The 288,358-nt window shown below is 36.1% G+C and overlaps 2 protein-coding genes across 2 annotated transcripts; one reads left to right on the forward strand and one right to left on the reverse strand.

Annotated features, from left to right (window-relative positions):
• The first annotated feature begins 16,765 nt into the window (after positions 1-16,765).
• Positions 16,766-29,400, forward strand: NTS (neurotensin). Its single transcript, XM_009086692.4, has 4 exons — positions 16,766-17,043; positions 21,133-21,194; positions 27,333-27,557; positions 29,030-29,400. Exons 1-4 carry the CDS (start codon positions 16,983-16,985, stop codon positions 29,174-29,176), a joined length of 495 nt encoding a protein of 164 aa, XP_009084940.1. The 5' UTR covers positions 16,766-16,982; the 3' UTR covers positions 29,177-29,400.
• A 30,080-nt stretch (positions 29,401-59,480) lies between these two features.
• On the reverse strand, positions 59,481-197,122 carry MGAT4C (MGAT4 family member C). The gene is made up of 5 exons (XM_050969904.1): positions 196,810-197,122; positions 69,609-70,102; positions 66,741-66,875; positions 62,448-62,595; positions 59,481-60,637 (listed from the first exon to the last, which is right to left on the reverse strand). The coding sequence occupies exons 1-5, from the start codon at positions 197,120-197,122 to the stop codon at positions 59,481-59,483; spliced, it is 2,247 nt and encodes a 748-aa protein (XP_050825861.1).
• Between the last annotated feature and the right edge of the window lie 91,236 nt (positions 197,123-288,358).

Consider the following 288,358-nt stretch of genomic DNA (forward strand, 5'->3'; position numbering starts at 1 on the left):
TCCTAGCACAGCGTAGCCCTCTCCTTTCTGTAGTAATTTAACAGGTACATGTTAGATGTAAGTAATTCCTTTTTTTTTTCCTTCCCTCACAAGGCAGATTCTTTGTGTGGCTGCCCAAAGGTAGAGCACAATAGGGAATTGTTTTATCAGCCAGGGGCAATGATTAAATAGGAGCCTACCAGAGTAAGAGCTTATCTGAAAAAAAGTATTTTTCTAAATTTCCCCTTTCCTCCCTTGTTCAAGAATTCAGTTTTGCTGAAGAAAACAAAGCAAAGGCCCGTTTCATGGTTTACCTATTACTGGCAGCTCTAGGAATACCCCACATATTTTCAGTTCAGTCCCACGCCTCTGAATTCTCTGAACTGTAACTACAAAGAGAGGGACCGGAGCCTCTTAAAAGCCTTGTTTGTGTATTCATTCAAATAAGACAAAAAATAGGGAAGCTGAAATAAAACAACTTTCAGATTTCTTATCCTGCTGCCAGGGTAGGTTTGAAATAGTCTGATTTCAGTATTATGAACATAAGCACACATTAAGTCCGTAGAAGTCTTTCTTTTTGCTTTGAATCAGGTTATATATGGCACAAAGAAGGAATTTTCCCATATCCAAAGGACTGGGAAAATTTTTCAGTACCTAAGAGATGTTTAAGGCATGTTTGGCATGAAAATCAAATCAAGGTAGAACTTCCTAGAGAATAATTAGTATTCAAGTAATTATTTCTATTGGGAAGTTAAAATGAAATAGCTTTATCTACAAAATAATATTCACTTTTAATTATGAAAATAAATGGGAACTCAAAGATATTTGTAGCTGGTTTTATTACTTAGGAAAAGTAATCTCACAATTTTAATTTATTCAAAAATTAAAATACCATGTAAATTGTTCCTCTTCCTCTAGCAAATGCAAAATCAGTTTCAACCAAATATATGCAATGTGGGTCCCTCTATACAAGTAAATCAGAATGTTTGTTACATTCATGTAGTTATGCAAAGGAGCGTAGAAATGACTCCAGCATAAAAGCAGACATTTTCCCTACAACTGAGGGAAAAAAGAGGCCTTTCAGTCTATGCAGTTTCAAAATTAGGCTAGCCAAAACCAGGAAAAAAGTACAGGAGTGTTTGATAAAGTCTTAAAGAGTAATAAAGGAGAGAATCTTAAGAATGAGGAACATAGCCCTTTCCTAAAAAAAGAGCAAAGCATGTTTAGCACACCATAAAGGAGTGACTGCATGCACTTTCTTCCAATATTCAATTAATCTGTAGAACGCAAAGAGAAGTAACATAGGGGGCAAAAAGACCTACTTAGTTTCTAGAAAAACATACAAAACCACATAAAAATGCATGGATATTGCTCTTATTAAAAAAGAGACTTGAATTTCCATTCCCCAGCACGTAAGCTACTTTCTGGATAGAGTAGAAATAGTAGCAAAACTTTGCAGAGAGACAGGTTAATTTTGTAGGCAGTGTTGACACAACAGTTCAGTTAGCTTGTCCTTAACCTTCCAAAGTGCCTCAAATTATCTGTATCTGTATGTACACGTCCTTAGTTTTCCCTAAACTGCAGCTCTGATCTTCCAGGAATATTGTACTAACATTCCACACCAGGGTCCTGGCACTTCCCAGCATACCACATTGACATAAAAAGCAGCAGCCACTCAAGTTTTGGGTATGATCACCTTCTAATCACACTTTCTGCATGCAAAAAGCTAAAGGGGACTAGCTGGTAACATCACATTTTTCACCTGCAAGCTCACCAAATTATTCTCCATCACAGTGTCTTCCCTCTAGGAGAAGTAATTAATGAATTGCAGGCAGTCTGTTTTGAAGGACTCCTTTTTTGAAAAAAGTACATATGTATGGATCTTGAGATCTTCAGAAAGACATGCCAACAGTTCATTCTTGTATTTAAAGTAGAAGGAAAGGGAATTACAAGCACTAGTGCATTACCTGCCATCTTCCAAAGCAGGTCACTCTGAGTATTTTATTCTTCTCTGCAAAAATACTGCAACACATAAGTACTTTAAACTCCACCTTTAATTCAGATTTAGAATACAACTTTAACCATATCAGTCCATGGGTATAGTTTCAAATTAACTTCTTAAATGCAACAAGGAGTGGGAGTTCTAGTGCTCCCTCTTGCCCTTTCTCACCTCTCTTACCCACCACTCAGCTCCAGTGTTTATCTTAAACAGTCTCCAGGATTTCATCTGATCTCCTTGTAAGCTGATGTAATCTATGCAAATTCAAACCCAGCAAAAAAGTTTTGTTTATTCTGCTTTGGCTGATTGCTGAGATGAGTTGACTTACCTCGGGATCAGAAAAGTTCAGTCAGGCAGTGTGATTTCCAGAGCTGATGCAAGGAAGGAATACTAAGAGAAAAAAGAGAGGACTCAAAGGAGAACTTGGAAATAGGGGGAAGGAGCAAGACCTCCTTTGGCTGAGTGGTAATGTAGCTTGGCATCTTAACCTGTTTTAAGAGTGGGTTCCCAAGAATGGACTTCTTCTCATCAAATGGCTCACTGTCTTTAAAAGTGAGGAGATCTTACTACTTTCTCCACCTACAGACTCCTGACCCTTTCCTTCTACCAAATCTGGTTTTCAACAGACTTTGTGCTCACACCATTAAACTTTTTAAATGGGTGGAAAATGGACTTGACACAGGAAGTGAATAAACAGCTTTCTGTGGGCTAGGTAGTTAAATTGGCTTTTTGAGGTATCAGACAATTGGCAGATTTGGTATGTGAGGAGAGAAACAGGATGATGAGGCCAAGAATGTAGGAAGAGAGATGTGGGAGGAAGATGTCTTGTCTGAGCAGCCCTAAGCAGCTGGATTGGCTCAGCCACATTGTGTAACTTCATTCTGGCTGCAGCAGTGAACAATGGAGACAGCAAAAGGTACCTTAGGAATGGGACAATTGCCCATTCCTTGCTCTGTGCATAGGGTGATTTGGGTACCTTGGCTTCTTCATTTTAAACCTCATAAATATTTTGTCTGCTTGAGTCAGCCAAATATATGAGTGAAAGACACTAGACCAGATAGTCCAGTAGTGTAAGAGGGAAAGGTCAATATTGGGATTATAATCCACTGAAAGTCAGAAAAGTTGGTGATCAGTATTCAGAGAGGTTGAGGATTTGCCCTGCCCAACTTACTTGAGAAGATTTCCATAAGGAACTCAAGAGGACTAGTGACTGATGATAAAATGGCAGATGAGGGTCATGTGATGAGTTATGAGTGAGGATTCAGAAGAAAATCTAAACAAACCTTTAAATTAACTGTCACATCTTGGAACTGTAATTTATTTGGAACAGTTCATGAAAAGCCTTAGGTTAATGTTCTATACTGTTAAAAGCAAAACTAAACCAAAACAAACAAAAGGAGAGAGTTAACAATTAATGAGAAAGGAATGCAGAATGAATTGGAAAAGGTTGTTCTGCCACTGTAAACTTTCACTCTGACTCTACATTTTGAATAACAGAGTTAGCCCATCTGAAGGAGGACATGGAGTGCATGGCAGGAGGAGAGCATATAGACATACAGAATAGTTTCATATGTGAAAGTAGTGAGATAAGACTCTTGGCTCAGAAGGAATGTGAATATCTGATTAACTTAAAAGAGCTCTGTGATAATCTTCATCATGCAGAAAATAAACATGAAACAATTATTTCTCACAGTGTAAATATAAGGACCTGCTGAAGGAAACAATCATAAAGCAGAGTTCAAATAAATTCACATAAAAAGATTGTACTTTCAAGTAAATGACTTGAAGATAGAAATGCTATCTGACTGCAAATAATGACAGAACTGCCATCTGATTACAAAATTTGGAAAGGAAAGAAGTAGGAATAGTTAAAAAGAGAGATTAGGCAAAACCATGGCTCTTATGAGAATTCAGAAAAATTGCTGTATTCAGTGTCTTTATCACCTCAGTCTAGCTGTATCTCAAAACTTTTTCTTTTCTCTTCCTTTCTCTACAGCTCACTAGCTACTGGCATGGCCTAAAGTACAGTAAACCTCACAGGTTACTTTTGACTTGCAGATTGGGTCCACAGGAAGCATCGCCTTGGCTGCTCTGCCTTCTTGTAGAAGACTTCCATGTAAAGGTTTTCCTGTGCTTTAATAAAACAGTGAACAAAACAGTCAGCTTGATCCCCTGTAAGCAGGTTTTTATCCAGTGTTGCAGGTACAGAACTAGTTTTTTATATTCCACAAGCCCTGAGTACTCCTAAGCATAGGCAAGGAGAAAACCCCCAGATATGATGGAGTCAAGTTCTTTGCACAATCACAGTCGGCCCATTCTTTATCCAGCCCCAAATCTCTTTCCCTGTTTTCATTAGGTGCTGGGACAATGTCCTGTGACTGGATTTACCATTTTTCTATTTCCAATACTCTCCTCCCTTATGTATTCCTACTCTTTCTGTAATGGTGCAAATTTTTGTCAGTTAAGTACTTGAGGAGTCTGGAATAAAAGGCTGAAGGAAATTAAATGAGCAGAATATCCTTCTGTCTGTAGTGGGGCTGTTAAATATAATGATCCAAATAAGCTCTAAATCTTTGAATCGCTGATTACCTGATGCCAGGAGTAAAAAAGCCTACCTGATATTTGCCTTGCTTTTGCACTCTTCTCTAAACATGTGCTAATGCCCACCTGTCAGAGAGAGGACATGATTCCAGAAAGGCACTTGAGATAATCTCCTAGAGCAGCTTTTCTCTTAATGATTGGATGTAGCATGAAAATTCGCATGAAAATTATTTCTCCTTTTGTCCTTTCTCCAGCTCTCCAGCAGATCCTTTTTCCCGACTGTCAACTTGATAAAAATGTGTTAAGAGACATCAACTAAATTCTCAGCTTCTACAGATGTGCCTGTTTATCTTGGAAACACCAGTCAGGGTTAAATGATTTACCTACTACCGTATTTTACTTTTTTTTTTTCTTTTAATCCTCCTGTGAAGTACACGATACTATTACTTGCCATAATAGTTTTTGCAGCATATTGTAATAGAATTTTGAGGTTGTATTCTTTGGTGTTAACTGCCTGACTTGTAGCATCTAAGTCAGAGAGAACAGTTTAGATGAACTGCTGTGTCCCAAGCTGCTGGGTCAGCAATGCTTGGTGTAGAAGATTAATCACCAAACCTAAAACTGATCTGAGTACACTTCCAACAGCCCTAGCTCAAACTGCATCCATTGAGAAAGACACATGGAAACATACTGGCTACATCAAAGAAACTTTCTATGCCTGGAAGGTTTTAGAAGTTGAAGAGACACAAAATATTTTTATTTTTTTCAGAATTGTAACAAAAACACTTTCCTGATACAAGTATAGTGTAGGGTTTTAAATATCTTTAATAAAGCTATTACGATAAAAAAAATATTTTTCTTTCCAAAGATGTATGCTAAATTCACATAATGTGCTATAATCTACTGGGAAAAAAAGCCACTTATGCTGCCTACATGCAAAGATAATCAGAGTGAGTTCTTGCAGCAGCACTAGAGGAAATATGATCACAGGATTTGTAGATAAGCAAGCTTTAAGAAGGACTAGGACCCCCTATCAACCAGACAGCCTCCAAGATAAGGAGCCTTCACAACCCATGTATAAAATTTACTTCTCTTCTTGAAAGATATATTTTTAAATTGCTTTTTATCATTGTCATTGGAATTAAAGATAAACTGTTGACACACTCATGGTCAGATATGATTCCTTAAATACACACACGTACAGAGGAAACATTTTTCTTGTGGCTGTGCTGCAAAGCTTTTGCTCAGTTGAGCTGGATCCATTGATTCATTATTTAACTTTGGGTGATTAATCTTTGACAAGAGGAGATAATTTTTAGGTAATTTAGGTAGATTTTACAGTATTTTACAGGAATTTAGAGGAACTGACCTTTTCAACTGAAAATGATTTTCAGAAAGAAGCAAGCTTCTGAGTGTGCTCATGTGTTAAAAGAGAACATCTTTTAGAGACAAACATCTGAAACCAATGTCCCCTGGAGGTGTACACTATTCCAGTCATTACAGAGAGAGTACTCATGTTCTTATTTAATGCCAGTCCCTGGGATCCTGTCAGTACCTGCACCCATTAAGCCTATCACTTTGCAACTTTACACCAAAATCCTTGATGTTGTTTTCCTGTGTAAGCTTCCAGCATGCCTGTTCTCGTCTTCCTGCACAGAGAGACAGAGATCTCCGCATGTCGTCTCTCAAATGGGCCAGACACACATTAAAACATGGGCCCTCTTCCTTTGCTGGATTCCAGACATGCATGGAAAATACTCTAACCCTACCTAAAGGGTAGAATTAATTCATCCTTCCAGCCTTTTTTTCAGAGGAACAAAAACAAATTTTTGTACTCCGCTCATCTTTTCTCATCTAGGTAAGTGTGGAAACATCACTGAAAATTCCACAGTGGCAAAATGCTGCTGTTTCCTAATCTCATACTGGCACTACAACAGTTCATTAATTACTTTTAAAGGTGATAAGGGCATCATGAAGAATAAGGAATCTTCTAATACACGACATATGATAAATTCTAGGCCGAAGCAGCTTCTAAATCTATCTCTCACTCCATTTCTAATAATAAAATCCTAAAACCAGCAGGGTAGGAATCTGCACATGATGTAATACCTGGAGACAATTAAATTCATATTTTTGTGTGCTATAGTTGAAGCTTTTTCATTGAAACCAGTGGGGGTTTTGCCTGATCAAGGTCTTCTTGCACAAATGAACAACTGCAAATGTGTTAGGAAAAACTGGTATCTGGGGCAGTGAATCACAAGTAGTTTGTCTTCCTTAGAAGTAAATTAAAGAAAAAACAACCAAAATTCCTTGAGATGCTTTGTTAATTCCAATCCAAAAGAATTTCTTACTATTTTTCTAACTAGAAAATAGATTTACTGCACAGAACATTAACTTAAGAACAAACCTGGTGTTAACTTCAGAATGAAACAATTGAAATAAAAACAATTTAAGACACAGAAATGAAAAAAAAAAGGCAACCAAAAACCAACCAAAAACTATATTGAGCTTACTTTCCAGATGGGGCAGAATATTTTAGATAGCATTTTCTAGCATCTTTGTCTATTTCAATGATACAATCAAAACTATATGAGTCCTTCAGAAATATGCTCTTTCACAGATTTAACTTTAGTTCCAATAATGAAAGTTTTAGGTGGATTTCAGATGCCTGAATGTTTCTGACACAGATGCCAGAGATGGCATTTCAGATCAACTATAATCAGAAATATTTTCAAAACGCAGAAAGCCATGTGGGCTGCATGTTTGCATCTGACAGACCAACACAAAGCAGGAGAATGAGACAGCTTACTTAGCAGAGGTACACATGCCAAGGCATATGTCTTATCCTGAAGATTTTCCCCTGTGTTGGGCTGGGGTATAGTCCAGTGAAGGATACCTGCTCCCGTGAAACTCTTCTGTGCTTCTTGGTCAATGTTTTTTTTACCACTAAATTGTTAATTATTACTTCAGCACGATTATTCCCTGAGGCCCAGGCACCTAAACTCTAGAGAATAAAAGGAATGTACTCCACTGGCTTCTTCTCTATTCTGCTAGCTGATGGTATCCTCATTCCTGAAGCAGTATAAAGGATACAAAGTTATTTAGTGAAAGGCATAAAGACTTTTGACTTAGTACTGACTCAGTCCCAATCTACAAAGTTGTTTAGATAATTAACTCCCACTGGTTTTAATATGTATGGATACTATTACTATTTAAGCCTAGTCTCCCCTGTGCTAAAAGATGTAGTACTGGATAGAAGCCAGGCAGTCCCTGACTGTGGCTGTGGCTCATTGTGCAGGCTTGTGTGGTGGCTCCAAGGCCTTACTCCAAAAGGACTTAGCTGATTGGGAGCATAAACCTATGATTAGAACTCCTATAAAATCACAAAGATTATGATCTGGCAATAAACTGCTTCTGTTGAATTTTATATGCAAAAGGACATATTCTGCATTGCAAATCTGGATGATACCTAGCCGTAATGTTTTGTGGAATGGAATGGAATGGTTGCCATGCATGACAGAGAAATGCACTATTCTCTTCTTGCCTCAGTTGCTGTTATAAACGCACACCTGGTATCACCCTGGTGCCAGGGCTGTAGGCTGTCTTGTGATGATGCAGGTATTTGCACACTGAAAGAATTTCAAAATACACCTGTCCTATCACTATGAAAAGATAGTGACCAGGATGACACAGCACAAGCTATCAGATTAAATCAAAACTAGATGTTATAAACAAATGTGTAAATAATAGCCAATTCCTCCTCTCTGGTGGGCTGGTGTTGGCTGGGATAGGGACAATTTTCCTCACAGAAAGAAGAACTTTCTTCACAGGTTGGTATGGGGCTGTTTTGGATTTGAGTTGAACACAGAGTTGATAATACAGACATGTTGTTACTGCTGAGCAGGGCTTACACAGAACCAAGGGCTTTTCTGCTTTCTGTACTGCCTTGTTAGGGAGGAAGTTGGGCGTTCAGGGGAGGTTGGGAGGAGACACAGACAGGACAGGTGACCCCAATAAACCAAAGGGTTATTCCAGACCATATATTAAGGTATTTAAAGTGGGGGGAAGGAGGGGGACATTTGGAGTGATGGTCTTTGTCTCCTCAAGTCACTGTTATGTGTGATGGGGCCCTGCTTTGCTGAGAATGGCTGAGCACCTGCCTGCCCATGGGAAGCAGTGAATTAATTTCTTGTTTTGCTTTGCTTGCATGTGTGGCTTTTACTTTCCCTATTAAGCTGTCTTTATCTCAATCCATGAGTTTCCCAGCATTTTCCTTTTTGATTCTCCCCAACAGTAGAGGAGTGAGTGAAGGGCTGGATGAGGCTTGGCTGCTGGCTGGGTTTAAACCATGACACGAGGTTCCTGAGAAACTTTGTTGAGTGGTAAACTCTTTCAGTGCTGTCCCGTACTTTACACACCTCAAGAACTGTGTTTAGTTTTGGGTCCCTCACTGCCAAAAGACATTCAGATGCTGCAGCATGTTGAGAGAAGGGCAACAAAGCTGGTGAAGGGTCTGGAGCACAAGTCTTGTGAGAAGCAGCTGAGGGAGTTGGGGCTATTTAGCCTTGAGAAAATGGGACTCATTTTTGCTGGTTTGCTCTCTACAACCACCCGAAAGGAGGTTGTAGCCAGGTGGGTGTCAGCCTCTTCTCTCAGGTAACAAGTATCAGGATGAGAGGAAATGGCTTCAAGTTGTGCCATGGAAAGTTTAGGCTGGATATTAGCAAAAATTTCTTCATGGAAAGGGTTGTCAAGCATTGAAACACATTGCCCAGGGAAGTGGGCATCCCTGGGGGTATTTAAAATATGTGTGGATCCAGGACATGGCTTAGTGGCTGACATAGCAGTGCTAGGCTGATGGTTGGACTTGATGATGTCTTGACGTGATGACTTGATGACTTTTCCAACCTGAAAGATTCCAGGATTCTAGTAAGAGCTGAATCTCTGAAGTGAGGCATTGTTCTGTGATGGACAGCCTCCTTCTGAAGCTTTGGACTGTAGGGAGTTACTGCTGTCTGATGGACCTGTGCAAGCCTGCCAGAGGCAATACACCATATCTGCTTATTTTTTAACTCCTTCACACCTTCTAAATCCCCTTAGGTATGTACAAATGGTCTCTAACATTATTCTTTCTGCATCAAGACCTCAGCTGGCTATTCACAAAGCAAAGGGGTCTCATCTACGTAAATAAACCTTTTTCTTTCTGTGATATTCACTGAAATAGGGTCAGAGATGTTCACTTTACCTTACTCCTAAAGATAAAGCCCCATGGGGAGAGACCACTGTAGCTGTATGAACACAAAGGTACCATTTACTTCTTAGCCCTGACAGTGAATGTCAGGCTGTCTCATCAGTTACCATGAAAACAGCTGGACCACTTGTTCATCCAAAGGAGACTGGTGACAATGAGAAGAAAAGCTGGAAGAAACTGAAGTTTGTGTCTGTACTAAGTACTTATTCCCTTGAAAATTTTAGTTGTACCTAAATGAACAATACTAAATGAACAATACAAAATGCTACAGGATACCTTCAGGTCAATATAATGCTCTTCAAACCTGCTTGTAATCTTTGACTGCTAAATATTTTCAGTTGAAGCCCAAAGTATTCTATAGGTATCTCAATTAAAATCAAGAGTTGGAAGTCAGGCCTCACTGTTTAAATCAACAATCCATGTTCCCCTTGGTGTGGGTACATGAAATTTACAGATACAGACAAGCTTAAATTTTAGCATTTGAGTCATGCTGCTCATCTTCTTAGCGTTAGGCATGTATGGAGGTGTTTTCAGGATCGGGGCTACATCATCGAGTGATTAGAAAACAGTCCCCTCTGGGTCTCAATTAAACATGGCTCCAGCAGCACAAATCAATGCACCAGGATAGTGATTTGAAGCTGAGATCATGTCTACAGCACAAGGCATGGCTGACATCAGCGTGTTAATCTGGGGTGTGAGCATTCTGTGCTCAATGAATCCCTTCACTTACCTCCAGTTATAAGAGTGCAGCTGTTCTCTTGCCAGTATAACATATTTCTGCTGGGAGGGGGGGCAGGGGAGAGAGGGAGAGGAGTGAGTGCACCAAGGCTTGATGCCATTATGATACGGATGGTGATCATGGATGTGGAACCGCTGTCAGGACATATACCCAGGAGGATGCACTGCTCTGGATGGCTTTGATAAGGGATAAGCACTGCATCTCTTCAGCATTGCCTGTGATAAGCCCTAACAGTACAATCTAGGCTGCTGTAGGCTGCCACAGATGACAAACTTTTCTTTCTAGAGCAGTGTGTATTTATAAGCTGTATTCTAGTTTAGACACGGCTATAGTTAATTCATGTTTATGAAGCTCTGAAATTGAAAGGTGTTATGCAAATGCAAAATATTCTTCAGATGCAAAGCCTCTTTTTATTTTTCAGAAAGGGTACTTTCTTTATTTGTCAGTGATGTTTTTGCTTATGTTGTAAATGATTGGTTGCCTGTGCTTGCTGTTGTAACATGTATTCTTATGACCACTTTGTTTGTCTTTATTGGGATGTCTGCTTTTCAATCTCCAAGGAATTTTTTAAATACTATGCATGCAAATTTCAGTTCACAGATGTGCAAATTACAGAAAGGCTTTCCATCCCTCTTAGGTAAAAAAGCTGGAAGTTGCAGAAGTGGTATATACTGGGTATGTGCATGCTGGCACAGTCCTGAAACCACAGTTCTTTGAATCTGTATTTTATTTCTGACTATCACTCCTAAATCCAGAACAATTAGCTTTAACAATTTCTAAATTATTTACTCATAAATGGTCAAGCAAAAAACCTTATATATTAAGAATAAATTTAGGACTGGTGCTTTGGCCCGGCTTAATGAAATTTTCTGAAGAAGAAAATTAACTAACAAACTGAAAAAGGAAAAAACACTTCTAAGTGATTCTTTGTAGTTTCTTATGTTGCAGTGGAAGAACTGTGGAAGGATGTCCATGACTCTTTGAGGCTACCTGTATTTAAAAAAAAAAGAAAAAAAGAATATAATAAAAAAGAGAATAAAAAGGAAAGGCTACTGGTTGTTTGGAAATCTCTTAAGGACTTCTGGGGAAGAGCTCTTATCTGATCAAGTTGAAGGTGTCAGCATGTTCTCAGTGATTTACGGTACTAATAATATATTGGCTCTTTACTGTGCACAGAGGAAACATTCCTCAGTATTTTTAATTCAAAATCTCTTAATGGCCATGTGATTTCAAATAACTAGTTAAAATAAATTCTCCTCTGGGTATGAGGGAAAAGCACAATTCTTTGAGAAATTTGTGAAGAAGGCAGGAGAGATGATTTCAAAAGCTTCAGAGTGTGGAGTCCAATTCCTATTTATATGGCATAATTGAACCAGTGTAATATAACAGTGCATACTTATGTTTTCAGTTACCATGTTCCACGGAATGCTGAAGAATAATTGCTGACAAAAACTAAATATCATGGGACAAAGAGAGTCAACCTTCTGAAATCAATTTCATTTTGCTCTTTCAGAAATTGTCAGAAGTCATTGTTGTCAGTCCAACAGTAACAGTATTGAGACAATAATTTTGCAATTTTTAATTATTTCATCAATTTAACACAAAATTTCAAAGCATGATCAGTCTGATGAGCAGTGCATACATGAATATTCAACACTCAACAAAGTTATATCAGGATTTTCACCCATGTCTCTTTATATATTATGCCCCAGAACGTAAATTAAAATATTCATAGCTCACTGGAGAGAAATTAAAAATTGATTGACTTAGGTATTTGGGGAAAATGTGTAATCAGAGAAATGAGAAAGATTCAGTCTAGCCTGGGAATGAATTGCTGAGAAGTGAGAGTAAGGAGGAGGTGCCCGAAGCATAACTCCCATGACACACTGTGGTGGCACTTCTAACTGCACTGTTTGCTTTCTCATATAAAAGGATTTTAGTAAGAGGGAAAAAAAATTAAGAGGAAATGGAAATTAGGAGTAGGAGTTAAGATTGTTTGCTTATGGCCTTTTTTTATCCAAATGACTTCTATGAAACAATTATATAGTTACAGATATGTGTGTGTGTGTGTGTGTGTGTGTGTGTGTGTGTGTGCCCTAAAAATTTGTATTTTCAGTTCTTTTAACTGTTGGTGTTCATGCATACATGTTGTGTTTACTTTATAGTCATGTAAATATAGAATCTATTTTTTCATGAGAAGGGTTAAGAGAATCCGAAAGTTCTGGAAATGTCATGGCAGTGGTTTAATGGGAAAAAAATTAAAAATAGAAATGATACTTCTGATTATTCTGTTGAAATGATACTTTTAAACTTTCCGTGATTTGAGGATCGTGATTCCCCAGGGTACTGAGATAGTGTTGCTGTTTGAATCTCCAAAGCACCAAAAAAAAAAAGCTGTGCCATGCATGTATATGTCATATGGAGAAGCTGCACAGAATGCCACTTTCACAGTTTTAGACCCCAGTACTTTAAAAAACAAAGGGTGAGCTCATTGGACATCCAGGAAGTTTCAACATATTTGTGTCTCCTTAAAATATGGAGAAATTTGTTGCATATTAAGAAATTCTTCTGATTCTGCTCATGTGTTTGGTTTTTTTCTATATCAGTAAGCTCTTTGGTACTACTCAGTCAACTTCTCAAGGATTCCTTAAAGTGCACAACCTCACAAATCTAAAGAACTGAGTCCTAGAATGACTAAAGGAGATTAGCTTTGAAGTAGAGAGGATGCTCAATGTTTTACTTACTAAAAATGATCTGATATGTAAAGCACCATCTGCCTTTTACTTTTGAATTTTTTTCTGATATCCTTTGCAGCAGAGGTGGTCTCCAGGACTTTCAACAGCTGAATACACCATCAAGTTTTGAGCATCACTGTGCTGAGCGAACACAGCAAACCCCTTGACTTATTTTTAAGCTCAGGAAAATAGATGCTGAGAATTCACAATGCCTGGGAAATTCTGCTGCAGTATCTGACTACATTAATGATTTAAATGTGCTTTGAATTCCCTTGCCTGTCTGTCCTGTTGCTTTGCTTGAGCTTATCCCTTGACCTGACATGATAGAAATTAATTTGAGTCATCAGTTTTTCATGTTAACCTAAACTGCTGATAGCCAAACTGTTGTAGGGACAAATCAGGTTAATCACCACAACTAAAATCAACTTTAAGATTTTCAGTATCTTTATCCAGTTTTCTGTATGAAACATTTTCTGGATGACCACCCCCAGAATGATTCCTCTTGGAGTTGGCATACTTGTATAACTACTGCTAGGTTTAGCTAAAAAAAAAAAAAATTAAAAAAATTTTAAAATTCTGAGACATAAATATATTTAATGGCAAGATTGGGAATCTTGAATTTTCTTCCATTCATTTTCTGTTTATTTCTATTCCAAAGACATAAGACTGGTAACTGCAATACTGAGAGTTCCTTATTATAATGCCCAGTTACTTCTACTGCAGGAACATTAGCAGAATGATATTCTCCTTCTGTCTGGTGATTACAGCTTTTGTGGTCCATATTATCCATATGCAATGATGGTAGTTTTATGACAGAGTAAATAGAAGTTTGTGTATCTGTTCTTCCATGAATCTGCCATTTACCTGATTGTTTTGTTATCTCTGGTGCCTCACAGTTGTGAATTGCCCTGATTTATGGGCCTGGACAGGCCATCTAAATCACATGCTGAGAGCAAGTAAAGATAAACTGAGCTTCCGAAATTGACTTGCACTAATGAATAGTTATAAATATTTTCTTTAGCTAATATTAGAAATAAAAGGGAGAGAGAGATAGATCTGCAGAGAGGTTGCTTTTTTTCCTTATAACAGTTTCTCTTCTGCATTGGGAGAAATGTGACATGAAGACGACTCAAAGTTGAAGTGATTTAGGAAATTACCTGTTGAAAGGGTTAAAATTTCTATTATACACTTCTTTGTGAAGCAGTACAAGGTACAGATGTAGGAAAGAGGTAGAAAAAGTAAGTAAAGGAGTATCTGAGAAACAGATGACAGCTGAGTTCTACTGAAAAAAAATATAATTATCTGAGCTCAGTTGAGCCTGATCCAGGGAACTTGAAGATAATAAATCAGGAACATAAAACATGGTAAGAAAGCAAAGAAGATTTTCAACACTGAAGTTTCTGCCTTGTCAGTTTCCAAGAAAAAAAATGGAAACAGACCAATGGCAAAAAATATGGTTAGAAACATACCATATATTTGTCCTTTTCATATTACCTCTTGGGGAAAAAAAAGCAAACAAAAAAGGCAGCAATTAGGTGATCACAGATTTTAATGGCAGGAAAAATGGCAATTAGTCTCTTCCTGAGGGGGAAAAAAAAAATCAGTCCTTCAAATTCTAGTTACATAAGAATATGGGTAATTAGACTACTGAAGAACTCTGTGACAGAAAGTGGGCACTAGAAAATATCTATGAAATATGATTCTCATTCATAGAGCTTTCTGAACTATTGAACACCCACAGAGCAAAATTAGCTGCAGATTGGTCTTTCTATATCATGGAAATAATAGAAAATAGGACTAGAGGGAAGTGCTAGTGTCTACCTCATGTAACCTGGGTTCTCAGGCAGGCTGAATGACAGCTGAAACTTTCTTGTAGACTAGCACAGCCCATAATATGTGATAAACGTGTTTTGAGGATTTGGGGTTTTGTTTATTTTTATTTTCTCTCTCAGTAGAACAGAAGGATGTGTTCCCAACTGTATGCAAAAATCTGTGTTCTTAAAACAGCTAATATCACCGCAGTGCACTCTATTGCATTTCTGTGTGTATTTATTTCAGCATAAACCAAAGCAACATTTGAATTCAAATTCTGTTGCAGTGCAAAAGTTGTTTCAGGGAAGAAAGAATTCAGTTAATTAAACTTTTCTCACCGGGTGTTCCTTGTGGCAGGATTTTGAAAATTTTGCGTGTTTCTGTGACACCTATTCAGTCCCAGAGGGTATGGGAGGAAAACAACACCCATCTCTGCTCTTCGCATTTTAGAGGAACATTTCTGCAGTGAAGGGAACATCCACGACAAAAGAATCTGCTCGCAGCGTGTGTTCCTGCTAAGTGTGACACGTGTATCTGTCCTTAAATGTATTCAGAGAGACAGAAATGTTCTGCATTGTATCTGTATCTGTATTCAACATATGGAGCATTTGTCTGTATCTGAGTAGAGAAAAACAAAACAACAACTAAAAAAATATCCTCACAGCAAAAGCAGTAGCGCGATGGAGGTTGACGCCAGTCTTCAGCTTGACGTTTTTATACTCACAGGTTACCCTGCCCTCACCTTCGGGTCATTTTGCTGGGCTTTCCGGCTCGGGAGCTGTAAGAGCTGGGAGGCACAAAGAGCCCGGAGGAGATGCGCTCCCGGGCAGCCACGGAGGGCAGGGCATGCGGTGTAGAGACGGGCACCCCGCACCCCGCCGGGGGCAGAGCGCGCCCGTCCCGCCGCCGCCCTGCCTCCGCCGGGGGTCCGGCATGTCCCGCTCCCTTCCGACCTCGGGCCGCTGGCACCGAGCCTGGTCCGTGCTAGTCGTTGAGGAAGGATACCTTGTGGAAAAATCGACAGGGAAAAGTACATCCCGAGGGATACGTCTCTAGAAACCGCAGCGGGTGGCTGTGGCAAGCGCTCTTCAGAAGTAATAGGGAGTCTCACCTCTCTCGGGTCTCAATTGTTTGCGCATCTATGAAACACTCTATCAAGTGGCTTTTCCCGTTACCTTACTCCATCTCTCACACATTCAGACTTCCCTTTTTGTTTCTTCCCTTCTTTTTCCTTCTACCCGTGCCCGATACAACGCTCCTACCCATGGCCAGGGTTATATCCCTGCCGTGCCCCGTGTCAGGCATTCCCTGCCCATCCCCGGTTTAACATCCCTGCCGTCCCCGGTGCGCGGCTCCTTCCCTGCTGTAGGGACAGGTTCTAGAGATGAAAGAAAAAGGGCGTCAACCGCACGAGGACGGCGGCGCGGTCGCTCCCCGCCCCTGGCCCCGCGCCGCGGGACGGAGCACCTGCGGAAACTTTTTTCAAAAATAATAATGATAATAATAATAATAATAAAATCCCAGGATAGTTCCCTTTCGGGAAAAGCCGTGCCGGGCGCGCCCCGCGGCCGTGGGTGCGGGGGTTCGCTGGGCGCCCGCGGGGCTCCGAGTGCGTCAGGCGGCGAGTGGCGTCAGCGGGCGCGGAGCGGCGGGGAGGGGGCAGCGGGAGGGGGGGAAGAGGGAGGGAGGGAGGGAGCTTCGTCAGGAGGCGATGGCGGTACCGCCGTGACATCACCCCGCGGCTTATATAGTTGGGGAAGGGTCTGGGTCCCCCGTCTGGTGCCTGCAGCCGCCCGTCAGCACGCGTGCGGAGGGCGAGGAGCGGCGGGGCTCTGTCTGTCTCTGTCTCTCTGTCTCTGTCTCTCTCTCTCTCCGTCTCTCCTTAGGATTTATGGACTTTACTTTCTAGAGGGCGGCGCGGCAAGGATGAGAGTCCAGCTGGTGTGCGTGGTGCTGCTGGCCCTGGCCTCCTGCAGCCTCTGCTCAGGTAAGTGCCCGCTCCGCCCGGCCCCGCAGCGCCTCTGACCGCCCGGCGCTGAGCCCCTCCCGCAGCCGGGAGCGGGACCTCCAGCAGGGAAGTGAGGTCGCTTCGGGCTCTGCCGGCTGCCCCCATTAGACGCCCGGGAGCCACCTCTGATAACGGGCTCTAGCCAGCATCATTGCTTTTTTATACCACTCCTCTAACTTTCTCCCTTCTTATAATCCATTCCTCCTCACAGCATCCATAGCACTGCAATTAGTGTAGACTAGTCATTGGAAATACAAATCAGTGCAGACCATCTGCTTGGTTGTGCTGTGCTTCGTTGAATGTCATGTATTTCCAAATTAAGATACAAATTGTAATTTCTGAAACTCATGAATAGCTGCTGTAATCCAAATCAACATGAATATGTATGCCCTTCAGTTGCTTTTTAGAAAGAGAAATACAATTTTATTGTCTGCAGAAAAAGTTGCTAACAACAAATCTGAAATTATGACGAAAAAAACCACTGAAGTGCAGGCAGATCACTCAGTAAGAAGGTTGATGTAAATGCATTTCTTCTGCAAGAGCAACTGCTTTAAAAAGATCAAAAGGAGGACAATATATGAAAATGCATTTCTTGCTTCTTTGAAAAATGACACATCTTAAGCATCTGCCATTTATGTCTAAAGTTGATGACCAAATAAGTATGGTGATAGTTGATCAGGTGTATGCCTGTATATATGCAGCAGAATAGCCTGCAAAATGAAGTCTTAACCAGCTTGAAATTTGATTTTTAACTCCACTAAATTATGGGGTAAATTTTTGGGTAACTTTATTTTTCAACTTTAGTATTCAGAGGGACTCAATTCCTGATGGAAGTTTACAGTTTGAATTCCCCTGCTGAAGAAAAATGTAAACCACATGATAGCTGCATTTTATATATAATTAGTCTGTATATTATAGAGAATGCATGATCTCAGTGACAAAGCTTAACTTTTTTTTTTTCTCCCCATATATTTCTAAGCTTTTTAAACAAGTTCCTCACTAGCATTTTCAATGAAGCAGTTTCAACTCGTTATACAGCCTTAACGAAAGACCACTAAAGTAAAAATAAATTAAGTGGGAATTAAAATAGGTTCATAAAATCGCCCCAGAAGCCAAATTGTGTGGCAAACTAACACAATGTATTATTTCCTTGAAAATTTGAAGTTATTTGTAAGTGAAAAACAACACAGGGAAGCTTGTGTGAAGGGGCTCAAATAATCTGTAACTAATATGGACAGTTCTACTATTAAATAAAAAAAATATTAAATTTTCTTTTGAAAATGTTTGCCTTCAGGTGTATGTACCTGTAGAATGTAATTATTCCCGTAAAATGTGAATATGTGAATAGAAACTATTTTTCTTGTCAGTGGAGTCAAGAATACATCAAACTGTGTGAATTTCTCTCTCATTTTAACAATAATGTGTAAGCAGGCTTTTTCTACATTGCTCTCTGAAAGTCTGTTCTTTTTATGCTTTTGCTCCTAATCCATCTCTTTTAACTCCTGAATTACCTGAACATGCTTCCTTCTCTCCCTCCAAGCCTAGCTTTATTCTTCACTCAAGGAATCTTGACTCCTAAATAATGTCCTCTAAATTGATTTATTTTTTTCCAGTCCAAATGCTTCTTAATACCTTCTTTCCCATCTTTCATGCCTGCAGCTATCTTCCAGCCTTGATGTGTGGAAGCTACCTTCCATCCTTTATAGGAACAAAACCCAGGTGCTAACCCGGCACAAGTCCTTTTATTGTTCTCAGCCGGTGTGATCCAGGACCCCACAAATCACGATGCTGTCATTGTGTGTGTGCTCACCTGCTCACAGGAGATGATGTCATTGATAGAAATTCAGCTGAGATGATCTTGTGCTGCCAGCAGGACTTTGGATAATGGTAAAGCTGGTAAAGCTGATTGCCATTCCTGCTGAAAGGGCTGAAAGGCATCAGGTTGGAGATCATTTTCTAGAGACTTGCTGACTGGTCTACAACTAGTCCTATTTAATATGAAAATTTTAAACATTAAATAAGACTGGTTGTAGATCAGCATGACATCAAGTCACTTAAATGCAGTTGCTTTGATGCTAAAAATAATGAATGAATCTATTGTGTTGGTAGTGCAAAAGTGAACAGGAGCATCCCTACAGAGGAAGGGGATTTGTGTGACACATGGAAGTTTTGATTTCCTAAGTTTCCTAAATAATAGGAATAAGAAGCAGTGAAACAATACAAAATGCAGTGGCTTAGGAAATAATAGAAATTCCTCTTGGGAGCTCCTTTTTAACCAGAGCACAACCACTGGAAATCTGAGAAATAAAAGACATTATGTTGTTATCTAGCCTGGTTTTGGGGGTTTCTCAGCCACAAAAGACAAACAAAACCAAAAGACATGTAAGACAGCTGCCCTCTGTAGCTAATGGTAAGCATTAGTGATTAAGGTGATTAAGTATTGAGGCTACTGAACCAAACTGTGCTATGCTGTTCTCTCTTGAGAACACATCAGGGACAGAAGAGGGTTGCTCTGATGAGTTGGGGAATACAAGGCTTTTGCAAGGAAGGACAATAGGTGAGAGTCCAATAAATCTGGGAATAGCCTTTCAATGAAGCATTTCTGGGATTTCCAGGGCGATGGTTTTTGACCAGAAGGACACAGTGATCTTGCACTTGTTTACTAATCTTGTAAGGACACACGAAAACACTAAGCCGGGAAGAGCAATGGTTCCTCTTAATAAATGTATGATGGATAAATATTACAAATAGAAAGGTAGTATTTGTAGTGTAGGAATTTATTTACAAACCATGGATAAATTTGTAATTAGAAATAAATTTGACTTGAAATCAGAAGCAAGTGAGTGAGCACTGATATTTAGGAGAGTTTCCTAAGGAAGAAACAAAGTGATAGTAGCTGTGAGATTTATTGAAATTGAACATGACTGATTTTTAAGAGCATTGCAATGAGTGGCTTCTGTGCTGATAGAAACCTGTGGCACATCAGCACATGCTTGTGGTCCCTTACAGTCTCATGTTCTGTGACAGGTAGTGACACAGCATGGTGATGATCCCTGAAATGAAGGCATGGGCAGAATCTATCCACAGATTCAGCTGTAGGGTCTTCCATACCAACAGCATTGATAATTTCAAAGAAAGTGAGATATTACCTACATGAATATGGAATGTATTTTGGTTTAGTATGGTTTGAAATATTAGTACACTGTTTGGTTTTGGACTGGTGGTATTCCAGGAAAGGTAAAAGCTATGTGGAACTGTATTTCACCTAAAGGCTTAACTGATTCCTTACATTTTTCCTCTTTGAGCTGTGATTGCTGCTACCAAGGCACCAGATCTTCATTGTGATTCTCATCTTCATCTCATGATGCTGTGTGTAGAAATGTGTCTGTGGTTTTTCTCTTTTCACAGCAATTTTTACCCTATTTACCAAATCACAAGTCTTGCAAGTCTACTGAGCTGTCAAAGGTTGATTAAATCAGTAAAGAAAATCCCTAGACTTCCAGTCAGAATACTTTTTGTATATACATGGTCAGGAGCTTGTATCATAAACTGGTCAAGCCCAGTTCCCTCATATCAGTAAAAAGACCATTAATTGATTCATTTATTCATAATAATTAATCAAGAATATTTATTAATCAAGTAATCATAACTGCCATTTGCATAAACACTTACTACTTAAATAAATAATATTTGGAAAAAAAATTGAATTTTTTTTCCAAAGTAAGCAAAGGTTACAAATATTTATTATGAAAATAATGAAGAATATTGCAGCAGGTTTTTTATACCGAAGGAATTGCAGTTTAACGAGCCTTTCTGCTACGAAGCTGAGATAAATGAACAGTTCCATTCAGTTCAATAAGCTTGAGCATGCTTTAAAAACATGTTGAGTATTTATTTTAATATAGTGTTGCTGTTAACTGAAGACTCCCGACAGTCCCTCTAGGTCACTGGTGTTTGTGTTTGTTGTTTATTTTAAAAACCATTTAAATATCTAAGTTCTGTATACTGAATTGAAATCTCCATGATTTATGATCAAATAATAAACATATGTTTCTGGTTTATTCCCAGATTCAGAAGAGGAAATGAAAGCATTAGAAGCAGATTTATTGACCAATATGTACACATCAAAGGTAATTATTTTTCTTCCTTTACCTGACAGGGAGGGAGCAAATGAATTCTCATTACAAACCCAAAAGTCTTTGCACAAAGTAATAACCTATGGTCTAGACATAAAAGTTCAGTGTTAGGTTTTACTTTGGTGTAAGATTTTCTCCAGTTCAAAGGAAATATAAAGGTGTTGATGTGACACACTAAACATGTTCCTCAGCTGTAACACTGGTACTTTCATTAAACTGTCAAAACTGTGCTGTGTACAGAGATGTAAATTTATGTAAGGAAATGTGTTTCCAATAAGATTATGCCTGATGAAAGCTAAATTAACCTTGAGTCAAATCTGTTAGTGCTATTTTTGTGCAGAATCCTTCCTATATGCATATAAAATTAGGACAATCATAAAGCAAAACCAGTTAATCCATATGCCAATTTTGGTTTAGGATTTTGATCATAGTGCCAGTACTGGAACACAGGGGCATGACTGTGAAAATACTAACTTTGTAAATGGCATTTCCTTCACAGGTTTTCCAGACTGTGAATAATGTTTATGTTATTTAATATGAATATATAAAAATTCAGTGAAAACCTCATATTGACAAGGTGAAGCAGATAGTGCTGCACGTATGTATTGGACAGGCTGATAGACACTTTCTCAACACAATTATCTTCCAGAAATGATCTAAGAAACATATGTGTCTGATATATCTTCAGTGACATATAAAGAACAAATGCTATGGGTTTAAGGGTGAATATTTTAATTTGTTATTCCAAAAAAGTTTAAGTGGGATTTAAATGTAATGGAAAATAAAATGAGAAATGAAAAATTTCTCCCCTAAAAATGAAATTTACATAAGCCAATGACTAGTTGAAGGTTAAAGACAAAACCTGCCAGGATGATCTCTGCATATATTTTTTTTAAGTGTATGTGGCCTTTTCTGCAGGATTATTTGATAGCCTAGAAGTATGAAGCCAGAAAATACATTTTCTTTGACTAGTCTGGCAGTTCTTAGATCTCAATGTTCTTTACTGGCATGATACTTAACCTTAGATTACAAATAAACCTGTTGGCCACTCACTTTTCTAAGGTACAGAAAATTTAATAGCTTCTCCTTTTCTGAGATATATTTAAATGTAAGAAGCTGACAAAAATGGATCTTTTTGCTGTGTGGCAAAGCATAGCATGCCCTGGAATAAGACCCTGCAGCTATTGCTATTTCTGCTGCTGAGTTGAGTGGATCTGTGAACATAACTGCCATCTTTTCCTCCCTCTCACCACAGAACACAAGCTCAGGTAACTCCAAATACACAAATATATTGCACCAATTAATAATGTCACAATCTTTGCCATAGTACTCTTAAGGTTTTTGATGTCATGTAGCTTGCTGTTTAGCTTCCTTGGGGTATTTGCCACAGTCAACTGACACTTGAAGTTGACAGAAGCAGTAGATTCATGTTGGAGACATTAGTTTAGTTCTGCATCAGACTGCCTTAAATCACCATCTAAAGTTCATTAGTTGAATTTATGTTGTCTCTTGACATCAAAGCAAGACGCGGTGGAAACACTAAAAACTGTGTATTGAGTCTTCTACAAGAGCAATATCATTATCCCATTCATTACTGAAATGACTTTTTTCTGTTGTCCACTGCCAGATTTTAACCCTCGTTACAAAAAATTATGGTTCTGGTGTGACAGACAAACTCAAACACAGTCTGTGTAATACCTGTCTTGTGTTGTGCCTGAGATCTGGTTCCATTTGAGGGCAATTACTGCTAAATTGCACAGACTGTATTTGACACTTACTTGGTAATCAGCAAAGGAAATCCTAACAATTTAAACAGCATTAAGATGGGAAAAAAAATACTGTTTATGAAAGCTGAGATCTAAAAGTGCAGGAAAATGAATTATCACTTGTGGGTTTAGTGTTTGATAGAACAAAAATCTACCTAAGTAGGCACTTGTGACCCATGTTATCAAGACTACCACCAGGGCTTAGGCACACCTTTTGCAATATTCAGTAGTCTATCCAGTATTATGGGAAGAATTGCCTTATGCCTTCAACTTCACAGGCTGCTGTCCAGTGCCTGCTGCCCCTTTGCCCTTAGAGTCAACTCCCTGGTGAATCACTCTCCATCCTTAAAGAAGTAGTTCTTTAAGAAGATGCCTATTGCAATCTTCAAAGTCTTCAACACTTAATACAGTTTGTCACCTTTCCTGCTGTTACATCTGAGCCAAGATACAAGGATCAAACAAGTCCTTAAAATGCTCTTCTTCCTATGATAAACTCCAAAAAGCCATTGGAAGATCAGGTAAAACAACAAAACCCGACTTGTCAAAATATGTGCACAGTTATCTCCTGTCTCTCTTTTGTTTTAAATAGAAAACTCTATTAATATAAAAGAGATAACTCCATTTCCTAAATTCTTGCCTGAAACTACTAGTTGCACGAAGAATCTTTTTTGAACTCAAAAAGATTGAAACTATGTTATTTAGAGGGAGAAAAAAAACAAAATGAAGGTATTCCTTGGAGAATATATCAGCCCTAGAATATACTCCACCTTTGGGATCCCACCCAACATTAATTTTCTGAAGTCATGGGCACACTGAGTTTTCATTGTTATAGGATGCCTATGTCTGACTGCATTTTCCCAGAGAGTTTAGCCTCCTTGTCTGAGGAGCTGCCTAGAAGTAGGAGGAAGGAACCTCCAGCTCTCTAGGAGCTAGTGACTTCCTGACTCAGTAATCACATAAAAATTAATTAGGTTTACAGGCATTAATATGGACCATGGAAGAACTTATTTTTAGAGAATTCAGTGCTATATCTGATTAAATATATTATTTCTATGGTTACAATCTCAACAAAATTCAAGTGCTATAATGGAAAAGGACCTTAGAGATCCTCCACTAACTAGGGATTTTTACTTTGTAATGAATTTTCACTTATCTGCTTTTACTAGATAAAGGCAGCAATGTGAAAAGCAGATATCATTTTTCCTAATGAAAAATAGCGTTTGGGATGTATAGATGGATTGTAACAAAAGAATTATCTTAGGCAAACTATCTGGGGTATCATTCAATGAGATGGAAATAAAATATCATATAAATTATAACTTGGAAATCTCTTTTGTCTTGCATAGGACAAGCCTGTTGTCAAAGAAGGAAACACACTTCTTTCAGTTTCTTAGATGATCTTAAATTCTCTTTCAAGATCCATGAAGTGTGAGAAATGATATATCTGATTCTCATTTACAACCATGTTCAACAGTGGAAATACATACATCATATTCACTTCAGTATTCATATACATTTTGAATTCTTGTTCATGCTTCAATGTCCTTTCTTTCTTCAGATTATTCCCAGATATTTTTCAAGTTACTCTTAAAAAAATTAGTTCTACGTTGGCAGATGAGGGTTACTTGTTTAATTGTGTAGGTGTTTTCCAAAACATGTGTTGAGCTACTGTACTTGATATTGCTTAGACCTGTGTGGAAAATACATATAAATGTATAAAATATAAAATATATCCCATACTGTAAATTAACCTGAAAATATAGATTATTATAATCCTAAACTGGTTTTTTACATATACTTTTAAGATAACTGCTTCAGATATTTTCCATAACCCAAAAAAGCAAAGTGGTCTGATTTTAATGTTTGATGTAAGGGTGGAGCAGAAAAATAACATGACTGCTCTGTTTAGTGACTGAACATGATCTGGAAACCTCCATGTTCAGTTAAAGTAACCCAAAATTCAATCTGAGTGAATTGTTAATGGTAGCAGTAAGTCAGGAGCAGGTGTATCCAAATAAAAATACTTTGAGGTTATATATTCGTGGCATTGATAGGAATGAGACTCCCTTAACAAATGAAATATTAGTTATAAGCTTGCAGACAGCACTGCAAATTTGTTTTCTCCTCACCTCATAAATAGAGCTAAGACAATTTTCACCTAAGGAAATCTGCTATTTAATATTTTACTAATACACAGAGGAAAGTTCCTTTATAAATATATGTGCATCAGAATGACATAAAGTAGCAACTTTAGATCAAAAAGATTCTATAAATTATGAAGAAGGCATGAAAAATTACCCTATCCTTTACTCTTCTGTTTCCATCCTCTGGAATAATTTTGGTTCTCAACTCAGAAATCTCATGTAGCACTACCTCTAGATTTTATGCTCCATTGCAATTTAGCTGTTGAAATGCTAGCTCACATTTCTTTTGCATACCCAGGAGAGAACAGTGAACTGGAGAAGCCTCCTCATTTGTTATGGGAAGCTCCATGTTTTTATATTTCAAAAATAACTTAAAACAGACCAAAGAACCTTTTGAAATGGCCTTGGGCATTTGGTCTTTTCCTAGTTCAACTTCTGTTAATAAAATTAGACATTCTGCAAAGAGAATAATTTTATCTTGAAACTGTCACATTTTTTTAAATGATTTGATAGACTATCTAGGGTACTTCAATGAGAAAAGAGATGAGCTCAAAGCAAAGAGTGCAGAACCAATTACAAGCTTCCAAATAAGATTTCAGATTTGATTTCTTAGCCTCAAAAAAAAAAAAATCTTTTTTTTTTTTAATGTTGTCAGGAATCTGAGAATGCACAGCAGTTTTATTAAAAGGCTAAATTATTCTCATTTAATTTAGGACACACATTTATCAGATGTATGTTGGAGTAATGATCATGGACAAAAGAAAACTTTTTGTAACTAATGCTAAAAGTGATGCCAACTTTTCTTGTTTCTTACTAATTACTCTGAATTTTCTTTCTTTTCCCTCAAAAAATAGTCAAGTGTGATGAATATTCATAAATCTTCCATGCAAGGCCCCTTTGTTAGGAAGGTGCTCTAAAGAAACAGTTTATGTGACTACCTGGTGTTCAGCTGAGTAAACACTACATCCACACTCAATCAGTGCTGCCAAGAATGTGAGAAAGGCAAGGTCTGTGTTAGTGTCATACCTGTATTTCACTTCCTACATACAGGAAAAGAAGCAACTACATGTCCGTTCATAGGTAAGGTCTAATTCTAAAGTGCACAGCAAGGAAATCCTTGCCAGGAATAACTAGGAATTTTCTACTTGGCTTTTGATTGGAGGTTGTTATGTCACCAATTCTAGTTGAAGGAAAATAAATTCTCTCCTCAGCACTGAAAGGAATACAGTGGGGAAGAAATAATTAGAAGTGGGAGAATGAAGAAAATGGCAAAATCATGAAAAGCAGCAAATGAGATAGGAATTAAGTTTTAGACTTACTTTTTTGCTATTGATAAGCAAAATGAAAGACTAGTGCTGCAACTGCTTGGGAAAAACAATACCAGTAGAAAAGTAAAACCCACGCTTATCAGCATTTCTTTAAAATGGTTTAAGAGCTCATACATAATGCAAGATACTGGAACAAGCAGAATTTGAGACAAACCATGGTGAAATTTCCTTTTTTCTATCTTCCTGTAACAGGTTCATTATGGGCCACCTAAATACAGTTGGTCTTGGTTTTTCAGTCCAGTTACCAAATCAGGAATACTTTGTTTTCACAGCTATGTTTTACCTTTGCTCCATCTTCCTAAGCCTATAGACCTTCAATTAACATTTCCCAGGCCCTTCACTTTCCAGCATCCAAAACTCCTGGGGCTTACAGATTCTGTAACTTCAGACCCAGACTCATCAGACAGCTTGTCCTGAAGTAGGGACTCCATTCCTTTTCTCAGGGAATTTTGGGATGGCTGGTATTTGTGCTGAACTAGGGAGGAGTGTCTAGTTAACCACAGGCATCCAGCTTGGATTCCTGAGCTGGGAATTTATCCAGTGGGTTTGATTCATTATCCTTATTTACACCTGTGAATTTACATTATATTAATTTCCATCTGTGTTTTTGTTTGCACCTGTGCAGAATGACTATGAAATGCTGCCATTCTGGTTTGGTAGCAGTTTAGCTTTTTCATCATTTATATCTACCTGGGGGGCAAGGCTGCAAGGAAGCAGACTTGGCGTGTGTAATAAATGAGTTGTCCTAAGTTCTGCACTCTAATTATTGTCTAAAAGTTGACCAGATGAAAAGCACTTCAGAAACACAGACTTGTTTCTAACAAAACGTTTGAATGTAGCACAAGGGTACAAAAAACCCAAAATACGGTAAATGGTGGGTGTTTTTATTTTCAGATTAACAGAGCAAAACTTCCTTACTGGAAAATGACCCTGCTAAATGTCTGCAATCTTGTCAACAACATAAACAACCAAATGGGGGAAACAGTAGAGGTAGATGAGGAGGATCTGGTTCCAGGAAGACAGTTCCCTGCCGCTCTGGATGGCTTCAGCTTGGAAGCAATGCTGACAGTATATCAGCTCCAAAAAGTTTGTCACAGCAGAGCCTTTCAGCATTGGGAGGTAACACAAACTATCACAAATGCATGTTTCTTCTGCTATTAAACTCTCAGGATCTGTTTGTAGTGGTGTTGTAAAAATCCATATCCATGTGACCCCCATCACATTGTTTGAACTTTCCTTCCCTTTTTTGTATTCTCTAATACCTCTAATATGCCTCTTTCAGTATGAGTAGTGAATTAGTGGAGTTTCTGATGACCTGAGTGTATGTTTCTTACAAAAACCCATGGATAAATGAGAACTTTTCTTAACTACATACTTTCTTCCCTCTTTGTAGCCATTCCAGGTAACCAAACAAACATATGAAAGTCATCACTATGCCAGAAAACATAATTAATATCTGCTTAACAGACATGAGGTTATTATAGATCTATTGAAGCATAAATAAATGTACCCAGTGTTTCTGTTTGAGGACCCTAAGGCAAACTGGATTCAGAATGCAGGGATACATGCCCATATGTACATACCATTTTACTGGGTACTCTGGTTTTCTTATCATTGCTAGGAAACTGGCAACAAGGAAACTCCTGCTTTTTGTTTCCCTACACCTAAAGAGGGCCCTGGAAGTTGACATTGTGATTGTATGAAGATTGCTGCTCTTAAACAGTGATTGTTTATAGTCCATTTGTGATATTTAGTTTAGTACAATGATTACAGTGACTACACAGAAGCACAGTAGGCACAATCCACTAAAAGCTGCTTTGTGTAGTGAAGACAGATAACTCAGTAAAGCAAATTTCCAGGAAAGCAAATTTCTTCATCTGTCTCAGGTTCATGTACATGTAGGTGAATCCAGATCTTTTTTCGTTGGTTGCTTTTTGATTTTTTGTTTGTTTGTTTGGGGTTTTGTTTGTTTTGTTTTGCTTTGCTTTGCTGAGTCATAAATCTTTATATTCCTGATCCTCATATTAGTTGGGGTGGTCCATGCAAAGGACTGCAACCTCTTTGAGAACCAGAGTTTTCTGAAGACTCTCTTCTCCAGTGCATTTATTGCTAGAAAGGAGCTACCCTAGAACCAAATATGCAATAACCCATATGTCTTAATCACAGCTCTATGCTTTGCAGGAATTGGTAGATTAAAATATTTCTCAACAGATGAAACCAGCAAGCTGTGCATGTAGGTGTTTAACCTAAATGTGTGATAACAGAGTGATAGTCATTAGAAAACTTTCAGTCTATATGAATTTTGGTCTAAGGAGGACAAACCAGCTTTTCTCTCCAGTCAAAACCAATTATCCAATTTGTTGAAGTGGAATTTAAATATCCCTTCTGTAGGCCTAAGCTCATCTTTAGCCTGATTTTAGTTTTGTGTCTTGACTTTTATATATATTTTTTAATTAATGCTGCAGCTAATACAGTAAAGATCTTATTGTTGGCAATAAAATATGTTAATATTTTATTAAAATTTTGAGGACATTATAATCTTCATTACCAAAAAAATTAGATAACAGTGTGTCTCCTCTTGAATCCTACAGTTACTTCAGCAAGATGCTTTTGATCTAGAGAACTCAAGCCAAGAAAAAGAAATCATGAAGAGAAAAAATCCCTATATTCTGAAAAGGCAGCTACATGTGAACAAAGCTAGAAGACCATACATACTCAAGAGAAGTTCATATTACTGATGCAGCAGAAGAAAACAATGTATATTTAGTTCATAGGTAACTGTGCATTATGGTTATCTTATCTAAATCTAAAATCATACTTGTGTGAAAATATACTCTGGAAATTCAAGATGATAACATAGCTGTGTCTTTTTTGCAATTGCTGTTTCTTGATTGTGAATTTTTCCTACTTGAGATTAATTGGACTAATACACTTGCAAATAAAACTAGTTTTTAAGCATGAAGTATTGTACAAAACTGAGATTTCAACATGCTTTCAAACAATCTTGTAGTCTTTTCCAGTTTTATAAAGCTCACCAACATAACACAAAGTAAATTGATATTGTCCATAAATCCTACTGAGAATCTTACAGCTTCTTAATGTGACACCTTAAACATATAAACGATTCCAAATGTCTTGAATAATATAGTAGTAAGAAGTGACACAGTATTTTATGGTTTTGACTAGTTTAATTTATTAGGAATAGGTCTATGGAAGAAAAGGGTTAACTATTTGGTAGCAATTTCAAAATTAATATTTTTAAATAGTTTGCTTGTAAGTGAATATTAAATTTTTGACTTCTAATCTATGAATGCTCAGGAAAAACAAAAAACAACAAAAAGCTGATTCATGTCCCAGTGCTGTCACTGTTAAAAGTAAAAATAGTAATCTGGTTACACAAGAAACTTGGTGAAGTGTTTGAAAGAGTAATTTAAATTAGAACATCTTAAAATTACTATTAAAAGGCATTTCCTTTCCCTCCTTCCACAAATTTGTAGAAAACAGGAAGTTTCAGAGTTGAAAACAGTCTTGGAAGCTAATGGAGAGGGAGGGTCACAGCATGGGAAAAAACATTTTCAAGCCATGAGGAATCAACTGTTGCCTGAAAGTTACACATTTTCCAGTTCTGTGTTTGTGATGTATGCATGAGATTTGGGATCTCAATGATTCTGGGTTCCAGTTTGGAGGAAAAGTATGAGTGGAGGGGGGCCTGAAACAGCCATCAAAAAGGGGTAGTCCAAGGCCTGTGAAGCTTGGATGCTCAGACCAGAAGGCAAAAGTGGCACAGACATAATTTTTGAAAATGTACCTGTTTCCTGTTTGATTATAATGCCTGTTTGTATTTTCTCAAAGCAATTCTCCTCCAACAAATAGCCACACTCCCCCCCCCCCCCAAAAAAAAACCAAAGAAACAAATCCCCAGCTTCCATACACACAATGCCCCAAACAACCAAGAACCCAACAGAAAACCCAAGAACTTGGAGAACTTTCAAATCCTCTCACAAGTTTGTTACACTTTGTTTCATGGGGAGGGATAGTGTTTTTAAAGCAAAATGTATTTTAACTATATTAAAGCTAATTATATTTCCTTTTCTCACTGCAAATATTATTAATCAGTTTATTCATTCAATAACCCTTAAATGCAGGCACTGACAAGAAATAACTGAGCATAAACTAATTATTGCAATAATCATTATGACTCAAATGCAGCAAAGTAATTAAGTGCATTGTCTCAATGTTTTAAATGCTTAATGTGCTTAAGGGCTTTGCTTAAATAAGTAAACTCACACCCCTTGCGTTTTTTGCAAAACACATTGAATTAGACTGGAGACCCAGCATACTCTCAAGTGATTAAGAAAGACCTTCTTTCCAACAAACCTGTAAGAACCCTAGTCCTATTATGGTTATTTGCACTCTAAAATGTCTTTTGCTCTGAAATAACAAAGCAGAGCAGTTGGTTCCAAAATTCGCTGCTTGCAGAACCTGAGGAAAAAAATAAAAAGAAACCTCAGATCACTTTTTCATGGGAAAACCAGAAGAATAAGACAAAATAAACAATTGTCATTATATTTTTATCTTTTGTTAAGTTTATCAGTATAAAAGCTAGAAAAAATATGGTTAGGTAATGTGGTTGTCTTCTGAGAGAGAACGTGATTTTTTCAGCAACAAACATCTTCTGTGTCTCATTTTGGAGGTAATTTAGACAGTCACGGTGATGGCATATGACCTCAAATGATGATACTCACTGTTCCATCTCCATCTAGTGTTCCACACTACCTTGTGACCATGTACTTGTTCTTTGCAGTGCAGAGCTATCAGATTAGTCAGACTGCCTGGAAATGGCATTAAATAGCCCATTTCCTTTCAGCAGACTGTGAATCCACACACAGCCAGCTACTGGGTGTCACTGGTGGAGACAGTTTAAAGTACGGCTGGGAAGTACAGCTTGTCAGTTGTCCCCAGTCTCTGATGAAGGTGTCAGAGGAAAGTCATTCAGTATGATAGTCTGAAGTAGATGAGGAAACAAAAACTGCAATAGCAATATGGTCAGTAAAGCTAAAAAAGCCAGTGGTGGCTTTTCAGTTTATCGGTCATTCATGAAAAGCAAGCATAGCAGTATTAAAATACTAGAAAACACAAAGCATAGAATTAAGCCAGGTGCTTAGAGCTGTTAAAGGAAATATTGAAGTCTGGGGCACTTCCTTGCTTGAAATCTCTTCTCTCTTCTAGCCCCTGCTACCTCCTGATGGCCTCACTGCTGTGGAATTACAGCCTTTCTTTAGCCTTCATTTTTGGATGACGGCAGAAAAATTATAGGCTTAGGTGTATTTGTCTCTGTTTTGCACATTCTTTCAGTGAGATCCTCAGGGTACCTGCCTCACCCATAACTATACATTGCCTGCAAGATCCATGTGCTTTATTTGCAGCAGGAATGAGTGCTGGATGAAGTTCAAGTCAGAGAAAGCTATCACAATATGTGAACTTACTAATTCAGAAACTTAAACAGTCCTTCCCTTCCCTTCCCTTCCCTTCCCTTCCCTTCCCTTCCCTTCCCTTCCCTTCCCTTCCCTTCCCTTCCCTTCCCTTCCCTTCCCTTCCCTTCCCTTCCCTTCCCTTCCCTTCCCTTCCCTTCCCTTCCCTTCCCTTCCCTTCCCTTCCCTTCCCTTCCCTTCCCTTCCCTTCCCTTCCCTTCCCTTCCCTTCACCTTCCCTCCTTCCCTTCCCTTCCCTTCCTTCCCTTCCCTTCCCTTCCCTTCCCTTCCCTTCCCTTCCTCCTTCCCTTCCTTCCCTTCCCTTCCCTTCTCCCTTCCCTCCCTTCCTTCCCTTCCCTTCCCTTCCCTTCCCCCTTCCCTTAAAAATACCATTTTGAAGACCATTAATTTAGACTGCTACCTTTTCTTAAATAACTCCTTTTGATATGGGCAATTTTGTTTTATAAAGCAATTTTGTTTTATAAAGCACTATTGAGATGTCTCTTTCTATGTCTTCAGAGGACCACATTTTTCTTATAAATTACATTACTGACTTTTTAATCAAGTTCATTGATTAATAATTATACCAATTATTCAGAAACTTCATACTTAACTATTTCTTAGACTCCTAAAATATTGGATATAGTCATACAGTTATTGCAGAAACCTGTCAGTACTTTCTAATGAAGAATTAAATGGAAGTGGGATTTACTTTGAATTTATATATGTTTAAGTTATCATCCATAATATTTCATATGCCCTATACAGAAAAATTAAAACACAGAGATATGAATAATTTTATCATCTCTGAAGCACATATTTGTTACGTTGTCTTTAAAAGAAACATTATAATATAATAGTTGCTGTTAGCAAGGTTAAAGGCAGTGCTGATAAAATAAGTCTTCAGTTCTTAAGCCTTGCTTGTGGTATAAGTTTTGATCTTTTCTGTATTTTTTTATTAGAAATTAAAATTTTGTTTCATGTTTTAGGTAAGAGTTTAATGGATGTACTGTAAATGAAGGGTGAAATGTTGATGAAATGTTGGGTTTTCAGATTATGAGAGATTTAATTTTGAAATGTATGATATTGGCTATGTGTCATAGCCAACTCCTAGTGAATACAAAAATTGGTCTTGAACTTTATTCTTTTCCCCCAAGATTAGTTATCAATTTGCACAGTGAGGTATCAAATTGAAGAGGAAAGCTACCACTACAATAATTTCCTATTGGAGGGGAGAAAGAAGAGCAGGTTTTTCTTAAATTCCCTAAGGTTCCAGACTGATCATTGATGTCCTCCACATCCAAAATCCTGGACTGACTGAAAGCAGTGAGTAAACAAGAGTTTCAGAAAATCTGCAAAATAAACTTTGCTGACTTCTGTGTTATAACGAGTCAGCACCTGGATTGCCCTCTCCACGAAGCAAAAAAAAAGTGGAAGAGAGGGGCTGACCTCTGCAAGGAGCCTGGAGAATGAGATTTTAAGTGGTGCCAAATGCAAACATTCAGAATTCAGAATTCAAGAGTGAGGCTGCAAAACCCTGAAGATAGGTAGGTAGATAGATAGATAGACAGACAGACAGACAGACAGATAGATAGATAGATAGATAGATAGATAGATAGATAGATAGATAGATAGATAGATAGATAGATAGATAGATAGATAGATAAAATATCCCTGACACCTAAATGAAGTAATAAATATATGTCAAATGATTTTTGTTTCTTTCCGTTTACCAGACTTCCAGGGAGCATTAGAATAATATATCTAAGCTTTGTAAAAAAGAAGAGCTGAAACATATTTGCTTGTTAATATTAATTTTTACTGAAACTTGACATTCTCATCCAGCCTCTTGAATCCAGTGGGTGCCATATCACAACACACACAAAAGCACAATATTCATGACCAGATTTCAAAAATCATCCAAATCCAGGATACTTGGGTGGCTCTGCCAGACCAGTCAATCAGACAGTGGAATAAGAGAGCCTTGTGGTGCCTCATTAGCAGGCAAGCTTTGTTGGAGTGAATGATTCCTCTGAGGTAGTAATATGGGGAAATGACATGGGAGCCACCCAGTAATTTTTGGAGGGTGCCAGCTATTAAGAAACAAAGCCTTCAGGAGCTCCTGGCTGCCCAATGAACACTTGCTTTTTCCAAGCAGACAAGAGTGCACACCTCATATCTCAGGAATTGCATCTCATTCCATTGTACAGAAGGAAAAGAGGGACTATACAAAGCTGGGTTTGAGTTACCAAGGAGTAGCATTTTTCTGTTTGAGCTCCCAGTGGGTTAAGTGCCAGTCTGTTTTGTCACAGAAGTTACAGTGCACTGTTAGTCTGGAACCATTTTCTATTTTTCTCTTGCAAATCAGTTGTAGGAAGCTTTTGCAGGATATATTTCTCTTCTGGATACATAAAGGGCTACTCAGGTGGTCTGTACATTACTTTTTAAATGACTGGCAGCAACATGAAGACCTTGTCCAGGTGCAGTGTCCCAGCTACTTAATAAAGTGTTAACATTATTAAGAGTGGATTTGTACACCAGTGAACCTAATAGACTGGAAACATCCTAAATGATAGTCTTGACATCATTATTGTAGCTTTTATGGATAAATGATTTAAAAATCCAAGCTGTTTAACAGATTTTTGTAATGCAGTATTCTAGAATTTAGGATTATTTAATCCCCTATAGGCATTTAACTCAAGGTCTAAAAAAATGTAGGAAAGAGAGAAAGAAAGAAAGAAAGAAAGAAAGAAAGAAAGAAAGAAAGAAAGAAAGAAAAAGAAGAAAGAAAGAAAGAAAGAAGAAAGAACAGAAAGAAAGAAAAGAAAGAAAGAAAGAAAGAAAGAAAGAAAGAAGTATGTACTATATTGTGCATTATTTACTTAAAGTTTTTACAAAGCAATATGATCTGGGAATAATTTTATCTGGAATGAATGGCATTGTCCCTATAATTTTCTTTTTCAAATCTATTATTTATATGTATCTAAAAGCAACTGTTCCTCTATTTTAAAAACTTTTTATTGTAATGCAAAAAGACAAAATTTTTGAATAATAAACTCTATGCTTAAAACACAATCATTCTTGTCCTAGAAAAAAAAAAATCCTACTTTTTAACAGATCTTAGAAATAGTTTATTCAATAGCTCTTTCATGAATGAAATCTCTTGATTATTTTTGTGTACTACCCAATCCTTAAAGTAGTTGTATAATCATATACTGTAGAAGTTGTTGTGTTTTGGTATCTTATTTAATGATCTTTTCAATAAAGAGCTGTTTGGAAAAGAAAACTTGCCTTCTGTTCTGTTTAAAAGAAGAGATCAAAAAATTAACACCACATAGAGAAAAGGTATATGTGTATTTACCCACAAATGAAGGGTTTATTCAAATGATTCTGAATTTTGCAGCATATAAAGTATAACTTTGAGGAATATGTAACTGTAGAATACTGCAGTACCATGGTATTATAGTACTCTACATCTGATTGCTCCAGAAATAGTCAACACAAATTTCTGAATTATTGTCTTTAATATGCAAAGGAACTGAAGTGCTGAAACTGCTGCTCTTTTGGAGATGAAATCCTTGGCAAATGCTTCTGTTCTCCTCAAAAATTCATTTATTGATGGCAGATTTTTCAATTTTTTTTCTTTTTTTTTTTTTTGATAGGGAAGTTAAGAGTTACTACTAGAAGGAGAGAGTTGAGAAAGTTAAAATGTGGGGTTTTTTTATAAATATCCCATGCCCCTCAGCTTTACCTCTGTAGTTTTAGGTTCCTGTGTTAGTGTTGAACTGAAAGGTGCTGTAAGGGAACAGACAAATGGGAAGCAAAATGCAGATAGGTTAATGAAAAAAGGTGCAAAGATGTTAACTGGGTATTCCTTCTGTCTGGCTCCAACCAAAGATTGTCAGAGCTGGCTGAAGCATGGGTTTTATGTATAGGTAGGGAGGAAAAAAGGGAGAGAAAATTCAGGGAAAAGAGCAAAGGGAATATAATACTGAGTTGTGTTTTGCTTTTGTAGTGTTGGTTAAGAACTGAAGTGTAGGTGGCTCAGTATAAACTAGATGGAGGATATTCTGAAAAAAGGAGATGAGTTGCCATCAGTGTATAGGAAAGGCAATCATCTGGCTGGCATTCCCAGCACTCCCTTTGAACTGAGAAAAACAGATTTGAGCTGAGATGTTCCAAATTGAAAGTTTTTGAGCAGAAACTGGAACAACTGAAGAAATCTGATCAGGAAATAGAGGGAGTGTATGGCAAGGGTCAAGAAAACAAATCAGAGTCAGTTGGATCATTCAGTAAGCCTGGACTGTCAGTACAAGACAGAAGTACAGATTGCTGTTCATAGCTTGGGATAATCAACACCAATCTGCACAGGTTTGAGAAACCTTGCTTCAATCCATGTCTCAAGCAAGTTAACACTATTCAGAATTAGAAGACATCCCAGTGTGCATACAAGAGGACTACTTTTATAGGGGAGATGAAAAACGAACAGAGGAAAGCTTACAGCCAAAGAGAAGGCCTTATCATAAAGCTGAAGCTCATTTCAGTCTTGAAAGGTAATAAGAAAGCTACATTTTTAGGTAGCTTTTTTCAGATTGTTTTCTCAGATAAAAGTTCAGAGATAAACTCCAGAAATTTATATTCTCAGAAATAAAAAAATCTGAAACTGGTCTTTAAAAAATTAGATTTCCTTCATGTATCTAGAGTAGTTGTGGCAAATCAAACATTCTACTTCAATGCATGGTACACTGACCTGGACCTGAAATCCAAGTTTCTGTAAAATGGATGGATGTAGATTATAAATAAGATCTCTTCTGAACATTCAACAAGGCAGAAGGCATGAGAAGTAATGCTGTGCTAAAAGATTTTTGATGCCTTATTAACAGCTTTCAGTAGTCTGTGAAGAAACATAATGTACTATTTGCAACACTTTCCAAGGCATATCTTGATGTGAAAGGAACTGACTGTGTACTGTGAGAAGTCTTTATTTAGATAGAGAGAGTGTTAAAATATCTGTAGCACGGTGCTTAAAAACCTGATTTCTGTTCACTTAAACACTTCAGTGCTTTTCTGCTAGGAGTGCATCTGCCTCTTTGGCAACAGGTGTGCATAAGAAAGGATTGCTCCAATTCACCATTACAGATAGTCCTTGAGATTGATGTTAAAGCTAAATGTTATTTCAACACTCTAGCTTTGCAAGACCAGTTGAAATAGTTTGGGTAAGCAGGGAAAAAGCCAAATAAATGGACAGTATTTCTGCTGCCTATATATTGGTACACATACACACAGGAATGAATTCCTTACTGTGAGGATGGGAAGACACTGGAACAGATGGCCCAGGGAAGCTGTGTGTGCCCATCCTTGTAAGGGTTCAAGGCCAGGCTGGATGGGGCTCTGTGCATTGACCTCCAGTGTCCCTGTCCATGGCAGAGACAGCTGCAACTAGATGCTCTTTAAGGGCCCTTCCAACACAAACAATTTTATGATATTCATTCATTTGATACACACAAGCACACATTTGTATATAGAGACACTGCTCTCTTGCCTTATCTCTCTTAGGATGCATCTCGTCAAAAGAAGAGCTTTGTAGGGATGTTGCTTGATTTTTATGGCCAGAAAAATGAATGCTTATGCTAGTTTTGAGTAAAAAAAATACTAAAAAAGTTACTATTTCATAATTCATGGTTATGTAGTCAGATCTGGCCAAATCAACGACCCATAGCTCATCTTGTTGGGTCTAGGTGTGAGCTGCACAACTGAATGCCTGAGGGTCACCCTCCAACATTCAGAAAAGTAATTCTGTACAGTTACACTGGTCCTGAACTGAGCACACACAATTTGAAGTGAGAGAAGAGGAAATGGTGATGGAGAACCTTCAGTCTTCTAAGGCAGCAGAAGACATATTATAACCCTCAGATATTGCAAAACTGATAGGAAGGAAGCCTTCTGTAAGCTGGAAATGATGACTGAGTAAAATAGCATAAGAAAAACAAAAAAGTGGGGTAAATGGTCACTGTTTGGTCACTATCACATGAAGAAAACAGGGACAGAGAGAGAGATGCCATGTTTTTTCCCACATAAGATTTGGGCTGGTAATCACAATTTTCCTTCCAATAAGTTTTGTGATTGCTCTTGCTTTTTTGATCAGATTTTATACACTATCGATAGAAAATTCAGGACTTTATTTAATTCTGGAACTGCGGACTGAAGTTTTTGTAATATGCAAAATATAATATCAGACGTGTACTCCTCCTTTAAATCTTTAACATAAAAAAGGGGCCAGTGGTGAGGTGGAGAATAGCCTGGAGAGAAGGAGAAGACAAGAAGGAAAGAAAGCAAGAGAGGCAGACTGTCAGAGTAGTGCCCTTTTTCTTCTTTTACAACAACTTTGAAATCATCACAGTCTTAGACCTTATTGTTGCAAGACACTGCTTGACCTGCTGTAAAGCAGAGAATCAATTTTTCTACAGTTAAAGATAGAACTGCTTGTCTGGTTTGTACTTTGTCAATTAAGACTGCCTTTTAGCACATCATACCTTCTGCATGCTGCTATTTACTCAAACTATTTCAAATGGAGCGTTACAAATCAAGGCAGTGCATAAACTGCAAATTCCCACTTGAAAAATTTTCATAGCTTTTTTATTAAATTCCCAGCTTTAACAAGGTTTTAGGCCCCTTTTCAGATGCAAATAAAGCTATGAGTTAATTAAAACAATTCTATGACCTAAGCTGTGACGAACACTTGATTTTAAAAGAAAAAAACCCATATATTTTCCCTTCATCTTTTTGGGTGGGGTAGATTAGTTTCTACAGTAGACTTGAGGAGAAGAGTGGCAATACAAGAGATGCTGTGGAGAATGCCATGAGTTCAGCCATACCATGGCATAGCAGACATTTGTAATTCAAATAAGAAGACTAAATGAGTAGCTGTTGTTCATAATCAGTGGTCTTATGAGTTTCTGCATTGTTGGAAAGCACATAGATGAGGAGGCAGCAGTCAACACAGCGAAGAATAATTTGGCAGAGCATGGATGACAGACCTGGGAATTTGGGCTGCTTCAGGTTTGGTACCAAGGGGTAGAATAACTGTTTTAATTACATTTAGCTTCTGAGACTTTGACTTTCACATGAACAGATGATAATTAGAAAACAGTCCCGCTCCAGGCTTGAAGCCTGCTTTTCAAATCCACTCAGCTTAGGGTGGAGTGTCAGGACTTGTGTTGAACATCATATTCCCAGGGGCCCCAAGCTCAGCCTCTGGAACTTAAGGATTAGCAAATTGAACCCTTTTGCTCATGAATGAATATCAAGGCACTGCCTGGAGAGACACAGCGAATAAAGCATAGACAACAGCATTATATCTTGCCTTTTAAGTTTTTCCTTTGTTGAAACCAGTAACACAGAGCCTCCATTCAGTTCAGATGCTGAAATAACAGTTTCTCAATAGAAGAAAACATTTCCCTATTCTCAGAAGCAAATAAAAAAGCTTTTAATGAGGAGACCTTTAGTGATTTGTTTTTTGTTTTTTTTTTGCTTATAAGTGCTTATATGTCTGCATATACAGATTCTATCGCAATACCACAATACTTGGAGAAGAAGTGTCAGAGTGTTATTTACCTAGAGTAAATCTTGAAGCATTGCAGGTCACATCACTCTCTGCCACCAATATCCATGGCACTTGCATGGCAAAAGCATTCATACCCTGTAAGGATTTCCAAACCCAGTGTTCCTACAGAGTTACTCAGTTGTAGGAGGCAGCAGGAATGCTGATGTGAACACATATGCCTGTCTGTTAGCTGAAGCACTGGTTTCAGAATCAGTGGGAATCTTCTTGTGTTGAAGCCAAGGACAACCTTTAAGCCAAAGTTAAATCTTCCTTGACCTGATGTCAAAGTGTTTGGAACATTCCAGAGTTGCATCATGTTATCTTACTAAGGTTTAAGTATTTGCTTTGGAGTGCCCAGGACCTTGCATTTAATCCACCAGGAAGGTGGACGGGTTTTGCTGGTGAGACAGAGAACAAAATGCAACTAGCAAATTCTTCTAAGAAAAAATAGATGAAAAGAGGGCAGTGAGGAATCACTGATGAAGTGGAATGGAAAATTATTACAGGACTTGTTTAAAACATGATAACTGTGAGTAACTACCTCTCATACTCCATCTGTTGAAAATAAAGGTGTCTAACAGCTTAAATAGTAAAGAAGAGACTAGAAGAAAAGTCATACACTTTCTATCTTCAGAAATCTGGATGGGGTCAGATATAACTAAAAAAAAATTAGGACTTTGTTTCTGTAAAATCTGTATTGTCTCATAGAGATTCGTTGCGTTCTTTTTAAGCAGCGATGGTTTTCCCTTGCTTTTTCGGTTTTGAAAGGAAAATAATCCTTAGGAGTTTTTCTTTTTTTTTTGCAATATACCACCATCTGGTGGAAGTAAAGAGAAAGACAAAGATTTTGAAGGTAAACCTGTCTTGATAATTGAGAAGCTTTAGTTTCCTAGTACTAATTGTCTTCAATGGGCTCTTGAGGATTTAGAGCACCAAATCACTTTAAACCATGTAATTTTCACATTTCTCTATTCAATTTATTTGCTTCAATTATTTACTTTTAAGCGCCCCGAGGATATTCTTAAAACTAAATACACACTTCAGTATTTCTAAATTTATCTGGTCTGTAATTCAAGACAGATTTTTCCCTATGTTGCCATAAAATGCTTCAAAATATTTCTCTAAATATCAAGCAGGATTTATCATATAAACTATACACTACTGCTGTATATTTTTTTAGGTATTGGTAGAATTTAATTTTGTTCTCTTTCAAAAAAATTGTTGGCAAGATTACTTTCTTTGTGCTATTATTTTCCCCACAAGTTTTTGCTTAAAATCTTAGGGGAAAAGTTCTAATTTTATTGCCTATGCACACTGGGAGTTAAATTTCATTTTAGACTGCAATGAAAATTCACAGGTTACCAGAGATTGCAAAATACTCTGATAGTATCTGTGCTCTCTCCATGGTCACCATGTTCTTTCTGTGATGTCACTAATAAATATTGTTAAATATTGTGGGCACAACAAGGTTGGAAATAAAATACATATCTGTTTAAAATAATATTTCTAGAAAAATATAGGTGTAAAAAAGCACCAAACAACTACGTTGATAGCTGTTTTACATTAGAATTAAATATGCTGCTCTAGAAATATTTGCCAGGATCCTTGGTGTCTCCCCTATTTTTTTTGTCACCTGCTAGACTCACAGCCTAAATACTCAGGCATCCCAAATTTCCTCTGGACAATTATTTGGGGAATGGAGATATGCTACCCTACCACCAGGTGCTGGGGAATTTGCAGCAGAAGGACCTGAGCAGACTTTAAGACAGACATAGTCTTATGCAGTCTTGGCCACCAGCAAGTCAGCAAAAGCTTTCCAGGGAATTGTCTTGCTGAGCTCAGTGACACAATGACAGCCAAGGGTCAGCCTGTCTGCCAGCTTCTGCTGGAGTTTTGGCAAGAACAGCCAGTCCACAGGAGTGTGCCAGGCCAGACAACTGCCATTTTTTTAATGGGAAAATGTTTTCCTATCATGTTTTAACCAGCCCTAATAGCACACTGTGGACACAACAGCGGCATTGGCTTTGTGACAACTGCCTTTCATGTACTTGATAGAAGGATTCTCTCTGATCTCTAGAAAGCCAGAGGGAATGCAGATGGCAGGGGAAGATCTCTGATGGCACAGAGCTGCTGAGCTCTTCCAGAGTGCAAGAGAGAAAGAGATCTCAACAGTGCAATCAGGAAAAAAATGTTGAGTGTGACATCTGCTCACAGTGGTTACCATGCATACATGGTGGGAGAGGATCCCTTTGTCTTGTCTGCTATTTCCAGTGAGGTTGTGTTCAGGATGACACAATGCATAGCTGCACCCAGTGCTTGCAAACACCTGACTGCTGCCCTTTGCATGAATAGGGGCTACCTGTTCAATATCCACCTGTCCAATATCCATGGTTCAATATCCATGACTCTTCTCCTCCCTGAGACATCCTGGATGGAGTCAGATGTAACTTCTAAAAAGCTGGGACTGTGTTTCTGTAAAAACATTATTTTGGGTAGATTATAAGTGGGAATTTTTAAGAATTTATTTTTTGTAATTTCAATTTAATTTTGAAGCACACAACTAGAATAATTTAATTGTACTATATCAAACAGCTATCCCTTTCATAGTGCAATTAAGCATGTGGGACAAGGACTCCAATTTTCTGGGAACAGAAGTTCATGTTTAAGCCTTATTGCTGAAGAAAAAAATGGGAAACCTAGATCCAGAGGAAAGTGAAGTTAAAATGACTCAGAAGACCATACTATTTAAATTCCACAGGTATTTATGAACAAAAAATAAGATCTGTCATACTTATAGTAATTTTGAATGGCTTTTTTATAATTGATATTTCCAGTTTTGTAAGGAGCTGTTCATTCTTTTTCAATCACTCGATGATGAGTTTCACAAATTAATTGTGTCTTGCAACATGAATCCATTCTTGATATTTTTAATTTTTAATTTTTGGTTTTAACCTATGTTAACTTTTAGAGAGTGAAAAACAGCATCACTGTTTAAATGAGGGGTTTGTTTTACAAATATTCTACATTTTAACAAGTCCTTTTTTTTCCTTTCTAAAACTAGCATGGCTGTATTACATTGCTCCATTACACCAGAGAAATGCTTTCTGTCTCTAAGAGATTCTTGGGGCCCACCATACTTCTAAAATTATCACCTGGCTTTTTCAGTTCTCTCCATGTGTCGTGGTTTAACATTGGTGGGCAGCTAAGCCCTCATTCATTCCCCACTGAAGTGGGATGGGGGAATAAAAAAGGAACATTAAAACAAAAAAAATAATCTGGGTGTCTAACCATTAATTAAAAAAAATAATTGAACGATAAATGGAAGAAGAGAGAAAGGAAACAAAACAAGTGATGCAAAAGCAATCACTCACTGCTTCCCTCAGGTAGACCAATGTCCAACCAATTCCTCTTTTCCTTTTTTTTTGGCTGACTGTGATGCTATATGACATGGAATATCTCTTTGGTTAGTTTAGGTTGTCTGCCTTTCCCTCTTTAACTATTTCACACCTCCAACCTCAACCTTGGTGCTGTGCAGACACTGTTCATCAACACCTGTGACATCAGTGTGTCATCAGTATTGATCACAAATATAAACTCTAGCACTGATTGAGCTGTTATGAGGAAAGTTAACTCTCCCCTAGTCAGGCCATTAGTGTTGGATACGACTGACACTCCCCAAAAGTTCTGTTCTATGTACAGCATCAAAAGCATACACAACCTTCACCACGATAAAAATCTATTAAAGAAAACACATGACACCTTCCATTCTGTTCTTCACCTGAAGGGAGTGCAGAATTAGTCTGCAAACTCCTTTGTCACTGCTAAAAATTTAATTTGTCTTATTTTAAAGCAAAGGTTTAGTTTCCCCTTACTTAAGGTCAGGAAGTTAGTAAACATACCTAGCAGTGCACGAGTTTTATTGAAAATAAAACCCTACAAACACCAGCATGATGCCCCAAATTCTGGGTGGCCTGGACTAAGGCATGTAAAAGGGAACTTTCAGAAATTTGGCCTTAGATGTGAGACTGGAAAAGATCAGTGGTTTTTCATCAGTAGTGTGAATGTGCTGAGTGAGAAGAGTGACTGCAGAGTTTCTCCTGACCCAGCCTAGATCACCCTGCCCTTGACATGCTCAGGATTTCATTGCCTATCTCTGGACCCTTGCTGCTCCTAAATGGAGCTCCACCTCTTTCTCCTCTCTTTTCTGCTTCACATGCTGGCAGGAAGTGAAGTCTTCAGAGGCAGAAAATGTGCCTAGTGGGGGTCAGGTGAAAATCATGAGTAAGAAGATTTTATCATCTCCTATATCCTTAAAAGAGAGAGGCAAGAGCATGTATTTGTACATTTCTTTGTAGGAAAGCATGTGATTCTGGACACTGTTACTGCCCCATACTAAAGAAATCCAGCTCTTTCTTTATATATGACTGTTTGCCTGCATTAATAAAACTATACACTAAAGCAAGAACAGTTGGCCTCCTGCATATAAATTTTTTGATCTTTATTGATATATATATATTTATATAGAAACAAAAAGAATATTTGTTCAAATCCACATGGCCAGAACGTTACAAAATGGTGGGAAATTAGGTTGTTTTAATCAACAGGATAGGAATAAGGACCACTGAGCAGAAGACAAGGATATGTTCAGATAATTTCACAAAAAACCCTGATGGCCAGTAGGTGGTACCCTTATTCCAGATAACAAACAAAGCAGGGGGTGGGTGGGAGGGGATAAAACCAAATAGCTGGTAATTTTCTCAGTATTGTGAATATTTTCCTCCCCTATCAGCCACTTCAGACACCAGCACACACTCTGTAGAGATCATTGAGCAAGCCTAATGAGAGTTTGGGCAAGGCACCTGGATGTGAACTGTGAGAGGGTCAGATTCTGTCATCAATGGACTTGTACTGCTGGAATTAAGACACTGTGGTTTTCCACACAGAATACTTTCACCACCTTGTAATCAAGCTCTTATGCATTTAAGAACTTGATATTCACAATTAGTGCATAAACTTCTGACCCACAGGTTGTACCATTGATTAATGTAATTAGCTCAATAATGCTAAAATATATCTCAAACTTTTTGTTCAACTTGTGAGAACATTGGAAGAAGTTTCCCAGGGAATTAGTGAAGTCACCACCTGTGCAGGTATTTCAGATGTGTAGGTGCAGCATTTAGAAATGTGCTTTAGTGGTGTACTTGGCATTGCTGGGTTAATGGTTGGAGTTGATGGTCTTAAGGGTCTTTTTCAACATAAATGATGTGATGTTTCTAACATTAACTAGTTGATGTACTGTTCCTTGAAGATATACACATTGAAATTTAATTACAGCAAAACGCCAGTGCCTGGTAATAAAGCCAATTGCAAGCTGTTACAGTGGAATGGAAATCCTTTCAAACTGATCCTGAAGTTTTTGTTCTGTTAATTGAAATTAGTACAACAACTTGTTGTAAGAATAGCTCTTTTTTTTTTTTTTTTTTTTTTAAAGCATAGACACAACAATCTTCAGTTTGAAATATCACCCTGAATACTCTTTGGGGTGGAGGTGTAGGAGGACATTGAGCTAACAGAAAAATCCAGATAAATGTGTCTCCATCAATAGACATATGTCTAAGCTGGTCATCCTCTTCCCATTACATCTTCTTGTGCCAGGAGTACCCTGAGAGGTACCACCTCTCTTTGGCACTCAACCTAGCATGCATGAACTGCCCTCTGGAGACCCCCTGTCTCTGCCCTGACTATAGATGCACCTACACTGATTACCTTAGACCAGATACCTCTGTCTTTGGTTGCTTCAGCACTGATTTCTATTAGTGATTTTTATTTTGAGAAATATTTGGCCACCAGTTGTCACTTTGGAAGGCTGTTTATTACCTAAATCCCATACCCTATTGATTAATTCTGGATTTCAGAAGTCTCCAATACCAAATAATACCTGTTAATGCCTAAAATGGTACTGAACATTAATACACCTGAAGATAACAATTGGAAACAATTACAACATTTACCATCTCTCATTCCCAGTTATACAACTGCAACCAAGTTGAATTCATTTGAAAATTATGAAATGTTACCTTTTCTTTTCTTTTTTTCACTACCTTCTCTTAATTTTCTTAACTTTTAATTTAAGCCAGAAGCATTGCAAATATTAGATATTGTGAGTCCAAAAACCTCTGAAATTTTTACACTAATATGAAACAGATATATAAGAAATCTTAATTTAAAAAGGGGACAGTAGGCTCATAACACCCAAAGAGATCAGCTTCAATAGAAAATATCTTCTGGCCCAAACTCAGCTTTAGGCCTTTAGAGATGCACAGAACTCAGAACTCAGCCTTCACACTGAAAATCTGCAATTAATACTAGTAGAGATTGGGCATCTGCAAATCTAACTTCATTATTTTCTATTCTAGCACTAAACCAAACACCAAAACAGAAAATAACCCCAGGAAATATAATTTTGTCTGAATTGTTGGCTTTTTTTAAGTGACAGCTCTGGGAAAATTATTCATGTGAGCACCAATTTTATTGGTCCTCATTCTTCATCTCTGTTTTCTGTATTTTCACCTGCCCTCCTGTATCTTTCTCCAATATCCATCCAATATTGGTCTATGCTATGAGACTCTGACATCTCTGTCTCCTCTCACCACCCAATGGGCCTGGCTGCACTAGAACCCTTTTTATCCACCCTTATAATTTCTTTTTTAAATGCTTTACTAAAGGTCATAAGTTATGTGTCCAACCCTGTATAAAATGGAAAGAAATTGATGCAGTTTTATCTTTTCCAGCCTTAGAATTCCTCTCTCACACTATAACAAAATTTTTCTAATATCATTATTTCAAAAGCTGAAAGCTCCTTTTCATCTTGCAAACAAAAAGTTATTTTACAAAACCATGCAACTCCAAATGTCCTTTTCAATCTTAAAAAAAAAAAATAAAAATCAAGTGATTACATTTGAAAATTATACAAGACAATTCAATTAGACTTCTGTTTTCTATCCCTTGGTTTAAAACTATGCCAGAAAAGGCACTCCTCGTTTTTTATTCCCACAACATTCCTTCCACAGTGCCCTGAATTTGCATGCTCTTGCTGTGAAACTTGTTTACTGGCAATGAAGTCTGCCTCCACTGTTGTCTTCTGATTGAACCCTTTGGTGTCTTGGGTGAAGCAGGAGCCTTCACACAGCAGTGGGAACTGTGAGATGTGCTGAAGGTAGGCACCTAAACTCTGGGATAACTCTGAGGTCCTGCAGCAGTAACAGTGCCCTGCAACCTCATGCACTTTACTTGCAATTATCAATGACATGCCATGCACTTTAATTACATCTATGCTGTCATCATGGATCAAAAATATGCATAAGATTATGAATTTTGGAAAAGAATTGGCAGACATATCAGCTCTAATTTGAAGACTTTTTTTAATGCAACCAGATCATTTCTAGGTTTTCTGGTTTTAGCTTTCTTATAATTTCTGTATTATTCATTAGGCTCCTGGTTAATATTCAGCTGTCTTTACCAGTCTGCTAGCAACAGCATTCACCTCTTTGGCTACAAAGATTTAAAACACATATCTGTTATTCAAATAAGTCTTATTTATGGATTTTAAGCAGAAGTTAAATCAGTATGACTTTACAGTGTTGAAAATCTTTATATATTACAATACTTAGCAAAAATGTAAAATGAATTATTAATTAAATTTCAGAGAGTTTATTCACAGGAATATATTTTTAAGGTAGATAATCTAACAGGCAATGATTGGATTTACAGGGCTTTTCTTATGGCCATGAGATTATATTTTACACAAAATTAAGCCAAAGAACTAAAATCAGAACAACATATTTGCAGCAAACAATCAGAACACATTGAGGTCTGGGCCCAGCTTGTGGCTCTGAAAAAATTTTACTTTATGGCCTTGGTAACTCAGTATTTTTCTGCTTTATTTCATCTTCTTGGATTAATTAATTTTTATTTCTCTCCCTTCATTTATCCTTTCAACACCTTCAGATCTGAGACAATAAGAAGATTATTGTATGTGCTAATGCAGACACTAAAGAAAAGGGTTTAGAAATATCTCTGAGCCTGCAAACAGCTGCTCAGTCATTAACTACACAGGGTCTTCTTTCCATCTGACTGAATTGTGTCAGCTCCAGTCCCTCAACTATACCAGTAAAAATGCAAATATAGCCCAATAGTGACTGAACTAACATCACAGTTTTTATTTCCTTCTTGATTATAATCCATATTGTATTTCTCTATTTGATTCACTGAATGATTCACTGGGTGCTTGTACCAGCAAAGTTCATGGAGTGGGTGGAAAGGCAGGACAGAAGAGGAGCAGCAACACTAAACCCCTATTTTCAGTGCTGGGAAAATAATGGTGAATAAATTTTAATTAAATTCTGCATTACTCTAAACACAATTTCTTTCAAAACTTCAATACCAACGGTGCTTGGTTTTCATGGCAATTGTCTCAAAGTGCCTTCACTAAGACTAGTTGAATGATCAGAAATAATTTCTAAATTAGGATGTGATCAAACCTGTTGAAATGAAGATGTGCATTCCCTTTGATTTCAGTGGTCTTTGGATTTTTTGGAATCTTTTTAGTTACAGAATATTTTGGGATGGGAGCACTGGAAACATCCGAGTCATCCTTTGCTTTGTTACCAGCTGCCTGCTTCTTACATCTGATTCCTTTTCAGTTACTATGGAATTTCTGTCTTCAGCCCCAAGAAACAGTTTAAGCTAAAACAATTTCCCTGCTTTTTCTGATTATAAGGTATCCAGGATGCCACCCTGCACGCTCACTGCCAGAGCATGGTGGGGCATTCCAAAAGAGAAGTGCAGCAGAGCTCAGAAATTCAGCCCCACTTCTTGTTATATCCTTCTTTTGTAGTAGTAAAAGAGAAAAAAAAAATTACCAGATGAATTGTTTCTTACAAATAGTACCTATCCTCTCTAAAAATAAAATAATAAAAAAACACCTCAAAAAGAAGCTGTTCGGATGTCCTCATCTGAATTCCAGTACAGCTGAAAAATAAAAAGCCAAACACAAAATATCACCTTGGGTTCATAACAGAAAATGATTGCTTAGACACAAGAGAAAACAAAAAAAAGCAGCTGGATTAGCATTTAGGAATACATATTAGCTCTGTTCTGAGGTGCTATATAGGAAAAAATATCTGTTTTCCAACAAAAGAGATTGAAAATAAACAATTTTTCTTAAGGCTATAAAATTTTTTTTTCTGTTTCTTTGTGTCTCTCAAATTTTTGTCTGAAAATTGCAGTGAACTGAAGAAAACAGTAAGAGCAGAAATAACTTCTAATTTTTAAATGTTATGTCATTAAAGACTGAAACCTGAAAACTGAGTCTGCTAATGCCAGTGCAGTGAAGACACTTGAGCTACTGTGACTGCAGTGTTTTAGAACAGTGGCACAAGCAGGAGTAGCTCCTGTAAGAGTTCTAGTACACCCATTTATGAAGTTATTAACTTTATCCTTTGGAATATGGACTGTTTTGGAAGAAAGGTACTTTTCTATAGCTCATACTGAGGTAGAGAAAGAGGAGAGAGGCCCTCTGTTCTGAGTTCCTGAGATTCAAAAGTTCAAATTCTTGGGAAATCTGCTGTAACACTCCCTTTTGTGAGAGAGAAGGAACCTTAAGCTGCTGCTCTCTTACTCCAAGTTTGATTAAAGATCCTTTTACCCTTAAAAGACTTGTGAGGCTGTTTTAATAATCTTGGTCTATTTAATTACTGTATTAAATTGAGTAAGAGAAAATAAGGAAAAAACCCAACCAAACTTTTGCTTTTTTGCTTTCTCATTAGTATTGAAAGTGCTTATTCACAGCAGTATAATTCAGATAAGCATCTGGCCCACAAACTATGCTGGCACAGACAAGGGTTTGTTTTCTTTTTTCAGAACTAGGAATTTTTCCAAGATGTCCTGACTACTGGGAGCAGAACGTCTGACCAAAGTATGCTCACCAGATGGTAGATGTTTCCATGTGGGTAAATATTAAAAAAGTTCTAAATCTATGCAAACTGTGAAGCAAGGGTGGGAAAAGTTTGCTGTTGTTTTTCAGTTTTAGCTGCCTCTGCAACTCATAAACACAAGAGAAGAAAAAACCCCCAAACCACAAAACAAAGCTAATTTGAGTGGAAAAAAAAGATAAACATCTTGTAATTTTTACTGTATATGAGCTATCTTTTATGACTAATTTCAGAAACTTTAGGGTTGACATCTTTTAATTCTTATTATTTCTATTAATTTTAATTCATCTTTTAATTCTTTTAATTTTTTTCTTTTATTTCCTTAACATTTTCATTACTTTGCTATTAAAAATAAAAAACAACAAACCAAAAGAAACCTTGCTGCTCTAAAATGCCTTAGCTCCACTAAAAATGTCATGCAAAATAGTTTTTATAGGGGACAAATAAACCCCAAAAAGTCTGTTTTTAAGGGGCAGCTGAAGGTGTCACACAATCAGCTCCTTGCACCCTTTCTTGCTGCGGGGCAGGAGCAGAGGGCAGCGTGGGGCAGTGCCTCTGGCATGCCAGGTCCTCATCCTCTGGGAATAGTCAAAGTACCAACAGCAAAAACACTGCACTGAGCACTTTTCTTCTTCTGGCTGCACTGGTGGGTGTGTAATTGGAAGCAAAGTGAGGAGAGGGGAACATCACAGAAGCTGGCTGGTGGTAAGGTTTAAACCGCTCCAGCTGTCGGCTGGCTGGATGCGAGGCGCGGGCCTGTGGTGCAATAATGCATGCCCAAGCAGTCCTCTAGGTGATGTAGCATGCCAGGTTTGGCTCCAGCACCCAGTCTCAGCAGGAGCACAGACCTCTCTAACTTAAACAGCTGCAAAAATGTTTGCTGGGTTAGTAATTTGTCCCAGATTTAAAACCACATAGACAGCTAGCGGGTGCATTGATGCTGCACGCTGTAGCTCAAGGAGAAAGCAAGCTGGCTTACATGTAAAAAGATTTATAGCTCAAGTGGAATAGCAAAGAAGTGCAAAATTATTAGAAAATTTCCAGCTAAGTGCAGTGAGCTTCAGATCCCTTATCCACAGAGACACGTGAAACAGAAGAAATGTCACAGTCAAAAGGCAGGGCAGCAGAAGCAAATGTTCTTCAGCTTTCCTTGTAGTGAACTTTAAACAGCTCAGACAGCTTCTAACTCTCTCTCATGCTCCCCTCTCTACCAGAAACCTATTGCTTACAATGCCTTTCCATTTATTTGTGTTTTCACTGCATAAGCATGTGCCTTCACTGAGCAAGTGAGTGGTGAAATCGGGATGTGAAGAAGGTGATGACAGAAATAGGTGATGCAGAAATGCAACCATTTTCACTCTTCAAGAAAGCTATGACTATGAAGATAAATAAATAAAAGCAAGTATTATCCAAAAATTATCAAAGCAATGAGAAACTTTAACCAGAATTTTACAGTATTTTTTTAATGTCAGCAAGATAGATGTTCAATCTTTAATAAATATAAAGAGATAAATGTTGATTAACTGAATGCATACAGTCCTAGTGGGGATCTGACCATGAAACAGAACTGAAGAAATGCAATGCCTTGCTGCTGGCAGAACAAATGAAAGTGTGGGAAAGGGAATTTTTCCAATCATATGGTCTTAGATGGGAAACTTTTTACCACAGAGTCCTGAAACAAAGATATTCTTTGTTTCTTTAGAACAGATAAATGCTTAAATATACTTTTATGGCTTAGATAACTTTTATCAAATATGATATTAGGAAAACAGTTGATTTCAGTTTCATGCCATGTTAAACATGACTCCTATTCCCTTGTACTATAATGTTTATGCAAAAGCTATTGAAAAAAGCCAAATATATTTCTTCAGTTTAAAACAGAATAAAATGAGCTTTCAGATAAACCAAAACAAGAAAGATATAATGAATAGTTTGTGGTCAAGGCAAATATATTAATTATAATCAATAGTCAAGAAAAGTAGCATCTGTTTACAAAACAACTTGGCAAGAGTTACAACCCAAGAGATTATATTCTGTGGAATTGGGTTAAGATCAGAAGAAAGAATGATTAACGATATAAAAGTTAATATCCAAATTATTTCTGACACACTGGTTTCTCTCCTAAGCCAGAAAGTTTAAAATCTTTGGTACAGAAGACAGTAGATGTGGGGGATTGCAATGTTTTTATTAATGAACTTTATTAATGCACATGCCACACTTGCTTACCTAAAAAGCCTTACCTGACTTCTTTCTTTCTTTGTTTTTATGTGAGGAGCAGTTATCACAAATATGTTTGAGTAAATACATTTAATACTTTGAATCAACATATTGCACATAAAACCTTGAGTGTTTAAAAAAATGAGCATGGACCTTTGAAAAAATTTGTTGGCCATGTTGTGTCATTTATTCCCCAAATTTTAAGAATTTCTGCATAAACTAAAACTACAACTACCCCTTTCCAAAAGAAAACTATGAGTGTATAAATGGGAGTGAGTTGAGGTATTGGGAAGGAGGACCTCCTGTTGATTTTAATATACAATTTTGAGTGAGAGAACAGAGGAAACATAGGGAAGAAATTGAGTCTTTGAAAGGTAGCAGACAACCACTAGAGAGAAGACCTGTTTAGGATTTTTTTTTCTTTTTTCCTGCCTTGAAAGTTGCTATTCAGCTCTTTGGAAGAGAGAAACCTGGCTCATTTTGCAAATGCAAAGTCAGGCTGCTGCCAGGAACCATTTGCAGGAGTGATTAACAAAACCTGTTTGCTTGATGGGATTTCCATGGAGGTAAAATGGTGTGCATATAATTTTGACACAATCAGATAATGCACTCTTAGAGTTATATGGAACAAAAAGAAAAAGAATTAGTGTGTCTCTTTTAAAAGGATGTCTCATTAGAGCATGCTTATTGTCTTCTCAGCAGATGTGGCATTTAAATGTAGTGAGCAATGGCCAAAAGCAGGAAGTAATTCTGAGAAATAAATGGCAGTAACCATCCCAGTTTCCTGAATGGAGGTGGAAGTGGTTTGGCAATATTCACACAAGATGAGGTTCATTTATGCAGTATTGAAATTGAGGAGAGGAGAAGAGAATGGCTGTGTGTGCTGGTGAAAAAGTAACATGGAAATAATAGATTCTAAAGTTGCAAATGAACTGAAAAAGCCCAGGTGGCATGAGCACACAGCAAGAGATGTTCAGTGGCAGCAAAGGCTGGTGTAAGGGTTTAACTCACACCTCTAGATCTCTGCTCTTCGTGGTGCATGATATACTAAAGAAAAAAAAAGCCAGAATACTTTAAATTTTTGCTCCAGACTTCAGTCTGGTGAAAGTGAAACCAACATTAATGGGTAAATAGCAATAAAGGAAGACAGCTATTTAACTGTCTGAACAGAGGAAATGAACATCTACTTTTGATGTTCAGCTTTACTTGTTAAATGTGAAATTCTTACCTAAGCCCAGCCAAGGGTTGACAAAGGGTTTAATTAGCAATAGAATCCTACTTAAAGTACTTTCAAGTTCTACATGGAATTTTAAGAACCTTTTTACAACGATCAGAGTAAAGTGGAATTTTATTTGAGAACAGTAGTAGGTAGCATGACAGTTGAAAAACATCTTTAAATGTGGCTGAAAAGTAGTCTAATATCTGCCCAGTTGCCAACTCAATTTCATGGCAATTTAACGGCAGATTACTATTATGGATATGGTACTGAAATTAATCTTTCTATGTATTTAATTCCACTATTAAACTAACATGCAATAACTAATTCTTTAGATTGAGGTGGAAATACATACTCCTTTTTTTAAAGCTCAAAAAATTATTCTCATTGCAAGATAGTATTTATGAGGAAGACACTGAACATGCCTTCTGGGAAGAATGGTGTTGCTGATAGGAAATTATCTGTAAAAGTTACCATAAATCATGTAGTTTTATCTAGATTTATATGTATTATATGCATTCATACAAAATTAGATCTGTATCTCTAATTATCTAGGAGATGAATGGACAAACTTCTTGCATGGCCTCCCATCATCATGAAGAACTTGAGTAGAAGGAATCAGATCTCAGACAAGTGTTGTACAGTGGGATCACTCTGGACATGGTCCCATTTCTCTTTCACAGCAAAAACAACAATGTAGCCTGGCTTTACATGACTGACTGTTCTGCCAAAGGGCATGCATACCTAGGTGACACAGTATGTATTTGCTGTGGCAAAGCTGGTAAAAGAGGAAAGATGTTGGAAAATGCCATCTGGAGATACCAAAATACACCTATATGGAGAATATCTTTATTTCAGTCTTCCAGGGTGGCTAACACTAAAATGAAGACAATAAGACAAATATTTCTGTATGTGTGTATATATTATATATAATTATTTTGAAAAATCACCCTTTCAGTTTTCTATGATATATAAGTCAACACAGTTTTGATTAAAGGGAGTATAAATTTAATAATTGTTGTCTCCAAGGACTAAGGATTGAAAAATAAAGATTAAGATCCTTATTTGCTTTGTCTGGAAAGCTGATGGAGTGGTGGAGATGCTCCAATTAATTTGTCTTTGTATATAGCCTATGACATAAAAATCATATGTTTTCATTACAATACATCTGTATTTTCCACTTGTTTTTACAAAACATTATACTTTACCATTTGAGGGTATGACACTGATAGAGCTCATGACACATGATCTGCATTGCAACTCATAATTTAATACTTATTTAAATGTAGTATAACAGAACTGCAAATTTAACTAGAGAGCAGTAGGAACTATCATTTCCATCAGATTCTCTTCTCGCTATGAAAATTGATGTCATCTACAGTTTTTAAGACATTCACAGATATTAGGTTTGTTACTTTAACAAGTTTCCAGAATGAAATCTTCTCTAAGGTGTCGTATTTTGCTCTTTATTTAACTTGTAATAACTCAATAATGAACAAGTTTCCAATGTCCTTTTATAAAAGCGAAAACAGTAGTGTCTTACATAGGAGAATACTGACCAGATAGTAAAACAGAGCACCATGTCAGAGTGATCTAAAAAATATCACATTTGTATAGAATCTTAGTGAATAACCCATATCATAGTAATTATCTTAAATATTCTAAAACTGGTCGTCCTGAAAATTGTCATGTCCTGGGTTTGTTTACTCTCCAGTAAGGGCTCATTTTTTCTTTAATTTGAAGGGAATAATATGTTACTTCCCCAGAATTCCTTGTTATACAGTCAGCAAACCCAAAAGGTGTTAGTAAAAACAATACGTGTAGGTAAGTTCAGAACAGACGGATCAGTGTCCAGACCACAGTGCAATATTTTCAGTATTTGTGGAATGTCTCAGTCTCACTTCAGTGCCTGGTAATGTTATGATGATTATTCTGGTGAAAAACACCTGAAAGACGACTCAGTTATTTGACACAGCCAGTACAGCTTCATGAGAAAGAAGTCCAGCTTAACAAACCTGATTTTCTTTTTTGACAAGGTAACCCACCTAGTTGATCAAGAGAAGGTGATTGATGTGGTCTTTTTGGATTTCATTAAAGTTTTTGACAGTGTCTCTCACAGGATCCTTCTGGAAAAAATATCCAGCACACAGCTGGATAAACACATCATGTGATGGGACAGCAACTGGCTCACAGGTCAGGCCCAAAGAGTTACAGTGAAAGGGGTGACATCAGACTGGGGTCCTGTCACTAGTGGGGTTCCACAGGGCTCCATTCTCAGCTTTGTGTTCTTCAACATCCTCAGAAATGACTCGAAATGCAGGACTGGAAGGGATACTACATGAGTTTGCAGATGACACAGAACTGGGATGATGTCAACTGCCAGAAAGGCCCTGCAGAGGGACCACAAAAAGTTAGCGAGGTGGGCAATGACCAACCATGTGAAGTTCAACAAGGGCAAGTGCAGGATCCTGCACCTGGGATGGGGCAGCCCTGGATGTATGGACAGACTGGGGAATGCGATGCTGGAAAGCTGAGCTGTGGAAAGGGACCTGGGAGTTATGGTTGATGACAATTTGAACACAAGTCAGCAGTGCCCTGACAGCCAGGAGGGCCAACCATGTCCTGGGGGCATCAGGCACAGCATCACCAGCCAGGCAAGGGAGGGGATTATCTTGCTCTGCACTGGGGAGAGCTTACCTTGAGTGCTGGGGTGCCACAAAAGGATATTAAGCTCTTAAGAGCATTCAAAGGAGGGCAGCAAAGCTGCTGAAAGTCCAGGAAGAGAAGCCATATGAGGAGTGGCTGAGGTCACCCGGGCTGTTCAGCCTGGAGGAGACTGAAGGGGGGAGACCTCACTGCTGTCTGGAGCTTCCTTTTTGTGGGGAATATGAGAGGCAGGACTGATCTCTTCTCTGTGGTGATCGGTGGCAGAACAGGAGGGAATGGCCTGAAGGTGTGTCTGGGAAGGTTTAGGTCGGACATCAAGAAATCTTCTTCCCCCAGGGTGTGGTTGGACACTGGAGCAGGCTCCCCAGGGCAGTGGTCACAGCACCAAGCCTGACAGCATTCAAGAATCATTTGGACAATGCTTTCAGGCACATCAGGGTGTGATTCTTGGGGTGTTCTGTACAGGGCTAGGGGCTGGACAAGGTGATCCTCTTGGGTCGCTTCCAACACAGCTTATTCTGTGATTCTGTGATTCATTTTGGTATGAAAATATTGATGTTCAGTCCAAAAATGAAGCCAGGAAACATACACTAACAGAAGCAACTGTATACACCAAAGAGCAGAAGAAAATCACTTTTCCTAGCACAGGAATAAAACCATGTATTCAAATATATCTTTTTGAAGTCTGCCTGAAAACCAGTTATCATCGATTTTATGGCTTCTTTTTTCTTTTTTTTTTTTCCTTCCAAAATCTGGTAACCTTTTTTTGTGTGAATGTGATGGATAAAATATGTGTTCAGTGAAGGAGAAGCTGGATGCCCTACAGTGAGTGCTCAAAACATTAGCTTTCATAACTGAATTCTAGAATCTCCTAGAATAAATGTATTGCTAATTATTTCTTCAAAGCCAGGTCAAATTCAACAGTAAGAATGGTGAATGCCTCTCATTCTTAGCACTTACCAATACTGACAGCCAAGGAAAGCTTTCTCTGAGGGCATTTGTGGGTTTCATCTCCTAAGACTGGTAACAATCAGAGGAGACATCTTGCTGCTAAGCCATTGTGCCAGAGATGAGATCCATTACTAGTGTTATTTTGAAAAGGAAAGCAGTTTTGTTCAACTTGTAATTAAAAAATACCATTTAGATTGCTTAGGCTTATGTTGAGAACATTTAATTTGTACTAGCCATTCACATTGTCTGTGGTTTTGATTACAAGAGTACTTGAAATCTTGGGATTGAGTGTATTTTCAATTCTAATTTAGGAAATTTCTTCAGACATGTTGCATTTCTGAATAAAAGTAAAGGTTCCTGCTTAACCTAGCAATGTGTGTTTTGCCCTAATAGTTAGGGATCAAGGAAAATTAATGAATTAAAAGTTAATGATCAAGTGGCTACAGAGGAGAGCTGCAAAAATGACTGGAGGGCTGGAGCACTTCTGCTGTGAGTAAAGGCTGAGAGCTGGGGTTGTTCAGCTGCAAAACAGAAGGCTCCATGGAGACCTTATAGCACCTAAAGAGAGCCTACAGGAGAGCTGGAAAAGGACTTTTTACCAGAGCATGAAGTGGCAGGACAAGGGGGAATGTCTTGAAGCTGAAGGTAGGTTTAGAATAGATACTGGCAAGAAATTCTTTCCTCTGGTGACAACAAGGCACTGGAACAGGTTGCCCAGAAGAGTTGTGAATGCCCCATCCCTGGAAGTGCTCAATACTGGTGTGGATGTGGCTCTGTGCAACCTGATCCAGGGGAAGAAATTGCTGTCCATAGCAGGGGGGTTGAAACTAGATGATCTTTATGGTCCTTTTAAACCCAAACCATTCTATGAAAGAAAAAAATATAAGACTGAGAGCTTAGTTAAAAAAAAAAAAAAAAGGGGATTGACTAATAACTAATTACCAGCTAATTATTTTTGAACTGTGGAATACCAATATTAAAAAGCAATTCCTACATAAGTATTTATAATAATTTAAGAGTAGCATGTATTTGCTTTTTTTTTAAGAGAGCTTTAATTTTCCTTTTCAAGTTGAACACGTATGACACTTTTAATTTATTTTATTGAAGATATGTATGTAAAAAAACCAGAGATTTAGGTACATATTAAGGAAAAAAGAAGCAAAGACTTTCTTTGAGAAAAAGATGTTTTTTTCTGAATTAGGTAGAAGCATACATCAGAAGATTTATTTGACAATATACCTTACCTCTGTATTTGCCAAAAGCTGGACTCGAATTTATCCAGATTTATGAACCAGGAAAATCAATTGCACTGATGTTTTGTGTAGATTTTTAAAAATATTTATCCTTCTGAAATAGCCATGTTAGGTTTGCATGTACTTATCCAGTAGCTAGCTCAGTCTTTGTCAGTGCAAGCATTCTTGAAATTTAATTCTTGCCTTCCAGGTTTAACTAAACCCCCTAAATGAATTCAGATGATAAGCATAGTATTCATGAGATTGACAATAAAATGTTCATCTCTGTCACACTTGCAACCCATGTATTTCTTAGTGTGTCTGCTGAGACAATCTAGAGAATTTCTTAGAGGAAAAACCCCATAGATTCTATTAATCTATGCATACAGTGTAAATCATATGCTATACAGCTTCCCTGTGTGATGCACTAGAAGCCCAGAGCTAACACTGAAGTCATATGAACTGGAGGAACTTTTCTGCTTATTGTCTAAAGCCAGGCAAAATATGTTTGTAGGAAATAAGCAGAGGCAGTGGGAAGATATCTACAATACTAATACAATCAGAATTAGAAAACTTAAAAAACCCCCAAACACCCAAACCCCTCCTAAATAAGAAACATATTGATTTCTCATTGTATTAGGATTCTTAATTTTGTATCTCTTCTATTGACTGCAGATCATCCAGGACAGGCTGGAGATTACATTCACCCCCAACTGATTAACCCTGCACATTTTTCATTTGTCTCATGCATGAGCTGGACAGGTAGATATGGAAGGTATGGCAATCCTTGGAAACCATGCTGTAGTATTCAGCTATCTGCAAATTTCTCAGAGGGAGTTCTCCACATCATGAAGGAACGAAAACATGTTGAAGCTGAGATCTGTTGAGATGCCTCTCTAAGAGAGCAGTGCTGCTCTTGAGGTACCTGGGTTTGATACTGACATTGGCAGTCAAGCAGAAGGCTTGCTTGGTGTGAGGCAATTTGAGCAAGTAAGGAGAATAAATTGGTCCCTTAGGTAATATAGAATCCAAGTAGTGCTCATTTCAGTGAAAGGAGCCAGGAAAAAGAACAAAGTATATTTGTGGAGACAGAAAACCAGATGCAATTATCTATTTCTTACATAATTGTCATGTCAGATTTATAATTTTATACATTCCCTTTTGACAAGAAGTTGCAATGACTAGCCACATTATTTTCTTACAGTGCTCAGAAGTAAACTGCCAGTTTCAGGACAGATCTCCTTGTCACAACCGCCTGGAAAAGAAACACATTACCAACTACAGTACAAACGCATACTACCATAAGATTTTAAATTTTTATGTGCATAAGGTGCAATCCAATTTCTTTTCACAACATAATGGTTATAGATTTAAACCTTTTGGCAGTTTTAAGAAGGATTTTTTTTTTGTTCTGTATAGTCCAAAAGATCTCTCTTACAGAGAAATAATAATTAAAAAAAGGGTTTAAAGATCTCAAGAGAGGTTTGAGAACCTTTTGTTTTCTATAAAATTCAAAATTTTCAACAAATAAATGTTTGTATATTGCCTGACCAAACTGGTAAAAAATAAATTGCTTTACTTGTTTTGTGATTTCCCCAGATATTCTGTGTCTCTAGTGAAGAGCTGAAGTGTCTGTTTTCTGGGGAGTGGCACCAGTTGTGACCCAGCTGATTGTGTGCACTCTGTACCTTGCTCTATTGATTTGGTGTTTGAGAAGTCCAGACGCTAATGCTCCTAATGATCAGCCATTCTTTTTGACTTTTAGTAACGAGTATTCTCATGCAGTTAATATCAAACAGAACTTTGTGCTCTACATCTGTTATTTCAAAATTCCCATTTTTGAACTCCCCTAGTCTCAAGTAAGTCGTACATTGTCTTCCTTTTTTACTGCCCACAATCTTTTCACCTACTTCCAGGGCCCCGTGATGTAAAATGTCATTTTGACGATCTTCAGTTCCAGTGACAACTTTAATTTTACTGATTTTAATGGGCTTTTCAAATACAATCCCATAGAAGTCCCCAGTAGAAGGAGCTTTGCCCCAGAAGTACTCATCAATGCTGCTGTAAGCCTTGCTTGCCTCATAGTTTTCAAATACATTCATATTGGTGTGCAAGTTTGCGGGTGGGTTGTCAGGGATATCAAAGGATTCCTCTTCAAAATCATCATCCTTTAACTTGTTTTCAGCTCCTTTATAAGATGAGTAGTATCCCATGTGCTGGAAGAGAGATGGCTTAAAACGTATCACTTCCTTTTGAGCTAACAGCCCACGAAAGTGGATGAGCAACCAATCGCAAGGCATTTCTTGGTAAAACATCAATAGAAAATGGGCCAGGCGCGGTAGGTCGTGGGAATGGTAAAGCTTTCCAATGTACCCCAGCTTGGAGAATTCTAACGTCACCCAGTAGGATCCTTCTCGTGAGGTAATTACTTTCTTAACAGCAGTCAGGAAATTCTTGGAGCAGCGAACGTCATCTTCCAGCATCACATAATAGTCGGAAAGATTAGCGCAAAAGTTTAGAAGGAAAGCATAATCTACGTTTTGTTTCGATCGGAACTTCACACGGTCCTCGGGGTCATTGTAATTTCTCTTAAGGCCATCCAGGACAGGATAGTAATCCTCAGGGACGTGAATAACTATTAATCTGCCCGCAATTATGTGATGTGCAAATTTCTGTGAAATATCCTGGACCATCCCTTCGCACCAGGCCGAGTCAAAATCTGCCAGCTGTACTACCACTGCAATTTCTTTGAGTTCCTCATAGCTTGACTGCTCAAATATGGACTTGATGGTCTCGAGCAGGTAGTTTCCCTTTTTCCGTTTTACAGAGGATAGTCCAATTGTAAGATACCCTGCACAAGAGACAATTCAAACAAAAACTGAGTATCTGATATTGGAAGCAATTTTATCACAAAGATATTCTCCAGAGCTGTGTTTATGTTAAATAAACCTCCTGAATGGTGAAGACTGAGAAATTTGGTATGTGAGTTTATTGAGCTGAATGCAACAAAGGACCTTTATTGCCTTTTCATTAAGAGATATGATGTTGCAAGCAAATGGACATATGGAGACTATTGTGTTAAACATTCACTTGCTCACTGCCAGGAGCAGCACGCTGGGGACAAATGCCAAAGCAGTGTGTACTTTTATGTCTTGTAGACAAAACCACATATTCAATGATAAGGCTGTAAATCTGCCAAAAGAAAGGGGATTATGAGGGGATTATTCACACCATATTTTGAAAGCAAGGAACTTCCAAATGCAGCACTTCTATCATTTTAAGCCCTCTAAAAGTCTAGCTACATCTATGCATAACTTTACAGTTTTATGAATTTTGCATGGATGGTGATTTATCAGTGTGTTCATTTTTAGGTGAATTTGTCTAGTTTTTTTTTGCTAGTAGTTTTTCTTCTAACCTTCTTTCAGGACACATCAAGCATTTTACAGGGAACACCCAGCAATTTAGACATCATTTTGAAGCAGAAGAGAACTTCTCTCCTTGCTTATACAAATAATTTTTAATAATGTTACATTCTTTCTAGACAGAGATATATTGTATAAAACAAGCAATTTCATTTCTGCTGTTTTGTAGTCACCACCATTGCATTTTCACCAGCATTCTAAATCAGGATTTTTTTTTTTCAGATATTATTAATATATCTTTATTTTTGGTAACTTCCGATTTAAAAATGTTAAGACTTTGTAATTGACAGGGTGTACTTAAGTTGAACCCACCCCAACTTTCTTAAAATATAGCCATTTGTCAAAGACTGCTCTGAGAGCGATTCAGGGTTTCCCTTGAGGCTGCAGTCTGCTCAAAATGAAGTGGTACACTGAGGCACAAGACCCTGAAGTCATTTACACTGCATACAGAGCCCCAAATTTTGCAAATCTAATTTGAACAGACTTTATAGCTTTCTGCAACTCACGTGTTGTTTTATTTTACTTCCTGGGCTTGGACCTCAGAGCTTTGTTCATGTATGTGAAATGGTTGATTTGGACCCCAAAGGACACCTGCCCAAAGTCTAGGTATGGCAGTATTTCATTTTAGAGGAAAGTCTTGAACCGTGTGTGAAGTAACAATAGCTAAATAGTCCATCTGCATATGGCTGTGAGAAGAATCCTCCTTTGCTGTCTGATAAGAGCACAATTCAGCTCCCTTTAAGCACATCTAATGGAGCAAGGAGGTCCTTTTGCAGCTGCTGAGCCCTCAGTAGATCTGAGGGGTGCCTCTATGTGATGCCAAGCATATTCAAGATTGGATTTACCAGTTATACAGAGATTGACAGTATGGTCTCAGAGGGTGACTGCAGAACACCACCAGCATGTGCCTTGCTTCTGCTTTCTAAACCATCTTCCTCTTGCCTGGCAGGAGATCCATGGAATTATGCTCCCACAGACCATCCAGGGGCTGCCTGCAGGACATCTATAAGTCAGGCACTTGGTCAGAAGGTAAAAAGGCTGTGGGGCAATCACTGCCAGGTCTGGACTAGAGGCCACTGAGGAATGGCCACTAACTCTCTTGACACTGTCACTGCTTAACTCAGCCCCTCTTGCACAGAAATACCACAGGGTATTTATAGGTAAATACCACAGGACTGTGTGGATTTCATGCTTTTTAAAATTACCTCATTTTGCAATATTCAAACTGCAGTTACTTACTTTTCCTTGGCAAAGGTGTGCCAGCTAGGTAGCGATAGGAAATGTTTATAGATCCTGAGAAATTAGACAAATCTTTAAAACTGTGAACATAACGCTCTGGGTTGAGCTGGTGCGTGGCTGTTTCTCTGATTAATTGCTTGTCCCCTTCCTAATAACAGAAAAACAAAAATTACAAAAAAGAGAGAGAGAGAGAGAAACACATTTGTGAATGCCAGTTAGAGAGGAAACATGGACAGGCAGGTTTCCAGGAATAACATTTTTCATGAAAGCATGTAGATGTCACCTCATTTAAAACAAAAACAAACAAGCAAACAAAAACCCCCCAAACCGACAAGCATTACTGAATATCATACATTTTTGGCTACAGAAAATCTACTATAAACCTTCAGATTACAGGAAAAGGAAAAGAAAAAAACCCACTTTGCATAAAACTCTGGAAAGGTAGCAAATATTAAATTATTGGCCAAAAAAATCTGTGGTATTTAAAAGAGGGATAAGAAAATATCACTCAGCAACAGATAATTTTCACAGATGTAGAAACACAGAAGATTTAAAAAAAAATGTTTCTAGTGATTAAAAAACCTACCAAAACTGCTGCAAAGGAAAGACAAACCTAGATCCTGGCACATGGCTCATTTTGACATTTTTCTGAGAAGCTTTGACTCAGGTTTGGGATAAGAAGAAATGCATGTGATCATGCAGACAGTACAATTGAATTTGGAGAACACTTTTTGATGGTATAGCCAAAAGGTACGTTTATCACCACACCTCCCCTTCCTTCCTCCTTCTTCAGTCCTTCCAAGAGGATTCCCTAGTCATAGTAAAGGCAGAGCAGGAGAAGAGTGGCTTCATCAGTGGTGCCCTACCCATAATGTCACTTGGGCCTCAGGGAAAATCTGCACCTCAGTCCTTAAGAAAAGGGAAAACATCTAACAGCTCATGAAGACTAAATTTAAAAGTAGGAATGCTTATTTAATTTACTTGGTTAGATTTTAGTCTGATGGCAGACACATGTATGAATGAGTTTGTTTCTTCTGATGCATGCAATGTATTAATGCACCAAAACTTTGGGATCTGTCATTAAACGGGAGCATTGTGCAGCAACAGTACTGCTGCTAACTACAGAACAGTAAACAGTGCTCATATTTAATGGCATAAATATTTAAAAAGGTGTCAAAGTTATATTTTATAGCACAAATAAATCTTTCTGTAAACTGATCTTACATTCATTTATAGTTCATTGTTTTTCTTGCATAGAAGTAGTAAAAAATCCACTTCTGAGCTTAGTTAAGATCTTTGGCAGACATCCAGGGGCATCTACCTGCACTGTTATATTCTCTTGATCTTTAGTGTCTCTTGAGTAATTTTTCTCAAGTGCTTATGTGCCACTTTGCATTTGCTCATAAATTATGAGAGGAAATTTGATGATCAGGTTCAAGATTAAAATGTAACTTAATGATCTTCTAGAAAGAAAATACACCAAAACTTCAGGAGATTTTCCATGAAAAATGTCAGGTGGAAAAGAAAAAAGGCTGGTCCGAAAACTTTCTTTTTTCAAACCCCTTTCTTTAACATCTGAGAAGTGAACAAAACATTGTGTCATGGGTTCCAGAATGGAGCACCAAATTTCCTTGTTTCATAAGGTCTTGGAATGGAAACTTATTCTGCTGAGGTTTTGCTACATAAAATATTTAGAAATAGAAAATGTCAGGAAAAATGTTTTGATTTTAACAAGTAAAATATCTATTCTGACCACAAAAATTTTCTTTTCCCTCCCTCTCTTTAAAAAATGGCTTTTGTGGCTAACATTTCTTTTTAATAGCTGCTCTTTTATTCTTTTGTTGAATGATGGGCAAAACTGAAATCTGGATTTTTTCAAAAGATTAAAATCTGTTTCTTCTATCTCTGACTATGTAGAGGTCAGTGAAGCTGAGGAACTTGATTAACTCACCCTGGTATTCCTCTGTAGCTTTTTCCCAGAATGTTTTTGGCTTTCATCTGTTAACTAACCTCTAACTTGCATTCCAGTGTTTGCTGGGGGTTTCATGTGGGTGCCACAGGATGAAGTGCCACAGTTCTCCACCCTTTATGAAGATACCCTGCTCTGCTAAGGATACTGTGTCAATTACAATAGTGTAATTCTTTGCAAGGTGCACAAAATAGTGATTAGTATTCATAGAAGAGCACAGAACACCTGCTTCACTTACAATCCACTTATAAATCTGAATAGGCAGAAGACCCCCTTGTGCATATTGTGATATCTGGTATATTTTAGCTTAGTATGTCTTCAAAATGCTTGATCAAATGCAGTTCATGCTTTTAGATGAAGCACCTTAGACTGCCTTTCTAATGCACATGTATCAGCACTGCATGGCTGCATGCCCTCCACCCAATACACTTCAGTTATTTTGCCCTTATTTTCCATTTCTGCAGCAAATGCCTGGCAGAAAACAGTGAAGGGATTCTCTGGATATGAGAGACGCTTAAAGCAAAACCAGAAAGTTTCTGTTCTCCCTTCTTAAGGTTTACCAAAATGAACATCATTTTAATGCTCTAACTTTTTGAAAAAGACCACTTGAGTTCCATCTGGTGCCAGAGGCACCAGCACCACAGCCCCTTGCACAGCCTGCTGCCTGAGACTGGGAGGAGGAACTCTGGGCCAGCTCTCTTCCCTCTACCAGTTACCTCCATCCAGCAGGAGAATGGCTGCAATTCAGAGAGCCTTTAGGGATCTGAGGACTTTCAGATTTTCATTCCCTGAGGGAAACTGGTTAGTCTGCTGCGCTCAAATGCTTTTCCCAAGCTTTTCTCTTCACCGCAAACAGTGAAATTGCTCATCTTTTACCTCAGCAGAGAAAACACACCAGACAGGGTGTGTTTGGAGCTGTCAGACAGGGTCAGGAAGTTTGAGAATAAAACTAAATAAATAAGTTGAAAAGTCAACATCCTAACACACTTGAAAAGCACTTGATGGACCATAAAGGTATCAAGAGACCTGGAAGAACTCTCAGGAGACTTGGCAAGAGACTTGGCTGAGAGCTGCATGAATGCAAACCTGCCAGAACTGTGATGAGAGAAGCAATGAAAGAGAGTGAATTTTTAAAAGGCAGGGGGGGTGGGGGTGGGAGTAGAAAGAGAAATTAAGAATAAGACATGGAGCCGTCTGGGGAGCTGGCAAATAGGATGGGAAAAGATTTCAAAAACAAGCCAAGAGGAACACCATTAGCAGTGATAATAAAAGCACTTTCAAAAACATCTGGGGGACTTTGAAGCAATTAGTGAACAGAGAAGAAACATTAGGGAAAATGTCACTAGGAAAAAAAAAGTGATAAGCCAGGTCAAATTTAATCATAACCAAGAAATGCTAAATAAATAAAAAAGTGAAAACCTTTGTGGTACACAAAGAAATATGCCTGTAATGGAAATATGCCTGAAATATGCCACATGCTGAAGAATGGGCTATCTTTTCAATGGCCTAAAAAAGTACTAGCATATTATTAGTATTGTAAATATTTACAGTACTGTTATAATTTTATCATTATAATATTTTAAATTAAAATAATTAAGACTGTATATATGGTTCTGATAAATAGCATAAGGATTTTACTGCTTGTATATTACACTTTTTGACATACTAATATGTTTCTTTTCAGATGTAAATGAGATCAGAATTCACCTCTAAAAATATTGGAAAATCCATACTGTCCCCATTCAATTCAAAATAAAGACAGCACTATCAGGTCATATCACAATATAACAAATTCTGTTTAGTCACTTTACTATTTCCATTATGGTTTTTTACTGGGCCGGTACAATCTCCAAAGAACTGGAAATTCAATCCATTAATTGAGTGTCCAGGGCTCACTTGGCATTCAGCACTGAAACACGCCTACATTACACATAAACTGTATTCCTAACATAAATATTTCCACATTTTTTTTCAAAATCATAAACTTACATTAGCCTTCATTTGTCTAATTTTAAATGCTGTAGTAGTGAACCCATCAGACTAAAATCTGAGTTAAAAAAGTAGGAAACACACAAAATAAGCTCACTAAAATGAAATTATTTATGCAAGGAGCTTAAAGTAGATAAAATGGGTATAAACTTTCTTTTATAATTTTATTTCTATAATGGCATTTAATGCAGTATTCAGAGGTGAGATTTTCAGTGTAAAAAACAAGCTCCCAGCTCACACAAATAGTTCAGATGTAATTTATCCTCAACAATTTATCAGTTTACTAGGGGTGTTTTCCTGTTTTGTTGTTCTAGGATCACTTCTTTGCAACTTACCAAAACATAACTGTCCTCAATGTACAAGTTCATGAACAGCAAGCAAACAACAAGGATTCCTAAGAACGACACTGCTGCTCGTTTCCGCAAGCATCTCATTTTATCAAAATATTTCCAGTTGTGTCTCGTGAAGAACTGCACACGGTGCTGTCACCTATGAATAAAACCACAGCATTACAAGCATGGTCCACCTGGTCAGCATGACTACAGCTAAACTTACCTTCAGATGTATCAGATCCCTTGAAACATATATAGGCTGCACTTTCAGGAAGAATTAATTTCATTTAATCACTGTCATATTCAGGTTTAATACACAATCTTGACCATAACCTAAGCTGCCTTTTTTTTTTATTTTTTGGTGTCAGTAAAGAAAAAACACGTACCCACTGTCGTGCCCATTTTAAAGTGGGCTCATGATGGATGTCACTGTGGCAGGAGTGCAGCAACAGTTTAGCTTGCTGTGCTGAACTGTCAGATCCCAACTTGGTGGCTAGACATGATGCTGTGCCTTGCTCCCCCGTGTACTCGTGTCTCCTCCCAGTGACAGGCCAGGTAACCAGGCAAAGAAGAAATTATTGCATGACTCAGTGCTGGTACCAGTAGAAGAATCCTGCCTGCCAGAGCTACCAAATAAGGTGTCACCGACATGTTGTATGAAAAATCCTTTCCTTAGGATTTTTTCCCTCCTGAGAAGCTGAGAGGCCTCAGGAACAAACTGTAAACAGTTCTTATCTGCTGCTGTGGAATGCAGCAGGGGGAATCTGTGATTGGCCTCCTCATGCTGTTTCCAATTAGGAGCCAATCACAGATCACCTGGCCGGCCGGTCTCGGTCAGAGACAAGACTTTGTTTTGATTCCTTTGCTATTCTTAGCTTAGCCTTCTAGTGAAATCCGTTCCTCTCTTCTTTTAGTATAGTTTTAATATAATATCTATCTTAAAATAATAAATCAAGCTTCTGATACATGGAGTCAACTTTCTCGTCTCTTCCCTCATCCTGTGACCCCTGTGGAAAATACCACAATAAGGTACCTTCCCTGAATGAAAAAGTACTAGCAAGACTGTATGATATCTCTTAGAGTTTTTCCATCAAAGTACAAAGGCCCAAGGTTAAGTGGTGGTATTATTTCCATCCTCAGAAGAAAGGTGGGTCTCCACCTTAGACCAGACACATCTAAGCAGAATACTGGGAAATCCTTACCAACCTGATTAGATAAATCAAATAAAGGTGGTACAGAGATCATGAAGCCTCTCAATATTTCTGGTCAAGATCAAGAAAGAGGGCTCTCTATTCATATTCTAATGTTGCATATTCATTTTAGTTCTTTTACTCTGGAAAAAAAGATGAACACTGTTCTTGTCCACCAAATTGTAGCACTAGCCTGTGTAGGACTGTATGTGTTCAAACAAGATTTGGCCCTAAATTAAAGATCTCACTGCCCAAACTCTTATTAACATTATTATTAACAAAACAGCAGACTATAAACTTATTATTTATGTATTATATTCTTACTCATATTTTGATTATTTTCCAAAGCAATTCATGACTTTTCAATTGAATTTAATGTATAGAAGTTGTATACAAACAAAGACTTTAAAGCCAGCCTAGGTGAAATAGTAAAAATTGTGATGCATGCAATGGTTAAACCCTACACTTAAAATACCTTCACTTTTGAAAATGTTGAACATCTACACTGATACAAAATAGGACATATCAGGAGTTCCATAAATGATTTGTCATGTCATATAGAAAATTTTCTGTCCTATTAACAAAAAATCCACCAAGCACAAAATCCAATGTATTTTTGTTTTGCCAAACTGAATGAACACATTTAACAGTATAAAATATGAGTCCATTATACTCCAGAGAACCAGGAGGTAAATATATAAAATATTTCTAATGTAGTTAGTAATCACAAAGAATCCATAGATTTGAAAGTAACTGCAGTAAATGGAGGCTGGTTGTACACAGAATGCTTTATATTCACTATGTTGAGAATAAAACCAACTTACAGGCTGTGTGAAGAAAAAAAAGGAATCAGTAACAATATACATTTATGTCTGTCTTTATTTAGGGTGGGCTGAATTACAAAAACCTGATTACTCTGAAGCTGAAAACCCTAGTGTAGATATTTTTTTAAGTTACATCAAAGATTTCATTTTTCTTAATATCTAAGGACATTGAAAATAAACCTCAGGAAGGAGGCTGAATGAATCTCTAAACACTTAAGCTTCCCTGTACCCCTGCAACTCCCTGTGCCTGCACAGTGGTTGCTGGTTTTCTGTGGATCCAGCAGGCTGCTGTGGAAATGAAATGTTGCCCTGCTTTAGAAAAGACTGTGTTACACATATGATTTGGGTTTTGTTTTTATTTCATTCCTTTTTTTTTTGTCCCCTTCTCCTCTGCCCCCTCCCTTCTCACAGTACAATCACTAATTTTCAAACCACTACACTCTTTTAAAAATCAGTCAGAGGATCACTGGACGGTTTAAATACTGACACTTCTATTAGGGGCATTAACTATCCTGACTATTGAAAATGCATTTAGTCTGGGTTAGAGTGCTCTCAGTCGTTATCAGCATGTTACATTTCCCTTGAGTTAAAAAAAGACCAAAAAACAAACAAACAAACAAAAAAAACCCAACAAAGCAACACAACTTGGAAATGAATAAATAAATGTGTTTTTTCAGTCACAGAATGAATGTATGTGTCATATTTGCTGGCTAGACTGTGGTGTTACATCTTTGCCCCGAGCCACCTATCTGAACTCCCCAAGCATGAGGAAGGGGCTTAGAACTGCATTTCCTGGTCATACTCCTGGCATGAGATCATTCCTATGCTGGGTTAGGAATAAATACAGAGGGAATTACGTGGGTGAGGCCAGAGGAACTGTCAGGACTAAAACCGAGGCACAGAGGGAGGAGGGCACAGTACAGCCACCACTCAGAGATGACCCCCCCTGCTAATGCTGCTAGCACACGGAGCCATTTCACCGCTGTTTCACACGTGGGAACATCTGGAAGAGCAACATCTGGCACAGGTGGCAGCGCTGGTGACAGCAGGTGGCAGCGCTGGTGGCACAGGGGGCAGAGCTGGTGACAGCAGGCGGCAGCGCTGTTGACAGCAGGTGGCAGCGCTGGTGGCACAGGTGGCAGCGCTGTTGACAGCAGGTGGCAGCGCTGGTGGCACAGGTGGCAGCGCTGGTGACAGCAGGTGGCAGCGCTGGTGGCACAGGTGGCAGCGCTGGTGACAGCAGGTGGCAGCGCAGGCTCGCCCGGCCAGCCAAGCCCGCAGCTCGCCGCTGTGCCCCGGCCGGAGCCGGGCTGGAGGTGCTGCCTGCCATCCTTACACCGTAAGCCTTTGCCTAAAGAGCATCCAGGGTCACCCTTATGTGCATGCAGGATCCCTCACATCTTCCTACAGCTGCTTCCACTTTGCATCTCTGAATCCAGGGATTGCATTGTGGAACACAGCACCAGTGAAATTTGCACAGAAAAAAAAAAAAAAAAAAAAAAAAAGTAAATCTCACCTTTTTTATTTTTTTTTATTCCAAGTCATGTCATTCACTCCTGCAGTGAGACCTCTGATTTTCTTTAAACCATTTGAGCAGAATATTCACCATTATTAAAAATTTTTGATATTGTAAAAAAGGTTTCAATTCATAATTCAATTCTGAAGGCACAGCTTTGCTTGAGGATTATATGCCTTCATTATTCATGCATACTAAAGTAGTTATCAGAATGGTATAAATGCAATTTGTTTCATAAAGCTGGCATGAAATAGTTAAACAATAATTAATAAATATGCATAAATTATAAATCTTCTCCTTTCTAGATGAGATGTGTTGCTTTCCTCAGTCTCTAGAGAGGGAACTTGTAAGACCACAGATCTCTCTGTACATGCATGTGCTGCTATCAGACACACATGTGCAGTTTTACATGCTAATGTGAAATTATAATTCCTTTGACTTTTTAAAACAATACACAGTGAAGAGGTGGTGAGCCAAAAAATGCAATGACATACTTTTAGAGTGGGTAGTTGCTGTTCTCTATAGGATCTACAAAGGTGTGAAATCTGTGTAAAAGGCCAAGAATTGATTTTCATATGACACTGAAAGGTTTTTTCTTGCAGAATTTGCAACACTCAGAAGAATTTTAACTTTTTTAAAAAAAATAGTAAATCTCAAATGACCATCCAGAAAGAGACTGTTTTCAATAAGGCAAGTCCTTGAAACCAAAAATTGAAATTAAAATATTTAAATTCATGTTTATTAAAATTTTAAAACAAATTTCAATTTGGATTTCAATATGGCTATTCCCAAGAGGAAAAAAATTACATAAAGCAAGATTTTTTTTCCCCTTGTTTTCCTTTTCTCAGAGAAAAAAACTTTTTGCTATTTGTAGAATAATTTCTCTAATTCATGTATACTCACTCTGGTAAACAATTTTATATTTGATCCATTCTAATTCTCCATCACTTTCTCATAATACTAGGGATTTGTGCTTTGTCCTGCTTTTAGATATATCACTTATTTTCCTTACATATTTCCTCCATAAACAGATACAATAAAAGACCCTGTGGTGTTACTTTACCCTTAAGGATACCTACACAAGTTAAGGACTCAGCCTTACCCCTAACCAGTACAGTTAATTTGTTTGTATATTCAGCTGTACAGGGATGGAGCAAAAAGGACATCTTTGTATTATATTCTGGCCTTCTTGAATGCTGTGGCCCAGCAGCTCAAAAGAAGTTGCTTATTTAGAGAGGCACAGGAGGCAACTGAATTATTTTATTACTTTAATATTTTCAAATGAGACATGTAGATTTACCTGTCACTGTAGAGTCTGTATTCCAAGAGGTGGAGCTGCCTCATTTATTATATGAGATAACACAAAAATATCATGATTGGATTATTAAACCCTTGTGAACTTTATTGCAATCCCTGATTTGACAGAGACACTCAAAAACAGGCTCTTTATTCCTCAGTTTTGTAATATAGCATTCTACCACTTACTGAAATGCCTTACTTGCAGTTCTTAATGCTTGCCCAATGTGTTTTTCATTTTTTTCTTTTTGGAAGGCTGCACACAATACCTCAAGAATTACATTCAGTTATCTTTATAAAGTCACAAAGGAAACACTTCTAAAAAAAACCAAAAGGAAAAGCCCCCAAACAAATCAGATTTTTTACATGGTTATTATTACATTTTGCAAGTACCATGATTTTCTTATGCAGGAATAACAAAAACAAACCTTGAATTGTGATGTAGAATGGAGCTACAGAAGGTAGTATACTAGAGAATTCTAATGGATAGCTATTCCATGGGGCTCAGATAGACTCCCAGGCAGATTCACTGCCTTACTGAAAGCCTGAATGTACACATAAAATGTTTAAGGCTGACAGGCAGGATGTTCACTGCCACTGGCAGCAGGGGAATAAAAACTAGTTTGAGGGAAAGGAAAGTTTAACTCAGAATGAGGCTAACAAATCCAGAGGAGCTCAGGTTTTAAACTAATCATAAGTAGATTGTGTGGCTACACATGCTTAAAGAAATGGTTTAAAGATGATTATATAGTCTGAAAGCTGGGTTCTAGATACAGGAGGTTAAAAAGTGGAGATATATTAGTAGGCAGATTACTCAAAAGTGACATTCTAAATAAGTAGGTTTTAGAAAAGAATTTGAAAGGCATAATTATCCTTGATCCACAGAAAGTGAGACATTATTTCAAATACAAATATATACAGATCCCAACAGTTTTGGAAAAGGGATCAGAGTTTGGGAGGAAATGGATGATTCAGCTGAGGCAAGTCACTGAACAATGCAGAAAAGCAAAGAGCTTAAATTCAAAGCAGGTGTTGGATGAAGTGTCTTTCCTGTCTGACAGCTTCAGAGTGATATAAAATGGAGTCAAAAACTCTGGCTGTAACATTCTGAGCCAAATGTAATGCATTTCTTCTGGCATGGAAAAGTCAAGTCTAATCAAGGGGAAGAGGTGACTAAGAAGGATGAAGTTGCATGGACTTAGATGGTAAAGCACTATCTAATCCATCATTGGATGGATGGCTGTATACCACTGGATTTATTGTATCAAGTAAGTTGTAGTGTAAAATATGAGTTTTAGAAAAACTATATAGACAGTGAGCTAATGGCATGTGGGAAAAGCCTGGCAGATAAGAAAAACATAACAAAGAAACCTGAAATAACCCTGAATTTCTGCTCCACAGAGACAGAGCAGAAAGTAAAATAAAACAGCGTTGCCATGAAGAGAGAAGAAACAGGTAACTGTGACATCCAGGGAGAGTGAGATAGAAGCTTTTAGAGATAGAGGAGTGGGGTATAATTCTGCATCAGGAATACAGGGAGAAACCTTGAGCATTGAAAATAGCACTGGGCATCATTCAGAGAGGAGAATTTTTAGAAAGGTGGAGATAGACATTAAGTTACATATATAACAGATTTTATCCATTGACTCATCAATTAATGAAAGGAATACATGGACACAAATATTGATGATTAAACAGAAGATAAAACTATAATGAACAGCTCACACAGTACAGTTATACAGTATGAGAGTACTGGGATTATGAGAAGCTACAGGCTATCAGATAAACTAAATTCCTTGAGTCTATTAGGGACCTATTAGCAAAAAAAAAACAAACTAGAGGGATAGTATCTTCACACCCTCCTCCTGGTGTGAAGATAATTCAGCTCTAGGTCCTTCACCCTAAGCACAGACTATATGAGCTAATGTCTCAGTAACACTTCCTCCATGTGTTATACCTCAACTTAGACCTCAGTGTCCCACAGCCTTCAAAGTTTAGAGCTAAGAGCTTGTCAAGGGCCATGGACAACCTTGTTTTAATAGAATTGCACTGAGACAGAGACAAACATCTTTTGGGGATTAAAAAAGGACAGAAATGTTTGACCAAAGCCGACTAATCTTGATGAAAAGAGTTTCACCTGATGAAAAGAGATTCTGATGAAATCAGTTCATGGATTTCTCATCAGCACACTCTGTAGCCTCACATAACAGAGAGGTGAGTGGCTTTTTCAGAAAGCTGCAAAATCACAGAAAGGGTGAGGCTGAAAGTGACCTTTAGAAGTGATCTGTTCACTCTCCATGTCTCTGTAGTGCTGCCTGGAACCAGGTGCAGACTGCTTTGGAATATAGGCAAGGAGTGAGATCCACCCATTCTCTGGGCAGCATGTGCCAGTGCCCTGACACCCTCTCACAGTAAATGATGTTCAGAGGGAACCTCCTGTGTTTCAGTTTGTGCCCATTGACTCTGTCCTGCCACTGGGCACTGCTGGCTCTGTTTTCTATTGTCTATTCAGGTATTCACATACAGTGTGAGATTCCCTCTGAGCATCATCTTCTCCAGACTAAACTGTCCCAGCTGTCTCAGTCTTTTCCTATAGCAAAGATGCTCCAGTCCCTTAAACATCCTTGGGGCCCTTCCTTGGACTCTGTTTGGCATGTCCATGTCTCTCCTTTAGTGAGGAGCCTGGAACTGGGTACAACACTCCAGGAGTGGCCTCACCAGAGCCAAGACCAGCACAACCCTTGACCTGCTGGCAGTGCTTTGTCTGAGGATCCCAGGATACCTTTTAGCTTTGTGTGAGTCAGCACAGGCAGGATGCAGGATCAAACATAAAACTATCAACAAAATGCACAGAGTACATTTATTTTTGTTATTCTACCAGCTGGGGATCCTCAAAACAGGACCCAGGCATACAAAAAGCTGCAGGCACTGTAGAGCTTGGTCTGTGCTAGAGAGTCACTGATCCTGCTGGTTTTGCCTGGTATCAGGGGTTTGCACAGGCACAGTTTACCACTGTGCTTGAGCTTTCTTGCAGCAGAGAATAAATCTCCAGAATCTTTGATAGGGTGTCTCTAAGCCTATCACAGGCCTATATTATCTAAACACAGATGTTCTGCTTGTCAAACACACAAGGCTAAACAGCAGTTAATATGATATATGTGTTTTTTGACACCCCAGCTGTAAGTCACTTGAGTGTGTGTTTGCAATACTCCTTGCCAATTTTCTGTTATTTCCCCACAGTCTTTGCTGCAAGGGCACATTACTGGCTCTTCTCCAAATTCATGTCAGCTGTGGCTGCCAGGTCCTCCTCTGCTAAGCTGCTTTCCATCTGGGTGGTGCCCAGCATATATTGGTGTAAGGGGTTGTTCTTGGTGCAGGATTTTGAACTTCTCCTTGTTGACACCTGAGGTTTCTGTCAGCCCAATTCTCCAGCCTGTCAAGGTCCCTTTCAACTGTAGCACAACTCTGTGGCATATCAGCCACTCCTCCCAGATTTGTGTCATCTACAATTATTTAGTTATTTGTAAACCTGATGTGGAGCAAAACCCCTCAACTAAAAAACCCAAAGATTAGTCACACATACATGCATTTGCATGTATGTGTGACTAATTTCAGCCTATCATTTAATGTAACCCTAACCCTAAAGGAGGCTCTAGACATGAGTTGTGACAATAATTCTCCATCCTTTTCTTGATTCACAGTGTTTGTGGCTTGTAAGAAGGCAGCACCAGAGATGCACAGCCCTGAGAGATTTTATCTGATTAGGAATGAGAGTCATTTTTTGTGATAAGTATTCACTTCTGAGGAGATTCCCTTGGTGTTGGATATAATGGACTTATGTCAAATAGTGAAAGATGTTTTTACCTGGCATCCTTACATATTGCTTCACAGAGCTTACATCATGATACAAATTTGGGGGACACTGTTAAGATCAAAAAGTATTTTTTTTTAATATGGTAACTTCCAAATATTTTTATAACATTTTTTTTAAATTAATTGCATGGTTGGGTCCTTTAACATCTACTTAGACTAGGTTTAACTTTTTCAGAAGAGGAAAAAAGTCCTTTTAGAAAGTTGGCTAACTTTTAAGGGGCAACTGTCCAACTCATGAGATTCCACCATATAATTGGATGTTTGCACAAAGCCATGTGTCTGTGAAGGTCATGGTGTCCCTGGGAAGTAATGTAAAATAGATTAGAAAATTAAATGCCAGAATTTTTTTTTCACTGGCCATACTACTAATTTGTTTCTAAGACAAAAGTTTCATTAAGACTTTTTAATGAACACCCAGGCACCAACTTTCTGGTCAATAAAATAACTTGTTTTGTAGAGAAAGCTTAAAAAACTATGAACAGGTGTGTGACCAAAAATTCTTCAGTAAATTTTGATGAATAACTCTGTATCAGATGAAACAAATTCTTTACATAATGCTGCATTTGTCTTTTCTTTTAATGTATTGTGTCTTCATCTATTGTCACATCCAAAACATAGGTGTTTAAAAATATTTTTTCAACAGAAGCAATCCTTTGTGTGGACAAAATATGTCCAAAATTTTTCATCTTCTGCTTTGATTCTGCAGTCAGAGTAATCAGCAGAAACCCAACTTAGATCTCTGAAACTGTTCATGAGTCAAAACCCAGTAGTCTTGATTGCATTAAGAAGACTCTTTCAACAAGAAAGAACCAAAATAATTTTTGCTGTTGAGTGGACTGTGTTATTTATGTAATAGTCTGGCCTTGATCAATTACATTAATGGAGGTTGACTGTGTAAGGAAGGAAGATGGTTTCAGAGGTACCTAAATCTGAGATGCTATCTTGTAGTCTAAGTTAATTTGACCATGGAAGCTAAGCAGGATCTGCAGTGGGAGGGTTAAATAGCTCTGTTCCCAGTATCAGAGCTGCTTTTGCCTTCTGAGTTAATATTAGTTTAGAGTCCTTGTGAATAAATCCTTCAAAGAAGAGGGGCAGACCAGGTGCACTAGCAGCTTCCAATTGCAGTGACGATAAATTCAACTTTAATCATCAGATTTCCCACAGACTTCATAAAAGTGGCTCTAGGCAGAGTGAAAAGAGACCTTGGATGAATAGCTTCATGCCAAGCTAACAGGCATTTCAGATCCATGAAGCTGAGTAGCCTGGGATCTCTGCAAGCACACCGACTTATCTAAAGCTGCTTTCAGTGAGCATGGCCATGCTACCCTTTATCTCTGTGACCTGTCAAGTAAAACTAGTTCTGTTTGAGAAGGGAACATCTTTCCCAGTCCTGTGCCTGTGGAAATTTCTGCTATTCAGTGAGCAGCTGAAGGCTGATTCCATTGAACTGATGCACCATAATTCAAAGGAATAGTGGAGAAGGAGAGGACGTTCCTACCTCTGTCTTGCAGCAGATTAATTTCCCATTTTTCTAAAAGATGTTTTGTTCATTTTACTGCTAGCTTCAATTTGTGTTTTAGAAGCATTATGTTTGGTGGTATCTGTTAGGGTGTTCCAGGGATAATTTTGTAACCTAATTAAACCCCCTTGCCTTTCTTGAAAACAAAACAAAGAAAAACTGAAGAAAAAAAAATCAACAAAATAACTGGATGATATAGTCAACCTGTCAGGTGTGCCAAATAGGTTTTTTATCCTTACCACATGTCAAACCTGATGATTAATAAAGGCTTAAATAATTTTTTCTGCTATTCTATATTTCAGGTATTATAAATAGACTCAAGACATGGCAATGAAATACTGTTAGTTACTGAGGTTTCTATTACAAAAAATATTTTTGAATTCCTAATTTTTCCAAATAATTTTTAATTAATCAAAGTCTAGTGGCAGAGGCTGAATAAATATTTAAAAAATATATTTGATAATTTTTTCTTGAGTGTTTTAATGTAAACTTCCAATCCACTTTTCCTCTGAAGAAGCTGTTAAATAATTTCCCACATTAGTGACTGAAAACTCTTTCATGTGTCTTAAATCATGTCAATGTATAAAAATAAGGTTAATGAATAAACCAGTTATTTCAGTTAAATTCAACACATGGACAGGAAGGGATTTCTCACTATATGGTCAAAAATAACATCAATAAATCTAAATGTGCACTTTCAACATCTGTTTTATCTCATTTTTACTATGCCAGCAGCAAGAGTGTCGTTTGGAAAGAAAATAGAATTTTAGTTTGGGGAAAAGAAAGCACTATAAAAGAGTTTCTCACTAAAAGAAAATGCTTTTCTTTGCAAGTAAAGTTCAAACAAGACCAACTGATTATTTGTGTACAAGGAGCAAAGTGTAGCATTTTTACTGAATAGAAAAACAACCAGAATATCCACAGTATCTTAAATAAAGTGAAAATAAAAAGAACAGAAATAAAATCTCCATTGCAAGTTAAAAAATAATTTTCTGTTTATTCTATATTTTACATCACTTCTTAGATTTGCCCCTTGTAAGTACAGTAGCTCTCTTATTTTTGAATAGCTCCTGAAATGCACAAGTTAGTTTAAGGGTGAGTCTTAAGTAATGACAAGTTCCACTTTGCTCAAATTGATTCCTTTAGAACACCAACCTTGCAATATCCTTCTGAATCACCTTTTGTCGAGGCTTCTTCTCAGGGAAAACAGAGAGCTCAGGGAAAACAAAAGTCTAACTCAGCATTGGGAAGAAACACTGTTGTAAACACTCATAAAATCTCAGTACCCTGTTTTGCTAATGAATTACAATGTAAATAGATTTAGTGAGCTTCAAGGAAAAGAGACATGGCATCTTTTCAAATAAGGCTACAACAGAAGAACATATGATGCCCTTATTGACAGATGCACAGTGATCCTGAGGTGATACTTTCAGGCCACTGCTCCACTACTGATGGTTGGGTGATATTTCTATTGGATGTATGCCCCATTGTTTGAGAGCTCTTTGGAGTTGTGCTTCATTGGTTTTTTTAAGATTATATTTGCTTGGCCAAACACAGACACCTAAGCAAGGCACACTATGTCTCCATTTGTAGCCAATGAAGAAAAGTATTTCTAAACCAGGATTCATCTCACTAAAAGACCATTTTCTAAAATACATCAGATGAGTTGTGCCCCCAAAATGCCCATTTCTATTCACTGCTTACAAAAACAGCCTGAGATGTTATAGTCAGTTATAAATACACAAAGGAAGGAATTCCTTTCACCTTACCTTAGTAATTTCTTTTTCTTCCTTTTTAAGCACATAATCAATAAGCCAGTGTCTCAATCTCCAAAACATGAAACTACAGCACAGACTAAGACTTATCCTCAGAAATGTCTTAACTCTACAATAACACAAGGCCACATTCTCCACCATCCCCACCTATGTCACTATAGCTGGCACATCTTGTCTGCAGTAGACTGCTACAAGTTTTCCTCCATTAAAAATCTCAGGTGTGTTTGTCTATCCCAAGGCAGTTCCCTTCGTGTATTTCATAAACCTCTGACCCCAGGTATCAGACTCTGGAGCTTCCCCCCATGGCTTTACCCAGAACATGGTTTTGCTGCTTCTAGAGTTTCCATTGACTAGATTAATCACAGTACAGCCCACACTACACAGACTATTAGCTGTATGATATTAGCTGTATGCTATGAGGTATTAGGTACCTAATAGCTTTACTGCAGGATATATGAAAGTTGAAAGAGATACCCATTGAAGGGATTAACAGCCACCGTGGACTCACGCCCTAAATTGTGTTATTTTATAAGTTTTCTGAATGGCAGGACAGTGAGTGAGAGAGCTGTTACATTTCAATGCATTATGGGGTATTCAACCCACGTGCTGGGTCTGGCTGAGATGGAGCTCATCTTCCCACAGCAGCCTCGCAGAGCTGTTCTTTGCACTGGTAGCCAGAAGGGTGCTGATAACACTCCAGTGTTCTTTGGCTACTGCTGAGCAGCACTGGCACAGCACCAAGGCTGTCTCTCAACATTCAGGAGGATGGGGCTGGGCAAAATCCTGGGAAAGGACACGACTAGGCCAGCTGACCCCAACTGATCAAAGGGATATTCTGTACCATGTGATGTCAGCTCAGATATGAAAGGTGAGGGAAGGAGGAGGAAGGGGAACATTCATTATTTACAATGTTTGCCTTCTGGAACAAGTGGTATGTTCCTGCATGCTGAAGCCCTGCTTTCTGGCTGCAAGCTGTGTGAGAATATGCTTTTTAATAGAAGCTCTAGAGACCATGGATGCATCTCCATCAACTGCACGCACAATGTCCTTGGGAAAGAAATTATTCGCAGTATTGCTGATGATCAATATTTTTCAACTGTAAATATTTAGCAACTAAGTTTTATGACAAGCTCTTCTGTGTGTGGATTAGGGAAGTGGGACTAAACATATCTGCAAATGCAGCCAAGCAAGCACAGAGTGACTTGCTGATTTCTATATTGGAAATATGTGACTCAGGCATATAACTATAGTAAACTAGAGGAAAATTACTGAATTGACTGCAAGTGGAAAATCAGGCAGATATTTTGCTTCTTTTGTTTTAAGTTTACAGTTGTTAATTTTATATGAATCCTTAATGCAGATAGTAAGCACAGGAAGAGAAATGAAGGGGAAAAGCCAAAAATTCTGGCTTAGTTGTCAATCTTTGTTTGAAATATATATGGTAGTAAGAGAGGCTCATGTACTAGAACATTTTTAGAATTCTTTGCTGGCAAAATTTCTGCATGTTTGTGCTTGGGATATTTTTAATGCTTCACCATGAGTTTTGTAAACTTCCAAAGTTTTGGAAACTCTAAGAAGATCTGTGAAGTTACATGGAAAATGATGCAAGTGCTTTCCACTGTTCCTGGTGACCTCCAGAGCATGAAGCCAAAAGCCAGAATGCAGCTTTGTTTTTAGGGGCCATCATCTCTCAGCACGACACAGTATCTAATAGCTGCTCAGGATGTATGCAGTATATTTTTTAAACTTGGGCTTAGGAGAAGAAGTAAAAGAATTTCAATATGATTAAAATTTTTATACCACCATTTTATACAATGCTGTAATGACCATTGAGATTAGACTATAAAACTGTGATTTTCTGTGTCACTTACTAATACAACTGAACTGTAGACATTAGCCTAGGCTTTTAATGTTCTTTTGACCTCTGACTGTACAAATCCTATAACATCAACATGATATAACCTTGTAACATCATTAGGTGAGATAACATCTTTCTGTGATTCCACTGAGATATGACTATACATTACTTTACATGATACTTGAAAAGTTGATTTATTGCCGAAAATAAAGGTATTCCAGCAAGTTTGTGTGCAGTAAAGAGCCTAGTTTTTTTTTTTTCAGTCTATCTACAGAAATAAAAACTATTAAATTCCACATTATAGATAACCCACATTTTTCTGTTTATTTTGCATGAATATTTCATGTTCTGTAGCTCGGTAAGTACACAGTGATTTTCTATTGCTTCTGTTAAACTACATGACAATGCAGTTTGTGTTTTTATACTGTCTTAGAGTGTGTAATGACTTATACAGAAGAGCAAAAATATAAAATATTTCAATAAATAAATAAAATTAGTGCCATGGGAAGGCACACCTTTCACTAGATCAGGCTACTCAGAGTACCATCCAACCTGGCCTTGAACATTTCCAGGGATGGGAACATTTCCAGCTTCTTTGGCAACCTGTTCCAGTGCCTCACCCACCTCACAGTAAATAATTTCTTCCTAATATCTAATCTAAACCTTCCCTGTTTCAGTTGGAATCCATTTCCCCTAGGCCTGCCACTACATGCTTCTCTTTAGAAGATTGTTTTGAGGCTCCTCTAAGTTTATGTGAGTTAAAAAATGGAAACACACATACATGAGGGAATAATTAATATTGATAAAACATCAACTAGCAGATCACTTAGCTGGACTATTTGGCAATTGCCCTCTTCCATGTAGTCAAGTTGAAATACATTATTCTACTTCCTTAAGTTGATACAACAGAGAAAAAAACCACTCTTTGCTGGAGAAAACTATATTTTTCAAGGAGTTTACACTTTTAAAATTACCTTATTAAACAGACAATTCTTTCAGAGATTTTTACCTTACCTCTTTATGCTTTCAAATCTGTATATTTTGGCTTGTAAGCTTCTTATTTGTACAGCACTTTCTTTAGAAATGACTCCATATTTTATAGAATACAATGACAAAAACTACAACCTAAGAAATGCATAAGAATTTGAAACATTGTGGAAAACAAAGAGAAAACCTGCAGGTGATATGTGAGCTCAGTTTTCAGTTTGATGAAGTTCTATTGTATACATAAGCAGCAATTATGTCTCACTTTACAAAAAGATTTCTGCATTCCTAAAATGAATAACCGTTGATTTTGAATGAAAAGCAGAACATCTTTATTCGTGCATATGATTTCAGCCAAGAAAAATGGCTCATGTGAGTTATTTTTCTATTATACTAGAACTGATGTTTTAATTCAGAATTATTAGAATTAAAATAAGCTTTATCCTTCTCTGTTATCTTACAGTGTAGCTTGAAATTTTGATAGCTGTGAATCAGGCGCTTGATCTTAGTATTTCAAAGGCAAGATCTAGACCACAAAGTAAATGCTAAGAAATAAAGGGAGGAAAAAAACATGAAATAGATTTAAGATGGAGGGAAGCAGAAAATGTGCTTTGATTAACTGAAAGGTTAATTACTGAAAGACTTCCTCCACATAGCATACCGTTAATTAGAAAGTCTGAGCGATGTGTGATTTAATTTAACACTGTGCAAAAGGCCAACATGACATAGTAAGCTTCTTGATTCTTCTTGTGCTTGTGAAACATATAACTTGGTGTTTCATTCTACTCTAGACTAAAAGAAAGCTGCTTTTCCTTTTTCCTTTATTTTAATTGGTGAAAGACAAGGTTAAACAAATGAGACTTTGGTAGGGCTGACACCAATTATTTACCATGGATCAGCGTTCTTACCCACCACTGTCACCTTAGCTCTGATCTGTTAAACACATTGGACACAGAACAGAACTGTTTTGTACGACAGGGTTTCTGGTCACCTCAAGAGGATTATTAGGGTGTCTTCCAGAAAGCAGCAAGTCTTGGAAATTACATTCCTTTTCTAACAGTTTGAGAAAAGTCTTTGCATAAGAATGGAAAGTAAAATGCTAAAAGTGTTCCAGAACAAAGGAACTTCCAGTAGAGTGCCAGACTGTCCTGCTTATGTCTCACCAGAAGCTCCTCACTCCTTATGACTTTTGGAAATACTCTAAGCAACCCATCAGCAGCACACATGTGAAGGTACTGACAATGAGAAAAACGTATGTGGAGCCCAGAAATGTCATCAAATTTGGCATCTCCGGGGTGTACCTCAGGGACTGAAGGACTGCTGAATTCCTGATTTACAAGGAGCTATAGAAATGGACAGAACTGACACAATATTGGATAGGAAATTTGAGGGAGTCTAGGGCAGAGATAATGATATTTGAGTCCCTGCTGTTGGTGGATGTACACATTTAAAAAGGAACTTTGATGGGAAAAATTTTTATAGGATAATCAAAAAGACAGACTGGGATTCACCAATGTTTACCAGGCCTAGACGAGGCATAAACCCAAGAATTTGTTATTGTGTCACTGTCTCCCACACTTCGTGCTGTGAAGGCAGTGCCTTGAAGCTGGTTGATAGTACTGTGAGCAGAAACAGCAACACTTTCAACCAATAGAAAAGAATTCATCCTCTGGTTTTAGTCACCTAAGCATTAGTCATATAATCCATGTGATTAGGTACTCATTAAAAAGTAATCAAATATATGCTAAAATAGCTGTTTCAGAAAGGTGTTCTGAATAGGTAAGCTCTTTCCATTTACTCCATTTTTTGAGAGTAAATTTAGGCAAGATGACTCCTGTCTTAACATATTGCTGGAGATTTTGAGAAGTCTAGAAATGTAGAGCCATTTTCTCCAAATTTTATTTGAAGCAGAGTGGTAGAATCCCATCACAGTAGTAAGCAAAAGAGAAATAATAAATGCATAACAAGCAGCATGAGTCAAGTAGGAGGAAAAATGCAAATTCTTCCTAGTGCTATACAATTAATTTTCCAAGGATGTAAAAATCCACATTGTAACAGACTAATAATTAGAGACAGCTTATTGTCATTCAAGGACTTTTAGCATGACCTGTTCTTGTGTAATGAATTTTATTGTTCATTCTAGAGTCAGGATAACCATTTCCATTTATGCTGCTTTATGGATAATTCATTCAACTCTACCCAGCACAGGCTAATATTAATTTGAAAAAAATGGTTGCCTCTTCAACCTTAGAGTTATTTCTATTTAACTAACCCATGTTAATAGTAGTTGACCAAAGAAGAAAGAAACCAAGAAATACAAGGGAAATAAAAGAAAATATCTCTCAACCAAAGAAAAGGCCCACTCAATCCTCCATGTATGGGACAGAAGTTCTGATATCCTTTTTTTAATGTAACCAAGCCCCAAACACATAGCTTAAAAAAAGTATTGGAAAGGAAGAGGGAGTGATTGCTTTCCATTCCTCTTCAATCCCCAAATAACAGGGCCTAGTCAAATACTAGAGGTATCTCCACAGCTTCTCCTGTAACACACATTGTACCCACCATGGCAACTACCTGGTTAAGCACTTTTTCCCTGCAGTGGCACAAGTTTACAAAGGAATCTATAATTTTCTTTCTCTATCCTTCTATCCTTTCTTCCAGCCCCACGTGATCTTCAGGATAGTGTCATAATTGGAGAAGTTAAAAAAAAAAAGGCATACTGGAAATCAGGTCTGCTTTTGAAAACAAAACTACTAAAACATGTATAAAATTGTTAAATAAACTTGAAGCATTAAATAAAAAAAAAAAAAGGCCCTTTTTCTGGTCTGAAAAAACCACATATCTTTTAATCAGAACAGACATCATACTTTTTACAGTGCATCATTTCTGTTGGAGCTAAAACAAGAGAAATAGTTTAGACTGTGAAAGATTTGCCAGCAAGACAATCCTACAGTCACAGACTTCTAATTCTTTAAGCTTTCATGATTAATATTTTATGGCCCTCACTGATCTGCCCAATCTTGAGGAAAAATGTGGCACAGCTAAGGAATTTATCTGTATCAAACAGGAGATAAAATGCAAAGTACAATAGAGATGTCATAGTAAAGTATTGAGTTTGCTCACTGTTAGCTGAAACACTGCATGGAGTGCTTAATTTGAGCAGCAGAAACAACATTAGCATACACAAGTATGATGGCATACCCATTAAGAGAAAAATATGATGAATGTTATTTTTAAGGTTTGGTTTTTTTTAACTACACCTAAGCAATTCATTTTATACAGTCATTCTATAAAGTTACAATAATTTGCTGTAGATTTCTGTAAGAAGTATTTCAAATTTAGCTATCAACATTTTTGATTTATCAGCATTAGAAAAAAAATAAAATGAAAGTTATTCTTTTTCTGCCTTCACTGATGAACCTCAAGAAGACATCAAGGACCACTGACTGTGGTAAAGACATTTGAGGAGACCATACAGTTAAAATAATTTTGTCAGTGAGTCAGTTTGCCTCAGTGAAACATGAAAATATAAGAACAGAAGGACTGTACTGTACTCTGTAATAACTTTTTCAGTTATGCTGAGGTGTAGCAGGAATAACACATTTGCCTATGGCAAAGAGGAAACAATGAATTCACATAGAAAAAGATACTGGTTATAATTAAATTAATACATGCCAGTTACAAAAGGCTGGCCATGAATCATCATTTGATGACAATGTAGTGATGTGAGGTTTAAAGACTGGCTGAAAAATCCCTAGGTTAAGTTTCTTGTTTGTCCTGCCTAGACTGTGCTGTGTGACTCAGGTCACAAGGACACAGCTGTGTAATTTGCAAACAGTCCAGAGCAAACATTGGTGCAACTCCTTGTCAGACTAAAATAAGCTATGAAAATGAGGCTCTGGTTTGTGATACACTTCTTTGTACTGTGTCAACTACATAGGAGAAGTGACCAGCTTGCTCATCACCCCTTTTAATCACAGGATGTTGGTGTGATATGGAGCAGTTCCTGAAAATCGACAAGTCCCAAGACACCAATGCTCCAGGAAGGTTATCCCTATGTACAGCCCTTGTGATGGTGGCTGTTTTATGGAGTCACAGCATTTCCACTTCCAAGACAGAAGTGCTGGTTGAGGGGGTGGCCAATGGAGTTCATACAGGTCAATTCCCACATGGAATCAGGCTATAACCAACACTAGAAAAGGTCAGCTCTGGTTTTGTCTAGCCAAAGCTTGAAAATCTCCAAGGACATTCCACAACCTTCTTGGATACCCTGTTGCAGTGTTGCCCTTCACTTCCAGTAGATTTTTCTTGCCCAGGTGTCTAATCTGAAGTTCTCAAGATGTAATCTCTGGCATTGGTAGAGAGCTAAAGCTACAGTTCCACTACATAGTATTAAATATGAAAATTAAATATGAAAAAGTCATAAAAACACTTACAACATTTCATTTGTGCCACCAGATGCAGGAACTGAAAACTTCAGTGCAAAGTCATCTCACAACAGCTCATAAGAAAGACATGAGAACTCTCCTAGTAGAATGCCTTACCATTTGGAGAGCCAAGTGAGAAACTGAAAGACAAGAAATGAAAACACATTTTTCAAATCTCATCAACTTTATTAGGGACAACTATAGTAATTACTACCAATGTAGATCAATGGGAAAGCTATTCTATTATCTATAAACCAATTAAAATGCAGATGATATTCAGTCAACTGTATTTTAGAATCTGATTGTTAATAGTGAGTGTTACCAATGTTCAAGTAAACCCACATCCCCAAAGCACACCCTCAGCAGTGGTTCAAAATTCATATCTGGGAAGAAATAAGAAGTGCAAAGGGGAAGATAGAAGGAAGGCAAAGCACAGCTTGAAGTGTGTTTTCTCTTAATATGCCTTATCTGAATGAATATAGGCAGCTGAAAATCTGCCTGTGAATCTCCAATGAACCAGTAATGTTTTCATCAAAAGTAAATCAGATTGCCCTAATTCCAAAAGTGTTATTGAACAGCTCTAAGAAGGGGAGAGTGCTACAGTAAGTGCATATTAGGAATATGGGAACATATTTCTGGTTATTCCAGCAGCTGTTCTACAAACTGCAGAAAAAAATGCTTTAAAAAGGATATCTGGGGAAGGGAAGGGAAGGGAAGGGAAGGGAAGGGAAGGGAAGGGAAGGGAAGGGAAGGGAGGGAAGGGAAGGGAAGGGAAGGGAAGGGAAGGGAAGGGAAGGGAAGGGAAGGGAAGGGAAGGGAAGGGAAGGGAAGGGAAGGGAAGGGAAGGGAAGGGAAGGGAAGGGAAGGGAAGGGAAGGGAAGGGAAGGGAAGGGAAGGGAAGGGAAGGGAAGGGAAGGGAAGGGAAGGGAAGGGAAGGGAAGGGAAGGGAAGGGAAGGGAAGGGAAGGGAAGGGAAGGGAAGGGAAGGGAAGGGACGGGAAGGGAAGGGAAGGGACGGGAAGGGAAGGGAAGGGAAGGGAAGGGAAGGGAAGGGAAGGGAAGGGAAGGGAAGGGAAGGGAAGGGAAGGGAAGGGAAGGGAAGGGAAGGGAAGGACGTTGGTTCAGGAGCCAGCAGATCTAGGTACAGATGAATAAAGAACACTGTACCTTTGGCAAACTGTTAATGCATTAACCTTGGACAATGTTGCAATACACGTTTCCCTACTCATTAAGACCACTATAATTCTGCTGCTCAAATGAAATGAAACAAGAAATTTTTATCCTGTGCTGAAATGAGGAATTACAGTCTCACTTAAAATTATAGTTTTATAACTTCCCTGAGATTAGAATGAAAACAGCATAGGGATGCAGTACCAAGATAAATGATTTAGCTTGTCCTTTGCCATTAAATCTCTAGAGATGTTACGGTTAAATACAAAATTTGAGTAGACAGATAGATTGCTTCTGTGATTCCTACACCTACTAAAAGACACCATGGTCTTCAGAACAAAATGAAATCTGAGTAGATAGGATAAAACTCCCTTTACAAATAGCCAAGAAAATTGCTGAAATGATAAATTCTTTTATTACTGTAGACATAAATAATGGTCAATGGTGTATTTGCATAGACTGTGGGGAATTTAACACAGCTATAAAAAGAGAGCTGTTAGAATATAGATGATGATGATGATAATGATAATAATAATAAAAATAATAATAATGCTACAACAAAGAGAGCATGTAAAACTGCCAAAAGAAAAAAATCAGAGCATAATTTGGAAAACCAGAGCCCATGTCTAAATGTTATGCATCCTCAGGCTTCCAGTAACGAAAATCATCTCAGCACTAAGCATTGTAGGGAGTAAAGATTCCTACAGTGTCAGCTAGTAATAGCCTCGTGTCTGGCCATTTATCATAAGACTGTGCATGTGCACACTGGTGAAAAAGGGGAAAAAGATCAAAAAAATCCAAATCTAGATAAGGCTCATCCTAATAATTGAAAAATAATTAATACATATTTTGGTCTTAATGTTTGACATTTATACATTGCATTGCTTCCACTATATGACAATAATATTCTTCTCAGATAATAACAATTTTAGCTCCTGCTCATGTCTTAGAAAGAAGTGATAGAAGTGATTTCTTACTGAAGAGTTTCTGCTTGTGATAGAGGAGTAAGAACAACACAAACCAAACTGATCAAACAGAGAATAGAAAAAAAATTATGCTGCCTCCTCCTTTTTTTTTTTTTTTTTTTGTTGTTGTAGTTGTTTTGTTGGCCTTTTTTTAATTTTTAATTGAGAAGGCTGAAAGAAAGATCCCTGGTTTATGCAAATTGCCACAGGTCTACTGAAGTTGAAATCACCTTTTTCTGCCCTCTCAGAAATTTTTCTTCAGTTTAAGTTTCTCTCCCCCAGTTATTTTTCATATCAATAGACAAAGAAAAGGAAGCTAAACCATGAATGCTGTTTCTAATGGAGTTTCTTAATTTCTCTCCAGTTAGAGATCAAAGGCTGTTGCTGATTCTTTTTTTGATGTGTATAAGTTACTGAAGATAGTTATTCAGAATCATGCCTGGAAATTATTCTTAAATAATTTTTCAAATGGCTTCAATTTTCATATGTTGCATATCCATAGTATATTGTCCCCATACTTCTTTGTGCTAAGGGCAGGATCTTATGACTGACATATTATGTCACTGTAGAACAGTACTGGAAGGGAAGCCACAACAATGTTCTTTCTAACCTATTAAATAATCATAAAGGAGATTTTTCTCTTTCTAGTAGTCCTTGTGGGTGATAGGCAAGCCCATGCCTATGCCACATTCTTGCAGTCCTTATTCCTTAATCCCTTGAAACCCAGCAAAAGGCTGGCTTTTGCATGGCACACATCTCCCTTTGTCATGTGCCAGAAATGGCTGCTGGGAGCTGCTCTTAGCCATTCATTGAACCTGCACCATGTATGTAAAAGACTTACAACTATAATTTAAAAAAATATTAAAAGCTACACTTGGAGTTTTTAAAAACTTTACTTTTATCTTCCAGTTTCACTTAAATATAAAATTTAATACCTGTCTGCATTACCTCTTTTTTCCTGTTTTATTTTTGATATTATAAAGTTTTACACAGCCACTCTATGGTTTTATACTGCCAAAGAAGTGCACCTCTCTTCCTAAACAGTCAGTGTCTGCCAGAAGCCATCTAATTTTTTCAATCATCTATGCTACTCATTTAATAAGATTAGTTTCTAGTAATTGTTATTGCATACTGCAACCAAATAGTAAAGAAGATTTACATATATGAGTTCAAATCAAACCATTCTGTTTTTCTTTCTCCATCTCAGCAGAAATACAAACAAGATTATCATCTATCTATCTATCTATCTATCTATCTATCTATCTATCTATCTATCTATCTATCTATCTATCTATCTAATCTTTCAGTAGCTAGGTTTGTAGAACAAACTGCTCGTTCTTATTTACTGGGGCAGGAGAAATGGTTGTTTCCTGAAGACTGGCAATGTTATTCCAGTGCTAGTCTTGTGTAAATGTCAGAAGTACCTTCCTGGGCAGTGGAGTGTCTGTGAAAATCGGAAACCACTACAAACCAAATCTGAACCCCTAACATTTCCAAAGAAAAAATCTTTCATAAATTTAATTTTTTTTTCAAAGTCAGTACACAGAGCCAAGTGAAGAGCTGTAGCATTCTGCAGTGTCATGCATCTACACATGTTTAAACAGCTCACATCTTGACATATTCTGATGGCAAAAGGTCTATGTGACCAGAAAAACTAGGTAAAAACAAGTTGGTCTTACATGAGCTTTTAATTCTCACTCACCTCATGAATGTATTGCTTTCCCCTAATTTTAAAATGTTTTAAAATAGAATTGTCTAAAAAGTACAAATATACCAATGCTACACAATTGCAATTAGCCCTTATTAAACAACCAATGAGATATAACAATTTTTTTATGCATGCTGTAAAAAGGGAAAAGATAAACATAGTCTATGGTAATGGAAGCCTACTATTGGATGGATAAATATGGCATCTAACTAGTTCAAGTTTTTTTTGTTTGTTTCCTAAACATCTGTACATACAGAAAAAATGGCAGAGGGAAGGAAGAGGGAAAGAACATTTAAAGTTCATAGAATGATAGAGAATGTACTCAGGTTTTACCTAATTCCCACTTACACTGGGATCCACTTATACTGGGACAACTAATAATGCTCCACTAAGGCTGGGAGTAGAACAGAAACAAATCTAAGAATTTATAAGTCTTGAATTCATGTAAGCAAAGTACACAAATAAGCCTTTGGGTGCTAGTTTACCACCATAAAAAAAAAAAGGAAATTTATGTCAAGCATGGAAGAAGTATATGCTCTGCATATAATTATGAGTTTTAAAAATGCTTAATGGCAGAGTGGAATAGCTCCATATTCTTCCCCTAAATAGTGCATACTATAGTATTACAGTATCTAGTCAGATATGATAGTAATTAATTTTAAAAAAATTCAAAATGAAAGAACATATTACAAGACAATTCAGATACTTCTCAGTACTTTTGATATTTTATTTGAAGAGAAATTAATTTAGTGTTACTGAATATCTGAAGTGGTTTTTCACAGTTTCACACTTTACAGTGTAACTCCAAAGTTATTGTAATGTTTTCCATTTGGTTCTTAAAGAAAAGCTCTCAGTCACATCAATTAAAGTGGTAACACTTTACATTGACAAAATGTCACTGAAAATTCTTTTACTGAATGATAGCACTTTAAGTTCAGCTCCATTTGTTTATAAATTATTTTTATATTTTATTTTTATAGTCCTTATAAAAATAAAATTGAAAGTAATTTTGTCAGAATAAAGACAGGCAGATTAAATTCAGAAGTACTATTGACAGAATAGGAGAATTAGAATTTTAGAGCTATTGATATAGCTAAATTGTAGCATTATAAAAATAATTTAATTTGACTATTTACTTAGTGATATATTTGTGGTATAATTATTATATACAGTTTAAATAGACAAAAAGCTTTTCAGTACTAGTGCATAAAGACTTTTGAACTGAACTTCTAGAAATTGAAAGTGCTCTTTCAATTTATTGACTTTAGTAGATTGAAAGAAACCTATTACCATGTGAGGACATGCTAAGAATAAAGTACAACTCATATAAAAGATTAATGACTCGCTTTTTAATATTTTATCAACCTCTAGAAAATGTGTTGAAAGCTTACAGGTTGTAATTTTGGTTGAAAGAGAGCCAAAGAAAAGTTTATAATAGTTTTAAAGCAATCTTGGTTTTCAGAAACTCATAAAAGAAAGTGTTTTTTATAATCTTTTGCCATTTTTGACTAAAATCCTTTCCCATATAAACACTAGGTGCTCAAGAAAATGACCAATTCATCATTTTTACATTATCACTTCAGAAGAAAAGTGAAGCAGCTTGGTAAGAAATATTTTCTTTGTGTTCTCTCATGCTATTTCTGTTAAACTCTTGAAGTTGTAATATATTCAAAACTAAGTATATTTTTGTTGCCTGAACCAGCTGGATATTTAATGCATCCCTTGGCAAAAGAGTATATTGTGCAAAATGTAAATTTTTACAGGCTACTGATGAGCCACTTTTGAATGGTTGCTTAGGCTTCAGATAAAAGTTCTTGTCATTTTTCTATTTGCAGGCAGTTCATTTCACTTTTAAAGACTTCTCCCCACTGTGCAGTCCCCAGATAGTTGCCCAAAGATTTAGCTCAAAGGTAGCTATGATTGGACCTCTTATACAGGACAGCATCTTTGAGACATTTGCACCAAAACCTTTCCTTAAGTTTTTTTTTTTTCAAAGTCAATACTTAGAGCCAAGTGAACAGCTGTAGTGTTCTGCAGTGCCTTTCACCTACACATGTTTAAGCAACTGACACCTGACATGCATCCTTCCACCAGGCTCCCTTCCTCACCACCTTCACTATTACAGCTCCAGGAAAACTTTGGAAAGCTGGTCTTTGCTCATTTTCTAGAGCCCCATGGAATGTCAGACACTTAGAACAGCACTGACATTCTCTCAGTGAATTTTCCCTCTCAGGCACTTCGTATGAGAGAGAAGATGGAGGGGCATCCCTGTCCCCAGCAAGGAGACCTGCTGAAGGATACTGCTCTGCAAAATCCCACTTCATGGAGAGGACTGGCACTTTGGGAGGTTTGCAGCAGGCACATCCCACCCTGCCAGCTTGCTCTGTGAGATGGGCTCCCAGCCCATGTTAATGGTGAGTTGGTCACTCCTGTCCTCACACTGCAAAGCTGCTCTCCGAGCACAGCAAAGGTGGGAGGGCTTGGAGGGCAGAGCAGTTTATACTGTGCAGAATAGGAAACAAGGAGAAATGCAGGGAGAATAAAGAGCTGGCAAACACCACACACACTGAATGGCCTCTGGGAGTTGCATAATATCTGTCCACAGAGGGCAGTCAGATTTTTCAGTCTCTACAGGCACAGGTTGGGGTTCTTCTTTCACCTCCAGTTTGGGCTTCTCACTACAACAAAGGAATTGAGTGGAAGAGCACGTCCATCAAAGAACATTGATACTGGCAAAGGGTCTGTTGCACAGGTGCTGATGGAGCTGGGGTTGTTTAGCCTGGAGTAAATAGGCTCAGGAGAGACATTATCTCTCTCTACAACTTCCTGAAAGGAGGGTGCAGCCAGGTGGGTGCCAGTCTCTTCTTCCCAGTAACAAGAAACAGAAAAAGAGGAAAGAGTATCAGGTTGCTCCAGGGGAGATTTTGATTGAATATTAAGAAACATTTCTTCACTGAAAGTGTTATCCTTTTCTCTGGGAAAGATACTTGGCAGCCCTGTATCTCTTACCTTTCTCTTTTCCAAAAGATATGTTAATGAAAGAAACTCTCCCTACAGACTCTAATTAGCATGCATACATAAACACTAGCAGGCCAGGAGCACAAATTCCACATTTCCTTCATGGAAATTTCAGTAGGTCACTTCTGGTCTTTTCTTGCCTTCAGAACCCTGCACATCCAATGCCTCACACTGCCCTGCACCAGCACACAGCAAGAAGAAAGCTCACTGGGGAGTCTACCTTCAAGCATTAGCAAAATTAAAGTGTTCACCATCTTCATTAACTTTCTTTCTCTCAGTCCAGGAAAACAGACTTAAATGTCTCTGTCCAATCTAAACTTCTTAGGGTGGAGGACCCTGGCACTCCAGGCATCATCCTGAGTCACCTTTGTGACTCCTTTGTGAACCCAGCAGCTCCGAGAGGAACCAGAGCTCACTCAGTAGTGGATCACAGTCTGCTGATACATAGTCTTTTTAGTGGGCCTGGCAACTGAACCAAGAAAGAGAGTCCAGTAGTTTGTATTTCTCTCTCATGTCCAAAAAGACACAACAAATAGGTGTCTGCTATCTACAGATGCTACAGATGTAATGGATGATGAATCTCAGGATGTTAGGTAGCATGGCCCTTCCTTGACTCTGGGTGGTGTTCTCTTCAGTGCTCAGTGGATAGATGGCAGCATCTGGAGTTACAGCCCTGGAACCTCAGAGCTGGAATCTCTGTCCAATGGAGACACTCTCTTGAGTGGGGGCACTGCACCCTGTAGCTCCATGCTGGAACCTGGGGACAGGAGACTCCTCTGGAAAATGAGAGAGTTTTTTAACTTGATCTTTATACCTTTAGGCACATCATGCACTGCAATGAATAGAAAAAATCTGTTCTTAATGTGCTCCAGACACATAAATGAGAATGACAGGATGGCACTTGGGACAGACAGGTTCCCTCTGTCCCTCAGGAACAGTGCCTGAGCATCAGGCAGGACAAGGGCTGTTGGAATGTAAAGGGACAGGCAATCACCAGCCAGGTCCTGCTGGGCACAGCCATGAACCTGGAGGTTAGAGAGCCAGATGCAGCAAAACAGGCATAGGGCAGGTAAGACTTCTGCCCAGGGCAGAGAAGAAAACAGTTTCTGAGTTTTTCTACATAATGGGCACCAAATCCTCACCTTCTCATAAAGAAGCCTCTCTTATTGTCCCTTGCAGGACAGCAGTTGTTATTCCTCAGACTCCTGTCACTGCCCCAGTGGACATGATTGCAGAGACCAACACCAAGGCTCTCAGTCCAGTGCCACTGCTGTCTCAATGTCAAGAAAAGCATGTCCACAATTAGAGATGAAAAGGACTTCAAGCCTGCAGGCTCATTAGAAATACTGTCACCAGGACAAACAGCAGAGCTAACTGCTGCTCCAGAAATGCCTTCAGATTAGTCCTTCTGACATCACTGATACATAAGTGCATCATGAATGTCATTGAAGTCAGACAGACTCCTGAATAAAGGCTATTTACATGCACAAGAGCTGGCAAGCCTTGCTCTGTGTTTCATATTCTGATTCATCCTGCAGTACACAGGGTATTTGTGCTAAATTCTCTTTTCAATGTAAATATGTGCTTCCTACAGGAGTTTGAAAAAATAATTATTGTGGTATCCAGGATGAAGTACATCAATATAAAACTTTTAGTAGGTGTTTCAAATTTTTGAATGCACCTTTAACAATGGAATCAAGAGTTTAGTTAGTGATCCAATAGCTAACAGAGACTTTTTGAAATGGCAAAAATGTTGATACTCCAGATAAAATTGTTTTTCCTACCTTCATTAACTTTATTGTCTTTCTTTTAGACAAAATAGGGCTGAAGTGATTTCTCAAGTATGGGAACAGGTCTGATCCCAATGGTCAATAATTTGCACAATTTGTATAGAGAACAGGCAAGTAAGCCACACCTCAAACCCACTGCCATATTGCCTTTCTTGTCCAGATGTGGGGAACCAGTAGAGTGTGGTATGCTTTTATTTCTGGCCTCCAAATACGTAGGGAATCCCCTCTAGGTCTCAGAGGCACAGAGAGATGCTATCCCTGTGTGTCAACATGCAGCTGGATCCTGTGGCTAGGAAAGGATACTACAATGCAGACCTGTGCTATGAAGACTTTTGACTAAAATATTCTTTTGGACTACTTTCAAACTAAATTTCAGACAAGACTGGAAAATCCATTAATCCTGATATACATGATTTGCACATAGTTTATATTGTACTGATTAATATTAGGTCAGATATTATAGTGCTAATTTATACCAATTTCTGAAGCAGATGACACAATAATACATTATCATTGCAGATATTTCACTTAATGAGGATCATGTAGAGTCTTGCAGTTCCCAAATGACTCTCAGTGAACAGCATAATGACCTAACAGCTTTCCACTAATTTCTAAGTATGAATATTTATATATTTAGAATGTCAAAATGCTAAAAGCTTACTGATTGCAGATGGATCTCACTACTATTGTGAGATAGCTTTACAATTGCATTATTAAATTCAGAAAAATTATGAAAGCAATGCTATGATTGATGGAAATTGTAAGTTAAAAGTTATTTCATTGTTAGGTAAAGATCACTGAAATATATATATTTTTTTTTATAAGTCCGTTTATGTGCATCAAAGAGCTTCATGTAAGGAGTCTAGAGTGGACTATTACCTATTTTACCTAAGAGCTAAATAATTGATGGGAAAAGATGTTAATGCAATTAAAAATTTGGTAGTATGAGCAGTAAAAAATTGAAGGCTTCTTGATGAGTTTCTCTAAGGAATAGAAGATGTTATTTCTGTATACAAACTGAAAATCTCTCATGTGCTTACATTAAATAAAATATATATGAGTCTTAACCCTGAGTATTTTTATCAGACAAACATTTTTTTAATAACAAGACGGCAAACTATCAGAGCTGATACCTGTCTTGGGAAAACTGGGTTCAACAGTTATTGCCTGCAGATAATCCATGTCAGCTGGGTCAAGACTCTTTAGTCTGCTTCCCAATTCCAGGGTAACCAAGGTTTTAAAGGAATCCTCTGGGTTGTTGACCTAATGCTTTACAACCATACAGCAGGCATGATATCCAAAAAAATCCACAAACAGCTTCACATTCTCTGTGTGTCAGAAAGCACTTCTCCCACCTAAGAAAACTTAGATTTATAGGGCAGAATGGGAATATAAACTTCACAGAATGGGTATATAAACTTCTTTAGGAGGAAGTGGGGAGAGATCAAAGGCACTGGTCAGCATGCTACAACTCTGGAGGGATTTATTAAGATAAAATTCTCAGATACTACCAGCTGCACCTCAAATTACAGATGCAACTAACTTAAACAAATAAAGCTGCCAGATATAACTGTAAGGAAAAAAAAATCCTTCTTCACCTATTGCCACCTTTAAAACTTGAGCTTTTTGTCTCTGTTAAATCCTTTTGTTGGAAAGTTATGCTGATCAGGGGTCAGAGCTCTGCAAGCAATCAGAAGCTCTAAGCCTCACAGGGGATATATTTGTGGAATTTGAAGGGTCATGGCAGTCAGAAGGCATGCAGGCTCTTATTGTAACTTTTAGGCCTTCAACACCATTTCTGAGCATAACATTGCCCTCAAAAGTAGTTAGGTGACAACATTTTGTGAAATGAAACCCTTAAGACCCCTTCCAAGCATATGAAGCAGCACAAAATATTGAATTTTCAAGTTTATAGAAATTTCTATTGCTAGAGAAAAAGAAAGAATCACCATTCCTTAGAGTTGCTGGGGGAATTAATAGGTCATGGTCAAACTAAAATCCAATAGGATGACTAGGTGGATTTTGTAAAGCAAACCCAAAAGTTTTTCTTTTTAACTTTCACTTTGTTTAAAGAGAGTTTTAGTTTTGAGTTTATTTTTAAATTTATTCTGGTGCAGTTAAATATGTACATGTGCAATAAATCATGTATATACATATGCATCATATATGTGTTATGTATATGCATCTACACTTATTAAAAATAGGAGATGGAAAACAACTTAAACAGCCCTTGATTTTCACTGCTTTCAAAGTTAATATTCAATTATAAATTCTGTATTTGATGTTTCACAAATTTTTAGTGAAAGGGTTTCAGAATGCAGTCTATTATAACTACCATATCAGAAAAATTGAGTAAATTATCCATAATTCAAGGCCATAGTACATAATTGTCCAAATTTCTTATGAAAAATGCTGAAGTAGACTGTGATTTTTCCAGATATTTTTGAGCCTAGCATTGCTGTCAGACTCCTCTGTGCACTTTATCTTTCTTATGGAATACAAATGCAACTCAACAAAAAGAATCCAAATAAAAAGTTTTGTAAAATCTCAGAGAAAAATTATCAATACAGCAGAAGAATCTCTCATAATTCAAAACTGCTACCATCTGTAATTAAGATACTGGGGCATTGCCCTTAATAATCTAGCTGTAAAAATATCAATATGGCTCACACAAACATTTACTGTATTTTATGAGAGGAGAATACAAAACTGAATTCTGCTAAGATGTTTACAGTGTTTTAATCTGTTTGTGCTGGCATTGTTTCCCTGGGATATGCTAGCTAGCTTATTGAATCCAGGCATTGAATTGCAAACAAAGTTTTCTTATTGTAAAAGATTTTTCTTTTTTCCCCCTAGGTAGTGTCACTGTTGTGTTTACCTTACACATAGGCTGTGTTGTCTATCTAATTTCTACATGACAAGCAGTTTTGGAGTCATGTATTGATGAAGTATTTCCTGATGAATCTGTCCTTTTCCCCTTCATTCCCACCACTAAATTCTGATAGCATCTTTCCTGTATAAAAGTTGTTTTGAAAGAAAGAAATCCAGAATTCCTGCCTCTGTCAGTGTCTTTTGGGCTGGGAGGAATTCAGCTCCATGGAGCTGTCTTGTGGAAGAAGGGTTTGTTTCTGCCTCCTCTTCACACAGAGGCCTTGTGACAACAAACTTTTCTGCTCAGTGAACCCACACCATGTCTCCATGGCCTGGCAAAGGTCTAGCTCCACATGGGAACATTCAGTGATTTTGGCAGGAATTCTTGAAGGAATATGGGTGAGAAAGGGGAAAAAAACATATTTAGTGTTATATAAATGTCACTAAATCTGAGCAGACTCTCACAAGAGACAATAAAATCACTGCTTCTAGAAGGAAAGTCACTTGTTAAATCATAACATTTTTCCAGTTCTACAGAGGAACGCTTGTGATAATAATCTGTAACAGAAAACACTTGACATGCTACATATAAATGTGTGGTTTTTTTAACTATGATACCATTCAGTTATGAAGACAAGCTTCAGGTAGCTTTGAATCACAAGATTATTACACTCTTTTTAGCAGTGGACCATAAATATATATGCCTGTATGTATATATAAGAGTTGTTCACATTTAGAAACATATTATACTTTTGTCCACAGAAACCTGTTAAATATACATGTTTTAGCACTTTCTTCCATCTTTTCCAGTATTATTCATTCCATATAGCAACAGCTGTAAAGGAATCAGCTAGAGTTATTCCTAGAAAATTTTAAAAAGTGACAAAAATGCATTTCACTAAAACACTTGTTGTAAATGAAAAGAATACTTGAAATTAAAGGTGGAATGCGACCTTGATGTGTGCAACAATTCAGGGATGATCAATGACTTCAACTCAACATTTCCTACTCAGGTAAAGAAATGAAAATCACACACACTGTAATAGTTACCTATACTTGAAGTTAAGAAGTAATGGAGAAATGATGATAAGAAAAAAGGCTCTGAAATTTTAAGCCATCAGAATTCAAATGCCAGAAGCAAGTTAAACACTACTAAAGGAAATAGCTGACATATAAAAGAAACAGGAATGCTACAGCACTCTAGAGATAAAAGAGGAAAAACAAATAAAAGCAGTTTGGTTCTGATTTGATTCTCAGCCTCTAAAAGATAGCTAATAGACCCATAGGCAAGTTAAATAGTCCAATTTCTTGATGTTAGGAGCAAAATTGCATTAAAAGGCCAATACTAGTGCTGAAAGCCAAGCAGTCAAATATTAGGAAATACCTCAACTGTCTCTTCACTCTCTTCACCACTGTGTGCTCACCCTCAGCCTGGCCCTGGGACAGAACTCATACAATAGCAATAAAGGCAGAAGTTATTTTGTTTCCATTTATCCTGAAGAAACAGCGGGTCTCTCGTTAATTCCATAATTGTTGAACAAGATGCCAGCATGTTCTGCTGCAGATAGGAAGGCTAAGTATTTCCCATGAGGAAAAATGAATGTGATCTCCTAAAGTATACTGCACATTAGTTTCAGTCATGAAAAAGGAGCGTGCTATAGGATTAGTGAAGGGGTGTGATTGTTCCATCTGCTCAGTCCTTGCTTCTGTTTTGATAGTGCCACATTTGAGTACTTACCAAGTCTTACCAAGAGTTAGAGTATGAGCAGCATTTTATTCAATTTTGTAAAAAAAAACATTTACTAGTTAGAAATGCTGTTTAACCATATAACTTGAAGTAGAACTAGCAACAAAAAACCCCAAAAGTCTCTCTAGGACTTTAGCATATACCCCTGACTTCCTGAATTATTAGTATGGTTTAGTTTTAACTCTACACTAATTCAAAATAAACTACATGAAGATAATCAACACCCTTCATTTAATTCTTGATGCTGAGAACACAAAATTGCTGATAGATGCAAATTACTGGGTTACCTTCATTTTTTTTCTTAGCTTTGATACAACGTAACATTAAATGAACACTGAAATGCAAAAAAAAAAAAAATTCAGGCAATTTTTCAAGGGATGTAGTAAGTGGCTTAGAGATATCTCAGTCTTGAAAATTGTGTTCAACTTATTTTTATCATTCTAAAGGTACTTGGAACATACTATAAATTCAACTGAAATAATAACCAAATTTTCATGTCTATGGTCCCATATAATTGACCACTAAAATCCCTGGAAGAGACATGGAGATGGGTGTTTCAATGCTACTTCAAAAAATATTGAGCATCCTGAGTGAGGGAAGAAAAATATTAGGTTTTACATTTATAGTCACATCTCAGCATCTGCAAACCTACCAGTGCTAGCATTACTGTCACTAGCTGTATTAATAATATTAGTAATGCCATGGCTTCTCATGAGAGCAGGACACAGAAAGTATTCATCACCACTGTGTGGTTTAGTATAAACTTCATGCTGTGCTTTCCCCAAATGCTACTGCAAAATGAAATTCTTCTGAAAGTTGCACTATCATTTTGTCTTGGATAGCCAGTCAGGAAAACAAGCACCAGTGAATATAAGTATGACTATTAATCAATGGTTGTCTCTGATTACTTATGTGGCACAGCTTTAGAACACAACCTCCAACTACACTGCCAGAGGATGCTACAGTCAGGCTCAAGCATGCCAAGTCTCATGACCATACTTTTTTCTATTCACCTTTTTGATTTGGCCTAAATATAGAGTGAACTCACAGTTTTGCTGCTGGTAAGAAAGGTCTTGGAAAATTTTCCCTAATTTAATTTGTAACCAGTTAACATTAGCTTTAATTACTGGCTCACACATTGAGAAACAGAGACATGAACTGTATTTTCTCCCCTTCTTCTTGCCCCACATTGGGCTCAGCCCCTTCAACCTCCTCTGACCCTGCCATTTGTGCCCAGTTCAAGACTTCAAATCCAGAAGTCTCTGCCATGTACTGGGCTGCAGCTGCCTTTACACAGGCCTGTTCCAGGCAGTGCCCCTGAAGGAAGACTGGAGCTGGCATTTAGGTCCTGAAAGTTTTTCCTCACTCTGAAGTGATCTGGAGCTCAGGATACAAGGCAGTATGGACCAACTGAGAACTGATATAGAGAAGATATTTTTGTACTGTCATTTGGTCTCAGCAAGGAAAGTTGAAATCCCATGGGCTGAAAAAACCAGCCTAAATTTTCTTCACTATTTTTTCCCCTGGATTTCCCAGAAATACTATCTTGTGAGCAAACTATATTCATTTTAGACAACCCACCATGTTCCAGAAATCACTCAGGGAAAGACAATAATTATAAACCATTATAAAAGGTGAAAGTTTTGTCTGGAAAACATTTTATGTTTGATTCTGACTCCACTAATGACAGTTTTCCAAAATGCAAAATAGTAAATGATATTTAGCAGTCCAAAACTGGGGATGCATATTAAGTGCTTATTCTTGAGCAGTATAGAGTCATTTTCAGATTGCAGGAGATAAAATATTGTCCAATATTTATGTATTTGTTTGTTTTGTGCTAAGCTGCTTGACAGAAAAAATAACTTGGTTGTTGAGGTTTTTTTTTAGCTGGTGAGAAAGAGATGCTAATGTAATCTTCTCACAGGTGCAACTGTAGTGCAAACCAAGACAGTTGAATTAAAATGTAAGTAAAACCACTGCTATTTGTATTTTTTAAGTTAATGCTAAATACTTCTTTCCTTTTTCCATTTAGTACCTAATGTTATACAGGGATTTTTATCCCTGTACTTACTGAAGTTATGTAAACCAATAAGTCAAATTTTATTCTCTATTCACCACAAGAAATAAATCTATTAGCATTTTCCATCATGATTGTTGGAGAATTGGAAAATCTTTATCTGAAATAACCCTGAAAGTCCCTCCACTCATTGGTGAATAAATTCTATGAGACATTTGATCACAGAAACACCCATGCAAGTATGGAGCAAATGCAAGTGGACTAATAAATTTAATGACAAGAAGATGACTTTGACTGTAGCAAAACATTCAAGTGCTACCAAACCCCAGATCATAAACTACCTTAATAATCTGAATGCAACTTCAGATTTGAATCCCATCTTGTTGATTCAACTCTACTTCTAGAGATACAAGATGATACAAATAAAAATCTTGAGAGCCTAGCTGGAGCCAATACTTAAATGTTCTTTTTGAAAAATGCAGTAGAATAAACAGCTCAGTATATTCTTAAAATACGTTGATAATAATTTTTAAGGGAATAAAGATGCAACATGAAGGACAAAAACAAATGGAAAGAAGAATGAAACTTGCACAAGAATTTAATGCATCCAGTAAGCAGAGTTGGGTTATAAATTACAAAAAGGTAAGGTTTCTAGCAACTTTCTCATATGAATCTGTTTAAGACTGAGATGGACCAGTTTGGGTCAGCAGTTGTAAGCTTTCTCAAGTGCAATATACTGAATTCACTGACATGGGAAATTCTTTGTAATTTAACATTTCACTTCAGTGAGTGAAGCCAATTATAAAGAGATAATATCAGCTAAATTGGTTTTCTTCTGATTTAAAAATGGACGAATATAAGAACTTGAAGTCTAAAAGTTATTTTTATGAAGGGACTTAGTAAGAAAAAGGGTTGAAAGGAAAATAATTCACTTTGAAAAGCTGACCTCAGTAAGTCAAATATTTAATTTCTCTTTGGAAAAAATTATGCAGCAAAAAGGGAATACAGTAAACTGACACTCCCAAAAAAGTTTTATGACTACAAAAGCTAATGAATTCAGCCAGAGACAAGAGTAAACCATAAGATGAGGTATATTTGACTGTTTCAGTAGTAATTTGATGGCACTGAAATCAAAAAGGTCATTCACAAAATAGAAGTAATCATGTATTACTGAAGAGAAGTGTGAAGATATAGGGCAAGTAGTCATGTAAGGATAAAGTCAGAAAGGTTAAGGAGAGAAAAGAGCTACAATTCTCTGAGAACATTAAAACCATAGAGGTTAGAGATGATAATAGAGTACATGCTAAGAAGAAGAGAAAAATAAAGTCTAGTTCTATTGCCTATCAGGGAGGAAGAGTATTCAAGCAGACTACTCAGAAGAGCAAAAAAATTACAGGACCATTTTTCCCATTATTTTCTACAGAAAATGTTATGACCAGATACTCAACAAATGCACAAATTAAAAGGAAAAAGAAAGAGAGAAACATAGTTGAATGAAGAGAAAAAAATAAATAAAAAATAGGACAGATTAATTCCAATACCAATCAATTATTTAAAGATAAGGGTCCTATTTTACCAATAAATCCTGGAGAAAAATAAGACTCAAATTATCTTTGAACTTTTATTCTAAGGCTTTATGGAGACTAGAAAGATCCTTGAAAGAAAGAAAACACTGAGATAAGGTCAAGACGTAGTAGCTCTCAATAAAGGGATGAAAAGCAGCACCTTGACAATTATGGCTAAAACAATCTAGTTCTGAATTTTGAGAATATACTGGGAAAAGTGTTTAGACATTATTTAAATATGTATTTATGGGATAATAAAACTCTAAATATGGAATATGTATTTCTTTATAAATGTAGATTTTGGGACAACCTAAAGCCCAACTTTGTGAGGATAGTTATCTTTATAGGTAAAAAAGGGATAGCAAGTGTGGCAATTCATAATCTTGATATATTGTCATAATATATTTACATAATCTTGATATATTGTCTTTCTAAAGATTTTTGTAAGCAAACAGTTAAGAAATAATAGATTGAGAACAATGCCCTTAAAAATATTTTCTAGAAGAGCACCTGTCACTCTTTTGAGCTTAATTATAAATATGGCATTACTGGAGTCTTGTCTGGCTACCTGGATTCCCTAGTAGAATTTTTTTGTGTCCTTTAATTTCTGATAATTGAGGAAATCTAGTAGACTTTTTGTGTCAGCAAGTTAAGCACATATTCTCTTTGCAAAAAAAAAGATCTTTTTTCCCATCTGAAAAATCCATTCAGAAGGAATCCATATCTTAATTTTCCTATGATTTGTAGAGAAAAAAAGAGCAATAATTTTGTTGTATAAAAAAATTCCTGACACTTTTAATGCTATATTATGTAGGACTCAACACACACATGGTTTAAAGATCAAATAATCATTTGGGCTTGGTTAATTCTTACTACTAACATTCAGAATGGTCTGTATTCTTATTTATATAATTTCTAATTGCTCCAGAATGAGAATTTCTTTTGAGTGGTGGTGGAAGTTGAGTTGATAAATATACTAATCTGAAGAGGCCAAAGTTTTTATCTTTCCTAGTTGTTCAGTCTTCAGCCTCTTCAGATTTGCCACTAAAATTGCCAGTTATGCTCTGTATATCTGTCCATGGGGGAGGCAAGAACTGAATATTGGGCTGCATGGGGCTGTTCATAAACTGCTGATATTCTAATGCTGCTGAACATTGACAGGCAGCCTTGGACAAATGACATCAACATTGTCATGGTCCTGAGCAATGCAATGCCAAATGATTCCATAAAGTTGTGTGTGTCACAATATCAAATAATGGTTTCTATTCCTGAATACTGACATACCTAACCCTACTGTTATGTGCTGTGATTTAATCTCATAAGAAATCAATAGTTTTGTTATGTATAGAAACACAGTCACTATGGAGCGACTTCCTGCTACCCCAGAAAATTATGTGAGGTGGTATGGAATAGCCTCCAGGACCTAGCCATGCCCCCTCTGGGCTACTGAAAATAGCTTAAAGACAAGTTCTGGCCAGAACCAGGACAGACAGTAACAGAAACGAGGCAATAAAATCACTTCAGACAGAATCCATATCCAAACACTTGACTCCTTTGTCACAGCTGACATTCCTGACTGTGTGTCCAGAGATGAGGCTCCTTGCTATTTGCTAGCTTTTAGCAGTTTGTGAGTTTGTTTCCTTTGATCTTTTATTTATTATTTCTTCTAGCCTATATATGTTGCATTGTTTATTACACAGCTTCCCAGATTGATCAGGAAAGATGAAAAATTATCAGATACACCTTAAACTATAATCTGACAATTTGAAATTCCAGAAAGATTTGAGGAAATATTTCTGGACCAAAAAAAAATACTTTCAATACTTGCTGGAGCTCTGTTGCATTACTTGCTACAGGTCTGTTGCATTTCTTGATTTGTCAATATGTTCTAAGTTTTCCTAAAGAAATACCTCTATTCTGTCAAGGTTTTGAATCTCACATACTGCTCTCTAGTTTAGTTTCCAGCATGCTTGGAGTTGGTTTGCTCCAGACCTACATGCAAATGGAATTGCACTTCCATGGAGCTTGTAGGTCAAATCAGGCCTGCCTAGTGAGTTTAGACACTTACATGATCAGGTCATCAATAAACTAAAGGAGATCAGTGCTTTGTATTTAGGCAACAGTTATCTGCCTGTGTTCTGTTTTAGCAGTTTAAATCCTTTCCTCAGTTTTGAATAATAATCCTTATCTGTGCAATCCTTATCTGTCTAACTGGGTTATTTTTCTCTGAATTAATGGAAAAACTAAATTGTTCTGCTGCAAATGTACCCTCTTGCATATTGTGAGACCACTGGGAGGATTTTTTAATCTTTTGCTATAGAAGAATTATCACAGAAAATTCTGAATTATTCTATGCATGGGAGAAAGTTTTGTGAGTTCATCTAATTAATTGTAACATGGATAAGAAAATGAGAATGTGTTACAGAAAGCCTAAATGTTTTCAACCTCTCTTTTGTAAGATTAGCAATCACTTCTCAATGTGAGAAAAACAATTCAGGGGGAGACAAACCCTGAAGAGCTCTTGAATACCTAAAAAGACAGGAAATCAATAAGGCCTGCAATTATTGGCAGATAGATTTAATGAAGTGTAAAACTTTGGTGTTACAACAAATTAAAACTCCATTAATGTCCATTGATAATGAAGAAAAGAAAATTATTAAGAAAAAACAATACAATCTTTTATTTTCTCATACACTTAATTCAGATTTATTTTAATGTAAGAAATAGCTGAAAGAGACTTAAAACAGCAATTTAATGTGAATTTAGGACTTATTATGAAGCCAACCTAAACACTTTTTAATACTTCCCAAATGAATACAGAATTTTAAACTAGCAACAGGCTTCACTGAAAAATCTTGTAATTTAATATGAAATGTATAACAAGCAGGTTAATGGGGTTCATTTCACGGAAATGTATTCTAAATTAAATGTATTCTAAACATATCTTATTTTTTCTTGACAAAATAAAAGCTCTGAAGTTATTGCCATTGAGCTTGATTCTGAGATGTAGAAGAATCTGACTGATAGCAATGGGATGTGGGAAGCTGGTAGTTTACACATGGATCACAGAGAATTCTCAAGAGCATTTGCTGTCCATGGAGAATGGATCAGACAGCTTTGACAAATATTTGCAGTAGAATGAATGTCCCTTCTGTCTTACTCTATGATTACTGCTGGGTAAATCTTCCATTTATTAAAGATCTTTTCTGTTTTCATATAAACCCAGCTTCACAGAGAGACAATATTGTTTCTTGTGATACTGTTAACACATATGTTTCCCTTGTATTGCACTAAAATTTTGCTAATTAGTTTAGTTGGATGGATGTTAACATATTCTAAAGTGAAAGCCACTAATTTTGAATAGAATATTAGTCACAAATTTATTTATCCATGCATCTCCTCTATACATACAATCTGTCTGCATGCACAGTGATACCTATATATTGTAGAATTTAATTAGACAAAGCACACCTGGTACATTGAATTAGTTACAGACCTTAGATTATCTAAATACTACCTAAGCAGCAGAATGGCACAATCAAAAGACATCTACATTTAGCTATCAATTGAAGTAAATTGCAATACTAGGGAAACATTAGAATTTGTATCTAGGCAGAAAACAAAAGCTCTTAGAATAAAGAATATGAAAAACCTCAGTACTTAAGTAATAGCTTCTAGAGGGTCTGCATAGCCTTCACATAGGAATGTCACCTCTAAATAGTTAATCTATGTCCTCAATTTTGATTCAGGACACTTTTCTCAATTATCATTCCCCCATGTGCTGAGAAATGCCCTCCTGGTGATGGCTGCTGTCCATGTCTTTCTCAGTCACTGCTTGCTAACCCCTTGGCAAAAGAACCTTATTTGCCCATTGGCAGCTTGATTTTCTGTCAGGCTTTAAAGCAAAGCAAAAGAAAGCATCACTTGGGCAGCTATTTTCCTTTACACATGGGAAAAAGGCAGAGAGAGGGGCAAAAATGACAATTAGCTGAATCTGATCTAAAGCCAGGCTGGAACATGTGTTTGATGGTCTTCCAAGCAGATTGAAAAAATGGCAACTAAACACTGTAAATATAAAGATCAGTGTTCTTAGAATATCTTGTTAGTTATATTCCATATTTTTTGATATTTTAAATACCTAAAATAATTTAAATGCAAAACCAGAAATTACACCCAATATTCAAATGTTTGAGGATATAGAGAGAAACCATTCTTCTTCCACCACCTCTTAATCAATATCTTCTGTGGGGTTTATAACTATTTGATTCTGACAGAATCCTGAGGGAAATGAGAGATGGGAGAGAAGCCATGCCACAGGAATGAATCACTGCTGATCAGAGCAAAAATCTATTCCTGTGGCAAACCTACCTATTCTTTTTTTCAGAAATGTATGGATGGAAAATTGCCTACCCAAAATCATGTAAAGTCTAAAGTTATACATTGTGCAATTCCTATCAGATTTAAAATAAGAATAGTCTTTTTTATTGTTTAGTTGGAAAATTCACTATAAACATCAGTCTGCTGCTTTCCTGAAGCTTTTTCCTCCAGAGATAGCATTGGATGTCTCTATATTCTATATTATGGTAGACAACATAATATAATTTATATTGATTTCAGAGTGCAGAAATAGCAAAAGAATTTTTTTTTATGTAGTTGTTATTGTTGTTCTTATATTTCATCATTCTCAATATACAATCTATGGCAAAATACAGCTCAAGAAAAATGCTAAATCTGAAATGGCAGACTCAGACAGAACTGCCCATTATCTAGAAACTATAAAAAACTAGACTTTAGCTATTTGAAAAACTTAATAAATTAAACAGTTTATTCCCAGGATTTTGCTGGAGAAAGGGGACACTTGTCATATGTTAGATAGCCTGTCATTATTTATTTAATTCAGAAATTACAGGTAATTTTATGGAATGTAATTCGATAAAAAGTTAAGGATTCAGAACAATCAATAATATTGTTATTTAGAAAGACATATAAAATTAGAATAAAGCTGTGTCTGATCAACAGCAAAGGGATTGGATGAATATAAACAAATTATCTGGCATAAAACATAAGTAGGTAGCTGTCAACAAGTGTCTGACTGTGAACATATCCTGACCAGTCTTTTCTCTCTGACAGACAGGGAAAGTTCTGACAAGTCCATAAATAGTTATTTTTCTGCAGGAAGAAATAAAACAATTTCAAATCTTAGATATTTTTTTTTACTTATCATATTATTTATCCTAATATTCCTGGCTTTAATTTTTTTTTTCCTAGAAGGATGAAAACTAATATTCCTATCAGTTTTCAAAAAAAAAAAAAAAAAGGCTTTTCCTTCTATTTCTCTCATCCTCATGGGTATTATTATTACAAAATATACCAGGGAATATGTTCTAGTTATTTATCTGCCATTAATAAAATACGATTCTATTAAAGAACACAAAAGTATAGAGTAAGTCAGTGTGGAAACCAAGAGAAGTTTGGAAGAACAAATACTAAAGTTCATAGTTCTTCTTTGCCAGAAGCTTTTTATGTTTTCTTTCTCCTTTATTTTGTCTTCATTGTGTTTGAGACATTTACTTCCATGTGGGGTCATGAAGAAACACATTCATTTCCTTGCACATACAGATGCATTTTTAATTGATTTAAAAACAGCCACCAGCGCTTATTAGCCTTCAATTACTTTGGTTGCCTCTTATGTAAATCTTTTATTGCTGTTTTCCTTTTTAATACACTAATTATAAAAAGGGGACTTCTTTTTTGTTCCTAGGCTGCCTGTAAGCTCCACCACTTCATCTTTCTCAGTCCCCCAATTTTTATGGCTGTTCAAGTTTTGCTACATGTTGCTCTGGGTGCATGGCACTGGCACTGGAAGCTGTGGGAGCCTCTGTGAGGAGAGAGCTGAGGTGGTAGCTCTTCAGGGAAATGTATTTAAGATTTTATGTAGAAATAACAGCAAAGCATGGTAGGGTCTTGTTTGGAGACTGCCTCTAATTTTATAGCTATTTTCACGCTGACATTCCCAAGTCCATAGGTGTATATAATGAGTTATGTATGTATTATTTGTTTTGCAACAAATATTTGTTAATATTTTTGAACCAAATTGTTCTGTGATCCTAATGGCAAGAAAGAGGTGAAGTCCACTTCAGTTGCATGCTTTGCTAGCATAAAGCAACATAAATAGGTCAGACAGTGCAAATTTTAATTTCATATATTCCCAGACATTGAGGTCAAGGGAAGTTTTATCTGAAAAAGGCAAATGAGATTATGTTCTTAAAAGAATTCTTTTTTCATATATGGGTTTTCAAATGATGAAGCTTAATGGATGATCCATAATAAATTTTCATTGTAAAGCATACAATTCTAAATAGGATTTTCTCTTCTTTCAGAGTTTAGTCTGTGGTTTACTACCTGTCAAATTTTGACTGCTTCTGAAATGCCATACTGTTAACTTGCCTTTCCCCAGATACAAAATATGCTAATCTTGACCTATTCCTAGTTAACTTTAATAGTTTCTTCCCATTACTCAGTTTTACCTTTTCTTCATAATTCCTGTACAATTGCACAGTACCCTATTGCAACACTAAAAATGACGTAAGCAAAGGCATTTCCACATCTGCACTATGAAAAATTTCTCACTGTTTCTTTTTCTTGATGATAACACACTCTCCTCTTCCCTTCTCCTTCTTCATACAAAAGTAAAATCAGAGGAAAAAAAAAAGAGGCTGCTCCACTGTCAGATTATCATTACCATCAGTAATATAACTAGAAGTTAATTACACAACCAGTGGCAACATTTCCTGACATTCCTGGAAGTGGATGACAGCTACCTCTCCACAGTCTTTTGGATAGAACTCATGATCAACCAGACTTCCCATTTTTTTATTAGGAAACCCCCAGGGCACAGAAAGAAACACAAAAAAATGTAATCTGAATCCTTTCAGATATCAGGTAAAAAAATAGACTAAGTAAGTCAATGTGCTCACTTCAGACACACTTTTTATTAATATTATTATCCTAAGATTATAGAAGTGAATTTTTAACAGGGTTCTTTCTGCCATCGTGAATATTGTACTTCAGTAAATGTTACCTTTATTTTTACAGACTACCATAAAACAATTGAACAGAAAATTGCAACAATCACAGAAGAATCTGATTGATACTTATTAGGAAACACACCTGTAAGGCACATTCTTTCTTTTATAACCTCTCCTAGATTGTTAATGCTGTACTACCACCAGAAAAAAGTCTGTCCTCTGAGACAAACAGGCAGAGTTGTAGCAGGTTATGACTATTAATGCTTTTTTACCATTTCATTGTATGATTTCAGCAGACCCAGGATGACTTTAGGAACAAATAAGCAAATTTATTTCTGCACATACAGACCTAGCATCAAGAAAGCCCAGATGGGACTAAAAACCAAATCAAGCATATAAATTAAGTCAGAGATTTGACTCATTACGACTGACTTGGAAACCATAAGCAAGTTGGTAAAAGGAGTGGTCTTCATTTAATACAAATTTTCACATGAAAGCAGCTGATAGTGCATTTATTCCAACCATTTGGTAACATGAAAAAATTATTTTCTCTAAATGCAAATAAAATAAGATATAGATATTATGATAAACTTCAAGACAGCAAGAATGAAAACATGACATTCTTACATTGTATCAAAGCAATATTTTACTAAAGAATGCACAAAATATGTCTCAGGCAACAGATTGCTGTGAGAGTAGGAAAAGGGCTCTCCTGTTCAAAAACTTTGAATCCTCTCCTCTCAATTTAAACATTCTCTGACATCACTGGGTAAAACCTTTATTCAATTTTACTTGAAAAATAGTCTCATATATTTATACATTTAGTAAATTATTAGTAAGTGATTTCTTAATATGTTTTTTTTTTTCTATCATAGTAGTATGTAACTGTATAATTCTCCTATAGGACTCACATTAAAATGAGCTTATTAAAGCTTTTAATAAAAAGATACAAAATTTTTCCTGTTTTTAATCTCTTTCTCAATGTTACTTTTTAAATCTGTATCAGAACTGATTCACTTTAAGTACTAAATTTTCCAAGGAGCAGACAAACAATGACCAGCTTGATTTCTTTTTAAAAAGTTATCATTAAAGATCCATTCCCCCTTCTGCACATATACTGCACTGCCAGAATGGCTAATGGGAATTATTCATGTTCATACCAAGATTATTCCCTAAAACATTTTAGCCTTCTTTTATGGAAGTACATAAAAAAGACTTGACTCTTACAACCTTTTTTTAAAAGATGACTCTTTGAACTTTCCCAGAGCTACCATACTCACACTAATAACCTACTACCATGCAAAAAAAAAAAAAAAAGGCAGATAAATGAAAAAAATATATCGATTGAATAGTTACATAATTGTCACTGAATGGCAATGCTAGGTAGCTGGAGCTAACTGTAGATTTTGCCATTCATTTTGTGTGTTGTTATTATATTTTTAAAATAATCATTGCTATAAAAATTTCAAACTCAGAAGAGCTGTAGCTTCCTATTGAGAATTTTAGTCATGTCCCAGAATACACATTACTCTTTGAATAAAAGACCATTTTAATATAAAGAAAAAGGTATATTTTAAGCATTGTACTTTTTTTTTTTTTAACTTTCACCAGTAGTTGCATTTCCCTTCATTTCATAGCAGTGCCCCATGGCTTCGGGTGGAGTGAAGTAAAATGGATTTTCTGGAAAGTCTGTAGGTAGATATTTTGATCATGATAAAGTCTTGTTTCAAAACAGTTGCTTTTTAGTTTGAAGGGTAACCATCCCAAATTTCAGACAAAATTTATATACTTTATATATTTATATATTTATATATTTATATATTTATATATATTTATATATTTATATATTTATATATTTATATATTTATATATTTATATATTTATATATTTATATATTTATATATTTATATATTTGAGACCACTTTAAAATAATTGTATAGTTGTTTGCATTCATGAAATTTATTGCAAATTTGGTACAAAAAATTACTAGAATCAAGTCCTGCTTAATTCTAAAGCATTGTTCAGCACTAAGTTTTGTTCATTTTATTCAAATCCTGACTAACTAAATAATTCCTAAAATGCCTCAGCTGGACAAACTTAGTAGAATTAATCAGCAGTTAATAGATTTTATCAAGATTGGGTAAAATTTATTCAAATATTGGTGTTACATACTTTCATAACAATTTTGTGATCCCAGACTGTGTGTTTCTTTTCCCAGCAGACTTCAGGTGTCAGCCTCTTTTCACTATTCAATGGAATTCCAATATAGGAAAACCAGAGTACATTTGGACCTTCTCTGACCACATAAAGGAAAGAGAATTTTTATTCCACTTAAAATAGAATGTAAAATTAACTGTCTCATGACACATCATTTCCTGTGGCAGTCAGGTTTCCAATTACAAATATAGATAGGTGTCATAAATATAAGTTATATCTCATCTAACAGAAAAAAAAAGATGGCTAATCATACGCAAAAATTACATTTGGAGGCTTAAAATATTTATTACAGTATTGATCAAACTTCTTCATAACTTGAAGTTTTTCTGGTGTAAGAAAAATGTACTGGGTTTAGCTCCTAGTCCACTTGCTTAAATTAAGTGCAGGAAAATGCCCTTAGGGAGTGCTTGGGCTTCCTGGAATGCAGAGGGATCTCTCTGGGGCTGTAAAGATGATATTGAAAATTTTTCATGACATGTCAGTTCTAGTTGTTTCTGGAACAAATGCCAGAGGTGAAGAAAGGCAAGGTCTCAGGAGCCCTTCAGCTGGTATAAATTAGAAACTATCTCAGCACTGGATCAAGCTGAAGAGTTGGAAAAGTCAGAAAAGTTGAAAGTTGTCTTTACTGCTATCTCTGACTTTGTATCTATTTGAGTGGCACCAAGAAAGACTTTGGCATCAAGCAAAACTTTGGGCATGTCTTTAGAGGTTACTTAATATTTTTATTAATTAAGTAATGAGTTAAAAACATTTCTATCCTAGATACAGCACTTCGGCTTAGAAATCATTAATGCTATCAAGTACTGATCTTTACTGTGAGAGTTAAACTCAGCCTAATTTTTTGGTGTTTTCTGATCCCAGTGACTGGACAAAAATTGTAAGATTTTGCTACATGTACTATCCAGCTTTTATATGAAAAAAATTGAAATTCTAGAGCACAATCATTATATATAAATATAAAAATGTGCATATGTATATATATATATATATGTAAATTTACATGTATACATATGTATATGCACACATATATAGATATATGTGTACACATATGTGTCTGTACATATATATATATATAAATATATATATAATGTTATTAAAATAAGATTTGTGTTTATGGTGTACCATGTAATCCCTTTGCCCACTCAAAAATTCTGCTCAGCATTTTCTGTACAATAATAAAACATCCCATAGCTGTCTGCTATAGTTTCCAAAGTCCTTTAGGAATAATGTCAGAGGGCATTACCATTTGATTGATGTTGCTAGAAAAACACTGCTCCTTTTTGACAGCATTTAATGATTCAGGTCACTAGTCTGTGCCATACTCAGTAGCTTTATCAAGTACACAAAACCTTGCTTCCAAGAGAGTATAAAAATGTAGGCATTTTCTTTTGAAGGAAAATATGAATCCACCTCATGCACTTATTTGTCATACCTGCACAAGTCTATATCAAAACAAAATAAACCTACAATAATCAATTCAAAAGTGCTTTGTTTATTTGTACTCATAAATGTTCTATAAAAGAAACAAGCAAATAATGCACCCAGGGGCATATGAAGAAAACATCATAAAAAAGAAAAATAATTCACTTTAAATCTTCTATGAATTGATTTTTACTGAGGTTCTACAGCTGAACAAATAGAGCTATGTTATTAAGAGTAAATGCTATTAGTATGAGTGGAGAGTTTTCAAGGTATTTCTTACAATGATGAGAAAATCAACAACAGCTAATTGCAAAATTAGCTATTTCTTTCTCTCTTAAATAGTAAAACATAAACCTCTTGCTTTCTAAAACATATTATTTCCTAATTGAAATTACCATCTTTTGCTTTTTAACATTTTGAAGAATTAGCTAGTTTAAAATAATTCTGAGACAAGTCTTTCCAAAAAATACCTGATTTTGCACTTCTGAAAGATTAAAAAACTATGGTTTTATATGCAAATGGTGATAAAAGAGTTAAGTGAAAGACAATTCCAATTTTTTCCCTTGAGTTTTAAGGATAATTGATTCTGCCATATGACAGATTACATTTTTTAGTGTCACGCAACACAGACGTCAGACAACCCTGAGTGCTTTTGTCATAGCTCAGTCAGCTCCCATATGATAGAAATCAGTATCAAAACCACTAAAGCTACATGTACTTACATCTGCTAAAGAGCAGATCTTTTTACTCACCAGGATGTCTGTCCCATTTTCTAAGCACAGCTGCCTCAGGTAAAGGAATTCCATACAAATTCACATATTAAAGGAAAAAGTGTACTCCAAAAAGCTCATGACACTGAGACTGTTCTTCCAGATGAAGAGGTCTGTGTGGATATATTCACATGTGAATGAAAGATCAGCTACTTTGTACATTAGCTAAATACTGCCAACTGATATTCACTGAAGAATCTTTCCATCTGCCATGCTATTGGGGTTTTGCTCTTCCATAGGTTCTGCACTGTGTTTGCATTCAAAAAGACTTTGCAGATAACTTAGAGCACCTAAAAGGTGCCTTCTTGAAGGGAAGTTGTCCACATGATATTCAACATAATCAGTGATGATTAGAGCAATTTAAGATGAGATTCCAGAATACTAAAATTTGGTGCCATCTTTGACCCTTTGAGACATGTGAATCATGCTTATGGGGCTAAAAGATTCCACGTTAAACCTGCAGATTCTCATCTTTTTTAAATGAAGAGTTAATTGAAGCCCAAGAGCACATCTCACTGTGCTTACAATGACAATGGATGCCTCTGGGAAATTCAGTCCTGTGTTTGTGTGGCTGATCAGCTAAACAGCTTTTGAGATGCTGTTTGCAACATTGACAATATTGGCTAGATAACTAGACACCTATTTGTGTCCTAATCTGTGTGCTAAATCCTACCCTGAGTGGTGATAGTAATTTAGCCATCATTTTTTCTGAACACTTTTGACTGCTTTAAAATATTTTTATTCTGGATAATAGGCAAACTCTATAGCCATTCACAGTTCTCTGATTATTGCACTTTTTCTGGTGAGGTACATGATTTCTAAACATGTATGGGACCTCAGGTAATCTGTGCTGGCAGTACTTTGCTTATTCTCAACCTGAGGTCTTAATTCTACACTGAAGGCCAGGGATACCTGAGTAGGCAGTTCATGTGATCTTTTTCATGTGACAATAAGAAAATATTTTTGATACCCAGAAAATCAGCAATTTCCATGGTTTAAAACAGAAACATCTGTTCAAAAAGGGATGTGAGCCATAAAGATCTCTCAGAGATATGTTTTAGAAAGTGTGCTATTGAGGTGTGGCAAGCTACCATCCATCCCTCCGTGCTGCAGAATCACTGCATTCAGTGTTTCTCCTAAAGAGCTGTTCACCTTTCTACAGATGAGCTATGGCTTGGTAGCTGCAAATAACTAGCAAACACAAGGTCAAATATTCTTGTTAACATGTTTCATTTAAGTAAACAGTCTGTGGTTTGGCCATGTGGAAGACCAAGATGAAACTGTATTCAGAATAACCCATCTGTTTGCAAATGTAAGTAATCTATTTATCAGTTGCTAAAAAGCATGAGTGTGGGGAATCACAGGGTGGGCTTTCATCTTCATAGTTATGATCTTTACAACTATTGAAGAAATACTGCAAGAGGCAACTCAAAGGTCAGATAACATCAAATGAAAATTTTTCTCATTGGAATTCTTCTGACAAAGCCAGGTTTCACTTAAAAATAGTGTTTCATTAAGCTCCAGAACATTTTGCCTAAACCTTCTGCTGAGTTTAAGGCAGCATTTTGAGATTTTGTGTAGGCTACATACAGAACTGTCTCAGAGTAGGGGATGCTGGAGGATGTCTGTTAATAGCACAGGGGTTTTTGTACCCAGCACAAAAGTGAGCCCCTTCAACACACCACAGCTGATCTCTGGAAATGGCATTCTTACAGTCAATTGGCTAACAGCAGCTAGCCACTTTCATGGGTGAAATGAAATTAGTCAAAATGGTCTAAGAAAATTCCATCTTGGGGAATCTGGAAGAAAAAAAATTTGCAAGTAGCTTTAATCCACTTTGGACTCTCTGCATTCTCATGTATTTCCTATATACCAAACTCCATGTTTTTCAGCTTACCTAAATGCAATAATGAATAATTTGAAATTTCACTAGAAATGTATATTTGTCTTAAAAAAAAAAAAAAAAAGGAAATACCACATCTCCTTTTTTTAAATATCATTACAAGTATCCCCCTTTCCTTCAACCAACAACATACCTGAAGACAGCATAATGCACAAATATTAAGGCCCAGTTGTCAAAAGCAAAATAAATTTTATATTGGCAATCTTGTATGCATTAACAATTGTTGACACAAATTACAGCATTTAAATATGTAACTGGATGACTGAACCTGAAAATTAACTATCTCAACAGTTGCAACACATGCAATCATCTGCTTTGCAATTATGTGACCATCCTATTGATTCTGGAAATGACTGCAGGTGCAAAATTGAAGCCTAGGTTATGACTCCTTTTAAAGCATGGCTCTTAATGTGATTTGCCTTTTAATATGCATTTGCAGCATATATTGTAATTGTTTCTCTAGAGCTCATATCTATGATTTGAATATATAATATCCATAGCACAAATTGTGTATTACAGCTCCAGAATATCAACAGTAGCTTAAAATGCCTATTGATTGGAAAGCAGTAATTTGCATGCAACATGTAGAAGCTACTGAAGTGTTTTGGCATTATTTTTGCATTATAAAGTTTAGTCATTTGTGTCATACCTCATGCTTACTAAAGTTAACTTTAATGAGTGTCACAGAAAAATAGGAATGTGCATCCTAAAATTCTTTTGCAGATATAACATTTTCTTTATATAACATTTCTCCCTTAGTGTTTTCAATTTTCCACCCACAATCTATAATTTTTTTATAAACTACATCTTTACCAAGCTGCATTTAAACCATGTGATGTTACAGTACAGTGTTTCTGACGACTAGAGCCTAAGTTTTTTGTTAATAAATAGAATACAATTGTTAATAGGACAGGTAAAAATAAAACAGTTCCAGTGGAAAGAATATGTGTCTGTGTGAGGAAAGTGTGCTGCAAGTATCATGACTGAGGTTTTGTTGCAGATTAATAAAGGGAGCAGAATATTTCTTAGGTTTGCACTGAAGATTGGCCTTTTATTTGTAAGAAACAGTTGCTTTTGACATCTATAATGTGCCTTTTCAAGAGCTATAATGGCACTATCAGGCCTACTTCCAATTTAACTATCAAGGAATTAATTTTCTAGACAAAGTTTAGTTCCAGTGGGTAAATATTAGAGTCTGCTTGAAAAATCAAACTGCAATTACAATGAAAAAAATCAATGAAGAATATTATGGAGAAAATACCCCAAACACTATTTCACAGCTATATTGATGGAAAAATCTTAATCCAATATAGAGCAGTGTGGATTAGATATGAAAATGTGTGTTTCCATTACATTTACAGCTATGTCTGCTACCACCTCAGAGCGAAAATAACTTTATCAACTATTAGGATATTTATAAGACTTTAAAAAATACTGTGTCTGAGTGTCTCTGGCTACTTAATAGCATAAGAGCTTTAAGGTTAACTTTTGAAAAACAGTTTTGTAGACAGAAACTCATTAAAATTTTTAATTGTCACCTTGGACAAATTCTGGTGCATGTATTTGTGCCATTATTGTCTAAATAATTTGCAAATAACTATGCTTCTTCAGCAATCTAAATAATGCAGAAGTTAAAGTACTGTTTGCCAAATAAAACCAAAATTTAACCAGAACCTATAATTGCTTTTTTGGATAAGATCAGTGAAGAGTACAGAAGATAAACTCAGTATATAAACTGTGCTTAAACAGTAGGAAAGTAGGAAAAATATCAAGGGAAGGAAGTTGTTTAAGATGAAATGGAAAAATGGGGATTTCTCAAAAACTGTTAATAATTATCAGCATATGCAGACTACAAGTAGACATATCATGTGAAAACAGGGAGCACTTCAATATCAGATGTCACAGCAGGAATTCTGGGTGTCTGGTCACTGAATTCCAATATTCATTATTTTCATTCCAATATCTCTAAGGTTGATGCTACTTTTTCTGCCAATATAACATGCAGCTCTAACTAGTGAAGATAGGTGAACATCCTGAGAGGCACCAAGCACCCTGCAGAAAAAGTAAGCACTGAGTTTTATTAAAGTTTGGTTCACATTTTATCACTCTCTGTTTCTGTCAGGGATCACTGAGACCACAAACAGCAGACAAACAAAGAAATCTATTTCTTGCACAGCCTCCAGGATGCGGTTGAAGTTCAGTACAGCACTGGTCACCAAGGGCCAGCCTGTGTCTTACAAATGTACATCCAGTGCCCTGTGTTTCACAGCTGAGGGTAGGAATAGGCTGGAGTCAAAGCTCAACTCTGTGTTGCATTTCTCTCTGAAGACAGGCTCTCAAGGGAAGTCAGAAAGGGAAAACACCAGTACAATACATCTCATGTGATAATTTTTTTTTTTTGATTTTCAGTTCAGTGAGAGTTGAAAATTTCTCCTAATTGCCCCGAAATACATTTTCAATGGATGTGTTAGACCCCAGTTCATTTTATTGGAGAGAAAAAAGAGCAAGTGTATGTTGACTCAATTTTCTTTTACAATGAAAGGGTTGATGAGACCAAATGAACTTTTTTCATTGCTGTATTTTTTAATATTTAGTGACATAGTTACAATTTATTTATAGCTACCTGTTTGATCATTACTTTCTGGGTGTTTTAGTACTGATAAAACTATACATGATTACATAAGGCATGTATAATTATTACTTAAACAAAAGCCAAAAAAAAGATTAAGGCATTGATACTGTCATTATATTTTTCTATACAAATACATACACAAAACTTGCTCCTGAAAAAATATTATAATAAAATAGGCTTTACACCCCACCTCCCCCCGCCCCATGAACTTTTGTGTTCAGTGACTCGTTTTAGGAACCAAGTTTCAGTTAGGTCTCAGTAATGATTTTCTTTTCTTGCTTAGTTTTGGAAATGAAAAATCAGGTAAAAAATGGACAGAATATTTTAAAGCGGGTCAACAAGTGTGTTGCTATGGGAAACTGAAATGCTAAAAAATCTCTCTATTTTTTACTGCTTGAGAAAAATATAAGTTGGGTTTTTTTTGTGCCTCCCATGAGGCTTCTCCTGAAGTGACATATCTTAAATTACATTTTATTTTTCGATACAAGATGCCTGACGGGATATAAATATATATCATTTATTACTATAGGAAAAAAGTATTTACAAAATGAGGTACTGCTGTTTGAAAAATATTAGTTTTTAAACCCAGTTCAGTTACTACTAGCTATAAATGAAAAGTATACTGGTTATTTGGCTCCTCTATTAAAAATATTAATCTATCTTTCACATAATGGCTTCTAGAAATATGGGTTTTACAAGGTGAATTACCTTACATAAGAACAACCATCTATATGGGCAGTGGAAGTCGAGTACTAAAGCCTGTCTTATTTCCTTCTTTTTTCTTTCCACACACCCTGCCCAGAGCATGGTGGAGAAAGGGAGAAAGGATAATTGCAAGAGTAATGCTATCAATAAGCTTGATAGTTTAGAACACTATTTTTAAAGAATTGGTTTGTAGAGCTTATATCCTACGTGTCGACACTTTAGAAAAGTGAAGTTGTCATTTTCTGTTATTGATCTACTTTGCCGTTTTTCCAATTTTTGAGGCTTAAAAAGAAATTTAAATTTAGTTTTAAATTACTAACAATTTTATGGGTGCACATGTTTGATGTCCTTACATACATTATAAAAGACAGTAAGAAACTGTCAATTGATCTATTAAGCCTCAGAGAAGTTACATGCTTATAAATTTGCTTTAGATATATTCTCTCTTTTGATGCAGTCTGAAGTAGTTTCTTGCTAGAACATGAATAGTTTTAGACTTTTATAGACAGATGTCTGTCTGCATTGACCTGCCTTCAGGCATGTTAGTACAATCTTTTGCCTTGAAGGCAGTCATATTGACTGCTGCTGCTGGGAACAGCAAAGTCGGAACTTTTATATCCTTCATGGACAAGCTGTTCTGGTCATGTGCCTGAAGGCTTAAGCTGTCTGCAAAGTACCTCTGTATTAACTTCTCTGGGAAGCTTTTTCAGAGTCAAATTACATTTCCTTGTATGTAGCTTCAGAGTTCTCCCCAACAGGCCTGAATTGATCCTTCATGGTAGGAAGTTTGACTGACTGCCTCTCAAGAAGGGTAAAACTTTAAGATTCCCTTAAAATTTAATGAGAAAACACTAAACACAAGTTTTCAGGGAATTAATCAGAGTGCAGTCATGTACATGTAGTACATACCAGGTACCAAGGTTTTTGTTAAGGCAATACATTCGGGGCACTGCCTCCTCTTTCTACTTGTGCTATGTGTCCTTAGAGGAAAATCAGCAAGTCACTTTGGGAGTATAAATCTGTATTTTGAATGATCCATTGGATTGCAATGAAATACCAACTTTGCTACCTTGCTTGCTTCCTCCTCTCTTTTGCTGCCTCCCACCATGAATTTCAGCATTTATGGACTATGCTTTTCAGGCATGACCCCAGAGGGTTACAGCCTTATGAAGAAGAACTAGGTTCATAAGTATTTTTTCTTATTTTTTAATAGGTTTTTTTTTTTATTTATTATTATGGGAAAAAATAATCCTGATTACATTTCCCATGAAGAAGGAAATGATTTGATGTATATGCAGCCTTGCTGTTTTTCAGGCACACGGATCAGGAAAAATGATGTGAATCATCATGCTAGACTTTTGCTTTAATTAGGGTTTATGAACTCAATGAAAGCAGATAAGAGGTGTTGAAAACCTAGAACTTTCCTGTCAGACACAGAAGAAATGTATTATTCTGCTTCTTTGCATTTCAGCTGCATTAATGAAAGCAGTAACAGTTGCCGACCCCATGCCATTTTGCCATGTAGTCATGATTCATCTTTTCACAAAAGAAAATCAGAAAACTGCTGAGTATTAGAAATATTAATGGTTGTTAGAAAAGTGTAATAAAGGTCTCTTCTTCTAAAGCACTGCCAGGCTTTTATGTCATTATTCATGAGTGCCTAACACATTCAGGGGAGAGGAGCTCTGATACCCAAGGAAGAAATGATGAGCAGCAGGAAAAAAAGGGTGCAAGAAAAGGAATTTTTCATAGGACTCAAATAACAGGGCTGCAATATTTGAGTTGTACAATAGTGAAAATTAATTATTTTTCATGAATATTAGGAGTAGCACATCATTAGGAAGAGAGACAGGTCAAACCTGAACAGTAGTTGAAATATCTGAGGGTGAGGGATTGGAACAGGAAAGAAAAGTTGAAATAGACCAGAAAATAACAGACCAGACTAGCATTTGGTAAAAAGCAAAGTAACACAAAGGCATTCTTATATTTTGAGCTATCTTGATGGTACTTACTATGTAAGCTCTCAATAATATCACATTATTGAACACCATATTTAACAATGTTTGAGATGGATATTACAACAGAAGAGATGAGCATCAATAATTCAAGCATGAGAGAAACAGTTAAAAAAGGGCCCTTCATGACTTATTAGCTAGACAATTGTTGAACTGTGTTTGTTTATTAGTTCATAAATCACCAAATATGTTCCAAAAATCACAGTCCCCATCACTACTGTGAAATAGCTGGGAAATTATGTTGAAATGAGCACTTAATTGTGTGTCAGTGATTCTTCCTTCTTGTGCTATGAGACATAGTTTCTCTTAAAAAAAAAAAAAAAAAAATCAATCAAACAAGCCCTGAAAATTAAATAGAAAAAAACCCCCAAAATTTGCTTTCAACCTTCATTTCCTAAAAATATATAGGATTATAAGTCACACTTAGTTACATGTAATAACCATTCTTGCATTTTTTCATTTAGTTCTTAATCTAAACTCATTTAAAGTAACCTGTGTATTTAGGTATTTTTAATCTTGTTATTTGTATCATTATGGTTGTTATCAGGTCAAACTGATTATATGAAGAATATGTAAACACCATAGTCTAGAGTGAAATTCTTTTTCTGATTAATAAGAATTATCTTTGTTATATTTTATTTTAAAAAATTAAAATACATTTTTTAAAAAAACAATAAAATATTCCCTTAGCATACTGTCAAAGGACAAGAAAAGCTATTAAAAATATCCTAATGTATTTTGTCAAATTCATATTTATATAAAGAAGAAATATTCTTGTATGTCTTTCAAAAGGACACTTTCCAGCTAGATAATACTGAAGGTAAAAAAAAATATATGATAGACATGAGAGTATTTTAATAAATAATTAAGCAAAACCATCTAATGTTATTAGCATGAAATTTTAGATGTATTTTCTTCATTCATCTTTCATTATTTTTTTAAGCCTGTTTTTCCCAACACATTTAACTGAGAGTTTATCAGAAAGTAAAGATTAAAGGTGGAGGCACAGATTTGTATACAAGTAATCTGTAGGCAGTCTCTAAGGGTAAAATTAGATATGGAACATTGCTGGCTATCAGAAAACATTATTTTCAGTACAGAGTGCAGCATATGCATTGTGTAATGTGTTACTCAATGAAACCACCAGTTTATTAGTCAAGGAAGGAATTACAATCCAGAACATTCTGCAATGGGTTCATATGTACAACTAAATGGCTCCCAGTCCTGTCTAGTTCAAGAATGTCCAAATGTAAGGAAAAAAAGGAACAAATGCTGAAGCCATCTTTACTATTAAACATTTTCAATTGGAAGTAGGAAATTTAGATTCAGTGCTGAAAAACCTTGATTTTAATAATTTAAGCTCCAATCAAGAAATACAGGTCTTTGGAGAATGACACAAATCTTCTAAAAGCACTATAATCCTTCAGGTAAGGCTATCAGAACTTAATTCTACCATCAGATATAACTCAAAATACAGTGGTAGAAAATACATTTGTTTTGTTGTTGGGTTTTATTGCTGTTGTTATTTGGTAGAGATGGTGGAAATAGGAACAGCATTAAAGTGGAAGAGGTATTTGAAGCACAGGACTTATGTGGAAGGTCTGTTGACTAGATGTTTAGGAGATGGTGCTGAACAAGTGCACTCTTGTTGTGCATTTTCTTCACTTGCTATTGGATTCCACCTCAGCCATTGCTCATTTAAATGTGGCCAGTTTTTGTTTTTCTATAATGCGTTAATACCTGCAGTGACAGCTATGATACCATGTTGTAAATCAAAAGTGAAAAAAAAATAATATCCTGATATATTCACCATTCCTTTTGTTGAGGAACACACCTGGTGCAGGTAGCTCTATCTGCAATCTGCAGATCAACATGCAGGCTGAGCTCTGGGAGGAAGGCCAAGACAAGAGGCCATGAAGTGCCAACCCTTTGGTTACCAAATGGCACAAAGAAGGTGCTGCCAGGCAGGTGGATGGACACTGGGGGACACAGCAGGAGCTGAGAACTCAGGGAAAAGAACAAGACTTTTGCCTGGGTAGACTGTGAAGGCATAAAAGCCCAGGGGTTCCTTTGTTGGGGGTAACTCCTCGGAGGCACCAGGCTGTTTTTGTGTTACTGCACTGTGAATAAATGGCTTTATGGAATGAGACATCTGAGACTTTGCTATGGGAAACCTGGGGTTAAACTGCTCAGGAAACCTGGTCTGACTGTGAGTGGGGTGTGTGGGGCACCCGTGGGCTCACTGGAGCTGTGGAAGGGCTTTGGTACCAGCTGTGAAAGTCTCTGGTGCTGGGAGTGTGACTGACAGAGAATCTCATGAATGCTCAGACTGGGATGGTTCTTTAACACTTCGAGTATATACTGGAATATCCTATTTTCATGGCTTCATGTTTAAATGATGAAGGTGTATCAGCTAAGTTGTACATCTATTTCCACAACCATCAAGGAGTTTTTTTATTTCTCAAGGCTCTTCATTTTGCTCTCACTGATCATTTTTACTTACAGAATAATTCATAGCATGTACCAAGCTGTTTTGCTGATGGAATGCTGACCAGTTCTGTCTGTATTTGCTTTAATTTTATAATATTTTGTCTTATTTGGTTTTGACCTTTTTTTTTTCTTTTGTCAATGGTGTGGTTTTTACCCATAAAGAAGTGTAAGTGGTTGTAATCTGCATACACAGACTCTAGGCTGAGAATCATTTCTTACCACAAAGGTCACTGCATGGTAGAAGCTGCTGTGGCACTGTTTACAGGAATTTCACTGCTGTTTAGAATCAGAATTATGTCTATTTGCTGTTTGAAACTAAAACCACTGCATTATTAATACCAGTAAATGCCACATATTGATGTCCAAATGGGACTTTTCTGGTTATATATTACATGTCCTCTCAAAGTTGTCACATTGATGATGTACTACATAACACTAATAGCTGCTACTCCAATGATGTATACCAAGTGCCATCACTCCAGCTAAATATTTCATCATAGCAACAGAATTTGTGCTAAAATACTTCAACAGCCTGGTTGTAAATACAATATACATGAACAGACCAATCATTCTGAAATGTTCTAGAGAATTATTTATCCTATATATGCAAGGGTGTGTGTGTGCATAAGCATGTACTACTGTAATCAGATTGCTGTTTTCAGGATATGCACATTCTTCTTATTTATTAAAAGCCTGATGCCAAATTTAATACCTTTAGCATAGCCAAAATTTCTAACCATATTCTTGCTCTGAATTTTATTGATCATATATCTCTATGACTTTGGAAAACCCATTTTCCATACCTGGAGTCTCACTACAATACCACGGGTTATCAAGGATCAGTGTTGAGCTTAATCAGTTGCCCTTTCTTAATTATTTCACTTATCTTCCCTTTTATATTTCCAACTGCTCTTTTTCTTTAGGTTTTTTCAAGCCCATCAACTTTCAAAATTGAGCTTCACTATCCAGACCTATCCCTAGTATTTAACAATATTTAACAATATTTAACAACCTGCTAAGTAAATAGTGGTTTCAACCCAAAAGAAAATGAGCAAACGCCAAAATCATAAAAAAACCCACCCCAAACTAAGACAATGTAAAAAATCTCCCCATAACTAAATGACCAGAACAAGAAGAAATGAACGAAAACATTATCACAATCCACACTTTTATTTCCCTAGCTCAGGAGTCATGGCCTGACAGCAAGAAGTTCAGCAATTAAACTCAAATCCCTCCTCTGCTGTCACCCAGAATAAAATGCACCTTCCCTAACATCGTTAAAATTCTAATATAGAAGCAAGTCTTTAACTGAAAGCTTTCAGATGCTCAATATGGCCTCCCTTCTGCTAATTCAGAGTGAAAGTTTTCTACTCTTGTCCAATGTTCTGGCCTCCCTTCCCCAGAGGGAAAAACTGGAGGAATGCTCTTCAATTAAATAACTAGCTAGTGTAGCTTTTGTCACTCTTAACTACATTCCATGCCAAATCATATCGTAGGCATTTCATTGTTTTGCACTATTTATTTTTTACAGAGCTCTGATGTCTTCCTTAGATCTTTTTCATTTATTCTTTTTCTCTGTTTCAAGAAAACTTGCCTCAGTATTCTTAATATTTTTCAATATAGTTGCCTATTTATCAAGTGATGAGTTCTCATTTCTTACAGATAATGACATCGTAGCATTTAAAGTGTCAGTAGTGTTATAGTGTATAGGTTTTTTTAACCTATACATTTTCTGCAGGATAATAAATAAATTTCCACTATAATCATGCTTTCTTATTAGGTTGTTAGTAATAAATAGTACTCAAAGATATAAGATATTTAAATTTTCCAAATTGTTGCCATCTACTGTAGATAATTACTGTAGACAGAATAGAACAGATTACTGAGAGTTGCAAATCATATTCTGTCCTTATAATAATTTTTTTATTATATAGATATATATAAATATAATTCTATTGATTGCACTGATGTAAGATGCTTTGCAGTGTTTTTTACATCATTTTTTTTAATGTCAAGTTTTTTATGCTTTCTTACAGTATTTCAAAATACTAAATGAAAATGCAAAGCATTTTTTTGTTTGTCCTTTCCTGTCTTGAATAATTTATGAAGAATGCTGTAAAATATTAGGCTTTTTGTTCTCATTACTTTTAAAATTTTTCAATTTTTTTACTCCTGCTCACAAATAAGATCAGCATCTGAAAGCATTGCTTCAAAGCTTATATTTGTATAATTCCTGTTTCTGGAATTGCAATTTCTGTGACTTAAAGATTTGTAATTTTTTTCTTTGGGAATTTCAGTCATATTTGATAGTCACTCATCTTTATGTTGAGAGTCCTACAAATCCCTCCCAAATAATTAGTATTTCATTCAGTCTTCGTTTTCTTCACCAAACCATAAAACATTTCCTTTTGAAATATCTTACTAGTCTCTCATTTTTGGTCTCTTTTTTATTTTCACATTCCTCAAGACATGACTGACTCTGTAAACATGTAGCTTGCAATTCATTTTACAGACAAGAAGCTGTAGAATTGTATCCTCAAATAATCCAACTCTTCATTTTCATGGTCTCTGGTGTCTCTTTTCAGTATAGGCCTGAACATGTCACATAAGATATCAGCAACATCTGAAATGCAGCCTTCTAAACCCTTACTTTCAGCTTAATATTCCTTTCTGTATTTAGCTTTCACAAAGATTCTGAGTTCTACCCGTAGCTCATCTGTTTCCCTTACCTCTCTGTCACAGAGAGTTTTTTAACGCCTTTCTAAGTCAGTGGGCTGAGCATAAACTTCCCCTGAGGTTCATCTTGTTCCTGATATTACTCTAATGTCAGAAACCAGTAAATGCATGATTAAACTGCTTGATAGCAACAAATATCTTATCTCATTTAGGATTTGAAGATAAGCCCTAAGTTTATGAAACACATTTCTCTTTACAGTCATAACTCTGTGTATGCTTAATTATTCTCCTTATTCTTCCTTTCATTATATTGTAACAACACTCATTAATTATAATTTGCTTTATATGGAAGAGCTTTTTCAGACACCAGCAGTCATTTCAATGTTTCAGTGAGGCATATTACCTCACTGAATTTGTTATTTGTTACTGCTCTTCATAAAATACTTGGCATTTAAACTTCTTTTCACAAAATGTCCTACTTTTCATTTTCTGTTCTTTCAGAAGGAGCATTTAAGATGTCTATTTTACCATTTTCTTCTTATCCTTTGATAAAGAATTTCTTCACTGATATTGTCAAAACCAGTAATTGCTGGTAATAGGGTATCATTTATCATGAAGCCTAGTCCTGTTTCATGCCTGACAGTCCTTTCTCCCCTATAAAACAATGTGCATTCACTAACTCAAAAGATTCACATCCCAGGTATCTTGTGAGGGTGTGACATGTATGCAATGCTTCAAAAACAAATGGCAGGGTCATGGTTCTAGTTATGCTCTAAATATTCCATGTTCCAGCTCCCTGTCCTTTTTCTATGTCTTCTAATTCTAACCATCCATGTAATTTGAGTTCAAAGTTGAGCTTTTTAGAGGGCTTGCAGGACTTGGGATATTTAAGGAAAGGAATAAACTTTTTGCTATGAAGTGATTGTGATTCACACCAGAAGAGGTACTTGGTATCTGACCACTGTTCTGCCAGAGATATTTGGCTTTCTACACTGGAATTATTATTGCTGGATGTAAGGAATTTGTATCTCTTAAAATCATGTTTAAGATATTGCTCAGCATAAAGAGCTAATTCACAGTCACAGGGCAGAAGACAGCTGTTAATGCAGGCTGGCAAACACACGAAATATTTTGCCAACAGTAAGCTGCATCTCAAGCCACTTGGTCACTGCAGAACTGAAGCCACTTTAGGCTGAGTGTGCACCTTTCTTGAAGACTACAAACTGTAAGATTTCAGTTGGTTTTCAGTCAGATTCTGACTGGATTGTCAGGAAAAGATAAATTTTAGGAATGGTACTGAAATACCTTAGAATGCTAAAGGAGGCAATCTTTGATGATATTTCCTGATTTTGAAGGCACAACATCTCTAGGCTGAATATATGTTTGCCTCAAAAAGTTAGAACGTTACCTTTAAATGATAGGTAAATTTATTCCTGATAATAAGGAAATCATAAACTCAAAAAGATGCATCATTTAGGTTAGCAGGGAAAAAATGCCTGAATGCATAACCAGAGTAATAGGATAAAAATAAGTATAATGAGTATACTAAAAAATCCAAACCAAATCAAAAAACAAACACAGGCTTTTGTTTTCTGGCTATGAAATAATATTTTGACAAAATACATAACAGCTGGATCCCTACAAATTTATGGGGCTTGCTGGGATTCATCCAAGAATCCTTTGTTGTCATTACAAAGCCACTCTCAAATGTTTTTGAGTGGTCTTGGGAACCTGAAGAGGTCCCACTGACTGGAAGCTGGTGAACATTGTCTTAATTTTAAAGAAGGGCAAGAAGGAGAACCTCAGAAACGACAGGCTTGTGAGTCTCACTTTAGTGCTCACTAAAATTACGGTTAAGATCATGCTGTGAGGTATTAAAAAACACTTGGAGGACAATGCAGTCATTGGTCACAGCCAGCACAGCTTCATGAGGGAGAAGTCCTGCGTGTCCAACCTGGTTTCTTCCTATGACAGGGTATCCTACCCTGCTGGTCTAGGAAGGTCAATAGATGTAATCCTTTTGGAACTTCAGCAAAGATTTTGATAGTGCCTCTCACAGTTTCCTTCCAGCAAAAATGTCCAAGGCACAGCTGGATGAGCAGGTTATGTGATGGGTGAGCAAGTGGCTCCCAGGTCAGGCACAAAGAGTTACAGTGCAGGGATGACACCAGGCTACCATCTGGGCACTAGTGGGTCTCCAGAGGTGTCCATCCCCAGCTCTGGGCACTTCAACATCTTCATTAACACCTGAATGTGGGTCTCAAGGAACATGAACTAACAACACTGGACTGGGAGGAGCTGTCAACTCCCTCATGGGCAGAGAGGCCCTGCAGAGAGAATTCAATGAATGAGAGAGGCAGGCAGTCACCCACCATTTGTAGTTCAATGAAAGCAAGTGCCAGATACTGCACCTGAAATGGGGGATTTCTTGTTGTATGCATAAACTGGGGGATGAGAGGCTGGAGAGCAGCGCTGCTGAAGGAGACTTGGGGGTCCTGGAATATGTCAAGTTGAACCCAAGTCAGCAGTGCCCTGGCAGCCTGGAAGGCCAGCCCTGTCCTGGAGTGCATCAGGCACTCCATCACCATCTGGGAAAGGGAGAGGATTGTCCTGCTCTGCCCTGGGGAGACCTCACCTCGAGTGCTGGGGGCAGTTTTGGGGGTCGCAATGTAACCAGGACTATTAGAGAGTGTCCAAAGGAGGGCCATGAGGATGGTGAAGGGTCTGGAGGGGAAGCCACATGAGGAGCAACTGAAGACACTTGGTTTGTTCAGCCTGGAGGATACCGAGGGGAGAGCTCACTGTGGTCTCCAACATCCTCACAAAGCAGGCACAGATGTCTTCACTCGTGTGACCGGTGACAGGACTCAAGGGAGAGCCATGACATTGTGTCAGGGGAGGTTTAGATTGGATACTAGAAAAAGGTTTCTCACCCAGACAGTGGCTGGACATTGCAACAGGCTCTGCAGAGAAGTGGTCACAGCACCAAGCCTGACAGAGTTCAGGAAACATTTGGACAATGCTCTCAGGCTCATGGTGGGACTCTTGGGGTGTCCTGTGCAGGACCACAGTAGGACTTGATGATGCTGATGGGTCCCTTCCAACTCAGAGTATTTTTCTATGCTTCTATCAAGGCCTTATCTCTCACCTCTTACACATTTATATTTTGAATTAGTAAATTCTAAATCATGATTCTGCACAAAAAGTATTTAAGGCTATGCAAGAACACTTAACAGAATTGGGAAAGGGAGCACATGAACAAAACTTTGTCACTCATACAGCAGAAATAATTGTGAATATATAATCCTGCAAAGAGTGAAAGAAATATTTATTTTCTGCAATATTGGGAAGAGATATCAGCATTACTCCATGGCAGGAGTTCCACACAGATAATGGCTTGCAAAATAAATGCAGCACATTCAATGAGTGACAGAAAAACCATACATCAGGAATTAAAAAACCAGATTCAGAAATTCAAGATATTTTTAATAATAGTACAAGTATCACTTTATAATCACTGTGGAAAGTAGGTGTTTTCAAGTTAATGGATTATTTTTAATTTAATAAGCCTACAGGAACATTTCTCTTTATGCAGGGAAAGTTGAAGGAAGTCTTTGAATTTGGTATTCAGGGGGAATTCAGAAGTGGTATCGAACAGAACAAAGAAGAAACCAGCTAAAAAACTGATTATATTTTTAGTAAAAATATTCATTAGGAGCTGATATAGAGTGCCATTTGATGATATAATCACAGCTAATTATAAGCTTCAGGGGATGATCCTAAAACTGTTACATTAGATTATTACATTTTCTGGTTTTAGTGATTTTTAGCATTTCAAGTATACATTACATAGAAATTTATCATGGTGCATCCAATTAGAAGTTATTTGCATGAAAAAATAATTTTCATTTATATTTTTTGTCTGACTTAATGTGAATTTAACTCATTAAGATAGAAAAATTGTCATTACATTCTAGTCTTTAGAAATGGATTCTCTTATGCTATTAACAAGTAGTTAGAGCAGGTCATAATGAATAAAAATCTAACAGAAGAATATATTTGGGTTAATAATAACATTGTTCCACTCAGTACCTTATTAAGATGTGACTTCATTAGCTAATTTATTTGACAATTTATTTGAAACCATTCCCCTTGTAAACTGCAAAGTGGAAGAGAATCTTCATAAGAAAGTCAGAAATGGGTATTAGCTGTTCTTCTTTGCAATCATGTTGTAATCTCCACAGACAAGTAGTTAGTTATGGACAATCAGAGGACAAACATATGGTTTTAGCACATGTTTTCTCACTATATTTAGTATTTTATATAAATAAGGTACTATATTCACAGTGAAAAATAATAATAAATAGTCAATATATAAATACATCTACTTATAAATAATTACACAATAGTGATATTTATGCAAACACTAATATGAATATATTGTGTATGTGCATGCAAATAAAAATGTCTTCTTATTTTGTTTATATGAATACTTGAATATTTATTTATGTAAATATAAATATATTTCATATTATTAGCCTCAGAGTACTCTTATAAGTCTAAGTATTTCTTTTCAAAAATGGGTTGATGCAATGATGGGTTGATGGAAGCTATACAAATTCATATCAAAAAATTGTAAGACAACGAACTGATGAAGGCATATAGGCCAAGTCCTAGAAAATTACTCCAATCATAGAAGCATCCTTCTTTTCTTACTAAGTCAGAACTGGGAGTTCTGAGTTAGTAGAACATCCTCATAGACAGGATACTCTCCCAGGGATAACTCTGAGCAGAAAATATTTCAGTGATAATAAAAAAACCGACTAGCTAATCCTCTTAGGATAAATTTTTATCTCTTGTTCTATGTATATGTGTGAATTAGAAATTCTGTCCTTGGATCTGTTGTTGTGTATCTGGTTCCAATTAATCTGTTTCCTTGGATGAATGGTGACTGTGGCCTCTGTTATTGTTTTGTTTTCCTTATAATCATTCATATTTTGTCTGCTGTGGAAATAAGTTTAAAAAATTAGCTTGGCCTACTTTTGGCCTCTAAAAACTTTAAAATATTTTCAATGGCAGGACATAAAGCATCAATAGGTACGACCTAACAGCTAAGTGCTTCTCCTATATTCAATAATCCATCTCAAGCATCTCCTAAGAACGCCAAAAAAATTGCCCGCTTTTCTTGGATGTTCCTTGGAATTGTTGCCTTATTCTATCTGAAAGATTAAATGCCTCCAGTTATTTAAGCATTGTTGCCCTCAGCATGGAGGGCAGATTCAATAAACAATTACCTTGCACTGTAGCAGCTCTGACAAAGAGCCCTTCCAGTCATCAAAAGAAAGTTAACACAAAGAGGCACCTGCCACTATAAACAGAGAGACAGGGGAAGATGTGTCCTTTTCTTCCCCATTCATCCAGAGTTCTGAGTAAATAATTTCCACAACTGAAATGTTCTCTACCCATTTTCTTCCACTTTACTCCCCATCAACTGCCAGCAATCAAACAAAACTCAGCACTTCCCAGGGCTTGGAGGACACATGCTGAAGGCATGTGAACACTCTTCCCACTCTGTTTTTACTGACACACACTCTGCCTTAACAGCTGCGTACCATTTCACAGGGAAATTTTTATACTGGTGACAGACTGAAGAAATCACAGTCTCGTAGACTTCCAAGATGTTTTCACTTTTTGTTGATGACCTAATATCTGCTAGCTTCCCCCTCTTCCTTCTGCTCTGTGGCAGACTGGACAGGGCTTGGGAGAGTTCTGAGAGGCTGAAAAACTTGTATATCAGGACTGTTTATCTCCCCTCTTCCTATATTCTATTTTCTTTCACTATCCATGACATGACTGCATGGCAAAATTGTTATGGATTGGATTTCCTCTTAGGGTGCAGTTTTTCTGTTAGCTCACAGCCACCACAAAGTCTCTGATGCAGCATATCTTGGCTTCTGAGAGATTCCAAAGTCTAAAGCTTAGGGGTCACCTGCAAGGTATTTACATCCAGTAATCAGACTAGAAATTTGTGCAAGACCTGATGGTTTTGATATGGAGAAGTGGAAAAAAAATTATGCATCTCATAATTTGAAGAACAGATTATGGATTATAAAAAATGCATATAATCCATGTGAATGAAAGGATATCTTTGTTTAAAATACTTAAGTCAATTGAATATTGCAGAAAAAAAAGGGCTACTGATCACTTAGAAAGTATCCAATTTGACAAAAAGCACTGACAAGGAATGGAGGAAAATATTCAGAAGAAATTGGAAAAAAATCCTGGTATGGGATTTGTTGTCACATATCCTATTTCAAGCAGGGCAAATTAAAAAGACTGTGTTAGAACACAACAAGACAGTTATTAACTACTCAATATCATACACAAACCATGTACTGGTCACACATTTCATATACAATGAAAGGAGTTACCTTAGTAAATGTAATGGGACCTGTTAAAGGGAGAGATGTCACAGGCTTGAGACAGTAATGAGATAAACTGTTTGCATGCAAATTAATGTTTGTATTTCAATGCTATTCTGAAACCACTGCCGTTTCTATTGTTCTATTCTTGCTTTCTTGAATTTACTTAGAAATAAAAAAAAAAAAATTACTAATTAGAAGGGTAAAGGGCATCCTGTACTCTGCCATCACATCAGCTTATAAATGCTTGTTTTTAAGTGAAAACTTCTGCAAAAGTCCATCAAAGACATATGATATTATTTATTTTTCTTAGTAATTTTAATGCAGCTTAAAATATTTAAATGCATATTTGATTTAAAATATTGTCATATCAAAAGGATAGGGAGATGACAGACCTCACATTCAGATGGACCAGACACCAGTAATTTTAATTTTTTTCCATATTAAAAGAACCTCTTTGCATTTTACTTAGCTTTTTGCATTCCATTATAAAGAAATAAAGAAGCTGGAGTTGTGTCTGTCTTCATCTACATTTGATTTCTAAACACTGAGTTTTACAATCCTGCAACTGATATTTCAGAAAGAAGCAAAGACTATTTAATGTATTTGCTTTCTGTGCAGTTGTTCCTTACACCTAATACAAAAACACAGGAAAAGCATTTTCTTTATTCCAACAGATGTCAGATGTCATTCTCCCATATTTAAAGGAATAAGTGCCAGGTGTTGCACAGCCTCTAAATCCTAGAGAAAACAAGGGCTGCCCATTAGGTCTCTTGTTTGTGTGCTGCCACAGCAGCAGGGTATGGTAAGGTTTTTCCTTTGCAGAAAATAACAACAGTACTGTGAAATACAAGTAGTAAGGCCAAGAAGATATTCAACTGACATTCTAGTAGCTCCAGATTTTCTCCCCAAGCTTAGTATGGAAATCTCGTAAATAAGCTCAAAAAATGTGGAAAACAGGAAATAACCAAGCTGGAATTATTGTAGGGAATGAAAAGCATTTTCAGGGACCAACAAGAAAAGTTATAAGGAGGAAAGGAAATTAGGAAGTCAATAACTTAGAAATTGTGAGATAGCTTTCATTTAACCTTTGAGAAGAAAAAAAATCAAAAACAAACAAAACCATAAAACTGGGCATTAATTGCAATTCTTAAAGAACTGTGTCCAAAAAGAAAAAAGTGAACAAGATGCTGATGATTTAACTCTTCTACCATCTTAAGATGATAGAAAAAGAAGTTAAAAATGTCAATTAAATAATGCTAAAAAATAGGCAATATTAATAAAAAACCCACCAAGTCTTCACTTGTTACTAACCAACTATGAGTAGGAGCTCTATTACACAGGATAACTTGTAAGTATAAGGCAGAGTCATCTCAACTCTAACTATCCAAAATGTCAAACCAGAAATCTAAACTCTAATCAATGGTTAAATATGCTACTTTACCATCTTCTCCTGGAAACTGAGAAGAGTATTTCCTTGATTTCCTGCTTGCATAGGTGTGCTGAAGGATTTCAGATGCTTTCTGCATAAGAAGTTATGTTTTAGCATTTTTTGGCCTGTAGAAAGTGTTAATGAATGTGCTTTTCATTTCCAGAGATAATTATCATTGGCTTACACGAAACATCAACAAAATTATGTTCATATTCTTCTGTCATCCACTTAGAAAGACATGAGAAAAAATATTCATATTAATTATACTAAATTATTTATAAGATCAGGGCCACACACCTTCCGTAGTAGCATACAGGTGGAACAAAGCAAACTTTTAAAATATTTATCTTTTTACTTTGTCGAAGTAGAATGCAAATTCAATGTGTAGGAAACATCTCATAGAAAGAAAAAGTTAGAGCTGACTTGTGGAACACTTCAAGGAAGTTGCCTATTTTGTTTTTTAGTAGTATATACAATTAGCTGTACATTTGCTTTTCAGCTTTTATGTTCACTTTTCTGCTTTTGCACAGTTTGGACAGATCTGGGAGTTAGTTCAGTATTTATGGAGTAGGGCATGAGCAGAAATCCTCTCCAGGAAGGTGGCAGAAATCTCCTTTGAGATTCATCAAGTTGTGTAGTGTTGAAAGACATCAGACAACTGGAAAAATTGGTCTTAATGGGACATCATGAGGCAAAATAAAGAAACAAAAAGGTGGTTGACAAAAATATTGTCGTGTTGGCTGACTGAAAAAGTTTAAGGCAAATTTTTGAGGAGTGACCTGATTTTGAGTTACTGAGTTTTTTAGAAGACAAACAGAAATTCCTGTTTCTTGATTGTTGTTTGGATAATGGTGTGGGTAACCCTTAAAGACCTGAGGGGCCATTTCTGTTCTCAGCACCCTGGAAAATGTAGACTCATGCTAGGTCTTATGATTCAGCCATGAGGATTGAATGAATCAAGGTGCAAGTATAAAAAGTTATTCTACAATGATGTTTAGATTTTGTGATTTCACTGCTTAGGTGTTTACAAGTACTTTTCTACTGATGTCCCACTAGAAAAAAATTAAGAAAAAAAACCGAAGCGAATGTAAACCCAAACCCAAAACCCACTCACCCAACAACAACAAAAAGATCACAATAAATATTCAGCATGAGTTAGGAGGATTATATAACATTGTTTCTCTCATAAGAATTTGTGAAAGAAAAATTTATAAGCTGTCATATTCCAGTGATCTTTTTTACCTTATGAGTTCTCTCTTCTACAACTTTTGGTCTTAGTAAATTAATTTAACAGAGAAGAAAGAAGAAATGTAATAAAGATCACTAGATTTTAATTTTCAATGAAGACAAATAAAGCTAGTCCAGGTTTATTGTAGTACCTGGAAATAAAAAAACCTACATGGAGAATCCACGCTGTTCAGAGAAGTCTATGGCAAGTCAGAAAATGACATTTATACAATGGATCAACATGGCCACCAGGCATGTTTCAATGCAGGAGCTGCTGATCACTGGGGTAGCCATGTGTGTGGAAGAGATGCTGTTGTATCAATCCACTTAGGCTCTTTCCTCTCCATGGTGCTGAATCAGTGCCTTTTTCCTCTACATAAACTCAGTTCTGTGACCCTTCCTTAAGAAACTCTAGATCTACCTGTCCTTCCAGCACAGATTTCCCTTGAGGTCTCTGGTGGGCTTTCACTAGGGAGCTTGGAAAATCCTTCCCTGTGAATTAGATTAAAGGAAACTTAAACCAACTGAATAACTTCACATTTAGCAACAAAAATGCATAAATCAAGAAAGAATTCACAATTTTTGTGATATTGGGCTTTTTGCCCTGCATCATAAAATTTGGCCTGGAAATGTGAAATGTGAAAAGTACAAAGTAATAAAGTGTTAGAGAATTGCCAACATAGGAGCTTTTTATAGGGATTACCTAAGATCTAAGGTGTAGACTAAATCTAGGAACATTTGTGCTGACAGTATGCTGTAACTCTTGGTCCAAAATTTTTTGATAGCATGCAGTCAGATACCCTTCGAGTTAAGAGCCTGCCATTTCTTTAAAAGATAGAGTTACCAGCAGCATCTATTCTTTATCACAATGGAAGAAAATGGCCCATGTCTTCTGGAGATAGAACAAAGGTCACAAAATCTAGTCTCTTCCATACATAACACAATTCTATTTCCCCTTATTGAAATTATACACTTAAACTCTGTTTATATATATTGTTTAGAAAGTTATTGGTATTATAACAAAGAGATGTTAACACTTAGAGTTAACACCATAAAATTTTTCTGTATTATATTACATATTATACTTGAATTTTCAATATTCTATATTATTGCTAAAATAAATTATTATAAAATACAGTGCCTGCTTCCAAAAGTATTTCTATTGACAATATAAATACAAGAATTTTCTTATAAAAGCAATGTTCCTCATTTATATTTAGAGATAAAAGAGGTAAAATCTTAATATTGTTGTATTCTACAAACAAGTAAACATTGTAAGATTTGCATAAAGTAAAGTAATTGAGCACATTCTTCAACTACTCATTGAATCTGGGGAGAACAGATGCTGCTTACTCCCAGAGGTGTGCAGAAAAAAGGGGAAGAATACATTATACACTCAAATATTACCCTCTTATTAATACAATTTATTATGTCAGTCTGCAAGTGCTCCTTTTCATTTTATTAGGAATTAGAATTTCATTCTGATTTAAATACTTTCATGACTTTGGTTTTTTTGTGAGGGTTTTAGGTGTTGGTTGTTTTGTCTGGTTGTTTTTTTCAGTTACTCAAACTATTTCTTATGCCAATAAAAGCAGCTACAGTAAATCACCTTTCTTGTTAATTGGTTGAGAGGGTTTCATGTGAATTTAAGCCCCACAGGTAAATGGATGAATGAGATTTAACAGCATTTTTCTTTAGATGTCTATCCAGTGAGCCTTTTTAAAAGGTTGGGTTTTTTCCAGGTTTTCACATGTATATAAAGATATCATTTTAGAGGCTATGGATATCTCCAGACTGTGTGTTTCTCATTCCAGGCACGTAGGGCACTCGATCAACTGCCTACTTTCAAAAAAATAACAAAACTGCAGTGGAAAAGTTTTCAATCTTACCTTGTAACAGAAAAGACAGGTATTAGAGGACAGTGTTGTCATTCTGATGAAATTTCAACATAAATGAAAGTCCACAGTATGTAAATCTTCATAGTATGGAAAATCAGAGATCAATTACTCTATTAATTCACAAAGACATTAAATATTTTGTATGCATGGTTTCTGTAATTACATTAAATTAGAAGATGACCAAATCCTGAACCTCAGCACTGCAAGAATGGGTTGCTCTGGTATAAGTTAGCCACAGTTTCATGACAGACTTCCAACATTATGCAAAATGAATTTGATTATCCAAACAGCAGTGCAAGATGATGCAAACAAACTCAACATAAGACTAAGTGGTGTGAAATCAGTGATCCAGGTAATGGATATATATTTTACATGTGCCCAGTGGTTTACAGACCATGGTAAGCAAGTCTATCCTCATATTCCTAGCATCTAGTTATTTAAATTTCTAACTTATTTTGTTTAAAGTCACTTCCCACTTTCAGAAATGTGTTCCCAGAAAATTCTTATTGAACTGCTCGAAACATCAATGGTAGTTCTCAAAGAACAGCTCAAAACAAGGTAATAATTTAACCTGTGGTTTGAAATCACAGGGTCAGAAATAAGACAAACACAAAATAATGTATTATAATGAAAAATCCCTCCCCTGGGAAAGTGTAACACACTCTTGCTTTCAATATTCTACTCATAACTCAAAAGCTTCGATTTTTAAGTCACAAGGTATCATTGTCATCTTGCTCCAGAAAAGAAAATTAGCTGCAGTTTAAATGTACAATGCTAGACCTTGATTCCATTAACACATCTGAAGAATTCTTCTGCCTAGTCAAAACCTGTAATGTTTGAGCTTTATGTTCCGATATATGTCTGAAAATCTCACCTAATGTCTCCATAAAAATAATACAAATAACCCTAGAAGGAGAACTCCACTCCTTTGTGAACTTAAGTGCAGTTGGGTCCTAGCAAAAAGCATTTAAAAACTGGGAAAAAATGCAACTTGCATATATCTTTATCAGTATATCAACCCACAGCCTTGGCAAGTCTATAGATATTCAGCTGATGGATCTCTCCTCCAGTTCAGTTCTAATCACACTCTCTTCTGGCAATCAATATCAAGGGATTACATTACAACAATAACATTAAAAACAGCTCACTTGTACCACATGTCTCTCACCATATATGCAGCATATGCTAGTCAGAAGGTAGAGCAATACATGACAGTATTGCTGACCTGAAACCATGACTTTGGTACTGTATTTATTGAAACTTTCCACACACTTCAGACTAAAAAGCACCTCTAGGCTATATTAGAACAAACAAAGAAACCCAAAAAACCAAACAAAAATCCAAATGAAACAAACAAAACCCCAAACAAACAAAAAGAACCTAAAACAAACAAACAAAAATGAGCAGAAAAAGAAATTTTAAATAAATCATGTTTTTTCTGAGATTTAAAGTCATCAAGACTACTTTTTTTCCTTATCACTTCCAGAATAGAAATGCTAATCCTGAAGTGAGGAGTAAACTCCAAAATGAGAAACTAAAAATTAACCTGTTTCAGAGGAGAATTTACAAAACCCTAATACATTTGATTGCAGAAGGAAAGAAAGGTGGAGAGAACCATAATGCTAAAAGTTTACATGGGAGTTATTCCACAGTCTGAGTTATTTTTCTGCATAAACAAGATTTATGTAATTAAATTCTCTGTGTGTAAAAGAGATGCACCTTCCCCATGGACTACTGAACTCCGGATTGAATATTCATGAATTATAGTGGTTTTTTTATGATGAGTAGTTCTACTTTTTACCACAGAATGACACAGATATTACACTGAGAAATACAGTCAAATGAAGTATTGGTAATATACATTTCTCCACAGTATGTAATGTACCTATTTCTCCTACAGCTTTCCTCAAAATCTTGTTCTGTAAGTGTGGTCCTGCTGTGCCATATTTCTATATGGCAGATTCAGACTATTGATATAATATATTTAAGGGCAAGAAAATAGTTGATGTTGTAAAGACAGAGAGACTGAGGAAAACACATTTCAATTTTCTCACCCTCTGATTCAGCATGGCAATCAGAATTTGACTCTGAGACCCAGCACAAGGTAGATCAGTAATATGGTTGAAAACCTTAATAGTTACTTGACTAAATATTACTCCCCTTAATGTTTGCATTTCTCATCATTTTACAGCTTTGAGATTTCAGTATTTGATCAGTAACATCATTATTTTCTACTCCTGGAATTACTACATCTCAACCTGAAACAACAAAATCTGCAATATGAGGCACCATAAAGATCAAGTAGTATGCAGTATTCAACATGATTTTTTTAAAAGGGTGTTTTCCTAACCATTGTTCCTTTGTATTTATCTTGATATCTAGTAGTCACTGTTAGAACTGAAGTCAGAAGTCAGAACTGAAACAACTTGCTTTGGACTGCTCAGTCCAAAGGGGAAAGCTATTAGTATATGACATCAGATTACATGAAGGATTGCAGTCAGAGAAAAATTTAGGTATCTAAAACCTATGTAGTTACATAAAAACTGCAGATGAAGAGTTATAATAGGTTCAAACAAACTTAATTTTTTCATTAATTTATTTGCTCAAATTCAGAGAAGTGTCAAAAACAGGAAAGAAGAAAATGTGTCTCTTAGAGGAGACCAGACCTTGTACAAAAGCCAAAATCAAAATGCCATAGCTATGGGTTTATTTTGAGATATTTCATTAATGAAAGTGCTGTGGAGATGTGGGATGTATTGTACAATATTTTTCTTAACTAGGATTTAGTATTGCAGAGAGAAAGATTATTTGTTTGCCTTTTCCTGCCACTTGATTTTTGGGTCTTCCTGGGCCACAAAGGCAGAGTGCAGGCAGATATGACTGGGTTGGGTGGTTGTGGCCTGGGAAACTACACCACAGAGGGGCTGAGGGCTCCTGAGAAGCTCAAGGAGAATATATAGAGATCCACATGTCCTGCAAGTTTGAAAAACTGTTTGCAGGCACCTGGAAAGGATCATGTCAAACTTATCTCAATTTATACAACCATTTAAAAGATTCTGGCCCAAGGAAGAAATCAGGGTTAAAGGATGTTCTTTTCAAAAGCACAGTAGGCTGATGACAGCAGAGTACACAAGGCTGGCTTTCAACTCAATATCTCTGATTATTTCTGAGATTTCTACAAAACATATCTTGACATAACTTGTGGTCTGATAGAACCTAATTTCAAAGGTGCACCACACTTCTGGGGTGTGTAAGGTGCTCACTGCACCTGAATCTCCCCCTCTGCTCTCTCTCTCTCTCATGCCCCTTCTAAAGGTTACATATTCATTGTAAAATTGGTCTATTGATACCTGGGAAGCAGTAGACCTAGAGTTAGGCCCTCCTCTGCCAAACCATGTTCACATCCAAATCTATGTTTTGTTTTTACAAAGAAAAGTCTGAAAAGTATGCAAAACACATAGTTTGATTTTTCATGCAATAGCTGTGCCACTGGTAATTTCTAGGAAACTGAGAAAATAATACAATTAATTTCAAAAGCTCACCCCAGAGCTATACTAAAATACTGACATAGACATGCCCATTATGCAGCAGAGAACAAAGTATATTAGAGACTGAACTTGGAAGGAAGTTCCTGAACTCCAGTACCTGCTTATGCATTTTATTAATTAATTACTTGAAAGTTCTACACTGCACATGTAACAACATAATCAGACTATGCTCCCATACTTCTTCTCTAATTTCTAGAGGTCATTAAAAATAAAAAATTATATGTCTTGGATACTTGGTAAACTTTCATAGTAATCCATTATTCAAAGGTTTCACATGACTTAAGAGAAAATGTACACATTTCTTCAAAGAAAGCTTGCTTTTGAGTATGAGTTATTGGTTTTACAGCTGCCTTTCAAGGCTAGTTGAAATTGCAGTCTTCAAGAAAGGAATACTGTACCATCCTCAGGAGTCATACTTACTTACATGTCAACAAATTTTGATGGGGCAAGTCCCAAAAAGAACTATACCATGATATCTTCTAACAGCTCAGAGAGGAAAATCATTCCTCTGCTTGCAGAAACACCCATAAACATTTATTTTATGAGCTTCGGAAGATTCGGAAATATCAACACAAATGCTGCTGGGTCACTCCTCCCTTGCTCCCTAAAATTTCTATATGAAAAACTCCTCAGTCTCTTTGTCAGAAATATTTCATGCTATAATTGTACCAGGGTAATTTGTGTTATTAGTGAAATAGCTGAACAGTGTTTTCAATAATCCACTGGTAACATGTTTTATATTAATTGTGAAAGAGTTCAAACAGTGTAGACACAAAAGGTAATATTCTTCTTTAGAAAATATGAGGATGAAAAAACTTCTGAGAGTCAAACTTTAAGGCAAATTTAATACAATCTATAATTATTTTGGAAAATAGTTTTATTTATTAAGACTTCACCTACAAAATGTGGTTTATATACTACTTCTATCCAGAAGCATAATAAAAGATACCACCTCTATCCTGAGAGGTTCCAAACTCTGCTATTTAGGATAATAGACCATCCATTAAACAAAGTATTATTTTGATGGTCAGGAAAGTGTATTTTGCAGTGTAATTAATCATCTGTAAAAAGGATTTCTTTTTAAACCCTGTGATTAGAGCCTCTTTAGAAATACCTTTTTCCTCCACAGTTTTCTACATTCCATTAATTTTATCTATCTGAATCTCTCTGCAATTTTCCTGCTTATCAGAAAAGATGCGGAATGCATTGTGATTAGCCCATTGGATGGATATTTATAATTTACATTTTATGAAAGAGACTCACGCTGTTCTAAACAGTTCTTCCTTTATTATATTTTCAGAGTATGCTAATAACAAAAGAGACACTGTATTTATCTGAATTTGTCACTGAATAAAAGCACCACATTGCTACATGAAATGTGATAGAGCGGGTAGCATTAAGCAGAGGTATATAAACCAGTCAAAACTGGATCAAAAATATACAAGCAAAGGCCCAACAAAAATCTGCAAGATGGACAGGTTCATACAGATTGCTGAAGATCACCCAGAGTGAAAAGACACTTTCTATTCAGCCTTGTGTGTAGAACTTTACCATTAAATGTACATAAGAAGCTTTCTTTCACTTTCTGAAAAAATAATAATTCCTTGCTTCATTCAATCAATAGAGATAAGGAGTATGGTTTTTCCCCTATATAACTTATAAAATCTATTTTAATATTCTATTATTTAAGTTTTAAATGCATTATTTTATATTCTTTTCACCCCAATATTCCAAAATGTTTTGTTCTTCCTATGCAGTTTTCTCTACAGACTTAAAAAAAGGAGTGGCACAGCACAGAAGTTTCAGGAAAACTCACCTGGAAAGAATACATACTATACTTGCAATGAGCAAAAATAAGATGTGCTGCTGGACTATTTTCTAAAAATTATTTAATTACTATATATTCATTGTATATTATACATTTATTGTATATCAACCATATTAAAGTACATGATACCAATATTTTATAGCAGGACTGGTAGCCACTTGTGAAATGCACCAAATTTCTCCTTTTCCTTCAGATATTTATTTTTTGCTGAAAGTTGCATTTAATTTTTGCTGTAAGAATCTTGTGAAGCAATAATGAATATTACGGGGGGGAAGGGTGAATTAGTTATATTCACCAGAATATATTTACATTTACTGTCACTTTGTGCCTGCCACAACGCAGTAGACCAGAGTACAATGAGCATGATACCTGTGAAAATGTTTCATACTAGATAACAGTCCAAGGATTGTCTACAAAACCAACAGACTGAAAAATACTTCCAAGTTAGTAAGCACTGAAAACTGCAAATTAATAATTAAGGCTAAGGAATAATATAACAAGCAATGTAGTGGGTGAGAAGCAATGGTATATTCTGAATCAGCTGAAGAAGACCTACTAGAATCACTAAGGTGACTTCTGCCCAGAGAGTGCCACTGCCCAAAAATATCGTGTTTATATCTACCACCCAAAGTTCACCCTGTCAGGAACCTTCTTCCAGGAGTGGCTACACTTATTTTCTGTACAAGACAATTCGTGGGAAAAGAGGGGAGTTTGCATATGATTATATATAAAATTGGGACATGATTAGAGAGTGCACACATTCAAAGGATTTCATGAGCTCTCTAATCCAAACCATGCCCCGGCTTTTGGAATCACCCTGTCTGGTAAGAGTAGTAGTTCTTGTTTCTGATTTGAGTTGATATGAGGTTTTTTACAGAAGCCTTGAACACAACTATCAGCTTAAAAGGTAACCTGAAAAATGGCTGGGAACAGAAAAAAAGAAAAATAAGTAAGATTCTTGAAAAAGTATTCCTGGCCTTTTGCAATATAAAAGTTTGAGCAAGTACAAAAGCTTCCTTTGGAAGATTTTAATTTATCATCTGAGCATTGGATTAATTTTCATTAATTCTGACTTGTTCCAGTACTTACAGATCTGTGGGTTTTTTTGTTTGGTTTTTTTCCCTCAATTTATTAGATTTTGCTATACCTGTGCAACAGGGAAAAACCAAAATGCAAATGCTCCCTTGTCCTGGTTTAGGGCAAATTTGGAGAGAATCCCCAAAAAGGGCTTCTCCAAAAGCAAACCCACAGGCCCCTTCCCCAATTGGTTCAGGAAGAATTCCTCGGAGAGAGGTGGAAAGAACCTGTTTATTTGACAAGCACAGCACCCCCCAGCACACACAATGAGCAATACCGGATGACACCACTCTTCCACTGCTCTGAGAAAGATGACAAATTCAGAAAAGTCTCTCCTGGGGGTTTGCTGTTGTCAGTCCCTCCGGTGCTGAGGCAGCTGCTGCAGCCACAAGGTGTAACCTCTCTCTCTCGGTGTTCTGAATCCCAGTCCGGAGCAGTCAGCAGGTCCAACGGGGGGGGGGGGGGGGGGGAGAACAGTCCAGAAAGGAATTTGGACTGTTTAGCTAAGGTAACTAATGAGAAGGGGGGAAAGAAGCAAGAGCAAGCAAAGCAGAAGCGAAGCAGAAGCAAGAGCGAGAGCAAAAAGCAGGGCAAAAAGCAGAGAAGCCGCAACATGCTCTGGTGCTATCTGTATGTCCCGCCGAGTAGCTGATAGGAGGCCCAAAACAAAACTCTCACTCTGCCAGTCTTAAAGGCACAGAACATAATATCCAGCATAAATTACATACACACGAATGGGGATAACAGTCACCCTAGGACATTCCACCCCTTATCCCCATATCGTCAAACAATTTCATTCTCACCCCACAATCAGGTCTCCCTGAGGTACACATCGTGTTGTTCCATCTCTCTGCATCACCCACCATGTGCATCCTGGTCCCTGAGCAAAAACAACCCCACGGATGGGTTTGTCCGTACTTGAGGCAGAATTGATCCACACTGTCCTCCCTAACAAACCTTTGACATGTACCACTGGGACTTTATCTCCATCTATTATATTCAGGGACTCAGACTGGGCAGGACCTGCTCGGTTAGTGGAACCTCGAGTGTTAACTAACCAGGTAGCCTTTGCTAAGTGCTGCTCCCAATTTTTGAAGGATCCCCCACCCAAGGCTTTCAGTTGGGTTTTTAGTAGCCCATTGTACCTCTCTACCTTCCCTGCAGCAGGTGCATGGTAGGGGATATGGTACACCCACTCAATACCATGTTCCCTAGCCCAGGTGTTGATGAGGCTGTTCTTGAAATGAGTCCCATTGTCTGACTCAATCCTCTCAGGGGTACCATGCCTCCAAAGGACCTGCTTTTCAAGGCCTAGGATGGTGTTACGGGCAGTGGCATGAGACACAGGGTAGGTTTCCAACCATCCCGTGGTGGCTTCTACCATGGTCAGCACGTAGCGCTTGCCTTGGCGTGTCTGGGGCAGTGTGATGTAGTCGATCTGCCAGGCCTCCCCATACTTGTACTTGGACCACCGCCCACCGTACCACAGGGGCTTCACTCGCTTGGCCTGTTTGATGGCAGCACACGTCTCACAGTCATGGATAACCTGAGAAATACTGTCCATGGTTAGATCCACCCCTCGGTCTCGTGCCCACTTATAGGTGGCATCTCTACCCTGGTGACCTGAGGCATCATGGGCCCACCGAGCTAGGAATAACTCTCCCTTGTGTTCCCAATCTAGGTCTATCTTTGACACCCCTATCTTTGCAGCTCGGTCTACTTGCTCATTGTGTTGATGCTCCTCATTGGCTCTACTCTTGGGGACATGGGCATCTACATGGCGGACCTTGACAGGTAGCTTCCCTACCCTAGCAGCGATGTCTTTCCACTCATCAGCAGCCCAAATTGGTTTTCCCCTACGCTGCCAATTGGCCTCTCTCCACCTCTCCAGCCATCCCCACAGAGCATTAGCTACCATCCATGAATCAGTGTAAAGGTAGAGCCTTGGCCATTTCTCTCTCTCAGCAATGTCCAGGGCCAGCTGAACAGCTTTGAGTTCAGCAAGTTGACTTGATCCACCTTCTCCTTCGGTAGCTTGAGCGACCTGTCGTGTGGGGCTCCATACGGCTGCTTTCCACTTCCGGTTCATCCCTACAATGCGACAGGAACCGTCTGTGAAAAGAGCGTAGCGTGTTTCCTCTGGTGGCAGCTGGTTATATGGAGGGGCCTCTTCAGCCCGTGTCACTGGGTCTGGTTCTTCATCTGTGACACCAAAATTTTCACCTTCGGGCCAAGTTGTAATCACCTCCAAAATCCCAGGGCGATTCAGTTTACCTATACGGGCGCGCTGAGTGATAAGGGCAATCCACTTGCTCCATGTAGTGTCAGTGGCATGATGAGTGGAAGGAACCTTGCCTTTGAACATCCACCCCAGCACCGGCAGTCGGGGTGCCAGGAGGAGTTGTGCTTCTGTGCCAATCACCTCTGAGGCAGCTTGGACTCCTTCATAGGCAGCCAAGATTTCTTTCTCCGTTGGAGTATAGTTGGCTTCAGAGCCTCTGTAGCTTCGACTCCAAAATCCTAGTGGCCGACCCCGAGTCTCCCCAGGCACCTTCTGCCAAAGGCTCCAGGACAAGCCATGGTTCCCGGCTGCAGAGTAGAGCATGTTCTTCACATCTGGTCCTGTCCTGACCGGACCAAGGGCTACTGCATGAGCAATCTCCTGCTTGATCTGGGCAAAAGCTTGTTGTTGCTCAGGGCCCCAGTAGAAATTGTTCTTCTTGCGGGTGACCAGGTAAAGAGGGCTCACGATCTGACTGTACTCAGGAATGTGCATTCTCCAAAAGCCTATGGCACCTAGGAAAGCTTGTGTTTCCTTCTTATTGGTTGGTGGGGACATAGCTGTGATCTTGTTAATGACATCTGTAGGGATCTGACGCCGTCCATCCTGCCACTTCACTCCTAGGAATTGAATCTCACGAGCTGGTCCCTTTACTTTGCTCTTTTTAATGGCGAAACCAGCTCCCAGGAGGATTTGGATGATTTTCTTCCCTTTCTCAAACACTTCCGCAGCTGTGTTCCCCCACACAATGATGTCATCAATATACTGGAGGTGTTCTGGAGCCTCACCCTTTTCCAGTGCAGTCTGGATCAGTCCATGGCAGATGGTGGGACTGTGCTTCCACCCCTGGGGCAGTCGGTTCCAGGTGTACTGCACTCCCCTCCAGGTGAAAGCAAACTGAGGCCTGCATTCTGCTGCCAGAGGAATGGAGAAAAATGCATTGGCAATGTCAATAGTGGCATACCACTTTGCTGCCTTGGACTCTAGCTCGTACTGGAGCTCTAATATGTCCGGCACAGCAGCGCTCAGCGGCGGAGTCACTTCGTTCAATGCACGGTAGTCCACCGTCAATCTCCATTCCCCCTCCGATTTACGCACAGGCCAAATGGGGCTGTTGAAGGGTGAGTGGGTCTTGCTGACCACCCCTTGGCTCTCCAGCTCTCGGATCATCTTATGGATGGGGATCACAGCATCTCGAGTGGTTCTATACTGCCGGCGATGCACTGTGGAAGTGGCAATTGGCACCTGTTGCTCTTCTCCCTTCAGAAGTCCTACTGCAGATGGGTTTTCGGACAGCCCAGGCAAAGTGTTCAATTGCTGGATGCCCTCAGTCACTACAGCTGCTATCCCAAATGCCCACCTGAGTCCTTTTGGGTCCTTGAAATACCCACTTCGAAGGTAATCTATGCCCAAAATACATGGGGCCTCCGGGCCAGTCACAATGGGGTGTTTCTTCCACTCATTTCCCGTCAGGCTCACATCCGCTTCCACCAAGGTGAAATCCTGGGATCCCCCTGTCACACCGGCAATAGACACAGACTCCGTCCCCACATGTCTCGATGGGATTAATGTGCACTGCGCACCAGTGTCAACCAAAGCTTTGTATTCTTGTGGTTCAGATGTGCCAGGCCAACGAATCCACACAGTCCAAAAAACACGGTTTTCCCTAGCCTCTACCTGGCTAGAGGCAGGGCCCCTCTAAGCCTGGTCATCCTTCTTTCCCTGGGCATATGTCTTGGATGTTCCTTCAAGGGGATCAGACATATCATCATCATATCTGGCAGTTCGGCTATGGGCAACTGGAGCTGCTTCCCTCTTGGTGGAACTCCCTCTCTGAGTCCTGCCTTCCTTCAATTCACGTACCCGTCGTGCCAGAGCAGCAGTAGATTTCCCATCCCATCTCCTCATGTTCTCTCCACTATCACGCAGGAAGAACCACAGCTCAGCTCGTGGGGTGTACCTTCTCTCTCCATCTGGGGAACGTCTGTATTGGGCACTAGGACGTCTGATCTGTACTGCTGAGATTTGGAGAAGGTCTTCCTTAATTTCCTCCCTGAGCTTCTTGTGATTCTCCTCTATCTTATCCTCTAACTTCTGCAGACGTGTTTCCACTGCTGCGATCCTGGCATGTGTTGGGCCATGCACAGCGTCTGCATATGCTCGGAGCTTCTTCGCCATATCCAGCACGGTCTCATCCCTCTCATCCCGCTTCATTATGGCTAAGGCAGAAGCATATTCGTGTGGCCCGAGTCGTACAAGTTTCCGCCACATCACAGACGTGCATGGTACCAAGTCTGGGTTCCTAGTTGTTACGTCATCTGAGAAGATAATCTCTGCCACTGCCATTTCTCTCAAGCGTTGGATCCCTTGCTCTATGGTCTTCCACTGAGTCTGCTGCATATAAAGATCATCTGCACACAGGTATCTTTGTGCAACACTGTCCAAGACCCGTGCCCAGAGGCTGTGAGGATTAACCCCCCTCATCATTCCTTGGTCGATGACAGGATCATGTGACAGGGATCCCAAATGCCTGGCTTCAGTGCCATCCAGGATTGTGGCCTCACCTGCAGCATCCCAGAGACGGACTAACCAACTAATTATGGATTCATCGGGTCGCCGGGTGTAATCCTTCCTTAGGCCACGGAGGTCCTTCAGGGAAAAGGACTCCATATGGGCTTCTGGTCTGGCACCTGCTGCTTTGACTTCTGATTTTACATCAGGAGGCGCTGAGGGTCCTTCTCCTGCATCATCCTCATCATCATCCACTGGTCGATTGGTCTTGCCCGTGCATTTCCCACTTCTAGTGCTGGTAGCTACAGCCATTGGTTTAGCTGCTGGCTTAGGCTCACTATCTAGCTTGGCTGTTTTGTCTCCCTGCCCCGCTGCCTCTGTCTGCTGGCCAACCGTATCTAGCAATGTGCGATAAGCGTATGCCAAGGCCCAGCTCAGTGCAATGATCTTTTTCTCTTTAGGGTCATCCTGGTACTTCTCTTTCAGATATTTCCCCACCTCAACTGGGTTCTGAATTTGATCATGGGGAAAGTCCCAGACTATAGGGTCAGAGAATTCCTTCAGGATTTGGCCCATATTCTCCCATTTCCCACACCACTTAGGATTTTCCACACCTGGGTCTATTCCTGAGTCAGGGATCTCATCAGCCCGGCTAGAAATCTCAGCCCTCATTCTAGAGATGCAGCAGACTATATAGAGCAAGCTTACCAGATTGAGTACTAGAAAGATGGTCTCTTTAACATTCAGGGGAAACTGAACATTCTCCAAAAGCGATGCAACAGATTCAGAGGAGAAGAAGGAAAGCAAAGGCTGAAAAGCCTCACCCCCTGCTCTTCCTCTAACAATCTGGATGCATAACCATAGCCATGAACCATTCACACCTGGAGCAGACCCCAGCATGTTTACAAACTTCTTGCAAGCTATTACCACCAAGCCCAGCAGGATAGCTACTCTGGTCACTGCCCCTCTGCTGTAAAAGCTACGTATTAGAGACAATACAAGAGCTATTTCTGGATAAGAAAACAAACCAAGGGACCATAGAGGTATTAAGATCTCAAAAAACCTTAGGGACCAGAAATGCATGCAAGCCTTCCCCCCAATAGACATTATGAATTCAAAAAGCATGTCTATTAACTGCTTTACACTGAAACAGAATAATGGTAACCAAAATGCACTCAAAACAGGGTCTCTCCACTCTCTCTCGAGCCCCACGTTGGGCGCCAAGATTTGTCCTGGTTTAGGGCAAATTTGGAGAGAATCCCCAAAAAGGGCTTCTCCAAAAGCAAACCCACAGGCCCCTTCCCCAATTGGTTCAGGAAGAATTCCTCGGAGAGAGGTGGAAAGAACCTGTTTATTTGACAAGCACAGCACCCCCCAGCACACACAATGAGCAATACCGGATGACACCACTCTTCCACTGCTCTGAGAAAGATGACAAATTCAGAAAAGTCTCTCCTGGGGGTTTGCTGTTGTCAGTCCCTCCGGTGCTGAGGCAGCTGCTGCAGCCACAAGGTGTAACCTCTCTCTCTCGGTGTTCTGAATCCCAGTCCGGAGCAGTCAGCAGGTCCAACGGGGGGGGGGGGGGGGGGGCGAGAACAGTCCAGAAAGGAATTTGGACTGTTTAGCTAAGGTAACTAATGAGAAGGGGGGAAAGAAGCAAGAGCAAGCAAAGCAGAAGCGAAGCAGAAGCAAGAGCGAGAGCAAAAAGCAGGGCAAAAAGCAGAGAAGCCGCAACATGCTCTGGTGCTATCTGTATGTCCCGCCGAGTAGCTGATAGGAGGCCCAAAACAAAACTCTCACTCTGCCAGTCTTAAAGGCACAGAACATAATATCCAGCATAAATTACATACACACGAATGGGGATAACAGTCACCCTAGGACATCCCTGATTCTCATAGCCCAAGCATCGGAATTAGATAAGCACTAGAAATTCTTTGTGGTCAGAAATAAGCTGTTTAGTTAAGGTTGGATTTGTTTTGTTTTACATTTAAGTTGAATATATGGGTTTTCATTATTATTTTAATAATTCAAAGTAAAGGTCAATGGAAAGTCCTCCCACAGGAACATTCTGAAAACTCTTACAAAGCTGGGCTTCATGCAGAGTCAGGACTATCAGCCATCAAGAAAAATTTAGATGTTAGACATCTGCTTCAATGCCCTGGTAGTCATGAGTTTTATTGGCAATTTCCTTGGTTTTTTTGTAACTTAAAAATGAAAAACAGAAACAATGACAGGAGTTAAACTGAAGAAGTTCCATATTTTGTGGGTTTTTCCCCCTGACTTTTTTATCCTTTTTTTTTTAAACTGTTATCAGTGTAAGACTCACCTTCCTAAAGCCCATTTTCCTTGTCAGCCTGAAAGTTGTCTTCCCAAAAGGAATCAGAGAGAAAAATGCCATTGTAAAGTATTTCATTTCCAAGCTGAGGAGCAAGTAAAACGCCAGCAGCCAAAGTGCAGATGACACTTTGCTGCAAACAATGAATTTGTTTTCCAATTTATTTCTCAAATTTGCCTCCAGAGATTCTCACCTAAATTTCCTTACTTCTCTCTAGCCCGGGAATAAATGTAATGTCAGGAAATCTATTTCACAAATCCTAATCCCAGCAGATACATATATTTGAAGGTTCCTTTTCAGTCACATTGCTAGGGCAAAAAAGCAAACATGCCTAGATTGCTGTGTGAATAGCTTGATGTACTCTTACAGCAAATCAAGAATTAAAGCTACAGAATTATTACAAAGGGAAATTTATAGGTTTTGGTCCCTAAATTTCACTACCAGGACATGATTTTGTATGTTTTTGACACAAGGTAAGCTGAACACTGAAAAAAGGTGAAATGCTTGATTTTTTCCAATTAGTGATTAAACAATACTGGAAATAAAGAGTATTACTGTTCATCTACAACTTTTTGGGATCCTGTGGGCAGCTGCATTGCTTAGGGTACTTAAAATATTTGTGTATTGCAAAACCCTGGAATTAGGCAGTCTCCTTGGTTTTAAATATTGATGCAGTCAAAGGTAATGCTCAGTTCTCTCAATTTCAATGAGTTTTAGATAAAAAATATAAAGAAGTTTCAGAAAAAAACATTATGAAGAGTGGAAGAGTCTGGAATAATCTTGCTATAGAAGTCATATAACTATGGAGCACTATAAATATACCAGAGTAAAGTTTGCTTTTTATATAATACAGTGGAAATCCAGCTGGTGGAAATTTGATCAAAAGTGAGGCTCTGCGATTTAGAAATAATTTCCTGGCACACTGTGATAACAGAATAAGAGGCACCTGTCACACCTGACAACACATTTCTGGTTTTTTTATCTGAAGCATCTCTATAAACACACATTTCTAAAACATTTATAGTTTTCTTAGTACACCAGATACATGGTTTTGGTTTTCAGTTACATCAAAAGATGCAGGGGAAGAGGACTTCCTGAAGAGAAATACACATCATCTAGACTAAATCCATTTAGCAAAATGATGATGGGCAGTGATTGGAGTATATGCTATTTATTCAAGCATAGCAATAACTCTCTGGAGGGAGAAAATCAGGAGTGAAAGTTGGATATGTTGTGATATATTGGCTAGATAAGGGCAAAATACAAATTAAAAAAAAAAAAAAGAAAAATTTTTAGCTGCAGATTTTAAATCTCCTAATGTTGGAAAACACTACCTCTTCACTGCCTATGCATTGAAAGGCAAAACACATGGGAAATCCTTACTATGTAAGTAATTTGGAAATCACTCTCAACATGCAGTAGCACAGATGACCTTTCAAAACATGAGTTTATTCACAAACATATGAAATAACATCACTAATTAAGTGAAAATAAACTACCTGCATAGTATTTAAGTTGTATCCGTGGATTTATACACAAAAAATGCCCATACACATATACTCCATGTTCAAAATATATTCATTTTGGCTGTGTAAAAAAGGCCACAGTATGATGCCAACATTTCAGGAATAAATAGTTATTGTGACAGTCATGGAAAGAAGAAGGGAAAGGAAGGGATTAGAAGGAGCAAGGGAAGGAATGGAGGCAGAATAAAAGGGAAAATATTTCATTGTCTTTGTGAATCTTGAATTCTCTTAGAAAAAAAAATATCAGCAGCATCACTAGTATTTTCTATGAATGAACTTATTTCTAGAAAAAGAGACCTCAGCCACACAATAGCAATAATGGATTTCCAGTAGTTACACACTTGGAAAAGAATTGTCAGAATGAGCAAAACAAAATTAACTTATGTGGAAGGCAATTTCAGAACAAAGATCATACAAAGATAGCAAAGAAAGATTAAAAAATACAACTAAGAAAGAAGCACTAAGGCAAAACCCAATGACAATGATTCAGTGTTCTTTCTCTACACTTTCCTTGCTTGAGTTATTACACTTCAGATGACTGAAGCCACTGTTTTCAGATCTGTGTAAAAACTACATGATCTAATAAACAAAAAGGCATAAACCTGATGCTATAAATACAAATGCACTATTACATAAATTTTATCAGATGGACCAAAACACTCAAGCCACAGAATATCTATAAACGAAAAGAAACAATTGTCTTCCTCCACAGGAAATATTTAAAAATATTTTCTTGAAACATATGTATGCAAAATTAAACAGTTTTATAGATCAAATAATCAGAACATTAAGATGATTTTCTCTTTAAGAATTAGAAGATCTCATATTCCCTCTAGAGAGAATATAGTTAAAGTAATGGCTGAAGATCTGTTCCTGAATGACAAACTAATGTAACTGTACAGGCAGAGTTATCCATTGCCCTCTTCTGCTGATTCTATCATGATCATCCAGTAAGAGGCCAAAGAATAACCTTTGTTAATTTACCAGCTAGGGCACCCACTCCTTCCCAGATTAAGCTGTTAATTACATCCTGTTATGAAGTGTGAGATTTTATATAACTGCTTTTAGGTTAATGCAACAAATAATTAGTCAGACCTTTGATCTTTTATGTGAACCTGAAATCAGTGATAAAAACATTGAAGTACACTTTACAACAGGGTAGAAAAATCAGATTAGTTCTGATGAAAACTGATAATCAGTTGTCATTTTGTTCCTTTCAAATAATAAGGCTCAAGCATTTCATATATATAAGCTATATAGATTTGGATAATTTGGGGATAGCCACACATGGAAGAATTCAGGGCTGATTCAAGTGGCATTGGTCAGGGGCTACAGATAAAGCAGGTTTATAGAATTGTAAATGTAGCTGGGTTTAATCTAATTGAAAAGAAACAGGATCAAGACAGTAAACTGTTAACAGGATCTCAGACAAAGTCATGGAGGAGCTTGACTTTGTCAGCTTAAATAATTAGCCTCTGTTCAACAACAAAAAAAATATGTGCAAGACGATAGTGAGCATTAGTTTATTACCTGAAACAGCAGCAGTTTTAATTGATTGACAAATGAACAGAAACAAAGAATAAAAAAAGTAAATGAAAGCACTGCAAGAATGGGCAGTTTTGTAATTGGAAATTGTAAAGGTCACTGAACATGGCTTATTGCTATCTGTTTGAATGGAATAATTGCTTTGTGGAAATCCTGATGTGGAGCCTGGATATGAGCAATATTGACTTTCATAAAATGAGGGGCCTTTTTATTAATACTTTGAGCATGAGTGGACATAGCAAATGCAGAGTCATGCTGATTCTGTAAAATTGTCAAAGCATTTATACACAAGTATGACATGCACTTTTGATTCAGTTTGAGATTATGCAAAAATATTTCTGGGGAATATTGATAATCTGGGTAACAAGAAATGAAAAAAATAATTGGAGATTAAGAATGAATCTATTAATTTAGTTGAAAAATTACCTTTTTACAAATGAAATAGGTATTTATTGGTCCTGCCTGACCAACTTAAATGCATTCTAATATGGGGTCACTAAATATATCTGAACAAGGGAAGGACTACAGATGTCATTTATCTGGACTTTTGTAAACTCTTTGATATAGTCCTCCATATCATCCTTCACTCTAAACTGAAGAAAGATGGATTCAAATGGTGGACTGTTAGGTGAATCAGGAACTGGTGGGATAGACACATCCAGAGAGTAGCAGTAAACAGCTGAGGGTCCCAGTGGGGGGCAGTAACAAGTGGGGTCCCTCCAGGGTCCATATTGGGATATTAATCTTTATTAATGACATAGGCAAAGGAATTGAGAGCACCCTCACCAAATTTGCAGATTTGAGAGGGCCAAACTGAGTGGTGCTGTTGACACAACTGAAGGATGGGGTGCCATCCAGAGGAACCTGGACAAAGACAAGAAGGAGGCCAATGAGAACTTCATGCAGCCTAACAAGACCAAGCAGAAGGTCCTGTATCTGAGTCAGGGCAACCCTCATTACCAGTACAGGCTGGGGGATGGACAGATGGAGAGCAGCCCTGCTGAGAAGGACTTGGGGGTGCAGGTGGATGAGAGGCTGGACATGACCCAGCAATGGCACTCACAGCCCAGAAAGCCAAAGGTGTCCTGGGCTGCATCCAAAGCAGCGTGGGCAGCAGGGGAGGGAGGGGATTCTGCCCCTCTGCTCTGCTCCTGTGAGACCTCACCTGCAGGGCTGCATCCAGCTCTGGGGTCCCAGCACAGGAAGGACGTGGAGCTGTTGGAATGAGTCCAGAGGTAGACACCAAGATGATTAGAGAGATGGAGCACTGCTCCTACCAGGAGAGGCTGAGAGAATTAGGATTGTTCAGTCTGGAAAAGAGAAGACTGGTGTGACCTAACTAGAGCCTTCCAGTACCTGAAGGGACCCTACAGGAAAGGAACGATTTACAAGAGCATGTAGCAAGGAAAAGGGGGAATGGTTTCAAACTGAAAGAGTAAGTTTAGACCAGATATTAGGAGAAATTCTTTACTGGGAGGTGAGGCACTGGAATTGGTTGCCTAGAAGAGTTGTGTATGTCCCATCTGTGGAAATGTTCAAGCCCATGTTGGATGAGGCTCTCAACAGCCTGAACAATTGGAAAGTGCCCCTGGCCATTGCAGAGGGGTTGGAACTAGATCATCTTTAAGGACCCTTTCCAGCCCAGACAACACTATGATTATATGATTCATTATATAAAAATTGAAGAAAAATAGGTGACTTGCATAAATTCATAACCTAAAATCCCCCTTTCAGTGCTTCTGATATTATTAATATACTGTTTTAAATATCCAAAACACTACTGTTTAGATCCTTATTGCCCCAATACATGAAACTATTTTCATCAATACATGAAATTATTTTCCTTGGGAAGGCATTCAAGTTCTTCAATCTCCTCCCTAAGTAGAGATATGATTCTCCACTATATTTTGCTATGAGCGCATATACAGACATGTATGGAAGCATATAAAATTTTTTCAAGAGTTAGGAAAAAATCCTTCTTTTTGGGGTTAATCTTCAGCTAAATATAAAGCTTTTTTCAGATATTTCTTTTTTTCCTGATATTTAGAACATTTGTTTCAATCCATAGCCTAAGAGCAGATGATAGATAAGATAGCAGATGATAGATATTCTTTATGCTTGCACATTTCTCAAGAAAGAGATCTATCCTTTTCCCCCAAACAACATATTTTTGATAATTAATATGTGACGTAGTAGTTTAAATTTAAACTAGTTCTTTATTTGTTTGAAAACTTTCAGTGAAATTTCTTTCCACTGATTCAAATTTTATTATTCTGTTCTGACTCTGTCATCTTATATGACAGTGAAATCACAACCTATTACAGTAGTTTGAAAAATGATTCAAAATGCAATTTAAAATTCTGACTATTCACTGCAAATTGAGAAACCATGTCAGAGAAAACCACTGTTTGAATCAGAACAGAGTATGAAAACCAAACAAAATCCTTTCAGTCACAATTTGGGTGTTCTGTCACTTTATCTTTTGTAACTTTAGCAGAAGCTAAGCTAAGCTTTCACAACACAAAGTCTCTATGAATTATCTTTAGCTTGCCTCTTGAGAGATAATTATTTTATATCACTTGTGTGTCAAAGATGGAAGGTTTCAAATCAATCCTGAAATTGGTTGTTCCTCCTAATGAAGTAACATTTGCAGGGTTCATTACTCTGTTACACATTTCTGCTAAACCCTACTAAGGTTTAAAAGAACAGCCCAACAAGTAATTTGTTCTTGTACTATATGAAATGCTTTCTGTCATTTTAATACATTGCAATTTTTTTCTTTTTCTTTGCTGTCCTACATCTAGTTTTCACTTCACAGGAGTGGAAGTGAAATAAGCTTTCTGAAAATAAGTTTTCTATTAAAAAAAAATGAGAATCATTTCAGCAAACACTTCACAGAGTAGATGTTTACATTGGCCCTGGTGCTCCAAGTTTTTTTAGCGATATTGGGGAAGATGGCCCATAAATCACTCTTAAAGGTGTGCCTATTTCTTCCACTCTAGCTTTAAAGGGAGTTCAGATGTTCCATACTCCATTCAGTACAGAGATAACCAATGCCATGGAGGTACTTCCAAGTATTCCACTTTGCCCCTCTCCAGAGGTCCACAGGTTCAGCATCCAATATTTCAGGCCTGTCCCAGATAACTCAGGGTAACTCATGAGCTTTTGTGCTGTCACAATTTCACAATTTGTGCTGTGATCCAGCAAAGCAGCTCAAAGTAGCTCCACGTACGGGTACCTGGAGTGGGATGCAGATCAAGACTCTCAATCCGGATTCACTGTGTGTATGTGAGCTCTTTTGTAGGCACCTATGATAGTCAGAGGTGATCTATGACGTTATATTACTCCCACAGAGGAAGCTAGTGCCTTTTGAGGTATCCTGAGATATAAGGTATCTGAGAGGTCTGCAAAGGGCTGCAAGATAGGATAAATTCTTCTTTTATGTTCCTCTGATTCACAGGTAAAGGCCAACTCCTCAGAGACAGCTCAGGATATCTCAGGTACCCTTGGGTGCCCAACTGATTTGTACTTAGGAAGACAAATGCATCTTTCCAGAGAATCTGCTCAGACTGTGGCAGACACCTGGTGTCTTCTCACCTGAATAATTTCCTAAACTTAATTGAATGAGGGCTTATAATTTTGCCTAAACATAACCCTATATTGACATTTGAAATTACATAGTATTTCTTGTCCAAGGGTACGCATAATATTATAATTCACTACCACCCTCTAAAAAACCTCAAAGATTTTATTTTTGTGAGATATTCAGATTTCTTTTCTGAATTGTGAAGATGAAAGTCATTATAAAAGTCCCTTAATAATTCTATGCCGTTAATTTAATCTATTTTATTTTTTTTCTCTAATAGTAATTTTACCATTGAACAGTCATAAGAAACTTTTATGTTTATTTTTAAGCCATACTCTTATTTGTCTGGAAAATAATTGACTACATATGCTTGTCAATAGCCTACTTTTCAATCCCTGTAATATTCCCTTTCCTCTCTCCTTCAGTCTCTCAGAGGTCCTTTTAGATTTCACATTTTTGCCAGCATTCTTCCCAACTGTGAAATACTGCAGAATTAGGACTGTTTTAATGAGCTACCTACCATATTAAACCGCTGTAACTATTTAATACCTCACTATACTGTGGGGATATTACTTAAATTTAAGTATGTGAAAGTACAGCAGTGACCTCAAATAGCTATTCCTATTTTTATTTCTTAACTTCAAATGTTATGGGTCTTTGATATATTTTCAGGTGAGTGCTGTTTCACTCAATCTAACATACTCCTTAAACATTGAGTTTACTCCCAACACCCTCCTTTTACACTTAATTAACTTGGTTAAATATTTATACTGCTGTCACAGCCTATGTCCTTATCAAGACTGAAATCCTGTTCTGTTAACTGCTAGGTACAGTACAAACACAGAAGTCCATCCTATTAGTTACTTATGAAAAATACTCTTAGCTTTCCATGAAGAAAATTACTTGCTACATGAAATAATATTAATTTTTTATTAGGAAGCAACATTCCTTAATATAAAGTGCTTTAATTTGAAGGAAAAATTATATAGTTTTTTGCACAAAAGGATTAAGATGGCTGTCTGATTACAGCAGCAGTAATATCTTACTTAAATTATAATTATGAATATTATCATTGTGTTCAATCAACATGACCATCAGTACTCACTGAAAGGTATGCATAAATGAGAAATACAAATAGCTTTATAGCAAGAAGCAATTCATATGCATTGTTAGTGGCAAAATAGACCATAAAGCAGACGTTTGCATTCACAGGAAGGAAGAGTAAATATGGAGCTCATACATTAGTTTCTAAAGGAGCTCATACATTATGTATCTCACATCTCTCAGAAGCAAAGCAGCAAAAAAATAAGTTATCTAAGAACACACACAAGAGGAAATTCTAATCCTTATGCATATTCCACTACATATACTAAGCCCCTATTATTTATGACTAAGTTACTGAGATGGCAAACCAAATGAATAAGTTCATAGCAGGGACTGGTAGGGCAGGATAATAGTCTAAGCATGGCAAAATTCCCAGTTCTACCAAATTAACAGAAACAGCAATAATCGTGATACAATCCAAATTTAAGGTTGCACAGTTTTTATTTAGACATGCAAGAAAATGTGAAAGAGAGAACCTAACAGTTATTTTAGTAGTAATTACAGACCCTATAGTATTTCAGAAAATAAATATGCCATTTTGTTTAGAGAACTCAATTCTCAGTTTATATGAGACACCAAAGAATGATGGCTTCTCTGACCATCACTGTGTAAGAGACACACTCTCATAAAATAACTTGGTGTCACAAATTTTGGTCACAAATCTCCTCAGATACTTATACTCTGAGTTGCCTCAGATTCAGGAACCTACTGCCATTTGCAAACATGTTTGTAAACACTGCCTATACATACACCTGGGTGCACTCAATCCTTAAGGTATACTCTTCCTATTAAAAAACAAGACCAGTGCACATCCTAAGCCCATCTGAGACAGAATGGCTTTAGGAACTGTAATGGAATATGTTTAAGGCTTAAACATGACTCATATGTCTTGACCAGAATTAACAGATTGGGATGCTATAAAGGTTAGGGGAGTGTGACCAATTAACAATCGCTGATAGGCTGAGATTACATGAAATGTCTCTACTACAAGGTTTCTAAAGATAGGACAGGAATTATTTCAATGATATCCTCAAATGGAAAAGGAACAGTCAACAGGGCTGCAGAATAGAGTTTAAAAGAGAAAGATAAGTTTTTGTGAATGTGAATATACTCTCAAACAGTATTCAACCAGTGTAAAACAGCAGCACACAGTATTTTGGCATCAGTGACAAATTAGTAGTTTTCAGCATTTACCTCTGTTTGGTAAGTAAATAGCTACTCTATCTGTTGGAAAGTAGCATGAGGACCACAGCTATTAAGACTTCCAAGCTGAGATACATCTATAAAAAAGCATGTATCCCCAGTGCAGCGACAAGGTTAAATAAATATGTGCTCCCTTAGCTATTCTGAGATCTGGATGAAACTAAATACCTCATTCAAGATGGTAAGTAAACAGATTACTTTTGAAATTGTCTGTATTTAATGAATTCCCTGTTTAAGTAAGGTAAAACAAAACACAATTAATATAAATCAATCTTCAAGTGAAGGGTGTAAATATCATGTTACTTTTGGGAGAAACAAAAGGCATTGTTAGCTACAAAACTCTGCTTTGCAAATATTTCTTGATGGCCTGATTTTTATGTTTTTTAAAAGTAAAATATTCACCCAACAAAACTGAAATAAAACTAGAACAATAGTCAATTTGTAAAATATTCAGAAGGGCTTTGAGGCATAAGAGACAAAACATCTTCCACTCTCACTGTTACACAGATTTGAAAGCGCCCAAGTCGAATGAACAACCCTTCATCTTCAGATATTAGGAAAAAGATTTTTCTGCTAACAGTGCTGAAGCTTGTCACTTGGAAAAGGGAGAATTCCCCATTCAGTCTCCTATCTGAAGATGCATACGTCTTTGACAAAACAGGGAAAGATTGTTTAATTTCTGAATGGGTTAGAAATGCTTTCTACAGACAGCCATGTCTATCACGATGATATGGCATCTGTTTTCTTTCTCAACTGCTAGGCCTCCAGTCTATTTGTTCTTTGTGCTAGATAGAAAGATAAATTTGCAGCTGGAGGACATCTTTGGCATTTGCTTGAGATTTTCTGATAGCCTTTCTCCTCTAATATCCAACACTACTGACCTAGACTGACAGATCAGCCAGGTCACAGCAGTGTGTGGTCACATGGATCCGTGCCGCAGTGAGCTGAGGCCATTTCTGTGTAACCTGCCTCTTTCCCTCCCACTGAGGTGGGATACCTTGCTGGGCCTGATGATGAGGCTCAGCAGCTCCTGCCTTTTGGGTAAACACCATCTACCTAAATTTCTCCAAGGTTTTCAATTTAGTTTCCCACAGACTCCTCCCAAAGAAACAGATGCATTAGGGTCCAGGCAGGTGGGGATCTGTCTGTCCAGGGGCATCCAGAAGGGTAGTTGTAAACAGCTCCTTTTTAAATTACATTCTGACACAAGTGGAGACCACCAGGGATCAATCCAGGGCCCAGTGCTGTTCCATATCTAATAAGTGATCTGGGATGGGATTTAATGGACCCTGATGAAGTTTGCTAATGTCAGTAAACTGAGCAGGGCAGTGGACACTTGGCAAGAGAATGACTCAGCACTAAGACATGAATGGTCTGGAAGAGCAGGCTAACAAGACCCTTACGAAGCTCAACAAGGAAAAATGTAAGGTTCTGCACCTGAAAAACATAATCCAGGAATAGAGCACAGGTCAGCATCTACCCACCTGGGAAAGAGCTCCATGGAAAGGGAGCTGGGGGTACTGGAGGACAAGATCAATGGGAGAGAGCAGGGCTGCTGCAGCATAAAAGGCCAGCAGGATGCTGGGCTCCATCAACAAAGGCATCAGCAGCAGAGATCATCAAATCCCCATCAGATCAGATGATTCCACTCTATACAGTGCTTTTCAGGCCACATCTGCAATAACGTGTTCAGGTTTTGGTCCCTGCTGGACAAAATAACTGTGGTCATGCCAGAAGGGGTCCAGATAAAGGCCAGAAAGATGATCTGGGAAGCCTGCCTTGGGAGGAAAGGCTGAGAGAATGGCATTAGCTCAGCCTTGAGAAAAGAAGGCTGATTACTGTGTTCCAGTATTTAAAGGGTGTCTACTAAAAAGATGGAGACTCCCTTTTTAGAAGGAATCACAGCAGGAACAAGTTACTCCTTAGGAGAGTATGATTTTTCACAATGAGGGCAATCAGATATTGTAATAATCTCCCCAGGAAAGTAGTGGGTTTCTCAACACTGGACAGTTTTACACTGGAGAGGGTGCTGGGTCATCTTGTCTAGACCATGCTTTTGCCAAGAAAGTGAACCACATGATCCTTGAAGTACCTTCCAACCTGTTATTCAATGAGTCTATGATTTTGTGAACAATTATTTTGGATAGTCCCAGTAAAGAAGAAGCAGGGATGGTATGGGGATGCAAGATACCATGTATATATACATAAAGAGAGAGAGTATATATGTATATGTAAAAATATGTATCTGTATGGCATATATGGTATATATGTTCTCTTTCATCCAGAGATATTAAAGATGAAGCAACAAATGGAATGGCTGGTGTTATCAGGGTATTTGTAAAATTTTATGGCTAAATTTTACTTAATTTTCTGAATTACAAATAAATAATCTAAATAGTTTCCTCAAATATTCCGAAGTACTTTCTGGTCTAGGTTATATATTAATAATGCATATCAGTTTAATTTTCAATATTTGTGAACAGTCCAGAGCAGATTGCTCCCAGCTTTTCTTTCATTGTAATTCTACTCTAGCTGATTTTAGAACCCTGTGCACATTAATATTTTGGGTTTATATTAAATATGTTTTGATATTCACTGCAGTAAATTGACACTTCTTAATTCCTAATGTGATTTTCAATTTGCAGAGAATCCCTCTGGAACGAGGAGAGGGGCAAATCATCATGGAGCAAATAATCTAATTTTAGAATTTCCCCCATCAAAAGTATAGAAAAAAGAATAAGAAACACTCTACATATAATAAAAGCATTATAATATGATTTAAAAATTATATAATACACAAGAAATGGACATGGTTAAATAAAAAGATTTTTATTTCACATTATTTCCTCTTTATCTAAGGTGTTACCTCTATTGCCTATGTACTTTGTTGCCATCCAACAGCAGTAGTGAATATTCACCATTGATTTGATTCAACTTGCTCCAGTTCTAAGAAGATACCACAATAATATCTAAAATGGGAATATCTTTCCATTGTGCAGCAATGTTTACTGTTCTTGCTTCTGTCTCAGAAAATGGCAGTACATCTCATAATTCAAGTACATTAGTTATATTTATTTCAGAATCAGCAGATTTTCTTGTCCTGACTACACAAAATGTTTGTGACAAAAAAATGTACTGATTGATATATATGTGGTTGTCAAATGTAAACCCTTTGAGCCATTCAATTTCAATGACAGCCCTAATAGCTCTTTTTCTCTAATGCCTTATCAGCCCATACTCAGATAAGAATCTGCAATACATGAAGATCTGCAGTACTCAAGAAAGTGTCTACAATTACATTTTTACAAACATTATCACCTGCTCCAGACAGGCAAAACTTTATACCTTCTGCTCAGAAAAGTGGCAGAATCACCATCCCTGGAAGAGGTCAAAAGGTGTGCAGATTTGGCACTTGGGGATATGGGTTTGTGGTGAGAACAGTGATTCTGGGTTAATAGTTGGACTTGCTGATCTTAGACATCTTTTACAACCTTAACCATTCTTTGCTTCTGTCAGTCTATGATTTGTAACTATGACTCACAATCACTTAGCAAAAGAAAACAAACACCTTAAATTCTAGCAGACCACCGAAACTTACATTCCTAAAAAATTCAGCTGCAGATTCTATCAGACACAACTGAGTAACAAGATCCAATTTTACCTTGTTTAGACTGCTGTGAAGAGAATGGAGAATTTACTCATGAGACTTCACTGAAAGAGCTTTGTAACAGAATATGATTTCTTTTTAAGACACATAATTGTTCTGTACAAAAATTATCCTACTTCATGTTTGCATACAAGATCAGATTAGACAGGCCTCAGTATTTATGAATTCACCAGTGTTAAGGGAATTCATTCTTGTTAGGATCAGCAAAGTCAAGCTAGACAAACAGATTCTGTGGACTGAGTCCCCAAGGAACTGTCTCCAGCCACCATGAGAACGCTCTCAGCAATTATCAAAGATGTTGTCAAGGAAATATGAACTGTGCCTTCTTATGTCTGGAGTGATCATGAGATACATTTGGACATGCTACATAAATAGATGACTATGCACTTTTTAAATCACAGTTTTATGCCTTTTAAAATAATATTCAAAGTGTTTTATATTTATGGAGATAATTGGGCGGAAGATATCAACTGTGCTACATTGCTACAGTACTACTTGGAAAAATTTGCACAAAAATTTCATATCCACTATGGCTACATTTAAAACATATAATTTAACAATAAAGTGTAAAAAAAGACTCCTATGTCTTTAACAAAAGAAATGTTAGAAAATAAATATATTTCATGGTAAGAAAACCCTTATTTTCTTTTATTTTTTTTTTAGTCAAAAAATTTCCTTTCTCAAAAACATAAGTAAGAAGGTGTAATGTAAGTTTACATGCTTTCTTTCAACATTAGTGTGACGAGTGTTTGCCTGATGATCAATTTCAAAAAACGTAAAATTAGGTCATTCATAGAAAAACATTGACGTGGAAGAATAAACATCTCTATGACCTTCCTGGTCTTTTAGCAATGGAATGCTGATGTGCATGAATTTAAAATCATATAATCTGGGAAGTATTTCAAAGGCTTCCTGTAAAATATGCTTCAGAAGAATCATATATTCCAGTATTGACCGACTATAGAATTATGGATAGAAAAGGAATTTTAATTAATTCTTTTCATGTGATGTAATATTTGAAGGGACCTTCTGGCTCATCAAGCCCTGCTCCATACTAAGAAACCTACAATGTTCAGCTGCTGCTACACGTTTTTCAAGCTTTTTTATTTTGCTAAGTGGTTTGTTCAGCCTTTTCCCTTAACACTTAGAAGTTCTTTCTAAATTTGCTTTCTGTGCTACTTATGAAAACAAACATTGCTTACAACCAGGCTTGGAAATCCTTGTACTGTTCTGTTAATTCACTTTTTTGCCAACTTGCTCTTTAATTCAATCCAAGCACTGATGCCTTAATATCTTTATTGAGAGGGTCTATCAAACTTCTTATCCTATTGTTTTGGAGAATATAATGTCTTATGAGGGCACACAAATGATTAGGCCTCGTGTTTGCAGAGCTGTGAGGTTGGGAAAAATGGAGAAGGGCAGATTCTTTTAGCACAGGCTGAATACACACCTCAGTTACAGTGCAGGTTTAGTTTGAGGAAAAACCAAACCAAAACAATATAAACCTCTCAATTTTTGAAAGATTTGGAGGAGTCAAAATTATTCCCACAGTAGGTGTACCTTAAAACCTGTGTTTGACAAAAGACTATGGAATTCCAACTTTATCACTGTAGAGTACTCCATCAAGTGCACCATGATTGTTCTCAGTTCTTCCTATAAGGACCAAATAAATGTTCATTGTAACCACACAAAATGCAGAGTTGTTGCTGAAATAGCTTTTGGCAATATGCACATGCACAGTGGTAGAGCACAGGACTGAAGTTTGTATTTCACATTTTTATACACACTAACCAAAGTCAAGGTTTACTACTGTTCTTTCAGAACCAAATAATATGGTTTTGATAAAGAATTAAAGCACAATTGAATTCTGTGATTTTTAGGTATGACATAAACAAACAATGATCCTCTCCTTTGTCATTTGACAAGTAAACCCCAGAAACATGGGCATCACAGGGTAATTGTCAACTTGGTACAGTAACATTTGAGGAGCATGGTAGAAAAAGAATACAGCCCTGTTTTCAACAATTGAACTTTCACAACCTTTTAAAAAAATTCTGAGAGATCATTGTTTCTTTTTTTTTTTTTCTACAAGCAGTGTTGATCAATTAAAATAATTTTTTCTTCTTAAGATTGAATTGGTTTCTTGACCGTTGAATAGGGTATGGCTACAACTTTTTTTATAATAAAATTTTATTTATAAAGCATGATCTATAAAACTAAAATATTCCAGTAAAGCAAAACCATTTTTATTATATAGCATTGGATTATATTTTTTTATTTATATACTAAATAGGAAAGTTAAAAATCATTAGTTTCAGTATTGTCAAGATACAGCTGGATTCTAATACTTCTTAGAGTTGGATTATAAGATTTCAAACATTTGACATTCTTTAGGTTTGAAGTTATTGTGAATTTCAGAATCTCAGAGAAGTTATTCTCCAGAATAAACAGAGATGTGTATTAAAGGAAAAGTTATAGGAGCACTACTGTGAATATTTTTACCTTAAGATTTGGGAGAGAACTCTTCCATTTTGGAAATGGCAGGTCAGAAAGATAAATCAATCCCATTTCAAGTGACAGATATGTACATCTGTCTTAGAATGCTCTTGAAAGCAGATCTTAAACTCTTTAAAGTAAAATCAATAAATTCCTGATTGCATCAGGGAAATGCTTCTTATCAAAATAATCTTGCCATCCTGATCAGATTTTTTTACCCATAATAAAAGCACTAAGTGTAAATCACCCTACCACTTTATCTACCTCTCTTGGACACCTTAGAGCCTTTGAACCTCCACCAGCAGAAACTGGACCAAGCAGACCCACTCAGGGCAGCTTGGGAGATGAAGCAAAAAGGAACACGGCCGTCACTCCTGCTGCATTTGTACTACTGCTGTAGTAAAAGGCATCACTGGAAACTAGACCTGTATCAAAAACTTGCCTTTCTACTTTGATTTTTCTTCATTAATTTGTGTGTGAAGTGGGGAGAATGTATCAGACTACGGAAGTGATTATTTTCTCTCTTGAATGCGTTTGCACAGTGAGCACTGTCATTACTGGTAAAGAGCCCCAGCACCTCTGGTACACTGGATGCCTCTGAAGAAACAAAAGAATATCTAATAATGTAACTTAAAGTTTTTAGTGCTTCAGATAGCCATATTAATTAGGTCTAATACATTAGGTATCTGGGTTGCTTATAAAGCAGATTGTTTCCCCAGAAGCTTTTTAATTTATTCTCTTTGTGAATAATTTGTTCAGGAACCAGGAAGGAATTATGCTTCTGACATAATGGATTAATAAGACAGTATTCAAACAACAGAGGAAATTATGTACAAAGGTTAGTACCCAAGGATGAAACAAATTTTTAAAAATACATAACCCATTTCTCTGAATTTCTAGTGCACTTAAAAAAATTAATAAAATTTCACTGAATCCCTGTGACTCCCTGTGATGAACTAGTATTTTCTTGAATACTACAGGAGAATTTTTGTTGAACAAAGATAAACTTTACATGTAATTTATGTATAAATATATGTATACATGCATATTTACTGAAGTGTAAAGAGTTGCTTTAGGAATAGGTGGTTCTTCTGTATAAGGTTATGTTTGGCTGTTTCTTGGTAAGTGTGTACAAGTGCACACACTCAAGGAATAATTTCTAGAGAGAAAAAGAATAATTCAATTTTGATGAATATCCAGGAGATGAAAACTTTGTTCAGGTTTAATGCATATTTTTTCAACCTGGAAACCCTGAAGGATTAGTCCCTATTAAGCGGCTTTTACACAGGTTAATTTCTTCATTTACTGAAAGAGGAAATAGATCATGGGAAAACTATTAGGAAAAAAACAAAATACCACAGCTTTTGATAAGAGATTGTTTTGAGGGTTGTTTATGAATAACATACTGTTTACATCCAACATGAATGATGGAAAAACCTCAAGGTACTTGAAGAGGTTAGACTTTTTCTGTAGCTGGGAAGGAGTTCACCTATTTTAGTTCTGTGGAAAAAAAATGTATGTTTAACAAAAGTGTAGGATGTAGTTTGCAACATTCTCTGCAGCTCTGCCTGGTTTCTGTTGTTTTGGTTTTTTTTTTTTTTTTCTCCAGATGCTGGGCTATAGGATGAACAGTCATGCAATAATGAGAGAACTGAACAAATCTCTCTTTTTGGTTCTGTTCTAAATGAGTTATTGACAAAATATCTGTGGTTCACTCTACAATTGGAAAGGAAGATTGATTTCTATTTAGTATTGAAAAAAATCTGCTGGTTTCTCACACTCATGAGGTTTTACAATACAGTGACAGTTAATTATCATTAATTGTAACAAAATATTTCATCCCTAGCTTATCATAATACTTTAATAATCAGAAATAATTAAAGTTACTTTTAAATTAAAACTTTCACAAATACATAGAAACCTGTTAATCGATTCCTAGTGAGATAAATGAGGACAGAGAGTCTCTTTTTGTTCTGCATAGCAGAGAATGAAGCTCATTTGGAGTCTATCATGGGACTCCTGGGCTCTATCAAAACACAAAAAATAAATTATAACAGTAGAGGAATGCAAATTCTACAGCTACAAGTCTGTGCTGTAATTTTTAATGATGTGTGTGAGCCTGCTGCACTGCTCATAACAAATATTCTCATGCCCATGTACTCATCCTGTTTACAATGTTTCTTATGCCCATGTACTCATCCTGTTTACAATATTTCCTTCCCTCCTGTGATTAAAAAAAAAAAAAACAACCCCAAAAAATATTATCAGTTTTCTTCAATCCCATTTCATTTTCTGAAGTTTGTAAAATCAGTTTAAAACCATTGGTACAAATCAATGAGTCGAGTGTATTTGGTGAGGGGTGGAGAGGAAGAGTGTTGCAGTATTTCAGTAACTCCCAATGGGTTTCTCAGTCACCTGAATGAGTGAGGTTTTCTGGTAATAATAAAACAGCAACATGGTCTGCTAGTTAAGACAGCAATCACACTGAAGTGGAGCTCTGCTTTCTTAGTATTATCAAAATGCAAGTTGTTCTTCACTCTGTGGTCCCTGGAGGACTCAGGCAAGAACTCAGAGGTCGCAGATGATCTTCAGAGTCACAAAAGACGAAGAAATAGCAATGAAAACAAGGACTAAGAGGTTGCATTTCTACTTTTCCCCCAGGAATAAATGCTCCCTCTGTGTCTGCTTGATCTTTTCAGAGTAAAGGGAAAGTCTCTCTTCATCACCACCACATCAATTCTATAAGGCTTTCACCAAAATTCTGGTGGTACATTGGTGCATTCCTCTCACACAAGTTCAAGCAACAAATCAGATCAGTTATATATATATATATATATATATATAAATAAATAATCTCTCCAGTGTTTAATCATTTTGGAAGTATAATTAAGAACATTTCTATTAAGCTGGTCATTCAAATATTTTTCTTCCACCATTGATTTTTGTTGGGGGGTTTCATTTGTGTTTTATAAAGAAAATCACCTCATAATCCATTTGCTAACAAGTATTAGGTAAAAGTAAATCTTAAATTCACAAATGTCACACAACTGAAGTGAAAGTTTGAAAACCTGGGCTGGGTGTGTCCTTCAGAAAATTTCCAACTTTCTGGAAAATAAGCAAAACAAGTAACTAAAAGTAATTTAGCTAGAATTTCAGAGAGACTTTAATTCTTCCCTATTTTGTGATGTAATATGGCCAAAAGGGTAACACCATTCCTTATTACACAGAGCCTTCTTTTTGTGTGTCTCAGAACATTTCTCAGACATTTATTTAATCCTTGAAATATCCACATAAACCAAGAACATTATCTTCACTTTATACAATAAACTATCAGTCCTGGGTAGGGCACACACCAAGTTCAGTCAGCTGCCAAGTGATATAATTGATTATTGGACTGATGTGAACTAGAATTAAAACCCAAACTCTCCTGAACAAGGCCTGGTGGAAGTTGGTGTTGGGACCCATGAAAGACATAATTGATTTAATTTATAAAGTACAGTGCATTTCTATATCATTTTAATACAAAATGAGTCTGTAAATATGACACTCAGAAAATCAGTTTGCAAAATTCTCAGGACAAATAATTATGCTACTTTTCTGTTTCAAAAGACAGAATGAAGATTCCTTCTTCCCCTATTATCCCCACCAAAGTCTTCATTAATGTGGATACTGCACAGAATAGTGAGGTAAGAAAACTGTGGTCTTTTTTGGTCCATTCAATTAAATCTTTTCTTCGATTATGTGAAAAGATTCAGAAACACATCAGCAGAAAATTTTAAGGCAAAAGCCAATCATATTCTCATCCAAGCTATCAGCAGTATCACTTGTGCTTCTACTACAGCAGGTCATTTGTTCATGCCTTGAATGTTTGTTTGGGTTTCACTTTTCCATGTTCATTTCAGACTTAATGAATTAATTTAGGCATAGCTTTTGGATTTCAAAGTATTAAAAATATTGTTACACTGTAAGGTTCTTTTATAATTATGTTATTTTTATTTTTCAGCTATATATTTATGTTTTAAAAGGGAAAAAATGTGATGTTACAGATGCTATTATCATTTGAAAGGTCAGTTCTACACAGGATTAAGTCTCCATGGCAGAAATTCACTCTCTGCTTTTTGTCAGGTATTGGATGAATATGTCCATGTTTGCAAAACAGCTAATGTCTATTTTTTGTGACCTAGTAGCAGAACAAAAAATTTATTTTAAGGTGTTTGCATTGAGTTAGACAGAAAGAAACTTCTCCTCTACATGTATTTGTAGATGGTGAAAGAGCATAAAGCACCATTAAGCATTTCTGAGGCATTCTTTTTTCTTGTGTGCTGTATGTGACAGTAAAAAATAATGGGAACCAAAACAGATAATGAAGTGATCACACTCAGCAGAGAAAAAGAAAAAGAATTCCTACATTCAAACTCAATTCTTGTTTAAAAGCTACATTGTTAATGAAAAATTCAACTCCTAAATTGAGGTTAAGTCAATGGAAATATGTTCTCTAATGAGATACTAGCTATGTAAGCATTACGGGTTCATTTCTCTGTCTCTCTTTCAAAGAAATCCTCTAACTGATATACCTGGAATTAATTTTCTTGCAAAATGACAGTCTAAATTAAAAGTTCCTTAGAAGCATGTCCTTATTACTCACATAATCTATAATATTTGTACTAGGATATCCTACAGCCCCTAAAGATTTAATTATTACACTAAAAAAATGGTTGCAGGACTCAGAGTCAGAAATATAACAAGAATACACTAGTTAGAACTAGTAAGAAAGTAAACTATAGCACTAAAATGAAAATTCATTGATGCAAGAACTTCAACTTGCAGTCAATACCCTGTATACCACAATTTATTTCACTGCATTTAATCTGTGAAAAAGGTCAGAGAAAAATGCTCTTGAACTTCTCTGCTATATAGAAAAATACCTTCTACAGAAAAAATAAAATCCTGTGCTGAAGTTAAATTTCCAATGGAAGCAGAATTCTGTTTTATTTTTATCTTGTGCTGATAAGGAGATGAAATCTTTCCATTCAAATAGAGTTTATGGCCTCTAATTCATATTTCAACATTAACTGAATACCTATTCGGCTTTCATTTGTTTGATATAATTAATATTCAAGAGTCAGAAAAGAATTCAGTTCTACATTATGTTCAAAAAATGGAAATGCATTAATTTATTTTTTAGCACATAATTTAGGCACATCTCAGTTCTTAAACCTTCAAAATAAAAAAGTTCATATTCATTGGGACACTGAAAAATTATACTCTTGCTCACAGAATTTTCAGCTTCATATAATTTTAAGAGTCACTCTGGATGGCAGAAGACCAGATTTCCCTTCACTATTTGCAATGTGTTACAAATGTCTAAAAGTTCAGTCTGGTTGTGAAATGTGATAGAAGTGAAGTTTGAAAGCTTTGAGTTTTCCTGAAACAGGTTTTTCAACCTCTAGTGAATTAGAGATGAGTTTAAAGTTCTGTTATCAAATCAGTGCAGCTGTATACTGCTGGTTATGATACAAAGGTTAGGGTTTAAGGAAGCAAGGATTTTCATCTTACCTGCTGAATGGAAAAAAAAAAAAGTCCCTTAGGTACATAATGTGACTCTAGTATCCAAATTGTATCCAATGCAAAAAAATCTATAAAATTAGTACAAAATACTTTATTTCGTCACTGTCTCAAGATACAGTAATATAATATTAAATTTTGCCACTATCCTGTGAAATTGTTTTTGGTTATTTAATCTAGAAAAAATTTGACACTTGTTTTAATAATATTTTGCTTTATCACTGCTCAGGACAGGACATTGTGTAGGACAAGGAGACTAAACTGGTCCGAATAGCAGTAATGTAAATAAGATATTAAAAGAAAAATATTATAGCTGTATCATAATAACATTATATATATATTATAGATTTTAAAAAATTAATTTTACCTTTTCAGATTATAAAAATTTGCTGCAAGTAACTGATTGCCACTGAATGTTAGACTAAAAATACGTATTGAGGTAGAAGGATGATTTTTTTTTCCTTGAATCTAGTTAGCACTCCCCATCTTTCAAAATATTCTTTTCTCACACATACAGCTACAAAACTAATCTCATCCTGAACTCAGGTGCAATATGCTAACTTAACTATAAATGTCTGCCATATGCTTAAAATATCCACAAATTCTACATTAAGGTTTCTATTTTTCAGTTTGTAGCCACATTTTCAATACTTAATACTACTATAATTAAAACTGGGAAAAATTTTTGAACTGCTGTTCTAGACTTCAAGCTTTGCAATCACTACAGGAAAAACCCCAAATTCTCTGGACCTGGACATTCACTCTATTGACTGTTTATAGTTACTGGACTAAAACTTCAGTGCATAGTGGAATAATAATTCTGTAACAAGTATATATAGCACTTAAAGGCAACCTAAAGTATTTCTGTGGGCTCAAAACCATGCCATAGAAATTTCCTGATCCCTTGAGCAGCAGCTATACAAATATGTCTTTCTTTTAGAAGATTAAAAAAAGTAACTCTGTTCTTAGCTGAACATGATCTTGTCTTTGAGCAGTGTACTGACATGTCACATGCTAAGCATTAAGTTCACTGTTTTGATAAGGATCTCAGGTTTGCTGCCAGGAATCTGGTTTTCTGCACTGATTTTATGGTGCTTCAACATTTCCACTATTCCTCACCACCTTTCTAATCTACTAAAAACCAAATTTATTAATTAAGAATTATTTTAAATTTAATAATTTCTCATTTTGTAAGTATTATTGTATCCACCTGGCCTTTTATTGAGTGAAAATCTGTAATCCACTTTGCAATGGCTCAGCTATATGGGATCCAAGCATTAGTTTAGTGCAGTGCAGCTGAAAAATTGGTGCATTCCCCTCACACAAGTTCAAGCAAAATTACTTTAATTTTACAGAGAAAATTTTTACTAAACTGAGATATAGCATACAGAGCACCAGCAACCCCACATCTGTCAAGCTGTTGGAGACTACACTGAGAGCAATGGGTGGTGGGACACTCAAACTCCAGGATACATTTTTAGCAGAGGCCACCTGGGTAGTGAACACCAGAGGATCTGCCAGCCAGGCTGACCCTGCCTAATCAAAATACTACATACCATAGAAACAGATAAACTTCTTGTAGGGCATATTAAAAATATGCTGGGGAAAAAGGTTTGGTAAAAAGGATTATTCCTGCCTCAGGCACAGGTAAACCCATCCACAGGATTACTTTTGCTCAAGGACTTGGGTGTACTATGTGGGTAATGCAGAAAAATGGGGAAGGCCAAGGTGTGCCTCAAGAGGTTTTGATTTTGGGTGAAAATAGCCAATGAATTAAACTGCAATTAATAGCTATAGTTAATAACTATTCAACACTGTGTATTACTGCTTTTGTGATGGCTTTTATGTGCACCACCTCACAGCATTGCTCTTAACCTCAAGGGTTCTGGGGGTCTGAGCCTGACTTTCATTTGACAATCACACTCTCACCAACAAAGAATGAACTGTGATAAGACTGAAGTGCAGCCATACTGAAGTTGGAACTGACCCAAGTGTGCAGCATGCAACAATCCAGCACCTCACACCACCTCTCCTCCCTAAAAGACTGTATTATCATCCACCACTATTGCTGTATTTACTTTCAGTGACGAAATTTTTGTTATCTTAACATAGAAGTTTTACTTTGATTCTTCTCCCCGTTTCACTGGGGTGGGGAGCAGACAGAAAGGGGGCTTGAGTGAGGAGCTATGTGGTATTTAATTTCCAGAAGGACTTAAAAACACACCACCAAAACAGACTGAGAATAAAATTAAAGAGTATATAATCTGAACAACACATAATCTTGATGCTATTACTCTAATCTACTGCTTTTTACTTTCAACACTAACAAGTTGCTCTGCAGGAAGATGCGAGTTCGGTCTTCTTGCAACATTGCAGGAAAGCAGGATGAGAGCCAGCTGAACCCCAAAACCAAATCACCATGTTGGGATGGCTATATCCTGCCTGTTGTAATCAAAACCTTCTGATAGAAATTATTACCCAGCACCAAAAAGCCACATGGTTTTTGCTTAGCTTGGAGTATAATAAAAGAGTCCTGCAGAGACATGTCTGATTTCTCTTAGCCTGCAAAACCATAATGCAACTGAAGCATTAAAATAATCAAAAATAATAATGAAAAAATCAGATGGAGCAGATCTCATTTAAAAAATTCAATCAAAACATAAAAACCTGAGCCTTAGTAGTTTAAAACACAGGAAGAGGATCCACAGGTGATTCTGTCTTATATTACATATTCTTTGATAGATGGAACATAGAGGGATAATAGAAATTCATCCAGAACACTGTAGGTTGTAACAGGACGAGTGCAAACTGTTTATCTAGTGCCCTGGAAAACTGCTAACACATGAGATTAAAAAATGGTGTCTGTAATTGCAGGTCAGACAGAATCCTCGATTAAAATCCTACAAGGACAAAAACCCAGCAAATTACATACAAAGCACACTGGCAACCACGTTTATGACCTTCTCTGCCTTGCTTCTTTACATAAAGCTGGGTGTAAATGTGTCTGACTAAAGAAAACAACTCAGCACCTCATATACCATTTTCTGCTAACTGTGAAACACCTGTGGTCCACATGCTGCAAGATGACAAACACTGGAATAATTTGAAGACCTGATCATGAGACAGAACAGAAGGAATAGGGACAAGTAAGACTAAGTAGGAAATAAAATGGTAAAGAGCAAAGTTAATAGAGAAGGAGTGAAGAGAAAGGTGAATATTGGTCAAGAAGTGCAAATGAAAAGAAATAAGCTAAGAATCATCACAGATTAGTAGGAATACTTAGCAGAAAACACTTGTTTTCAGAACAGATGAAAAACTTTCTTATAGATGTGTATCTTATTTTTTTTCCTAAGCCATTTCCACATGAAGTGGACACTTGTGACATCACTGTTAGGCGTGAGGCAGATGGAAGCATTAGGAACCCCACCTCACCAGCCCATCTGCATGCACCAATTGTGCATCTGGCTTCTGCCAGTCAATGTACAATGAGATTTTTCTGAGTTCAGAACCTCTGCATTCTGTAATTTCTTGTAATAGTACTTCAACTGCTCTTATCTAAACTTTGGCTTTCTCTATCATGCTAGGTAAAAAGCTCAAAATTTTGAGGAGGTGGGGAAGAGAGTGAGCATTTGTCATAAAAAGAAGCCAAGTAATACTTGTTCTCTTTGAGGAAGGAGATGAACTACAAATAACTTTGGAGTACCTTAGACATCAATTAAATGTTTTTAACTGTTCCTAGCTGAATACTGAATTTCGAAAGTTAAGACAATGTGAGGTTGAAATGAAAAGTATGTAGATATGACTGAGGGAAAAGAGATTCATGAATGAATAACTGATTAATTTCAGAAAGGAGTGCGCAAGTCTTTGCCTCTGGGCATGTTAAATTGAATTTACCTACACTTCTACTTTACACAGTTGGAAATTCACATTAGCACAAAAGCTGGCATTACATAGGCAGTATTTTCAGATGACCAAATTATTTTTGTAAACCTGAAGCTCTATTGCAATGATACTTGTGATGAGATTGGAATATTTTATACCTTACAAATCCTATCAAATCTTGCTGCTGCAAAAGTAGACAGTGCAGTGCTACAGAAATACATATCCATACAAAAGTTGGTCCTTACTGGGCCACCAGGGTGCTTTCACCTCTGCAATCTGACACTGAACTGGAAAGCAATATCAACAAAACTCTTTCAAGACTGCCTGAATTACCTCACTAACCTTTACCAAAACCACTACACGAGTTTTCATAGCCATAATATCTCTATATTATAAAACATACAATAGTCTATATGATATAGTCTCATTAATATTTAAACTGAATTGCTTTAAAGAAACTATATTTACCAGTCATTGTCCTTTTCTTTTTTATTGCTTTCTGCATGTTAATGGATTTTTTTAATCACAAAGAAGACCACAAAGTATTAGCAAATGTGAACAAAATGAAAAAAAGGTAGGCAAACCATGAATTTAAGAAGAATTTGTATATTTGTGGTCACTCAGTGGGCAAGACAAAAGTTTGGCTCACACAGTGCTGCTGAGAGCACAAGTACTAAATGAAGCAAATGTTTGTCAAGTCTCTTGGCTCTGAGTGACTGCTGATCATGAGAAGAATGTTCAGTTCTGTATCAGTGAACATGAAATTATATTGACTCCAAGTAATGAGTAGCACTTCCAGGCTGCATTATCCCCTGATGAAACCTATACTCAGGGAAAGCCATGCCATAGGTGTGTTGGTCATTCCCCTGTTCTAAATGGTCAGGGAAAGGGGATCACCTATTCCATGTTGACAATTATCCATCTAGCCAATATTAAATCCTAATCTTTCAGCCCATAAAACATAAAGCCCTGTGCTTTATACAGCTGCAGGAGGCAACCATAGAGTTTGAAGCAGTGTAGGTTTGACAGACACTGGCTTGAAATTCTAAAAGTCTGAAGTATTACAGAATGACAGAATGGGTAAGGTTGGTCCTACCACACTGGGTTGACTGGTCCATTTCAATTCTTCATGCTCAATAATTTTTATTATATTTCTAGTTTTTGCCTAAGCAAAAAGTAACAGTGGTACTGATGGGTCCTAAAATGATTAACGATCACAAAACCACATAGGAATTCAGGCTGGAAGAGACACGCAGATGTTCAACTACCCTGATTATGCAGGGCTATTTGAAACTGGCTGCTCAGGATCACATCCAGATGGCATTTGAATAGCTCCAAGAAGGGAGATTCACAAATGCTCTGGGAAGTGTGTACCAGCACTCACCCTCACAGTAAAAATGGTCTCCTGAGGTTCAGAGGGAATCTCCCACATTTTGATTGGCGCCCGTTGCCTCTGGTCCTGTCACTGGACACCACTGAAAAAAAGACCTTTTCTCTGTTCTCTTTATACCTTTCCTTCTGGTACTTAAATACATTGATGAGAACCCCCCAAGCCCTCTCTTTCCCAGGCTGAACAGTCCCAGCCCTTCAGTCTTTCCTCACAGGAGAGATGTTCCATTACATTAATCACCCTTGTGGTCCCTCACTGGACCCTGTCCAGCATGTTCATGTCTCTCACACTTGATAGCCCAGAACTGGACACAGTATTTCAGGCATGGCCTTACCAGTGCCTGAGGATCCCCTCACAGCACTTCCTGCTATGCCAGTGGATAAACATTTTAATCATAATATTGTAATCAATTTATTATCTTGCAGAAATACTTGCAACATTTTGTTAATACTGTGAAATCAGTGGAATAGACAACCATTTTTCAAAAGCCTGAGAAAACCCAAAAAACACTTACATGTGTTGGTGGTGGCTGACTAAAATATGTGATTTTAAGGCTATTCATTTCAGTTTATGCCCTTAATCCAACAGACTTTCATTGAGGAAGGCAGAAACACTCAGTAGACTTACAAAAACATACAATGGTTTGGGTTGAAAGGACCCTTTGAGGATCACTTAGTCCAAACCCCTGTCATAGGAAGAGACATCGTTTAATAGATCAGATTGCCCAGAGAAGTTCCAGAGAACTTCTGGATGCTCCACAGTCCTAAAAGCATTCAGAGCCAAGTTGGATTGGGCTTTGATCAATCTCTTCCAGTGTTTCACCATATTTAATGTAAAGAACTTCCTTATGTTCAGACAATCTATTCTCTCTCCATTTGTAAATGTTGCCCCATGTTTCATCACTACAGACCTTGCTAAAAATTCTTGCTATCCTTCTCGTAAGCTCTCTTTATGGAAGGCTGCAATGACTTCTCCCCAAAGTCTTATTTTCTCCAGGCTGAATAACCCCAGTTCTTCCAGCCTCTCTTCACAGAAGAAGTGCTCCAGCCCTTCAATCATCTTTGTGGCCCTCTTCTGTACCCATTCTAACAGGTCCATATCTTTCCTTGCTCTGGTCACCCCAGAGCTGGATGCAGCACTCCGGGCAGGATTCTCATAAGAGAAGAGGGGGAAAAAAACAAAATAACACCCCTTGACCTACCTGCCACACTTCTTTTTATGCAGGATGTAATTGGTTTGATAGGTTGGTAATAAATTTTTAGTCAATACAAAACCTGTACAGGAAATCAACAGGGAATTTAAAAAGTCAATTTGAGCTCTATGATTCTCAAGAATCTGAGAGTCTATACCGAGAAATTTTGCCCACAGCAATGTAAAAATATAAATATTAAGGAAATGCATACATTGACTTTGGCCAGAGAAGCATTAGTCAGAGGGCAAAATTAGTTTCATATTGCAGAAAGAGGATGTTGCTTTTTGTAGCCTATAACTTTAAAAAGGGTTAAATCAGATGAAGCAAAAAGAGAAATTTTTTTTTCCCCTCATAACCCAGCACCAATCTGTTTGTACCTAAGAACCTGACTACAGAGAAATATGACCACTTTAGAAAGCATTCCCATTAGTAAATCCCCTGCCAATTTCTCTCTGAAGAGACCAATATATTTTAGGACATCTTTACACTTAGCTAGAACTTACAGGTTTTGCTCTGACAATAGTCGCTTAAGGAAATGTATGAGAACTAAAGGCCGTTCCTAATGTGTGCCAAAGGCTCTTCCCTCTCCCAGCCTGGCTAGTGTAACCACAAATCTTTACTCAGGGAAAGACACCAAATCAGATATCTTTAAACTGTCTTAGTTTATTCTGTCCTTCATCGAATAACTTTATTCATTTATTTTAAGATTTAAAGAGTACTGAAATAGACCTGTAGGCAAGGAAGGCAGACCAACGTAGGAGAACTTACACCAAATAAACTACTAAAAGCATCTTTTTGTGATTTAAGCAAATACTTTAAAAGTGACATCATAAGGTCAAAAATCAGGCAGTCTGTTTTACTCAGAAAATTTAAGTATTAAACCACATAAAACACAGGTGGTTAGTGAGCAATAATGCTGACCTATCTTAGAAGCCCTGTCGATTTCAGTTAAGTGTCTTTGAGTGATTATTAAGGAAGGCTGTGTTCTGAACACGGATCCACATCAGGTTGTCTACAAACACTGCCCATGGGGCAGTCTGTCTTTTGTATCACTGTCCTAGCTCCCAGTTATCCAGATCCAAATAACTATTGTAGAACACAGTGCAACACAGTCTTTCCTTCAGTGGGGAATGAAGGATGTGGAGGGTGAGGGATGCAGACGTCTCTCATCCCAAAGTGGACAGAGGACTTAGGCATGATGTGCACACAAAGCTGGGCAATGCATCTGTTATGCACTATGTTCCTTGGAACATAACTGCCCTGGTTCTGCAGCCAACTCTGAATTGTCTGTATGCTTTGTACTAAGCAGCCCCTGGACAACACTCAAAAATAACCCGGAATTTGTCATTAATCACAGTACTACAGCTGTAAAGCTACTTGACTTCCTACATAACCAGCATGCCCACATTCATGTATTCCTGTGGTTGCACAGTATCCCAGATTCAACTGGCTGGGTGAGAAGAGGTTTGTATCTGCTGGTGAGCATTTGTGATATGATCCCATAAATGCAACTACATAGGTTTCAGCTCCTTCAGACTGAAGCTTGCCTAGAACTCAGGTGTTTAACATCTGATTTAATTTCAAGATTCCTGTCATCATGTTTGAGTAAAAGAACACAGGTGCTTAAAAGCTTTAACTTCAAATGCATACTGTGCTTGGGATGTACTACATAGCATATTATATATGACAAAAAAATAAGAAAAAAGAAAGATTTATTCATTCATTAAATATTTAATAAAAAAATAAAACCCAAGACATTAAAAGAAAGCTTTCTAGTGCAAGCAAATAACTGAAAATAAGTAAGGCTGTGCCAAGAAGAGGCAGTACAAATGCATGGAGTTTTAGTCTCTGAATCCCTCTGGAGAAATGGAGCATGTGGAACCTAGTCAATTAGCTCCTCTTATCTGTGTGATTAAGGATGGTTGTTCATATAAATAATGATACAGTTGTCTGTCACAATTCTTTGTGACTCTTGATTTTCTGAAATTCTCAGCAAAGTCACTGTAGCTATTTCTTTTAGCACAGCTCTCCTGGAGCTCTGAGAACCTACTGCAGTGCCAGGGTGAAACACTGGAAGGCTCAGAAAGAAATTCACTGCAGGTGTGCAAGAAACAGATCCCTCCTTTCTGTGTCTGTGTCACAGGAAGGAAGTTAACAAGCCTTATGAGGATTTTGGTCTACTAATTCTGTTCTCTACTTCTAACTTAGAAGCAATTTAGAGGTCTCTATCAGATATTAGGAAGAAATAATTACCCAGCTGGGAATGAAACACTTAAGTTTTAGAAATTTTTGGCTAAGCCAAAAAAAGAAATTAATCTTTTTAGAGAACCACAGCCTTCAGAAGTTTTATTGTTCTGGAATGATTTCAATGAATTACTAGTACTTCTGAGAACCTGTAGAAGAGGATTTGATAGATAGCCTACTTCAATGCCTTACTAAATCATGGTCCTGCAACCTAAATTAGTACATAGGAAAGACTAACTGTAAAATTAAAAAAATATATACTAGAGCACAGATGAAACGTTTAGCCTGCATCTGGACATGCTTTACAGGCTGTGTCCCCATAACACAGTATCCATGAAACGTAATGCATCTATGGTTCATCCTACACAGCTGTTCTAAAACCTGCAAATTTCCAGTTGCTTCCCAGAACCCCTGTGGAAGAGGGCAGGTCAATTTCCTCGTGATTATCCTCAACTGATAAAAGCGGTCAGAGCTTTAGTAACACAGTTTTAATTTCCATACATTTAAAAAACCTAGTGTTTTCTTGAGAAAATAGGCCTACTCTTCCCCACAGAAGAACTTTGAATGCAGTAGCAGACACCAAAAGTAGACATCTGAGGGACAATTCTGCAGCACCAATTAAAGCAGTTCAGATTAACCCATCTCTTACTCCCCATGCTCTGTGTTGAGGAAAACCAAAAGGCAGTGAGAAAACACCTCTCCTGGTATGCTAGAGATGGTGCTTGATTCTATCAAGTTGGCACAAGTCAGTACTTGCTTGTCCTGCAGGGAGAAGAATGGCTTAATTTTTACAACATACGGAGAGATAAAAAGAAATCTTAGTATAAATCACTTAAGTAGTTAATTAATTAAGGGACACAAACCCATAGGAAATCAAGCACTCTTTCCAGGGATCATTAATGTACTTAGCTGTTGCTGTTTTTTTTTTTCCTCCCCATGGTTCTAGGAGAATTAAAAGATGAAATAATGAAGCAAGATGCTGTAATTCCTACTGTTCTTTGCACATTGGTTACAGCAACCAGGAGAACAGTGGCAATTAATAGAGTTATTGATACTTTTGGAGCTGTGATAATAGTCAGATATACTTTGAGAGATGAATAAAAATTAGGCAATCTCCTAAATAGTCTAATGTTATTAACTTCAGAAGGATTCTTCTCAGATATTTTTAATAGTAATGGGGATTATTCTAGGTTAAACATTAAAACAAACTAGATACTACACATTTATAGGATTTGTACACAAAATGAGGACCTGGAAGCAAAACATTTTTTTCAGAAGTGATGCAGTTTTTCTAAAGCATTTTGATAAAAACTGAAAACTGCATTTTGCTAATACAGTAATTCATGGCAAGTTTTAAACCCATGTACAGCTGCTTTTGTTAGGTTAAACTTTACTTTCTTGAGACGTTGGTAAGCTTCCTTTCACATTACCATGTGATTGAAATTGACCTTCTAGAAGCTAGATCAAAATAAAATGCTACTTTTTCCTAGATCAAAAACCATCCAGATATATTAAAAAAAAAAAAAAAAACAAACCACACAACAAAAAAAAACCCCAAGCCTATTAAAATCTTCCACCACTGAAAATCATGACCTCTTTGTGCTATTATTTTCTGTCTAGTTACTGAAAGATAAGATCGAGATGTCTGTTCTGCCTTGTAACAGAAAACAAGAGTAACTGAGAGAATGACTTCAACACACCCCTTGTCAGTGCTACAGCCCATTAGCAATACTAGAAATAGCATGATCAAACCCCAAATTACAGATTCAGTCATAAAAGTGTCCAGATTTCATGCTGATTCAGAGGGGCAACAGCACTAACTGCAATCATCAGGGAATGTGACATCTCCACAGTATTTTCTACAGCTCACTGGACTGGTGACAGGACAATTGTTAAAAATTAATGGGGACCATCAGACGTGGTTAAGTACAGCTTGGCAACTATGAAAGCTGTACTGCTCATTTGAAAGTGATAATGTAATATTATTCTATGAGGATAGATTGCAATAGATTATGTTTCATTCATATAACACTCTTCTGAATCTTTGAAATTTTGATGTTATTTTGTTAAATTCATAGGGAATAGGAAGAGAGAAGTTGTTTTACATTATTTTCTTTCTTGAAAGTACTCTTTACCTTCTGCTTATGAATTATAATAATTTACTTCTCAATTAGTTAACATTCTAAGAAAGTCAAGATCCTAAAATCCAAAGTTTATTAAGAGATTGATTGTGGCAGTTAAGAAAAAATTCAAAGCTGTATCCAGTAATTCCCAGCTACATGTCTGGATTCAAAAGCCATGACATGAGTTTGTTTGAAATCTTATTATTTTGCATTCCTGTACTTTTAAACTGCAACAAGGTATTTCAACCAAATCATGGGCCCAATGAAGTATTTATTAAATACACTTGTTTGGGGCTTTTTTTGCATCAGGGCAGAGTAAATTGTTACACTCTTCAGAAGATTCTTAAGAATCCCTGCTTAGAGGCTGAACCAAAATGGAGGGACTGACAACCAAAAGGAAAAACTCATGACCATTTGTTCTGAAATTATTAGATTGTTTTCAAAATGGTGTTGTTTTCAAAAATGAGGCTAGAAAAGTGACATTTCTTTGTCCATGCTCAATACTGTGAATGTCTGAGGAGCCCTAATGTTAGTACAGGGAACTGAAGAGTTTCAGCAGAAAAAACTTGTGTGCTCTGTCTTTTAGGAAGGGTAAAAAGACAATTTATCAAGTTGTAATACCTAAAAAATGTGCAGTGCATGGGAGAAATAGCTAAAGTCTCCAATTATTTTGACAGTAAGCAAATTATCAGGGAGAGGAATTATAAATCCTAGGCATGGGAGACAATGCTTGAATGAAAGAGGTGGAGCACAACCCCCCTTTTGCTAGCCATAGAAGTGCATTTCCCAAACCTTTACATTTTTTGCAAATACTAGAGGACAAGACCATCAGCAAATACCTGCAGAACCTCAAAGTGTTGCACCAAGTGCTCTGGTCAACACCCTGTCACTGCAGAGATGAAGTCCAGAGTCCATCTATTGCAGAAATCAGTAACTGTGACTCCTATGTGCCACAAATAACAAGTATAGTTATTTGTCTGTTCATTTTTTATTTGTGTTACTTGAGGGATTGAATGCTATTCAAATCTAGGAGACCTTAATTAGTCAATATTTAAAAGCCAGAAATTTCGACAAATAATTGAAAGTATTTGTGTAAGTTGTCTATGTGGAGTGAATTTTCCCCTCCAGAGAGTGATTCAGCTCATATACCTGAAATAAATATCTTAATGATGAGATAGGGGCATCTCCAAAAACAAATCTTTCTCTCCACACAGTAGAAAAGGAAACTTCCTGATAATATTAGCCAAAACTGTTATCTCTAAACCACTTAGGACTGACTCAATGCATTCACAATGTCACACTGATGTGGAAATACAAATTATGCAAAAAAGCAAAAAGCACCACGCTGTATGTAGGCAAAAGGTCTGGACAGAAGTTGCACAATTACTTTAAAATCTGAGTTGTAAGTCCTTGACCATAATCATATTTTAGCACAATCTTTATTAGGTATTAGGGCATCCACTGGAAACTTAATTTAGGATTCAAAACAAAAGAGAAAAGGAAAAGTTGTGTCTGTACTGTGTGACAAACATGTGATCTACATTACTGCTCCTTTCATCATCCAGACAGGTGTCCTATTGGAGGATATTCAAGCTGTGCTCTCCACATCTGTCCTTCTGGATTTCTTTCCAAAGGAAAACAATTGCTTGGAGGGATAGATGCAGATCTGCATCTCGCTTTTCCCTCTTTAGAAATACTCTGTGTAATCCCTGTTGCCTTTGAATTTAGTAAGAAAAAAATCTAAAAGAAAAAAAAAATCTCCTCATCACTACATAGATGACAAATTTTTTTTTCTTCTTCTTTTTTTTTTTTTTTTTTTTTACCTTGGGTAGTGGAATATAAGGATAAAAATCTAAGGGAACAAAATAGACTTTCAAGTCTCATCTGGCATACCTACACATAAAGGACTTCACTGATGAGCAAAGAGGATGGCTGCAGCACAAGGTTTTAAGACAGTTTTTATAATTTGGACGATCCTAGAGGAGTGTCCTTGTAATCTGTCTTAGATGGACCAAAAATCTAACCCATGGACCAAAGCTTGGAGTATGAAAGAACTCCTCTGTCTCCTGTGCTTATTAAAAATGTGTGCTATTGCAATACTATTTCAATTTGTATTTTTCTAGAGATAATATTTCTTTTCCAGCTATAGACGGAGAAGGATTCTTTTCAATTTGTATTTTACTACTAGAGGTATGGATAATTTTTGAGAAATTGATGTTATTATCATATTTCTGCTTAGCTGGCTCCTTTATTATCTCTAAGAAATACTAAATGCATTGAATTTTTGCAAAAATCCCCAAAAACTCCTTCTGTCAATTTTTCTCAAAATTACCTGTCAAGAGAAGAGAGTATTTTGTGTAGGAGGAATGACTCAAATCTTCATTGTAAGGGCTATTACCTGATGTCATTGTCAAAATGTTCGAGTTGACTCATTCACAGAGAATCAGACAAACAAAATGGCCTATGAATACAATCAAGCAACCTCATGCTAATTCTCCTTTTAATACAGCAGGCCATGGATGTAATATGAACTTTAGGGAGTAAAACCAAGTGGAAGACTAGAGGGACTCTTATCCAAAGCAATGGACAATCTGCTACGCAGTCTTTGGGCTAGCATTACCACCATTATCTTATTATTTTAAGGGAAAAATATCCTAACACTATTTTATTAAAGAAAAAAAGTTTTTCTACTTCTTTTTTTCTGATAAATTTAGTTTCTGGTTGAAAAGAATAAAAAACTCTATATTTTTTTTCCATAAAATGGTGTACCAGAAATTATTTCTCTTCCTTTTGCAAGGTTAAGCTAAAGAAGAAAGTCTCATTTCCTATAAGAAGCTGATTGCTATCTGTTTGGATTATCATATCATTAAGTTTCCTTGGCTTGCTTAGCTGCATGATTACTATCTAATAAAACAATGTGCATTGGTACATAAAAGAACACACTTATTAAAAACAGTCTTTGACTGCTTTGGATCAGAACACTGGGAGCGTGTAACAAATCAGCCTTACATCTATGCTATATGCATCACACTTTATTTTAGCAGAAATAACATAATTTGCTTATATTTGAATATTAGTAAACCGTGTAGGAACAGAAATATTGGGAGATCTGACAGGAAGCCTAATAATGATGCATTGATAAATGACATGGACCTATGCAATGGGTAGGTAGGTAACCAAGGGACAGGTAAAACCACTGCTTCTTTAAATTAAAAAGTATTAAAAGCATAGCTGCAAGACTAGTATAAGATAAATTCAAGTTTAATAATGATCTAAGCAAGAAGGGCAGAGTAGTAAAATGCTAAATTCTCCTCTCCCTTATAGGCCATGGTCATCTCACCTAGCAAAATTTGCTAATAAAAAGACAAGAAAGAATAATAAAGGTTTCACCTTAACAAAAATATGTTCTTCTAACATCATCCATATTATAGATGTATCATTTATAAAAGCCTGGGATTGTCACATTATTATCCAGAGCTGAATTAACAATGGTTAAGTACCAGGAACAGCACAGACAAGACTGAACTAGTACAAAGTGTAATATAGCTGAGAAGCCCTACTGTCTTAAGTGGTGTTTGAGATGAAAATAACTATTATTCTTCTGACAGTGACTAGAGCAGAGATAGTCATAGCTAAATTGAATGACAATATATCTCAATTTTGCAAGCAGTTGTAATACTACATATGTCAATATTTTAAACTTTGTATTGTAGAATGATGGATTACTGAAATAAAGATAGAGAGTTCTTAAGTGACCTAGTGAATTCTAATCACTATAAAGTAACTGTCATCAAGCTTTTAAATTAACTGGAACCTGCTATTTATTATTTCCTATTAGGTACACTATTTGACTAGTTAAACTGGTTATTGGATTCTTCATACAGTAGCCCCTGAACTCCTTCAGTCAATTAAATTCTTTATTGAATCTGATTTGTCAGTGTCAGCGTCACTTCTAATCTCTTAAACACACATTGGTTCAGAAGCTTTACAATGTACTTATTCAGTTGCAAATCTAGGAAGTTACACAGACAGACTCCTTCCCCTCTCCCTCCTCTCTCTGTGCAAGCCATGAACCTGCCAACAGTGCAAAAGGTACAAACACTCACATATGCACTCTTATGTAGCTACAGAATGAGCTGCTTTTTAAGATGAGCTACAGAGCAGAAACAGGGAAAACATATATACAAAAAACTCTATTGGGTGTCTTGATACCAGCGTGTTGCATATTGAACACCTTTATCTTTGACTCAATTTCTTATCACTTTAGATTACAGAAATTAACAGAGCAAAGTAACTATAGCTAATTCCAGAACTGGAAACTTTAAAATCTTGGCAATACTCTTCACAGGTTTTGATTGATACCCGCAAAAGTATTCCAGAGCATTTTTAAACCTGTTACAAAATTAATTCCCTCTTCTTAAATCTCCCCGTTTCTCTGTTCATCAACAAAAGCTAAATTTCAAAGGAAAAACACAGGTGTTGAAGGAAAAATACAAGTATTAAATACACTGATCTGCACGATGTTCTTGTCAGCCTAGTAACTCTTTAGTTCACCTGAAGAGCAGCACAAACATACAGGCTATTTATTTCCATATTGCAAAGTAGAGTTTGCCTGACACAGACTTCTTTTTCCTTTAAAACCATTCCCTTCCTAAAGGATTTCCTTCTTGCCAGTAAAAAAAATCTGCTTTTTGCATATTAGAGGCATATAAACCTCTGAACTATGAAAGCAATTCGCCTCCCAGGTTAGGCGCATCACCTTTATTCTGAAAGAGAAGGCAAACCAGACCAGGCTCTTACCAGACACAGGGAAAACAATTGCTTCAGCAGGATCCAGCAGCGCCGTGTGCGAGCAGGCAGCCGGAGCGATCCCTGGGCCTCACACAAAAGCGAGATAATTGGCTTTGGCGGAGGAGCTGTAAACATCCATCGCGGCGGGGCTGGGCGGCGGCGGGCGCTGCCCCGGCCGGCCGGGCTGGGCGCTCCCCGGCGGGATGATGTCAGGCACGGCCCCGGGCGGGCGCTCATTGGCTTCCCTCACCTGGACCGGCCCTTCACCCTAAACTGCCGGCCGCCCACTGAAAGGTGTCTCTCTACCCATTGCATACATATGCACAGGTGGGGGCTTTCTGCTTTTCATCTTTTTTTTTTTTTTTTTTCTCCCTTTTTTTTTTCCACCTGTCATTTATTCTCTTTCCTCACCCTCTCTTCTTCTTCTTCTTTTTTTTTTTTTTTTTGTTTTTTTCCCTTGAAGGAAATGAGATTGTACAAAAAGCTCCTGCTTTGGGGACCAGGTGCTTGCTGTGGTTTAGCTATTGAATGGAGCAATTAAATAAATTCTAAAACCTAATTTGCCTAAATTATTAAACAAGACCCTCAGGTAACTGCATTTTCATCATCTGTTTGCTAAATGACAGTAATCATCAAAATATTGTACAGAAAAGGTATTACAGGAAAGGTTAATGCATGCAGCACCTAGAGAACTCATATTTTTAATGATTTTGCATTGCATTCTCTTCAGGCGTGAGATTAATAAAGGCACAAGCTGGAAAAAGGGTGTAAACTCAAGAATATTTCACTATTGCAAGGTTAGGTTGATTCTTGTATCTTTTTAGGTATTTAGAACTAACAGAAAAAGTATAGGGATGCACAAATGTACATGCAGAGTTATTCCCTGAATGCTAAGTAGCAGCCCAGATATTCTGTAGTAAATGAGGCATGAAACGCATTGCCAAATGCATGATGTCCTAAATATAGTGGCACTAAGTATTTAGCCATGTTACAGGCAATATCATAAATCATGATAACTTTAAAATGAGTCCAAATCGGGGCTTAAATAATTGTTTTTTCCATAAATGAGTATTTGGATCTCTCACATTTAAGTGGCAAAAAATCCTTTTACTCTATAGAAAAATGCAAAAAAACCCTGATCTACCACATGTAGTATTTGTGTCTTTTGTTCTATGCCAACTTTTTTTAATCTTGGGAAACTAATATTTTCTTGAAATGGATAGGAACCCAAATGTATTTACAGTAAATAATATAACACACAAGTCTATTTTTGGTCTGCTATCCCTCAAAAAAAAAAAAAAAAAAAAAAAGTTGCTTAGTTTTTTCTCTGGGGGGAAAAACAAGACCAAAGAACAAACTACATCAAGCCAAAAAAACCCAGGAAAAATGAAATATAATCAAACACAATTTAACTTAATCTAAAATATATGTAAGGTAAGATTTATAGAATAAACTTGATAAAGAGCTCTGTCATTTTCTTGTGGTTCTTTCACAAGTTTTAGAGACTCAGGAGATTAAATTCTGGGGACTTAATAACGCCAGTGTTGTGTGGGGATCTGGAGGTTAACCTCTTAGTCAAAACGTCCTTTAGTCCAAAATGTAAGCCTTTGTTCACTTATTTCTGCTCAGAAAACATGGTAGTTCAGATGGAAATTGCTATAGAAAAGTTTCATTGCTATGCAAAGTGACAAAACTGAATTTCAGGTCAGAAAAGACTAATTTGGACAATGGGAATGTCAGCTTTGCTTTTGTATGATTAATGATAAAGGTAAGACATAGCATCATGAGTCATAAGGAAAAGAACTATTGATGAGATAAATTATGCTTAAATGTATCATTATATTCTCCTGAATATTTAATGGTATATATAGTCTAGACCAAACTGACACATTGTTGCCAGAAGTTTACTACACTGGTTGATTCAGCATGAAAAATACCTGGATTTCCCATATCTAGTTAATCTTAAAATGATGAATTAAAGTTCTATGCATTTTTTATTCTTGTGTAGAGCACACTTTATACCTTTAAAGAGTGTATCACTCCCAGATTACCTTCTAGACCATCTTTAAGGGGAGAGTGCCATACTTTTGAAAGGTTCTCAGTGTTCACAAAGTTTGTTATTCTCCAGTGATAATAGAGAACCTATGCTTTATGAACTAAGCAGTAACTTAGAAAATTTACCTAGTGTAGTATCAATGCTAATTTGAAATATTAGAGTAGAATACTTTTTTAGTGAATGACCTGTAAAATTTGACATGTACTTCACAAAAAAGTCTTTTATTTCTGCAGTAATATATGATTAATGAATATCTTGAAATTGAACTATTTATGAATTTATTGATAAATTATCAATTTTTCCAAGCTCCTTGTTTCAAAAATTAGCCATCACCTGTATTTTAAAAACCAAGGAAGAATTCGGAGATCTGGGCTAAACAAAGTTCACAGTTGCAGATAACTGAGCAGCTTCACGATCCTAATCAAGTCACACAGCATTTTGTGCCCTTCCACATGGTGTCACACATGGGTTACAACCCAATTGAAATACAAATAATGAAAATATATGATAGGATTTAAATTACACCCTTTAAATATGCAATAGTAGCAAGTCACTTCAGGAAAAAAAGAAAAAGCTGTAAGGCCATTTCTTTAAAAGAAAAAGCTGTTCAATGAAATAAACATAGGTTACAAGAGCTCAAAGCAGACTGTGTGTGAAATCCAGGAACACAGAATTCATAAACTCCTATCCCTGTGCCATGAATTCCATATCTGAGAATATTGGCTTGTCCCACCTGGCACAGGCAATAAAGGTGCCATTGGCACTGTTATTTCTTGGCATTTTTTAGTTTCAAGCTCACATCACATGGAAAAAGAAAGAGAAGTGACTAATGATTTTCAATAACTATCTGTTTTTCTTTCTATAACCTAATATTAATTGATGTATGAATAATGTTGAAGAATCTAACCAGAGGGGATATTTTAGTCCTCGAGCAAAGTGAAACACAGGTGAATTAGTATATATTTCCCATGAGCTGAAATCATTATTGCATTTAATTGCTTGACAATTATTTCTGTCACATCAATTTAATGGTTAAACCAATTATTTATATTACAAAACACAGTTCTGCACCAAACTCTAATTGAAAAACACAAATGGTTTTTCAGTATTGCTTAACCTATATATTATTAATATAGCAAGGGCTAGGTTTAAAGATTTTTGGGGAAATTAGAACTCAGTCAGGTGATGAGTTTTTAGAGATTGATTGTGTAAGCTCAAAATTACAGCTCTCATAATCCTGTACATGAGATGAATACCAAGTCAGGTAGACCTGATGACTATTATAAACATTTTTTTTCCTCCTGCAGACAACACCAGCTCTTAGAAGATTTTTATCCACAAGATGGCAGCTCTGTTTGCATGGTCACTCCTTTAAGCAATGTTCAACTTGAAAATCATAACACGGTAATTTGTTTTTACTTTTATAGCAGAGATAATTTTCTTTCTCTATAGGAATTAAAAAAAAATCCCCAAACAAGCACAATAGATATGCATTGATTAACCCAAAAATTTAGGTAAAATTTGCTAAGTTAAGAAGAACATTCAACCATGCAATCTTTAGTTTTAGAGTTTTGAAAGAATCTCCATTAAGATCCATATGTTTTTCATGCTTTAATTTCCAGGCCATCAAACCCAGCACAACCTTTAACAGATTCAATTTAAAGAGTCTGAAAGGTTTTACTGATAGAAAAGGAAATTCTTATTGGCCTAAAGAAAACATAGGTTAATGTTTCCTCTCTAGGTAATGACCTATTTTAGTTTGCTTTATACCTAAACTCATCAAGAATACTCATTTATATTACTAAACTCTAATAGATGTCTTTATTTCTATGTTAAGAAATGCTGAGATATTTATGTATGGATAAACTACAGACATTTAATAACCATGTGTGCCTTGTGAAATTGATAAAGTACAGAAAAACTTAAATAGCTGTTTCCAAGGGGTTCACTCACAGCTGAAATGATTAGCAAGAATAGATGTGAAAGCATTTTCTTCATCAATGAAACCCAGTAAATTAAAATGAAGCTTTACTGAAACAATGCATAATTTAACATGGAAACAGTTTGCCCATGGGATAGCCATTTCAAAGGAAATTACTTGGCCTAGCTACCTGTCTGCAAGCAGTCTAGATGGCATTTCTGGAGCGAAATCACTGATCCCTCAGAGAGGAGTAAGGAATTCTGAGTTTCCTAAAATTTATCATTGACCAAGACCCCTTACACATATAATTATAAATCAGTGCACAGGAGCCTACAGGCTTGTAGAAAATTCAGAATTGCTTGATGTAGCTTCTATCTTAATGAAAAAGAGATGAACTCTTCTTAAGAAGTGTGGGGCAGCAGTATATGGGTGAATGGTTGTGATGGATCAGTTAATGGGCAGTAACTTGTTAACAAGGCAGCAAGGCCAAGATCCAGGGCATAGAGGCACATACCTGCTCTCTCAGCATTTTGCATGATGGAAAAAGCACAGCTCTGAGATGTGAAATGCCAGAGGACAAGGTCATGTTTGGCAGCCTAGCTCACATCAGCATGGCCTAGGTTGAGGTGAGCAGCAGAAGAGAAGTAGATTAGAAGGGTCTAAAGAGAAAAGGTCATCTGATAGAAGGATAAAGGCCATTGGAGATAGTTTAGACTTCTGTGAAGGTAAGGCAAGCTGCCCAATGCACGACATGAACCTGAACTCAGTTATGTCAGAGCAGATGATTCAGTACAAATTACAATCCCAGAGTGGGCGGTTCACATAGCCAACTGTAACAGCACACTCCTCGTCAGAGTATTGTCACCACACAAGTGCTGGTCTTTCATCAGAGAATGTCAAAACACATTTATGTCACAAAGTTACATGTTCATTCCATAGACTGAACTGGGAAAAGTGTCAGGAGAAAAGACTTTCAACTTTTCTGTGCATGCATATGTGGAGGTGATGTCCTATGTCAGCATAAGTCAGCTGTTATTTTGGGTCTACTGTGTGAGGGTCTATTTTAATACACTTTCAAGAAACCCCAAACCAAGCAATTTTATATGGATTAGAATAATGTAATAAAGCTACCTGGGCCAAGTATTGGCAGCATTCTCAATAAGAAAACATGAATGTGAAGACTGAATTTTTTACGCTGAACAGAGAAATTTTCAGGAAAAAAGCTACTGAAATGTGGAAATATTTTCTACTTCTCTGATGATCACATCACTGCAATACTTCAGCTGGTCACAAGGTGGTCACAAGCATCTCCTGGTTAAATGGCTACAATTTTTCTCTAACTGCAACTTTCAGAGAAGGATTTTATAAATCTGATTCCAGAGCTGAATGGTACTCATACAAAAACTCTGACGAATTTTCAGATCTCAGAACTATTGGATCTCTGGGAAAAAAATTCTAAGACAAAACTGATAGGAACATTGTTGCATAAATTTTCTGCATAAAATAGGATAATTTTGCAAACCAACCACTTAGCACCTAGTTTCCAAAATTGCTTTGGAAATGTTTTGAATATTAGTCTATTATATTTGGATAATTAGTTACTTCATTATTGATGCCTAGATAAAGCATTTAAAGTTTCAAAGTTGAAATATTATTTGGTAAGGGCAAACAGCAAAGAAGAAAGTCATAATGACTCCACACACAAGAATATAACCTGAGTTATAAAATACAAACTTCACAGATTTTTGTTTTTTAATTTAAATTTCCATTTTGGTAACATTATGAGTGTAACCCCAAACAGAAAGATCAAAAGCACTGCTGGAAGCTGTGATTGCTGTGTAATATAGTTTACCCAAATTAAGGGTCACAGGGGTAAAAGAATGACTAGAACTTCCTGAAAACCATGGTTTGAATACTAATGTTCATTTCAACATCTTGAACTGTAAGATAGTTGACCATTTTGGAGCAGAATTTTCCGACACTACTGTAGCCAGGGAAGTTCTGTTAACATTTAAAGCAGCAGACAAAGGCAATTTTTATAGATCCAAGTCTGAAATGCTTGTGTTGGAGAACACCTCTCATGATCACTACAAAATACGATACAGGCATCCACCTCTTGGTTTTCAGTGCTGGGCATGCCAAATTCCAATTTGCAAGGGATACTAAAGGTACTGGGTATTAATGACAGTCTACAAAAGACATTAATTATGTCATAAATTCATCACATGAGAAAATAATTTACTAGCTATACAATTCATCTTCCTTCGCACTGGGATTCAACTTGAGTTTCATTCTCACATGACAACTTCTTCAGCTGTTCAGTTGAAAGCTTATCAAAGAAGAAATTCTTCAGAATAAATATGTCAGTGTTTGGTGTTTTACCAGGAGATTTTGAACCAGGATGAAATGAAGAGCTTGTTTCTGCAGCTAGCATGACAGTGTACAAAACCATGTCACACTAAAAAGTCAGGGGTGACTGATTGAGGTACAGTGTTGTGCTGACTGACCAAACAACCTTTCTGATGTGTTAGATGTTAAGATAAATTTGAACTGACAAATAACTACATTTTTTGTTATTTATACACAAAAAAGGTTATTTCCAAAAGCATTTATAGCAATATCTAATACGGTCATTACATTATTAAAATAAGCATACTGAAAATACAGGAAAAAATATTTTTTAAAGAGGATACTAAGCAAGGTATTCATCTTCAGTGTTGATTGTTAAGGAAATACTAAATAGAAGATGAAGACTTTGAGGACATTGACATATGAAGTGATTTAGTCTTGAAGACATTATCTTCATCCTGACATTGGTTTGAGAAACAGAAATGGAAAAGACAGCTTGCTGTCAGAGGTTGGCTGGTAACTGGAGAGAAGCATTTAAAAATTGCTGTTATATTCATATTAATATACAAGGTTATATATGGTGTAAGAGGCATACCATAAAATGCATTTAGGCATATTTTAAAGTAGAGTTTCTGAAGGTAGTAAAAGAAAATAAGAAAAAAATATTATTAATACAAGTTTTCAATACTGCTTAATAAAACTAATTCCAGGGGACAGTAGTAGTGATAGGAGAAGAAAAATAATTTTGAACTAAATAATGGTAGATTTAGATTGCATGTAAGGAAGAAATTCTTTGCTATGATTGTGGTGAGACACTGAAGCACATTGCTCTGAGATGCTGTGCATGCCCAGTCGTTGGAAGTATTCAAAGTCAGCTTGGATAGTTTGATTAATGTGACCTGTTGAAAGTTGTCTCTGCCCATGGCTAGGTGATCTCTGAAGTTCCTTCCAATCCCAAAATTCTATGATTCTATGACTTTTTGAAAAAGTCATAATCATCTGCCATCACAGATCATGTTTTGAATGTTACAACACTGAGATGCAATTTGAATTATTATTCAGCAAAGCACACATACAGTTTTCTGTAGGTTGAGAAGCATATACAAGATGCAATACTAACCACTACTTTATAAAGCACAGTCTATTAAAATGATAACATCTTAGGTTTTAGAACAGTTTTAGTAATTAAAGCTGGCCAAACCATTCTGCACAAAATAGTTGAATTTTGGGGGGAATGTTCAATTAGCCTGCTAGATTAAATCTTTCTTGGTTTAAATCTGTCTGCATGATTTAAAATGGGAAATATCTGCTATATATGGGATTCAGTTTTAAATTAACACTCACAAGTTCAGGTATCTACATGTGGGTTAGATATCTTATCTCACTTTATAATCATGCTGAGCTAATCAATGCAAACATTGGAGCCTAGAAATCAGTTCATTTTGCTTTAAACTAGGTATCTTTGGACAGATATAGTTGCCTAAACTATGTTGCTAGAGCTATTCTAATAATGTTTAATATTTTTTGAGATGGCGAAGGGTATCTGAAGCATCAACACATCAGTGTAGCTGAATTCTCCTTGCTGAGAAGGGAAGGATAAACACAGGAGCTACAGAAAACCTGCACCCTCCTCTTCCAAGGTCTTCAGGCCAGGCAAGTAAACAGCAATTTTTCCAAAACCCGAAAACCAGCTTTGCAAAGAATGTATGTATGTTTTACTTGTTTTCCCTTTCGATGTGTACTTAAAAAAACTAAACTGTGAGGTAAAATAATCCCAGTTATTGTTCTTCTATGGAGTGGGATCATAAATTGCATATAGATCTCACATTTGTAGATGAAACACAGGAAGAACTGTAATCAATATTATGTTTTATTGTCTCAATATTACCTAAAATGCACCAAGGAAGGAAAAACAAAAGTATATGGCTATTTGCATCAGCAGGATTGTGAGAGTACATGTGTTTTCTGAGGTGGGACTTCTCCATAATGTGTTTGCTTTTCAATTGTGAGCCTGAGATTTTAATAGATTTAATTTTGTGAAACTATTTTATTTTTTTTCTGAAGTAGACATTAGGATATCTAGAGCAGAGAGCTTCTTGATTCATTCTGCATAAAACTGAAATTCAGTGTTCTCAAAAGAAAAATCTGAGCAATACAAACATGAAAACGTAGGAGTTGCATCCTATGCTAGACCTTTGCAGTAAGTTTTTTTCTCTTGTTGCTAATTTCTAAAAGTCCCATCAAGGAATTATATGTGTACACCAGCACCTGTTAGCACAACATCTCACTGCACTTGCAAATTTGTAACACTTTCTTTGTAACACTTTATATATGAATTATATAATTCACTGCTTCTACATTAATTCTATTGTGTTTCTCTTGCTTGTAATTAATTTCTGGAAGTAGATTTTTTTTGTTTATTTGTGTCTAGTGAATTGACCCTGTCTGGATGCCAGGCACCCAACAAGGCCATTCTATTACTCCCCTTCACAAACTGAGAGGGGAGAAAAAATATAACAAATGGCTCATGGGTGAAGGTAAGGACAGGGAGAGATCCCTCACCAATTGCTGTCATGGCAAAACACACTCAGCTTGGGGATATTAAATGAGTTTATCACTAACAAAATCAGAGCAAGGTAATGAGAAGTAAGACAAATCTTAAAAACACCTTCCCCATACCTGCTCCCTCTTTCTTGGGCTGTACCTCCTTTCCCAGCAGCATGGGGAGACAGGGAATTTGGGTTATGGTCAGTTCATCACAGGTTGGTTTTGCCACTGCTCAGGCAGAGGAGACCTTTCCCTGCTTCAGCGTGGGATCCCTCCTGTGGGAGACATGAACTTCCCCAGTGTAATCCATCCCAAGGGAAACAGCTCTTCACAAACTGTTGCACTGTGCTCATTACCCTTGGGGTCACAAGTCCTACCAGGAAACCTGTTCTCTCCACAGGTCTGCAGGTCCCTGACAGAAGCCTGGATGGGACCATCATGGACCAGCATTCCAGCATGGATTTCAGAGCCTCCATTCATGCATTCAGCTGCTCTGGCATGGGTGTCCTCCATGGGCTGCAGGCAGATCTCTGCTTCCCCATGGACCTTCAAGGCCTGCAGGTGGATCTCTGCTCCCCCATGGACCTCCATGGGCTGCAGATGGATCTCTGCCCCTCCATTGACCTCCATGGACTTCAGGTGGATCTCTGCCCCTCCATGGACCTCCATGGGCTGCAGGTGGATCTCTGCTCCCCATGGACCTCCAAGGGCTGCAGGTGGATCTCTGCTCCCCCATGGACCTCCAAGGGCTGCAGGTGGATCTCTGCCCCCATGGACCTCCATTGACCTCCATGGACTTCAGGTGGATCTCTGCCCCTCCATGGACCTCCATGGGCTGCAGGTGGATCTCTGCTCCCCCATGGACCTCCAAGGGCTTGGTCAGGTGAATCTCTGCCTCTCCCCATTGGACCTCCCATGGACTTGCAGGTGGATCTCTGCTCCCCCATGGACCTCCAAGGCTGCAGGTGGATCTCTGCCCCACCATGGACCTCCAAGGGCTGCAGGGGTACAGCTGCTTCACCAGGGGCCACATGGATCATGGGGGAATATCAGCCTGACACCTGGAGCAGCTCCTCCCCCTCCTTCTCCACTGACCTTGGTGTCTGCTTTTCTCTGGCCACAACTATGCCTGAGTAATACCTTTTTTTTGCCTTCCTAAATGTGTCATCACATTGCCATCACTGTTGATTGTCCCAGCCTTGGCCAGCAGCAGGTCCATCTTGGAGCCACTGAGACTCTGCATGACATGGAGGAACCTTCTGGCAGCTTCTTAGAGAAGCCATCCCTGCAGTTCCCTGCCACTGCTACCCAAACCTGGCCACAAAAAACCAATAAACTCTGTAAAGCATATCTTTCTTAGACAGAAACACTTTTTCCAGTCCTCTATATATATATTGCTGGGTCAGGGAAACTTCTGCTTTTTGAGGACATGATAACTATTTCATAATGACAAGTTTTCTTCCTATTTAAAGTGCCTGACTGAGAAATTGCTTGAAATTAATGTCAAACACAGCACTGTTTGACTGTGCTAACTTCATGGGTAGAGGCTTCCCGCCCCACCACTGCTAAACCAAAAGAGAGACTTATGTTTTCCACATTAACTTTGTTTTAATCTAAAAAATTCCCAAAATTTTTTCTAAAGTATACCTCATGATATAACCTTGCTTTGGATTCAGTTAATAATTATTCCCTTTTTTGATTATTTTCTGTCTTACTTTAAGTAACAAAATTATATAAATATTATCTATTCTGAGTTTTCTTATTGAAGCTAATGACTCATATATTCTATTTCATCTGCTTTGGATCTGCTTAATAAAGTTTGAATCCTGTTTTATCTTTTCTTTTCTGAAATTAATAATCTGTATGACCTTTGCAACCTTTCTTTGACTTAATGTTAAATCTTCATATCTATTTTTGCTTTCTGTGTCTTGAATTGATGAAGCCAGTTTTCTTTCCTTCAATAAAACAGTTTCCTTCAATTAGTTGATCTTAATTTTTATTTAGATGAGAGAATCCTTTATTACAATTTTCTTGCCATAATTTCTTTGTTTCCATTAAAGGTCTAAAACAGTAACATATCAAGAAATATTATTTTAAACAAATAATCTATTGCTTTAGTACAGAGTTTATTTCACCTCTGTATCCTCTTCCCATGCCATATGTGGTTTTTTTTTTATTTTTACCAATTTTATGTTTTATTTGTATTTTTAAAATTTTGTTTCTGTTTTGTTTCAGTAAGGTGCACTGTGAGCCTCTAGCTACACAGCTTTCCTCCCACATGCTCTTGCTGCACAATCAAATTTGCAGTGTGGCTGTAATTCATCCCTGTGGCAAAAGGTAGGAACAAAGTCTGTGAATTGTCCAAGTCCAACAGCAGCCTTTAAATAGACTGTGTATTATCACTGTGCATACAAATGAGACTTGTGATTAGAGTTTCCTATGTCAATTTGTTTGCTGCTGTTAGACATGTACAGCCCAAAAGAACCCCCCTGGGAAAAAGAAAACACCAACAAAAAAAACCAAAGAAAGCAATCCTAACATGAACCAATCAAAACTATGACTTTTATGAACTTTCAAAGTTGATATAAATTATATATCTCATAAAATAATTAAAATTAATTTTCATATTACTTATCAGTACTTTTATTGACAAGATGGATGTTTGAGGGTTCTTTCCCTTTATGTATTCAATTGGCTTGAAATTATTAACATGAATTGAACTCGATGGCTGAAATAAATGTCCTTTGTGGGCTCACCAAAAACTGAAGGTAACTTCTAAGTCTGTTTTTTGAGCTGGTTGAAATGTTTACTTACTTCATATTTCAGAACTACAAGATGTCATTTCAGACCTTTGGTCAACCTTCATGCTTAGGAACTTCAACTCAGTCATTATTTCTGTTGTTGTGTGATCCCTAAGCTGTGATTGAAGTTTGCATTTTTAAAATCATATACACTAGTCTACTAGTATAAAAATTCTCAAACTTTTTTATTTAGCTTTGCCTCAATGTGATAGGGAACACATAATAACAAAACGTTATTTATTGCCTTCAAGTTAGGTGAGGCTGAATCCCCAGCAGATTTAAACCAGTGCAGCTATTAGTGGTTGAAATTCAGTTGTGTCTTTGTAGATTAAATGAGGCTGTGTCAAAATTTCACTTGAAACTTTCACTGTGTACCAAAACATCTCTTATGAGTGAAATGTCTCTGTAGGTTAATTTGGGGCCAATTAGAAGAAATTTAAAGGAATATATTTCTAAATTTTTAATCACTAAAAATACATTAATGAAATGATCCTGTTCATTAAGAAAAGTTTTTTGGGATGTTATCAGGGAGGAATGGTAACGACTTTTAATTATAACACCCGTCTAGTCTGAATAATTTAACCACAGAGCATTTCGTGTTACAATGAGTCATTGCTGCTGCCTATGATCCTTCATCCTCTCAAGCAGCTCTTTTAAACCCCTCACCTTCATTCTCTTTCTGTTTGCATTATTCAACACCTTGAAGCACTGATTAGAAACACTCATAAAGAGGCAATGATTGTGCTTCAAAAGCTTAAAAAGAAGGGAGTTCTTCTTGGTATTTCTTATTTTCCATTGTGAAACACTGTTTTGTACTTGGAACTAGCCATGCTTTGTATTTAAAGAACTGTTCATCAAGATTATTGTGTTCAAGGATGACATTTTTTGTGCACAGTAACTTTTCATGATGAATAATTTCTTTCAGCTGCCTTCAAGAACCCTTCTCACAGACATGCAGGAAAACAGCAATTCACTGTGATGGTCAGGAGTGAGCACTGCTGATACCAAGAGAGGAAACATGTTCCAGTATCCTTTAAAAAGAAAAATCTCTTCCTTGCAGTCCCCTGCTGGTTAAGCAGAATGATTGTTTACTCAAAGATGACTGTCTGCAGATGAGGAGAGATATTATGGCTTAGATAGGATCTCTCAGTAAAGAGATGAAAATGCCATCATTTTTTAAATAAATAATTTGAAATATTTAAAGTCAGATTGTTAGGTGTTTGTTTTTTTTAATTCCTTTAGCCAAATTTCAGCAACTTCTTTCTCATTCAGAATGAAAATAATTGGCATGATAGAAAACAGAAATCAGAACATTAATTTATTTCAGAAAGTCTCTTAGAAAATATATATTATTTTCCACTAAATGTAATTTACTACAGTGTGTCTTTCAGATAGACAGTACTGAGGGACAGCTACTGAGAGGAAACATGCATTTTCCATTGTAAAACTAGATTTTAGACCTAGTTAGAACATATTTCTTACAGATATGTCAAGTCCTCCTTGACTTGTTATCATCCTTGTAGCTGCAGAGATGGCAAATGTTGAAAATTCATAATGATCTTTCCTTACACAAACAAAACCCAAGAAAATAGTTTTTTCTAAAAAAAGAGGTCATTTCTACTTACACAATTGAAAGAAAAATAAAAATTTCCATCTGGGTGTTTTGTTTTCAGATGGAAAAGAGCATAATGCATCCTAGAGAAGTAATTATAAGAGACTACCTAAAAATAATTAATATTAAGATGTGTAGAAACTGTCATATATACATATGATGTAAAATAAATTAATGGAGGTTTACATTGCTTTCATTGTTTTCTACAATGAGTGCTGCTCAATTCTATTTGACCTTAATTAGTGTAATTGATAGTAGTTTTAGAGCTGCATGCCATTTTAATAATGTAGTTACAGCTTTCAGGACAGAAGAAAAATGAAATAGCAGCTGGGAGTTATTTATTAATAGTGAGAGAGCAGAAAGGTAAAAGGAAAGACTCTCCTCTTCTAGGACTCCAGGGCTTTTATGGAGTTAGTAATGAATGACTAATGTATTCTAAGAGGAGCACACTGATCTCCAAGGATGTAATGAAGGGCAGGAGGAGGTAGGATCAATATGAGTTAGAAATTTTACATCATTAGGAAATCACATGGCTACAAGAGTACACAGATAGACCAGTAAAAATGCCAAAGCTTGTGAATACAAGCCATGTATATACATGCATGTATGAATAGGACACACCTGGGGCTGTGTATTTGGGGCTCAGACTGTGCCAGAGAGAGTGCTTAAAAGTTTCTTGGGAAAGCAAGCAGTGCCACATCTGGTCATGAGGTTAGAGAGAACAACAGGACAATCAAAAATTACTTTGGGATGGATTTGAAATAAGATCAGGGTATAATGAGAAAAAAGACCATAAATGAGAGCTTCTAAGTTGTGAGCAAAACATTCTAAATGAGTAGGTGCATTCATTAGCTTCAAGTGGCAATTTTTTTCTTGAAGGTTTCTCCTATCACTGTTAATGACATTCAGTTTCTAAAGCTGGGAGGCTTTACAAGGAAAGAAAACTTGTTCTACTCTCTCTTTCTCACAGATATGGTTAAAAAATGCAGGATAAAACAAAATAAACCTCTCCCAGTGGTACTTAGTTCATATTATACTGGAAGAAACAAGCATGTTGAGCTAACTGCCAAATATATCTAAATCTGTATTCCACTAAATTCCTCTCTGGCACTACAGTTTGGCACAGTACTTTTGTAAAAGTTACAGTGTATGATGAATCCATTCACTGAGGCCTACTATATTTTTAAATCTAACAATTGTTTTTATTTCTTTAAAATAAAATGAAAAACATGATCACAGAGCTAATAAAAAATATGGCAAAAGATGGCTGCAAAGAATCTGGGGACATATATTAAACTGTACATTTAACCAGCAAAGAACTTAGTTGAATTAAGGAAGACCAGCTTGCTCATGAAAATAAATAACAAAATATAGATTTTATAACTTCAGCCCCTATTTTGAAGACCATGCAAAAACATCTGAAGTGAGGTACTGACTATGTTATTCATAAAATATTTTTGAAGTTTCTGTCTTTATGGCATTTATATACAAACACACTTAAGAGTATGCAACTGTCTTACAGACATGTGAACATTCATATGTAAGAAAGAAAAATATTTATAAAGATTTGTAAAACAATTTCTCATCCATCTTTTTTTCTAGTCTTGCAAAATGATTGTCTTATTTTCTTTTTCCCTTGTGTTTTTTGCTGTCCTGTATTTTTAAACAAAAAAATGAGCTTTGATAATAGGGATTTTAAAACTTTCATTACCTAGGAAAAGTGAAAAACATTCACCCTGTTGTTAAATCTATTGTTGTTCCAGCTAAGAGTATATTGTGGCTACATGATAGGCAAAGCTCTTTTTTTAGATCAATCAGTGCAAAAAGGACACACTTTCTTTTTCTGTGTATTTTGTTATGACATATTTTAATATTGGAGTTAATACTTAAGGGTCAATTAGATCCAGGAAAACAATGAACTCAAGATTGGACACAAGATTCTACCTTTGATATGAAAAAATATGCACTACAATTGCTTGTTCTATAGCTATATCAAATTGGTGCAATATTAGATGACTTTTCCAAAAATTTTAACTCTGCATATTTAGTCTTGCATTACTTAATTACTAAACATGCAAACATTATTTGCTTTCTATATCTTCTTCTCCTCTGCCTTAACTCAAGAGTCCTTTAGATGTAGCCACGCACTTCAGAAAGTTAAATCTTTCAAAAAAAAGGCAAGGTACAAGAGAATCAGAGGAGATATTTGAAATCAGGTCACAACTCTGATGAAGCACAGCACCTTGATTTCATTAAAACAATTAGCATTTTTGATTCCTCCTTTGTCTTATGCACTGCTCCCTCAGTCCAAGTACAAATTAAAACTTCAGAGATTGACCTAAAATTTATTTTCTGAGTTTCTTGTAGGTATTCAAATCAACTTATTAATCAGTGAAAAGCATAGCATTCACTCTCTGAAAAAACGGACACCTCTTTTTTTGGTTCAAAGCCTCATGTTGGTCTAGATGATTTAACTGACTGGGGAAATCGTGGCAACAGCAGTACCATCCTCCAATCAATAAAACCAAAACCACCACAAATCCACAAGCATTTTAATCTATAGAACACCCAACCATCATCTGTAAATGTTTCTCTGAATGAGACAGTGTGAGTTTTCTCATGGACAGTTATGCTGTTATGTTTGTGTACTGAATTATAAATTGAACTGTGCAACAAAATCTACTTAGCATGAACAGGTTTCTAAACTCAACAGCAAACTCCCTAAATGGCTGTACTTTCTCCTTTTGGTTAAGGATGGAATTACCTTGTAGGGACTTGAAAAAATGATTGTGGCAGGGTATTTGCTATTTTATCCTGAAATAATTGTGAACCACTTGAGATATGTAAATCCTGGATTTAAGCTCCTTTGGGTTGTCAGAACATCTTGGTGACTGAATTACCTAAAGCTAAGAAACACAAGATTTTTAGCTTGTGAGTATGAAATAGGTTGATTCATATCTCATGGTTCATATGAGATCATTTATTACAATAGTGGTATTCTTTTTACAGCACCTTGTACTCCATTCAGTTGCAAGCTATAGGTGTCTGAGACTGACTCATCATCTTACATGGCAACTTGAAGAGGATTTTAGGTTGTCATTAAGAAATGTGAAAGGTTTGTAAAGTGTTTGATTTTTTTGTTGTTTTTTTGTTTGTTTTTAATTGGATGACTATAGCAATCACAGAATATTTTTTCTCTTAAAGGTCACATGAAGTATTTGTTTGCATAGTACATCAAGTGGCTGTTGCTGAAAATGTATTTCAGCCTTTCCTGAATATAATAGATGAGGATAAAGACTCTCAAATATATAATACTGCATTTTTAACTTAGCCTTCTTAAGCAGTAATTACATCAGAAGATTGGGGTGAACAAGAAGCAGAGTATGCAAATAATCGATTTCTAAGATAAATATTTCATAAAACTTGTCTTAAAAAAACCCCAAACTTTGACATAGCTTAAAATCAAAGTTTTCCATTTTCAATCTTCAATTTCAATTTCCTAAGCAAACAGTTCGGACATCTTTCTTTCTTTTTTACTTTCTGGCCTGACTCCATTTTTATCAAATGTTAAGTGATTTGTAAAAAGTCCTCATATTTACATGGCAATAAATAAATTACATTTTTTTCCATCTTACCTGTAAAAAAACCTGCTAACTCTGTGTCTTAGATTGCAAATGCCAGATGTGGCTGGGGGCTTGTATTCTAATGCCATCTGTTAGAGGTGGGGCAGCTATCTTCAGTTAATGGGCCACCTGTAAAAACCAGGGAGGGCAGTTTTCTTTATCTCTTCCAAGACTCATCCTCCCTCTAGGAAATACCTTCTGCTGATGGGCCATTGAGTCTCACTGCATGACTGATAAAATTACATCATCCCGTTCTGAGAAGCTCCTTCCAGGGGGTGGATCCAAGGATTTTCCTGGGTGTAATCTGAGATTTGGAGCACAGCAGGCAGCCTTTTCCCACTGGATTCCCAGAGGAAGATCATGCCCATCTGCCCCACCACTGGACCTTCAGAGGAAAACTACACCGTTCTACAGGATCACTGTTTCAACAGAACCACACCTGGCACTACAGGAAGACTGCAGCCACCCTTTAATTGGACTGCTACCAACACCCTGACCTGCAGGGCGTCAGGTCATATTCTAACTCTGTCACTGTTGTTTTGCATTACTGCATTTTTAGTTTTATTTTTCCTAATAAAGAACTCTTATTCCTGCTCCCATATCTTGGCCTAAGATCTCCTTAATTTCAAAATAATAATAATTCAGAAAGAGGGAGTTTGCATTTTCCATTTCAAGAGAGGCTCCTTCCTTACTTAGTAGACACCTCTCTTTTCAAACCAAGACACTTTACTATTCTATATATCTATATATAGATATACATCACTGAATTTATTATTGAGGATAAGAAATTGACATCTGCTTCACACTAGGAATCTAAATATAATGATCATATTTGACCACAGAAAAATTCAGTTTCTTGTAATAAAACGGGAAGCAGAAAATTCCAGTCTGTAGGTGATATTTTATGATACAAGTTCTAACACCAGTAAACCAGAAACCAGAAATTAAGAGTTGCTGATGCTTGGCCAAGTGTAAAAGTATTGCCTTCAAAAAAAAAAAAAAAAAAAGAAATCCACCCCCAATTATTTTAGCTGTTACACACAATATTGAGTCTTATTGTGTTATCTGAATAACACATTTTCTCAGAAACAGAGATTTGGACCCACCTAATGATTCAACATGTTTAAAACTTCTCTCATTTTTTCTTTTAACTGAAAAATTAATAGAAGGAATTATAGAAACTCATTGTTGTTGAATGAGTTCAACAATCACCCTGGTTGTTAGATAAAGATTCTACATTTGGAACTGGACATGCTATGATGTGTAGTTAGCAGCATAGACCAATATGGGTATTTTTACATACTTTTATATGTATTTCATATATATAGAGAGAGTTATATCTATATCTTCATTGCCTCTCTTTCCATCAATATTTTGCTTTCTTTACAGGCTTTTCCATATGAAATCAAATGAACAAACTTTTGCAAGTTTGAACACAGCATGTTCCCCAATTTCATTTATTCATTTCATTTTTGACATCTACAATTTAAAGGAAGAACTGAGTGAAACACGTTTTGGTTTTGGTTTTTTAGTTCTTTTTTGGAGACAACATATGTTTTCTATGTTGGGTATGTTTCATTATTTCATGGTATTCTGAGTCTCATTTTTCAATTATTTCTGGACAGCAAGTTGTCACATATCGATGTAAAGACTTGACTGGTTTAAAATTTCCCAGGGAACACTTATAATATTTAAAGATGAAATATGTAGCTAAACTCATAATTAAAAGCGAACAAGAGGCAAATGGACATAAACACAGGAGATTCCATCTTAACATGGATGGAATCAGATGGAAAACCCACTTGCTTTACTGGGAGGATGGCTGAACAGTGGCACACACTGCCCAGAGCACTTGTGGAGTCTTCTTCCTTGGAGATCTTCACAAGCCATCTGGACATGGTCCTGAGCAGCTGACTTTATGTGGTCCCTTCCAACCTCAGTAATTCTGCATGTTTTAGTCAAATCAGTGCACAGTTACAATTTCTGCTTAGCAAACATTTGAGCTATTTGGCTGCTTAGAGTAAGGGACTGTATCTCTCTATTGTCGGCTCAGACACTGCACAGTTAAGCTTTTTTACACTTCTCTGAGTGTACCATCTGGAGTGGTGACTCTCTGCTTTTGAAGTTGTTGGTTTACTCCAAAAATGCTGTGTCTGTCAAGTCAGTCTCTGAGGATTCTTCATGTGAAATATTAAACAAGCCAGGTCCAAACTGCTGCATTGTGGTGGTAAGAAGCTATCCACTTCTCAGCATTATCTGCATTTTGTGTAGCAAAATACAGCAAACCAATATTCCCCTTCTTAAAGAACATGTTTTTTGCAAAACATCAGGATTCCATTTTGATATTTCTGATTTCCCCTTATTTTAATCCTAAATCACCAAACATTCCTCTCCTTACTCTCTAGTAAGCCTGTTTCTGGAGGAAATGTGATAGGGCACATCTCATGAAAAAGTCATGCTATGTGTGTGTACGTGGGAAAGAGCATTTTTCTTGGTGACCAGAATATAGTGATATTAGGTTTTGTGTTTGTAACAACTTTGTTTTCAAGTACTCCATAGGCAGAAGCATCAGACACAGTTCCTCCTTGATTTCAGAGACTTAACAATGACTACTGCTAAAAGCTATTGTGGGGAGCAATACATCACCAAAAAGTATCATAATCAGAGTTCTTTGACAGATAAAAAGTACCTTTACCCCCCTTTCTGTGAAAAGGTCCAGCTGATGATTTTACAAGGGGAATGTGTTCAGGGCATGTTTTTTTTTCAGTGTTTGGCAGGGGGGGTGGGGTGGGGAGTAGGAAGTTTCCCTTTCTTTAATTTCCATTTTGTTTTTCTCTCTTCTATACATTTTTAGTTTCTCTCAGGAAATGGAGCCTGCTCAATCCAGATTATCAGAGTTTAAACTAAATTGCTGCATAAATCTTCTAAAACACTCTTCTGCTTCTTTTCACATCACTGTGATGACAGTTAGTCATCAGTCTAAGGAACTTACATATTCTTCATGCTCTAGATCTCCCTGTCTAAATATGTTAGGGATGGATGGATGCTTTTCCCTAACTTTTCTTCAGCTTGAACCTGTTTGGTCCTCCCTTGTGGAATTGAAAAGCTGGCATCATTTGTCAGATCCTCCATGTTTTCTTTTGGCTGGATGTTAGTAGAGAGTGAATTAAGTGCTCTGTTGAATTTGTGAAACAGATTTTACTTTTGGTTCCAAGCAGGCAGAAAAACATCACAAAACCATTGCATTTCCTAGTAAATTGAAGAAAGAAGGTAGAAAAATGGTATATTCTAAGCAAAAAAACTTGGGAAAAACTATACATTTCTAGAATTTATTAAATTTCTAGAATTTATTAAAAAAAACCCAAAAAAATAGAGTTTACTCTTATTAAGTATGCTGTTTACTACATAAATAAATAAACCATCATAGAAACACACATTTCACTTGTTTGAAGTTCAGACAATTCAAAGACCCTTGCACAGTATTTTTTCAGTAGTCTTTGGTAGATGCATTGCAATATGACCCTTGGAAACATGATTGCTGTCTTAGTATAGCTTTGGCATCTCCAGATCCAATGCCTTAGTTGTTGCCTTCTCAGATGAAGTTTTTCAATCAGTTTGGTTTTTGAACTGGCCTCTGTCCAAGTTACTGCTGCATACTTGCCCATGCCCCATCATGTGGGCTGACTGTACAAATCAGCCTCATTCGCCCTGTTGAGAAAACTCTCCTAAATTTCAGAAAGTTATGTTCACTTTCAAAATACTAATTTCTTCTCTTAATTTAGAGACATAGCAAAAGTGGGCTTCTCTTAAAAAAACAAAAAAAAAAAGCCCAAAAACATGAAAAAGGAGGACAAATGTTTCCATACACGCAGATGTATGGAAACATTTGTCACTTCTCTTGCAGTTGAAGCAAGAGATCACACATCTGATGGATTACCTAGAAATTCTCTATTAAATGCAAAAACCTGTGTTAATTCTTTATTAAGTATGCACCATTAATCTCAAAGTCAACCAGTTCAAAGGTTAAGAGTTTCACACATCAATAGCATTAACAGAAGATATTTAATAGAAAATGGAATTTTAAAAATGAAGCATACAGAATAGAATCTCCAGCAGAGACTATATGGAACATGTGGCATAATAAGGTAAAGAAATCAAATAATAAAGTAAATATATGAAAAAGCAATTCTATTGCTTTGAAACAATAAAATAAAAAATTTAAAATGTACTATTCCACTGAAGTTAAAAAAAAGAAAAAACATCAACTAAAATCAAATGAGTATTACCAAAAAATAATGCAAGTAACTTTTTTTCATTCTCTAGCAACAGGAATATGTGACCACATATACATCATTCTTATGGACTCTTCAGAAACATTTTACTTAAAAGAATGGCTTCAGGATACAAAGGTAATTATCCTAACAGCTGAAAACTTTAGTTTTCAGTGTTCATCATAAACTTTAGAAAATTTAGCAATCTCAAAGCTGAAATCTTCTTTGTATTTTCTGCTTTATATAAAAAGAAAATCCTACAATTTAAATGCACTCCTAGTTTACATATAACTGTGCTATATATTAGTTTTAATATTTTGGCATTGTGACTGCTTTTATAATAGAGAACATATGTCTGATATTTCTCCAGTGGGCAGTAGAATTGCAATATGTGATACCCCAATTTGTTTAAGTCTGGAAGCATATTTAGATTAAGTAATTAAAGCTAACACTTGACTATTGATAAGGTTTTCATGAAGTCAGGCCATTTTGGTAAGAAATGTTTGACGTTTGCTGTATGTTAAAGTGGCAACATTAATGGGACTATAATGCAAACAGAAATCAAACAGCACTGAATAAATACAATAAAGATTTTGTGACCTCTACATTTGTTTGTTGTATCACAGATGCCATAAATAGATTCTTTATCTATATGTAAATTAGATTATTTTGTACTAGGAAACTGCATTAAACAACTGCTGGAGTGTCTTTAAAACAGCATTTGGGTGCCTGTAAAAGAAGATGGCTTTTATACATGAGCTATGAACCACAAGACAAACTTTTTCTTTCTCTTTAGTTTGGTTTAAACTTTCTCATGGTATTCATATTGGGATATAACTATAGATTTAAGGTCCCCTTAATGTTCTTAATGAACCAATGCCTGCCTCTGTGTTTCGAGACTCACAGATCTGAAATTACTGCTGTGATGCCTTAGCATCTACCTTTAGAAACACATGAATTCTTTTGCAATATCAGTGACACCACTACTGTGCTTCACTGGTATTCAGAAATTGCTTTTATAGTGATTAATAGACTTTTACACCTGTAGAAGCACACAACAAACAACAAATTGTAATCCATCCTTGCTACTGTGAAGCAAACTGTCCCTCACACCTTCATGTATTTCCTCCGGCTTGCTTTTCAAGCTAGACTCATCAGTACTGACCAGGCCGATCTCTTTAAGTTTGCTCATGTATAATATAAATATCACCTTCTAGCCTCCTGCCTCAAAGGTGCTAAAAGGAAGTAAAATCTGTAACTGCTCACCAGTCCTCCTGTGGTTTTCCACTGCATATCTGAATCTAGCCATATGGGGAGGTGCTAAAAAATATGGACTGTGTTGCGTTAGTTGTACGACAAAGTTCGCCTCTTGATTCTTTGTTTTTCAGGACATAAAAGAGGATAAATTTTGTCAGTTACAACTGAGCAGATGTAATCTAATCCTCCCCTGTCTGAGTGGTGATTTCGGGTAGATTTCTCCCCTAGATAGGAATTTTTGCTACTTACAGATAAATCTGGTGAACTGAGCTTCTGAAAGTTGAGTACTTTCCTCCTGCTACTGTTAGCATTCAGGAACACATAATCACGAGAAATTATTATATGCAGGTGCTTTTATTGAAGAGCTCTGGGTGTCAGGGGTACAAACCCAAATCTGACTCCGACATGGGTTCAGGATGAACATGTTTTTATATTCTACCGTTATATAATTTTCATGTTAATTATTAAACTTATATTGTTCTATTGTACATATAGATTTCAGCCAAGCATATGCTTCTCCTTAGATTAGGAACACATAGTTTTCTCATGATTCTTCTTATGAATATACAATAATTATATTTAATTATTCATTCAATAATTATATTTAATTATTGTATATTCATATTCATATTTAACTAAACAATCATCACATCTAAAAATTATATCATTTATCATGCTACTTACACAGGTGCAATGCAAAGCTTAGCATTTCAGAGTCTATCTTAACATTTTCCACTATCACTATGGGAGCCTCTTTGGGCCTGCTGAACACCTATGGGTTGCATCCAAACAAATGTGTTTGCTCTTAAATGATTTGAACCATGCCCCCATACAGGCCATCCTGTCAGTGTTAGGCTGGAGATTCAGGGTAATATTTTTAATGAACAAAGTATTTATATATCAGTTACATTCAGTCATTCCCAGAGAAATGTTAATAGAAAAGAACGGTGTTTGTTAGAACTGTAAACCAAATAGGATAGATTGCAAGAAAAAAAAGGTACAGCAGTGTTTTTTCAAATTTCCAAAGGTAAACAGGGCTGAATTTTTAAGCACAGTTGGTTAAACATTGTGCATGGACAGACAATCTAGTTATATTAAAGAGTATGTTAACTACTGAATGCTTAAAAACAGAGAGACAAACCACAAATAAATACACCTGAAGCAAACCCTTCTATGCCTAAAAGAAGATTGAAAAAAAACCAAACAAAAAAACCCCAAATAACCAACAACAAAAAAAATACTCTTAAGATCGGGTATGACAGAAACATGAATTCTAATTTGAGATCTAATTTTCCTATTAGCATATATGCATTTGCAAGAAAGGATCAGAGGAAACAGACATACCTGTCTGAGTTATAATTTAATTTGCCAGTTATTTCTAATCACATCTTTCTTGGTAGGTAAAAATTGTCATTGAGAACCTGCACATGTAGCAGCCTTAACTGATTGTTAGTCAGCACTGACAGTTTGCTTGCACAAAGGCAGCCTGAAGATGACCTGTATTCCTTCTGCAATACCAACAACATGCCACGGACCAGGAACTCTTCCATAGCTATATATTTTAGACAGTAATATTTCAAAAGACAAGAAAACAGCAAAACAAGAAAAGATGAAATTAGAACTGATTACTTAACTTCACATGTAAATATTTTACCAAGATTTCTGTTCAAACACCATGAAGTTTTCCATATATAGATTAAGGCTTTATTTTAACTTCTGACAGAGAAAGTAATCAAGACATCATCATGCATCTGTACAGAAAACCACTACCCTTGGATTTCACCTGTGCCCAAGGAAAGAAACAAAATTGATAGATGAGTCTGCCAATGTTAGCCTAACTTATTGAAAATAACCCATCTGAACATAAATATAGAAATATACAGAAATAGGGTGATATAAAACTTTTACAATAGATGTTTTCAGTAAATGGTGCATTTTTGTATCCATACATTTCCATTCTACAGTTCATTTTATTTTTTTCTCCAATACATCTAATGGCTGTCTGCCTGAGTTGTATATTTTATTTTACTATTTCTTCCTCCAATCACAAAGATATGTAGAATATAAAGTATATTGAATATTAGGGGTATAAAGCTTTCAAGATTTCAGCTTCCTGTATAAATTACAAAGGTAAAAACCCATAAATATAAGTTTAACTTCTATAGAGTTGAGGGAAATATATCTCTTTTGAATAATCCCTGCCTCCTCTTGAAGGAAGGCATAGACTACTCAGTCATTAGTTTAGTTCTTTGGTATAGATTAAAGAAATAAACAAATTTCCTTATATACACGTTCAATTACAATGACATGATCTCATTTAAAATATGATATGCAACGATTTAAAATGGCTTTTATTGTAAATGGAAATAATCTTACATGTCTTGAATGTATCTTTTATACACATGTATTGAATAGAATATATAAAGAATTAAATAGCTGCACATTCACAGTGGTATGCCAGCAGACAACCAAGGCAGCACTGAAGATGCAAAATGTTGTTACACTTACATCAACAAGAGCATGGTATGTGTTCTGTGTCCACCAAAACTGAATCAAGAGTAACCAGAGAGCTGCTTTATAAGACCTCAAATCTAACAGTAGTCTTGGAGTGATCACTGGTTATTTTTATAGTGTTTTTGTGAAGCATGAATAACAAGAAGGCTTCAAAGAGCCCAGCTGAACTCCCTCTACCTTTTCCAGCCCTTTCCTATGGTATCTTAGTCATTCCAGTCTACACTGTTATATTGATAACTATTTCCTGCAAAAACTAGGTAACCATGCAGCTTAATAACATATTCCATATTAGGGGACCAGCAAGGTAAACAACGTAGATCCACATTTATGATCTAAAGTCCATCCACTGCATTGTTCTTCTCTTCATAATATTTTCTTCAATTAATATGAAATGCCATAATTAAATTTATTGCATTTTTTTCTACCAATCCATGCTTGTGAAAATGGATACAAGGAGAAAAGCACTGTCTTACACCTCAATGACAGCTTCAAGTACTATTAGATTTTTGAGTAAAAATCATTGGTAGATGTTGTAGACATATTCCAGGTTAAATTTGCTTTCATTATATGCAGATAGAAGTACCAAAAAAGTGGTCAAACAGGATAAAAGGCAGGATTTCAATTGCATTTCAAAGCAAACAATGTTCATGAATATCAGTATCTGCCTTTCATGAAAAGATTATGTCATTAAAAATTGCTGGAGAACAAACCCCCAACACAAAAAACAGATGTGAGATGTCCAGCACTCTGACAACTCCCTCAAGGGAACAGATATTAAAATGAAGCCTAAGTCATATTATTAATTACTTTGTAATTTCAGTAAGTGATTCATGGTATGATTTGATCTTCACAAATTCCTTAGAGCAAAAATTATGACTTTGTTCAGTTTCAGGAAGTAAATGATTTTGCTATTGAAAAGTAAATTGTTTTAATTAAGAACAATTTCTTAGGCTGAGCTCCTCAGCACAGACTTTCAATTGTTCTTATTTAGCTCCTTTTTCTTTTATACCTGATTTAATCTTTTGACACCAAGACTCAGATTTATTTTTTCTTTTGAATGCAATTTCTTCTGCTTTTTTAATGCCAGAAGATAGTCTCTTGCTCTTTACAATAACTTTTTAAATAGCTTTACTAAACTACTTAGTTTAGTAAATGGCAGGAAAGTAAAAAAAAATATATTTATATATACATATGTAATAGAATGGAATTAGAGTAGAATTGAGATTAAGATTGATTCCAGCCGGATTAGATTGATTTCACAAGCACTGGGATAGTCAACAGTAACCCTCTATTTATGGTGAATCATAAAGGTAATTTATAAAAAATATTTCATTCTTTAATGTTTTGATTTTGTGAAGATTTATGGGAATATATTAATTTTATTATCCAAACACTCGGAGATATTAAGTATGGTTTCCATTACCAGCATGTGTGTAAAACCCTCTTGTATTTACAATGCTGTTGGAGATATTTGTAGATATCTTGTCTTTAAAGGTAGCTACTTTATAATGTAGTTATTGCAACACACAGAATTTTCTTAGACCTTGTTTGTGATAGGTAAAATGAAGAACATCTTGTAGAATGGGAATAGTTATATATACATACTTCTTTTTTTCTTTGGCTTTCACCTATGATGAAAATGATACTTTATAAGTTTTTTTTTTTTTGTTATGCACAATTAGAAAGCTAAACCAAAGATGTATATGTCATGCAACATAGAAACATGGTCATATTCACAAATATATTTTCATTTTCCTTACATGTTTTGGGATTTTTTTACAAATATCTGATTTCCATTGTTTGCAGCACTTATTCTTAGGAGCAAAAATCAAAACATTTTGTGTTTATAGTACCACCCATTATTCACAATTTGTATGCAATCAAATAATCAGCTGCAAATTCAGCAATTTACACAAGCTACAGGAGAACTCAACAAAAGATGTCATGTGTAGAAAACAGCTGCTTTAGTGTGTGTGAGTCAGAAATGTGTCACTGGATCCTTAGTTCTGCACCTTTCCCTCTGACTGGTTTCTTTACTTTCTCATTTAAGATGCTCGATGTGTTTGAAACAATTTTATACAATGAAGCATTTCTTTTCATCATCTTCCTTGCTCAAAAGAAATAAAAATTGTCTCTTCCTGTTCAAATAAATTTGACTTATTAATGAAACCAAAAAAATTGTGATTATCAAGAGATGATTTCATGACAAGAAGTGCTTGGTGGAAATACCAAGTGAAACTATTCCGTGTCCTTCTTGTCATGAGGACAGAAGGTGGGATTACTCCTTTTAAAATCTGAATCAGTTTGCTGTTCCCACTCACCAAATGACTCCACCAGTAGCTGCTGCCGACAAAATGTGGCTGGTTAAGGAGCCACAAGGGAACAGCAAACAGTGGTATGGAATGGAAAGAAAAAGTGGGAGCATCTTAAACCAGGATTACTGGATATTTTGGATCAAGTAATTACAGCAGACAACATTTGATATCATGCACAGTACAACAAATATTTGGGGTGCAAGAGAGGAACAAAGCTGCTATAGTTTTCCATGACTACTTTGATATAAACATGGAAAGTTAGGAAATGCCTGAGTTAGCCCTGTTTTCTGTATAATGATGAAGCCAGATAAGTAACTGCACTTTTCCACTGGAGTTTACGGCTCGTAAAGCTGTCACCACTGACACTTGCCTGATAGCACTGGGGAAATGACCGCTCACAGCACAACAAGAATGCAGATTGAATTGCTTTGACTATGAGTGTCTTGAGACCTTGCTAAACATTTTATCCAGGAACCAAGTCCTGTCAGTTCTTAAAACAGCTGGAAAAACTGCCCCATGATACAGATCCTACTCTCCACATCTTTTAGACTACTGATCTCAATTCCATTGAACAAAAACAATGGCGTCTCAACCGACAGCTTCACTTGCTGAAAGCATTCTTAAATTAATTTGCATTATGCATAATTCAGTGTTGGAAAAGACAAAACTTGGTTCTAGAATTAGTTGAATTAATGTGCAGAAAATAATTAAGAAATAATGAACTTCATATCTAATTTTAGCTTTAGCTGGAATGACCTTTTGCACTTAAAGACTTCTTTGGAAATTTTTAAAACAAGTTATACCAAATCAGAAAGACTCCCACTGTTCCCTAAAATATAAGTATTTCGTGTTTGCATGTTGTTAGCCCAAAATTGGAGGAATGCTTCTGAAAATGTAAGTATGCACTGGAAATTAAATCTTCTGGTTCTCCATAATGTTCAAAATTCACAGTCAGAATATTTTTGTAGCAATTGCCTGCAGAGAATATCCACTGAGTAGGATGTCTGAGACTGTTATGGTTGATGGCTTTAACGCTGACTGAATGTTATGGGTCATGGCTTAAACATTGGTGTAAAGGACTTTTGAGATCTGTATAGAGAAGCTGTGACCACTGAAGCCCACCTGTGCCTAAAGATGCCTCCTGAGGGAAACTTTGGACTGTGAGTTAAGACACCTAAGGGAGCTTAAGGTAAAGGTGGCATATTGTTCAATCATTTCAGGTCTAAGAATAAACAAGGCTGAGGGAGAAAAATTTATCCACAAGAAAGCCAAACCCAGCAGCTGTCCTGAAAACCAGGTTTAGCTGAGTTCAGAGTGGGGGAGGCCATAGCCCACAGGCTTATCTGCTGAGGCCGGGTTTGCACACACTCCCCACCAACCAAGGTGGGCAGAGGAAAATTTTGGGTGTGTGTTGTAACCACTGAACAGAGGCAGTGGTGGACACTCACCCTCCCTCACCCAACCAGGCTGAGCTGTATACCTCCCCCACCCCAGGAAGGTCACGTCCACGGGACATTCATGTGAGAGGCAGCTGAGGAGGTGTCATAACCCATCAAATACCCCCCAAAGTGCTTCCAGACTCATTCCTGAGACCTTGCAGCACAGGACTGCACATGATACAAAGTGAAACGACAGATCTGCTTCAGAAATCTGCTGAAAGAGGCTGTGTCAAATGCTCCCCTTCAGGAAAGGTATCTGGGCATTCCCACCTGGCTTAAACCTATATTAATCCATTGGCCTCTATGGGGTTTTTCCGGGGTACCCTCACTGCCAAGAAGACCACATGGAGAGGATCAACAGGACATCTCTGGGATACACTGTATGGTGATATTTTCCTTAGTCTGTCCTGTCACTCTTTTTCTTTCCCCTCATCTCTTTTCTATATCTTTCTCTTCCCCTCCTCCCCCATCTGTTTCTCATTTATTAAAGTTTTTGTTTTCTTTTTAACTTTCAAAGAAATGCAAGCAAAAATCATCACTTCTAAATCTCACGGCAAATGACTATACTATGGAGTTGAAGCTGCAAAAAATAATTTTAAAATATTCTTTTTGAATAGGGGATCAGAGCAAAATAACTACCAGAAATAGAACTAAAATGGGATTGAATTCTGGTAGTCCCTCTACAAAAAACTTGACTTTGATTGTATTAAAATAAAAAACATGCAGCTCACTTTTATATGCTCCAAACTGAATAAATTATGAATAAAGGAAAGCAAAAGCGGAAAAAAAATAACAGTGTCTCAGGTAAATCTGTATGTCTGTGGTGATGGTGTAATCCTCAGATGCAAAATTTTTTCACTGCTTCACCCTTCATACATGTACACTCACCCAGTTAAATTTATTTAAAGTTATAAACATAATCTATACATAAAATACGGGGGATGAATTGGAATAACTCTAACTGTATAGTTTTAAAAATCTCCCTTTTTGTGTAATATTTATTATGTACAATTGTAAGGTAAAGTGTGTACAATTCCATGTTATATATACTAACAGTTTGTGTTTCCAGTGGATACATATAGATATCTTAATATGCTGAGACGAATATATACCTTATATATTACCTGCATATACATAACTGTATAATATATATTACTCCCACATATAATACTAATCTATTTAAATATATATATATTATACAATCATAGAATGGTTTGAATTGGTAGGGACAGCAAAAAACATCTAGTTCTAGACCCCTAACATATGCAGGGATGGCTTTCACTACACCAGGTTGCTCAGAATTCCATCCAGTTTGACCTTGAATACTTCCAGGGATGAGGCATCCACAACTTCTCTTGGCAACCTCTTCCAGCGCCTCACAAATCTCACAAGAATTTCTTCCCAATATCCAATTTAAAATTACTCTCAGTTGGAAGCCATTCCCCCCTGTCCTGTCAGCACATACCCTTCAGCTACTGGAACCATTAGGTCACCCAGAATCCTTCCCTTTTCCAGGCTGAACAATCCCAAACCTCTCTTAGGCTTTCCTCATAGGGGAAGTGCTCCATCCCCCTAATCATCTTGGTGTCCTTTGGTTATTTGGACTGTCCTGTGGACTCGCTCCAAAAAGTCTCCATCCTTCCTGTGCTGGGACCCCAGAGCTGGATGCAGCCCTGCAGGTGGGGTCTCACAGGAGCAGAGCAGAGGGGCAGAATCCCCTCCCTCCCCTGCTGCCCACGCTGCTCTGGATGCAGCCCAGGACACCTTTGGCTTTCTGGGCTGTGAGTGCCATTGCTGGGTCATGTCCAGCCTCTCATCCACCTGCACCCCCAAGTCCTTCTCAGCAGGGCTGCTCTCCATCTGTCCATCCCCTGGTTTGGACTCAATCCCTTCATCTATGTAATCAATAAAGATTTTAACCCTGGTGTGTAGATATATGCACAAACACACACACAAAAAAAAACCAAACAAACACAAAACCCTAAACCCTCAATAAAATAAAGAGATTATACAGCTCACTGAGAAGACACTGACATATAGGTATCACTAGTGCTTTCTGAACATGAGAAATTGCTCAATATTATGCTCAAAAAGTTAGAAGTAATTTTAATCAGAAGCTTAGAAAAGTAATTCTTACAATTTTTCTTGAGCAATCCACTACCCAAATGTAGCAGTGTGCAAAATGGTGTAATACACATTTTGGTGATAATCATGCTTGGTGATTATACTCACAAAATGTTATATATATCATAACAAATTTTTTCTAATGTAAAAAAATAGTGTAGTAACTACAAAATATTTATTTCCTGCTTATTTTGGGAGTCTTAGAAGGAATTCATCTGAATACTAACACTTCAATTTAGGGAAAGAATTGCAGTGAACAAAAATGCAAAATACTGCTAACTTGGTTTTGTTATATATGGTATTGCATTTGGTTTTATATGATGTTCACAAGGGGAAATGATTGGTAATCTAATGGGCCTTTGCATTTATATTTCACATAATATAATCTGTGAAACATCACCAGAGTATCTGAAATAAACATAAGCAGACTGAATGAAGAAAAGTTCAAATTCAGGTCTATAGTTGAAAGATTTTTTGATATCTCAATAGTATAAAATGCAGTAAAAATGTATATGAAAAAGAAATCAAGCATTTTTAGTATTCCAGAATATGTATAGATGGATTTGACTGTGGGAACCTGAATGAAAGTTATAGGCCATTTGAAACCCACTTGATTTGGAATTGAAGTCAGATCAGTGGCGTCATGATATGCTGTTTAAGAATGGGGTAACTAATCTGAAGAGCAAAAGTTTTAAAGTGTTTTCATGTAGTTTTGAAAAAAGATAACTGTTTTCTTCAGGTTTGGATCTATTACTGAAAATAAGATGCTTCTAGCACTTGCTGTTATTGATAGAGCTAGGATTGTCACACCTGCCATTCTCAGTCATTTATCAAATACTACATTATGTAGGAGAACAGCTGATTGCTTCAGGGTTCCAGAGAATACATGGAAACATGGAAAAATGCATGGAGAAGCCTTTGAATAGTGATCTAATTGGTGATCTAATTCAATGTTTAACTATGGGTGGTATGAACTAAGTTAGAAATACAAACAACATGAAAGCACATGATTTTTCATGTTTTTAATTCAGTACTATATAAACCTGCATATCTATAATATGTAAAAGAAGTTGGACAACAGGATCTGGTTCCTTGAAAATGAAGTTATATGTCTTGAAATATGTAAAGTAGGAGGTTCTCATAGAATAAAAATCATTGTGAGTGTGAAAAAAAAATGAATTGTTAAAGTTAGGGCTTATGATAAAGAATTTAAACAAATTCTTCCAGGACAAGGGCAGTAGCATCACAGGGAGAGCTGGTAATGAGAGATGAAAGGACATGGGAAATTGGCCCTTCAGTCATGTCTCTAAGGAACTAGGAATGTCTTTTTGCAATGTGGTATCAAAATGCCAAAGTGACTGTCCAGGACTTCTTAACAGGTTGAAAAGGAATAAGTCATCTAAGAGACCATGTGGGTTATCAGGCACAGTATAATGTACTCAGGTGGTTATGTCATGGAGGTCAGGCACAAGCACTGATAGAAAGATTTTTAAAATCACATTAAAGGAGAAGCATCCTTTATTACTTGCTAATGTATTGTGAAATGTTCATTTCATATTTGAAAATACATTCTATACTGTATAGCCACAGAATTTAAGTGTATTATTTTGATAAAGTAAGATAAAAATTATTAAGATAAAAATTGTTTATTAAGTCAGGTTGGTAAGAATTTATATATGGTATCCATTATTACATATAGCAAATCACTTAAAAGTTACAGTTGCCAAAAAGAAAAGTTATTAATTTCCAGTGAGCTAGGTCTAAAGAACATTAATCCTACTTGGAAGTTATCACCAGGAAAAAGTTAAGAAATTTATGTTTAGGCCGTGATCAATATCCTTGATTTAACTAACAGAGACAAACTCTGGCTCCCCAGAGTCTTCTTCTTTGCCAAGGAACTTAACCTAGAGAAAAAGACAAACCTTACTCTCTCATTTTTTACAATTATACCATGGTTAAAAAAGAGTTTTTAATGAGAGGCTATAACAAAGGGAAAAAAGTTGTTATGTTTTACCTTATGATTTATAAATCCCAAGGTAAAGGTAATAGGAGTCACAGTTCTTAATTGTGGACTGAATATACATGTAAATGTTGACATGCATAGAGAAATTATTTGGAAGACCTGAGAAGGAACTGAAAAATTATCATAAAAATCAGGTTTAGTAGCTTTTCCTCTCTGAGGATTTGTTTATTGAGACAGTATTCTTTAATTAAATTAGGGTTGATATGCCTTGAATTTGTGTTACTGTTAAATTTAATCATCAGCTGAGGAGAAACTTTTAATGTTTAGCTATCCATTTTCATTTGTGCTTCCTAAAGACTCTCTATAAAATATTTCTTCACCTTTTTTTCTCTGTGCTATGTTATTGTCTTGCTGTATGTTTTTGTAAAGAAAATAGGAGATGAAGGCTACTTTTAAAAATTAGAGAGAGACATGATCGGAATTAGAATACTACAAAAAAAATGAATATAAATAAAATACTGTGGACTTAAGTGAGGTTAGAATTATCCCTGTTTGAAAAAATTCACGTGTCATGAGAAAATAAATACTAAGAAGTGTGGCACAAATTGCATTGCTAAATGTTACCTCAGACATGAACACATCTCAATAATGAATAATAGACGCACATAGAATCCCATTTATTTCTTCAACTTCAAACCAATATGGAATAGTATTTAGTCACACAAAAGAGGTTGGAAAAAATCAAAAGCACAATGCATGCGTGCTGTTTAATTCATGTTCTTTCCAACAATGTCACATTTGCCACAAATTATGTAGCCATAGTATACAGGTAATTTTCCTTCACACCGTTGGACAACATGTGTAAAGTACCCTTACCCTCCTGCCAGGAGGTATAAACTTAAATATCTCCATTAATCAAAATTATTGTCAAATTTAATAGTGTTGATCAGGGTCACTCTGCAGTACTGTCAGCTCTAAGTTACATGCACACTGTAAGTTTCAAGGCAAGGGATTTCACAACAAATAATGAGAAAATTTTGGTTTCTCACTTGTAAATCAGACCCTGGGTTTTCTAGTGTTTATGATCATCTTGTTTATGATAATTCACGAACTTTAGGAGCAAAAGCATTTTACAAAGGTGGATAGTATTTGTACAAAACCTTTTTGATAGTACTAATGTTTGAAATGTTATTTCTATTCACCTTTTTCATGAACAGATATCCAAAAAATTGTGAGGAATTTTTTGGGTATGCTAATGTTACATCAGATGTTTTAAGCAGGGGCTGTTAAGGAAGAAGCTACAAATAGAACAGCATCTTGTCTTCCACTCACTGAATGTCAGCTGTGATCTCAGTTGAACCAATATCTATCAAGTGCCATTAAAATATAGTATATGTGGCTCAGTACAGAAACATACTTCACTCTAGTAAAGCATGGCCCTGCCAAGCAAGTAGCAATTGGGATTTTCTTCAAGACACCATCATTACTTGTCTTAGCAACCTTCTTCATTGTCTTAAGAAAATTGAAAGGTAACTGTTGGGAATACCAGTGAGTGCAAAGATTTTTATTTAATCCCTTTCAGCTCATGACCTGTCTACTTATGGAACTCAGTGCAATAGCCCTGATTGTAGGGCTGCATAAACAGAGTGCTTTGGGTCTCCTTCTCACTAAACTGCCTATGAATTGGGTGGCAATGCATAGCTCTTAAATTGTTCCATATTCCCCTTTTCAATGGATCAGAGTGTAGATTCAGGCAATTGCTTATCTACCACCAGACACCTTTGCACTGTGATTCTCCTTTGAATTGTTCTTCAGTATGTATGTGGTGCAACAAGGAGGGAGAGAGGAAAAATAAATGGAAAGTTGTGTCAGCAGAGATGTGAACCAGGCTGAGTTATGCCATTTTTTTTAGACTGAGGTGTCTTGATTTATGGGTGCATTGCTGAGAGTGAGTGTTTTGTTGAGGGCAATGGTTTCTATAACTATAATAGAAAAGAGAATTTTATTACGAGAACATTGAATGAAACCTTTGGATGGATAGAAGGGATTGAGAGGGTCTTTATTATTTACTTATACCCACTTACATATCCATTACTCTTACTGGCTTTAGCTAAAAAGTTTCCTTTTCTTTTCTATCTCATTTTAACTTTGTAAAATCTCTGCAAGTCTCATAATAAGCTAAAGACCTAGAAAATAAATTTTTTGAATGGGCATTAATCACATACATTTATTTTTTTTCTAAATTCTTTAGCAGTCTGACAAAACTTAGCTAGATGAGGGCATGTAACACAAAAAATTGTTGTGTCACCTAGTCATTTCAAAAAGGGATAAACTCTTAATATGAGATCAATGTTTGCTGAGTAGTTCCCTGAATTATTTTAGGTAGAAGAATCCGACATTTTCATTGCAATCTAGACTTCTTCAAGTCCTGACAGCATTACTGTAATTTTATAGTAAGAAGCCAACCTCTTGAAACAAACTTCAAGGAATGCATTAATTTAAAGAATTATAGTCAGTAGTACTGTGTGTTAGAGGCATAGCAGTATCACAATAACCTAGAGATGGATGAGAATTTGATTGGCATCAGTAAGGAGATTTAGGAAATTAGAAAGTGTACAATAGATGATAAGCAGGGAGGAACAATTACTTAGGGAATCTACCTATTAGCTAAGAAAGCCTTTGATACAAAATCAAAACAATCACAGCAAACTTGCATGTTTTCCTGTTATAATGTCCATTTAATCACTCAGCCCACAGCCAGTGATACTTCAGGCACACTGGGCTCGATGCTGAAGTGTGAGTGCTTTGCTCACACATTGTGGCCAAACACAATCCCTTCTAGAAGATGCCTGCAGCAGCCTGGGAAGAAGTTGCACAGAAATCTGTGTCTGTATCTATAATCAGAGCAGCACCACAATGGATTACTGGCTTTTACTAACCAGAAACAGAGTTAATCACATCAGACCAGTTATTCTATGTAGCAGAATGATACAGAACTCTACCAAGTGTTATTCAAATCACTAGAATTGCTCCAAATCACTCTCTTCTGTATATTTGCTTATCAATCTGTATTGACAGGCAGCTGTTATGCAGGATGGAATGGCAAAATAACACAGAATTAGCACATTATAAAAAATGTTCATCACAGAAAGTATTAATACATACATTAAAATGTATTAGTAGTTCACATCATGCACACATTAATGCAATGCTTCCTCCCTGTATTGTTTGGATTATTCCTTCTGGCATTTTGCATTATCAAGCAGTATGTTCTATGCCCAAAACACTGTTGTTAATTTTAGTAATCTACATAGATATCTGAAGAGCCCATGCTGAAAATGACTCCCTGGAGAAGATGGTGTTTATCAGTGATGATGGAAGATGTGACAGCACTATATATTTCACTGGTTTGGCAATAAGCATAGTATAGAATTTGCATACCAATGATTTTCGATATTTGCTTATTGTTCATGCAGGGCTTGTGTTATCAAATTAATACATGCATTGGGATTTTTATTTTTCCTGAGTTTTCTTCTAGGGCTTCAACAGTTTTAAATGAATGTTTTTATATATCATCCTTGTTATTACCTTTATGAACTGTATATATGTATATGTATATATATATATATATATATATATATATATATGCAACTTAGTGACCTGTGAGTATGAATCACCAAGTCAATGCATCCACATGACACAAATCAATGAGGTTTCCCCATGTATAAAAATTAGATTTATATTTATATATCTACATCTCTATATATAATTTTAATAAACAAAAAAAATCACAATTCTTCCCAAAGTACATTAAATATATTACAAACTAAATTTAAATTGAAAAAGCCTTCTAGCTTGAATCTGTAATTATTGGTTTTGTATGAGGGTGTCTACTGACTGTAATTTTCTTGAATCACATAGGTAGAAAGCAAAATCCTTAATTTTGGTAATTTAAAAATTACAAAAAAAAAGATTAATTTCTATTGGACATTGATTTCGAGGCACTTGCCAACTTTAAATCTTAAAATATATTTTGGGATTAGAGAACTTTATAATCAATACATTTCAGGACATTATCATCCTTACAAAAAGCCTTTTTTGAATGACCATAAAATTTGAAGTCAACACCACATTCATTGCCTCACTGTTTTGCTAAAATTTATCTCATGATAGCTTCCAAAAAATATTTCAATGCCTAAATATAATGATGTATTAATTTTGATAAGCAAAAATGTTAATATCTCCTAAAGTTAAAGTGTATTTTTGGAAGTACATTCTGATTTAATTTATGAGGTGCTCTTCTAGTAAGCTGTACACTTGCCCAGTTGGAAAAGAAATCTTCTAAATAAGGCAGAAAGTATGCACTACCACCTTAGCACCTGGCTAAAGAAGATAAACCAAGAACTGGAATAAATAGTTGTTTAAAGAACTATTCCTTGGTGACCATTCAGGGAATCTGTGCTTTTTAGTATAGGGTGATGATCTGGAAAAGGTATTAAACAATAACGTAGATATGATTATATTAAAATGATTTTGAAAGGTTAAAGTTGACAGCAAAGAATTTCAGAAGTGGTTTATGATACTAAGTAACTGAACCATAAAATGGCAGAAGAAATTAAGTGTAATCAGTGTAAAGAAAAATATGGGAAAAGTTTTTTTGTGTATATATTTGAAAATGGGTTCTAAACTAATGTCTTAGAAAAAGCATTAAAGTTATCAAGGTTAATGTTATGAAAACAGTTCCTAGCAGAAAAAAAAAAAAAGGGAAATTTTAGAGAAGAAGAAATAAATATACAAGAAAATTATAAAGCATTACTGCAGTGTTTCACAATTGTGTAATTCCTATGTATCTAGAATGCTGAAGATCTTTCAGGTCTCCCCAACTAAAAGTGTTTTTGTGTAATTAAAAAAGAAGTATGAAAAGACTTGTGTGTGGAGAGATATTAAATCAACTGGGATTCTGGAAAAATAAATTATTGGAGAAGAATATAAGATTGCAGCAGAGAGAGATAAGTGTTTTTCATCATTTTCTACAATATTAAACTAAAAAATAATCAAAAGAAGTATTCAAGATATATTCTTGAACTAAATGAAATTTGGTTTGTTTGGTTTTTTTACTCAATGTGTAAATGACTTGTGAAACTTATTGGCAACATGCTGTGTCAATATAACTGCTGTTGCAGTTATTAAGTGATATCAAACAGAAGGATGTAGAGACAAATTCCAGTTCAGAGATATTAAACTACAGGATGTCAGTAGCTGTGAGGTTAAACTGAGTGAAGCATTAATTTGTTCTTGCATCCACAATTGACCACTGTCTAACACAAGATCTTGAAGTCTTTTATCTTGCCCATTATCGTTGCTTTTATGATCATTTCAGTCTGATCTTTTCTTGAAGTTAAGTATTTGACTTGTGCATTTTTTATATGGGCCTGTGCATGAGTAAAATTAATGAACTGAAACCTAGTAAATTTGGATGGCTCTATCTGCAGACATGCAAAGAACTTGTAACTTGTTTTGGCTATTTTTAATCAGATGAAAATCCTAAATAGTCATAGTGCTATAGACAGTGATACATAGAGATAAGAGTGAAAGACAAGGCTACATAAATGGTTAGAAAAATCCTTCACTTTAGTAACAATCTGAGTGCAAAAACTTGATTTTCTTAATATATGTCATTCAAAAATTGCATATATTGTTGTGGTAAGTCCTGTATTCTGGTTTACATTTTAAGAACATCACAAAGCTGAACACATTGAGCTAGGAGAAATTCAAGTTTGTAGAAGTGGCAGATTTTTTTTCTTCCTAAAGCTTGCAGAAGAAGTACAGCTTCAGAGTTTCCTGTGATTCAATTCAAAGAATTCCTGCATCTTTGAAATGTTTCAGCCTGTGTAGCTGAGAAAGATAAACTAGTATAGACTCAGGTGTTCTGTAAGAAAAGGGAGAATTAAAAGACCTAAAGGATTGCTATGACATTTATTCCATCAGTGCAGAATTGTTGCCTGCTGTGTATTTAAGGGTTTGGACTAGTTTGCCTTGAAAGACTGGGCAGTAAGTTGATGTACTGCTTATTACAGTGAATACTATTTTATGGTTTAAAATGGATATATATTTTAAAACCATTATCCTAATTTACAGTACCATTTCAGTCACATTTCTCTTGGAAATCCCTCCTTGCATGTTCATCAAAACCATACAGATTGCTATTCTGGAGGAAAAGAACAGGGAACAGATATTAAAAAAAAAATTAAATGTTTGCTATGTCTTTATATACTTCTCAACTCTTAACCTTTTAGGAGGAGTTTTAACATGTTATCTTCCTTGTGCATAAGGGATTATGAAATTGAATTTTAATTTAGGATCTCTTAGTATTTATCTTGCTGTTATTAAATCTGGTTGAAGAGGTACAGGAGTATAATATTTTGCTTTTTTTTAAAGCTAAAGAATAAAAAATGATGCTTATGTTATTAAATTTATATGTGCCAATCTGATTGTCATATCTTCCCCAGACTGATGAACACTAACTGGTTCCAGCCTATTTCACCTTGCTCTTCTTCACATGCTGATCTGCTAACAGAAAGTAGGCTTCATGTATAAGGAAGTCAATCTTTTGTGGGTCTCATTTCCTATGAACAGCCCAAGACAGAATTTAATTTAGAAAAAAAAAATCAATCATCCAGAATAATATAAGCTTCTGATTCCCAAGGACCTGATCTAGATGAGACAAATCAATAAACCAGTATTTCCTCCAGCAGCATGGAAGGGAATAATAGTCATGGTCCTTTCATAAGCAGTGGTGTGTTCTGTGAACAGATCTTTCATATGATTTCTGGGTTTGACATCAGATCTGTAAAGTTAAATTTTATCAAAGATTGTAGCTTAAAGAATTTTGTGCCTGTTCAAATTATTAATTCTTTTCACATCTTCCTTTGTAACGAGAATTTGAAATTTTCCCTCAATAGAAATATGTTAAACTTAATTTTGGTTTAATACATTTACTGCAGATTTCCTTTGTCACGTGTGGATTTTGAGATGCAGCCAGGGCCTCAGACAAGAAAAGAACTTTTCAAAAAAACTTTAGAGTCTTCTCTAAGAAGATTTCTATGTTTCAATTTGTGTAGAGCAGCAAAAGGAAAAAAAGCACTTTTCACAGTGGCATATAGTTATAGATCAATTATTTACCAAAATATTATCAAATAATTATACATAAAACAATTCAGAATAGTTATACATACAACAATTTGGAATAGTTTTATAATGGAACTTCAAATTTAAAAAAAACCCCCTCCTAACTACTGTTCTTAAAAGATCAAAGGGAGTCACAGAATAATATAGTTTGAAGACAGCTGCATGGTTGTAAGTCATGCAAAAGAAAGCACTGAATTGAGATATATGTACATAATGGTTGGATTCAGTGATCTTGGAGGTTTTTTACAATCTTAATGATTATATGAATACTTCCAATCTTAAGGATAATTAAATATTAATTCTGACATTCCCAGTAGCCCATTATGTCTAGATAAATTTTTTTCTGGATCTAAATTCCTTGTTAAGAGACAGTGTGAGTATTGTGCTTTTTATTTATTATCTCTCTTCAACACATCCATAGCCTGTCACCTAGAGATGTGCATTGCACTGTGCTGTTTGCATTAAGACTGTCTTTAGGAGTTATTAATTAATGAGCTCAGGCACAATCATTTTCTGCAGTTTTCACCTTATGCCCAGACTGTTCAGTGTTCAGCCAATTTTCAAAAGGCTCACACAACAACAACAACAAAAAAAAAAAAAAAAAAAAAAAAAACCCAAAAAAAAAAAAAAAAAACCCAAAAAAAACCAAAAAACCAACAACAAAAAACCCCAATGTGGTCTAAGATGCTGAATACAGTAATGCATATTTAGAGAGATACATGGAATAAATGAATATGTTCTTCAGTGGCCTGTGAAAAATCCAGATTTTACTTTATGGAGTCTTTACTTATTGCACACCTAAAAATTCAACATACAAATTCCTGGCCTGCAGAATTCTTCAGAGAATTCTTACAATGCTATATAGTTTGCACAGCATATCTTTGTCCATACAAATCCTGATTTTCAGAACAGAAGGGAGAAAACTTTTTTAAGCTGCCTTCATTGCCAGGCCAAAACCCTCATCTCCAAGGCCTTGTATAAAGCTGAACTCGTCAATTTGTAATTAAATCTTATAGGATACAGCAGTGATACTTGTTAAAGAAAAGGCCTTTTATAGTCTGCAATCTTATTTTCAACTAACAGGATGACACAAAAGTCACATTTCAGAGAAGTTTTATGTCTGTTATCTCATGCTGGAATAATGCTGCACAAACTAATTAGCCAGTATAATAGTGTCAGGGTATACTTAGAGAAAAAATGGATTTGGCAAAATACCTCTGACTTTCTACTATTTATAATAACCTGTGTATTACTGAGACAATATTCTTACACTTGAAGGGTTATTCTTTTGGAGTGCTAAGAAATAAATCTCATTTAGTCTAAGGCACTTGGATCATACATAATTAATACAGAATGGTGTAGCCACTATTTCACAAATAACATTTTTCTTACAGTCAGAAACAATGGCCTCAGTTCTAGAAAAACCAAAGCTGAAAAAACCTAGTAAAATTAAAGACAAAAAATCATTACAATATAAGTCCTTCAGTTAATTCATCCATTGGGGTAAATAGAATGCAATAAATGAGACAACACAGAAAGTTTTCCAAGCAGTTGAATTAAGGCAGCAATGCACTGAGGGTAGCAAGAAGGTTTTTCATATCCATGGACGCTTGTTAGGATGGCAGGTTTTTGTGGTGGGTTTTTTGTTTTTTGGGGTTTTTTTGAGTTCTTTTGTTTTGGTTTGATTTGGTTTGGTTGGTTTGGGGGGGCGTGGTTTGGGGTTGTGTTTATTGGTTTCTTTTTGTCTTTTTGTTTGAAAGACAACTCATTCAGGAGTATCACAGAAAAAGGCAGAAAAATGGGAAAGGAAGAAGATTGAAGGAGTAATGAAAGATTTGAAGGCAGGTGAATTTACTGCCTTAAATTTAGCACAGAGTTCTAACTCCCAGAAAACTTCTTTCATCAGATTCTTGTAGATTTGTAGGTAGCTAAGATTTGTATAAACTTTTAGAGACATGATGAATGTTTGTAAAGCACATCTCCTATTCTAATCACTGAATAAAGATGTTACTGGATTCTCAGAAAGCCACCAATTGTTGCATTGCACTAAAATGTGTCTTACAACTAATTCTTGCAAGATCTACTAAAATGAATTTATAATATTGGTACATTTTTACAATAGCAAGTAAGTTTCAAAAATTATTAAAACTTAATAAAATATGTAGGAAACTGTCACATGTAAATATTTGTCCTGTGACTACATGACTTTTCTGGGGAGTTTCAAAGATTTTGTAATCCTGCATCCCTGGAAGTGAGCTCAGTATCTGTGAGTATGAATGAAAAATTTTCACTTCAGATCCTGTAGCTCCTCTTTTGTACAGAACATTTTCAGTCCAAATCTGTATATCATTTGGATATTCATATTGTCCCTCTCTTATCATGACAAGGAACTTCAGACTTTTATCAAAATATCAACATATTTATATGACAATTCCTAATCATATTCTGCTACTATAGAGCAGTGGCAACTTTTCCCTTTTTGATATTTGATGCTGTTTTAATTGGAGGACTATTTCAGTTTCACATTTTAAAAACCTGTATTTTTTTATGTATTCAGAAAGGACAGCCAAGTATATTAATTAATATTAAAGAAGTTTTGCAGCAGGATAAAATGTTCTTTTACAAGGCCAACAAAGCAAGTTGCAAAAATGAAAAAAAAAAAATTAAAGCAGTTTTCAACTATAGAATTATCGAGTAGGCATTTCACTTCATTCAGCAGGAGGTTAATATCTTCATGTCTTTCCTTTCTTTAAAAAAAACAAAAAAAAAGGCTTAAAAAATTAGAAAATGGAAATATTGCTGTGAGATTGCCAGACACCCCACCTTTCTGATAGCTTATGGAGCACAAGAAGAAAATTGAAATTAGTCAGTGAAACATTAATTTCTACAACTAGGACTGAAATTATAATTTCCAAATCTACTGCTGATGTTCTAAAGTGTTCAGAAAATCATGAACATGTTTTAGCTTAAGTAGTAATGCAGTTAGAACAGATTAACTCCCTTTGCCTTGTGCCTAGTTTACTTTTCATGCATTACATGGAAATGAACATAGCTGGGATAAGAAAATTTAAAATACCCAAACCATCAATGAAAGAGAGAAGCATTGAAATAATATTTGTGACATTTAGGTGACATGTCCCAGATTAAAAATGAAACTTTAAATGTTAGCCAAAAATGTTTTCATCTAAAAAGGAAAAATACTATGAATTGCTGGGTATAGATTTTTTTATTATTCAGGAAGTTTATAATCTTTAGCAATACATGCTCAAAAGTCAACTAAGACAGAATGTATAATATCTTTAAAGGATAAAAAATGTTGACTTTTCATCTGATGCAACTTCCTGTTCATTCTTGACTTGCAAATGTTTAACTGGACATAAGTTTCAGTTTTGTGTTCTTGAAAAAGAATTATGAATTTAGCAATTTAAAAATAATTATGTATCTATAAATGCTTTTAAATTTGTCACCATTACTTATTAAATAGAAACACAACGTTGAAGTTCCTAGTTTAACTTACATATTTTTCAGTTAAATACTGTGAATTCTAAATTATTGATTTAATAATCTATCTTTCATAAGGCCTTAATAACTACTATATTAAAAAATATCATTTACAACTGGAAATAATGAGGAAGGAATAATTCTTAATCCATGCAGTGTTAGGTTTTTCTTCTGGTCTACAATATACTGTTCTTTTAAAGTGGAAAGAAACTATTTCCATTTGGTTTGTGCTTCATCCCTGTATAGAACATGAACTTCTCAACTGGAAAAACCCAATTAATTTCTGGACATATTTTGCAGCTATAAAGACTGCAATAAAAATAATCATAATAAAATAACCCCAAACAAACAACCCTCCCCCAGAAATATTGATCTTATAATATATTTTACTTGTCCTTTATGGCATTAATTTCATATCATAAGTTGGGAAATGGAAGTAAAATAAAACATTTTCTAATACCCACACTAGGAGAAAAAAAGTAATTTGAAACAAAAAATATATTTTGAGTCAATGTAACTTTTATCCATTGAAAACATGCTGATTTACTGTTTGGAAAAAATGCATTATTTTCAAATTAAAAGATTATTCACTTCCAGGGATCAGGACTTCAGGAAGTTTTTAGAACAGACAGGCTTGAATAAGTCTGCACCCAAAGGAGTAGATTTATCTCTGTTGTTCTGTAGCACATCCCCCTGACTCCAAAAAGAGGACCTAGTGACAAAGCAAGAAATTGAGTCTATCTTTAATATCTAGTAATTGCTACAAAAAACTTTGCTAGCAGATAACAAAAAATTCATTAGGAATCTTGACAGAACAATTAGTGGCTGTTCAGTGGCTACATCAGAGGTAGAATTAAACTATCAATTGAATGACTTTAATCTATCCACAAGATATTAAATAAAAATCAGCTTTTTCAGAATAATATTAGGAAAGATAATCTGGTGGAAAATCTCCTGAATAGCCAGAGATTTCAGACACCAAGTTCTTGATGGAAACAGCCTGTCTGAATCCAGCATGTTCCACCCAGGAACATGGTTCTGATGACCCCTGAATATGACCTACTCCCAGTGGAAAGCAATTTAATGCTCTACTGCACATAGAAGAGTATATATGAATACTGGGGGGTTGGGGGAAAGCCCAAACAGATTAATTACTGACAGGTACATTTGAATATGACTCCTTCTTAGCCCCTTGTCTGTAGCCAGGCAAGATTATTTCACCTCAGTTAGAGACACATGGCAGGCTGCCTCTGCAAGTTCTCATTAGGCAAACGGCCTCCATTGTCCATTAGAGGAAAAATCCCCCTATTATTTAAGGAAATGTGACAGCAGTGGAGCTGAAGTTTTGGCAGGAAATTCATCAGTGCATTACAAAGCTTTTTGCATTCTACAACATTCACCAGCCTCTTTTCCCTCTTTTATCTGACAGCTCAAAAGCCTCAGAGTTGTGGTCATGGCAAAGGTCAAGAACATAACAGCAGGACTGTAAAAAGAGATTCTTTCAGGGGGAGAAGCTGCCATACACAAACAAGCTTATTGAGCACAAGACAATGAGATGAGAGCTCACATCTCAAAAATTTATCTAATTAGGTACCATTACATCTGAAAAACCATTAAGAACTTTAAAAAATCATTTAGAACTTTTACCTGCTGTCTGAAACCTAATACAACTAAGGAATATGAAATTGTCTGATATAACATAAATATTGGAAAGCCTCATATTTTGGGAACAATTGTAAACATGCATAAATAATAAGTAGTCTGTGATTAGAAAAAAAATGACAGTTGCAAACTATTAATTTAAAATATTAATAAAATAATGGATTGCTTATACCAAGATCACTCAATTCATATAAAAATGTGTGTTTTCCTGAAGACTAATTTACTTCAGCATGATGCTTAATTAAATAAGAATCTGAAAATGTATATTTCTATTATTAAAGAAATTTGCAATGTTATTGTGGTTGAGTTTAAAGCTAAGGAGTTTGCTATGTCTTTAATTATTTATCATCAGTGGTAGCAATAAGGTGAATTTGAATTACCTGTCACAATGTCCAGTACTACTTTTATCAGGTCAAGGAACAGGTTGGCTGTCTGATTAAAAAAGCCACAGTGCAAATTCCTGTTAAAACAAAGACAAAAAAAACCAGAACCTTAACTTCTTATTACATCAAATATTAATTTTTAAACATACACATATTTAGTGTGTGCAAGGAATAAAGGAATTTAACAAGTATGAAATAGTTTCTGTATGCACATTCATTCAGGTATGAATCTGACAATAGACCAAAGTGTCTACAGTCAGTATCTGGTTCCTGTTAAAATGCACATATCACATAAAAACATACTTGAAAGCAACTCACCCAGTAACAATTGTTAAGTTCAAACACCAGTGGTTTTAGGTGTATGTGTAGTTATACCAACATCTTTCATTCTCCAGATTATATAATAAAATGTATGATTCAAACAAGAATGGACTGACCTCAGAGATAAATAATTTTTATTTTTAAACTGGTTTTATGTGACTCATTTTTCCAACTAATCCCCACCCATATAGATACCTACCAAATAAACAGCTGGATGAGATAAATAACATCACATTTAGAGACCTGGGATTCATCTGATCTTAATTTTTAGATTTCATACAGGTATTCTCGTCTGGGATAGATGTTTAAATTGGGAAGCTTGGATGAAAAATGATGTGTGTTTTTTTTGAACATACATCTGTGTTCTGTGTTGTTATGACAGGTATTGAGGAGACCATCTAAGGAAGTATATGCATTATTCTATTTTTAATCAAGTCTTCTTTCAGAACACAGTAATAATAATTTTAAACTATTAATAATGATTTTAAAATTTGAAATATTGTCATAAGTGATTTCAGGCAAAATAGCTGATTTTGCAGAAAAAAACTGAATTAATTTATCTTTAAATTTATTAGCAAGAATTGATTTCTACTGCATTGTCTGCAAAATTTTTTACCCTAATTTTATGTGTAATTCTTCAATATCTGTACAATCTAAATTAAACTCCTGGAAAACTTAAAACAGTTTAAGCAGAGTGACCATTACTGTTAGAATTTGCTAAAAAAAAATGCTTATCAAAAATTTAGGTGCCTTAACTCTAGATTAACTGATGGTATTATGCAGATTGATTAGACCTATCTAGTTGTAAAACTTCTAACAAATGCATCTTGCTTTCAGTGCATTTATCTCGTCTGCAATATCTTAGGAGAATTGGTTTACCTCTTTAATTTTTTTGTGGAGCTGATCCTTTCTATGAAATACTTGAATAAAACACAATGGTAGTACATGTTCAGAAATTCCTGGAAAAGTATTTCAGATATTTCAATATTCTAATATTAAAAATTTCATCATGTGTCTTGCTTGCCCTTGAGTTTCATTGATCTATTTTCACAGTGTATGCTTTATGCTGAGTAGACTAAAATGTGTTTAAAGAAGGACAGATTCTAAATGTTAGCATTTGCTGATTCAGAATTTTGTTGTAGCATTGCACATATAATACAGATATTTATATATCCCTTAAAAAGATTTTATTTTGCCATATGTGTCACATGACCGACCTTCTTATATTATATAGGCATGGATCCTTAGTTTTATGCCAAGAAATATTTTGGGACTATTCCACACTGATAAACACAGGATATTTTCCTGCAAATATTTTCTATTAGATGCATTTCTGTGTCTGTGAATAGCTCTACCTCTGTTTGTCTATCTATCTTTATATGTGTGTATGTAACTAACTAACTTCAAGAGCATGTGCAAAAAGCAAGGGAGTTCCATTCCTCTCCTTTTCCTGTCATCAATAACATGGCTCAGAATGGCACAGTTTCCTCATGTGCAGTCTGTGCACACTTACCCCACCCACTGAGGGCACTATTACATGCTTTGGAGGTGCCTAAAGCTGATTTTTTGGACACCAATACATACTTTTCTGGATTAAACTAATATGCCCTAAATCACTCTTTTATGTGGTCAGCAGAGAACAGATAGCCTGCACTATCACTTACCCAAGAAATTGAATATTTCCCCTTAAACCTTGGATTTTCAGAAGATAAGAAAACAATGGACAAGACACTTTTTTCAAAGGTAGTCAGCAAAATGGAAACAGTGCCAAGCAAAACACTGACAATCAAGGAGGGTTGTCTTGGACAGGGAACATGAGGGAAAAGACAGCAGAGAGGAGAGCTGGCAGGGAACCTGATCCCCTGAATACCTCCAGCAGGAATGCAAGGAGAACTGGTCTTCAGATCTCAAAGATAACAATTTCTGATATATTAGTGATACAATGAATTATCCTTCCAACATATCCACCAAAAGAAAAAGTAAAATTATAAAAATAACAAAAGAAATGCCTGTAAACCTCATCAGTTCCAGTGAAGGGAAAATATACTTAAACCTCTAAAACTAAGAGTGTAATACTTAATTTCTATTTGAGCAGTCCTATGCTGTAGAGAAGCATTTACAGTTTGTAAAGCAGTGTCATTGCAAGGACAGAAAGTGTTTATTTTATTTTAAAAAAACATAGTCTAAGTATTTACAGTATTATGCTTTCATAATTAATGCTGAAAGCATGGCTAACTGTAATACGTACTCTAAAAAAGGATTAATTCATACTTAAAGTTCAGTTAAGAAATATTATTTAGATCAAAATTAAGGCTTAAAGAAGAAATCCTCATTAGAGTGACAACAAATTATATGATAAAGTGAGGCAATTCTCCAGTGATTTTAACATGTCCAATACACTGCAATAAAAAATAAGACTCAATTATCTGAAGAACTGCTGTTTGTGGTGAAACTTTGACCCTATTTGAAGATGTTTTAGTACAATTTTTAGAAAAAAATTAAAGATGACAGAGTCATAAAATACATAAGCTCTGGCAATTTGTTGGAACAACCACAACTTTTTATAATCGTCAAATCTTTATTATTATTTGTGGCTATACCATCAATCATAAAGATTCTGTTTGGTATATTTACACATGAAATAGGACTTTTATCACAGTTCTTTTCCATTTTCTGCTAGCTGTTAAAAATTAATTTTGGATAAGGGTTGTAAGAAACATGTATAACAATATATAAACCAAGATAAAATCTAATTTTGATGACTTTAAGGTATTGCAGGAAATCACATAACCCTCTGCCTAACAAGACTTTATTCCTTAACTAGGAATAAGATTTTATCTATTTCTAAAAAATAAAACCCAAATTTTATATTTGAAAAATATAATAAAAACTAAAACTGGAACAAACAAATCCCTGAAAAAAAAATTCTAGTGTAAAAACGAACTGAACTAGATTCTGTGTCGTTGGAAAAATATAGTAGTAAGTACTTTATTTGGGGGAAAAAAGCCAATGGGCTGGATTAAATTTTTTTCATGGATAAATATGGGAGATGCCAAGGACATCATGTTAATTAAATTTCACAGACTGATAATCCATGGCTGCATGCTGGTGAACACTCTTGTTATGATACATGTGGTATCCATCTGCGAGAGGACATGAAACTTTTCTTAACATCAACTAAAAAGCTGCTGATATTTTGGTTTCAAAGGTCTGAATTTTATCAAGAAGCATTCTAGAAGGTTGTGATGACAGATGAAATTTCAGCTTTATGATGATGTGTCTCAGGGAACACAAGCAACAGCAAAAGTCTGTGCCCATTAAGAAACATTACTGTTCTCTATCTTTCATACCACTGTGTCTTGTAAATTCTTCATAGTGCTGAAATAGTTCAGGAAGAGGTCTTGAGGGTAAGAATAAGCATAACTAGATTTCTCATTTACGTGAATTCTAATATAAATTTAAAACATCTCAATTTCAAGTTTCTAAAATAAATGAGACTATTTCAAGGAATCAAAACAAAAAGCAGCAAAGAGGTAAAATGCATAACTTTTATGCTCTTCCAGGCACTATATTCTGCTGTTACATTATGAGAAATATATTTTGTCTTCAGATAAAGTTGTAAAGTCAGCTTATTGTCACATCACTTTTTTATTCCTTTGTCACCGACATAGTTTATGAAAAATCCTTTACTTAGGATTTTTTCCTCTCCTGGGAGCTGAGAGGCCTCAGGAACAAACTGTAAACAATTCTTATCTGCTGCTGTGGAATGCCGCTGGAAAATCTCTGATTGGCCCCGTCGGACTGTTTCCAGTTGAGAGCCTATCACGGGGCACCTGTCCAGTGTTTCGGGCTGAGAAGACTTTTCGTTTAGACATTCTTTTCTATTCTTAGGATAGCCTTGGTAGTGAAATCTCTAGCTTTATTCTTTTAGTATAGTTTTTATATCTTATATATCATATCATAATAAATCAAGCCTTCTGATGCATGGAGTCAACTGTCTCGTCTCTTCCCTCATCCTGGGACCCCAGAAAACCATGTAACATTCCTTCACATCTGAATACAAGTTTTGAGGAGAATGAAAGAGTAGCATTTCTCACACAGGAAAACTGAAGAAATAGAGGCCTTCCTCCCCTGATCTCATTGTTAAAATTTAAAAGACCTAAAGCAGAACAATGGACTGTCATTTTTACAAAAATCATAGTTCAAAGACAGATTGGTCTAATCAATCTAAGCAAATTACAAGAAACCCGATAGTCTTAAAATGACAAGAGAAATTACTCCTGAAGATCTCAAAGTGAGTGATCAGGCTAACTATACTTATCACAGCTCTTTCTTGAACTATCTGTAAGAAAATGCATCCATTTCTTTGATGCAATGCTCTAACAATCAAATAACTAAAAAAATCTTTTCTAGACTATATTAAATATTAAGAATTTATTAAAGGCATCAATAATTCCCCAGTGTTTCATTAATGTCAGTGACCTCACAGGAAGTTGTAACTCGTATTTACTCACCCCAACATTCATGATTATGCAGTGATCTTATTTAATATTATGCAAAATAGAGGTGAGATGGGGTCTCCCTAAAGGTTTAAAACACAATTCTGGTACCGTGTTTATTTTCACAAGTAGTGGGATGATTGCAAGTGAATTAGCAGGTCAAAGCAATGAAGACCCTACAGCTAAATTGTGTTTCATGGCATTCTAGTTATTTTGCCCATCTGGACTATGTGCAATCCATGCTGAAGTTCTGCAAGGCCATCAGCTCTCTCTGGGCTGGGGGAAGAGGAGAGGAACACGTGGCAGGCAACAGAGCAGGTTCTGGCACACAGAGCCAGCCAGGCTTCCCCAGCCAGGAACAGGGCATCCCACAGGCACGGGGGCAGCTCCATGGAGAGGATGAGGATCTGACCTGGTGAGGGGAACCAGTGTCTCACAAAACCCTGAAGCAGCTAAATTCTCCTCAAATGATGGACTCCGGCTGGAGCTGGGTCACGGCATCAGCCCACAGGCTGGACTCATGTGAAACAATTTTTCTCACATGTGAAACATTTTCTCACAACTACTGGAAAAACTACATTTGAACCTTTGGTAAGCCCAACAGAGAGAAGCTGACAAAGAAAGAAACAAGGAAAAAAATACTAAAAAACCCAACCAAACAAAAAAACCCACAAACAAACAAAAAAAGCCCCAAACAAACAAAAAAAAAACCCCAAAAAACCTAAAGGAATTCAGTAACAAGATAACAGTAGCCAAAGAAAAGGCAAGGATAGGAAATTACATCAAGACAAGAAAAAATCTCTGTGGACAGCAAAGAAATGGGCTGTAAAATCAGAAGGCTGGTGACTGACAAATTAGTTTTGGCTTCATAAAGAGCATTTCAAATATGATGATGTTTCTCAGTGGCTTTATTTTTGTGTGAGTGCTTTATAAGCACTGATGTACGCTGCACAATCCCAGATTTCAGATGCTCCTGTCTGCACTACACGAAAAAACAGTGTTCTGCTGGAGAGGGTTTTCCAGTTAATTTTACTCTGAAAGTAATCTTGCTTTGACTTGGCAGTCACAACCAAACACAATAAATGAGGAAGTTCAGAAGTGTTGTTTCAGAATCGCATTACTCCTCCAAACTAAAATGCTAATGAAGATTGATCTTCTGACAAATATAAATGTGGGGAAAACTAGAACGAGTGCTAGACAAACATTCTCATCAATGTAACTTTTCCCTGCATTTCTGTTGTAGGGCTGTCCCTAGAGAAACTGTGGACTCTGACCATCTTCACAGCATGGAACTTCCATGTTGTGTTCAAGCAGTAGCAACAGATACTGGCTCAAACTCATGAAACTTGGAGAGCACAAACAAAGACTATTTGAAATCAAGGAGACCTTAATGTCTTATCAGATACTGTAGAACTAGATTATTTAAGTTCAGAATTGAGATAAATGCAAATGGACATAAATGATCTCAAATATATTAAAGAAGAAATAAGTGATTAACCAGACAGGAAAGTTGCAAAATTGAGATTAAAAAATGCAGTAACTTAAAAGAAAAAAGAACTTATCCACATAATGAGATATATTTCCTACTCTTGCTACTCTTTTGCTACTATTCAGTTTTTTGTCAGCAACATATTTGTTTATGAATTTGCATTATGAGAAGCATAAAAATGAAGAAAAGTTACTGTTTCTCTTTCCCTGCCTTTTCTTTCCACTTTCTGTTAACAGAGCAAGACATCTACTAGGATGGTAATTTTAAAAAATAGCAGGATTTTTTTTAAACCAGAACCACAGATCTATAAACCTAGCATTTATAGAACTACAGACAGAGGTTTTTTTAGTGATTCAGTATGAAAAAGGACCACTTCTTTATGCTTTATATCATTTCAGAAAAATAGGTAGTTAGCTGAATATGAGACACTTTTCTTTCCCTGAAAAACATTAGGCAGTTATCTAAGGAAGTACAGACATACCATTCCTTGACAGTAAATTAAATTTTCTGACCTCAAGAAAACAGGACCACAAGCAGATATATACATTCTTTTTAAAAATTAGGAGAAATCTCATAAAAAATAAAGACAGTGTGGCTTTTTGAATGTCATTCCCCTAGTTCCATCAGAGAAATAATATCTTGAAAATTCATACATTAGCTATTTAAATTTTTGAGGTTACTTTACTTCAGTTTCTTTCTGAAAACTTTCTCTTCTGTTCTTCTGCCCAAAAGTTAAGTATATGTGGGGAAAAAGTGGTTCAAAATGGAAAATTGGTGAGAAGAAAGAAAATTAAGCTGGTGTTAGAATTTTTTGTGCTGAAATACCAACCTTGCATCTGGGAGAAGCTAAAAATACTCAGTGTGGGAAATTTCACATATAAGTGTTTGCTTTGGGTTGTTTTCTGTCTGCTGAAAAGAAATGCATGTCTCTCAAATCAGATAACAGGATGCTGTCAGAGACTTACAAGTATTTTTCCCATAGACTTGGCCCTCCTTGTAAGGGAGGAAGAGAGATGAGAAGTTTGGAGATTGTAAAACAGCTTTGTGAAGGATTGTGCTTGTGTCAGACCTTTTTTTTAAAGTGAGACCTTTTTGTTAAAGTGCTTGCACTTTTGGCCCCTGCTAAGTTTGAGTTAACTTTGCATGTGTCCTCATTCTGCCAGTGTAGTGATGGAATAAACCTATTTTTTACACTTCAGGTGTGGATTTTGGCCTTCTTGGTTGCCTGCAGATATTTGGCTCACACAGTATATTTTATATTTTATTACAGAGATTGTGGCTTTTTAGAATTGGATTACTCAATAATCAGCATTCCACTTTATGTACATTCGAAAAATATTTTGCAATGAAAAGTGCTTTCAACAGGTGAAATAATACACAGGTGATTGTCTAAAATGAGTTTCAGAAGACAACAGAATCAGGCATGGTGTTAAGCATTTCCTAACCAGAAACAGAAAGTGGAACATGGCTTTTTATCACTGTCTCCGTTATCCCTTAATATTTTGAATGATTCTTTCTTTTATTAGTTGTGAAGTCTAACAGAAAATTAATGCAATTTAAAAATGTAGCATTGATCAAAGATGGATCCACAGGTGTCTTACTTCACTACCAATAAGTGTAAAAATCTATTTATACTTGGAACACAATGTTTACAAAATCTTGGTGTCCTGAAGGGAAGAATAATAGTGCTCTGTGCTTTCTGATGCATCTCTGAGAATCTTTGGAAAGTTTTCCTATTGTAATTTCAGTTAATTACTTCTTGACAAACACTTTTTGATTTTTTAAGTAATACAATATTCCTAGTTTATGTGTTGGGAAAAGAGTTGTCCATACCATGGTAAAATTTGAAGCAAAATATGATTTTTCTGGATCTAAGAAATATTTTCTTTATTGCTTAGCTGCAAAATACAGGGAATTTTTATAACAGAATAATCATGTGCTGGTGATGTATCATATCATTACCTATTTGCAGTACAATCTTTTCTGTTCAGATTTCCAATGGCCAAAAAAGGATGTAATTTTAAAAATTCTACTGAGCAAATAATTTTAGCCAGTTGCATGAAGGAGGGGAAGTCAAATTATTTAATTTCAATATTTAAAACACACTAGTTATATTTAGGTCAAAAACAAATAAACAAAAAATATCATATTTTTTTCTCTTCTTCCCCAAAACTGGCAGCAAATTAATAGATGGAGGCTGAACTAGCCACAGAAGTGCAAGAAAAACAACTACAGAGCAGGTGCTTTGAAATTATTTTAGAGATACTCACTTTTTTGAAAATTACTTTTGCTTTCAGCTAAGGAAATGCCTGCTTTTCAGCCTGGGGTTAGACAGACTCTTGTGTTTCATGGTTCTCATTAATTAACTCCAGGCATACCCTGTGGGAATATTAGGTGCCTAGACTCTCATTAGTCAGCAGAGCAAGGGCAGAGTATTTGGTCTTCAAACTGTTTGGCAAAGGAGGCTACTTCTCTTCACTTATTCTTGCTTTCTAACAGAGAATACAGTTCCCTAAAGTCCAACTTTTGAAGACTAAAATAGAATATAACTTCTTTTATGCTCCTGAAAATTGAGAAAATTTAACATTTTCATGTTGAACTTGATGTTCTTTTCAGAAACATCAAAAATCTTTTCACGCTCATCAAATTTATTCAGCAAAGTCGGTGTATACAGAAAAGATTTATGAACATCCTATCCCAGTCAAACACACTCGTAGGATTTCAGCCAAGCTGGTGGAATATACAGGTTTGTCTATATTACAAACAATTTTTCAAAATCCTCAAAAATTATCTGAACAAGAATTACAAGTATTAACAAAAAAATATGTGCAGATAATTCAGAGATGATTGCCGTAATTTCTTTACATCACTGGCACATTTTCTTATAAATTGTTAATATTCTAAATTACTTACTGACTAATTTTATTAGTTTTATTTCTGTATAATAAGATTTTTGTATTCTGTATTCAAATCCCAGATGGAATGGAAGAAATTCTTAAATCTCAAAGCTTGCTGGAGATGAAGAGAAAATAGCACATCTCACACAACCAACTGGAATGATGTGGATTTATTTATGCATGTAGACACAGATGATTAAATATAATTATCTATCTAGACATCAGCTTCATCTCACATAGTTCCAACATTTTAATTGGAATTAAGACACATGAGACTGTGCCTTATTGATTCATTAACAACTGCATCAAGTGTACTGTCAAGCACAAGGCTAAAGTTTGCACACTTCTAGCCTCCTGAGAGATTTATTATTCAATCACTTCCAAAAAACTCAGTGTAGGTCATTATTACAATATGGCATAGAATTATTGCATACATCTTAGAGAAATAACACATAACAAGAACTTTGGAATGTCTTCTAATTATTGAAAACAATTCTCAGGGTGGAAGATGGCAAGTGAGAGAAAAAGTCAGGTGACCAGGCACTCAGAGACACGGAGCTCACAGCCCTCAGATTGTGAGGACAGAAAGCTGCATGGTTTTCTCTAAAGCTTTACCTGGGATTTTGTAAAGGTCTACCAATAACTAACTGTGGACTTCTGGACTCTGCCATTATTTCTGTTATCCCCTGCTGTCTCATACATTTATGTCTCTCTGTGTTCTTATTTAACACTGCCTGATTTACTTATTACTTCCTTCTGCATTGAAAAAGCCCATGATTATCAGATAACCTCAATGAAGCAGATGCTTTCACCTATAACATTATTTTACAGCCTTATTTACTGACTTCCAATTACCCATCTGCCCTTTTGACTTCCACCTATTACAAAAATGCTCTACACAAAGCCACAAAAGGAAAATAAATTTTTGTTCAGCAGAGGAGACAGTTGCACCTGTCTCTTCATGAGAAAATAATGACCCCATGACCATCCACCCAGTCACTGTTCCTGTTCTACAACCTCTCCACAGGTCATTATTGCTTTCTCAATACTCATACCAAACAGACATTAAGTCTCGTAGGATTTCAATCTGTTATGCAAACACTGACATTTATCATTGGCTAACTTACTTGAAAAACAAAGAAAACACCATTTTTCTCTATTTCTATAGGTATTTTCTCATATCCCATTAACAAGCTAATTCCTTATGGATGCCTAAGGATCAGACCTAAACATTTCAATTTTCTGACTAGAGTTCCTTTGTGCCTTTTTCCTCTCACATGTGTCAACCATAGGCTCACTTAATGAGCTCCTTCTTTACCTTATCTCATCCAGACTTTGTATTGCCTTTCTGAATCCAAGACTTCTGCTTGAAATTTCCCTCACTGTTTGAAATATTTTTGTCCAATACTCTCTCAAATTATCTTACCCTTCATTTTATACTTTCCAACAGAAAAGTTTAGAGAATACCACATATAATCCATGAATTAATGAACAAAACACAGTTTGCAGAAGAGATATCTTGATTTAGTAGACTAATGTCTATTTGTTAATGCTGTCTTTTTTACTGTACTGATTTTACAGGAAAGCCATTTCCCTCATTGATTTGACAAATTAGTCTTGAAACAATTCTTTTAATTACTCTCTTTAAAAGAAAAAACCCTAAAGTGTCTTTATGCTATAACACTGTAGAAGCAACATGACGAACAATAGTAAAAAAAAGTAAAATCACTGAAACACTGTTTGCATAAGGAGGTAACTATATAGCTAACATGAAAGTAATTTTGTATTAGGAACTGCAAAATGTCCCTGAGTAAGGCATTTTGAAATTCATGTCTTAAGTTATTGTACAATGATTTCTCTTGTTGACATGCCCCAGTTCCATATCTTTGCTTAGGAAGAGCTCCAGGGCTTGCTTTACTTCTTTTAACATCAACAGCTACCATAAGAATGATAGTTCAGCTAACCATGTTAACTCTTTTCTAGGTCTGGGAGAAGGAAAGGGTATTTATACATCTGGATCCTTTCTGTTATTTCTTACAATCTTGGCCTTATTCATCCCATCAGACCTCTGTTAATCAAACACAACATCCATCTGGAAATCTTACTGAAATTCTCTTTCTGTAGTGCCCCACATATAAAAAAACTAGGATACCGTGGGTAGAGCTTCCGTGTCGCGGAGTAAGAATGGCAGCCAACCTATATTCCCTTAGCTCCTGTGAAGTGAAGTCAAAAAAAAATGTAAGTCTTGCAGCTTTTAGGTTTTTTCTTCTTTAATTCCTTAGCTGAAAAAATGTCATAAGTAATATTTTCCTCCTTAACATTAAAGTGTTATGAACACAAAAGATTATAAAACCTTTGTTAACAAAAATTGAGGGAGTCAAATGTAATATTTTAGATTCTGTTTTAAGGACCTTAAATTACTACAGATATTCATGTTGGGCTGGACATCTGACATCCAGAGAATATTTTTCTTTTATCAGTAATAACCTGTGGAGTTCAGACCAGGCAAGCATTTAAGTTGTTGCTAGATATGTACATACAGTCAAGGATATTGCACTCAGTGTCTCATGGATCAGATGTCATAGTCACACATGGTTGAGAACACAAGTGTTCCTATAAAATTGGAGCTTAAGAAAGAAATTAAAAATAGAGTTTAAAAAAAAAATTGGTTTCCATTTATTATTTTTTAAGGTAAAAGAGTAAAGCTAAGGAAACACTCTGATCACTCTTATGTACAGAAATATTCCTGACCATGCACAATTAAATATTGTTATTAATAAAATATGTTACTCAAGTCACTGGATCTACTATATTCAGCAGTACTGCAGTCAATAATAATAGATATTATTCATAGTTATTGCCTAAAATTTTGACAAAATTGTGAACTAAAGAGACATCAAGAAAAAATGATTGTGCTATTTTGTTAATATTACTTATTTCCCTACTAAAATTAGGCCAGCCCTTACTTGATCAACTACTCTAGCTTTCTAAATTGTGTCACGCTGTTTATTATAAATAGTATAAATTTTTATATACATCTTTTAATTTTCTAAAATTCCATTTCCAAATGAAAACTGTAAATCTCTCTCTGCTTTGCACCTTGAATATATTCTTAAAACAAAGTCAGAAGTCATAGTAATGCAAAACTCAGATTTGACATTTTCATACTACAAAATGTGCATATTTGTTAAAGCTCTTTCTTGCCCTGTCACAGGTCAATACCAAGGAACTTCTAAAGACTACGAATTTTAATGTCAAGAAATGGTCTCCTAATATTCAGGAAAATAGAAAGTTATAGAACCAAAATTCTACATTCTATTTGCATATTCAATCAGGAATTTGAGTAATAAGCTTTTTAAGAACAACAGTTACTGTGTAATCTGGTTAGCTGCTGTTTGTTTGTTGGGTTGTAGGGGTTTATTTTTTTTTTTAAGTTTTCATTTTAAGGACTTGGAAGAATACTCTGATCTTTATTTCCAAATAATCCATGAAAAAACAATCACAGCAATGGAAGATGCAGTAAAAATCCATTTGGCTAATCCTTCCACAATCCTGGCATTGTTAATCAAATCCATCAATTGCTTGTCTAAGATACCAACTGGGTAATAATAATAAAAGAAGTTCAGCATTTGGTCTCAGTGCTCTATTACCAGATCAGCATAATGGTTCTCACTAGTCATGAAAGAAAATATGAATCACTAGAACAAAGGTGATCCATTCATTACATTTCTATTTACATAATATGAGATTAATTTAAATATATATGTGTGTGCAAGTATAGATAGATAGATAGATAGATAGATAGATAGATAGATAGATAGATAGATAGATAGATAGATGTATACACACATAGATAAATATTTTTCTTAAAATGTAAACACACTGCCATGTTGTCCAATAAGTTCAATAAGCATAGTATTTATCAGTAAGATGAAGTTATTTTAAAGAACAGAACTTACAGTTTCCATTTTACCTGTTGTGACACTCACATACCACTTGGAAGAGATAAGGAAAAACATTTCATTTTCACACATATATCAGTAGAATTTAAATGGTTAGCATTGAAATTTTAATTCAGATTTTCCTTTTTGTCAGAATCATATTCAATAGGGATAAAGGGGTCAGGTTAAATTAGAATAAACCGTTTGTCCCTCCCCATCCAAGGTCTAAGTCTCTTAATATTTCTGGGTATCCTTTGACATATGTCCTAGTTAGAAGCACTGCTTCTTAAGAATCTCATGCACTAAGGTTTTGTTAGCCAAATTCTTAGTGCATGAGATTCTTAAGAAGCATGAGAAACCTTATGCTTTCACCACTTTGAAATAAGTGGTGAAAGCATAAGAAACACCTCAAAATATTAACATTTTTGTAAGGATTTTATTAAATCTTGTAAATATGACAGTTACTGTACTCTACATAACCTCAGAAACCTTATCAATGGTTTGGAGTTTTCTTCTGTAGAAGAATAAATTGTTTTAAGATGAATGTGGCATAGTTTCTAATATCAGTACTGCAGCTGCAGCACAGTTTTGAGGCAGAAATGTCAATGGGGTTTATGCACATATGCAGATATGTATGTGCATGTATACATATCCATAGACATCCTGGTATGCATACATATGTTTCAATACAGACACATAGAGACATATAGAGGGTTTTGTTGGTTTTTTTATGGGTTTTGAAGTCTTCAGGTTTTTTAGTGTGTGGCTGTTCGGTTGAGTTTTTTTTTGGTGGGGTGAAGTTGTGGGGGTTTTATATTGTTAATTGGCTTCTTTTTCAAATAAGTAAAAATGTGTACATAGTGATCCAGAGCTGCATTTAATGACTTTAATGAGTTTTTCAGACTTACTGGGTGATACAATGAAAGTGTCTTAAGAATGTTTTCTGAAATGTAAGAGAGGCTGCTATGATAAGACAGTCATAATTAGGACAATGTGACTGTTAAAAAGAAAATTGATAATAAAGGCTTGGTCTTCAATTTCTGTTCTCAGAGCTTACTGAATGGCTACCAATAAGAATAAGGACCAATGAAGTGGGAGGCAGTACTCCAATGTTAATGATGCCATAATTTGCAAATATAGGATAGAGGATTTATGCTATTTCTCTTTTGTTTGTAAGTGCATCTTATAACACAAAATATATGGTTATCAGACTCTTATGGTCACCAGAGACTTGACAACCTAAATTGCTTAGGTCTAATGAAGATAAATAGCATTCTAGACACGAATACATACTACATAGTGAAGGGAAAATGACACAGATGTTGTTGCTAGGCAACTCATCAACTTATCTCTCCATGTAAAACATACATTTCCTATGATTTTACTGTATATGTAGCCAGATGGGGGCAGGGAGCACACACTAGTATGCTCTTTCACTGAATTACTACTGCAAAGTAACATATCAGGAAAAAAAAAAATCTGTGTTCACTAATTAATTTTACTGTGTTCTTAAATATAAGCCATTAATTCCTTTTTATGGCTTTTGTATATAAAACAGGGTAAGAAAGCACAGTCACTGCTGATCAGTCTTAAAAAGTTATATTGCACATTTTTAATTGAATAATGACGCTCTCTTTAGCAATTTATGTTGGTTGCAATTTACTTGATAAAGTGCCAATGATTTTCTGTAGTTGGATTAAATTGCATTTTGTCTCAGTTCAAACAGTAAGAATAAAGAATTCAGCTTTATAACCATTTATTCTGTATGCAACCAATTTATGACATTTTTGTTTTCTGTTTTATCCTCTTTCTTCTCTTATAGAATAGATCTTTGATTGTTCTTGTTACACAGAGGTTTTCTAAGTGCTATACAAGTACTGCATTAGATTCATAATTGAGATTTGTTTCTAACAAAGCAAAATTGAATCACCATTAAGAGAAGTGTGTAGAGCTAAATGATATTCTAGAAAAGCTCAGAAACCCATCCCATGACAATCATTTCTCTAAGAACCTGCTCTCTAAGGTTTTCTTGGTTGTGTTACGTCGCCGATTAATGCAGAAGGAGAATGAAGATTGTTTACAGTAAAAGCAAATGTCATTTTGCATTCCATTCCACTTTGATTCTTTGTTTTAGAAACCACTTTAATGTACTTTGTTCCTGCATTCTCACATAGCTACTTGGTGACAAGAATAAAGCTATAGAAAGACATCAGCACACTTACCATAGCGTAACAAATACAGTGAATTTAAAATTAGTTCAGCAGTGTACTTGATACAAAACTGCATGTTCTTTGATACTGGCCCTGGCTGTCTTCTGGAGAGTCATCTATGGCAGTTATAATAAATATTCAACATCTTTAGGATGTATGAGGAATGTTTCTTAATTTTACACAACCCAGACTCAGACTCAGTTTTTCTCACAGCTAAAGCTGAGATAGGTAATTGGGAAAATCCTAATTTAGTTGCCTCCAGATCAAGCAATGATGCCACATGCTGTTATATTTTCAAGAATCTTAAAACTAAAATTGACATCAGGCATTCAAAGAATTAATTTTTTTTGATTCATGTTTACATTCATTGCTTGTCATTATTTAGGCCACTGAACAATTAAAAAGTTTTTATCACTGATCAAAGTTTGATTTAATGCTGTATCCAACACTGGATAGGAGAATATTTAGAACCCTCTGTAACTTAAGTCTCAAGGCTCTACACTGTGATATGGCTCTCAAAAATAGCTAAGTTTTTTCCATTTTTAATATGAAAAATATAATTTTCTCTATGTTTTTCTGTGATCTTTTTTCCCCTTTTGCATCTGGCTTGGAAATGTGTTTAGTAATGTAACTACAACTTCTTATGCTACATTTTGCTGCAATGTGATGCAGCACAATGCTTTAAATTTTAGTCAGTGCTGTAGTGATCAGGTAAGTAGACTAAATTATCTCTGTAGGTCCCTTCCATCTGGAACTATTCAAATAACACATATATTGCATTGAAACTCCATGAAAAGTTTATCCACTAAAGCCATAGGTTCTTCATCAGAACTAAAGGAAAATATTGGGAAAACATGGCATACTGCATTGGCTCTTCCAAGCTGCAAGCTCTATGTATTTCTTTCCTTTCTCTGCTGCTTTAAAATTGAATTCTTACTGCCCTGCCTAGGAGTTACCCAAGGCTAAAAATGGAAATGATATTTTTTTAGTTGTCTGATTCCATTTTTCTCTAAAATATAGATCGACTTTGGAGACTAAACTCAGATTGTGTCAGGTACAAAATATCTGTCACAAAGAAGATTCAAAGGGTCAATTTTTTTCTTAGTAAGTGCATTTCAGGTCATTAAGGCAATAGATGTGGAGTTGGTTCCCCCTTGCCAGTGAAGGAAGGAAATTTATGTCTCCTTGCTTTGGAGGAACAGGGTCTTTCTGAAGGCATGAGTTCTTTTGTTTTACTCAGTTATACACACTGGAAAGAAGTACATTTTGACAGGATTCTCTGTTGCCTGTTGCTGAGGACAACATAAGGAGTACTTAGTGCTTTTCCAATGTCTCAGTTTTCATACCAGAGAATATGTCTCAATGTAGCAGAAATACAGGGTGGGCAAAGTTGAAGAGCAAAGAGGTTCACACACTTTTATCCAACTTTTAACTGTAAAGAAAGGTCCCATCATCCTGGACTTAGTCCTGGTATTGGATACAATACAAACAGAATATCCTACAAGGAATGCCTTTTCCTCAGACATATTCAGTCTTCAAACATTCCTCAGCCTTTTGATTTTATCCTTATAACATATGCTGATGAAATTTGTCGAAAATTTTGCACAGTGGTGTGCAGGCTTTATCATATGATAATCTTTTATTTCTAATATGCATTTATAATCAATGAGACTATTTAAAGGTAAAATTCACAATATTATTACTGGAACCTAACTGGGTACCACTAAGATTAAAGATCAGGGATTTTGAATTATGCTGTATTGCAAGTAATTCAAGAATCTACCAATAGCTCCATCTGCTTTCGTTTGCTGGCTAACTTAACAACAAAACAGGAATTAGGAAGAGATACTTAGAAGTGAAGTGATCAGTGTCATTTAAATATTGTTTTCATGCTTAATTAAATAGTTCAAGAATGTTCAGATATTAAAAGAGTTGTCACATATATTTATGCTTTTAATATTGGCATGAACTAGAGCACATCAAAACAACGGATTTTATACACTAAAGAATGGCACAGAACAAAGAATGCAGAAAACCTGACACTTGTGTTTAGAACTAGGCTTTGTGGTTTTAGGTGGATTTCAGCTGTACCTTCAGATAAAGCTTATTCTTTCTGTAGTAAGAAATAGCAAGAAGAATTATACAGGAGTAAGATATTTTTAACATTTTTATTGCTGAGGCAAGTAGGTGACATAGTTATGTTAAGCAATGTAACAGTACTGTAGAGAAAAGACTGTGAAAAACCACTTCATTCCTGTGCCCGTGTACGATAATATCCCTCTGGAGGCTACAGACTTACAGGCAACAAAAGATTTGACACATATAAATTCATAACAAGGTAGACATATAGTCTAAAGTACAACTTTAAGAAAATATTTCCCAAATAAAAGATTTTCATAAAAAGTAGGTTTAATTTATTGTATTGGTACTGGTGGTGAAGCAATGTAATTCATAATTAAATTTTTTAAAAAATATTTTTCTTTTGTCTGCTGCCTAACATGTAATTTGCTAAAAGTTATCTTGTTAAAGTAGCTATAAATATTCCAAAATAAAAAATTCTATCATCAGTATGTTAATTATATTATTACCAATACACTATTATTTAATTCCTTAATTTTTTAAAATTTAAAATATCAGGTGTTTTTCAGAAATTTTTAAGAAAGTAAAATGCTTGATATCATAAAGAGGCTTGAACTGTTAGGCATATAAATAATTTTATAATGATTTTTAATAAAACAGGTTTTAGACCATCTGTTAGGACTTAACAGATAGTTATCCATTGCAGATTTTAACCATTTTCTTGTAGAAAGTTGAAATGAAAAACTTATATACCCTATACTCATTCCCTTATCTGTAAATATATCGTCTCCTCTCACCCCTATGCAGTGAAATCACACATTTTCTCTTTAGGTCTCCCAAGAACTATTTCTAGTAGGAAAAGTTGAAGTGAGAAAATCTTTTGGACTGTATTTTAAGAGGGATCAGTGCTTCTGACAAGGGAAAACACGCTTTCTAAATATGCTGTTTTAATGATCCAAAACAGTCCAACTGGAACTAGAAGAAAATAAAAGGTCTTGTAACACAGACATTTGTAACAGTGGCAATTGCAATTGCCTAATTATTGACGAAAAATTAATTTTAGAGGCAGACACATGAACCAATTAGGACACAAAAGAAGTTAAGCCATTCCATGAATTTTACCAGAAAGGGAATTGAGATCAACAAGTAAGACAATAGCTTGCTCTTCAGTTACAACCAAAGATATGTAGATGCTGGTGTCATTAACACGGCAGTGTGCGGTGTCTCCAAAATTATTCAGCAAGTTTGAAGAATGATTTTGAGGCTGAGGAGAAAGCATTGGTCTGACACTATATATCCTAAGTTCAAATATTTGAAACTACCTTCCTTTCATTGGACTTTGCTTGCTTGTATGTTTGTTTGTTATAATTGGAAGACAAGGCTTAATTTCAAGTTATTCATAAAACTCCTACTTAAATAAAATGTGATCTTCCTTCTCTACTGGTTTGCTGTTTCTTACTGGTGGCTTTGTAGCTTTAAATATTATATAACCTGCCTTGTTGGAGAATTCAAAAACATCTCTTTGTGCATAAGACCCAGTCTTCAACAGTTACAAGGGAATAAAACATATGGAGGATCTTCAGCTGGATTCTTTGTGGGAAAAATCTATATTGCCAAGGGGATGTTTGTAACTTCATGATCATACACTAAAATAAGCAAGCTAAATATCCTTTAAGTTTACTCAATATGTCTCTTGCCTGTGTTTATAGAATCTGTTTTCCCCTCATCAAGGCTTATGTGGCAGATATCCTTCACTGAGGCATGCTGTACAGGTAAATTCTACAGTTTATATAATGTAAAAACAATCTATTTGGCATTTGTTGTTGAATCCTGTTATGTAATTGCCCACATTTTCCTTTAAATTGCTCCTGGGGTAAGGTTTCCTGCTTTGTTGAGGGTGTGGAAATCTGTGTTGTTAGACAGATTTCCAGTAAGGAGGCTTAGACATATTAGAACTCTTCCAGCTGCCCAGTAATCACAGATTCTTGAGCATAGAAAAACCCAGGAATTTTCTTTTTCTCCATTGTGAACACATAATGTCTTCCTGATGCAATTGGCTGGACTAGGAAAGACTTCTGCTGCTGGCAATCCAACCTTTTTCACTACAGGCTCATTCCTAGTTTAAGTATGATGAGAATGAATTTTGTCGGTCACTGAGAAATCCTATATATACGATTAATGAACTGGCCAGTAATTAATACAGAAACTTTCAGCCATATTGCAGAGTCAAGAATAATCTGAAATATATAGCTTATGTGTTTGCAATAACTATGTAAAACTCATTACAATATTTCAGATATTCTCACAGAAACTATTCCAGTCTTAATAAACCTTAAATTTGTTTTGCTCCATGTTTTTAAAGCTTGAATTTAAAGTACTGCTTGATGGCAAAACATTATGCAAATACTGTTGTGCAGTAAACACTACAGCTTTGTCTAAAGTTGACATTGCTACATCTTTCAAATGACAATTCATCATGCTGACATTTCATAAGACATTAACAATTCAAAAACTACTCTATGGCTCACAAGTGAAATGCATGCTCAACTGATGGCTTTGTAAGAGATGCAAAGGCCTATTCTTCACTGTGATGATAACGAGCAATAAAAAAAGGTTGTGTCATCAGTAACTAATCGAATCAGACACAAAAATTACTCTTACAGCTATTGTTAAAAATATCACTGTAAGAATTCTGTAAAATTCTGCTTGGTTTATAAATAATTTTTTTCTATTATATTCTATATCTGCTGTATACAGCATTCCAAATATAATTTTTTAGTACTACTTTGATCTTTCTTTTATTCATTTTATCCTGTATGTATTTAATTCTGTCATATTTTGTAAATACAGTATACCAAATCAAGTTAAAAGAAAATAAAATGCTGGTAATTGCACTGGAGGCAAAATTTTTAATTGTCTTTAAGTCAATATTTATGGACTTGCCTAGTGTGATACCAGTTTAGACCACATAGGGACTTTTGAGAAACATGTAAATCACATGATAATGGCCATATAAAATTTGTTTTTCAACTCATTTCTGGAGAACCTGGTTTAATTCCCTTCTCCCTTCAAAGCTAGTTTAAAACCCTCTCAATTAGCTCTGCAACACACGGGCTAGGATATTTTTGTCCGTCCTAGACAGATGAAGCCCATCAAACTCTAGCAGGTCTAGTGCTGTAAAAATTGCCTCATGATCAAAGAAAACCAAAATTCCACTGGTGGCACCAACTCTTAAGTCACTTACTGATAATGTGGGTTTGTTTTCCTGTTCCTTTCATCATTCATCCCTGCTGCCAAAGGAGCTGAGCCGAACAGCACCTGCGCTCCTGTGACCTCAGCCAATCAACAAAGAGCCTTGAAGTCCTTTTTAATTACCCTGGTACCCTTCTTGTCAATGTCATCACTGCCAACCTGGACAACCATCAGTGGGTAATAACCAGAGGGATGAATTTGTTCAGGGAGTATCCAGGTAAGATCTCATACCCCAAGAGGGCGAGTGGTGCTTGATCAGCTCCTTTAAATCAGTTCCAAATGAACCTCTGACCATCCCTGATCGCCTGAATGGCTAGCAAGAGGGTGGATATGAAATAATTTTCAGAAATATATAAAAACTCTAACAGTTTCCATGGAATCAAGCCATCTTCAATGATGAAAGGAAAAAATATTCTGAAAAATTTCTGTATTGAAGTAGCAGAAAATGGTATGAAAGTTAAAGGTGATTTTGAGAAGGAGCAACTGCAACCCTTACAAATGTTTTAATAATGAAGAACCACCACCACAACAATAGTAACAGCTGGTATACATGGCATAAAAACTGCAGAGGTGTGGCTGATAACTTAGAGGAAATGAGTACTAACAAAATTTGTTAGGTAGCTTGCTTTTAAATTGTCACATGTTCTTCAAAAAATTATGATTTGGATTTCCATAGTTATTGTCTATGGTTGACAAGTATAAAGATGGCGGAGAGTATAAAATATGTTGGATTTGTAAAATCAGAGTTGATCTTATCAACATAAAGAGCATTTAATTTAATTAATGTGTGCAAAGAACATCCTTATTGACAGGCCAAAAATACACAGTTGCATATATTGCTCTTTCTGTTGTTTTTCTAATTATTCAAAGAAAGGGAAGATACTAAGAATGGATGATTGTGAATTGTTCAAGGCAATAATGTCATCTGCTAAGAATCCAGTTGCAGTGTCTCAGTATTTTAGGATTCCTGCACAATCTCTTATTTGCAACTGCTGTTGCTTTTACTAACTAAAGCTCAATCTGTACTAAAGAAATTATTTAAGGACATAACTGCTAATGCATGAAGCCACATCTTTTCCCGTTTACTTCAATGAGTAATGGATGTTTATATTTTGGGTTTTGACCTTGCATAGAAAAATTAGCAGGGGTGTTGACTTTCACAAATCATATCTATTAAACTTTAGCTTGAAAAACCAACTGTATTATGTCTCCTGCAACAAGTCCATCTTGAGCTCTGTTTATGTGGGCTTTTTTTGGAAAGTAATCTATAAACTAACTTCAGAAGAAATATAATCACATATTCACCTGAATTTCTAATTGTTTTCCAATGTCTTATTTGCAAGCTTTAATTGCTTGTGCTAACTTAAGCCTATTCTGTACTAAAGACACTATCTGTGGACCTAATTAACAATACATTTAAGCAGTTCCAAAATCTATATTTAAAACATTGATCATTGATAACAAGGCGTTTTAGAAATATTTACAAAAGCTTCTCCCACCAGCCCCACGAAAGTAACAACAGAGATAGACAATCTCAATGTTTGCACTTTCCCAGTGTACAGAATTAATTAGGTAACTGAACACTGAAAGCTGGTTTTCTGTGCAGTCAAAGGGTTTGTGTGGTGTAGAATCTAGGAATTGCCTTTCACAGAATTATAGAAACAGTGTTCAACTGAATTTTAATCCATTTTTTTTTATTTCATTACTTTGAAATTGAATCAGTAAAGAAATAAAATTTTTCCAATTTTAAGTGCTTTTATTCTAAAGTAGGGGTTTACAATTGAGTTTTGTATTAAATTTTAAACAAAATCACAGCTATGACAATTCCATTAATTAGAAGTGCGTCCAGAACTGTAACATTTACTTGGATAGCTGTAGCCCAACAGAGAATTTAAAGACAGAATTTCAGGATATGCTGAATTGGAAGGGACCCACAAGGATCAAAAAGTCCAACTCCAGGAATCCAGGAGCCTGTTCCAGTGCCTAACAAACCTCTGGGTGAAAAGACTGTTTCTAATACCCAACACAAACCTCCCCTGACACAACTTCAGGCCATTCCTTCCAATCTGGTCACCAGAGAAAAGAGACCAGTGCCTGCTCCTTCTCTTCCACTCTTGAGTAAGTCCTAGACTGCAATGAGGTCTCCCCTCAGTCTCCTTTTCTCCAGGCTGAACAGACCAAGTGATCTCAGACACTTCTCAAACAGCTTCCCCTCAAGGCCCTTCACCATCTCTGTTGCCCTTCTCTGGATACTTTAGAATATTTAATGTCTTTCTTATATCACGGCACCCCAAACAGCCCCCAGCACTCGAGGTGAGGCTGCCCCAGTGCAGAGCAAAGGGGACAATCCCCTCCCTTGCCTGGCTGGTGATGCTGTGCCTGATGCACTCCAGGACATGGCTGGCCCTCCTGGCTGCCAGGGCACTGCTGACTCACGTCCAACTTTCTGTTTGCCACTACCAGTTTCTTCTCTTTCCTCCTTCCAAGGTAGTTTAAAGCTCTACCAATGAGCCTCACTATCTCCTTTTCTAGAACCCTTTTCCCCCCTATACAAATGATCATGGGATGATCTATCAGCTGTCGATAGATCATCCCATGGTCAAAATCCCAGTATTTTCCTGATGATGCCAACTGTGGCCTTGTGTGTTTGTATAATCGGTTATTGGTTTTGTAACTCAATAATGGTTTGGTCCTTGGTTCCCCCATGTTCTTCCCTCACAATGGTTTCTCCCTATTGAAGCTGCCCCCCCTCCCCTGCCTGTCATGGTAACCACCCCCCTTATCTCGAGAATTCTCATCCCTTATTCGATGTATGATTTGCCGCTGGGGTTTTTCCCCTCCCCTGTGTGTGATCCTCAGTGCCTTAGCTGTAACCCACGCTCCTCCCTGGGTCCTCGTTATTGGTAAGATTTGTGTCTCCTCCCATCACACCCACTCCCTTTATCAGCGCTCCCCTGAGACCCCCTCTGTCACCAGTCCCTAGCACCGCTGCAGAAGAAGATTAAAAGATCCTTGGTACCTATACAGGTGTCCCTCCTCCTTCCTTTGCTTTGGTGCCAAGATCCCGCCTGCACCACCCACTGCCCAGGGTTCCGGAGGGAATCCGGCAGTGGCACTTCGTGTGGCATCTTCGGCTGGGCCGGGGGCATCCAGCCGAGCTCCTGTACGGCCCCAACAGCCGCAGGAGAGAGGCTACAGCCAACCTTGGAGCCACCAAGCTCCAGCAAGCGTTGAACTGATGAATCTATCTATTCCCATCAAGGTTATTCCTTTCTAGCAGATTGATCAGACTACTTTCGGTAAACCTGTTCGTGGAAATTACAAAATGTCATCCAAGTTAGATTGAAAACAGAAACAAAAGCGCTGCCTCAATTACTTTAGTAGAATTAAGTGCTTCTCTAATCTGATACTCTTCTCTAGTCTGATGTTCTTATCGACTGATATGCTAGTCTATATTAATTTCTACATTTTTAATGTTTCTTTTTGCTATATTATACTTTAAATAAATCTGAAAAGAAAGACAGAAGAAGAAAATATGAAACCACAGTCAAAAGTGGATATTTAGTGTATTTTCCCCTTCTTCCTTATTAAACCTGAATTCAGGGCACAAAGAGAATTCTGAAGAAGCATATCATGTTGACAGCAGAATCTGGAAAATCCATCACTTCTAAGTTTCCTGAACTTTTTTGCATTGCTAGGATTTTTTTTAGCTTGATTTTTTCTCAAAAACTCCAACATACCAGACTGAAATAAGTTTTGAAGAAAATTTAGCTCTGTAGCATTGCAGCTTAACTATCATCAAAATTACTGACAGCTTCAGATCATTTTCTCCAGATATTTTTCTTAGAATCAGTTTCATTTTTTCCAAAGGGCTACAAGAGGAACAATTATTGAACTGGAAAATCATGAGGAAAATGTGAGATCAGTCAGGAGAATGTATGTTTAAGATGTGAAAGACTCATATTTCCTATGGTGGAAGAGAAAACCTAAACCAGGTTTTTCCCCATGCTAGATGCCTGAGTTTTATGGAAAGTGACCAAAGCTTTACCAGCAATGATCGCAGTTCTAGTCATTCTTCTATTTTTCATTTCTTCTATTGTTTTATTTTGGATATTCCAATAAACATACAGGAAAACAGGGGGAAAAAACCAAACTAGATATATTTATTTTACTCTTTTAATCAAAAGCAAAATTTTCCACTCTCTTTTTGTAAGTAAACTCAAGAGAGGAGTTATAAAATAGTATAAAAAAGGTAAAAGTTCAACTAAAATGAAATGCTGAAACACACCTCTTGTATTTGTTAAATAAAGTTTATTCCTCTCCCACACAAATAAAAATACAAATTTATAATCTGAGTGCATATAGATACTTTCAGCCTGTTTTAAGCTCAGATTCTGTAAAGAATCATATGTCTTTTGCACCACACTTCTATCTGTAAACCCTATAAAAATGTTAACTTTGGTTTCCCATCATTTACCTTGAAAGAGTAATTTACTAAGAAGAAAATGTTCTTGGGATCCACAGAACCTAGTGCACTTGAAGTATTATATGTCCCATGTCATATGCCTTTCATTAAAAAAAAATAAAAACCCTTATGAAATTCCTTTCTCAGAACCAGGGGTGTATATTATGTATTGTGACCATGAAACATCTGTACAGAAGTTATCAACAGAGGCAGCACCTTTCATGGATGTATGGCAATACAGAGGTTTTTTTCCAAAAAAATAAAACTTAAAGTGAGAGTAAATGAATTACTTGTTTCCTAGAAATACAGTATGTGTTGAGAGACTAATTAGTTTACTGTGACAAAGAATCTTCCATCACTTTGTTTAATATGATAACCACAATGGCTTTGAAGGTGTGTTCCTATAATATATTTCAGATGCTTCCTATAACCTGTTTTAGGTTCTTCTTGGCCAATATACTAGGAAGACTAGAAAACAGCAGACCAAAAAACCCCATAATTTGAGGAAACTGTCTGGATCTGACATATTTAGGACATACTGAATAAAAGTACTTGAAAATTGAATCTACAGTCTGACAAGAAGCATCAAAAGTCACTTTTAATATTCTTCATTTGGTTCAGATGTTTTCTCTTTCCTGCCCTGTAATATGCTCTTCATTTTTTGAAGAATTTTTAAAGAAAACATGTAGGAGAATAGAAAAAAAAATCAAATTAATATAAACCAGCACTTTTTCTTGTTATGTCAAATAAGAGATGCTTTTTGTGCTTAAGTGAATAGAATCACCTGTCATTCCATAAATGCACTCACTGACTACTAGTGCATCACTGATAATTTATCTAAGGCACAATAACTGTGACAATCCAGTTTTCTAACTGAAGACATGAGAATTGGATGGCTTTTTCTTCTTCATCATCATAACAGGTCTTTTTAGGTTCTCCCAACCAAAGCAGATCCATTCCAAAATTTTTCATGCCTCTTAATGAAGGCCCTTCATTAAAGCATTCCAGTCTTCCAATATTCAAAAACGGAAAACTGACATATTTTTATTTACTTAGTAGCCTTGTTAAAGGTTTTGAAAGCCTTATGACAAGAGTCCCCCTAATATCTTCTGAGTTTTTAATCATTAAGTTGACCCTTCACACAAAAGTCAAGACACTCACAGACCATATTTAAAAAGACTCAGAACACTCACTTCCAAAAGAGAGAAAACCACTAAAATAAGTAAAAGAATCCATATGCAAATGAAAAAAGTGTTACTCATTATCCTAATATAACATGGATGATTAAATTATAAAAGACATACATATGTAAAAAGATATAAAAATAGAAATAAATGTGGATATCTTCCCAAGCCCGGTGAAACATTAGTATTCATCTTAATTTAAAGCTGTGTTACCATCAAGTTATTTACAACTAAGCTATATTTCAGCAGCAGTCCGAGAAATGGGAGGAATTTAGAATGAGCTGTTAAAACTTGAAAATCAACTCTTTGGTGCCAGTTTCCTCACTGACATGCATAAGGTAATGCAATAGGAGCAAGGAGACAGAACAAAAATTTCAATTTAATATAAGAAAAACCCTGAATGTGGTACTCAGTGTCATTGCTTAGTGCATGAGGAGATCTTTGATCATAGGTCGAACTTTATGATCTCAAAGGTCTTTTCCAACCTGTGATTCTGTAAAGAAAAACGTCTTTACAACATGCGTGATTAAACATGGACCAGCATCTCCAGAGACGGAGTGAAATCTTGCCAGTAAAAACCTCAAAGTTCAGCCCCAAAAGACAAAGGCAAATCTGGCTCTAGCTCTGAATTCAGCCCTTCTTTGGGCAAAAGGTTGGCCTAGATGATCCCCCAAATACAACAGCAAGAGTATTTTTATGGTTCTAGACCTAAAATGGTGAGGTTAATCCTAGCTCAGTATTATTTTTGTTCAAAATGTAAAGCTATTTTCTGTTTCAGAAAACCTGATTTTAATCAAATTACATCTAACCTAAAAGAGATCCAAACAAAGCCAAAACTCATGCATTTGTCAGACAGATTGGAAAAATAACTGCTTGTTGCAATGATTTACTGCTGTTGTTTTTGAGAATAACAAAACTGAAATCAAAAAGGTGGGATCAGAAGAACAAATAAACACTATGAAAACACCAAATTCTCAAAAGGAGAAAAAAAAACTTTATTAAGATTTTATGAACATCAAAAGAGATTATATGAGGTTCAAAAACTGTAATCCCATGTGCATTTGACTTTGATCATGTACTAGATTCTGCTCAAATGTATTTGCATGTACCTACATCAAATCATAGCAAAGTGCAGTGCACATCAAGCAGATTTTGACCTTCAGTTCACCTGCACCTGCTATGCAATAAAGTGCTTTTTCAGCAGCCTGCAGTTCCAAATTTTTTTCAAAGATTTCAACAATGCTTCATGAGCTGAAGAAAGAGATAGTCATGTGGATATAAGATGCAAAAGGCCCAGATCTTCAAAATTTGTTGTAAAAATTAGAGCCCTAAAGACTGCATTTACTATTCATTCATTTCTGCTTCCAGAACCAGGCATGATCTCAGGGATGCAAAGTGTAGTACAAAATTTAAAAACATCTTTCAAGTAGAAAAAATCAGTGTGTATGTAAGAATGTAAGGCAACTCTTAAAATCACAAAATCCAGTGTGACTCAAGGTTTTAAATGCAGTGCTGAAATACAGATGCTAATTTCAGCTCATAAGTGATCTCTTGTTAATATGCATCAAAGTTTGCTTATGGCCCTGGATCACAGCATGTTGTACCCACCTTATATAATCACATCAGTCTTGAATTTACCAGCTCTTCCTCCCTGTCAAGTTCTAAGCAGTTCACTTTATTTTTTTTTCAGTATTTTCTCAAAAGCATTTAGGAGAGTGGAAAGTTAAAAAATAGCTTTGATTTGTCACTTCTTTTTTTTAGTGAACAATGAAACAAATGGAACTATTTTCCCGGGGATTTGTGTTGTTTCTACCTACGACACATCTGCTTTGTGGTGTCTTCAGTTTACCACTTTGCTTCTCACCCACCCTGTGTGTATTTCTGGCTCTTTCTATGCCCTTTTCCCACCTATCACCTTGGCAGGAGTGAACAAGAATTGCCAGGGTTCAAGTCAACCCAAGTCATCCTAGAATTCAGAAAGAATAAATAACTCCCAAGTTCCTGAAGAAGATTTTCTTTCAATATGAGATATATTTTTCTTTCTACTCACCTGTGAATTTTAAAAAAAACTCAGAACCATATATTTGTTTTGAGCTCTGTAGTTCTGTGTCAGATTGAGTTTAAATTGACCAGCAGGTAAAGGGTTATTAGAGAAAAGGAAAGGACGGGTGGGTAAGTGATTGTATAACCTCTTCTTAATGAAATTGGACTAAAACTGAGAAGAAAAGATAAAAACCTGTACATTTTGTGGACATTCAAAATTATATCTTCAACATTTAAACTCCTAGATACTTTGTAAAATGTCTTTTTCAAGTTATCTTTGAATAAGAAATATCCCCTTTCAAGCCATATAAGACAGTCCCTGGGGACAGAATTCAGTTTTATGAATTTCTGTTGTCTGAGAAATTCAAGCATGGTTTCTCTGTAATTGCTCTGAGAGTAGGGTCCTTTTAAATCTTTTCAAAGTAAAAAAGGAGAAGATATGGAAAATTAATATTATCTTTAAAATATTTTTTATACACGTGGAATTGGTTTTGACTTACAGTTTTGAGTTTTGAGGGTTAAAATTCAGTGTTTTTTCCTGGAAATTTGAACTGAAGAAAGAAATTATGTAAAATTAGATAACGAACTCAATTCAAATCCAATACTAAAGATACTAAACCTGATAAATGTCAAATTTGGATGCAAAGTAAGCAATTTTCTTATACAAAAACGAAAAGTTTCAAATTAACATAAATTTAATTCATCACTTTTAGAGTCCTTTTCTTCTTTGGAGTCAGACAATGTTCACTCCTAACACTGCCTTTCTCCATTTTTTGGAAGTTAATATTTAATTAGAGTGCTTCCATAAATTCATGGAGTTTGGAGTTATACCTACTAACCAAGGATGGATTGTCTTAAGCTCTGAAGGTGAGGACATAAAGGGCACCTTCAGGCAATAATTTAATGCAACTAGTATTCCCATTGCAAAATGTGATTCAGCTGAACTGAGATATTTCTGGAAAGTATTCAATTACTACAGATCTCCAGTTTAAGATTCATAAATGTCAGGGATATACCTGGGAGCTTATTAACAGCTGTATAGGACTAACATGAAACTAAATTATACCAGAGACAAAGCACATTGTTAAATACATTTATTAATCTTCCATGAAGATAACTGCACTACCCAAAAGCAAATAAAAAAGTCTTTGATTGCTATAGTTAGTTTGACTAAAATCCTAGTTAAGAAAAATTTTATCTTACTTGTCTACTGTTTTCATAAATTGAATTTGAAAATGTCCTAGACAGAAGTAAAAAAATCTTCCAGACTAATTGCTGCACCTGCACTTTTAGGTCAAGCTCTGGAGAATATAGACATCTTATTTTGTAACAGTTTCTTTTCAATCATATCAAGCCAAATACTGCCATAACTTCAAAGAGAAAGAAAATCATATGTTAATTTATTCTATCACCGACATACTGGACAGAGGTTTTCGACTCTAGAGGTTCTTCCTTGTGAAGAAGCTGTCAAAACCTTGCTAGAGTTTCTTCACTCCTAAAGGAATGATGATGTCTCTGATAAAATCAAAACATATTTGTACTGTATAAACTTTGCTAAAGAAGAAGAAAGGCTTGGTGTTTTTTCAGATTTCCACCTCATCATTCTTTGTGAAGAGGTATGCAATTATTTGTTTGAATATTTATTAGGTCCCAAAATAATTGAAAGAAAGTCCAAATTGGATATTAAAAAAAAAATCCAGCTTTGAAAAGTTGGAGAGAGCAAAGTAGGTCTGTCAATCACTGTCTTCAAGTTCGTTAAAAATACAGTACTAAAGTCAACAGTGGCTGCTTTTCATCTAAGATAAAATTTTTCCAGCACCTAGCTGACTCTGAAAATCTAACCAAAGAATTAAATCAATGCCACAACTATTTCTTAGCTTTTATTTGACTTCAAAAATCTGGGAAGCAGCTCAACTCTGTGATAACTCTGGCCAAAGAGAAAAAAAAAGAACCCCCCCCAAAATCCCAAATAACTACAAGACATAAAAACCCAAATCAAAAGAACAATAACAAAACCAAAACCTGATTCATTGGTCATGCCTCTGACAATAAAAAGACATGAACTCTCTATTTTGCACAACAAGCTATGGTTTTGTATGTGCACACATGACACAACTACTCTTACTCTGTGTAGTGATTAAAATGCAACCAGTATTTAGATAGAAATACCAGAGGTTTGCTGGCATCTTTCTCAGGCTGTAAAAGGTCATTAACTTTAGTAATAGTACAACACATACAACAAAAAGTATATGTAACAATGCAAAAACCTTTTCTGCTCTTTTTTTTTCCAATGCTGATTCTAATTTGCTTCCTTTTTTACTGTGCTGCCCCTAAATCAATGGTTAATATTCCCTATAATTACAAATACTGTGTCCTTCACCTTTTTGAATACACCAGAGGAAAACTAAAACTCTGTAATCAAACATAAATATATAAGTGTATGAAGAAAATTTGCAGAGCTTAAGCAGCCTTGTTAGGCACATGTCATTAAAATGCTAATCTAAAAGAAATGGTGAAGTTAGGATTAAATGAAGTTGCTTAAAGCATGAATTATGCAACTTGTCAAAGTCACTGTAAAGTTAAGAGTTTCACAGGAATCAGTTTGAATTATTAATAGTATATACTTAACTTCAGCTGTTGTCCAGGGAAATAGTGGTTTTGGTCTGAATGATTCTGACTGTAATTTATGGATTTCAGAAGCAGACTGTCCTCAGCATATTCTGAAGTTACTGACTTATATAATACATCTAGGAGTGTATTCAAAAACCTTAAAGCCAGTCTATATGTTCTATGGCTATTGTTGATCTGCTGGAAATAGCAAGGATATAAAAAATATCCTCAGTAATGTCATTCAATGTCTGTCTATTCTTTTCATTAAAAATCCATATATATAAAACAGAGGAGTTGGAAAAACTGATAAAAGTAAAATCCAGGTTTGCACTTTTTGTCTCAGGCATAGACCTTTGGAAGAATGAGAATTTCAAAGATGAAAAAATATGAATATTATGAATATGGGGCTGTATGGTGTATTTCCTGATCAAAATTAATTTCCTGGATGATAGTTACTGTAAATGAGTAGCATAAATGTTACATCTTCAGAAATATGACTTCAAGGTGTGCATGGAATTAGGAAGGAGTTTTATGCACATTGGGACTGTATGGACAGTCTATGCTATATTTGTCTTTGCCTTTCACAAGAGGCAAAGACAAATTTTAACTTGCAGGAAACTATCCGCACAATAGCAAATGAAAAAAAAAGATGTTGAAGACCTGAGACAAGCCAAAGTAGGGCCTCACATGTAAGTTATGTCACAGACATAACTTAAGTAAGTTATGTACCTTTCCTAATTGAAAATATTTATGGCTTTGTCATGTACATTTTCTCAATAATGTTATAATCTCAATGAAATTCTTTGTGAAAAAAAATGCTACATTAGTAACTTTGGTAGTTAACACCCATCTACTCAGAAAAAGAACAAATTCTGCAATATTAGCCTTATTTCAGAACTGATAATGTCATCAAAGTGAGCTCTCAGGGGTTTAGACCCCTAAGTATTGTCACCAGCCCACTGTTGGAAAACTGGTGACTAGAAGTCTGAGACTGAAGATGGGATGTAGGTGATTCATGAAGGAATCAAAAATACAGCTGTGTGGTAATCAGTCAGCCAAAGAAACAACCAAACAGACAGTAATGCAGCAAAAAATACTGCAGTTAAACTTGTAAAATGAACTTTCAAATATTTCTCTGTTAAAATGAAAATTATTGGGATGGAGAGGTATTTTTATTTCTAATCAAAATATCAGGGAACTGAATCTTTTGTGATCACACTGAGCTTTCTTTCAATCACTTCTTTCTTTGGGTGTAAGCATGCTTTCCCGTTTCTAACTCATGTAACAAGAGATTCTTAGTTGCATTCCAAAGTTGTCTAATATACAGCTGTATTCACATATTTATACCTTACTCCTTAAGGCTACTGGGTGATGGAGCTCCTTTGCATTCAGACTGAATAGAACAGATGGTGAAACACTTAGATTTATCTTATTTTGGCTTTTAAATGACCTCAGTATAAAAGCAGTTTAGTTTACTAGGAAGTGAATTTATGATGCATTCAAATTAATTGCTAGATATACATATTTCTGTTCTCAATAGATAAGATTTTCAGCAGGTTTTTTTTTTTTTTTCCTTTAAGTAAAAATTATGAGGATTTCAGCTATTTAAATTAATGGGAGTGATTCAGAAAAAGGCACTAATGTATTCTGTTGCCTCAAGCATGGCTCTGGATTATGAAGTGATTGACCAAAGTTCCAGCTTAATGCATTCTTGCTGCTCTCAGTCTCTATTATGAGCCCCTGCTCCCTGTCTGAGAAGCACTTGCCTCCACAGGTTTTTTTCAGTCTGCCTTTTAGGGAATTCAGTTGTGTACTTGCTTAAAAAAAACCTGGAAACATGCCATTCCACAGATAATACTAGCATATTTCTCTAGGGAAGAAGAAAAGACCCAAACCAGACATACTGAACCCCAAGTACTCTTAATTCATTGTTTTCCCACACAAGGATGCTTGCTATTCACCTCTCAACAATGTTATCTAGCCAGGAAAGCAAATAAGGAGGCTGAAAGGAAAAAAAAAAAAATACTGTGCAAAACTACTACCCACATTTATGACTACAATGTGGAGACAGGATCAAGTGGAGGTGAAGGAGATACAAGATTTTGTGTTCCTTCCGAAGATCATTTCCAAGATTATTTCTGTATTTTTTGTTAGACACCCCAAAAATAAAAATAGAAACAAAAAACTGGTTTCTCAGTGAATGAATATTGTATCAGGAATTTCAGAGTGACCTTATTTTAACAAAATGATACTTTCAGGGAATGGTGGCTTTTAATTTGAGAATAGTAGGGTCCCAACTCACTAGATCTTCAAACATAAATCTTATTTTGTACCTCTATTAGGAATAGGTAAAGTATATATTGGGACCAAGCCTGTCACAACACTGAAACACAAAGCTTTAACTGAAATAAAAAATCTGCTGCACCTGTCTGTTGAGATTCTCCATAGAATAAAGTGACTTTAGTAATTTCTGGCTTGATTACTGGGTTGTTTACTATTTTAAAAATACTGTTAAACATGATTTAGTTTAATATATATTTATATCCCATCAAACTAATGAAAGTTACAGAATAGCTTGTTACCTTATAGAAGCAGCAGAATTAAGCACTGCCTTGTCTTATCAGCTTTTCAGGTGGACAGTGAATGGAAAAAAGTCATCTTAATTACAGACAGATCTGAAATACACAAGAACAAAAGAAGCAAAGTGCCAGTACTTTCAATTTGAATTGGTGAATATTTCTGAGATTGCAAACTATTAAAAAAAAAAACTTGTGGAAGATTGACAGAATCACAATGGGAAGAACATATTTTTCTATCTTAATGGTATAAATAATATCATTATTTCCTCCTTTTTAAGGTTGTGCTTTTGACTGAAGAAGTTGCAAAGCCCCTCCCAGCTACTAACACATATTACTTCACTTTAAGGCAGACTGAAATAATTAGATATGTTTCTTTGGTAAACAGGACAGGACACAGAAAGAAAGGCATTTCCCTCTTGGATAGAATTAATTAAGTATCCAAGTTATAGATATGCAGCCATTTCTCTGGGGAGATTTAAGTTGATCTCCAAGTCACATGAAAGACAAAAGTTCTCTATCTTAGTTCAGAGAATGCAGTAACTCACATTTGCTCATGTCTGAAAGCTTAGTTAAGAGCTCCTAGGAAAACTGCAAATGCTTAAACTGTATTACAACAGTAAAGTTACTTTATAAGACTATGTTCCCGTGTTCAATAGAGTCTTCTGATGAAGCAGCAAGCAGAATCCCCTACTTCTTATTTCTTAGTAAAAATGTGTGTATACAGTGTGTCCCTCTCTCTCTGTCACAAGCAGGAAGGTAGACATGCATCATTTGAGAATTTATGTCATTCATGGAGAAAGAACAGTGCAGAAAATCATTATGTACTGTAATGTCTCTTGCTGGTTTGTGTTAGGGAAATGCTGAGAGACAAATAGAACACAATATTTATAAATAATTCCTCAATACTTGTTATTCTTTTATTTTATGGTAGATATTCCAAGACATTCCAGGCAGAATTGGACTGTATGCTTCTAGGTATTCGATAGATTTATGACAAAGAGCCTTCCCTGTTGAAATTTACAATCTAATTATAAGAGAAAATAGATGGGTACACTGTCCTGAAACAAGTAAATTGTGGTTACACAGCTATGGATCTTGTTTTATTATGCCTCATGTCATAACAGGTTTCATATTTTTTCTCAACTACATGTCTTAAAAGAAATAAAGTTGTAATTACCCTGGCACAAAGCTACTATTTAAGAGAAAGGACAGAATATTAATATGCTGCTACTTGTTTTGATTTGTTCTGCTTAAGTATCAAATTTAATAAAAAAGAAGTAAAGAATTGAGAAAGGTAAAGAAAAACATAGGAAAAGGAGGGATTCCTGGAATGAATATATGATTCAAAATCAAAGGGTACACTAAGAAAAATAAGTGTTCCTGGAATTTCTACTGGGAGAAAAAATGACATGTGAAAGTTAATTTTGGATCAAAAATAGATCTAATTTTGCTTTCATTTATGAAGTTATCAAAATTCAACAGTCTTCTTCATATACCATTTCAACATGGATTTTTCATCAGTCACTGTCTTAAAAATTATAAAGCCAAATCCAAAATAATCCCTTATTTTTAATAAAGGACACAAAAGCTTATTCTTAATAAAAGACAATCATAGACTTGCTAAAATATTATCATGTTAGCTGTTCTTGCTTGCAACCTGCAGAATCAATGGAAAATTTCTGGCAAGCTCACATAATGTTAATATTTTGTGATGCAGGATAGCATTCCTATATAGAATATAGAGTTTTGGAACTGGAAGAACACCTTTTAAAATGAACTATTGTATGGTTTCAAATAATAGTTATTTTTGGGAATAAAAAGGGCAGTAAAAATAAATAAGTGTAACACCAGAAAATCAGGAGTCGACTGAGTATAAAAATACTTATTATTAAAGGATTTCTGTAATAATTTGTTTACTTCCTTTTCTCTCAAAATTGATCTGGAATAATATTTTTGTTGGTGGTGGGTTTCTTTTTCCAACATGTAGGCTACCTTCCAGTTTATAATGTATGATGGAATTTATGTTTGCAGTCCACATATGTTTTGCTAGAGAGCAACTATTGTTTATATATCCTTACCAATATATTCAGCATAAACATGGAAAGGCAAATGGAATATAACACAGCAAACACCACTTCAGAGAAACACAGAAAAGAAGACAAGTACTGAATTAAAATGGACTTACAGATCAATCAAAACTTTATATGTGTATAATTTTGTACAACAATGTATATTGACAACTTGCAAAAATATTCAAGATATCCAAAATGGAAGTAAAATAAGAAGAAAAAGGGTTTATTACAAAGAAAGAATAATAGATTCTTAGTAAAATAATATGTGTTAAAAAAATACACATTATTTAGAAAACTATGTGTAAATTATCTAGGTAAAAGAAAAAAATTAGGCACTTTATTATTATACAAAATTATCATAGATATATTTGGTCTTACAATAAATTCTCAATTCTCATCAGCCTCTTTCATATGATTTTTTCTTTCTATGGTATTTTAGTTGTCCTCTAAATGTTTTAATCTAAATATTTAATTTGTATTCAATTTCATTGAATTGAATTGTGATTGCAATTCAAAACAGTAAAAATGGTCTTGTTTCTTTGCAATTTCTTATTAGGTATTGTAATGATAATAAAAAAGATATAAAACTGAGTTTCAATGAGATTTTTACTTAGATTTCAGGATACAATAATCCAGTGATGATGTTTAACTAAAGAACTAACCATATAGACTTTTCTGTACTACATTATAAAGTTTTCAAAATATTTCCAGAGAATTTTTCATTTAAAATGTATTTTTTTAAGATTCTTCTAATTAAAAAAATATTCACCACCTCCCTCCTTCTGGGACATAAGAATTTTTTTCTGTGAGAGAAGATTTTTCTTTCTAGTTATTTTAGGAGGTAAAAAAGACACAGCTCAGCCTGCTTTCCACAACATTATGGGTGACATTCAGAGAATGTCAGCTGGGACATTTAAATGTGCCCACAGAAAAGAAAAAACATGGGAAGGAAAGGTACTAATGAGCTTTACTGAAATGATCAATGTGCAACAAATGTACTAGATAGATCCTACAATAAAAGAAGAATATGAAGGGCACTATTTTTTTTCCAAACAGTAACAAAATAACCAATATTTTTTGTGCTGGATAAAGTACTGAATAACCATTTTATTTAAAATTATTTAACCAAGACCAGAACTGGATTCTCTGCAAATGAAAATGCAAAATTGTTTATCATATTCTCTGAACAACTGTGTGACATGCATTTTATAAATCAGACCATTAAAGGGAATACAGTTTTAGAATTATAGATTAATCTTATATTAAGAGTGGTTTTAAAATGTTTATAAAAGTACTTGGGAATTTGGAAAGGCTAGCAATGGAGAATATTATATTTAAAATTTATTAGCTTTAAGTAATTACAATTGAGACTGTTTGCAGACAATTAGGTACTCTGAACTGCAGAGAAGTCTCTGAACCAAATATGGGAGATTTACAGTCCTCACTATGATGAAAACTTTTAAAACTCACTGCTTTATCTAAAACATCCATGTTAATGTATACAAAACAATAATTGGATCTTCTAATGCAGAGACAATGGAAATGGCAACATAAACAAAGGTAATCCATCTTCCAAACTATATAATTTCCAAGAATGTCAGTGCTTGAGATTTAAATTAATCAGGGATTACACTTTGTCTCTCATTCATGTCCAAATAATTCAGAGAACCTGCTTACTGAGAAAATTATTAAAGTAAGTGAAATGAAAACTTTATTCCAGCTAGTTTGCAATAGGAAGCACATACCACTGTAGTATTTCTGAACTTACAAAGCACTCAGGTTTATAATTCAATCATTCTCCTAGATGAATGGAAAATGAGACATGCAATAGTCTGGTTTATAAATTTAGTTTTCCCCCATATGCTAAAGTAATGCCCTGTTCTATGAATTCAGAGATTCAAATTCTTTTATTATTCAGAACCATTTAGAGGTCTCTATCTATAAATCCCAGCATGTTGATCCATCACCATATGGCTCCATCTAGGCTTGCATTTCCTCCCTAGCTGGAAGCACTGCACCATTGCCTTTCTGGCGATCCATTGAGAGCTTTCATAAGGTGCAAGGAAAATTGTCTCCTTAATATAAAACTGATTGCAAAATAAAGATGATATAAAACCAGCTGAAAAAATTTTGACAAGAGTTTCAGAAAGAAATTAAATGGGCCATAGAGCTAAAGCAGAATTGCAGGGCTTGCCTCACAGAGATTTCTGAGCCAGTTCTCTCCTACCATCCTTCATCTTACCTTTCTGACTTCTTTTTCCACTAGGCTAATGAGTACTGTGTGCATTCTAAGGTGTTTGAGATGTACTCATTAAAGTAAGACCATTCAAAATACTAAAACCTTTTGAAAACCTTTCAGTCTGAAATCTCTGTACTCTGTTTTCCTTCCCAAGCAGTCAGAAAGAAAGCTAGACAAGAGATCATCATAATTGCCTTGCATGCCAAACAAAGTCTACATTAGTGTTTTAGTTCATACCAGAGGTGAGGTCTAACCCACTTAGTAGTCATACCCACTTAGTTTACATTGGTACAAATTTCAGATATGGACATAAAACTGGATTTTGAGTTTGGTTTTGATAATGCAGAACCAGATAATGTTTCTAACATTAGAGCACAGCTCATGATGTCAAAACTCTCATTTAGTCAACAAAATACAATATAAACTATAACCACACAACATATATGTAGTTATGACCTCACCTACATCTCCTGAAAAGTCATTTTGCACCTTATTATTTTAAAATGATCAGAGATACAAATTCTCACATATTGGATGGTTTTAAGATGTGGAATAAATTATCAAATTCTGTCAAACAGCATAGATAAAACCCTCAGTTTTACTTTATCTAAAATCCAAGGCACTTACAAACTTTAAAAGAAGGATGATCACATGAGTATAATTGGTTTTTTAACCAATCAGGGTTTAATTTCTTCAGTAATCTATTTTTCGCACAGGCAGCTAGTCAGCAAAGGGAAAGGAAGTTAATTAACAGAATTGTTCCCAGAGCTCCACAGATATAATTAATAATGTAGGTATACACAGTCACAAACGATGAAGAGGAATAATGAATTGTCTTCTATGAAAAATGAGGGGTAAAACCCTCCAGTAACAGTAGTTTTGACAGAGTCCTACCTTGTAAAAGAAGCTCTTAATACTTTTGCACCCAGGAGAAAACATACAATGCTCCATTTAGGTTTTGGAAAGTTATTCTCACACGCACACAATTCGAAGAATGGCCCTTAGAGTAAGGCAGTGGTTTTGAACATTAGCTTCTAAGTCTTTGCATCAGGTAAACTACAGGATAGTAATTTAACCTTCAATATTTATTGATCTGTATCTAGTGCTTGGCCACACACAGAATTCCACTCTCCCTCATCATTTAAGTGTTGTATTAGGTAAAGATGGATGAGGGATTTTATCTGAGATCCGGACACTGCTTGCTCTTTGAGTCACTCCCTATTTCTGGTAAGAAATCTGAAACAATGGGTCACTTAATATATTCCTTATGGGGTACTTGGGATGTTTTTACTTCTGTAATAATTACTCCAGAAGTATTACTTTCCTTTGAATAGCAAAAGTGTTTTAAATGAACAGTCTTAGGTAAGACTGCTAGTCTCCTGTGAGGTAAGGCGTAAGCAGTGCTGATTCCAAATCAACCTTTCAAAGAGCAGCAGCAGGGAAACATTAGCAGGTGTGTGTATGTGAGCACATTGCAGCCAAGACAGAGTACCTCATGTGGTGCTATTGCTCCTGAAATGATAAAGCACTGGAGTGATGCTCCATTACAAGCATCAGACTAAGATATAACCTCAATCATCTGAGCAGCTACTCAATCCAAAAGACATAAAATATACCTTCTGCAAAATGCAAGCAATTCTGGAAAATGTAGGGGGGTTGTTGTTATTGAGCATCAAAATTGGCAGCATATTAAGTAGTACTAGGATTTCAAATTCTTTTTTATTCCAAATTGCAGAAAGAGCAATTTAAAATGTGTGATACTTACAGGTAACTGCCCATGAAGGTTGAATTAGAGAATTGGAATAGAATGAGTCCCCAGAAAGGGGCCAAGCATTGATATATTTGCTGACATCATACAAAAGATCTGTAGCTTGAAATCTGGAGGTGAAAGAAAAGCCACTTATACAAGAAATGAATATATAAGTGACATGATAGCAGTCTCTTCAGGAGAGCCGTGTCATTAAGGTAACAGAAGTGACCTTGTGGAGTAACAGATGGATGAGAGGAGGGATGGCTTTAGCTGTAGGCATAATAAAAGGAAGACATGGAACTGCTGAGGCTCCAGCCTGCCCAAGAATAATATATCCTTTCTATTATGTTGTTTTTTAATAATGGTGTTTTGGTGACTATATTTTGGCCAAAAGGGGAGAAAAATTCTGAAGAAAGAAAACTAAGATTTCAAGGAAGTAAAAATTGTCCCTTGTCAATAGGAAAGTGCAACTAAGTAAAAACAGAGCTAGACATAAGGAATCTGTAGGTCAGAAATCTTGGAAAAAATCATAACTTTATCCTTTCTATGCATCTTATATAGAAACTTGCTCTATTGAGATATTGCCAAAATTATTTAACTTAGCCTGCAAAACTGAGATGGCATATGAAAATTAAAAGTAAGAATTTTTAATTGAGATCATGACATTATCAAAAGTGAAGGAATTTTAAAAGTATGAATTGCAATATAAATTTTTAATGTTCAAACTTTTAAAATTGATATTACAGAAAGAAAATTTGCTAGGCAAAGAAAAAATCTGTAGGAAGTATATAACAAGAGCAATGTGTGAAGCATAAGACAATTTTATCTTCAGCCTCTGATAAGTAACTTCATATTCATGGACCAAAGCTAAAAATTATATATTATTGAAGTAACCCGGTACTCAAGCCACACCAGAAGTGTTTCAGATTTATTGGAAGATATCAGAGAGGAAGTTTTAACTATTTTACAGGATATTATGGATAATTTGTATCAAATAAAGGACATCCAGGTGAAATATGTTTCTATCAAGGGTCAGGAGAGAAAATGTCTTGCCTACAAATAATAATCATTTTAAAAAATTAGACACAATAAAGACAAAGCTACACAAATAACTTATGTTACTACCACATCTATTGAAAAACAAGAATCACCTAGAACTAGCCTTTCCACACAGGTGATGTGCACTCTAAGAGTTTACAAGTCCCATTTAGCTCATCATTCCTTTTACTCTAAATAAATACTTCCTTTTAGGGTATCTGCTTTATCCCTTTAAGCACAGCAACCCCATCCTTATGACAGGTTTGACACATCTCCAGTGGTAGGACCTGAAGGAATGGTAAGATCTGTGCCAGGAGAGGTTTAGGTTAGCCTTAGGATAAGACTCTTCAAATCAGAAAATGGTTCTTCACCAAGAGGGTGGCTGAACACTGGCACAGGGTCCTCAGAGAAGTGGTCATTGCCCCAACCTGACAGAGTTCAGGAAGGGTTTGGACAATGCTGGCACAGGGTGTGACCCTTGGGGTGTCCTGTGCAGGGCCAGGAGCTGGACTTGATTATTCTTCTGGGTCCTTCTAACACAGGATATTCGATAAGTTATTCGTTGTAACAAATATGCCAGGGGCTAAAAGAGAGGCCTTGCTGAACAGGTTTAGAAATTAGAAACTGTAGGGAAGATGTCAAAGTTGTCAAAAAACAACTCAGGACAAGAAGACCCTATTCCTTTTATTGAGTCTTTCTTATTTGCAGAAATGAAAATACTTTGACATGAAACAATTTCTCAAATGCGCCAAGGCAGAATGGGGACTTAGTTTTCAAATACTGTAGAAAATGGTACATGTGGTAGCGTTATATTTATGGTCATGTACAACATACATAAACAACATGGGTACAATGTGGTTGAAACCCAAGCTGGTTACACCTAAAGAGGAAGAGGACTCAGACCTTGGTGGTTGGTACAGCATGGCACAATCACACCATATAAACACACTGCAGTAGAGTTTAATGTAATAATCTAAACATAATAAAGACATCATATATTGCCTTATATGGTTGCCAGACCAGAGAACAGGAATAAGAATTTTTTGAATGCCACAAACAATTCTTAAATTTTACTAACTTCTTAAAGCACTGTATTGATCTGAGTTAGGTATTGCTTTGGCCTTCCACAGTGATAGTATTATAGGCTTCTGTGCTATTATTCTATTTTATTTTTAGAAACTTAACCCCATGGGAATAAAGAAAGTTTTGTTAGGATAAAGTTGCAGTGAAAACATAAATCCTATTGATCAAAATCTCTCAAGATACATTTTTTTCTTTAACAATGAGGAGTAGAAGAATATTATATCCTTTCTATTATGTTGTTTTTGAATAAGACAGCACGTGACATTTTTCTTTCAATTTGAATGGCGAGAAAATCCTAAAGGAGAGAAACCAGAACACAGTTCTAGACATATTTGGAGAAGAAAAAGAGAGAGAAATGAAGTGGGATTACAAATCATTGTCACTGACTGGTATAGCCAGTTATTGGTATAACACTAGTTCAATGGAATGAAAGCATTTGAAAAACAGAGGAAAAGAACAATTTTGCATAGAAATTGTGAAGTACTAGAAGATAACAGTGAAGGAAAGGTCAGAATTATTAAAAAAAAAAAAGTCAGAAACTCTGTCAAAGAAGTGGATCTGCGGGAAAGATGGGTAACCAACAATGCTACAAGAGGTAGAAATAAACAATAGTAAATATGACATAGAGCTGAAGGAAAAAGTAGGTGTTTATTTCATTTCATCACTTTAGTTCACCTTAAGATATTTAGCATTCTACTGCAATGTAATGCATGACAGCAACAATAGAATAAAATGTCACTGACCCACATGGATTGACATAATCCAGTACAGCTGTTCTCTAAGCAGTGCAACCACTATGATGCATACCACTGTAGGGTGACTAAATAATGTAAGGAGGAAGCTGCAGCCTGCCTGTCATAATATTAAAAAATATGAATTTCTACCCAGCCTTCCTTACTTTCCCCACCCTCCCTCTCAGAGAAATTACGTTCCAAGATTTTATTAGGTCTCTTCAGGTAATCCAAACGCAACAAAATAAACAGAAAAAAATACAAAAAACTGTTTTAATCATGTACCAATCTAGATAGTAGATATTTTTGTCAGGTAATTTATAAATCTGCTTTTTCTATTAATCCTTTTCTGATCATAAACCTTATTCAAATACATTTATAGAAGGAGCATGGCTGTAGTTCATGCAAAAGATGACTTCATCAAAGTATAATGTGCACTCTGCTGCCCACTGCAACCTAGATGATAGAAAAGAACAAAAACTTTAATGGACTAGAACTAAGGAGGATTTTGTTCTACAGACATTCTTAAGAATATGTTATCCCTTTTTCTCTTGATCAAACTGCAAATAGATCACTTATATTTGTGAAATTTTGTAGACTATCCTTTCAGCTGCTTACATCTTGAAGGTTAGATTTTATTTAATGATTACTGGTCACATATGCCTCTATATCAGAATTCTGTTGGGGATTTTTTTTTATTTTTCTATTTTTATTTCTATTCTATAGTATTCTAAAGCTATTGTAATATGAACATTTCTCAACACAAAAATTAACTCACATCGGACTTAAAAAACTGGGAAAAAAGTCAAAGAGCAAGAGGAACAGTAGCAGGCAATCCAATCACACACATACAAAAAAATGTTCAAAATATTTTTGCAAGTAAAATTATGTTCTTGGCCACACAGTGAAGTCTTTGGTATCCCTTAAAACTTAATTTTCAAAATTTAAGAGTAGTTGTTTGGGTTTTTTGTTTTTGTTTTTTTCAGTTCTATTGAAAAAACAAATACAAAATTCACAGCTATAGTCTCATTTCTTTACACTGACTTCTTTTTGAAAAGAAAAAAATACTTCATTAATAAATGGAAAGACTTTGCAATATAATTTTTTAACCTGTCAATAAAAGTGCCACAAGCTGAAGTTATGGGCTCTTCTTATTTGTAAACTTTTTTTACTTAAGTGCAAAATGCATCAGTAATAAAAGAACAGCAAATTCTTTCTTTTCAAATATCCTTGACTACAAGACATTAGTGTAAGGGAGATTAATTGAGTGCACTTAAATTATTCACATTATTTTTACAGAATGGATTGGATTTATTCTAAGAGAAAAGAAAACTTTCAATAGGATAGTGAAATAAAAGAGAAATACATATTGGAAGTACGGTGTTAAAACTGAAGACTTATAATAATAATAATAATACTTGATGAAGTGCTGTTATGATGGATTTTCTGAGGTATTAAATAATTTCCTTTTAAGTCAATCAGATCAAGATATACATTGTCAGATATTTGAAATATTATGGTTAAGACCCAAGGTGAAGCTCAAAACATACGTCCAATCTTGAAGAAATTCAAAATAAAATTAAAACAAAAACAACAAAAAAAATCAGAAACTATGAGAAGTAAAGCTACTGTTGATTTAATCAAACCTTATTTATTCCCAGTAGGGAGAAAGGAATACAAACTGATGCAAACTTCAAGTATTTTCATGTAAATTATTATGAAAATTACTTGTAGCCCTCTGGTCCCTGAAAAGTTGCCACTGGGGCTTTTTGTATGTTGGAGGTTACAATCCATTTATCTAGGCAACAGAAGAGTACAGTTTAAGTGAAAGCCAGAAAAAGCAATTTAAGGAATTAGAAACAAAAAAAATTAGAGAAACAACAGCATCAGTAATGTCCTCTAGATAGGCATATTTTTTCATTCATTTCCTCATTATGCTCCTTAGGTGTTTCTGAAGCAATCAAGTGATACTAGAGTTAGGTATTAGCTCTTCATTCTGTTTAGCTCTTTGTATACTGACAGAAGTTTCTTATGAAGAAATTAGTCAGATTTTGTCATTACATTGAAGTATTTTGGCAAGACTAACAGCATACATTTGGCTCTTTCTCTACCATAGTAGTACTTTTTCTTAACCCTGAATAGAAAGTTGTCATGCCATTGTCAGTTAGTCAATTGCATTCCTGCCCTTTACATTACTTTCATTAAAAAACAAAACAAACTAAAGGAAAAATGTGGATATATTTTTGCTTCCTCATTTCTGTTATGCCTATAAAACACATTATAAATCAATGAAAAGGATTTCTTGCTGTAGTTAATCTCACTTCAACCTACTTCCTCCCTTATCCATGTGCATGAAGGCACATGCTCCCTCACATGCCCGTTTCCCAGCCAGTTAGTCATGAGGAAGAAGGTGAGACTGAACTAGAGCAGAGGAGAGGGCAAGGATGGAAATGTGAAGCCAGAATGAGTAACTGGAAAGGTAACAACCACCAGAACATGCACACAAGTTATGTCACTGATCCTGCTTCCTGAAGATCCCCCTACCTCTGAGACCCACCACTGACAAAGCAAACATTCACAAAAATGTTCATTGTGTGTGCATGAACTTCTGTGCACCGGGCATGAAACAGAGACTTGGTTTTTGTGGTTATGGCAGTTACTGCATGTGACCCCCCTGGATGATTTGGCCTGAACTTCCTGATTGTATTTTTATGTCAATTGAAAGATACGGATAATTTTCTGAGTCTTTGCTTTGTTAGATTTGGCCTTTCTATGACCAGAGCATGATTCCTGGAAACAACTTCATCAACTGATTGGTTTAATTTCCTTCTCTTTGGAAAGAGACAGCTTGTATCAGGTCTTGAACCTTCAAATGCAGAAGGGCATGGCTGAAGCTTTCTGATATAATTGTTTTATACCATTTTGCACAACTTTATTTTAAATAGAAGTTTTAAGGATCTTTTAAATGTAGAGAAAGAAATGACTAGATGGAGCTTTTAATTCCTCAATAGCTATCAATTAATGAATGATCAGTTGGAGAGGAAACCTTACAGATTTTTTCCTGATAACGTATATGAGACATATTGACGACACCATCCAAATATGGAAAACATATCTCCTCTCATTGCTCATCTCTTTCTTCTCTGTGCTTTCCTGGTGTGGGGGTGGTGTTGACAAGCTCCAAATTTCAGTGGTGTGCCCACTCCAGGATATTCATGCTTGCATAAAGCACAGCTTGAAAGGCTTCCCAGAAAGAATGCAAAACAGCTGAGTTCTGTTACCCTGCTCCAGAATCAAAGGAGATGATGACACCTTTCTCAGCAAGACAGAAAAATTTTCATCCCCAATATCAACTTGTTTAGGGGGGATATTATACTCCAGCAACACTGATGATAGAACTAATGATGATAGAACATATTGTGACATTTATTTGCATGTCACATGGCTGTAAACTGGATTGCCTGCATGCAAAGTGACATCTCATAATAGATAAGACACCAGCATTTTCAGTATTTTCTAATTATGGGTGCCAGATGTGCCTTGTACAGTCTCTGGTGAAATTTTCTATTCAGACCAGAAGTGTTAAGGCCCAGTTTTCTCAGGAAACTATACAGTCAAATATCCACATAATCTGCAAGGAGTCAGAGCACCTAGAATACCACTCCATTATGTGTGCTTTCAAAACAAGAAATAATCTGAGTGGTGAGGAGACGAAATAGGATAAAAGTAATGTAGATGTGCATCAATGCCTTTGGATTTTTTTTCCTTTTGATAAAGATTGATAAAGCTGTTCCATTTCCTTGGAGTCCTGTGACATCACAGTGAAACATCTTTTTGAAAGCATGAAAAGGGGAGATCAGGGACAAACAATCCTTTCAAGAAGGGGCAACTGAATATAGGGCATGTAAAGACAAAAAAGAATACTGAGACAAGAGAAAGATGGGATCGATGAGGAAGGAACAAGAGGAGTTACTAAGGAAATTGAGTGCAACAGCAAATATAAAAATGTATGAGAAATGTTTTATATCACTGAAGATGAACTCCAAAGTGTGGGCTGAGATCCTGATCACAGGATTTATTCAAAACTTTGGGCTGAGTTCCTAATCTCTATTTGTTCAAAACTTTCTGTCAGCACATATGAGATAGTGCATTCTGGAATATTGTGCTCGATCATTGATCCATTTTTTTCCCCCCATTAAAGAAACTCCTGATTAGCTCTTACCCTCTGTTTTCAGTCAAAGGAAATCTGCTCACCTGCACAAAGTCAACCCTTCATGAAGAGCAACCCAGAAAGTAGACATGAAAATAGATCCACTACAAAAGCACACTACTCTGGAAATGCATTGACACCAAGCACAATAACTGCTAGAATTTTTTCATATCAGGAAAATATTTACATAGAAGTAAATGACATATAGCAAAATATAAAAAAAGTCAAATGGCACATTTTTTACACTGAATTAACTGGTCATTGAATTAACTGGTCTTTTAAAACCTAAATGGAGAAATAAGTTTATGAAATATTGGCAAGTTTACCTTCTAACACAAATAATTAAGGTGCCCTGAAATTGGTCCAATTTATACACTTGTGGCACCTGATGCTTTTGAGACCAAGGGTACTTGTCTTAAGTCTGAGCTAAAGAGATAGATGAGTAATATATTCAAGCAATGCTTAGAAATTATCTGACTTAGTAACACTGGCTGAGACAGAACTCATATAGCATACAATTAGTAAATGCAATTTTCCACAGCTTGATTTGTCACTAGTATTAAATTTGAATAACTTAAAAAAAGTCCTGCCTTAAAAGAAAGTACTTTAAAAACAATTTATATAGCATTTTTTCCTTTTAGTGACACAAACAGATGAACTAAAATTTATTTAAAATGCAGAAGGCAGCCTAAATATCATGTTTAAAGTACAGAAAAACCCCTCCTTCCAGTGAGTAATAGTAATTACCCTGTAGGTATGAATCACATAAAATTTAATTTATTCTTTTTGTTTTATGTCAAGTGTTGTTTTCTGGTTTGGTTTACTTTGTTATTTTTTGGTTTGTTTTTTTTTTTTGTGCTGGGGCTAATTATTTTTTCACAGTGTAGAAACTGAAATTTGTGCATCACCTGGAAAGATCTATGATCTTTCGAGATGAAAAATAAATTATCGTTTACTTCTACATAAGCAAAATTTCACTTTTTTCTGCATTATTTCATATGTTAGTACTTCACACTTAAAAAAATATTCTTTACCTGAAACAATAATTTTCCCACTACTTATGTGTCTTACATCATGAAATTGGGTTGAGACTCTTTAAAGTCCATTTGTAATAATGGTGGAAAAAAATGTTGGGGAATGAAATTTAAAGGTATTTTTATGAAATCTAGTTCAAGTAGAAACATTCTAAGGCATATAGATATTCAATGAAAGAACAACAGTTTTTCTTCACATCATAGGAGCAGTGAATGATTTGGGGTTTTAGGGAACTTAAAGATTATTTCGTTCCAATCCTTCTGCTCTGAGCAGGGGTGCCACCTACCAGACCAGGTTGCTCAGAGCCCCATCCAACCTGGTCTTGAACACTACCAGGCATGGGACACCCACAACTTCTCTGGGCAACTTGTTCAACTGCCTCATCAACGTCACAGTGAAGAATTTCTTCCTAATATAAAATCTAAGCCTACTTTCTTTCAATCTGAAGCCATTTCCCCTTGTCCCATCATTACATACCCTTGAAAAAGTCTCTCTCCACCTTTATTGTAAGTTTCCTTCAGGTAGTTGAAGGCTGCCAACTAGGTGATCTTGAAGCCTTTTCTTTTCCAGGTTGAACAACCCAAATTGCCCCAGCCTGTTTTCATAGGAGAGGTGCTCCATCCCTCTGAACATCTTTGCAGCCTTCTTCTTGACCTGCTTTAACAGATCCATGTCTTTCTCGTGCTGAGGACACAACACCCTTAACAGGGTTGCACAAGGGCAGAGTAGAAGGGCAGAATCCCCTCTCTCAACTTGCTGGTCCTACAGCCTAGGATGTGGCTGACTTCCTGGGCTGTGAGCACACATTGTTGGCTTTTGTTCAGCTGTTCATCTACCAGAACACCCAAGTCCTTCTCTACAGGGCTGCTCTCAGTGAATTTTCCCATTCTGTGTGCATGTCTGGTACTGTCCAGAAACATGTGTAGCACCTTGTGATTGGAAGTGCTAAACTTCATGAGACTCTCATGAAGTAGCTGTCCTGTTTCTCTGCAGTTGTTTCCCTGTTCATCCAACCTAGGTATCTTTTCTCTTTTTTGTGATTGTTCTGTAAATTAGGGTTAGTGTGTCCACTTCTGATTATACAATAGCTGTGAAAACCCCTGTTTGAGTTTATTTTTTTAAAAGAAAGGTTAAATGTATCAAACTTTAAATGCTCTGGTTTCCTTTTTGAGATTTGATCTGACTGTTTCTCAGCCCATCTCATGCTGGGCTCCCACTATGTATTTAAGAAAACAATGCATTCATCTTTCTTTTCAGAATGGTCACAATAAAGCTAAGGGGATTAGATTATAAATGAGGAAAGAGAGGAAAAAAATTGCCATTGCCTGGGAAAATCTTTTTATTTTCCTGAGAAAAACCTTGCAAATTCACTTTCTTGCCAGCTTGAATGATTTTTTATGCCCATGTCCAGATCTTGTTTTTGAAGGCCTGGGAAAAACAGATGAGCTCACAAAATACTAAGGTACACAGGAGACAGTACTGGGAGCTCAAGCCTGTCTGATCTCTACCCATGAGATTTACTATGTTGCAACAACCAAAGAAAGACTTTATGGCTGCATACTGTAACACCCTATGTATTTTAGACAAAAAGGAGAATAACTCAGAACATTTGTTTATATGAATATCTAAAAGAAGTCTGATGTTTTAAAAGTCTTTGGAATGAAAGTACACGTAAAAAGTTAAATAAAATAATATCTTCAGTTTGTTAAATTGCTTCACTCTTTCGCTAAGTTACCTATGAGAATATTCAGAGATTTATCTTAGAAACACAATGATATTTTATTTACATGTTTATTAAATATGTTGTTTATCAAAGATATTTCTCTCTAAATATATAGAAAAGCAGACAGGCTATCTTGTCATTTACCCCCCTCAACGTACAAGGTTGATGAGGTTATTTATCTTTCCCTGAAAAAAAAAGAGTAATAGTCTGTGTGTAGTGTTACCACCATTTGTGGTGAATGATTTCAAATAATACCTAAAAAATATCAGAGAGAGAAAAATGAAAGATTATGCAAAGTTAGGAGGATACATGATGCAGTGCAGCTGGTTGTCAGAGGGCTCAGTGTGCACAGTCCCTCTCACCTGCACTATTCTGTTTGGAATAAGATTATCCCTGCAAAGAATGCACTGCAACGTTATACAAAAGGAGTCGTACCATTTTAGGGATGCATATGATTTAAGTTTTTTGGACTGTGATAATACATTTAAAACTGTGCAATATCCAGGCTAGTCTGTGGCATTCTAAAATCCTCAGTGATACAATACTGGTGTCAAACTGGCCTGAGTAACTCACAGAAATTCTGAATATCATTTATTCCACAGAAGTCTGCAAGACCTAGATAGACAATATCCATTATGTGTCACCCATTTTTGACAGAGTAGTTTTACAGCAGAACTTGAATTCATTCATTCCAGAAAACAGAAATAACAAAGCATAAAAATAGAAAGTCAAATTTTTTTTCCATATGTTAAGTAGACAGATCTTTAAAGAGAACATCAATACTGACCTACGGAATATGAATAAACATCCCCTTTTCCAGCAGGAATGAATATGTGTATTCAAAAGACTAGGGAAGTATATGTTTAAAGTCCGTTTTATATTCTTCTCTCTTTAAAATCTTAAAGAGCAATCTATTTTGTTTTTCCTTAAAGTAATGCTTTTAGAAAAGTTTCATACTGAATTTAATGTTTAGAAGAATTTTTTCCTTAAATTTTGGCTAGGTATATATTTTGACACTCTAAAATATCCAAAGGGTGAGATCCCTTATTTTTAGATTCTCTTTGTGTGTCTTGATTTTGTCAAAATCAGACATTAACAGACAACAGTCATACCGTGAAAGGGACAGAAAGTAAAAACTATCACCTGCAACACTGACAATGACTAAATATCTTCTAAAACACCTGTTTTTAACCCCTTTTTTCCAGGAGCTTAGTGAATTTTCAGTTTTAACTCTTCTTAAATACAGAGATATGGATAAGGATAGCCAATGTCTCAAGAATTGATTTTATTATGTGTTGTGTATTAGGAACTTACTTGTATGAAGCTCATCTAAAAACTTTTTAAAATGTACTTTATGTATGGACTGATATAAAACACAGTGAATGTAGACAGGTTATACTGAGAGGTACTGCAAGAGCTGCTCATGAATGACCACTTGTTGAGTCTAGAAATTGTTACGCTAAAATCAAGATCAGAAGCTGACATCTGCTCTGACAAAGGAGTATTTTTTATATGTATACCTAAAAACATGAAACAAGACTTAATTTGTTCTTTCTTCCAAAAAGTATAGATGCAGGGGGAGATACTTGAGGGAGAAAAAGAATACACTAGGTTGGCAGAAAAGTGTGAAATATACTTCTGTGGTTTTTTAGAGAACTCAAAAAAGAATGTAAGCTGTGCAAACAGAATTCTTGTAGAAAAAAAGTGTATCTGAATCATCTGATATGTGGGACACATGTACAGAGAGGATCCATGGTGAGGTGTGTATCAGAAAAGAATTTACCATGAATTAGTTGGTTTTAACAGAATAAGACTTTACAGATTTAAATCAAACGTAAATAAATGGGGTGATTTTCCTCCTAGGTTTCCATGTATTTTATAAATATATAAGCTTATGCTTCTTTTGATATCATAAGTGCTCTTACATGTCTGTAATCTTAATTAAACTCAAGTTTAAAGTCAATTACATCCTAATTAAGATTGTTGACGTTGTCTACTGGGACATGTTTTCTAGTAGGAGGTGTCCCTGCCCATGGCAGGTGGGTTGGTCTCAATAATTTGGAAGCTCTTTTTCAACCCAGATCATATGGGTTATATCATATATCATATGGGCTTGATATGGACTCTGCATAAGCATCACTGCATGGCTACAATGTTTTCTAATCTCACTATACCAAAAATGTTGTGAAGAGGAGAGAATGAGATTTTTTTGATCTACTATACCTATGCTTTTGATAATATCATACAGTTGCTGACTTGATAACCTCAGGGAAAATGCTGCCTTAAGTGATGATTTTGGAAAGATTTTTGAGAATTCCATATCTGTAAGGAATTTGCCATTCCTTACATATTTGCTATTCCTTCTAAATAGCAAATTTCTTCTAAATTTGTAGCCATTTTTCCTATGATAGGCTTTCTGCCCTTTAGTTTAAATATCCTTTTTATCTTCTCAAAGCTTGCTTTCAGATATCAATACTCCACCCTGTTGTTTTATACAGAGCAGCCATGATTCAAGACAAGACAAGAAAATGAAAAATTCCACTAAACCCACTCAGAAGTAAATTGGAGATATTAATCAAAAACAGGCTCTTGGAAACAAATAGGGCCAGCATAAATTGTGCAGACATGATCTGTTTGAACAAAGTGCTTACAATATTGAGAACGTGAGCTAATTATCTATTAGTTTAACTAAAATAATTTTTTCTGGAGGCTAGAAGTAAAAAAAAAAATGAAAAATAAAGAAGAAACCTAGTCTTCTGCCCTTTGTTTGACAAAAAATAACTGTCTTTATTTCTTCACTACATTCTATGTAAATTTTATGAAAATAGGTAACCATATATTTTTTCATATTAAAGTGACAGTAATGCAAATTATGTGCATTAGTGCATTATTTTAATGCACAGCGTTTGTGAATTATTTTTATTTAATGTTTAATTTGTTAATGCCCTCAGACTAAAAAACTGGTATTGAGAAATAATTATCTCTACAGAAAAGCACATTAACTGGAAAATTTGCCTTATTTTTGCTGTAGCAACATTCTCACAAAGGTTTAAATGGAGTAGTAAATTAGATAAATTGCAACATAAAAAGTTTATTAAAAAGACAGATGCTTAATTAATGTAGGAAGTCAATATTTTCACCATATATAAAGGAAAGTAATAGCATTTATAAGAAAAATTCAGTGTAATGATTGTGTTTTGTATACTAATTTTGCATTTAATTATCTTACAGTTAATATATTGCTCTTACTATTATATCCCTTTACATAAAGGGATATCTTTCTGTAAAAATTGGTACTAATAATACTCTGCAAAATAATCTAAATATAATGATCTGCTTTTGAAAATTTACATTGCCTTGAATACCAGTTTTGAATAGAATAGAATTTTTGATATAGTTCTACCATCATTCAAAGCAGAGATCCTGTGGTATGTTCATTTCTTTAATGATTTCGTTCCCCACTCTTGGCAACCTAGAAAATCTCTCCAATAATTTAATTATTTTTGGCACAAGATTTGTCCTAAATACATTCTCCTAACATCTTTATTCTATCTCAGATGTAGCTCTGATGGGAAGAGTTGTAAGCTTTGAGCTGCAATATTCTACTCCTCTATCTTCCTGTGTCTTGAGACCAACAAATTGGAAATGATTGCTAAAATCAAGCCATGTAATTAGACAGCATAACATCTAATATATTCCTTTTGTCAGCTGGCCAGAAAGAGAATTTCAGTAAATGATACATTACACCGTGAAAAAACTCTTTCAAACAAGCCTGTTAATGATGATAAATAAAGAACTTGTGCAAAACCAAGCAATTAATCCTTTGGAAGCTTTCCATTGAAGTTGCTATTAAGGCATCAAGCAATGCAAGCACATTACATAAACAAATCCTTTGGGAATATTACACTTTAGGTTAGTGCATTTCCTTGCAAACCCATCTGCAGTTAACTTCTTCCATAGAATTTCTTATTCACTAAAATATTGTCTTTATTTTAATAAAGGAACAATCAACAGCCATTCATAGATGGAAGAATCAGTTAAAAAATACATCACAAGATGTAAGAATTTTAAATGTTCAGAGACATTGCATTTTATTTTCAGAGAAACAATATTGATTTATTTACTTGTGCAGCAAGGGTATTTTTTACTTTTCTACAGGGACAGACCAGATTGCAATATTCTGGCATTAATAATGCATTGGAAATAAAGAGGAATGGTAAGCAAAAATTTATTCTGCAGCTTGTAAAAAATGTGAAGTGTCAAAAGGTTATGGAAAAATCCTCCCAGTAAACACTATTTCAAATTACAATCTTGTAAAGCAGTTTCTCAGTGTGCAGGCGACTAAGTAGATCAATGTCTCAGTACATGAGAGGATGGTGTACATTGGTGTTTTCAGTCATTTTTTTTCCATAGGTCCACCAATTTATTCCCTGTTCATATAATGAGCTCTGGCTAGAAGCATAAAAGAAGGCAAAGAAGAGTTTAGCAATTTTTTTACTCTGTAAACACAGAACTGCTCAGATGCCATCTTATTATTAGATGTGTGGAAAATCCTTTGTATGCTTGGTTTCAGTATAAATCCCATAAAATTAAAAAAAAAATAAGTATCACAATAAAGTACTGAGGATTTTTGCCATGTCCAGCATAAAAGAGATATGGATATTAAACAGATAGGGTGTTTTGGGTTTTTTTTTTTTTTGTTTTTTTACCAAAATACACTGTAAGATTATTCTAACTAATGCAATTTTGAGTTAAAATATAAGCAGTTTTTCAGATATGGATTGTGTCAGTAGCCTGTCATTGACTGCTTGCTGTTTAAGACTATTTTCTTCATTTACAAGATACCTTTCAAATAAAAAGAAATGCTAAACCTGGTGTTTTTTCCAAATTAAATGAATGGGAAGATTCTAAAGAACAATAAGAACGCAACAGATAAATTGATAAGTTCTATTATATTGCAGCAGGAGCTGTAGCAAAACCATAGTAAAAGTACTTCGAAGTACTTTGGTCATGACCATTGGGGATTTCCTCATATCTGTAAAGACTGACAATGGAGAATATGGATATTAAATACTTATTTTTCTCCAAAGAGTGCAATTGTGTAGCAGAAAAAAATAACAGTGAAAATTCCTGAAAACACTGACTCACAAAATCATCATATTGCAGACTGGTTGAAGTTGGAAGACACCATTTAGTCTAACCCCTGGCTCAAGCATGGCCATCCAGAGCCAGTTTCCCAGTACCATGTCCAGGCATCTTTTGACAAGAAGAAGACTCCACTCCAGTCAGCCTCTGCCAGTGTTCAGTTACCTTCACAGTAAAATTTTCCTGATTTTCAGGGTGAACATCAAGCCTTTTTATTTGTCTTATGCCTCCTGCCTTGTCACTCACTCTTCTTTGCATTCTTTTAAATATTCAGTGGAAAGCTGAATATGAATAAGCAGAACTATCCCAGCCAGGAGGGCCACCCATGTCCTGGAGTGCATCAGGCACAGCATCACCAGCCAGGCAAGGGAGGGGATTGTCCCACTCTGCTCTGCACTGGGGCAGCCTCACCTCCAGTGCTGGGGCAGTTTTGAGCACCACAATATAAGTGAGACTTTAAAGTATTCCAGAGCATCCAACAGAGGGCAAAAAAGATGGTGAAGGGCTTAGAGGGGAAGCTGTATGAGAAGTGTCTGAGGTCACTTGGTCTGCTCAGCCTGGAGAAAAGGAGACTGAGGGGAGACCTCATTGCAGTCTGCAACTCTCTCAAGAGTGGAAGAGAAGGAGCAGGCACTGGTCTCTTTTCTCTGGTGACCA

The sequence above is a fragment of the Serinus canaria genome, chromosome 1A, assembly GCF_022539315.1.
Source record: "Serinus canaria isolate serCan28SL12 chromosome 1A, serCan2020, whole genome shotgun sequence".
NCBI lineage: Eukaryota > Metazoa > Chordata > Aves > Passeriformes > Fringillidae > Serinus > Serinus canaria.

Coding starts and splice junctions, on each gene's coding strand:
- NTS (XM_009086692.4), top strand. CDS start 16,983: ATGAGAGTCCAGCTGGTGTGCGTGGTGCTGCTGGCCCTGGCCTCCTGC. Junction 17,044..21,132: donor CTCCTGCAGCCTCTGCTCAG/GTAAGTGCCCGC, acceptor GTTTATTCCCAG/ATTCAGAAGAGGAAATGAAA. Junction 21,195..27,332: donor CCAATATGTACACATCAAAG/GTAATTATTTTT, acceptor TTTTATTTTCAG/ATTAACAGAGCAAAACTTCC.
- MGAT4C (XM_050969904.1), bottom strand. CDS start 197,122: ATGGAGGTCCATGGAGGGGCAGAGATCCACCTGAAGTCCATGGAGGTC. Junction 70,103..196,809: donor TAGGACTTGTGACCCCAAGG/GTAATGAGCACA, acceptor GATGCTCTTTAG/GCAAAGGCTTACGGTGTAAG. Junction 60,638..62,447: donor CACACCTTTGCCAAGGAAAA/GTAAGTAACTGC, acceptor TCTCTTGTGCAG/GGTATCTTACAATTGGACTA.